This window comes from Saccopteryx leptura, chromosome 2, assembly GCF_036850995.1.
Source record: "Saccopteryx leptura isolate mSacLep1 chromosome 2, mSacLep1_pri_phased_curated, whole genome shotgun sequence".
In the NCBI taxonomy this organism is placed as follows: domain Eukaryota; kingdom Metazoa; phylum Chordata; class Mammalia; order Chiroptera; family Emballonuridae; genus Saccopteryx; species Saccopteryx leptura.
The window spans coordinates 290938452-291224900 of record NC_089504.1 but is presented as its reverse complement, the minus strand read 5'-3'; the positions used below and the strand labels follow the sequence as shown (position 1 = coordinate 291224900).

General features: G+C 44.0%; 5 protein-coding genes across 12 annotated transcripts; 4 read left to right on the top strand and 1 right to left on the bottom strand.

Moving 5' to 3' along the window:
- Positions 1 to 3837: 3837 nt before the first annotated feature.
- CGN (cingulin) lies at positions 3838 to 35166 on the top strand. The gene is made up of 21 exons (XM_066362508.1): positions 3838 to 3966; positions 9649 to 10529; positions 11245 to 11345; positions 11470 to 11539; positions 11640 to 11735; positions 14550 to 14677; positions 15247 to 15379; positions 15666 to 15878; positions 16251 to 16399; positions 16647 to 16779; positions 21871 to 22071; positions 22412 to 22618; positions 22987 to 23244; positions 27935 to 28105; positions 30395 to 30556; positions 31553 to 31642; positions 32116 to 32199; positions 32311 to 32429; positions 32735 to 32843; positions 33227 to 33390; positions 33707 to 35166. The coding sequence occupies exons 2-21, from the start codon at positions 9663 to 9665 to the stop codon at positions 33846 to 33848; spliced, it is 3597 nt and encodes a 1198-aa protein (XP_066218605.1). The 5' UTR covers positions 3838 to 3966; positions 9649 to 9662; the 3' UTR covers positions 33849 to 35166.
- A 1196-nt stretch (positions 35167 to 36362) lies between these two features.
- Positions 36363 to 75643, top strand: TUFT1 (tuftelin 1). Of its 3 annotated transcripts, none has more exons than XM_066362512.1 (13): positions 36363 to 36487; positions 56212 to 56286; positions 56684 to 56785; positions 57722 to 57808; positions 58145 to 58234; positions 62248 to 62313; positions 64795 to 64908; positions 68393 to 68521; positions 69099 to 69193; positions 71320 to 71425; positions 72127 to 72210; positions 73135 to 73235; positions 74103 to 75643. In XM_066362512.1, the coding sequence occupies exons 1-13, from the start codon at positions 36428 to 36430 to the stop codon at positions 74164 to 74166; spliced, it is 1173 nt and encodes a 390-aa protein (XP_066218609.1). In that variant the 5' UTR covers positions 36363 to 36427; the 3' UTR covers positions 74167 to 75643. The 3 variants fall into 3 exon arrangements, with proteins under 3 accessions (XP_066218609.1, XP_066218610.1, XP_066218611.1); XM_066362514.1 differs by having other exon boundaries at positions 36425 to 36522; XM_066362513.1 differs by lacking the exon at positions 56212 to 56286 and having other exon boundaries at positions 36377 to 36487.
- Positions 75644 to 110824: 35181 nt separating this feature from the next.
- SNX27 (sorting nexin 27) lies at positions 110825 to 227745 on the top strand. The gene is made up of 12 exons (XM_066362500.1): positions 110825 to 111270; positions 150641 to 150872; positions 169912 to 170104; positions 172726 to 172790; positions 174989 to 175093; positions 177739 to 177817; positions 180837 to 181000; positions 197002 to 197091; positions 221965 to 222114; positions 222427 to 222555; positions 222958 to 223017; positions 223946 to 227745. The coding sequence occupies exons 1-12, from the start codon at positions 110957 to 110959 to the stop codon at positions 223991 to 223993; spliced, it is 1629 nt and encodes a 542-aa protein (XP_066218597.1). The 5' UTR covers positions 110825 to 110956; the 3' UTR covers positions 223994 to 227745.
- Positions 227746 to 240126: 12381 nt separating this feature from the next.
- On the bottom strand, positions 240127 to 254577 carry CELF3 (CUGBP Elav-like family member 3). 6 transcript variants are annotated; one of them, XR_010748813.1, is made up of 14 exons: positions 253637 to 254421; positions 252341 to 252423; positions 247192 to 247240; positions 246631 to 246759; positions 246424 to 246503; positions 245144 to 245287; positions 244845 to 244986; positions 244424 to 244573; positions 244022 to 244087; positions 243690 to 243818; positions 243287 to 243430; positions 242464 to 242601; positions 241593 to 241654; positions 240127 to 240949 (listed from the first exon to the last, which is right to left on the bottom strand). XR_010748813.1 is itself a non-coding variant. In XM_066362499.1 (14 exons), exons 4-13 carry the CDS (start codon positions 247238 to 247240, stop codon positions 242474 to 242476), a joined length of 1161 nt encoding a protein of 386 aa, XP_066218596.1. In that variant the 5' UTR covers positions 252341 to 252423; positions 253637 to 253742; positions 254525 to 254577; the 3' UTR covers positions 240129 to 240949; positions 242464 to 242473. The 6 variants fall into 6 exon arrangements, 5 of the variants coding, with proteins under 5 accessions (XP_066218593.1, XP_066218594.1, XP_066218595.1 ...); XM_066362499.1 differs by lacking the exon at positions 241593 to 241654 and adding an exon at positions 254525 to 254577 and having other exon boundaries at positions 240129 to 240949; positions 253637 to 253742; XM_066362496.1 differs by lacking the exon at positions 241593 to 241654 and having other exon boundaries at positions 240128 to 240949; positions 243690 to 243815.
- A 6097-nt stretch (positions 254578 to 260674) lies between these two features.
- On the top strand, positions 260675 to 270154 carry RIIAD1 (regulatory subunit of type II PKA R-subunit domain containing 1). Its single transcript, XM_066366133.1, has 4 exons — positions 260675 to 260797; positions 261266 to 261342; positions 268775 to 268821; positions 269936 to 270154. Exons 1-4 carry the CDS (start codon positions 260714 to 260716, stop codon positions 270004 to 270006), a joined length of 279 nt encoding a protein of 92 aa, XP_066222230.1. The 5' UTR covers positions 260675 to 260713; the 3' UTR covers positions 270007 to 270154.
- The last annotated feature ends 16295 nt before the right edge of the window (positions 270155 to 286449 follow it).

Genomic DNA, 286449 nt, shown 5'->3' with positions numbered 1-286449 from the left:
TTGAGAGATTCTGGATAAGGTACCCCAGGGGTGTTTTTGAGTGAGATTTATTTATTTATTTATTTATTTATTTATTTATTTATTAACAAGTTTTTTTTATTTTATTTTTTCTTTACAAAGACAGAGAAAGACTCAGAGAGAGAAATAGACAGGGACAGACAGACAGGAACAGAGAGATGAGAAGCATCAATCATTAGTTTTTCGTTGCACATTAAGACACCTTAGTTGTTCATTGATTGCTTTCTCATATGTGCCTTGACTGCAGGCCTTCAGCAGGCCAAGTAACCTCTTGCTCGAGCCAGTGACCTTGGGTCCAAGCTGGTGAGCTTTTGCTCAAACCAGATGAGCCCACGTTCAAGCTGGTGACCTCAGGGTCTTGAACCTGGGTCCTCGGCATCCCAGTCCGACACTCTATCCACTGCACCACTGCCTGGTCAGGCTTGAGTCAGGTTTAGATTCTTTTTTTTTTTTTTTGTATTTTTCCGAAGCTGGAAACAGGGAGGCAGTCAGACAGACTCCTGCATGCGCCCAACTGGGATCCACCTGGCATGCCCACCAGGGGGCGATGCTCTGCCCATCTGGGGCGTTGCTCCATTGCAACCAGAGCCATTCTAGCACCTGAGGCAGAGGCCACAGAGCCCTCCTCAGCCTCCAGGCCAACTTTGTTCCAATGGAGCCTTGGCTGCAGGAGGGGAAGAGAGAGACAGAAAGGAAGGAGAGGGGGAGGGGTTGAGAAGCAGATGGGCACCTCTCCTGTGTGCCCTGGCCGGGAATCGAACCCGGGACTCCTGCACGCCGGGCCGACACTCTACCGCTGAGCCAACCGGCCAGGGCAGGTTTAGATTCTTGTGCCCCCATGGATGCCCTCAGTCTCGAGGTGATCAGAGAAGAGAATTGGCGTCCTGCAACTCAATCTCAGGCCACCAGACAGGTAGGGTGGGAGTGTCCAGGACGTCTCCATGGGCACACACACACTCAGAACGGGTAGGAGGTCCCTGACGCAGCTGTGATTATGGACAGGGAGTCTCAGAGTCAGAAAGAACTGAGGGGAGGCTGGAGGCAGGGGACTTACCCTATGTGCCAAAGTTGGTGGGAGGTTGGAGGTTCCCTGGTCTTCCTGGGAAGAGAAGGGGAGAGGAGCGGCCCTTGCGGACTCAAGCTCCTCCTGGGTTTCGGCACCAAATATAAGGTATTTTCCGCCGAGGAAGAAAGAAGGACATAGCCACCAAGTGTGGACAAGCAAAAGCTTTATTTAGAGGACATTCCAGGCGAGGTTCACTGGTTCACAAGGCAGGGGCCAGGGAAGTCTCTCAGCTTCCCTCGCGCGGGGGGGGGGGGGGGGGTACTTTATAGCGTCGATAGGGTGGTGACAGGTTGATATGTTGTGGTGAAATTTCATTGGCTGACAGATTTTTTCAAAATGCTCCTGGGCCATTTTTTTGGTGCTTATGGGTGGTTTCGGCCAAAGTCCCCGAACCTGGTTCCTCATGTCACCTTCCCCCATTGCCAACCAACCTCACACTATGCAATGCGAATTTCAGGGACCAAGAGAGAGCAAGCCCTCAGTCTGCCCTTTTATAGTGTAGAAATCCAAACCTTTAAGCCAATATACAAATAAGGAAATCTCTGGTACAAAGCCACTTATCTGAGGCATAAACGGGATTCCTATAAGATTGCACCACCCCACATCATGCAACATTCAAGGGTATGGGGAAAAGCTTAGTGTTTAAAAGATCTTAGTATTAAAAGGGTGGAAAAGGCTTAGTCTTAAAACTAAGCCTTAAGCTATAAGGATCCTGCTTGCTTACAGCCTGTTCCCCACACCCAATACAAACTATAAGCGAGCAAACATATACATCATATTTGCAAACTTATTTGACCCACAACTGTAGAAGCAGAAATTTGGCTCCAAGTTTACTGCTTTGATGAAACCTCCAATTTATCTAGAATGTTGTTGTTTACATTATTTCACAAAAGTAAAATTAGCATCTTGAATATCAATGTTATAATTTTCTTTCTTCTGGATATTGTATTTGCTCTAATTTTATACCTTTACCATATTTATTAATTGGCTTTTCTCTCTTTTTTTTTTTTTTTTGCCAAATTGTAACATTTCTTAAGAAGAGGGACCACAAACTCTGGAAAAAAACCTTGGCGTCACCTTTACCACCTATACCCGATGGTGTCCTTCTGAGACTGAGTGCTTCCTTGAGGAATGGATGACATAATGGTGACTCAGAAGTCTCCCAGGTTTTTCCTTGAAGTCTATGTTCAGAGTGCTGGGGTGGGGTGTCTCTTTACCACCCTTACTTTGTATTTACTACAAATACGCTAGGTATCCTAATTATTAAGGTGTTACCCAAGAGAGTTTAGGCGTTTCCCAGGAGAGTTTAGGCGTTTCCACTTTTCCAATATCTGGGTCAATTCAATAATCTCATATTTCAAAAAAAAAAAAAATCTTTTAACAATCCTATCCAGTATAACACCCTACCCCATCACCCTTGTCAGGAGATAAATGAGGTCCAGGAGGGACACTTTATCTTCGGATCCCCAACCCCACACCGTTTTTTTGCTGTTCCTTCCCAGGGCCTGGGCCGGTTTGATGACTCTAACCTTATATAAAGCTTCCTTTGGAATGCATAGACTTTGCATCCTAGCGAAGGAACTGGTAGGTGGACTTTACCCTCCAGGACGCACACCTAGCTCCCCAAAGATAGGGGGAGGGGAAGGAAATAGCTCTTGTGAACAAACCTTAATGTCAGCTGCCTCTTTAACCCTAAATACATACACAATAAATATTTGAATAAAAAAGCGAGGATAACACCCAGAGCCCAGCGAGGACATAAACTAAATTAATCTCTTTTTTACATATCTCAATGGTTACAATCTAGGAAGTCAACTTGAACAGCCATGCTGCTTAACCACAGCTAGTGTATTAGCATGCCTGTAGTTTGCTGATCCTCCCTAACTATACTCTATGAGGACTGGGAATCAGTTTCCCCACTTTTTAAAAGGTGAATTTACAATCTGGGGTTGAGTTCTCTTGCGTTTAAAATGAACCTTATTCCTATCCAATGTAAATTTACAAACCCCTTCAATATACACTCCATGCCCCGTTCCCATTCATTCAACAGATATTTATCAAGCGTCTAATATGTGCCAGTCCCTTGTTCTGGTTGGAAGTTACTATAGAACAAAAGGCAGATGACTATGATTTCTAAGATTAAATTATATAATCTGGAAGGCGATAAATACTACAGTAAAAAAAGGACAGGGCTCGAAAATAATTAGTGGAGGCTAGGGTTTGGGAAAGACAATCCTAGATTGGCGTTCTGGCTCAAGTTGCGGAAAAGGGAGACAACTGAGGTGGAGGAGGCTCTGACAATGGGGGGGGGGGGGGGGCGAGGATATATTTTCTGCAGACGTGATGGAAGAGTAATCTGGTTTATGCGAAGATAGGTGAAGGGCAGAAAGGGGTTTGGACAGAGATTCCGTTTGAGAACACCGGAGGCCGGGAGCTATTTTCCAGCTGAGCCCAGATGATGTTCTGGCGGGGCCTCCCGGGGATGGGGCGGGGGGGGGGGGGGGGGGGGACGGGGGACGGGACGACAGTCTCTAAAATGGCCACCTGCGGCCCCTCGCGGCCCCGCCCGTCGGCTCACGTCACCCGGCTCGCACTTCTCTCCAACCAGGCTGTCGACCACCCTGGTCCGTGTCCTCGCGGCGGCGGCCCCGCCCCTCTTGGTAGACGGACCAACTGGAGGAAGCGTAGGGCGGAGCTGGTGTTGACGACCAATGGGGGTGGAGCTCCGAGGGGAGTAACAGGTTGGTGGGAGGGGGAGAAAGAAGGAGGGAGAGCCCAGGGACTGAGGGACAGGGGGGCTGGGAGCCGCGTGTGGAGCTCTGCCAGAGCCCGAGCTCGAGGTCGAGCTCAAGCCCGAGCCCGGAGCGCCGAGCCTGGCGGGGGTGAGTGAACCGGGCGAGGGCAAGGGCACTTGAGAGGCAAGCGGGCCCCTCAGGTGTATGCCTGATGGGCGGGGGTCGTGCTATATGTGATATGTACTTCCAGGACACAGGTGCTGAGTTGAAGACGGGAGGAGAGGAGGTCAAGGTAGTCTGGAAATACTAAGAGCTGGTTTCCACTCTATGGTGTCAGAGACAGGAGCCTGGGAAGGTGCCAGGTGAGGGGCACCTGAGGCTAAGGTTATTCCCAGGGCATGAAAGCGTGTAAGGGCCAGGATCTCTGTGGAGGACAGATGCCTGTCCCAGGGACAGAATTCCTCTGGGAGACTGGCAGTGGTGGGGGGAAGAAGTTAATCTCAGATGGGCGAAGGGAATTGCTGCCAAGTTCTGAGACGGAAGAGTGAGGGCATGGAGAGGTGCTGTTTCCCTGAGGTTCTTCTTCCTGACTGCCTGCCTAGCTGGTGCTGACACCTCTCCCTGGCTTTGAGATGGCTCTGAGGTTTGGATCTTTGTCTAACCATCACCTACAGGGGCAGACAGTGGCAAATAAGAGACATTGAGGGAAGAACAAGAGGGCAACTGAGCTGTGTCTCTTTGCTGGTTGTGAAACTAGTTAAGGCTTTCAGTTTCTGTCCTCTTTGCTTTCATGCTAGGGAGAGTTTTTCCTTCTTCCTCTTGAAAGAGTGCACACCTAGAGAAGGATATGAGGAAGCAAGAACCCCTAGGCCTACAAAATATCTAGAACTATTTCTTTTTGGGGCCTCTTTTCCCCCAAGCACAGGGACTTTCTTCTGTATTTTTACATGGGGCTGTTGGGTGATGTTTGAGAGCCTAACCAATTTTCTTGATGCCTCTCAGAAGATCCCCATTACTCCCTGAAACCCCACCAGGCATCCCTGACACCTGGACCATGGTGGCTGTCAGATTGGCAGTAGGCTCCAGTGATGCAGGGAATAGGCAGGGCACTTCAGGTGACCACAGACTAAGGGAGTTAGCACCTCCAAGTCTCCAGCTGGATGAGAGGTGCACACTGGGGCCCCAACAAGACTTCTGAGTCAGATTTCCTTCCCTTAGGCAGGTAAGGGAACCAGCGCCAGCCTTAGCTTGACCCCTTTGATGCCCTGCCTGAGAAAAGTTGTTGTAATTGGGAAATAATTAGCAACCGCTATGTTGTTAACAGGCTGCCTACACATGCCTCTGCACCTCTTCTTTCATCCTGAGTATTTGGGAGTGGGGGGCTAGTGCTAGGGGACTGATAATCCAGGGATTTGCCTGACCCTAAGAGGATTCTGGCTTCCTAGAACTCTTCCTCTCTTCCCCAGGCTGACCTGCATGCCTTCACCTCTGTGGGAGGTGACAAGGGGTAAGGCTGCTTTTCTTCATATGGGGGAGGGGAGAAGGTTGGGAAGGTGACCAAATTAAGAGTGAGATCAGAAATGTATCTTTGGGAATTTGAGAAGGATGAGTAGAGAGAGGCAAAGTCTTCCTGCCACACGCTGGGCTGTCTCTTACCAGGTTGTGCATTTGCTCCCCCTGCCTGCTCCCTCTCTACCTTCTGCCTCCTCCTTCAGAGCCTTGGCCTTGCTTTTGCCCCTCAGCCTCTGTGGTGTGGAATATCTCGAGTCTGCTTTACTAGCTGCCAGTGGAGTCTCCCTGGCCCTCCCATTTCCTTTGCCTCTCAAACTAGTCCAGCCAGTTTGCAGGGGCCCAGTTCCTCATTGTGTTTTCCCCCACTGGCCAAGCAACTGTAGCCTGGCTCTCAGGTTTCGGTTTTTTCAGTGGACCGAGCCAGGAGTCCACTTGGGGGGTTCTTTTTGGATTCCCAGGGAACCTTCTTATCTCTGTAGCTATGAGAAAATAGGAGCTGAATGATCAAGGTCACTGAGCTGTCCTTTCTGTTTTGACCATTTGCTTTCCTTGTTACCTCTGAGGGAGGGGTCTAAGCTCTATTCCAGTTCTCCCATTATCTAAATCTGCTAGTTATGTAGCATCTAGCATATTCCCTTTCCCTGGTATATCAGTTCTGCACACCCAAAACCACCCCACCCCCACTTATTGCCAGGAGTTCAGAGACCCTGTCACTTTTAGTTGGGAGCCAGACGTTGTGGCTGGGCCAGAGGGATGGAATTGGGGCAGGACAGGCTAATGAGTAACTCAGGGAGAAGTGGCTGATTGGTACAGGTGCAGTGCCCTCCTGCTCCTTGCAAGCAGGAATGGCAGAGGCAGACAGATGAAGCTAAATTAACTTGTGGTCTGATCTCTTCCCAGAGCTGATGAGGAGCTCCTTGGGCACATGCCAGGAGAGGGAAAAGCAGGGTCTGGCATCTGGTGAGAGTAAAGGCTGTGGACTCCATGTTACCTGGTGCTAGATCACTGTTTACCTGCCTCTGGGGCTTACGCAAGTCCTTGGAGCTGCCTTGCTCCCCAGCCACGCCCCACTGTCCTCTGTAACTGAAGGCGGATAGGTTTCGGGTTTTCCATGTTGAATCATTTAGAGCCCTGCTTTCTGACCCACCCCAGATTCCTTCAGTCCTCCTGGCCCCTGACCCACATGTCCTGGGACTGAAGGTAGTTGAGAGTAGGGAGTCACTGGGATCTGGTGGTGTGTTTGAGGCAGCCTCTGAACAGCTTGGTGCTCTTGGGTGAGCAAGGGGCTATGCAGTCTGCTGAGCCAAGCCCTGGGAACTTCTTGAGTTGGATCTTGAAGATCAGTAGATGTACTGACAGGGTAGAGCTTGAATAAATAATGAGACTTCTGAGAGCTGGTTGTCTAGGCACATCTGGTTCCAAAAGTATAACTGAGTAGGGCAAGGAGTCCAGGCCAGGAAGAGGTTTTACTAGGGCAAATGAGATATGGCTATGAGTAATCTTTGGGCATATATCTCCACTGCTAGTGAGGTTGCCTTGGTTCAAGATACAAACTATTAACAAGTATTTATCCACATCTATCACGTGCCAGGTCCTGGGGACACAGTAGTCAGCGGAAAGCCATGGTGTTTTGCCCTCTGGGGAGTTTATAATCTAGTGGGGTGACAGACAAGAAACAATTCATTACTGATAAATATATAAAAATAAGCTGAGGCAGACTCACTGAAAGACAATTATAGAGTTCTAGCGTGGTTCTGACCTACCGTATTTCCCCATGTATAAGACACACCCTTTTTTGAATAATTTGGGGTCTAAAAACTGGTTGCATCTTATACAGTGGTGGTAGATTTTTTTACCTGCATTTCCCACTTGAGGAGTTGTGAGACTTTTATGATGAATAAAACTTGAGTTCATTAACTTTATGTAATACAATTTTTATTCAAATTTCGGGCCCCAAAATTAAGGTGCATTTTATACATGGGTGCATCTTATACATGGGGAAATATGGTAGTTCATGAAGAGTGGTTGGTGAAGGCTTCTCTGAAGAAGTGACACGCTTCTATGAACCAGGTGAAGCTAGGAAAGTCCTGTTGGAAGGAGCAGTGTGTGTGCAGGGTTAATGTCAGCTTTGTGACAGGCATCTGCTGTTAGGTGCATTCATGTTTAATATCTTATGTTTATTAAAGTAGAACCTACGTAAATAAAATGCAAAAATATTAAGTGTGTAATGATAAGTTTATACAGTTGTATACTTGTATAATTCTAACAGTAATGGCTTCTCGACCTTTTGGCTAAGATCAAGTGTAATTCTCACAGTAATTAGCTCATAAGGTCTTATCATTATGCCTATTTTAAAGATGAGGAAATTAAGGCTCATAAAAGTTGTGATTTGCCCAAGGTTCTATATACATCAGGTGAAGAGAGGAGCTCAGATTCCAAGTCAGATTCTAAGTGATTTGGAAAACTTAACCCCTTTGCCTTGTTCGATTTCTTATTTGAATTCTAACATAGGGCCCTGCAACTAAATAGCCCACTCTTTAGGGTATCTGAGTCAGAGGTTGGTTAAGGTCTTCCCCAGTGCCTGAATGAAGAGTGGAAGACAGGGTTGTTGGGCTCATGAGTGGGCTCCATGTGAACCTCTTCAGAGTCTGTGGCAGGGGTCCCCAAACTTTTTCCACAGGGGGCCAGTTCACTGTCCATCAGACCGTTGGAGGACCGGACTATAAAAAAAACTATGAACAAATCCCTATGCATACTGCACATATCTTATTTTAAAGTAAAAAAAAAAACACAAAAAAACAGGAACAAATACAATATTTAAAATAAAGAACAAGTAAATTTAAATCAACAAACTGACCAGTATTTCAATGGGAACTATGGACCTGCATTTGGCTAATGAGATGGTCAATGTGCTCCTCTCACTGACCACCAATGAAAGAGGTGCCCCTTCTGGAAGTGCGGTGGGGGGCGGATAAATGGCCTCGGGGCCGCATGTGGCCCGCGGGCCGTAGTTTGGGGACCCCTGGTCTGTGGTAAAGTTTGGGTAGGCTGCCTCCTGGGCCTGGGGGGAGGGTACATTCTCCAGTGAAGTTTCAACACCAAAAAAGATGTTGAGATTTTTTTCTCCAATAAGAAACTTTTCCCTTCCAGTTCCTTGCTCTGGAGGGGAAAGGCCTGGAATGCTAGGAATGCTCTTCTTCCTGCAGAAGATTCTACCACCAGGCCCTCTCTCACCTGGAGCTTGGCTCTACCTTCCGTCCCCTCTCCCGTTTCCTGGGCTTCCTAGCACTTCTATAAACCTTGAAAGGGCCCTTGCCAAGTTTTCTTGGCCCAGAGCTCCACAGGGAGGTTAGCCTCTGTCTGGAACATTGGAGGCTCCTCCTCCAGCTTGGTGCTAGGCTCTGGTAGAGATTAGCAGAAGCTGGAGTTCTTATTTGCATGGAGGAGAACTCCTCCCTGAGTTCCTGGAGCCAGAACACACCTGCGCTACATTCCATTTGCTGACTCTGAGCTTGGACAATGTGGACCCAGGCTGCTGGCCTGTGGGTAGTCTTGGCTCTGGCTCTAAGGTAGAACATTCTGCCTATCCTGGAGTCCTTTGGACTGCCACTCTTACACGTTATTTACATCTTTTTCTTGAATAGGCAGCAATACATCTGCAGGGTTCCAAATTCAAAAGGGGCAAAAAGATACACGATAGAAAGTCACTTCCCATCCCTGTCCCTGGCCCTCAGTCCCCCCAGTCCAGAGGCATCACTGCTATCAGTTTGAGCATTCTCCCAGAAATGGGATGGAGTACCTCAGGGGTCTTCTGTATTTGAGATGAGCTGTGGGAGTGGAGGCCCCTTTGCTCCTTTGTATGGAGGTATCTGTTAGGCAGGGGCTGGAGTTCTGCCTTTACTGGGTGGAGGAGGCACATGGTGGTATATATGTATGTATGAAGATCAAGGAAAATCTTTACTCTTGACAAAGCCAAGTTTCCAGGACTGTATCAGAGGAAATAGGCTCTTCTGGGTCAGTGGGTCTCAAAGTGTGGTCCCTGGACCAGCAGCAACAGGACCACCTGAGAGCTCGTTAGAGATGGAAATCTTCAGGCCTCACTCTAGACCTACTGACTCAGAAGCTCTGGAGGTGGGTCCAGCAGTCTGTGTTTTCATAGGCCCTCCCGGTGCTTCTGCTGTTCAGATCAAATATGAGAACCACTGTTTTACACAGAAGGAACTGACAAGGTACTCACCCTCACAAAAGCTGGGTAAGGGACGTTTCTGGGTTTCTTCTTCCAGTATCTTAGCTGACACTTTTTTCTTCATCTTCTAGGACCCCTCCTGCCCATGGAGCAGGCATTCACCATGGCCGAGCCCCGGGGCCCTGTAGACCATGGAGTCCAGATTCGCTTCATTACAGAACCAGTGGGTACTACAGACACGGGCACTCTGCATCATGGGGGGCGACGCCCAGCTAAGGATGCAAGAGCCAATACCTATGGGGTCGCCGTACGTGTGCAGGGCATCGCCGGACAGCCCTTTGTGGTGCTCAACAGTGGGGAGAAAGGTGGTGACTCCTTTGGGGTCCAAATCAAGGGGTCCAACAGTCGAGGGGCCCCGGGAGCTCTGAGCTCCGACTTGGAACTCCCTGAGAGCTCCTACTCTCGGGCCAAGGAGTTTTCTGGCCCCTTGCGGGACAGCATGTCTGATGAGGAGCCTGGGGCCCGCTGGAATGGACGGCTCCTCCGCTCGCAGTCCCAGGCCTCGCTGACAGGCCCTGCCCCTGTGGGTCCAGGCAACAGAAGCACCAGCTTGCTAGAGCTGGCCCCCCAAGGAGTTTCCCCAGGGAGCACCATTGACACTGCTCCCCTGTCTTCAGTGGACTCACTCATCGACAAGTTTGACAGTCACCATGGGGCCCAGGCCCGGGGCCGGACTGGCCGCCGCATGCGTTCACTGCCTCCTGAACAGCGCAAGCGGAGCCAGAGCCTGGACAACCGGCTCCCACGGGATACCCTTGAGGAACGGGATCGCCGGTCCCCCAACCACTGGAGCCCTAGCACAAAGCATGACAGTCACATGGGCAGCTTGAAACAGCCAGCACACAGCCAGAGCCCTCCCAGTGGCTTTAGCCGTTCCCGTCAGACCCAGGACTGGGTCCTTCAGAGTTTTGAGGAGCCACGAGGGAGAGCACAGGACCCTGCCATGCTGCAGGTCAGACCCACCCCTCTGCAGCTTCCAAGCCCTGGCCCCTTCTCGTCAGCCCTGACCCACCAGCCCTGGGACCCCTTACTGGTTCAGATAATCTAGGGCAGAAAATCTCTACTTTTTGTCTTTCATTTTTTTCATGCACATGGGCAAGATTTCCATGGGTGAAATTATAAAGGAAATGGAACTAACTGTAAAATCACCATTCATAAGCATGGGCAATTACTTGTCATTGCCCAACTATTAACTGTATCTCAGTCACTATCACTTGCTAGGTCTGTAGCATGCACAACGTAGGCTTGGAGAATCTGAGCAGCTCCCTGGTGCTCTTGCCAAAACTCCCACCTTTGTTTTCCACTCAGGAATGCAGATAAGTGGAGAAGCAATTTTACCCTGAGACAAAGTTAAGCCCATTCTAATAGTAAATCATTTACAAACTCTCATACATTAACTGTCATTAGTGCAAAATTAGTTGCGACACTGAGCTGGATGAATCTGCTTGTTGAGGAAACTGGTTTGCGACAGTAGTGAGAGGAATAGCCCGCTGAGCCCTGTCCCTGGCCTGTGGCTGAGGCCTTGGCGGCGTTGCCTCTTCGCCCCATCTCAGGCTTGTTCATTATGCTTAAAGGGCCTTGTCTCCCAGTTGCCACTTCTGGTCCATCTGAACCCCGCATAGCTTCTGGCTTAATTTTCCTATTTCTTTGGGTATAATTTTTTGCAGTTCAAATCAACTCCAGACCTCCTTCGAGACCAGCAGGAGGCAGCCCCACCAGGCAGTGTGGACCATGTAAAGGCCACCATCTATGGCATCCTGAGGGAGGGGTGAGTGGGGGCCTCTTTTCTTTCTAGCTTCTTTTTTCATCCTCCATGCTCTTTACCCTAACTTCCCTCATCTCTGCTACCTCTTTCCTCCCCTAACCTTTGCTCCTGTCTCTTAATCCTCTAGAAGCCCTGAAAGTGAGACCTCTGTGAAGAGGAAGGTCAGTTTGGTGCTGGAGCAGATGCAGCCCCTGGTGGTGAGTGGCCTTCTCATGGTGGGAACAGGGTTAGGAGTAGGGTCTTTTGGGCCTCAGGACCTGGATGTAGACTCACTTCCTTCCCCTGTGTCTCTGGCAGATGGCTTCTTCTGGTTCTGCTAAGGCCCTGGCAGGGCAGGGTGAGCTCACCCGAAAAGTGGAGGAGCTACAGCAAAAGTTGGATGAAGAGGTGAAGGTGAGGAGAGAATGAGGCACAGCAGGGATGTGAAACCACAGGGGAAAACACTTTGGCCTGGACTGGCTCCTCCAAGCAATGGAAGCAGCATCCCTGCATCCTGTGAGACCAGAGTGTGTGCTAAGTCCCAGCAAGGACTTCTGGGCCATTCTGAGCCTAGACAGAAGGAGCACATTCATCCAATTTCTTTTGGCAGTTCCCGTCCTGGCTCTGCCACTTATTGGCTGTATAAATCTTGAGCAAATTACTTACCTCAGTTCTTTTCATCATCATAATAGTGATGGTGATAATAGTAGCTGTCATTTATTAAGTATAATTTTTGTAGTAGGTGCTGTCCTGGATGCAATGTAATAATTATAGTGACCCTGTAAAGTATCCTGGACTTTAAAAGAAAATTGAAGATCAGAGAGGTTAAGTGAGTTGCTCAAGGTAGCAAGTTGCAGAGGAGAAATTTAAAAATTTAGGTCAGTCTTGTTCTAAAGCCTTTGTATTCTTGTGCCCCCTCCTTTAAAATACTGCTTCCAACTCTTACAGTGTTGCCTGTATGTTGGTGCTCAGTAAATGTTGGATTGTAAGTCCCTTTGTTTCCTGGAAAGCAGTGTAGTATAATAGTTAAAAGGTGAGCTGTGAGTCAAACTGTTTAAATCCTGGTATCCTTACTTGTTGGCTTTGTAACACTATGGGCAAGTTCTTTGACTGTTCTAAGTCTCTGTTTCCTTCATTATAAAGTGGGAATAGCCTGACCAGGTGGTGGCGCAGTGGATAGAGTGTCGGACTGGGATGAGGGAGACCCAGGTTCGAGACCCCGAGGTCACCAGCTTGAGCGAGGGCTCATCTGGTTTGAGCAAAAGCTCACCAGCTTGAGCCCAAGGTCGCTGGCTCCAGCAAGAGGTTACTCAGTCTGCTGAAGGCCCGCGGTCAAGGCACATATGAGAAAGCAATCAATGAACAATTAAGGTGTTGCAACGCGCAAAGAAAAACTAATGATTGATTCTTCTCATCTCTCTGTTCCTGTCTGTATGTCCCTGTCTATCCCTCTCTGACTCTCTCTGTCTCTGTTTAAAAAAAAAAAATTAAAAAAAAATTAAAGTGGTGATAATAATTGAATTGTATTAGTTATCCATTGCCGTGTAACAAATTACCTCAAAACTGAACAGTTTAATGCAAACGTCTCTCAGTGTCTGAGGGCCCAGAATTGGGAGTTTCGCTGGGAAGTTCTGGCTCAGGGTCTTTCATGAGGTTCTAGTCAAGATATTGGCTGGGGCTATAGTCACTGGAAGACTTGACTAGAATTGGAGGATTTACTTCTGAAATGGCTTATTCAATGGCTGTTGGTTGGCAGTCCCAGTTCCTTGCTGTGTGGACCTCTTCATAGGACTGTGTCAGTCTCCCTTATAATATAGGAGCAGCTACCTTCCCTCAGAGTGAGTGATACAAGAGAGAAGGTAAGGAGGAAGCTGCAGTGCCGTGTGTGTGTGTGTGTGTGGTTGAGAGAAGGAGAGAAAGAGAGAGGAAAGGAGAGAGATGAGAAGCATCAACTGGTAGTTGCGTCCCTTTAGTTGTTTATTGATTGCTTCTTATACATGCCTTGACTGGCAGGGAGTGGAGCTCAAGCTGAGTCAGTGACCCCTTGTTCAAGCCAGCAACCTTGGGATCATGTTTTTTATCATTTGTTTCTTTGTTTGTTTAAAGTGAGAGGAGGAGATACAGTGAGACAAACTTGCACGTACCTTGACTAGGATCCACCCAGTAACCCCCATCTTGGACCAACGCTTGAATCAATCGAGCCATTGGCTGCAAGAGGAAAAGAGAGAGAGAAGGGGTAGCGGGAAAGGAAGAGAAGCAGATGGTGGCTTCTCCTGTGTGTCCTGATCAGGAAATCAAACCCAGGATGTCCATATGCCGGGCCAACGCTCTATCCACTGAGCCAACCAGCCAGGGCCGTATCATGTTGATGATTCCTCACTCAAGCCAGCGACCCTGTGCTCAAGCTGATAGAGTGTGCACTCAACCCAGCAACCTAGGGATTTTGAACCTGGGACCTCAGCGTCTTACACTGATGCTCCATCCACTGCGCCACCACTGATGAGGCTGCAATGCCTTTTTATGACCTAGTCTTAGAAGCTACAGGTCATTTCCCCCTTTTTCTATTTGTTAGACGAGAGTTCCTAAGTCCAGCTCGCACTCAAGAGGAGAGGCTTCTTCTTTTGAAAGGAATATCAAAGAACTAGTGGATGTATTTTATTTTTTTTAATTTTTAATTTTTTTTTGTATTTTTCTGAAGCTGGAAACAGGGAGGCAGTCAGACAGACTCCCACATGCGCCCGACCGGGATCCACCTGGCATGCCCACCAGGGGGCGATGCTCTGCCCATCTAGGGCGTTGCTCCGTTGCAACCAGAGCCATTCTAGCACCTGAGGCAGAGGCCACAGAGCCATCCTCAGCCTCCAGGCCAACTTTGTTCCAATGGAGCCTTGGCTGCGGGAGGGGAAGAGAGAGACAGAGAGGAAGGAGAGGGGGAGGGGTGGAGAAGCAGATGGGTGCCTCTCCTGTGTGCCCTGGCTGGGAATCGAACCCGGGACTTTTGCACACCAGGCCGACGCTCTACCACTGAGCCAACCAGCCAGGGCCTAGTGGATATATTTTAAACCACCACAAATACCAAGGCTTATTATGAGGATTAAATATGTATAATCTGCATAAATTACAGTGCCTGTTACATAGTGAGTGTCAATAAATGTTAGAATCCCCATTATTCCTGGTCCTTCTCAGAGACTTTCCCTACCCTTCACCTGCTTTTCTTTTCTTTTCCAGAAACGGCAAAAGTTGGAGCCGACGCGGGTTGGGCTGGAGCACCAGCTGGAGGAGAAGGCGGAAGAGTGCAGCCGACTGCGGGAGCTGCTGGAGAGGAGGATGGGGGAGGCCCAGCAGAGCACCAAGGAGTGAGTGCAGCTGACGGTGTGCGTGGGGCTGCATGGAGCCGAGGTCAGAGTTGGAGGCTGCCCACAGGCCAGGGGAGATGGAATTCTCCAGAAGCTGAAAGGGGCAGACAGATGGTTTAAAGATAGGACTTCTCTTTACCTTCTCTATCAGTAATGGTGGTGGTGCATGAGTTAGGCTACCTGGTTTGCTACTGTGCCTCCAGTTTTTCATCTGTAAAATGGGGTTAATGATAGTACCTACCTCACAGGATTGTTGTGAGGATTCAAGTTTTTGCAATGAATGCTGTGTGTGAGGCACAGATCTAGTGTCCTGGGCATATCGGGGAACCTTACCTATGAAGAGCCCTGCTCTTCAGAAACATAGTTTCTAGTGAGGAGCAAAGACTGTAAACAATAAACATTTTCTTAAATGGATTTTTCATGTGTGAGAAGGTGATAGGTAGAGTAAGTTACAGCACATCAGGAGGGCTGGTTTGTGTATTAAATAAGGTAGTCAGAGGAGGTCTTACTAAGATTTGAACAGACTGTCTGACAAGCAGTGCTCAATAACGTTGTCTGTGAGTTATTAGGTTCCAGAACATGAAGCTCCTCCTGGACCAGAGTGAAAGGGTCCGGCGTGGGCTGGAGACTCAGGTGATGGAGCTGCAGGACAAGCTGAAACAGGTCCAGGGGCCTGACCCTGCTAAGGAAGTGCTAATGAAGGTAGGAGCTAGGTTGGGTACCCCAGCCTCTGCTTCCCTTCAGCTAGAGCATCCTCAAAGTATAGGGATACCCCTTAGTGTGCTTTCAGACAGACCAAACAGAGCTCAGAAAGGTGGGTTTCCCTTATCCTAACAAGGCATCTTGGAGGGCAGAGAGCACCTGGTACCATGCCTAACAGATTACAGTGTGCTCAATAGATATTTTTTGATTGACTGACTGAATGAATAACTAGACAGATGGACCCTCATAGGTGGTCACCTCTGGACTTGTCCTTCACTTTCTCCAGGACCTCATAGACACCCGGGAACTTCTTGAAGAGATCTTGGAGGGGAAACAACGGATAGAGGAGCAGCTGAGGCTGAGGGAGCGGGAGTTGACAGCCCTGAAGGGGGCCCTGAAAGAGGAGGTGGCCTCCCGTGACCAGGAGGTGGAGAGTGTCCGGCAGCAATACCAGAGAGATGCAGAGCAGCTTCGCCGGAGCATGCAAGACGCAACCCAGGCATGATAAGAACAGGGGCTGGACAGGGGACTGCCCTGAGGTCTCAGTGTTTTTGGACTTTTCATGGTTGTAATAGAAGCTCTCCCTAAAAGGCGCATCTGAGATGTAATGAAAACCTTGGTGAGGAAACCCACAGAGGCAGAGGCGGGTGTGCAGGCCAAAAGTACCAGAGGGAGTGTAGTCAAAATGGAGGGGTGGACTGTGACTTGGCAGGAGATCCTTCTGCTAACATCATACCAGGCTCTACGGGGTGTCAGGCTGTGCAGATGGTGTCCTCTGGGCTTGAGCCTTCCCTCCTACATATTCACACCTTGGATTGAAGAGAGCTTTCCCCGCTGAGCCTCCTGGTCCTCTGACTATCCCCTCCCCTAGGACCATGCAGCATTAGAGGCTGAGAAGCAGAGGATGTCGGCCCTGGTGCGGGGGCTGCAGAGGGAGCTGGAGGAGACCTCAGAGGAGACAGGGCATTGGCAGAGCATGTACCAGAAGAACAAGGAGGAGCTTAGAGCCACCAAGCAAGAGTAAGGACCTTGCAGGAATGCTTATCCAAGATTCCTGTACATATCCCACTTTCTTTCCACCCATGCTCTGCTCTGTATTTTTATATTTCTTAAACTGCTCTTTTTTATATCAGCTTTCCTCCCTCCTGAGACTGGGTACCCAGTAGGTTGGCCTCCAAGGAGGTGGCTTGCACTGTCCTGCTAACCTCTCCCAGGCAGGTGGCCTGACCCTGTCTTTTCCCCTTTTAATTCACTTCTCTGGGCTCAGACTCCTGCAGCTGCGGATGGAGAAGGAAGAGATGGAAGAGGAGCTTGGGGAGAAGATAGAAGTCTTGCAAAGGGAATTAGGGCAGGCCCAAGCCGGTGCTGCAGTTTCTCACCAGGTGGAGGAGCTCAAGAAGGTATTTGGGAGTTGGGGGCAGAGGGGCAGGTTGGGGCGGTGGGCGCCTGCCGCACCTATCCCTGAGGGTCCTCACACGAATGTGGCTCACGCTTGGTTCGCAGGCCTGATCCTGACTGCTCAGCCTTACCTCTTCACAGCACACAGTCCAGCAGGGCTAAGGGCAGGTCTCGTTGAATACAGAAGCTTCTAGTGGAAAAGGCTCTCAGTGGCCAGGTTGAGTAACATTTCCAGAGGCTGCTGGCTGCTTCCCAAGAGATCTCATGAGTAGTGGCATTTAGGTGGATTTGTGAAACTTCAGGATCATTTTTTATAATCTTGGAAACCTAACTTGGTCACATACCAAGGGTTGCTCTGTCTCTCAGAGGGTACTCATTGGCTACATTTATGAAACAAACATTTACATTAAAATGCCAGTTTATTTACTTATAATGAGAATTATTGTCACATGGAATGAATATTTCCATTGGCATGGCTAGCTGACCTACATGGGAAGCCAGATGGTAATTTGAAAGCTGCTTAGAGAGTACAGAATCTAGACACAGAATTAAATGTTTTATCATACATGAATATTTTATAAATGTTAAGGGCATATAATTGAAGTGAACACAAATAATTTTGTCAAATTCCTAGTAGTGCCTGACCTGTGGTGGCGCAGTGAGATAAAGCGTCGACCTGGAACACTGAGGTCGCCGGTTCGAAACCTTGGGCTTGCCTGGTCAAGGCACATATGGGAGTTGATGCTTCCTGCTCCTCCCCCTTCTCTCTCTCTCTGTCTCTCTCTCTCACTCCTCTCTCTCTAAAAAATCAATAAATAAAATATTAAAAAAAAAAAATCCTAGTAGTAGTTTATAAAGGACAAGAAAGCAACTAGTTGCTTTGGGTGATTTAGAAACTTAGGGCACTGACCAGTTGGCTCAGAGGTAGAGTGTTGGCCTGGTGTGTGGAAGTCCCAGGTTCAATTCCTAATCAGGGCACCAAGGAGAAGTGACCATCTGCTTCTCCACCCCTCCGCCTTCTCTTTTTCCCTCTCTCCCTCTCTCCCTGCCTCCCCTGCAGCCATGGCTCCAATGGTTTGAGCAAAGTTGGCTTCAGGTGCTGAGGATGGCTCCATGGCTTCAGGCGCTAAAACAGCTCGGTTACCAAGCAACAGTGCAGCGGCCCAGTAGGGGGCTTTCCGGGTGGATCCAGGTTGGGGTGCATGTGGGAGTGTGTCTCTCTGCCTCCCCACCTCTCACTTAATAAAAAAAGAAAAACATTTCCTTAAGTTTAGGGAATTGGCATTATGGTCTCCTGAGTATTGTTCTAGGTCTACATTTCTGTGATTCACAATGCTGGTTTCAAATCCATAATAGGTGCTCAGTTAACAAGTATTAATTAATCAGTGTTTATTTATCATATCTTTACAACTGCCTAATTGTAATCAAGGTAATCATAGTTTTAAATAAGAGAAGAAATTTAGCTTGATATGATAATTTTCCAGATACATAGAAGCCTGAACTTACAACAAGATATTTGGTGGTATTAACCAAGTATACTTTGGTGGGTATATTTAATTTAATATATTCTTATGAAGTGAACAAATATCAGTGATAGTCTGAAATCTGTTCACTATATTAGTTGACATAGTGAGCCTGGACATTCCTTGAACAATCTCAGTTGATATATTATGCTGGATAAAGCTATAAAGCTAGAAAGTAATAACTAATATATCATTTATTTCATACATCAAGTGTATTTTTAAAATATTTTTGTTATTATTTTTTTTTTCTTTTAGGTGAAAGGAGGGGAGGTAATGAGATAGACTCCCACATGTACCCTGATTGGGGTCCACCCAACCAACCCATCTGGGACCGATGCTAGAGTACCAAGCTATTTTTAGTGCCTCAGGCTAATGTGCTCCAACAGAGCTATCCTCAGCGCCTGGGGCTACAATTGAACCAACTGAGCCACCAGCTATGGGAGGGGAAGAGGGAGAGAAGGGCAAGAGGGAGGGGGAAAGAAGCAGATGGTCGCTTCTCCTGGGTGCCCTGACCAGGAATCGAACCTGGGACATCCATATGCCAGGCTGATGCTTTATCCACTGAGCCACTAGCCATGGCCACATTAAGTGTATTTTATCAAGTATTTGGTCAATTAGGAAAATAGACTAACCCAGTTCAATAGAGACCATATATCATGCTATTTTTATTTTTCTTTATAATTAGTTTTATTAGTGTCTTGCACTGAAGATTTAATATATGTTATATAGGCCTGACCTGTGGTGGCCCAGGGGATAAAGCATCAACCTGGAATGCTCAGGTTGCTGGTTTGAAAACCTGATCTTGCCTGGTCAGGGCACTTCTGGGAGTTGATGTTTCCTGCTTCTTTCCACTTCTCTCTCTCTCTTTCTCTCTCCCTCCCTCCCCTTTCTTTTTTTTTTTTTTTTACAGAGACAGAGAGAGAGTCAGAGAGAGGGATAGGGACAGACAGAAAGGAATGGAGAGATGAGAAGCATCAATCATTAGTTTTTCGTTGCGTGTTGCAACACCTTAATTGTTCATTGATTGCTTTCTCATACGTGCCTTGACCGTGGGCCTTCAGCAGACCGAGTAACCCCTTGCTCGAGCCAGCGACCTTGGGTCCAAGCTGGTGAGCTTTTTGCTCAAACCAGATGAGCCCTCACTCAAGCTGGTGACCTCGGGGTCTCGAACCTTGGTCTTCCGCATCCCAGTCCAACGCTCTATCCACTGTGCCACTGCCCGGTCAGGCTCTCCCTCCCCTTTCTAAAATGAATAAATTTAAATGTGTGTATGTTATAATTTTTCAGCCTAATTATGGTACTTTCAGAATTTCAGAAGTAGCTAATAGCTAAAGAAATAGAACCAGAACACATATTTTATTTTATTTTTTATTTTTTATTTATTTATTTTTTACAGAGACAGAGAGTGAGTCAGAGAGATGGATAGACAGACAGGAATGGAGAGAGATGAGAAGCATCAATCACTAGTTTTTCATTGCGCGTTGCAACACCTTAGTTGTTCATTGATTGCTTTCTCATATGTGCCTTGACCGCGGGCCTTCAGCAGACTGAGTAACCCCTTGCTGGAGCCAGCGATCTTTGGTTCAAGCTGGTGGGCTTTTTGCTCAAACCAGATGAGCCTGTGCTCAAGCTGGCGACCTTGGGTCTCAAACCCGGGTCCTCTGCAACCCAGTCCGATGCTCTATCCACTGCGCCACCGCCTAGTCAGGCTAGAACACATATTTTAATTTTTATGAAAAGAAATCAGAACAGCACTAGTATTTATTGTATCACATATTTTGGTTTTCGTGTGTGTGTGTGTGTGTGTGTGTGTGTGTGTGTGTGTGTGTGTGTGTGATAGAGAGAGAGGGACAGTTAGGGACAGATAGACAGGAAGGGAGAGAGATGAGAAGCATCAATTCTTTGTTGCAGCACCTTAGTTGTTAATTGATTGCTTTCTCATATGTGCTTTGACGGGGGGCTACAGCAGACTGAGTGAACCCTTGCTCAAGCCAGTGGCCTCAGGGTTTCAAACCTGGATCCTCTGTGTCCCAGTCCGACGCTCTATCCACTGCGCCACTGCCTGGTCAGGCTTTGTTTTTTTTTCTTTCTTTAAAGATTTTACTTATTGATTTTAGAGAGAGTAGAGAGAGATTGAGAGAGAGAGAGAAAGGTGGGGGGAGAAGCAGGAAACATCAGCTCATTTGCTTCTCATTTGTGCTTTGACTGGGCAAGCCTGAGGTTTCAAACCAGCGACTTCAGTATCCAGGCCTTTTCCACTGTGCCAACACAGGTCAGGCGTATTTTGGTTTTCAAAATATTTTTTTTAACAACCAATCCTTTTTTATCTATACTCTCATCTGCTCTCACTACACATAATTTTATATTAAATTTTTTTTTAATTTATTTATTCATTTTAGAGAGAGAAGAAGGGAAAGAGATAGAGACAGAAACATTGATCTATTTCTGTATGTGCCCTGACTGAGAATCAAACTGGCATCCTTTCCATATTGGGATGATGCTCTAATCAACTGAGCTTATCTGGCTAGGGCTCCACATAATCTTTTTAATGGACATTTATTTTATATGCCATGCCATAAAATTCACCCTTATAAAGTATATAGTGTAGTGATTTTAAGTATATTCATAAAGTTGTATAACCATCACCACTATCAAATTACAGAATATCTTATCACCCCAGAAAGATCCCCATATCCATTAGCAATCATTCTCCCCACTTCCAGTAACCACTAGTCTACTTTCTATCTATAGAATTGCTTATTCTGGATCACATTTGTTATTATTTTATTTTATTAGTGAGAGAAAGAGAGCAAGAGAGAGGAATAGACAGGGACAAACAGGAAGGGAGAGAGATGAGAAGCGTCAGCTTGTAGTTGTGGCACTTTGGTTCATTGTTTGCTTTCTCATATGTGCTTTGACCCAGGACTCCAGCTGAGCCAGTGACCCCTTGCTCAAGCGAGTGAGTTTGGGCTTAAGCCAGTGACCATGGAGTCACATCTATTATCCCACATTCAAGCTGGGGAGCCCGTGCTTAAGTCAGCCACCCTGGGTTTTGGAACCTGTGTCCTCAGCATCCTAGGTCGATGCTTATCCACTGTGCCACTGCCTGTCAGGCTGAACAGTACATTTAAATGGACTCAGAACATGTGGCTTTTTATGTCCAGTTTCTTTCACCTAGCATAATGTTTTTCAAGGTTTACTAGTGTTTAGCAATTATCAGTACTTTACTTTTTATGGTTGAATAATATTCCACTGTATGGATATACCACATATTGTTTATCTATTCACCAGCTGATGAACATTGAATTATTTCTCCATTTTAGCTATAATGAAGAATGCTGCTGTGAACATTCATGTACAAGTTTTTAATAAACATGTTTTCGGTTCTCTTGGACATATACCTAGGAGTAGAATTTCTGGGTCATATGGTAACTCCATGGTTTGAGAAACTGCAAACCACTTTCCCAGGCAGCCACACCGTTTTACATTTCCTCCAGAAATGTGAAAGAACGGTTTCTCCACATTCTGGTATCCCAGGCTGGCCCTGTTGCCATTCCCCTTCCCTCCTAGGAGCTGCGCCGGACACAGCAGGAACTTAAGAAGCTGCGAACAGAGCAGCAGAGCCAGGAAGTGGCTGGACGGCACCGGGAGCAGGAGCTGGAGAAGCAGCTGAGGGTGGAGGCTGATCGAGGCCGGGGGCTGGAACAGCAGAACATCCAGCAGCAAAAGACCATCCAGCAACTGAGACAGGACTGTGAAGAGGCTTCCAAGGCAAGGGGAGTGGGCACAGGGCTTAGGAGGTGGAGACTGAGGGGTCTGGAGGGCTGAGGAACCAGAGGGCGTGGAAAATTACCTGTCATGGGTATGTACAGACCAGATCCCTGGTCCTAGGTGTGTGGTGAAAGCAGCCAGGACTTGGCAGGGGGTGGCTGGGCTGCCCCTGGTGATACCCACTGCATCTCTGTAAGGGTGGGTTCTCAGAGAAACCTCTGGCTGGCAGCACTATTCTACTTTAAGTCCAGTTCTTGTGGCCTCCTTTTGGGGTGGTTTTCCCGGGAGTGGTCAGGATCCTGAGCCCTAGGGTCTGAGCCGCCACTCTGAATGGCCGCAGGCTCAGATGGCAGCAGAGGCAGAGGCGGCAGTGCTGGGGCAACGTCGGGCAGCAGTGGAAACTACGCTTCGGGAAACCCAGGAGGAAAACGATGAATTCCGACGGCGCATCCTGGGTCTGGAGCAGCAGCTGAAGGAGGCCCGAGGCCTGGCGGAGGGTGGGGAGGTGGCGGAGGCTCGGCTTCGGGACAAGGTGCAGCGGCTAGAGGTCAGTGTTTCTAGTGACCTCGTTGGCTTCCTCCAGGCCCTTTCTCCTCTACTCCAGTTCCTGGTTAAATACTCAGCTATCGCTTTTGTTTTGCATTTAGTGTGGTTCTGTTTGCCTCCAAACCTTCTTTCTGTTCACCTTGCGTTTCTATACTGAGTGTGTTTTTGTGTGAGTGCCCCAGGCTTCCCTCTGGCATTTTTGTCTCTTGTCGCCCAGCCTTTGCATGTTTTGTGTCTTGATTCCTTTGCTACTTCCTCTGAGCCCGTTTTCATTGCTTGCCCTTTTCTTCCTCCTCTCTCTCATCTACTTACCTCCAAATGGCTAGAGCCCAAGCTTTTCCTTCTTTCGGTCCAACCCCTCTGTCCCAGGCCGAGAAGCACCGCCTAGAGGAGGCCCTGAATGCAGCTCAGGAAGAGGAAGGGAGCCTGGCAGCAGCTAAGCGGGCACTGGAGGTTCGGCTGGAAGAGGCCCAGCGTGGGCTGGCCCGCATGGGGCAGGAGCAGCAGGCACTCAACCGGGCCCTTGAGGAGGAGGCGAAGCAGCGGGAGGCGCTCCGGCGGGGCAAGGCTGAGCTGGAAGAGCAGAAGCGCTTGCTGGACAGGACTGTGGACCGACTGAACAAGGAGGTGGGCCTGGGCGGCCTGGGCTCGGGAAGAGGTCCAGCTCATTCAGAAGCTGGCCTGGGGGGCAGGGTGGATGTGGGTCCGAATGTGTGCTGTTTGCTTTCCTCAAGTTCATTGTTGGGGAGGCCACAGTTAAATCTTCAGAGAATGGCATCCTTCCTACTGCCTCTCCGTGATTTTGCCTTTTCCTCCACATCCCATTCCTTTATGGTCTTAATCCTAAGAAATATATCCTAGAATTGTCCTTTAGAAGTCTACAAGACCTAAACATAAGAATCTTCATTGGGAGAATTTTATATTTGGGGTAGTGGATAGAGAGAGGAAGAAAAAGATATAAATAGCTTGTTTTCAGCTAAAGTTGTCCTTCTGATCTTTTACTTTATAATACTAGAACAGCCCTGGCCAGTTGGCTCAGCGGTAGAGCGTTGGCCTGGTGTGTGGAAGTCCCAGGTTCAATTCCTGGCCAGGGCACACAGGAGGAGGACCCATCTGCTTCTCCATCTTTCCCCCTCTCCTTCCTCTCTGTCTCTCTCTTCCCCTCCTGCAGCCAAGGCCCCATTGGAGCAAAGTTGGCCCGGGCACTGAGGATGGCTCCATGGCCTCCACCTCAGGTGCTAGAATGGCTTCAGTTGCCCCAGATGGGCAGAGCATTGCCCCCTAGTGGGCTTGCCGGGTGGATCCCAGTCAGGCGCATGTGGGAGTTTGTCTGTCAGCCTCCTCGCTTCTCACTTCAGAAAAATAAAAAACAACAACAAAAAAAAAACTAGAGCAAACACCTAGTTTAGTTCATCAAGCCTGAAATGTACATTTTATCTCTGAATTGAGTTCTGGTTTATGAGTGATGGTATTTAATAGTTTAATTGGCAAATTTTTCTTTTCTTTTTTTTTTTTGTATTTTTCCGAAGATGGAAACGGGGATGCATTCAGACAGACTCCCGCATGCGCCCGACCGGGATCCACCCGGCATGCCCACCAGGGGGCGATGGCTCTGCCCATCTGGGGCGTTGCTCTGTTGTGACCAGAGCCATTCTAGTGCCTGAGGCAGAGGCCACAGAGCCATTCTCAGCGCCCGGGCAAACCTTGCTCCAGTGGAGCCTTGGCTGCGGGAGGGGAAGAGAGAGACAGAGAGGCAGGAGAGGGGGAGGGGTGGAGAAGCAGATGGGCGCTTCTCCTGTGTGCCCTGGCCGGGAATCGAACCCGGGACTCCCACATGCCAGGCCAATGCTCTACCACTGAGCCAACCTGCCAGGGCCCTTTTCTTTTTTTTTTTTTTGTGACAGAGACAAAGAGTGAGGCAGAGAGAGGGACAGAAGGGACAGACAGGAAGGGAGAGAGATGAGAAGCATCAATTCTTTGTTGCAGTTCCTTAGTCTCCTTAGTTGTTCATTTATTACTTTCTCATCTGTGCCTTGACTGGGGGGGCTACAGCAGAGCGAGTGACCCCTTGCTCAAGCCAGCGACCTTGGGCTCAAGCCAGCAACCCCACGCTCAAGCTGGTGAACGCCTGCTCAAGCCAGTTGAGCCCTCGGGCAAATTTTTCTTAATGGTATACTTGTAATCACTGGCATTTAGGTTTGCTGAAATAAGGTCTTTATGGTTTACTTTGTATCAGGTACTGTTTTAAGTACTTTACATAATTAACTAATGTAATTCTCCCAACAACTTTGTGAAGTAGGTACTATTATCTCATTTTACGATGGGGAACTGAGACCCAGAGCAGATAATAACTTGCCTATGATCACATAGCTCAGTGGTTCTCAAACTTTTTGTAGTCGGGGCGCATTTAAAATCCTACAAATAATTGTAGGCGCCCTATATAAAAATTTCTGAGAAATATGTTATAATAATTAAGTCAGATATTAAAGAAAAAAATATAAAGTCCAAGTGTGCTTTTATGGTAATTAAACAAAATAAATACGACAAAATTAAATTTATTCTGACATTAAAAAACATTTTTATGGCCCTGGCCAGTTGGCTCAGTGGTAGAGCATTGGCCTGGTGTGCAGAGGTCCCGGGTTCGATTCCCGGCCAGGGCACATAGGAGAAGCACCCATCTGCTTCTCCACCCCTCCCCCTCTCCTTCCTCTCTGTCTCTCTCTTCCCCTCCCGCAGCGAGGCTCCATTGGAGCAAAGATGGCCCGGGCGCTGGGGATGGCTCCTTGGCCTCTGCCCCAGGCCCTAGAGTGGCTCTGGTCACAACAGAGCGACGCCCCAGAGGGGCAGAGCATCGCCCCCTGGTGGGCAGAGCGTCGCCCCTGGTGGGCGTGCCGGGTGGATCCCGGTCGAGCGCATGTGGGAGTCTGTCTGACTGTCTCTCCCCGTTTCCAGCTTCAGAAAAATACAAAAAAAACCCAAACAAACAAAAAAAACCCAAAAAACAAAAAAAACATTTTTATGTTAAATTTTTTGAGTTATGCTTTTTAGAATTCGTAAAAAAGAGGGGTTAAAAAATTTAAAAACGACAAAAAAGTTATCTTTTTATATATATAGATACATCCTTAGTAAGATTTAGTAAATTTGCCAGGTCCCGGCACGAATGTGTTAAGTTTTTTCATTCTTGTGTTTATGAGAAACGTGAGCCTGATGTGTCCTAGCGATTTCTTCACTGTTTGGGCATATATTTGAAAAGCAAACTCTCATTTCCTCATCAATATGTTAAAGAAGTCCTCTCTTTTTACTCTTAATTGTGTTAAGGGTAGAAAATCCTAATTCACATAAATAGGATGTTGAAAATTGTAGTAAAATGTTTAAAGCTTTTTTAGATATTGCTGCATGTTCTTCTTTTATAGAAATCAAAAAGGCTTCAAGAGATAATTCCTTATGTTTAATCATCAATCCACGATCAGTGGATATAGCTGCCAGTTCTTCTTCTTCTGTTAATGTTAAACCAAAATCACTTGAAGCTTCCATGAATGGGTTTCTAATCCAGTCATATTGTTCAATGTTAAGTGATGGAAAATGCTACAAATTAAATTCTGCCCATCAGCCTTCAAGTCCTATTTTATTTATTTATTTATTTTTTAGAGAGAGAAGGATAGATAGGGACAGACAGGAATGGAGAGAGATGAGAGTATCAATCATCAGTTTTCCGTTGCGACACCTTAGTTGTTCATTGATTGCTTTCTCATATGTGCCTTGACCACGGGCCTTCAGCAGAGCAAGCAACCCCTTGCTCGAGCCAGCGACCTTGGGTCCAAGCTGGTGAGCTTTTTAACTCAAGCCAGATGAGCCTGCACTCAAGCTGGTGACCTCAGGGTCTCGAACCTGGGTCCGCCGCATCCCAGTCCAATGCTCTATCCACTGCGCCACTGCCTGGTCAGGCCTATTTATTTTTTTTATTTATTTATTTATTTATTTTTTTACAGAGATAGAGAGAATCGGAGAGAGGGATAGATAGGGACAGAGAGACAGGAATGGAGAGAGATGAGAAGCATCAATCATTAGTTTTTTGTTGATACACCTTAGCTGTTCATTGATTGCTTTCTCATATGTGCCTTGACCATGGGGCTACAGCAGACCGAGTAACCCCTTGCTCCAGCCAGCGACCTTGGGTCCAAGCTGGTGAGCTTTGCTCCAACCAGATGAACCCACGCTCAAGCTAGTGACCTCGGGGTCTCGAACCTGGGTCCTCCGCATTCCAGTCTGATGCTTTATCCACTGCGCCACCGCCTGGTCAGGCTCAAGTCCTATTTTATTTACACTTAACTTTTGCTCACTTCCAGAATTGAATTCTTCAATATCATGTTTCTTTTTGAGAAATCTGTCCATTTTATTTGACTGTATTTATTTAAAAATAATATAATGATGTTTTAATAAGTATAATAATGATGTGTTAACAAAAAAGAGTGGTATTTCTATAATGAAATGGTACAATAGAGTATATTTTTATATCTGGGCACATGCCATGAACCAGCGCAGCTAGTAATTCCAGGTCCTGAGTGGGAACGGTGCAGAATTAAGAAAATACGTGGAATTAGGAAAATACAGGGTCAGGAAGGCCTTGTAATTGCTGCTGGCAAGAACAAAGTGCGCCCCAAAACCGCATCTTGCTTTATTTATAGGGCAAAGTGGGCCATGAGCAAATCAGTGAGATCTTTGATCATGTTTTCAAGGCAACCCAAGAATTTTACCAAGTGCAGAAAACCCCCACCACACATATTATCTTAATTTTACACCAAACAAAGGATAGAAGAAACTTGCCTCCAGTCTTTCCAGGGAACATGGGGGGTGGTGTAAACAATCCAGCACCACAGCTTAACAGCCTTTTGCAACCTAATCGGGCAAGTGAGGTGGGGGATTGGGCAGACTGTCAACTTACAGCCAATTCCTCACACCTCTGTCCCCCCAAAATCTAAACTCCAAAAACCCTGTTGGTTTTTTGGTCCCCAACAGGCACATATTTCTCTCGAATACCATAGGGCACACCTGGAAATCTTCTAGGGTGCACCAGTGCACCCTGGTGCACACTTTGAGAACCACTGAGATAGCTAGTAAGTAGTAGGCTAGGATTTAAACCCAGGCTATCTGTACATTACTGGTAGCTATACCAGGGTCCTGGCCCAGGAGAGATCAAGAGAGGGTTGCTTTTGCGGAAAGGAGACTCTGGGAGTCTTGGGATCTTGGACCCAGAGGAAGAACAGAGGCATCTGTGAAAGAGGTGAGTGCTGAAAACGCTCTTTTCTGTGTGTCTCAGCTGGAGCAGATGGGGGACGACTCAAAGCAAGCCCTGCAGCAGCTCCAGGCCCAGCTGGAGGATTATAAGGAAAAGGCAAGGCGGGAGGTGTCAGATGCCCAGCGCCAGGCCAAGGAATGGGCCAGTGAAGCTGAGAAGACCTCTGGGGGGCTGAGTCGGCTTCAGGATGAGGTAGGAGCTTAAGGAGAGTGGGAACCCTCCCAGTGTTCTTGGTTTCAAGGTATTTGCCTCTTTTTTTTTTAAATCACTTTATTTATGTATTTATTTTTTGAGAGAGAAAGAGGAAGGCAGAGGGAGAAGAGAGAGATGAGAAGCATCAACTTCATTTTAGTTGTTTATGGATTGCTTCTCATATGTGCCTTGATGGGAGGAGGGGGGCTCAAGTTGAGCCAGCGACCCCTTGCTCAAGCCAGTAACTTGGCTCAAGCCAGTGGCCTCAGGATCCTGTCGATGATTCAATGCTCAAGCTGGCAAGCTCACACTCTAGCCAGGAACTTCGTAGTTTTGGACTAGGGCCCTCAGTGTCCTGGGCTGATGCTCAATCCACTGAGATACCATGGGTCAGGCTAAAGCAGGGGTTGGGAACCTATGGCTCGCAAGCCAGATGTGGCTCTTTTGATGGCTGCATCTGGCTCGCAGACAAATCTTTAATAAAAAAAATAATAATGTTAAAAATATAAAACATTCTCATGTATTACAATCCATTCATTTTCTACCACGCATGTTCATGGTTATGGGTGGCTGGAGCCAATCACAGCTGTCCTCCGGGACAACACCAAATTTTTATTGGATAATGCATAACATACACGGGTCATTGTATGGCTCTCACGGAATTACATTTTAAAATATGTGGTGTTCATGGCTCTCTCAGCCAAAAAGGTTCCCAACTCCTGGGCTAAAGTATTTGCCTGTTGGGTTTTTTGTTTTTTTTTTTTGTATTTTTCTGAAGATGGAAACGGGGAGATAGTCAGACAGATTCCCGCATGCGCCCGACCTGGATCCACCCGGCACACCCACCAGGGGCGACGCTCTGCCCACCAGGGGGCGATGCTCTGTCCCTCCGGGGCGTCGCTCTGCCGCGACCAGAGCCACTCTAGCGCCTGGGGCAGAGGCCAAGGAGCCATCCCCAGCGCCCGGGCCATCTTTGCTCCAATGGAGCCTTGGCTGCGGGAGGGGAAGAGAGAGACAGAGAGGAAGGAGGGGGGGGGGGTGGAGAAGCAAATGGGCACTTCTCCTATGTGCCCTGGCCGGGAATCGAACCCGGGTCCCCCGCACGCCAGGCCGACGCTCTACACCTGAGCCAACCGGCCAGGGCCTGTTGGGTTTTTTTGTTGTTATTGTTGTTTTTTAGGAAGAGAGAGGGACAGACAGACAGGAAGGGAAAGAAATGAGAAGCATCATTCTTCGTTGTGACACCTTAGTTGTTCATTGATTGTTTTCTCATATGTGCCTTGACCGTGGGCCTTCAGCAGACCGAGTAACCCCTTGCTTGAGCCAGTGACCTTGGGTCCAAGCTGGTGAGCTTTTTGCTCAAGCCAGATGAACCCGCACTCAAGCTGGCAACCTCGGGGTCTCGAACCGGGGTCCTTCCGCATCCCAGTCCGACGCTCTATCCACTGCACCACCACCTGGTCAGGCGGTATTTGCCTCTTAACTAAACCTGTGGCCCAGGGGTCCTGGGAGACCTGGGTTCAGGTCTAACCACTTACAGTGACATTCTAAGGTGAGCAAGGGTGAGGGAAATGGTCTACCCTAGGCACAGACAATAAGGGATGCATTGTCTGTAGAGCAGGGATTTTCAAACTCAGCTGCACATTAGAGTCACCTGGGAAGATTTTTTTTAAATTCCAGTGCCCAAGCTGCATTCTGTATCATTTAAATAATATAATAATCCTTGGGGATTAGTAGTGTAAAAGTTCTCAGGTGATTCAAATTTGTATAGAAAAGTGTGAGTGTATGTGTGTGTGTGTTCTTAGGGTTTTAGACCTTTTAAAAAATTTATTTATTGAGAGAGAGTGAGACAGGAAGAGAGATGAGACACATCAACTCCTACTTGTAGCACTTTAGTTGTTCATTGATTGCTTTTTATATGTGCCTTGACATGTAGGGCTCAAGCCAAACCAGTGACCCCTTTGCTCCAGCCAGTGATCTTGATCCCACACTCGAGCTGGCAACCTCATGCTCGAGCTGGCAACCCTGCACTCAAGCTGGTGACCTTGGGGTTCTGAACTGGGGACCTCAATGTTCTGGGTCAATGCTCTATCCTCTGTACCGCCACCAAGTAAAGCTGTACAGAGAATTTTTAAGCAATAAAGGAAATGGACTAAAAGTCAGTCTGCTTTTTATTATCACCATGCACTGGCAATTCTAAAGAATTCTATTCCTGTAGGGGCGGATTGTTCCCACTCCTCAATTCCCACCTCACTTCTCCAAACTGTTGCATTTTTCCCTTCTACCCAGACCCAGAGGCTAAGGCAGGCCCTGCAGGATTCCCAGGTTGATCGGGACACAGCCCGTCTGGACAAGGAACTTCTGGCCCAGCAGCTACAGGAGCTGAAGCAAGAGGCGGAGAACAAAAAACGCTCTCAGGATGACAGGACCCGGCAACTCAAGGGCCTTGAGGTGGGGACATTGTGTGCTGGCATACAGTGGTGGGTGAGTGAGGGGGCCTGGGGCCTGGCACAGGTGGGACTTCTGTGGACAAAGGAGCCAGGATACTCCAACCTTCTTTCTCCTCAAAGGCTCAAACAGTGGCAGCTCACAGCTGCTGGATTGTGTTTAACTGCAGTGTTTTAAAGGACTTTGAATTAAATGCCTCTGTTTAGGAACTTATAAATGTCAGATAAAAATTTGGATCTGGCTTCTTTCATACATTTGGAAAATATGGTCACACTGACCTTCGAGTCCTGAGTTTTCTGCATGGCAGCAGTTGGCAGGAGCAGCTGAGCATAGCATTTTCCTTTTAGAGTGAACAGTGTCCTTCAGTTTGCTGTCTTTGGCAATAATAATAATAATGATGATAATAATAATAATAATAATAGCAACAGCAGCAACCACTTCTGTATTGTGCTTTGTACCAAGCACTTAAGACTCATTTAATCCTCAGAATACCCCTGAGGAGTAGGAAGTCTTTTTTTCTCCATTTTCTAGATGAGGGAAACTGAGACACAGAGTAAACACCTCTACTGCCCCTCTGCTAGGAAGGCGATACATCTGATTTTCACATCTAGGCCGGCTGCTGCCTGGCTTGTGTATGTTACCCCAGTTCATGCCCTGGTGCTTCAGGGTCTCTCTCGATCTCAGTCTTGGCTAGCACTTTGGTTTCTGTTTTCTGATTAGGGAAATAGGGCGTCCCCAGTGAGGAGTAGATTCTGGGGTTTGTCATTCTCCCAACGGCCCATGACCAGAGCAGCTCCCACTCTTTCCCCTTGATGCCACACCTGGTCAGCAGAGGGCACCCGCTCTGTGGTGGCTCAGGCCAGAGGCAAGAACCAACAGGTTATAGGGTTGTGTGAGAGAAGAGGTTGGAGGCTGGGCTTTAAGAGGGTCCTGATTGGAGTTTAGCATTCTGGTGTCCAGCATTTGGGGCGGAATCAACCTGTTGTCCGTCTGCTACAGGAAAAAGTCTCACGGCTGGAGGCAGAGTTAGATGAGGAGAGGAACACTGTGGAGCTGCTGACGGACCGGGTGAATCGCGGCCGAGACCAGGTGAGCCCTTCCTTCCCTGCATCTGTGTTTACCCCTGCTGACAGAGCCTCTGGGGCCTCTCCAAAACAACTCCACCTCCATCTTTCATGATCTGGGGAGTTCTGGCTGCAGATGTGTGTGGCTGGCTCTGCTTCAGGGTCTCCCCCTGCTTCAGGAAGGCTTGGCAGGTTTCCTTAGGTGGAAAGAAGCCAGGAATTTGAGTGGAAGAAGCAATCCTGGTGGCCTGGGCTACTCTGACCTGAGTCTGGGCTGTTCTTATCCAGAACGGATGTTACTTCCTGGTGGGACTGAGGAGGCCCTGTTTAAATTCTGTGGCTCCTCCCCTTTGAATAGGCTGTGATTTCCTAGGTACCTGGGAACTTTTGGGATTCAGGGTTCAGAGAGCATCCTGTAGGTACTCTTCCTCACTTGGTTTAGCTTGATGGTTCATCATCAGCCCTCCCTGAGTCTGGTTCCTTTCACCCATCCCCTAGGTAGACCAGCTAAGGACAGAACTCATGCAGGAGAGGTCCTCTCGGCAGGACCTGGAGTGTGACAAAATCTCCCTGGAGAGACAGGTGAGGGGAAAGGGTGGGAGTCTTGGGGATACATCACAAGTGGTGGGTAGGATGACCATGGAAGGGATCAGAACAAGAGTGCTAACTATGGAAGCTTTCTGTCTCTCCAAGAACAAGGACTTGAAGAGCCGGTTGGCCAGCTCAGAAGGCTTTCAGAAGCCCAACGCCAGCCTCTCTCAACTTGAATCCCAGATTCGGGAGTTGCAGGAGCGGCTACAGGCTGAAGAGAGGTGATAAGCCCATATTTCCTCTCTCCCTTTGGGCTTTTCTCCTCTGGGCACTCCACCTTCTACCTCCGACATGGCCAACCTGGCCTGATCTTCTGGGAGAACTTCTCATTATAGAGAGCAGAGTTGCAGAATTTCTAAAATGTGAATGATATCTATCTCCCCAGTTCTTTGGATCTGCCCTAGATTCTCCCTGGTCCAATAGTGGGGCTCATGACAGAGGAATCCTCAGAGGCACTAGGGGGCCAAGTAGTGGTTTCTTTAGAAATGGTGACAGCCATAGATATGCCCCTACCCCATTGTCTTAGGGAGAAGACAGTTCTGCAGTCCACCAACCGAAAACTGGAGCGGAGGGTTAAAGAGCTGTCCATCCAGATTGATGATGAGCGGCAGCATGTCAATGACCAGAAAGACCAGGTAAGGACCACAGCCAGGGACAAGCAATCATGCGGCCAGTACATCCTGCATTTGCTTAAAGGCCGAGGTTGGGCCCATCCCATAGGTCTTCCAAACTTAATACTTTCCTCGTATAAGGATAGAGATTTGACTGAAAGGACTGGACTAGAGGAAACAAATGAAGCACATGTTTGGAGTGCCTATGATGTTCTAGCTTCTCTAAGTGTTACATATGTATTAACTCATGTAATCCCCAAGTTAAATCTGTAAGGTTAGGGAACTTGTCCATGGTCCCAACATTTTTCTAGGGGCAGCGGTCCCTTGTCAAGATTGCTACAAGGAGGGTCCCAGGCCATGGTGTCAGCAAATGCGTTTCTAATGCGGGGGCTTGGTATCTTGCCCAGCTAAGCCTGAGGGTGAAGGCTTTGAAGCGGCAGGTGGATGAAGCAGAAGAGGAAATTGAGCGACTGGATGGCCTAAGGAAGAAGGCCCAGCGTGAGCTGGAAGAGCAGCATGAGGTCAATGAACAGCTCCAGGCCCAGATCAAAGCGCTGGAGAAGAACTCCTGGTAAGGGCTGCTTTTCTGCCCTTGCCCCACCGGGATAGTGGAGCAAGAATGGGATGGGCTCTCCTGGCTGATCTTTAGGGAGAGGAGGATCTCTCAGATGGGACTTTGAAATCACTTATTCCTTGCTGGAAGCCAGTATGATTACCTTTTAGTATCAGTCCCCATTCTATACCCCACCTCCTCAAATCTCTGATTAGTGGGGGATCTTGGGAGTAACTTTAGGTTTTAAAATAATTGGGAGTCTCTAGCATGAAAAGGGTGGCTGTCTAAATCTTCCTACTTCCCTCCATTACCAGTATTGCTCTCTCTGATTCAGGCGCAAAGCTTCCCGTTCAGCTGCTGAGTCAACCCTCCAACACGAAGGGCTGAGCTCAGATGAGGAATTCGACAGTGTGTATGATCCTTCCTCTATCGCATCGCTGCTTACGGAGAGCAACCTGCAAACCAGCTCCTGTTAGCTTGCAGTCCACAAGGGCCCAGAAACCATGGCTTGAGGCCTATCCTGGCCAGCCCTGCTTTGCCCTGCCTCAGATTCCTCATTCCTGCAGGAGACCCAAACATTCAGACCTGAGACAGGGAGGGTGTGAGTGATAGTGATAAAAGGGTATCAGCACTAAGGTGGTAGACAGACTCCTTTCCCTCTGGAGGAGTGGGTATTTTAGGCCATCTGAGCCCTTAAGTGCCGAGTCCTCCTCTTCTCCCTCACAGCGGCATGGTCAGCATATAGGCTGAGGGGGGATTGTGCAGGACAGGGAGAGAAATTGTGATGTATGTAAAGCTTTATTTCTTTAGCCCATAACCCTCAGGCTCAGGGAAATACCCGAGGTAATTCTGTCCCCTTGACTCCTGCAACCTGCTTGGAGCACAGTGAGGGGAACGTGGGTACTGGACATGCTGGCGTGGCGCTACCTGCTCCTTGATGCTTCTCTTTGCACAGTTATGGGGCCTATGTGGTAGTCCTCACCCCCCCTCCAATCAATCCTACTTTTTTCTTCCCCAGGCCAGTGGATCCAGGAAACCCTTCCTCCTCCCCTTTTCATCTTCACCATTCTTAAATTCCTTCTTTCCTCTCAGTGCCTTACCCATGGTGAGGAGATAAGGATGCTCTTCTTGCCTTTTATGCCTGCACATTCATACCTCTCCAAGGACTGGCCTTTTCCCAGCCAGAGCCCTCTGCCTCTCCTGCGGCTCCAGTGGCTGGTGGATAGAGCTACTGGCTTCTCTGCCAATGAGCCCCTGGGAGAGGGACTTGGGTAGCACCATGATCAGGTGGTGGGGCCTTGTTCTGCTCAGGGTTTCCATCCTTCCTCTCCTTTTATGACTATGGATGTGTTTATAAGGTAGTAATTGTCTACACAAGTTGAAAAGCAAAGGTTTTAGGCCTTCCCTGTGGCTTTCTCTGACCAGATGTGCCCATACTCAGTGGAGAACCGAAAAGACCCTTATCTCAGGAGCGTAGACCTACTACTACAGGACGTCCCAACTGAGGCTAAGGGTAGACTATTGGTAGAAATGGGGAAGGCATGGAGGATGTATTCCTCCTTTGGGTTTTCGGGAGAGCTAAGCCTGGTGGGGAAGAGATAAAGGAGATGATTGACCTCATTTCCTAAGCAGGCTCTGTGAGGAGCCTGGGGTAAAAAGAAGGCTGTTCTCACTAATGACTTGTAATGTCATGATTTAAAAAATTCTCTGCAAATCAAATATTTTCTCCCAAATCAGTTCAGCATTTCTTTTTTATTTTAAATTAAATATTAAAATTGTATATCTATACTGAAATCTTTGGCTTGTCTCATTTTTTTTCCTGGCTTATTTGGAGGGCCATTTATTATGAGAAACCATCTTAACTGCACAACTTGGAGGCTGAAGTTGGGGTTTTCTTTGCCTCAATTTTAGAGGCCCCTTACAACAGATCAGATGGGACCTAGGGAACTAGTAAGTGTTTTAGCACCTTCATTTTCTCCTAAGCAAGCTTCTGGAAATAACAAAGTCAGTAAATGCCTTCTTTGAAGATTAGAGGAGACACCAGAACTGGGTTTTATTCCTTTGGTGCATAGAAATATCTCCAACATTCTCCTCCCAGGTACAAAGACACACTTCAAGGTCCTACCTGGGATGTAGGGAAGTTTCTGTCCTCCCTGCCCTTGTGTTGTCTTGAAGAGGGAGGGAGTTGTTCACCAGAGGCTATTGCCAGATTTAGGGGTACTATCCAATCAAAAATGGGTCTACCTCTTCCTGCCTGCCCACCATGTGGACCATAGCCCAGTGGAGCAGCCACCTGCAGAGAGCAGCTGGGCTGGGAAGAAGCTCCAAGGTCTTTCTTGGCCATCCTCAGACCCTTAAGATGCTAACCTGGGCTTGGGGAGCAAATGCCACCGAAGAAATTCAGGTTCATTGTTTCTCAAGAAGACAAATTCCTTTTAAGGACATATGTCCCGCCTCCCCCAACCATATAAGGGCAGCTTTGGTAGAATAGCTTCTGCAAAACAAGCTCCACCCAGAGCCAAGCTGGCTTTGACTGGTCTGAGCCTCCTGCCTGGAAAGGGCACCTGCCAGACTGGCTTAGGCCAGTTTGTGTGAGCTGGCACTTGGTACCTGTGTTTACATGGTGGAGGAAATTTGCTTAGCTACACAAAGCCTATAGACTGGCCTGTAAGTTGAGAGAGAAGAATGTCTGGGAGCTTTTTTTTTGCAATTCCTTCTGTAGGGGCAGGCAGGGTGATTCTCTTACCGAAACCGATCTTGGAATTGAAAAGAGGAAACTGTAAAACTTGAGTTAAGTACCCCTGGTAGCGCCCAAGCCCCACCTTTATGTAAATTAAGCTAGCGCAGACGGGCGAGTCCCGAAGCCCTGGAGCCTCTAGGCCACGCCCATGCCGTTCTTTCGCTCACTCGTTGGCAGACGGCGCCTTAGAGGCGTGCCCTATCGCCAATCCCCGTCCCTGACGTGTCTATACAAAGGGGCGGTTCCGCGCGCGCCAGACTTGGAGGCACCGGAGTGCCCTGGTGTGAGGTCAGTGCTGAGACCCGCAGGAAGAAGATGAACGGGACGCGGGGCTGGTGTACCCTGGTGAATGTGCATCCGGAGGGGCAGACCACGGTAAGAAAAAGCGGCCTCACCGACACCCTATCTAGGTATATTTCGTTTCCAATTCCGCGGCGAGTTCGCTGACATCACCTGTGCGGCGCTTGGTGCGGTCCCTCGAGGCGTTTCTCTTTCTTTTTTCTCCCGCCGCGCGGCAGATAGTGAAATTCTTCTGAGTCTCGAGGAACTTCTGGCGGTCCTGCCCCTTGGGCGGCACTGCGGCTCCTGCCGGTGATTCGGCGCCGGTCTCTGGTGCGCGCTATTCTGGCGTCCTGTGGGCGGCAGATTGGGTTGTAGGAGAATGAGCTCCAGGGATGAGATCCCAGCGCTCTTTTGGACTTGAAGTTCCAGCGTGGGGGATTAGGCTTTTCTATGGTTCCTGGTGACCTAGGCAGCCCTTCTTCATGCTTTGAGTGATCAGTAACAAGAAAAAGGGTAGAGAGTGGACTGGAAGGTTGGGGCAGGTGAGACTGCAAGCACGCCCAGACTGGCCAGGAACGCTCTCGCCAGGAGGGCCTAGGGCTGTTTGCGTAAGGGTCATCTCTCTGCTCTATTTCCCACCGACCCCCCCCCCCCCCTTGCATTTATGCTTCCTTCCCCCTATCAGCCAACTGATAACTTCCTGAGACGGTTTGTTGGTTTTCCTCCGGTCTCCAGCATCCAGGCCCAGGACAAGGAGATGACAGAACCTGGGCTGAGAAGGGAAGGGAAGTGACCTACGCGAGGGTTTCTGGACGGAATGAGGTTGGAGAAGAGAGGAGAGTTCTCTTGTGCTAACCGATCTGCCTTGTTCCCCTCACTCCCTGTCTCCCTGTCCTTGCCCTCCTCCCCACTCTAGATGATCATAGGTTTTTCCTCTCAGGCAAAGGAAGGTAACTTGTGGTTATTTCTAGGCTTTATTGGGGAACTTAACCCAGAATGAGTGTGTACTATTTCATCGATTTCCAAGTTTTTGTAGCTGAGAGTGAAATGGGAGCCAGTGTAATGGGGAGTTTGTATTTCTCCCTTTCCATTCCTCCACTGTATCTGATTCCTTTCAGCTCTTCCTGTCTCAGCAAGCCCCTGAAGTAGCTAACTTGGCCGCACCTGAATTGGCTCTTCTTCAAAGAATATTTATAGAGTAGTTGCTCATTTCAAGTTAGGGTAGAGATAATCACTGCTCACAGCCCTCTCTCCATTTCTGCCCAGGCTGTGAGCATTTCTACTACCTTACAATACAGGTGTTGCTACTGCCCAACCTCAGTCCCCCAATCCCTTGTCTCTGTGACCTGCCACTCCCCAGCTACGGGGTGCTGTAGATATGGGAAAAGTCCATTCCCTATTGTGTTGGCTCCAAGTCTTATACCATGCCCTTGCTCACTGTTTTGGTATGGTTGAGGCAGCACACTGGTTATGAGGAAAATAAAAGAGAGGGGTGTTTGTGCTTGCTGTACAGAAGAGACCCAGAAAGGTCTTGAAACCAAGACATTGGCAGTGTTGAGAATGAATTGGCATCCTCTTCTATCCCTTGATGTTTTACTGCTTGCCCAGTGGGGCAGAAAGTTGGTAGGAAAATCGTGACCAAGGAATTCTAACCATAGTTTGAAGCTAATCAGAGACCTCTAGAACGAGGGAGACAGAAAATCACTTTACTCCTTCTTTCTAGGCTGGACTTGAGAGTTATTTTATTTCAAAGCTGGGAATGAAATAATCATTGCCTAGATCCGATCTTGGAGACATTCCTGAGCTCTTAAGCAGGAAGAGACGATGGTAAACATTCACTCTATCACAACACAGGCTTTGTCCCGGATTCCTCTCCTGTGAGCCAGCCCACAGGTAGAATTTATGACCCTGGAACTGTCATATTCACACCATTGAGTGAGTGCTCAGTGCATGAGCAAAGGCCTGAGTAAATGAACAAATGTTTCTCCTGATGTCAGCAGTGTAGACAGTTTAACTGATCGGTATGTCCCAGTGGGGGAGTCAGGACCCTGGAACTCTTTGGTATTTCTCCACCCGCCAGGCCATGTGCCTTAGTGTACCACACATGGATGTGGAAATACAGGTCATACAGTCTCTGGGTTGTTTTTAATTGTTGGAGGCAGTTGCAGCAGGTATAAGGATTGTGTTTCAAACTTTGGATTGTAACCACTAGCGGGTCTAACTTAGTGAGTTAGAACTGGCATTAGAAAAGAAATAGATTGCAACTATATGACATTATGGCAAGGACAAAACTATGGAAACAATAAAAAGATCATTAGTTACCAGGAAATTTTAGGGTGAGAGAATGATTAATGGATAGAACATAGAGGACTTTTTAGGGCAGTGGAAATACTCTGTATGTTCTAATGATGGACATATGTCTTTATACTTTTGTCCAAATCCATAGAATGTATAATACCATTCACTTCATTAGCATGAACCCTAAGGTGAAATACCAACTTTGAGTGATTATGATGTGTCAATCAATGTAGGTTCATCCTTGGTAAAAAAAAAAAAAAAAAATACCATTCTGGTGAATGATGTGGATAATAGGGGAGTCTATGCACATGTAAGGCAGAAGGTATGTGGGAAATCTCTGTACCTTCCCACTGATTTTGTTTTAAACCCTAAAACTGCTCTTTAAAAAAGTCTTAAAAAAAAGAAATAGACTGAACACTCTCAGAGTGTTAGGGTAGACATATTTGGCAAAACTTTTGTTTCATTTATGTCAGGGGTCCCCAAACTTTTTATGCAGGGGGCCAGTTCACTGTCCCTCAGACCATTGAAGGGCCGGACTATAAAAAAAACTATGAACAAATCCCTATGAACACTGCACATATGTTATTTTAAAGTAAAAAAAAAAACAAAATGGGAACAAATACGATATTTAAAATAAAGAACAAATAAATTTAAATCATCAAACTGACCAGTATTTCAATGGGAACTATGCTCTTTTCACTGACCACCAAGGAAAGAGGTGCCCCTTCAGGAAGTGCAGCCGGGGCCGGATAAATGGCCTCAGGGGGCCGCATGTGGCCCACGGGCCGTAGTTTGGGGACCCCTGATTTATGTCTATGTGTACATATTATGTGTGTATATTGATTGGATTGTGATGTAAAATAAATTAGGTCCAAAATTTGTGAACGGTAGTAAGTTACACTGACAAAAGCACAAGTCAGCTTCAAACAATAAATATTCCCATTAAGCTTCTTTGGTTATAAGCAACAGGGTAACTCCAGCTAACTTAATCAGGAGAGGAATTTGTTAGAAGAAAATGGGCAGCTCAAAAAATTTAAGGGAAAGCTTAAAAGTTCTAACCAAGGGAGTCGTGGGGCCTGTGTAGGTGCCTTTGTAGATGGAAGGAACTAATGGAGGTTTTCTACTTCGAGGTGAATTGGTTCCAACTATTTTAGGTCTTTTTTCCATTCTGCTCAAGTCTCTAGGAAGAGGATGCCATTGACAATAGGAACACCTGGGCCAGGTCAGGGGGGTTCCTTGATTGACAGACCCATCAAATAAACCAGTGAAACTGGGAGAGTCTCCAAAGCAAAACCCAAGTGCTGTTACCAGAAGAGGACAGAAGCTGTATGGCAAAAGATGTTCACTATATTAGACTTCGGTGTATCTCTGATTTTCTTTATTTTTCTTTTAAAATCATTTTTCAAAGGAAGAAATATGCATGATTTTTAAAAGATCTAATAATAGCAGAAGGCTTTTAAAAGAAAATAGCAAGCTATTCCCTGCTTCAAGGTCTCTCCATGAAAGTAATCACTTTCAGCTCGTGTGTGTGTGTGTGTGTGTGTGTGTGTGTGTGTGTGTGTGTGTGACAAAGACAGAGAGAGAGGGACAGACAGACAGGAAGGGAGAGATGAGAAGCATCAATTCTTCATTGCGGCTTCTTAGTTGTTTATTGATTGCTTTTTCATATGTGCCTTGACCAGGGGACTGCAGCAGAGCGAGTGACCCCTTGCTCAAGCCAGTGACCTTGGGCTTCAAGCCAGCAACATGTGGGCTCAAGCCAGTGACCATGGGGTCATGGCTGTGATCCCACGCTCAAGCCAGTGACCCCGTGCTCAGACTGGCGACCTCAGGGTTTCAAACCTGGGTTCTCTGCATCCCAATCCAGTGCTCTATCCACAGCACCACCACTTGGTCAGACACTTTCAACTCTTAATTCTTTTGGTGCTTACGGCATGTTTCTAAATAATATACTTATAGTTTTAGATATCTGTTGATTTCTTGCTATAGGAATTATAGGAAAGTTTATACTCCTACCCCTTATACCCTCTTTTTCTTTCCCATCCTCTTAACGTAATTATGTCAGCATTTTTGGTTAAACTTTGATTTCTGTGGTTTCTATTAATAGCATGTGATTAAGAACCTGGTTTTGGGAATCTAACCCAATGTGGGCTCTGAGGACTTCGATATTTAATATGCCCAAGATCACTTAGGTAAATAACTTAATGTCTTCAGTCTCATTTTCCTCATCTGTAAAACAGGGAGAACAATTGCATCCTTCTCATAAGGTTGTGAGAATTAAATAAGGTAATTCATAGGAAACATTAAGCACAGTGCCTGGCACATAGTGAGTGCTCAGATATTAGCTATTATTTTCTCTTTGCTACTTTCTGGCTTAGACTAGACCAGGGGTAGTCAACCTTTTTATACCTACCACCCACTTTTGTCTCTCTGTTAGTAGTAAAATTTTCTAACCGCCCACCGGTTCCACAGTAATGGTGATTTATAAAGTAGGGAAGTAACTTTACTTTATAAAATTTATAAAGCAGAGTTACAGCAAGTTAAAGCATATAATAATAATTACTTACCAAGTACTTTATGTCGGATTTTTGCTAAGTTTGGCAGAATAAATCTTTATAAAACAACTTACTATACAGTGTGTATGTAAAGTCACGGTGCACTTTTGACCGGTCACAGGAAAGCAACAAAAGACAATAGAGGCCCTGGCCAGTTGGCTCAGTGGTAGAGCGTCATCCTGGCGTGCAGGAGTCCCGGGTTCAATTCCCGGCCAGGACACACAGGAGAAGCGCCCATCTGCTTCTCCACCCCTCCCCCTCTCCTTCCTCTCTCTCTCTTCCCCTCCTGCAGCCGGGGCTCCATTGGAGCAGCGTTGGCCCGGGCGCTGAGGATGGCTCTGTGGCCTCTGCCTCAGGCACTAGAATGGCTCTGGTTGCAACAGAGCGATGCCCCAGATGGGCAGAGCATCGCCCCCTGGTGGGCGTGCCGGGTGGATCCTGGTCAGGCGCATGCAGGAGTCTGTCTGACTGCCTCCCTGTTTCCAACTTCAGAAAAAAAAAAAAGTGCACCATGACTTTACAGACACACTGTAGTTAAATCTATCTTTTTATTTATACTTTGGTTGCTCCGCTATCGCCCACCATGAAAGCTGGAACGCCCACTAGTGGGCGGTAGTGACCAGGTTAACTACCACTGGTCTAGACCGTTGTAGCCTAAAACCCTTGGGCAAGTGATAGAGCAAGAATATGGGAACTCTCTGGTCTGGTTAAGGTTTGTTCCTTCTCATTACATTGCATTTGTTTGTTCTTCTCTGTTCCTTTCCCCTTTCCTCTGCCAGTGGAGGAAGGAGACACCTGAAGATAAGAAGGGTGAAGATCTGGGAGACCTTTACTAGTCCTAGCTCAGACAGGACTGGCTTAGACAGAGTGATGGTCAAGGTTCATATTTTGCCATCCCCTCTGGGCCCCTTTCCTCCTCCTCCTTTTTCTGATGTGGGCAAGGAGCTTGGGTTCCATGATGGGCTCTTTGATAAGGTGATTGATTCCCTTTAAATAATCTGGCAGTGTTATCCTTCCTTAGATATTTGCACTGTTTTTATTCTCTCGTTTTATATCTTGATTAGTTTTGGTCAGAGTTCTTTCAATGCCTTCATGGATTTGGAGGGTTTTTTTCATCTGCTGCAGTCTGAAGCTTTATCTTTACCCCGGAAGAGCTGTTGTTTCTTTAGGACCTCAGAAAGCTGAATTATATAGTTTAATACTAAGTCTTTCCTGAGTCGCACTATTTTTACTTTTTTTTTTTTTTTCTCTCTGAAACTGGAAACGGGGCGAGACAGTCAGACAGACTCCCACATGCACCCGACCGGGATCCATCCAGCACGCCCACCAGGGGGCGAGGCTCTGCCCCTCCGGGGCGTCGCTCTGTCGCGACCAGAGCCATTCTAGCGCCTGGGGCAGAGGCCAAGGAGCCATCCCCAGCGCCCGGGCCATCTTTGCTCCAGTGGAGCCTCGCTGCAGGAGGGGAAGAGAGAGACAGAGAGGAAGGAGAGGGGGAGGGGTGGAGAAGCAGATGGGCACTTCTCCTATGTGCCCTGGCCGGGAATCGAACCCGGGACCCCTTGCATGCCAGGCCGACGCTCTACCACTGAGCCAACCGGCCAGGGCCCTATTTTTACTTTTAATATATAACTAAAGCTGTGATTTATTAAAGGCTTACCATGAGCCTCATTTTATTGAGATATAATTTACATACTGTACAAATCACCCTTTTAAAGTGTACAATTCAATGGTTTTCAATATATTCACAACATTGTACAGACATCAGCACAATCAATTTTAGAACATTTTTCTCACCCCATCCAGACTCATTAGCAGTCACTCATGCCCACCTCGCACCCCAAGCAGTTGACAACCACCAGTCTACTTTCTTTATGGATTTGCCTATTCTAGATATTTTATATAAATTTAATCATATATGTGATTCCTTGTGACTGACTTCTTTCAATCAGCATAATGTTTTTAAAGTTGATCTATGTTCTAATGTGAATCAGTGCTTCGTTCCTCTTTATGGCTGAATAATACTCCATTGTATGGATATATTATCACATGTATTCATTATGGATAGATGTTGGTGAACATTTGGGTTGTTTCTGCTTTTTGTCTATGAATAATGCTGCCGTGAACATTTATTGACACAGTTTTGTGGTTACCTTTGTTTTCATTTCTCTTGAAGAGAAGTAGCTAGGAATGGAATTGCTGGGTCAGCATAGTTATATTTTAAAATAAGATTTATCTAGAGTCATTGATGCTTACTCCAAATGAAGGGATGGATTATAAAGTGGTGGAAGCCCTGGCTCTTTGACACTTGGGTGGGGAAGAAACTCTTGGGCAGAGGAACCTTTCAAGTTTGGTGACTGTCTCTTCCTTCCTCTCATAATCTCTGCTGCAAACTCAAGCCCTAAATTCCTCCTCACACCATTTCATCTCCTTCATTCATTGCCAGATTCTCACTTTCAGGAGCACCACAGCTGTTGTCTCCAAGCTTACCAGGAATTTGGGGAATCGTGGGCTCAGCTGGAGGTTCTGAGAGAGGAGGCTTCATCAGTCACCATGCATTTGGCACCAACATTGGCCCATATTTCTCCAGGGGGGGGGGGGAGTGTGCTCCCAGATGGTTTCGGTTCCAGACACGTGTGCTCAGAGCAGGTGAGACAAGCTTCCTTGCCTGCTGGTAATTCTGGTATATGCCTCTTTGGGTGATGGAGAGTCTTGTGAAATACTTTTGTTTATTAAGGTTGGGAAGGTTTAGTTGGGGGCATGGGTATGTGCCAGGGAGACTGGTGGTCCAGATTTAAGCCTAGCCAGCAGGTACAGGAAGAGGAGAAGAAAACATAGGGTAGGATGGAATGGGTAGATAAAGGAAGAAAAAGGGAATGGGGGACACAAAAGCAAAAATCCACAAAAAAATGGTAGTTAGAGACTAGAGAGGGCAGAGTGTCTGGTGCCAGCCCTTTGAGGGGAGAGTACACTGAGGAAGTGTCCCTTCATCCATGTTGGCTGGGTATTAGGCAGGTTTTCTGGAGAGAGACTGGTTCAGAAAAAGATGTCTGTCTCCTTCAGAGCTGAGAGTTTGGGAGCCTGCCTTCCTCTATTCATACACTCCCCTGCCAGGCCTCCCAGTCACCCTGTCAGCCCTCTGCACAGAGGGTGTCCAGCCCATGCAGTTGGGCAGGTAGCCAGGCAAAAAGCAAACATTTGTTTTGTATGATCTTTGTGTCATATTCAGTAAAGGACTGATTCCGGCCAGAGAGCTTTGCAGAAGGCAGTGCCATGGGCACATGACACCTGCAAGCTGAGTGGGTTGGAAGTCTCAGCAGAGAGGGTGTAAGCCCCCACACCCCATCTGGCCCTCCTCTTTTACTTTATTGGTGCTTTCCTTACCCTGGCCTCTTGGGAGCCACTGTTTCAAGGGGCTAGCTATTCCCATTTCTCAGAGGGAGACAACCTAGGTGGCTGTTACTAAAGTAGCTTGAGAGACCACATACGTACATTCGATGGGAGAGGGGATGATTGAGGGACAAAGTGATGGAGGAGCGGGTTACAGAGTGAAAATGAATTAAGGATGCTGAGTTCTGGCTCAGGGGCACTCTCCACTTCCCTTATTTCTCTTAGAACGACCCTTGCCCCTCACCTACCTCCCAGTCCTCATGGCCGTCATAGAAACCTGGGGAGTGGGATTTGGGGAAACCTGACTTTTCCCGTAGATCTTTCCCTGTTTTCCTGAACCTGAGATGTGATGGGGCCTCCCTGTTTATCTCCCAGCATCTAGATCTCCCCTCAGCTATGTGTTTACCCACTCCCTCCCTGCTCTGGGAAGTGAGTCACAGCTCAAGATTTGTTTGAACAGAGTGAAAGACCGCCTGTAATTTGGAGGTGGCTGGGCTTCTTCCCAAGATTGTTTATGGGGTTAGAGTCTGCTTACCTTGTGATTAGCTCTGCTTCTTTTTTTTTTCCTGGAGAAGAATGCTCCACTTTGTATCTTGCCTTTCAGAGGGTTCCATTGGGGACCACCCCGCTAGACATTTTGAGGGTATTCTTAAAATTCCCTGGAGCCCATGAACAGCCCTGTTATCATTCCAGCTTCAGAAAACAACCAGTGGCACCAAGCAGAGAGGGGCCTGGGTTTCCCCCCTGGGCTCTCGGTTGGGGTTGTGGGGTGAAGACCATGACCATGTTGACAAGGTTCCCTGATATTGGAGGGTGATTTATTCACAGGCGCATTTAGACAGTTTATCTCATCCATCCACCTCCCTCACAGTCTTTCCATAGCTCCTTGGGAAATTAATGTAGTCTCACCTTTGTGAAGTGATTTATGGTTTGCAAAGCACTTTCACACTGTTCCTACACATGTTCCTACCTGCCTAAAGGCAGGGTAGGTATTATTCCCATTTTGCAGGTTGAAAATGGAGGCCCAGAGAGAGAAAGTGAATTGCTAAAGAATGAATAGCTGTCAGTTAGACCTCACCTCTGACTCCATGTTTAGCATGAAGTTACCTCTTTATATTTTTTTTCTTTTTTTTAGAAAGAGGGACAGATAGGGACAGACAGACAGGAATGGAGAAAGATGAGAAACATCAATTCCTTGTTGCGGTTCCCTAGTTGTTCATTGACTGATTTCTCATACGTGCCTCAAGCGGGGGCTACAGCAGACCGAGTGACCCTTTGCTTGAGCCAGCGACCCTGGGCCCAAGCTGGTGAGCCTTGCTCAAACCAGATGAGCCTGCGCACAAGCCAGCGACCGTGGGTCTCGAACCTGGGTCCTCCACATCCCAGTCTGATGCTCCATCCACTGCACCACCGCCTGGTCAGGCACCTCTTCATATTTTATTATAGGAGTGTTGCCCAAATTTAAAACACTATAGAAATATATGGAATGAAAGTCCCTTTACTCTTCTGCCCTTCTCTAGTGTAGAGTATGGGAATTCAACGCTTTTTCTATGTGTGCTTATTTTCAAGAAATGCCATGTGACATGATAGTTAGGAGCACAGACTCTGGAACCACAGGGCCTGGTTTTGAATATTGACTCTGTTCTTTCCTTGTTATATGACCTTGGGCAGGTACCTAACTTCTGTGCCTCAGTTTTTTCATCTGTAAAATGTTGTTAATGATACCTACCACATAGTATTGTTATGAAGATTAAATGAGTTAATAGGTGTAAAGTATTTAGAACCGAGCTCAGTAGGGCTCAACACTTAGAACTTGCAATAGACATGGAAATTGACAGTTTCTACTATGAATAATCTGTGTGTGTGTGTATACTTAAATGAGAAGTCATATTTTATGAATTAATTTGTGATTTCTTTTTTCACTTAATATATCCTGGTGATCTCCTGTTGGTTTGTAGAGGTTTATTTATCAGCAGTGTAGTATTCTATAGTATAAATGTTGCCATACTATGTTATTCACTCATTCACTTAGTAGAAAATATTTATGTTCTTTCCAGTTTTGTTTTGTTTTACAGAGACAGAGAGAGTCAGAGAGAGGGATAGATAGGGACAGACAGACAAGAACGGAGAGAGATGAGAAGCATCAATCATTAGTCTTTCATTGCGACACCTTAGTTGTTCATTGATTGATTTCTCATATGTGCCTTGACCGTGGGCCTTCAGCAGACCGAGTAACCCCTTACTCAAGCCAGCGACCTTGGGTCCAAGCTGGTGAACTTTGCTTAAACCAGATGGGTCTGCACTCAAACTGGCGACCTCGGGGTCTCGAACCTGGGTCCTATGCATCCCAGTCCAACACTCTATCCACTGCGCCACCGCCTGGTTAGGCTTTTTCCAGGTTTTAACTATTATAAACAGTATTGCAGTCAACAGTTTTACATATATGTCTTTGGGCAGATGTGCATGGATTTTCATAGGGCCTGTTTCCTAAAAGCAAAATTACTGGGTCAAACGGTTTACGAAATATGCAAACTTCTTTTTATTAATATTGCCAAATTAACTTCTAAAAATACCTTTACGAACTTTCACTTTCTCTAATGTGTGAAATTAGTCTTTTTCCCTTCATCCACACGGATCCTAGGTATTAATATCTTTAATATTTGCCATTCGGTTGGCCTAAAAATATTGCTGCAGGATTTTTATGAAGAAAAGCCAATTGCTTTACTGAAAAGCAAGAAAGAAGACTTACATATATGGGAAATTTTAAAATATAGCAATAAAATGGATACCTGTATACTGAATGCCCAGTTCACCAACACTTTTGAAGTCCCCCAAGTCCCTCCTAGATCCTAACCCTCTGCTTCCCCCCCAGAAGTCATCACTGTCTTGAATTTTGTGTTTATTTCCTTTTTATTATATTTACTATATGCCCAAATAATATATTACTTAGTTTGACATATACTGCACTTTATATACATGGTCTCATCTATATTCTATAGCTTACTTAACATTTTTCACTTAACATTAATTTGGAATTCATTCATGTCACTGCATGCAGCTGTAGCTCATTTATTTTCACAGCTGAATTTCACTGTACTAATACCCCAGAGTTTATTCATGCATTTGCTGGTCAGTGGACCTTGGATTGTTTCCAGTGTTTTGCCATTGCAAGTAACGCTGCTATGAGCATACTTCTACATGTCTGATTTTTATACTTTTAAAATCTAGCCCTGGCCGGTCGGCTCAGCAGTAGAGCGTCGGCCTAGCGTGCGGAGGACCCGGGTTCGATTTCCGGCCAGGGCACACAGGAGAAGCGCCCATTTGCTTCTCCACCCCTCCGCCGCGCTTTCCTCTCTGTCTCTCTCTTCCCCTCCCGCAGCCAAGGCTCCATTGGAGCAAAGATGGCCCGGGCGCTGGGGATGGCTCTGTGGCCGCTGCCTCAGGCGCTAGAGTGGCTCTGGTCGCAACATGGCGACGCCCAGGATGGGCAGAGCATCGCCCCCTGGTGGGCAGAGCGTCGCCCCATTGCGGGCGTGCCGGGTGGATCCTGGTTGGGCGCATGCGGGAGTCTGTCTGACTGTCTCTCCCTGTTTCCAGCTTCAGAAAAATGAAAAAAAAAATAAAATAAAATCTAGAAGTTTAGGCCCTGGCCGGTTGGCTCAGTGGTAGAGCATCGGCCTGGCGTTCAGGAGTCCCAGGTTTGATTCCTGGCCAGGGCACACAGGAGAAGCACCCATCTGTTTCTCCACCCCTCCCCCTCTCCTGCCTCTGTCTCTCTCTTCCCCTCCCACAGCCAAGGCTCCATTGGAGCAAAGTTGGCCTGGGTGCTGAGGATGGCTCTGTGGCCTCTGCCTCAGGTGCTAGAATGGCTCTGGTTGCAAAAGAGCAACACCCCTGATGGGCAGAGCATCGCCCCCTGGTGGGCATGCCGGGTGGATCCCGGTCAGGCGCATGCGTTCTGCCTCCCCATTTCCAACTTCAGAAAAATACAAAAAAAAAATATCTAGAAGTTTAGTTTAGTGAACCCCCCCACACCCCAATATAGCTCATTATTGTTTTTTTTGTTGTTTTTGTTTTTTGGTGTTTTTTTTTTACAGAGAGAGAGAGAGACAGAGAGAGGGATAGATAGGGACAGACAGGAACGGAGAGAGATGAGAAGCATCAGTCATTAGTTTTTCGTTGTGACACTTTAGTTGTTCATTGATTGCTTTCTCATATGTGCCTTAACCGTGGGCCTTCAGCAGGCCGAGTGACCCCTTGCTCAAGCCAACAACCTTGGGTCCAAGCTGGTAAGCTTTGCTCAAACAAATGAGCCATGCGCTCAAGCTGGTGACCTCGGGGTCTCGAACCTGGGTCCTCCACATCCCAGTCCGACGCTCTCTCCACTGCGCCACCGCCTGGTCAGGCTTATTATTGTTTTAGGTTGCATTTTCCTGATTACTGGTGAGGTGGAGTAATATATATATATATATATATATATATATTACTGTGTGTGTGTGTGTATATATATATCTATCTATCTATCTATATATAGATAGATAGATATATATAGATATATATGGTCTACTGGAAAGTTCTGTCCGTTTCTATCACAAGTTTCGACATGTAAGCACATGTTTATTTGGCGCCTCTATGCCTCTCTATTTTTATCACTTAATGTATACATACTGACGTAGCAAATTAACTAAAACAAAGTTGATTCACGTTAGTCTTATGTGTGAAGCCATAGTGTACCCATGGCTACACATTTACGCCACTGTAATTTTTACGAATTTCAACAAGGAAGAAATGCTACAGAAGCATGTCTGTCGCATCCACCATATTCCCCGGACTTAGCACCCTCCAACTATCACTTGTTTTCGTCCTTACAAAATTTTTTGAAGGGCAAAAAATTCAAAAATGAAGAAGGTATCAAACAAGCACTGGTTCAATTTTTCACATCAAAAGAGAAAACATTTTTCAAAAATGGGATATACAAATTGCCCTCATGCTGGCAAGAAATCTTTAATAATAATGGCAATTATATTATTTAATAAAGTTTATTGATGGTAAGAAAAATTTGTATTTTGTTTTATTCCAAAAACGAACAGAACTTTCCGGTAGACCATATATATATGAGGTGGAGTAATATATATATATATTCATTAGTAGTCATGGGATTCAAATAATTTAACAACTGATTCTCTGCCCTGATGACCATTTTAAGTATAACAAAACTATATACCAAAAGGTAGTTTATTATTTCATGGATTTAATACTTAAATACGAACAATAAAAGAGGTACACAAAAGTAGATTATAAGAGTTTTAAAATATTAATGAAAATCATTAAATAATACCTGACAAAAAACAATAAAACTGTTATTTAAGAAACTTCCATATTGCTTCTTGATTGGCGTCCTCACTTGCAGGTTTTTTCACCTGTGGACGGAATGAACATTACTACGGGTGCTTATAATATGCTGTTGCGCAGACAAATGTTAAAAAAGAGTTAAGGAAAGTAAATTTGTGATTTCCACATTGGGTGGATGCCCAAGCGCCCACCTTAGAGAGAACCCGATTATGAGTGCCATTTTAACAACCAGTTCACCGAACTCAGCAAAAGATTAGGTATCGGTTCTGCTGATCCAGGGCAAACCGGTTGAATTCCACCACTGGGTAGGACCCTCAGAGAAAGGATGCTCGAGCTAAGCCTTGAAGGCTGAGTGGGAACTTTCCAAGGAGGCAAAGGAAGGTAGGCTGATGCAGGAGGAGAAAACAATGCGTGTGACCATAGAGAGATGGAACATAACACTGCATGAGAAGACTGATCAACAGAAGGAGAGCTTTGGATTGGACACCTTTCTACAATTGGGTTAGAAAAGTTCGGGAAAGTTAGAGTCCAGGTACGGGTGGGATTCGGGAGCCAAGATGTTATGTGGTATAGACAGTGATGGACCTGATTATGAGGGGACTTTAATGACACGATAAGGAGTTTTTATTTTTTTATAAAAGCATTCTATATAACATTAACACACATATATAAAAGTGCATATATCATAAATACACAGTCAGGCAATTTTCATAAACTGGACACACTGCTCTGACTAGCACCCAGGTAAGAAACAAATCACTACCAGCACCACAGAGACCCCCTCTTGTCTCCTTAAAGGCATTGCCTACCCTCCATCCTAAAGGGTAACTACTACCCTGACTTCTAAAGCATATATTAGTCTTGCTTGTTTTTATACTTTTTATATTAGGAGAATCGTGTAGTATACTTTTTTTTTTCTTGTATGAGAGAGATGGGCAGGAAGGGAGATGAGAAGCACCAACTCATAGTTGGGTCACTTCAGTTGTTCACTGATTGCTTCTCATATGTGCCTTGACTGGGGGGGGGGGGGGGCTCCAGCTGAGCCAGTGAGCCTGCACTCAAGCCAGTGACCTTGGAGTATTGACTTGGGTCCTCAGCGTCCCAGGTCGATGCTCTATCCACTGCACCACTACTGGTCAGGCCATATAGTAAGTATACTTTTGAGTCTGAATTTTTTTGCTTAATATTTCTGTGAGGTTTATCCAGTAGTTCATTGTGTTTCTTGTACAATGTTTCATGGTATGGCTATGTCAGAATCATCTGTTCTGCTCTTTTTTTCCTTTTTTAAAAATTTTATTAATTTTAATGGGGTATCTGTTCTACTCTTGATGACCATTTGGGTAATTTCTCATTTTTGACTATTAAAATGTTATTATGAAGGTATTAGTTAGTATACATCCTTTTTATGAGGAACATATGCAAGCCTTCCTGTTGGGTAGATAACTGGGAATGGAATTGCTATGTTACAGGGCTTGCGTATGTTCCTCTTTGGTAGATTTTCCAAGGTGATTGTGATAAGGAGCAATCCCACTGCCAGAGTTTGAGAGTTTCGATTACTCTAGATCCTCTACACTTGGGTTTTTTTGTTTGTTTACATTCTGATGCGTATTTTGTGCTATTATCTTGTGGTTCTAGTTCTTTGATGATGATGGCTCATGAGGTTGAATCCTTTTTTCATTTTTATTGACTGACCATTTGGATATCCCCTTATTTGATGTGTTTATTAAAGATTTTTGCCCATTTTTCTGTTGGGTTCTCTCTCCCTCTTTCTCTTCTTCCCTCCCCCACCCCTTTCTCTCTCTTTTTTGAAATAATTTTTTTAATGTTTATTTATTTTAGAAAAGGGAAGAGAGAGAGCAGGAAAGAGACAGGAACAATTGTTCCTGTATGTGCCCCTACCAGGGACCGAACCAGCAACCTCTGTGCTCCGTGACAGTGCTCCAACCAACTGAGCCATCTGGCCAGGGCTTAAAATACATTTTCAGAATTTTGGAATCATTTTTAGATTTACAGGAAAATTGCAAATATAGTACAGGGAATTCTTGTATGTTCTTCACCCAGTTTTGCCCAATGTTAACATCTTGTATAACCATGATGTTTGTCATAACTAAGAAATTGATGTTGATAAAATATTACCTAAATTATAGACTTATTTGGGTTTTACCAGTTTTCTACTAATGTCCTTTATCTGATCCAGGATCCAGTCCAGAATACCACATTGTATTTGGTTGTTTTTTGTTTGTTTTTTTGTCTTGTAGGCATTCTTTATATCCTTTGTTAGATATTGGTAGAATAAATATCTTCTGTTTAAGAAGATTTTTGCTTTGCCAAGGTCATAAAGATGTGCTTTGTTTTCCTATAAAATCTTTAATTTTTTTTTTTTTACATTTAACTCAGCAATCCACTTGGGATTGATGTTTGTATGTGGTATAAGGTGGGAGTTAATATACCGTATTTTTTGCTCCATTAGATGCACCTGACCATAAGACACACCTAGGGTTTTAAGGAGGAAAATAAGAAAAAAGATATTCTGAACCAAATGGTATGTTAAAACATTTAATAAAATACCGTATTTTTTGCTCCACAAGATGCATGGGCATTTTCCCCTCCACTTTTGGGCAGGAAAAGTGCGTCTTACAGAGCGAAAAATATGGTACATCTTTTTCTTAAGGCATTTCTACTTGAACCTGTAAGCATATGGGATATGCTATGGAAAATGTTTTGAAGAGGAGCATTATTTCAAATTTTGAAGAACTGGCATTTTTGCATACCAGTGACTTTTGTGTTACTCACTGGGTTCTCACTTAAGCATCATGCTTTATTCTACCAACTAATAAGCGAAGGCTAAGGGAGGATAAGGTCACTACACACAGTGAAGGAAAGCCAGAGCCAGTGTTTGAACCAAGGTCTGTTTCAAATGCTATTCTTTTTTCTGCAAAGAAGAAAGTCACATTAGGCTTGACAGGTAAATGGATCAGGCAGTAAATCTGGTGGTGATCTAGGTACTATTGTGTATCATCTCATTCTATCAAAGTAAAATATATTTCTAAAATAAAATAATAAAATATAAGAAATAGGAAAAAAAGAAATTGATAATCACCTTCATGACAAGGTAGGTTGAATAAATTATTTTATTCAGTGGAGTCCTAGTGGCCATTAAAAGCCAACTTTAAATACTTTTTTTTTTATATAGGAACAGAGAGTCAGAGAGAGGGGGATAGACAGGGACTGACAGACAGGAACGGAGAGATGAGAAGCATCAATCATCAGTTTTTCGTTTTGACACCATTGTTGTTCATTGATGCTTTCTCATATGTGCCTTGACCGTGGGCCTTCAGCAGACTGAGTAACCCCTTGCTCAAGCCAGCGACCTTGGGTCCAAGCTGGTGAGCTGTTTTTGCTCAGGCCAGATGAGCCCATGCTCAAGCTGGCAACCTTGGGGTCTCGAACCTGGGTCCTCCGCATCCCAGTCCGATGCTCTATCCACTGTGCCACTGCCTGGTCAGGCTAAATAATTTTTAATGTGATGGAAATTGATGATGAAATAATAAAGAGGGAAAAAAAACAAGTATAGAACTATGTATAGTGATATGCCTTTTAAAAATCCACATAGAAAAATTATAAGGGATATACTAACATTTTAATAGTGGCTATTTTGGGGTAGTAAGATTATAAGTACTTATTTTCTTCATCATATTTTTAAATTTTTGTACCTGAAAGTATTAATTCTTTTTTTCTCCCCCAGATAATTGTAGATTTATATACAGTTTTAAGAAATATGGTAACAGAAATTCTCTGTGCCTTTCACTTAATTTTCCTTGGTGGCAACATCTTGCAAAACCATAATACACTGTCACAACCAGGATAGTGACTTCAGTATAGTCAAGATACAGAATATTTCCTTCACCACAAAGGTACTTCAGGTTGCGCCTTTAGAGCCACACCTACTTCCTACCCACCCCGTCTTCTCCCTAACTCCTGACAACCACTCATCTGTTCTCCATTTCTGTAATTTTGTCATTCCAAGGATCTTACTGACATGGAATTACACAGTATATCACCTTTTGTAATTGGTTTCTTTCAGTTAGCACAGTTCTCTGGAAATTGTTGTTGCATGCATCAGTGATTTGTTCCTTTTACTGCTGAGTAGTAGGTATTCCATGATATGGATATACCACAGTTTGTATAACCATTCACCCACTGAAGGGTATCTGGGTTGCTTCTAGTTTTGGAACATTAAAATAAAGCTGCTGTAAACGTTAATATACAAGCTGGGGTGCCCAGCTTTTCCCACTGCCTCCAGGTATTGAGAGATGGTGTTTTAATCAAAGTGCATGCCTGTGTCCTGGAGGAAAGTTGGCAGCCACTCTGGCTCTTTTGAAAGAATTTTCTCTTCTTTCTTTTGTAATGTTCTCTTGATCTAGATGTCATGGAGCAGTCACTGTGAATTCATAAAATACTTACCTGGGTTAAGGGCTGTGGCACACAGCCACCCACAGGAGTTAACAGTCAGAATGGGCAGGTCCTCATGGAACACAAAGAGCTAAGAGGTGGGGCAGGTACAACAGGAGGCCCAGTGATGCTGAGCAAGCTTAGGGAGGGGAGGACGCATCGTGAAAGATGTGGTGTTTGAATGTGAACTCTTGAGGGACTTGCAGATACCCCAGCTGAATCTTGGAAGAAAGGGCATATAAAACAAAGGAAATGATGAGAGCAAAGTCGCTGAAGTGAGAAAGCATGTATTGGAAGAGGGCAATGAGGAGTAGGAGAGGTGAACTGATCCAGCCTGTGACGAGCCTTAAATGCCACACTAAGGACCTGGCTTTTATTTGTAGTAATTGAGTGTTTTTGTAAAACCAGCAACATTGCTAGGATTGGGGAGGCTTAAGGGTCATTTGGAAGTGTGTCTGCCATCCTTCCTAAATTTGGGTTCATTCAAAGAAGTGGGAGGAAGCTAATATTCCAGTACCTTCATCTTCTGGGGCGGAGAACAACTCCTACACATTTTCAGTTAATCTTCAACAACAACAAAAAAACACCCTCCAATTGGATGGTAGTCTTCCCATTTTACAGTAAGAACACTGAAAGTTAAGTATCTGACCACAGAGACCAATTTCTTCTTGTAGTTGAACTTTCTTGTATACAAAGGACTATTGCCTGTCCAGAAAAACTCTTCCCAACTCCTCGAATAAAGCCCATCCTTTCTTTCTTCTTGCCTTTCAACAGACGTTTGGAAGTTTAGGAGGGAGGCTTTAAATCTGTCAAGGCTAAGATGGCATTTATACTTCTGGACCTCAAGGCAGGGGATGACCAGATAACCTCAAGGTCACTTTTATCCTTGAGTAGCTCAGCACCATCTTCCCTTCATTGCCTGGGCGAGGCAAATCCTCCTCTTTCATGCTGTCACAGTATTGAAGCTGGTGGGATCCTTAGAGATACTGAGTGCACCCTCTGATTTTTCAAGTTACAGCCAGGGGCTCAGAGGGCTAAGCCTCTCATCCACTTCTACACATAGACCGGTTTGGGGCAGGGTTTGGTCCATTCTGTCTTGCTTGTCTCTCAGTGTTATATCCCTGAATCTCCAGTTCCCTACTTTCTGTCTTACCACATGTTTTTCCCCTCAGGTTTTTTATTTTCCCCACAGTGTGTTTTTTAAACCTTCCTTGAGTTATAAAAGAAAACCGTCCTTTGAAATTGGGCTGATCTCTAGATAAATACCTATTGTCCTGCCTGCTTTCATTTAGATAATTTCTATGTGGCTCATAGAAATAGGGGTTTGAATTTAGGTACCTTCCTATAGTTTTGTTTATGAAAGACTTCTAGTCTTGTAAAGTGCATCAGTAACTTCTTGTTGACTGTCAGGTGCAGAAATTCTGGATTGGGAATGGCCAATCCAGGGATGCCCTCTTTAGGGTGGGGGAAGGGGAGTCCATGCACTTTGCTTCCTGTCACCTGAGGACCAGGGTAGCCCCTCTGGAGCTGCATGGTGTAGTGTGCTGTGTAGTCTCTGGTGCAGTGGAAAAGGCACTGTCAGAAGCCCCAGTGACATTCTACTTCCCAGGAGTGGCCTGATCTTGGACAAGCTAACGACCCCTCTCCAAACCTCAGCTTTTCTTATTTATGAAATGGTGATGATAAGGCCACTCCACTGGGCTTGCAAAAGTGCACCTGTAAGTGTAGTAGATGAAAGGTAAAGGTTATCATTGCTTTCGTTTTCATTATTAGGACAGCGTGGACATTCTCAGATTGACTCTCCAAAGTGAACTGACAGGGGCTGAACTTGAACATATAGCCCAGAAGGTATGGAGGTTTCTGGTGGGCGAGGCCTCCTCCCCTCAGCCAGTTCTTGCCGCTGGCCCCTCATCCCAGTGCTGCCTGGAGCCATCTCTGCTGCTGCCTGGGAGCATTTCCTTTCCAGCACGCCCAGCCGACCACAGCATGGGGCGCTGCTTTGGAGGATGGGGACACCTCTCACTAAAATTAAAACTAACTGCTGTTTCTACTAATTTCCCCTGTCTGGTGTTCTTGTTGCTGTGTGGTTTCTGGTAGAGGTTCTGAAATGAATTTTTGGAGGGGAAAGTCAGACTCACCCTTTTCTAGTCTTCGGAGGAGCGGGTTTTCTGCACTGGTCAAGGTGCACAGGTTCTGGGCTTCTCGTATGCTGTCTGAGCCCCTTTTCCCTCTCTCGCTCTCTTAGGCCGGCGGGAAATCCTATGCAATGGTGTCGGGCCACTCAGCCAGTCATTCTCTGGCCTCAGAACTGGTGGAGCCCAACGATGTACATGAGGAGATCATTAAGGTAAGCTTATTCACCTCCACCTTTTCTCCCTCCAGTCTCTTCCTACACCTGAGAGGAAACAGCTACTTTGCCAAAGGGAGCTTATGGTTTGACTAGGAAGAATGAGACCTGTGATGTTGGTTCCTGACCATCTCCTAGAAAAATCTTAATTTAACACTAGGAAACCACAGTCTGTAGTGACTTTGGTGCAACCTGGCCCCAGGAATGGGGATGGATGGCATGACCTTTCTAGGTGTCTGCCCGTTGTCCGTGTTTAGGTGTGGAGATTATGGAGACAAGTGGAAGGTGTGGCTATGGAGCTTAGTTTTGTTTTTTGTTTTGTTTTGTTTTTTAATTTTTCCATTGATGGGAGGGAGGGAGGGAGGGAGGGAGGGAGGGAGGGAGGGAGGGAGGGAGGAAGGAAGGAAGGAAGGAAGGAAGGAAGGAAGGAAGGAAGGAAGGAAGGAAGGAAGGAAGGAAGGAAGGAAGGAAGGAGAATCATCAACTCAATTGTTCTACTTCGTTGTTTCATTTAGATGTGCACTTATTGGTTGCTTCTCATAGGTGCCCTGACTGGGAATCAAACCCATGATCTCGGCACACCTGGATGCTGCTCTATCCACTGAGCAACCCAGCCAGGGATATTTAACTTAGTTTTAAAAAGTAAAACAATTTTTGTGATTTCTTTTTAAAAAACAGTTGTTTGAGCTATAATTCACCTACCATATAATCAGGTTAGTTAAAGTGTACAGTTCAGTGGTTTTTAAGAGTATGCACAGAGTTGAGCAACAAACACCACTGTTAATATCATGACATTTTTGGTCACTCCTTCCAGCTCGGAATCACCAATCTACTTTCTGTCTCCATGGATTTGTCTCTTGTAGACATTTCATGTAAATGGAATCATACATCTGGAGGTTTCCTAATAACTAAATGGTGGTGTTGCCCTTATTTCAGGTATACTTGAAGGGGAGGTCTGGAGACAAGATGACCCATGAAAAGAATATTAACCAGCTGAAGAGTGAGGTCCAGTACATCCAGGAGGTGGGCACCCCTTCTCTCTGGAAATAACCATCATCATTTCTCTAAATCTCACATTTTTGTGGCTCCCTTCTTTTGTGGGTTCTGATTTTCTCCCTTCTGTTCCCTTTATATCTACAGCATGCCACCATGCCTGTCATGTGTTAAATATCATTTCTGACCCTTCCATTAATCAACAAATACTAGTTAAATACTTTGTGCCTCGCACTATGCCCCAGCCATTCTACCTAAAACTGCCAGCTTCACTTCCCCAGCTTGTCCTAACCCTCACCCTGTCTGGGTGAATTGGTGTGCTCCCTCTCTATCCCAAAGCTGAAGCTTCTTGTCCTCCCGTCCCAGGCCAGGAACTGCCTGCAGAAGCTCCGGGAGGATATAAGTAACAAGCTTGACAGAGATCCAGGGGAGTCTCACCATGGCCAGGAGATACAGGTAAGAGGAAATGGTCCGTGGTTGGGTACCCACTAAGGTGAGGTTGTGCCAGGCAGTCCCATTTGCCAATCATACCATGGGTGCAGAATCAAACACCACTGTCAGGTAAGGAGAGAATATAGGTGATGTTGGCTTCTCCAAGCACTCACACCTTGTCAAAGCACTTCAGCAGACGGGCAATGGCATTTACACATTATCAGCCCGTGTATAAGTGTTACTGGATGGGGACTGGGCCCAGAGCAGGTCTGCCTCAGACCACCTGGTATCATATGGGTTCTTTTTTTTGTTTTTTTAATAAGTGAGAGGAGGAAAGATTGTGGACAGACTCCTGCAACTGCCTTGACTGGGATCCACCCAGCAACCCCCATCCAGGGCTGGTGCTTGAATCAGGCAAGCTATTCTCAGTGCTCGGGGCCAGGGTTTGGATCAATCGAGCTACGGGCTACAGGAAAGGGTAAAGGAAGAGAAAGGCGAGAGGAAGGGGGAGAGAAGCAGATGGTTGATTTTCTTTTTTCTTTTTTTCTTTTTTTTTTGTTTTTTTTTTTGTATTTTTTGTATTTTTCTGAAGCTGGAAACGGGGAGAGACAGACTCCCGCATGCGCCCGACCGGGATCCACCCGGCACGCCCACCAGGGGGCGACGCTCTGCCCATCTGGGGCGTCGCTCTACTGCGACCAGAGCCACTCTAGCGCCTGGGGCAGAGGCCAAGGAGCCATCCCCAGCGCCCAGGCCATCTTTGCTCCAATGGAGCCTCGGCTGCGGGAGGGGAAGAGAGAGACAGAGAGGAAGGAGAGGGGGAGGGGTGGAGAAGCAGATGGGCGCTTCTGTGTGCCCTGGCCGGGGAATCGAACCCGGGACTTCCGCACGTCAGGCTGACGCTCTACCACCGAGCCAACCGGCCAGGGCAGATGGTTGATTTTCTTATGTGCCCTGACTGAGAGTGGAACCAAGGATGGCCATATGCCGGGCCAATGCTCTATCCACTGAGCCAATTGGCCAGGGCCAAGTGTGGGTTCTTGACTTCATGCAGGAAAGATTTCACGAAACACAAGTCCAGGGTATTCTTTTTTTTATTATTATTATTATTACTTTTTTGTGTGTGTATTTTTCTGAAGTTGGAAATGGGGAGGCAGTCAGACAGACTCCCTCATGCGCCCAACCGGGATCCACCCGGCATGCCCACCAGGAGGCGATGCTCTGCCGCAATCAGAGCCATTCTAGCGCCTGAGGCAGAGGCCACAGAGCCATCCTCAGCGCCCGGGCAAACTTTGCTCCAGTGGAGCCTTGGCTGCGGGGAGGGGAAGAAAGACAGAGAGGAAGGAGAAGAGGAGGGGTGGAGAAGCAGATGGGTGCTTCTCCTGTGTGCCCTGGCTAGGAATCGAACCCGGGACTTCTGCACGCCAGGCCGATGCTCTACCACTGAGCCAACCGGCCAGGGCCAAGTCCAGGGTATTCTGAGAGTATGTTTATTACAGCTGGGGACAGAGTGTTTATTACAGCTGGGGACAATACAGTGAAGGAAGGGTTTAGGATAGAAGTAACGGGAGAGAGCGAAGGTGGGGCTGCTTTGGCTCTCTGGAAAGTCAGAGAAAAAGGAGGCCTTGAAGACAGGTTCAAGGGGTTAGCCCAGGACAAGCTACCATTGCGCATTGCTCCCCTGGTTGCAAGTCTTGTGGAGACCTTTAGAATAAGAGAGAAAGCTATGGGTATGTTCTGGAGCAAGTATGTTTCCAGAGTCTTTGTCTTGCGGCTTTTTATCTTTAATGGGAAATCTAGAGGAGATCTCAGGGTAGGGTCTTAACAGAATATTCATTAGTTTTCCAAGTACTATATATCCTTCAATACGCTGACTAATCAAAATATGCCTATAGAGGGGTCAGGGTTATTTTCTGGTTAGTTTCACTTTTTTTGAGAGAGAGAGAGAGAGAAAGAATGAGATGGGAAAAAAAAGAATGAGAAGCATCAACTCATTCTTGCAGCACTTTAGTTGTTCATTGATTGCTTCTCATACATGCCTTGACCGGGGGGGCTCAAGCCAAAGCCAGTGACCCCTTGCTCAAGCCAGTGACCATGGTCTCAAGCTGGCAAGCCTACACTCAAGCTGGTGACCTCAGGGCTTCAATCCTGGGACCTCAGTGTTCCAAGTCGATGTCAATCCACTGTGCCACCACCAGTCAGGCTGGTTAGTTTCACTTTTAATGAATGTATCAAAGAGAAACCAAGACTGAGTCTGGTCTGCTCTGGGAAGGTCAGAAATGTACCATTTGTTCCTAAGTGTCCTTGGTTAGGGAAGATAAAACTTTGTGATTTATTACCTGACTAAATTGCTCAAATTATTTGGCTTTATGTAATTATTTTGTCTCAGTTTCCCTATTTCACTTGTCAAGAAATTTCCTTAGCTTCTTATTCTCCTGTCTCATAAGTATACCTGTTCCTAAAACACTGTCAAAAAATTTGATTTGGCCTGACCAGGAGGTGGCACAGTGGATAGAGCGTCGGACTGGGATGCAGAGGACCCAGGTTCAAGACCCCGAGGTCGTCAGCTTGAGCACGGGCTCATCTAGTTTAAGCAAAAGCTCACCAGCTTGGACCCTAGGTCGCTGGCTCAAGCAAGGGGTTACTCGGTCTGCTGAAGGCCCACGGTCAGGGCACATATGAGAAGGCAATCAATGAACAACTAAGGTGTCACAACGAGAAACTGATGATTGATGCTTCTCATCTCTCCGTTCCTGTCTGTCTGTCCCTATCTATCCCTCTCTCTGACTCTCTCTCTCTCTCTGTCCCTGTAAAAAAAAAAAAAATTGATTTGTATAAATATAATTATTGTTGTTATTGGCAAAACCTCTTATCTATAAGGATTCTGTGTTGCATCTTCTTGTAACACAAAGTCTTACAAAGAAGGCAGTCACCTATAAGTCCAAACTGATGATTTGCGTGACTCATTCCTTGTCTGTCATTTATCTGTGTATATCGTTACCTCCACCCTGGGAGGAGAAGCTCCTTGAGGTTAGGGTTCACCCCTATCTCTGCACCCCCACACCCAGCACAGGCTAGGATGCAGAAAGTCATCAGTAAATGTTTGTTCAACTGAACTGATTGGAGAAGCTTTCTCGAGAAAGGGAGTCCTGGGATCCTGCTTTTCAGCTTTCTAAAATTTGAGGATAGAAATGTCCTCAGGAGAGCAGAACCGTCCGTTCCATGATGTCACCCTCATGCTCAGATTCTGCATTGTCTCTCCTTCACTTGCATTTGATTTGGGTGGGGTGACCTTTCTCTAGCAGCTCTTGCCCTCGTTCTCCTGAAAGGAATCATGACCTAGAAGCTAGTACAGGCCAAGTTCCTCTTTGGCTTGGGTGTGTTCTGGCTGTGTGGCCAGTTGACCCTAATGCACTGCTTTGGTTGAGGGTAGGACTTTCACTGCCTGACTTCCTATCTGGTTGGTGGGAGGTACTTCATCAGCTGAGTGAACTTATGTGTTCAGGAACTGGCTCAAAAGTCTAGGCGCCTTGTCTGCACAGCCAGCAGTCATATGATGAATAATCAGGTTTTGTGTTGGAAAGAATTACAGCAACTGCTGCTTCCCCTTTTGATTTATGCATTGTCAAACCTTGTCAGGATCCCTACAGGGTAAGGGAGATTCTCTGTGGCAGGCAGCCACTTATTTTCCATGGGCTGCAAAGAGTGGCCCTGCCTCAGTATTCTTCAGTCTGTTAAAAGTTTTTGGCCCAAGGGTTCCTCCATTCTCCCTACTGGGCTAGAGGAATCCCTCGCAAGGTGCTACGCATTTCTCCACTCCTCTCCTTTCCTCTCCCGGACAACACTAGAAGTCTTTTTACCTTTCTTTCTCTTTCCCTTTCCTTTCTCTTTTCCTCCTTCCTCTTCTTCTTCCTTCTCCTCAATCTCCTTCTTTCTCCCTCTTGCTAAGATTTGAGCTCTTAGGAGAATAATGTTTTGAGGTTGTTCCTTGGGACTGTTTTAACTACCAATTTTATTTATTTATTTTTTTTGAACAGGTGGTACTCGAGAAGCCAAATGATTTTAGGGAAAGTCCCACAACCGGGTACAGCAGCGGTCCTGAGGTAGGTGACAGCGACAATGATGGCAGCTACTTCTTAGCCAGGGCAGGCTAGCCTCCTTCCTGTCCCCTTTATTTACTGCTTTTTCTCTCTCACTGCATATAAGAGTAGAACTTACTTGCTGTAAAAATTCAAGCAATGGAGGCCCTGGCTAGTTGGCTCAGTGGTAGAGCACCAGCCTGGTGTGTGGATTTCCCGGGTTCAATTGCCAGTCAGGGCACACAGGAGAGGCGCCCATCTGCTTCTCCACTCCTGCCCCTGCTCACTTCTCTCTCTCTCTTTCTCTCTTTCTTTTTCTCTTCCCCTCCTGCAGCCATGGCTCGATTAAAGCGAGTTGGCCTTGGGCACTGAAGATGGCTTCATGGCCTCTGCCTCAGGTGCTAAAAAATGGCTCCAGTTGCAATGGAGCAAGAGCCCCAGATGGGCAGAACATCACCCTGTAGGGGGCTTGTCGGGTGGATTCTGGAGGGGCGCATGTGGGAGTCTGTCTCTGCCTTCCCTCTTCTCACTAAATTAAAAAAATAATAAACAAGAAAATTCAAACAGTGGAGAAACATATAAACCAAAATTTCTCCTTTCCCAATCTCACTCCTTGGAAGTATTCACTGTTAATAGATGGAAATGGGTGGATCCTTCTAGAACAGTGCTTCTCAGCCTTCACTGCTCATTGGAATTACCTTAGGGGCATTAAAGGACATGGTGCCTGCATGCCATTCCTAGACATTGTCATTTAATTGGCCTGAGATGTGGCTTGGACATCAGGACTTTTAAAAGCTCTTCACATTATTGTAATGTTTAGCTGAAGGTGAGTACCGGTGTTCTAGAGTATTTACAAAACATAGACAATCATATTTAAATATTGTATGTATCACATTTAAATATCATATACCATATATACAGGTATAATTGTGTGTATATGATATATACAGACTTTTCACAAATACAGGGTCATGATAAATATTTATAGTTATTCCTTGCTGGCTTTTTAATTTTTTTAAACTGAAGAGTATAGTGTAGGCTCTTGCCATGCTTGTACATGTAGATCTACCTCATACTTTTGAATAACAACAAAGTATTTCCTTCCATGACTGTACTCACTAAAATATATTCAGTACTTGATTTAAATATGCTAAGTAAATGTGTTTTCAGTTTTCATAATGGACTTGTGCTATATTTCTGTGTTTTCCTTTTTATTCAACACCATGTTTTTTTTTTGGTTTTTTTTTTAACACCATGTTTTTAGATCTACCTACATCACCTTGTTAAAATCTACTTAGTTGTTTCCATACCTACATGTAAAGTTTTCTAACTCCCGTTTTTGTCTTCGTGAAAATGTTCTGTATCATTAAATAGTCTTCTGAGAACACCATTTGAACTAAAAACTAATAATTCTGCTCCAGGAGCCATTTAAATTGTTCTCACCTGCCTAGCAGCTTGAGTCCAGACATGGGACTCACCAGATAACTTACTAAAAGCTGGATTTGAGACATTGGGATTCTAGCACTCACCTCAGAGGTGCAGCTTGGTTTTTCCTCTGCCCCTGAATCACCCTAGTTGGTAAATATGCTATTGGCAACAAGGTATAATGATACCTTCTATTATCTTTTCAGCCTTTTTATTCTCACAAGCTCTAAGCCTACCACATATTATCTTGTTTTTGAGGCAGCCCGTAAGGCAGGGTGTGGTTAAGAAGTCTTCTGACTGATTCACAGGTAGAGTAAAGGAAGGCCCACAGGACTAAGTAATAAAGCAGCCACTGGGACCCTGTTACCCTCCGCACTGATGTGCTTTGGTTTGAAGGTTTGCTGCTTCCCACTGTGCAAGACAAGGAAGAGGTTTTCCTGTCAGACTCACAGGGAGCTAATAACTAAGGTGTCTGCTACTTGTGCCACAGAGATGTGGACGAGACCCTGCATGCTAGCTCAGACCTAACCACCAATCCATGATTGGGTGTGTCTGCAGCAGAGACTCGCAGGAAAATCTTTGGGACACAAACCTTTTCCTGCATGGATTCACATTCCTGGGCTTATTGGGTGCTTTTGCTCATCAGTCAGTAACCCTTTATGCTCTGATCTCTGTGCTAGGTGCAGAGAACAATGAAGATGTGCCTTTGGGACTTGCCCCTTGTGATGGGTGTGGCACAGTTCGTGCCTTGGGCATCTGTAGTCCAGAGGGGAACAAGGTCACTACTCTCCGAGAGCTTGTCTGATAGAAATGGGACACACACATGAGGATGGCATAAACATACCTGTCAGTCAGTTGACACATGTATAAAAATAAACAGATAGGAGACTGGTTGAGTTCTTTAGGGTATGAAGAGAGAGTGACTCAGAACTCCTGGGTCCCTTAGAGTAACTCATCCCTTGTGTGATGTGAATGCTTTTGTGAGGGTAGTCTGGACCAGAGGGTGCAAACAAGTGTGTGTTGGGAGGAAACTTTCTCTTGCTAAGTCAGTATAGTGGCTTTATCCTGCCGTGGCTATAGGTGGACGCCTGTATAAATGAAGATGTCGAGGGCTTAAGGAAGACCGTGCGGGATTTGCTTGCCAAGCTTCAGGAGGCTGAGCGGCAGCACCAGTCAGATCGTGTGGCTTTTGAGGTAAGATTTGGGATTTGGGGAGAAGGTGCCCCAAGGGTTGGGCTGTTGGGTACAGGTGCCAGCAACTTTCTCAGTGTGGACTTGCATGTCTTTCTGGCTGGGTGCCATTAACTGAAAAGGCTAGGCTTTGAGGCCCGGGGCACTTCTGTCTGCTTTTCCCTTTCCTGGATGTTTACAGTTTTTGTTGCCCAAGGCTAGCCCATAGTTGGAAGTTCAGCTCTCAATTCTCTGCTGAAGTTGAGCGGTGGTGCTGGTCTGGGATAGTAGGTAATTCAGAAGTTGTTTCACGAGGTACCACGCTGAGAGTTACTGGGCTCCTGACACCATGGTAGGCAAGGGCAGTTGCTGTCAGTTCACCACTGCATCCCTAGGACCTGGCACAATACCTTGCCTAAGATGAGCACCTCGTTGAATAAATCTTTATGGTCATAGAAAGAACTGTGCCCATGGAGTCAGCGGACTTTAGATATAGTCTTGGCTTTACTATGCAGAGCTTTGTGATCTTGAACAAATACCTCAGTTATTGTTTTAAAAGTAATACTAGGTTATTATAGGAGATTTTAAAAATACAAGTCTATAATTAGACAGTGAAAGCCCTGCACTATTAAAAGTATGTGAAGTCTCCCATACTTTGCAAAAAGTTCTTTGACTATAACCTGGGAAGCATTTGGCAAATACTGGGCAGTTTTTCTAACTACTCTGTGTGAGATTAATCATCTGTTATCTACTGTTGTTCATCTACATGTAAGGCATTTGTGTCATAAATATGTAATGATAGGATTACACCTTGCCCAGGCATGCTGGGAGCTGGTGGAAGGAGGAAGGCCACCCAGACTCGACTCTTTCATGAGACTAAGAGTTTTGAGAGTGAGGAAGGAGGGCACTGAGTATGACTGACTGCTGCTAGAGTAGCTGCAATGTTACTGGAGCAAGGAATTAACCTCCCTAAGCGGGTTTCAACTTTTGTAAAAAAGTGGTCATGATTGCCTGACCTGCAGTGGCGCAGTGGGTAAAAGAATTGACCTGGAACACTGAGGTCGCCGGTTCGAAACCCTGGGCTTCCCTGGTCAAGGTACATATGGGAGTTGATGCTTTCTGTTCCTCCCTCCCTTCTCTCTCTGTCTTCTCTCTCTAAAATGAATAAATAAAATCTTTAAAAAATAAATAATTTTTAAAAAGTGGTCATGAACTTATGTTTAGTGTGTGGATTGAGTTTGGTAATATTTATAAATATATTTATTACTCTAATGGGTTTTAGAAATGTAAGTAAGCTATCCTATATTTTTCTTAGTGATCAGTTTAACAAGCAGGTTTTCCTCTCCTAACTAGTTGGTTGTAGGGCAATGCTGAGACTAGTTTGGTCTCAGAACAAAGGAGCTGTGCAGTAAAGGAGTTTGCCACATGTATTCAGATTCCACAGTTTAGATAATATGGTTGGTAATATATCAGTTTGGTGATCAGCTGTTCTCTATTTTCTTGGAGCAGAACAGGAGGAGGGGGAGGTTGAGGCTGTAGTACTGACTACAGTTTGGAGAGAAATTTCTGCATTGAGAGAAATTGTGAAGAACTTGTTAGTTTTGGCCACCCATAGAGAGTCCTGTTAGCCCTGGGTTTCAAAGCTTGTGCAAAAGTGTCCTGAGTAAAAAAAGCCCAAGGCTAGAAGGCCCCTGATGGCTGTAGCCACATGCCCACTGTGTCTTAGGAGGGGTGCCCTTTAACCCCATGGTGCATAGCACCCACCTGCAAATAAGAGGTACTCCTTGGGTTGGTCCCCATGTTGGGATAGGTTGACACACTCTCTTACGATGAAGAGATTCCTTTAGGGCATGGCTGGCTGGAGTTACAAGGACAGATGTAGCGAGAGAGTGTGGTTTTGGTTTTCCTTTGTGATCCTACAGTGAGATGGGAGGATCAGTCTCTGGCCTATGATGCTATTCTCCAAGCATACATCAGCCTGGGTACAGTATTTATGTACAGAAATGAGAGGCTCTGTTTTAGTTCCTGCCACAAGGCTGGCCTATTCCGGGCTCCTGTGGAATATTTTTAGTCTCTCCTAATGAATTGGATTCTGTGGTCTACTTTTCTGAACCTGGGGGTAGGAAGGGCAAGGTTGTCAATTACTGTGAAAACAGCCTGCTATTATGCCTAGTTTCTCGTTCTACTGGCTGCTGGCTGTCAGAAAAGATTTGCAGTCAGTTTGCACAGGACAGGGCTGGTGTGCCGCATGGACACGTCCCATCACACATCATCCCGTGCTTTGTCTTCTCCTCCCTGATTCTGGCTTTGGGAGGAGCTGGATAAACTGGCTGTTGGTGTCCTGTTTTCTCAGGGCTGGCTAGGTGTTCCAGAGGTCAGCTAGGTTCCCTTAGTAACTGATTGGGTAGTGAGTCTGGAGTAACTGGGAAGCATCGAGATGGATGGTGAAGTAACTGAGTTCTAGCTGTGCAATCTTGAATAGGTCATTTGCCTTTTAGATGGGAAAGGAAAGGGTTGGGCTAGTTGAGTATCAATTCCATTTATGAATTTATCAAGCTGTGACTATGTGATGGGTACTGTGCTGAGTTCTGAAAATGCAGTGGTGCTCAAGATCTCTGTCGTCCTGAATCTGATGGTCTACTGGGGATGCACTTGAGTGACTGTGCAAAATCTGCTCAGTGCTCTAAGAGAGAGGGGCTGTGTGTCCTTGTGGGTGTCTGTCTCACCCAGGCTTGGAGGCTCCCTGGAAGCAGGGATGTCTACACTGAGATCTGAAAGATAATTAGGAGTTGGCAAAATGCATGTAGGAAGAAAGGAAGCAAGTTCCTACTTTACTTTTCTTTCTAAAATTCTGCTTCTACCCCTGGCTGAATAGTTCAGTTGGTTGGAGTATTGTCCCAATATGCAAAGTTGCCAGTTCTATCCCTGGTCAGAGCACATACAGAAACATATTGATATTTCTGTCTCTCCCCACCACCCCTCCCTCTTGCTCTAAAGTCAATAAATAAATTAAAAAATAAAACTCAGCTTCTATCCTTTCCAAATTAGTTTATCATCTTAAATAATAAAAAAACAAAAACACAAATTCTTCCTGGTGCTTAGTAGCCTTTGGCCTTAGTATAAAGCGAAGATGAGGTAGATTTGGAGATCAGAAGAAAGGACGTAGGGATATCCTCCCCGGGTTCTCTGCGTTTGCACTAGTAGGAAAGTCACAGTGTTGGGTGATTTTGGATAGCATTGGGATGTTGAAGAAGTCAGTCATTGGAAAGTGGTGCTTACTTTCCAGGTGTCACTTTTGACCAACTATATGCCAGTGAACCCTCAAAATGGAGTTAATCTGCTAGTTTCCCAAGTGTTCCTAGAACAGCGAATGGGAGCTGGCTGTGTGCTCATCAGAGTTGCCCTCCGCTCCCATCATTACACCCAGGTTCCTAGGTTCTTTTCTAAGGCTTTTATCCACATGTGGTCTTTTCCCCCTTTCTTTATATATCCCCATCCTGTGTCTTAGGTCACACTCACCCGGTACCAGAGAGAAGCTGAGCAGAGTCACGTGGCCCTCCAGAGAGCGGAGGACAGAGCGGAGCAGAAAGAGGCGGAAGTTGGAGAGCTGCAGCGGCGCTTGCTCGGGATGGAGACGGTAACTGTGGGAGCCTCACTTCTCAGGGCTCAGACTCCTGGGCCGGGACATGCTCGGGAGTGACTGAGTTGTACCTTTTCTGAGCAGTTCAAGAAAAACACACTTCACAGCTTTCTTTGGGCAAATACCTTCAAGTATCTTTTAGCCTTTAAGGAAGGAAAGACCTTTCTCTTCTCTAACTTAAGCCCTTGCTACCTAGAGTTGAGCCCATTTCCATTTTAGCTTGATTCCTGTACAGCTGCCCTCCATGGGCTTTTGAAGAACATTCTTAAGGAGCCACTCAGCCTGGTTTCTGAAGGATTGGCAGCTGTAGCTAGCAGGTGGGCCTGGCTTGTGCAGGGCCAGGCTCTCTCTCCCGGCGGCTGGGTGAGGCTGGGAAGTTTCTGTGTTCTGAGGGTGGGAAGGGTTCTCCCTGACAGCGGAGGGCGCCCCATCAAACCAGCTTGGCCTGCTGCTCTTTGGCAGCTGTCCCAGGCCCAGTAGAGGCTAAGCCCCAGCCTGAGTGGCCATCTCAGCCCAAATGCAGAACCTGTTTCCATCTCCTCCTCCTAGATGTTCTTTCCTTTGGCCCCTACAGGAGCATCAGGCCTTACTGGAGAAGGTCAGGGAAGGGGAGATGGCCCTGGAGGAACTTCAAAGCAAGAATGCTTACTGCCAAGCAGAACAAGAAAAGTAAGGGCCCTGTTCGCCATGATGCTGGCTGGGGTACAGGGAGGGTAGGGCGTGCCGGGCAGCCTGCAGCTCCCAGGGTGGCCAGAGCTGGGGAAGAGACCGGTGCTGACGTCAGACCTTCCAGCTCTGACTCACAGTGTGCCTGCTCGGCGTGGGGCCCCGCCCAGGAAGATAATGTTTGGGAAGCTGCCATCTCTGGGGAGTTCATTTTCCATAGAATAATAACCTCAAAAAGAAGGTTTTATTTTGAGGGCCAAGGTCAAGAGCTGGAAAAGTATCTGCTGTTACAACACATCATCCCACAGGTTGTTTCCTGGGTGTGGATGGGGAATTATTACACCATAGTTTTCCTCCCCCCAAAACAACTGACTGTAATCAATTTGAGGGTAAAATCGAGTAACTTCTTCACAAGTTGTGCTGATGAAAAATACAATGAACAGTTTCGTGAAGAGATACTGAACTTACCTTCACTTGAAGCGACTCAGAAACTGAGAACCTCCTGTCAGCGCATAGGGGGTTCTGAGGTCCTTTGCACTTTAAGGTTAGAGGGTTTTGCATAGCACCTCTGATCAGAGGGGATTAGAGGCCTCGGACCAGTGAAACCGACAGAGCAAATATTGGGTCATTCTGGACATTAAAGAATTTGGAAATTCTCTATGTTGTTAGCTATTGATAAATAAAATCTCAAGTGGTAAATCAAATTTAACAATAGCATATTGGGTCTGATCTTTATGGTGTGAGTTGGACTTTTTTTTTTTTTTTAATTTTAGCAAGAATGGAAGGAAGAAAGAGAGAGAAAAAGGAACATCGATCTGTTCCTGTGTGTGCCCTGATCAGGGGTCGAATCCGCAACCTCTGTGATTCTGGACAATGCTCTAACCAACTGAGCTATCTGGCCAGAGCATGAGTTGAGCCTTTTTTAGTTCAAAAGACATGGCCTGAAGGCCTTCTAAGGCATTCCAAGATTAACAGACATGATCCTTGCCTTTCTGGACCCCTCAGTCTGCTGAGGACATTTTCTCTCCTTTGGGATAACCACGACTTAGGCCTATCTGGTATGGAAAATGCAGACATACAGCCTGCTTTTTGACTCAACTTCACAGCAAGAATTGCTTTAAATTACTCACATACCCTCTTCCTCACAGTGGGTGCTCATGGGCAAGTGACAGAAGGATGAACAGTAGAAACAAAAAAGGCCAGATAATTTAAACCTGAGGCTTGAGGATGGCAGGTGATAGCTATGTATCATGAATGTTGATTTTCTAAATGAAAGGAGACTGAGAGGGTATTGCAGGGCTGAGGGTGGAAACTTAGAATGTTTGAAGATTAGGAAGGATGTCAGGGGACTCAGATTGCATTGTACCCCACCTTCACCCCCATAACCGCTCACCTCCTAACCACAGGCATGTGTCTGCTTTCTCCGACAAAACTGGAAAGTAATGAGTACCGGGATTCTTCAGAGGTCTATACTCCAGGATTTTTCAGCCATCTGACCTTTGGGGGATCCTGGCCCAGTTTGCTTAGAAGATGCAAAAGAAACAGCAGTGTGTGGGAATCAGGAGACTTAGAAACAGATTTGTGTGAAAAGACTTTAAGGATCCTCAAATCTGGTCTCCCTCTTGACAAAAATCACTGCCACCAGCTTGATTGTATTGGGTGTCATAATACCAGCTCCTGCTTGGTTCTTTTCAGGAATGAAGAGCTCACTACACACAAGGCAGTCCGCTTCTGACAGATTTACTACTGAGAGTCTTCTGCATTTACATAAGAACTACTTCCTGGAACACCTATCTGTTGGTTCTAGTTTTACCCACTAGAGCTATCCAGAACGACTTACCACTTTTCACCTCTCCAGAATGACTTACCACTTTTCACCTCTCCAGAATGACTTACCACTTTTCACCTCTCCAGAATGACTTACCACTTTTCACCGTTCTTTGCCTCAGTTCCTCATTTGAACCACATGATCTCTAGTGATGTTTCCCCATCTACTCCTTAGGGCAGACCACTAGGGAACTGAGCACAGGGAATAACACCAGATAGGAACCCTGAGCCTCAGGCTCTTCCTGGGACTACGTGGACAAAGCATCTTTTCCCCTGGCCTCAGCCTTCTCTCTCTATCCCAGGGCTGCTAATCTGGAAAAGGAAGTGGCAGGGTTGCGGGAGAAGATCCACCACTTGGATGACATGCTTAAGAGCCAGCAGCGGAAAGTCCGGCAAATGATAGAGCAGGTAAGCAGAACACCCTCCCCTACCGTGGGTTACCTGTTCTCTGGAGGTCACCGCATTGAGTCCAGCCCTATTTCTCTGTCAGGTCTACACTTTTTCTTATTTATTCTCCTGGAGAGCTTGGCTTATATTCATAAGTGTTCCATAAAATATGTTTATGCTATCAAGTCATGGTAAACTAACTTACCTATGTGAAGATTTTTCTGCTTCCCCCCACCTGAGCTTGAGGGTAGCATACTCAGGATATGCCGATTTGCAGAACTGTTTTGATAACTTAAGACCCCTAAGTGACAGGGCGTAATTGCTGCATGTCAGCTCCAGGAGGGCCAGGATTTTCCTGTTTTGTTCACTCCTGTTTCCCATTGTCTAGAACAGGGTCTGTCATATAGTAAGCACTCAATAAGTATTTCTTAAATGAATAAAAAAGATTTATTTTCCAAAGTCAAATGGAATGGTTTTAAAATCATCCATTAGTTTGGATTATCAGGGTGGTATTCCCCTTACACCCCTTCCCCCACCCCTGAGATAATCCAGAATTTAATACTGACTGAAATGAGGCTTCTATGGAAAAGCTCAGCAAGTCATGTGAATGGTGCAGACTCTGCCTTTAGTCTCTGCCGGCTCTCTGAGCACTGGGGTAAAGTTTGATGAGTATGTAATGAGTCATTTCAAAATGAGCTCCAGGGTCTCCCACATCTTTGCAGCTCCAGAATTCAAAAGCTGTGATCCAGTCAAAGGACAGCAGCATCCAGGAGCTCAAGGAGAAAATTGCTTACCTGGAAGCAGAGGTGCGTGCAGTGGGCAGCCCCAGGAAGGGAGAAGACTGGACATAAAGGAGTCCGAGGTTCTGGGGCTGGCGGTCTTGTCCTGTCTAGCTACTGCTTGGAAATGAGTATGAGGTGGCTGGTTGATCTTTAGTTCAGCTAAGTAAACATTTTCTGAGAACCTTCAAGGAGTTGCTAATGATGGTAAGACCTGTGACCACTTTGAAGAGCTATGTCATTATGGCACAAGCCCCATGCCCTGGCCTAGCTCATGGAGGCAAGCCCTTCATTCTGCCTGTGGGCTTAGCAGGGAAGCTGACAACAGAGCTGGGCTTCGAGAAGGAGGCGTTCTGTAGCTGGAGTCTCTCCATGGCCAAGCCAATGGGCTCAACTAGCTAATGAGCTCTACCTGGTCTGATTTCTGCCTTACTTCAGAGCCCTTCCTGTCCATTGATTATCTGAAGACTGCTTTGCAGCCACTGTGTGAAATTCCCTTGTGTTGGGGGAGATTAAAATAAATGAAAGACAGGGCTGTGGATCCTCAGGGAATGAGCAGTCTAGAGTTAGAAATAAAATACAGGTTTAAAAACAGACCTAAGAATAATTTATGGAATAGGAGATCAACAAGGTATTTCAATGGACAAGGTATCTCAACGGACTCCAGTAAATTATATGCAGGAAATGTATAGAGAGGAGATATAGGAAATGATCGGTGTTGCCCGGGGCTGCTGTGGGAACATTCCTCGGGGAAGGGGGCTGGAGCTGGTACTGGAGGAAGAGAGTCATCTGGGTTTGGGGAAGACAAGGGGAGTGGGCAGCCTGGTGGTGGCACACACGGCAAGGGTGGGGTGACGGCAGCACAGACAGAGGTGGAGAGACCAGAATGAGCTGGAATGACAAATGAAAGCCAGAAGAAGGCCAATTCTAACCTCATAACATGTGGTACAGAATTTAGAGATGCACGACCGGATGGAGCACCTGATAGAGAAACAAATCAGTCATGCCAACTTCAGCACCCAGACCTGGGCCAAGACCGAGAACCTGGGCGGGTGAGTTGGGTGTGTATGGAGTGGGGCCCAGAGTGGAAGTGAAGGAACAAGGGACGGGGCTGTGGCAAACCCAAGGACAGGCTTTTTTAAATCCAAGATTATTTCCTCCATCTCTAATCTGACTATTCTCCACTCAAACCATTTTCTAACCAGGTTAGAACAGAGCATCTTGCCATAACCCCTAGGAAGCCCAGGAACAGCTGGTGGAGGTGTATGAACCCTCTGAAATTGTATGCAACATTGTGGATGTGTAATAAGCACATATTTCTAGGAAGAGGGACTTTTTTTCCCTCAAGCGATTCACAAAAAAGTTAGACTTTGAAAAAAGCTTGACCAGGTGGTGACGCAGTTGATAGAGTGTCGGACTGGGATGCAAAGGAACCAGGTTCGAGTCCCTGAGGTCGCCAGCTTGAGCCCAATGTCGCTGGCTCAAGCAAGGGGTTACTCGGTCTGCTGTTTCCCTCCAGTCAAGGCACATATGAGAAATCAATCAATGAACAACAAAGGAACCAGTGAAGAATTAATGTTTCTCATCTTTCCCTTCCTGCCTGTCTGTCCCTATCTGTCCCTCTCTCACTCTCTCTGCCACAAAAAAAAAAAAAAAAAAAGTGAAAAAATCAAGAATCACAGCTATACCCACTTCTCAATTGTTTGGCTGCCACTCTTTTCACCACCCTGTCACCAGACAAAAGTCTTACCCCCAAGTCTTCCCTTAGATGTCACTAACAAGGACTGTGTCAAAGCATTTGAAACCTAAGAGCTCAGCCAGCACTGGAGTGTAGTAGAATTCCAGAGACAGATATGGAGGGGTGGCTGTGCAAGGGTGGACAACCACACAGGACTCAGCGTTTCCAATTTTCTTTTCAGCATTAGGATAGCCAAGCCCCCCAGCCCGAAGCCCATGCCTCTCATCAGAGTGGTGGAAACATGAGCTGAGGAACCTGCTGCTGCTGTTGCCGCTGTCTCTCGCCTGAGGAGAAGCTCGCCACCCCTGTAGGCCCTTAGCACCGACTCTGACTTCTGACTGTTCCCTGGCTGCCCTCAGGGCTTGAGGTTCCCAAGCTCCTGTTCTCAGTGTGCTGGTTGGATGGAGGATGAGCGCCTCCTCTGGACACTGCAGCTGTTGGAGGACAGTGTCCCGCTGGCAGGAGCCAAGGCGCCGTCCTTATCTCTGTAGTTACTGTTTTCCTCCTCGCAGGGCCTCCCTTCTGTTGTAGCCCAGAGTTCAGCTGCCCAGCCCCTCATCCAGTCGGGAGAAGAGAAGACATGACAGGATTTGCCTCAGCCCTAGAAGATGGCGACAGAGATGTCCATAGTGATTGGAGAGTGTCCTGGGGGAACAAAATTTCATCCAAAAACACAGCTCAGTTCTTAGCAACAAACTGTTTTTCTGCTGGCTCCATCTACCCTCAGCTTGATGACCCTGGTCTTTTTCAGATAGACAACGGGCTCCCTCAGCTTTGACTGGCCCGCCCATGTTTCTGAGGAGAAAGGACTGTACCCTCAGGGAGTAGCTTTGAGCAGAAAGATTGTGTAGGGCCACAGACCCTTATGTGGGACTTCTCTACTGTGAAGAACCCCAGAATCTCTTAGGGATTCCCCTAAGATGAAGTACAAGGTACTCCTCAGTCATCATAACTGACTCAGAACCTGAAAACTATTTTCACTGGATTACATCAATCTCAGAGAAACTCTCATTGTATTTATTTTGCTAAGTTATTGGTGTTTTTGCTTGTCTCGCAGCTGATTCAGTACCAGAGTTCTCTAGCCTTCTCTTACGGCATTTGGATTTGCTTGGCACTGGAAAAAGAGTGTTCCCATCAGACTTCATTTAAGAACGACATTGTTATAAATCTTTCTATTTCCTCTACCTGCTTCTTTCCCCTGCCTCCTCCACATCCAATCTGTACCTTAGGAAGGCAAGTATATTTTCCCTGAGACATCGGGTCTGGGTGTATCTTTGGGGGAGGGGGGTGATCCAGGACTCTTGGGGAGGAATTAAATTCTTCCCCTAACCCTGCTGCATCCCTCTGCTTCATTGTGGGTCTGTTGTCCTGGCTCTGAATGACGCTGCCACTCAGTGTTTTCTTTAGGGCTCTTTCTATAGCCTCAAAAGAAAAATGGCATCAGGATGTGGTACTATTGGACACAGAAAAATTAAAAATAAACATAGATTAAATCTTTTAAGTTCTATTTGGTTTGAGACCAAAAGCCTTAAGTTCAGGTGTTTCAGTGTCATGTTCTGACTGTCTGTAATGGTGTTCTGGTTTCTTCATGAATTTTTCTCATTTGTAAAACCAGGGATTCAGACCGGTTGATCTCTGTGGGCCTTTCCAGTTGTGATCTTTTTCCTGTGCTATAATCTTTGTATGGTCAATCTAATAAATTATGTTAATGTGTCTCTTTGAGCTCCAGCCTGGTTTTTGTTTTGTTTTGTTTTTGGGGGGTTTTTTTGGGGGGGGAGGGGAGTTGTCTTTCATTTTGCAGGGAAGATGAAGGAACATAATTTTAGTGCCTCTGAAGATGGGCACCTTATTGCCTACTTCTGAGAGGTGTGCTCCAGACATCCCAAACACTGTGATACGAGGACTTTGTGGCATTCAGAGGAGTTAGAGCAGGGGTCGAGAACTTTTTTGGCTGAGAGAGCCATGAACGCCACATATTTTAAAATGTAATTCCGGCCTGACCAGGCGGTGGCACAGTGGATAGAGCGTTGGACTGGGATGCCGAGGACCCAGGTTCGAGACCCCGAGGTTGCCAATTTGAGCGTGGGCTCATCTGGCTTGAGCAAAATAAAAAATGCTCACCAGCTTAGACCCAAGATTGCTGGCTCAAGCAAGGGGTTGCTCAGTCTGCTGAAGGCCCGTGGTCAAGGCACATATGAGAAAGCAATCAATGAATAACTAAGGTGTCGCAACGAAAAACTGATGATTGATGCTTCTCATCTCTCTTTGTTCCTGTCTGTCTGTCCCTAACTATCCCTCTCTCTAACTCTCTCTCTCTGTCCCTGTAAAGAAAAAAATAAAATAAAATAAAAAATAAATAAACTTACTTAGAAAAAAAAAATGTAATTCCGTGAGAGCCATACAACGACCCGTGTACATTACGCATTATCCAATAAAAATTTGGTGTTGTCCCAGAGGACAGCTGTGATTGGCTCCAGCCACCCACAACCATGAACATGAGCGTTAGGAAATGAATGGATTGGTATGAGAATGTTTTATATTTTTAACATTTTTTTATTATTAAAGATTTGTCTACGAGCCAGATGCAGCCATCAAAAGAGCCACATCTGGCTCGCGAGCCATAAGTTCCCGACCCCTGAGTTACAGTGTCTCTGTTAAGTAGCTCAGCTTTGTGGCCTGAGTCCTCATTGTAGAAGGTGGCCCCTAGCCACCCTGTCTGGGGTGGTAGGATTCCTAAGCTTGGCCTGTGTGTGTCCTCAGTTGGGAAAGAACTAGTTAGAGGCAGAGATCTGTGATTAGAGACTTACCAAGCAGCACTGGAGGTAGCTGAGTAGCCCCACATCTTCTGCAGAAATGAAAAGCACCCTAGAAATGCTAACTACGGCTATCTAAGGATTTAGTTTTTAGCTGTCTCTGGCTATTATTCAATTAGTCCCATGATCCTTTTCTTTCTGTTAAGAATATAATTGACTACAGGGCCCAATGCAGACATAGCTGAATGTACATGAATCTTCTCTATACCAAAGAAACTAGAAGTGCAACTCCCTTCATCCCTGGCCATTCTAGGCCCCTTTCTACTTCCCAGGCCACTCACATCCTGGGTTTTAGAATGCATTAGAATCCTGATCCAGACCTGGGTTTGTCTTGTGATAGCCCCAGGTTCTCTCTCTCTGGCAGTCTTGCTTGGAGTCTATCTAGACAGTGCTTGTTTTCAGAATAGGAAGAGGGTGGAAGCAGGGCGGGGTTGCCGACAGTGCCAAGAGGACTTGCCAGCCTGGAGGAAGACAGGAGTGAGTGTGCTGCCGTACTGGAAAGGGTGGCTCTTGACCTGGGCCTCAAGGGTTTGGTGGGCTGAGCAGAGATCCCAGTTGGAGTTAATAGTGTTCTGGAGACACTCCAGAAATTAGAACCTGGGCATTGAGAGATTCCTTCAAAGGCCTCTGGTGCACATTTCCCAGAGTTTAGTTGTATCACCACCAAGAGGAGCAGGGGCTTACCTACCACAGAGGCTACCAGGGGTCTCTGGGAGGAGACAGTAGTTGAGGTAAAGGTAGTTCACTTCTTGGCAACCTTTTCCACTAGAGATGGAGGATGGGCAGCAGAGGAGAGTGAGATAAGGCCCAGGGCCTGAGAAAGGGTGTGGTGAGTAGGCTACTCCTGACTTCAATGGCCTGTTTATTGCCTGTGTTAGGTCATGTATAAGCCAACTTTTCCTTGCCTCTTGAATAGTCTGTGGAGGAGAGATGAAGTCTGACTTCCTGGGACCTTTGCCACGAGGGCCGGTTCCTGTGAGCTGGGTGCTGAGAGCTGCCCAGACACGCAGCTGTCAGCACTCCTGTAAGCCGGGAGCACTGGCCCGGTGTCAGCGAAGCAGCTTGCAGGGACATTGCTTGACTCCCGAACAACTGCCCCTGTCCTCCACCTCTTCTTTTGTCCCCTCTCCTGAGCAGAAAAATCCTGAGTGGGACATCATACTTCAACCAAATGGTACATTGGGACATTTTAAAACTAAGTTTCTAAAGCCAAAAGTTTTGATTTGCTTATTTTTATCTCTACTTGAAAGGAACTTTCACTATGATGCCGTGACATGATAATTTGAACAAGGAGGGTAATGACTGCTGGGATAGAAAAGCAGCCTTCCTTCTTGAATCAGCTGTTTAATTGTGATGGTCTTTTTTCTGTGGGGCCTCTAATAATCCCCTGGGCTACCTCACTCCTCAGAGCCAAGCCTTGTGGAGCTGGGGCTGAGCCTGTTCAGGCTCTGACCCAACAGCAGATGTTAGCCTAGGGCCCTTGGCCTCTTTTCCATGCTTTAATTTAGGACGCTAGCTTTGCAAAGAGAAATTGTTTCCTATCTTTCCTGTCCCAATTCTAAGCACCATGGCCTTGAAACTCAAAGTTGGAGACCTAAATATATATTTTGTAGCCCCCCACCCCTTTCTCCATGGAAAAGCCTTATCCTGGCTGAGGATAAAGATGTTTTTAAAAGGTAAGCAGGTTCTACCTCTGTGGGTTGGCAGGGAGACCTACTTTAAACTCAAAATATATGTGGCCTTTCTGCTGGAATCTTCCTCTGGAGCCCTCTGGCATATGGGATTGAGGGTAGATGGTGTCGGGTGATTAATTTCCTGACAGGGTGTTGGTTGCCAAATCTTAAACCACAGGATCTCAGACAGCTGAGAGGAAGGAAGTCATTTGTCCTCATGACTTGATCAATTCAGTGCCAAATACACACGTGGGCCTTTCCTCCCTCTCACTAGTATGCCAGGCCTAAGCTTATGTCTGCAGGAGTTTGAAGGCCATTATATCTGATTTATATCTCTGTGTGTTTGAACTGGCCGGCTGTGTAAAATATATTATGGTGAGGGAAAGAATTTGAAAAACACTGGTGTTTAGGAAACTCAGTTTTCCACCCATGTGTCTCCTGTAATCACTACTCACACAGAACACTTCACTTCTAACATATCTGGTCACCAAATGTGTGAGAGTTTTTCCTCACACACAGAGCAATCCTCTGGGACACCAGCTGGGTGTCCTACAACTTAACTCAGTTTGGCATTGTCTGTTGGGGGATAGTGTCCGCAGGTTAAGGGTTTGGTCCCCCAAGTGCCCACTTCAGACATCAATCACAACTGCTGTCTGGCTTAGCTACAAATCAGAGGTTTGCATAACTCCCCTTTCCCCCAACCTTGATTAATTTGCTAGAGTGGCTCACAGAACTCAGGGAAACACCTTCACCCATTTATTAAAGAACATGATAAAGGATACAGGTGAACATCCAGATGAAAAGATAAATAAGGTGAGGTCTGGGAGGTCCTGAATACTGGAGCTTTTGTCCTCGTGGGGTTAGTGTCACCTTCCCGACATGAATATGTTCACCAACTTAGAAGCTCTCTAAACCTTATACTGGTGGGACTGTAGGGAGGCTTACTCATAGAGGCACGATAAATTAGTAACTCAATTTCCAGCCCCCTCCTCTCACTGGAGGGTGGAGGACAGGGCTAAAAATTCTAAGTTTCTAACCATGGCTGGGTCTTTTTGGTGACCAGCCTCATCTAGGTGCCCACCCAGAGTCTCCTCACGAGAACAAAAGATCCTTCCAGTGCTCTTATCACTTAGGAAATTACAAGGATTTAAGGAGCCCTGTGTCAGGAACCAGGGCCAGAGACTAATATATATTTTTTCGATTATCTCACAACTGGTGTATAGCACAGACCTCTCTCTTTGGATATATTGTCATCTCAGGGTCAGGGGGACCTAAATTGGTCTAATAGGAGCTAATTCTCCTATTTAATCTGTCACTTTTTCTTGATAGACAGAAATCACCCTCTTCAGTAATTCAGGCTAGAAATTTTAAAGTCATCTTTGACTCTTCTTTACATTCCTTTATCCCTTATATCCCATTTGTCAACATACCCTAATATTTCTTCTTTTGAAATTTCTCCCGGACCTTTCCATGTACACAGCCTCAGCTTAGCCAGTCTTGAAGCCTGGATTACTACAGAAGACAGTCTTCACTGCTCCCCCACCTTCTAGTCTAACCTGCCCCAAATCTACCTGCTTCACCATGGTCATTTGAATCTTTCCCCAAAACCATTTTCATCCTATCAGTTGAGGTTGTTTAGCCAGGATAAAAGAAAGCTGATAGGAAACATGAGATCTCCGAAGAAATAAAAATGTCTCCTGTGGGAGGAGGAGCAGTTTAACTTGTCTAGCTCCCGAAGACATAACTCAGGTCTGTGGGTGGTACTTGTAGGAGACAGCTCAGAAAACAAAAGAATGCCTTGAAAGTTCATGTCAATTGGACTGTGGTCAAGTCAGTAAGTTTCCCTACATACATCAGTAATATCCCTGTTAGAAAACAACCTACCTTGGCCAGTTAGCTCAATTGGTTAGAATATTGTCCCCATATACCAAGGTTGTGGGTTCAATCCCTAGTCAGGGCACATACAAGAGTCAACCAATGAATGCATAAATAGGTGGAACAACAAATCGATGTTTCTTTCTCTCCCTTCCCCTCTCTCTAAAATTAATAATACATTTAAGCCCAACTGGTGGTGGTGCAGTGGATAGAGCATTGATCTGGGATGCTGAGGACCCAAGTTCAAAAACCCGAGGTTGCCGGTTTGAGTGCCAGCAACCACCATTTTGAGCGTGGGGTCACTGGCTTGAGTGTGAGATCATCGTCATGATCCCCTGGTCACTGACTTGAGCCCAAAGGTTGCTGGCTTGAGCAAGGGGTCACTGGCTGGTCAAGTCACATATGAGAAGCACTCAATGAACAACTAAAAAAAAAAAGGTGCTACAAATACAAGTTGAGGCTTCTTTTCTCTCTCCCTGTCTGTCTGTCTGTCTCTCTAAATAAATAAATAAATAAATTTATTAATTTAAAAAAACTATTAAAAAAAAGAAAACAGCCTGACTGATGGTAGCACAGTGGATACAGCATCAACTTGAAGTGCTGGGGTTGCTGCTTGAGCCTGAGGTCACTGGCTTAATCTTGAGGTCACCAGTTCAATACCTGGTCAAGGCACATACAAGAAACAATCAATGTATACACAACTACATGGAACAAGTGGATACTTCTCTTTCCCTCGCTTTTCTCTTCCCTCTTCCTCTATATTAAAACAACAACAACAAAAGATCCTAAAATATAAAGTACCTAAAAATAACTTTTATTTAAATGTGAATGACCTATGTGAAGAAAATGGCCACATTTTGTTGAGAAATATGGGAAAACTTAATGAAAAAAAAACTTCCCTGAATGGTAAAGTTAAAATTGTAAAGATATCTATTCCTCATTAATTTATTTTTAGGCCTTGTGTAGTTACAGGAAAAATCCCAATAGAATCCTTTTAGAATTGGATATAATTATTTTTAAATTCATCTGGAAGAATAAACAGGGGAGATGGCAAAGAAAATTTTGAAGACAGCTTAATTGGAAGGAGTATTAGCCTTGGCAGAAGTAAAACATTATATAGCTAGCTATCCATCAGTTTAACAGACTGACTATGCATAAATAGACCCAATTTCATATAAGCATTTTAAAAAGATAAAAGAGGCATTGCAACCAGGGGAGGGACAACATATTTGAACAGCTGGTTAAAAATGTTAAAAACAAAAAAACCTCTGACCTCAAACCATACGTCTAAATAAATTCTAGGTAAATTAAATATTACAACTTAACTCTAGAGAAACTAGAATACAATTGAATATCAACTCTGAGAGGAGATCCATTCAGAATTTTTTTTTGATTAATTTTAATGGGGTGACATTGATAAATCAGGGTACATATGTTCAGAAAAAACAGCTCTAGGTTATTTTTTTTTTATTTTTATTTTTTTGTATTTTTCTGAAGCTGGAAACAGGGAGAGACAGTCAGACAGACTCCCGCATGCGCTCGACCGGGATCCACCCGGCACGCCCACCAGGGGGCGACGCTCTGCCCACCAGGGGGTGATGCTCTGCCCCTCCGGGGCGTCGCTCTGTTGTGACCAGAGCCACTCTAGCGCCTGGGGCAGAGGCCAAGGAGCCATCCCCAGCGCCCGGGCCATCTTTTTGCTCCAATGGAGCCTCGGCTGCGGGAGGGGAAGAGAGAGACAGAGAGGAAGGAGAGGGGGAGGGGTGGAGAAGCAGATGGGCGCTTCTCCTGTGTGCCCTGGCTGTGAATCGAACCCGGGACTTCTGCATGCCAGGCTGATGCTCTACCGCTGAGCCAACCGGCCAGGGCCAGCTCTAGGTTATTTTGCCATTTGATTATGCTGCATTCCCATCACCCAAAGTCCAATTGTCTTTCGTCACCTTCTAACTGGTTTTCTTTGTGCCCCTCCCCTCCCCCATTCCCCTCCCTCTCCTCCCCCCCCCACCCCATAACCCCCACACTCTTGTCCATGTCTCTGAGTCCATTTTTATGTCCCACCTATGTATGGAATCATATAGTTCTTAGTTTTTTCTGATTTACTTATTTCGCTCAGTATAATGTTATCAAGGTTCATCCATGTTGTTGTAAATGATCCAATGTCATCATTTCTTATGGCTGAGTAGTATTCCATAGTATATACGTACCAAAGCTTTTTAATCCACTCCATTCAGAATTTTAGTATTAAAGGTCACAAAGGAGCCCTGGCCAGAATGCTCAGTTGGTTAGAGCTTCATCCCAAAGCAGAAGTTGCTGGTCAAGGAACATACAGGAACAGGTTGATGTTTTTGTCTCTCTTTCTCCTTGCCTCTCTCTCTAAAATAAAATAAAAAATAAGTGGTTAAAAAAAGTCTTTAAAAAAAAACAGTCATGCCTGATCAGGTGGTGTCACAGTAGATAGAGTGTCACCTGGGTTGCAGAGGACCCAGGTTCCAAACCCCAAGGTCTCTGGCTTGAGCGTGGCTTACCAGCTTGAGTGCAGCGGTCGCTGGCTTGAGCAAGGAGTCACTGGCTTGGCTGGAGCCCCCCAGCTCAAGGCACATATGAGAAAGCAATCAATGGCCCTGGCTAAATGGCTCAGTTGGTTGAAGCATTGTCCTGCAATGCAGAGGTGGCTGGTTCAGACCTTGGCCGGGGCACATACAGAAACAAATTGATGCTCTGTCTCCCTCTCCCTCCTTTCCTCTCTCTGGATTCAATAAAAAAAAATAAAAAAGAATAAAAAAGAAATAAATAAAAATTAAAAAATAAAGAAAGCAATCAATGAACAACTAAAGTGCTGCAATGAAGAATTGATGCTTCTCATCTCTCTCCCTTCCTGTCTGTCTGTCCCTATCTGTTCCTCTCTCTCTCTCTCTCTCGCTTAAAAGAAAAAAAGATCATGAAGGTATATGTCAATTATATCTCAATAAAAAAATAAAGGTCATGAAGGAAAATATTTTAGTTCTTAAAAATGTAAAATTTCTGGATTAAACAACTAGGGAAGGCCAAAAAAAGAAGGAATTATTAGTGGCAAATATAAACAAGAGGCAACATTTTTATTGGTAAGCTCAAACAAATCTATAACAATAGTAAATGCCATCCAGATCACTGTTAGAATAAGAGTTCATATTCTTTTTCTGCATGTCTTAAGCATCTAGTCTGTGCAGCCCCCATGCCTGGGACGGAGGGTTGAGGCAGTGCTATGGCAGTGAGCAAGACAAGTGTGGTCCCCCTACATAGCCCTTCTGTTAGGTGGGATAATGTGGGTTGCAACTCCAATTGACTTAAGCAAAAAAGAATCAATTTTACTGGTTCAGATGATAAGAAAAGTCCAGAGATGCTCTAGGCTCAAGTGAGTCTTTATAGACCACTTTGAGATATCACCAAAGACACAGATTTGTTCCATTTCTTCTCTCTGCATAAGAAGTTTCTTGCAGTGCTTCTTATAATGGTGTAAAATGGAAAAAAACATGTGTCCAAAAATAGAGCAATGGGTAAGTGCATTTCAGATGCAGCCACTTCGGAATATTACTCATTCACTACAAATGGCCTTTATGAAGACTATGTCACATCAGGGAACTGTGCCTAGAATGTTAAGTGAAAAAAAGTAGGACACAAAATTTTATGGACACTTACTACAAAGTTGCAGAAGAAAAACTGTTTCTAACAAGGCTAGAAATAAGTACACCTCTCACACATGTCAGAATGGTTATTATCAAAAAGGCAACAAGTGACAAGTGTCAGTGAGGATGTGGAGGAAAATGAACCCTCATGCACTGTTGGTGGGAATGTAAAATGGTACAGCCACTATGGGAAATAGTATGAAATCTCCTCAAAAATTAAAACTAACCTGACCAGGAGGTGGTGCAATGGATAGAGCATCAGACTGGGAGGCAGAGGACCCAGGTTCGAAACCCCCAGCCGGCTTGAGCATGGGCTTACCAGCTTGAGCACGAGGTTACTGACTTGAGCATGGGGTCATAGACATGACCCCATGGTCACTGGCTTGAGCCCAAAGGTCGTTGGCTTGAAGCCCAAGGTCGCTGGCTTGGGCCCAAGGTCACTGGCTTGAACAAGGGATCATTTGCTCTGCTAGAGCCTCCCTGCCCCCTGTAAAGGCACATATGAGAAAGCAATCAATGAACAACTAAGGTGCTGCAATGAAGAATTGGTGCTTCTCATCTCTCTCCCTTCCTGTCTGTCTATCCCTATCTGTCCCTCTCTCTGACTGTCTCTCTGTCTCTGTCAAAAAAAGGAAGTTAAAAATAGAACTATCATATGATTCAGTAATTCTACTTCTGGGTATTCATCCAAAGAAAACAAAAACACTAATTTAAAAAGATATATGCAACCCCATGGTCATTGCAGAATTATTTACAATAGCCAAGATATGGAACCTAGGCATCCATCAACAGATGTCTGGATTGAGATGTGGTACATAAATACAATGGAATATTATTCAGTGATAAAATAGTGAAATCTTGCCAATTGTCACCACATGGATGGACCTAGAGGGTATTATGCTAAATAAAATAAGCCAGATAGAGAAAGACATATACCATGTGATTTTACTTATATGTGGAATCTAAAAAACAATAAAAATTTAAAAAACCAAACAAACAAAACAGAAACAGAATCCTAGATACACAGAACAAACTGATATTTGCCACTAGGGAAGGGGTTGGGGATGGGTGAAAAAGGTGAAGGGGATTAAGAGGTATGCTCCCAGTTATAAAAGTCACAGGGATTTAATTTACAGCACAGGGAATACAGTCAATAATGTAATAACTTTGGATGGTGACAGATGGTTACTAACCTTATCATGGGAATCACATCATAAGATACATAAATAAAGAATCACTATGTTGTACATCTGAAACTAATATATATTATATGTCGACTATATGTTAATAAAAAAATATATTCAATTTCAAATATAATACAAACTGCTGGAATAAAAAGCCAGACTCTATTTGAGTCAATAATACTCACCATATTTCATTTAAAGAAAATACACCTAACTGCTAACCATGTTAGTGAGGCGGGGTTTGTTTTTCTGTTTTTTGTGTGTGTGTGTGTTACCTCTAGTCTTTTATTTTTTTAAGATTTTATTTATTGATTTTAGAGAAAGAATAGAGAGAGAAAGGCAGGAGGGAGGAGCAGGAAGTATCAACTCATAGTAGTTTCTTCTCGTCTGTGCCCTGACCAGGCAAGCCCAGGGTTTTGAACCTCAGCATCCCAGGTCGACGCTCCATCCACTGCACCGCCACAGGTCAGGCTCACCTTTAGTCTTCATTTTCCAAATTTTCTCCAGTGTTCACTCCTCTCTCTCCAGCAGCGCTGTGTTCCCACAGTATCTGCTGCTTATGGCAGGATCATTCCTGCCTTTGTACGTTTGCTGGTATTATTTCCTTCACCAGAATGCCTTCCTCTTTTGACCTATTCATCCATTAAATATTTATTGATAATTGATATGAGGGTATTGTGCAGCTTATAGAAGATGATGTATATGAGAACACTTTGTAAAGTGCTTCACAGATGTTAGTTGTTATTGTTAGGAGGAAACAAAGAAGAGGAGGAGGAAGTGGAAAAAAACTATTATTTGCACAATATTGTGCCAGGAGCAAGGGGAGGTCAGGATGGGAAGATGTAGAATCGGCTGTAGCCCTTCAGCAGCTTGCAGATTTGTCAGGTGGGTGGGAGAAGAAACACCACCAGGTGGAAGAGGTGAAAAATAATTTAATGTGAAATGCTAATATGAGAGAGGCAAATAGTGCTGGCAGAGGAGGTCCGAGGAAGGTGGGGAAGATGTGGAGTTAGAACTAGGCCCTGAAGGATTGGGCAGGGAGGTCCAAGGAGTTGGAGACACATGCAGTATATGTGGAGGACAGTGAGCCCAGCTGAAGAATCCTGCTGGAAAGTGGGAGGTTGGGGAAGGGAGAGACAAATAGGGTGGATCTTTCCAGGGGAGCCTGGACTCTAATCTGGAAAACAACAGGTCTCCATCAGACTTTTATATTAAGATTTTTATTTTTATTGATTTTACAGAGAGAGGAGGGAAAGGGAGCAAGAAATATCAAGTCATAGTCGCTTCACTTTAGTTGTTCATTGCTTGCTGTTTGTGCCTGATCGGGCAAGCTCAGGGTTTCAAATCAACAACTTCAGTGTTCCAGGTCAACACTCTATTCACTGTGCCACCACAGGCCAGGTTCCACTGGAGTTTTTAAAACTAGTATGTAAGTTCCAGGGAGGAAGGGATCTTCTTTGATTGTCTTGTTCAACACCAAATCCCTAGTACACAGAAGAAGATGTATGCCCTGTAAATAGAAGAGTGATGCCTGGGACACTGCCGATGCTCAACAAATATTAGTTGAAGGGAAGTTGGAATGAATGGATCTTAGAAATGACATGATAAACTAAGAAGGCTAATCCAAAATAGGAGGATAGCGTGGATTGAAAAGGTCAAGGCTGGGTCACAGAGACAAGTTAATAGACTATTATTACCTCTAGGTAATAAGTAATGAAGGACTGAACTGTGATGATGGCCACTGTACTGCAAAGTGAGAGACTGATGTGAGAGTCATTTGGAAAGAACCGATAGGCCTTTGTGACTGACCAGCTGGATGTAGGGGGTGGAGAGAAAAGAATCAAAGATAACGTTAAGAAAGTTACTCAGGCTTCAAGACTTAGCCTGAATTCTCTTCTAGGAAGCTCTCCCAGAAAGCTCAAGCCTTCTGTTTCACCCTGCTTCAGGATGTAATAATAATAACATAATTCAGGCTTTTCATGTTTGTTTTCCTAATTAGGTTGCAAGTTTTTAAAAGTTAAGGCTATCTCTAATTCCCAGAGTGCCCGGCCCTAATACTGCCACAAAGCAAATGCTCAGTAAGTCCTCATTGATTTAGAAGAAATCTGTATTTTTCTCTGCTAAAGAGGGTGCTTACCTCTATTTCACTTGTTTTCTTTTTTTTTTTTTCTCATCTAATTATTTCTATGGCACCTGTAATCTAAGTTATTAAGCAAACTAACAAAGATATTAGAATTTCAACATAATAAATTAAGGAAATAGGTTTTCCCTTGTTCGTACTTGACTGGAGCCATATTGGGGGTACATTAGGGTTTATATCATAATAGCTATAATGTTCCCTAAGCTTAGAGGAAATCCGTATAAAATTTTATAGGCTAAATTTTTATGTTTATTTTACCTTTACTTTGGGTGAATCTTTTCTTGCCAATACAGATGACATTTGGCCAATCAGGTTCTCTCAACTACTTAATGCCCATAATGTTCAAAGTCTGTTTCTTTTTTTTTTAATTATTTTCATCTACATAATTTGTTCCAGAAAGTGAGAAGAGGCAGATCTTGAATACTAACATCCTCTCCATGTATGAAGTCAAATACCAACTATTAGCATCGCCAACAGCAAAAAGAATGTTGTTCATTCATTCATTTGCTCTTGTAGTTAGTCAGTCATTCAACAAATAGAGAATAGTGTAGCATAGAGCTTAAAGAGTTGGCATGAGCTTTGGATCTTGTTTACAGTCTTAGATCTGTCACTTACTGGCCATGCTGGTTTGGAAAAGTTTTTTCATCTCTCTCCTCTTTAATTTGCACATCCAAAAAAATAAACAATGTCTATCTAATCAGAACATATACTGTGTGCTTACAATGTGTCAGGCACTGTCACTTAATTCCCATTCTACAGATGAGGAAATTGATACATGGAGAGAGTAAGGATGCACAGGTAGGAAGTGGAGAAGCAGGACCTGGTCATAGGCAATGCAGGCCCAGAGCCCTATTCTCGACGCTGTGATTTATAACTTTATGAAGTGTGGTGATGGTCAACACAGAGCCATGGTAAGGATCATATGTAGTATTTCTGGCCCACAGCAGACACTGAAAATATGAATTTTTGTTAGTAAATATTTTTGAGCATCTAGTTAAAGGTATAAGGTTAGGCTTTGGGGATGTGAAGAAGAAAAGCTATAAAATTCCCTCAAGTTGCTCCCAGTCTAATAGTGCCACCAAATATTTGTATTTCCAGGAGCAAACAGTCATATACTATCACTGCTAAGAGAAATCTTAGAAAGCATCCATTCCAATTCCTCATCTTACAGATGAAAAATTTGAGGCCCAAAGGTAGGGATGAAGGGATGAGCTACTCAAAGTTGAAGCGTGGACAAGAACCTAGATCTCCTACACTGCAGTGTGCTGAGTTGTTGGCATAAGAAAGTATTCAAAACAAGCAGGGAGATGATCCTTTTCCAGAGCTTGTGTGCATGTACAAAGGAGCTTTCCTTGGGATAGAAGGGTTGCTGATTGATGGAGAGGAGCCCACCATTCAGCCAAAAACTTGTGGCTGACCTGGCTTCCCAAGTGTCCACTCTTTAGCATCACTGTGTCTTTTTAGATTTGAAATAGCAACTTTCTCTTCCTTTCCTTTCTCTGTTTCCTAAGGAAGGTAAGGGTGTCCATTCCAGGCTACTTCTCTAACTAGAGCGTGTCCTTAGCTAAAATACTTAATCTCTCTGATCCTTCGGTTCCTTCTCTTAGGGGGAAAAAAAGCCAAAAAATGGGGATTTGACTAAGGTCCATCTCTAAAATTACTTGGGTCTGGAGGGAGAGTGTGGGGGAGCCTAACCCGATACCTTTAACAAATTGGATGCTCAAAAATATTTATTAACACGAATCTGCATTTTCAGTGTCTGCTCTGTGCCCAACCTGCTACATATGATCCTTCCTCACGGCTTTGTGTTGACCATCGCCACACTCACTGAGGTTATAAATCACAGTGTTGAGAATAAGGGCTCTGGGACTGGACTGCCTATGACCAGAGCACATTTAGTCACTCAGTGAACCTGAAAACAAGAGGATTTTTTTAAAAAATGCTGTGGAGGAACTACTGCACCCCAAATTACAGCCACAAGAGGGCAGCAGATCCTCACGCACCTGGGCAGGTGGCCACGTCGCCCCAAAAGAAGACAACAAGCAGGCCTCTTCTCAGATCTCCCGGGGTTCCTGGAATTTTCCTGTTGTCAATCACAAACTGGCTTCTTTAGCAAGGGACAGTCAGCCAGGCTGGGGTGAGACCAGGGAGCAGTTTTGCAAATTAAGTCCAGTACCAGAAAGAAAAAGAAAAAAAAAAACAACAGGACTAAAAAGAATGGATTCTAGGAAAGTAAATATTTTATGAAACATTGAAAATATATCCCTATCTTTGTTTAAGTTGCCTACAGCCTGACTAAAAGGTGATTTTAAAAATTCAATTGTAAGGCTCCGTGTTAGAACAGCATTTCCTAAAGTTCCTTGAAAAGTTTCCGTTCATTTTGCTCGTATTTAATTTGCCCTTACTCAGGAAAGAATTGGTTATGAAAGTTTCCAGAAAGCTAAATCAAGCCATACATTAAGTTTATTTTTGTTTGCTTGTTTGTTTTTTTCTGGAAAGGATGAAATAACCAGAATTATCTATGTCTACTGAATGAAGAACACCAGCGTGGGCACCAGGGTATGGGAGGCAGGAGAGGAAGCTCAGTGAGGATGAAGAGGGCTGGCCTGGCTTATCCTGCATGATGACTTTGGGGGGGTTCTTTCCCTCTCGGAGCACCATTTCCTCTTCTATCAAATATCATGCTCATCAGAGTTCTTATCAGCAATAATCACATTTCAGATCACACAATGCCCCAAAGATTTCAGATGACCTGTCAAAGGGCCTTTTCAGATATTAAAAACAACAACAACCAAAAAAAAAAAACACCCTTGATTTCTTGAGAAGACAATTTCCATTAGTAGATTATAATCTTGCAAAAGACCTGGAACACTCATAGAACAAAGATTTAAGGATATAATCTTTATACAGAAAGATGACATTAGTTACTCACCAGTAAGAGAGCTAGAGCTTCTGTTTGTTTTTGGCCCTCTTCCCCAGAACCATGGAGAGATGATAATGGGAATTAACTGCTCACTGCTTTACTCTTTCCAGCCTCATTCCTGGACCTCTGCCATATTGCCAGTTGTTTCCAAGACATACCATATCCTTTACCGCTCTGCCTGTGCGTATGCTGTTCCCTCTGCCTGACATTCTTTCCTCTGCCTTATCCTCTAGCAAACTTCTACTCATCCTACAAAACCCAATTCAAATTACTCTGTTTGAAGTCTTCCCTGATTCCCCAGAAAGTTAATCATCCCTCATCAGTGCTCTCATAGCAGCTGGCACAAAACTTATTATATTGTAATTGTTTTTATGTCTGCCTCTCCCCCCAGACTGGAGAATTCCTACAGGGCAGGGGCTGGTGATTGATCTCTGTGTCCCCAGCCCTGGCCCCGAGCCAGTGGTGGGTACTTAGTCAATGCTAGCTGAACAGAAATGGATTTCCTTTTCAGTAACCAGCAGGATATTTTCCAAGGTGACTTATTAGAATCACTGAATCAAAGAAAATCATTTCTGGAGGGAGCCCTGGGGCTCTTCCCTGGTATCAGGAGCTAACTGCCGGTATCTATTTGCTAATATTCAGTGTTTGTGCAATGGAGGCCACACATCATTCTTGTTGGACACCATTTACCTAGAATCTATTTTAATTACAGAAGACCTCATGTAAAGAGCAACTTTCTGATAGTGTGATTAAGCTCTGGGATATGAATTTAAGGGAGTGGTGGGTGATCCATGTTAAAGATTTTCATAATCTACTATTATTTTTGGAAAAGACTGGAGTGAGTAGATTAAATATAAATAGAAACCTGTGATTTCAAGTTTATGTAATAGAATTCAGCTCTGGGCACCAGACATGGGATGGGGGTGGGGGCTTTGGTAGCTTCAGGTGGAATTGCCTGGACCTGCCATGCAGGGGTGCTGGGGTTGGGTACATGGCTCCCACTTCTCTGCACAGCTCCTCACAGCTTTGCCTCATTTGCAAACATCTGCGGGATCAGTAAATATTAGTACATACATGTTGTCAGTAAATAGACTTTGTAAGAGCTGCCAACACCCCGCTGGTGCTTGTGCTTCTCTCTGCCTCTGAGTCTCCTCTCTGCCTCCTTATCTCCAGAGTTCTTGGCGTGATGTGGGTAGAGCCAGCCAGGTGAAAGAGGACCAGGAGACAAAGAAATAAGCTGCAGGTAACCTTCACGGGAAAGTCAGTAGGAGTTTCAGTAGACTCTATTCTCTGCAGGGGGTTCCCTTGCAGGACATTTGTGGGGATGGACTGTCTTGTTCTGCACTTTAGTCAAAACAATCACAGGTTGAAGGAGAGGGGGGAGATGGTATGTGACTGGGAATGAAGTGACAGCTGAGGCTGGGAAAGGGTTACCACCTACAAATTAAAATAGACAGTTCAACATTATAATTATTAGAGAAAACCATGAATTTATATTGTACGTTTTTCAAGTTTAGCACACTTCCCTTTCTCTATATTGTATAATATATAGTTTAACTGTTGTATTTTAAAAATTTTGTGGTGATAAATTATACATAACATAAAATCATTTTAATCAATTTTAAGAGTACAATTCTGTGGTATTCCTATTGTTGTGTGACCGTTACCACCAACCATGTCCAGATCTTTTACATCTTCGCCAAATGAAACTCTGTCCCCCTTAAACAATAATTACCCATGTCCTCCTGCCCCAGCCTCCAGCAGCCGCAGTCTACTTTCTGTATGAATTTGACTCTCTAGGGACCTCATATAAGAGGAATTGTACAATATTTGTTCTTCTGTAATGGGCTTATTTCACTTAACATAATGTCTTTTCAAGATTCACCCATGCTGCAGTATGTGCCTCACTGTTTTTGTTGTTTTTAAAGACTTTATTTATTGATTTTACAGAGAGAGGAGAGAGAGGGATGGGGAGTCACAAGTATCAACTCTGCCCATTTTGGGGCGTCGCTCTGCCGCAATCAGAGCCATTCCAGTGCCTGAGGCAGAGGCCACAGAGCCATCCTCAGCGCCTGGGCAATCACTGCTCCAATAGAGCCTTGGCTGCGGGAGGGGAAGAGAGAGACAGGGAGGAAGGAGAGAGGGAGGGGTGGAGAAGCAGATGGGCGCTTCTCCTGAGTGCCCTGGCCGAAAATCGAACCCGGGACTCCTGCACACCAGGCTGATGCTCTACCACTGAGCCAACCGGCCAGAGACCAGAAAAGCTATTTTTAAAATATTTTATTTTAATTTATTGTGTTTACATAGATTCTAGTGTCCCCCCCCCGAATACATCCTCCCCTCTCCCCGTGTTCCCCACTACATCTCTCATACTCCCTCCCTGTAACGCCCTCCCCACTTCCCTCCAAGATTTGCTTTTCTGCTCTCATCCCATCCAGTCATTTCCTTTCCCTCTGTCTGCTTTCCCTCTGGATCCTTTGATCCCGCCTCTGTCTCTATTCTGTTCCTCAAGTTCATATTGTTCGTCGAATTCCTCAAATAAGCGAGGTCATATGATATTTTTCTTTCTCTGCCTGGCTTATTTCACTTAACGTAATAGTTTCCAGGTCCATCCATGTTGTCGCAAAAAGTAATATTTCCTTCTTTTCCATGGCCGCATAGTATTCCATTGTGTATACGTACCACTGCTTTTTTAATCCACTCGTCCACTGACGGACACTTCGGCTGTTTCCAGATCTTGGCTATTGTAAACAATGCTGCAATAAACATGGGGGTGCATTTCTCCTTTCGAATCATTGATGTGGTGTTCTTGAGATATATTCCTAAAAGTGGGATGGCTGGGTCAAAAGGCAGATCTATTTTTAATTTTTTGAGGAATCTCCATGGTGTTTTCTACAGTAGCTGCACCAGTCTGCATTACCACTAGCAGTGCAGGAGGGTTCCCTTTTCTCCACATCCTCGCCAGCTTAATGAGCACCATTCTGACTAGTGTGAGGTAGTATCTCATTGTGGTTTTAATTAGTAATTCTCTAATGATTAGTGATGTTGAGCATTTTTTTCATCTGCCTATTGGCCATCTGTATGTCCTCTTTGGAGAAGTGTCTACTCATTTCTTTTGTCCATTTTTTGAATGGATTATCTTCCTGGTTTTGAGTTTGACAAGTTCTTTATAAATTTTGGTTATTAACCCCTTATCAGATGTATTGGTGAATATGTTCTCCCATTGTGTGGTTTGCCCTTTTATTTTTTTTAAAATTTTTTAAAAAGATTTTATTTATTTATTTTAGAGAGAAGGGGGGGAGAGAGAGAGAGAGAGGCAAGGAGGAGCAGGAAGCATCAACTCCCATATGGGAAGACAGGGTTTTGAACTGGTGACCTCAGCATTCCAGGTCTATGCTTTATCCACTGCACCACCACAGGCCAGGCCTGGTTTGCCTTTTTAATTTGTTCATATTGTCTTTAGCTGTGCAAAAGCTTTTTAGTTTGATATAGTCCCATTTGTTTATCCTGTCCTTTATTTCCCTTGCCTGTGGAGATAAATCAGCAAATATATTGCTGTGAGAGATTTCGGAGAGCTTATTGCCCAAGTTTTACTCTAGGATGCTTATGGTTTCACGACTTACATTTAAGGTTTTTTTTTTATCCATTTTGAGTTTATTTTTGTGAATAGTGTAAGTTGGTGGTCTCGTTTCATTTTTTGCAGGTAGCTGTCCTATTTTCCCAACACCATTGTTTAAGAGACTGTCTTTACTCCATTGTGTGCTATTACCACCCTTGTCAAATACCAATTGTCCATAAAGGTGCGGGTTTATTTCTGGGTTCTCTGTTCTGATCCATTGATCTGTATGCCTATTCTTATGCCAGTACCAAGCTGTTTTGAGTACAATGGCTTTGTAGTATAACTTAATATCGAGAAGTGTGATACTTCCGGCTTTATTCTTCTTTTTCAAGATTGCTGAGGCTATTCATGTTCTTTTTTGGTTCCATATGAATTTTTGGACTATGTGTTCTATATCTTTGAAGTATGTCATTGGTATTTTAATTGGTATTGCATTGAATTTATAAATTGCTTTGGGTAATATAGACATTTTAATGATTTTATTCTTCCTAACCATGAGCACGGTATATGCTTCCACTTGTTTGTATCTTCCTTGATTTCTTTTATCAATGTTTTATAATTTTCTGAGTACAAGTCTTTAACCTCCTTGGTTAAATTTACTCCTAGGTACTTTATTTTTTTGGTTGCAATAGTGAAGGGGATTGTTTTCTTAATTTCTCTTTCAGACAGATCATTGTTGGCGTATAAAAATGCCTCTGATTTCTGAATATTAATTTTATATCCTGCCACATTGCTGAGTTCATTTATCAGGTTCAGTAGGTTTTTGACTGTGACTTTAGGGTTTTCTATGTATAGTATCATGTCATCAGCAAATAATGGTAGTTTTGCCTCTTTTTTTGGATGCCAATTTGGATGCCTTTTATTTCTTTTTTCTTTTTTCTTTTTCTTTTTTTTTTTTTTGTCTGATTGCTATGGCTAGGACTTCCAGAACTATGTTGAATAAGAGTGGTGAAAGGGGGCACCCCTGCCTTGTTCCTGATCTTAAGGGGATTGCTTTTAAATTTGCCCATTGAGTATGATGTTGGCTGTGGGGTTGTCATAGATGGCCTTTATCATGTTGAGGTATGTTCCCTGTATTCCCACTTTGCTGAGAGTTTTGATCATAAATGGGTGCTGAATTTTATCAAATGTTTTTTCTGCATCTATTGATATTATCATGTGGTTTTTCTCAACCCTTTTGTTTATGAGATGAGTCATACTGATTGATTGATTTGCAAATATTGTACCAACCTTTCCTCCCTAGAATAAATCCCACTTGATCATGATATATGATTTTTTTCATGTATTGCTGGATCTGGTTTGTTAATATTTTGTTGAGAATTGTAGCATCTAAATTCATCAGGGATATTGGCCTATAGTTTTCTTTCTTTGTGTTGTCTTTGCCTGGTTTTGGAATCAGAATTATGCTCGCCTCATAAAAGGAGCTTACAAGTCTTCCCTCCTCTTGACTTTTTTGAAATAGCTTGAGAAAGATAGGAATTAGTTCTTCCTTGAATGTTTGGTAGAATTTGCCTTTGAAGCCATCTGGCCTAGGGCTTTTGTTTGTTGGGAGTTTTTTGATAACTGTTTCAATCTCATTTATTGTAATTGGTCTCTTTAGGTTTTCTGATTTTTGAGAGGTTATATTTTTCAAGGAATTTGTCCATTTCACCTAGGTTGTCTAATTTTTGGCATACAGTTCTTCATAGTATTTTCTTACAATCCTTTGTATTTCTGCTGTGTCAGTTGTTACTTCTCCACTCTCATTTCTAATTTTATTTATTTGAATCCTCTCTTTTTTTTTCTCTTGGTGAGTCTGGTTAAGAGTTCATCGATCTTGTTTACCTTTTCAAAGAACCAGCTCTTGGTTTCATTGATCCTCTGTATTGTTTTTTTTAGCCTTTATGTCATTTATTGCCGCTCTGATCTTTATTATTTCCTTCCTTCTACTTCCTCTAGGCCAGCGGTTCTCAACTTGTGGGTCGCAACCCCGGCGGGGGTCCAACGACCAAAACACAGGGGTCGCCTAAAGCCATCGGAAAATACATATTTATTATACAATACATATTTAAATAAAATATGTTGATCCCTCCACAGAGCACAAGCCTAAAGTGGTTCTGGGTGACCCACCTCCAAAAAACTCTCTCAGTGCAAAAGACACAGCTGAAAGCAGGAAGTAGAATGGAGGGTCAGTAACTCAGGTCTCCAGGAAGATCTGAGATACACCTCCCCCTACTGAAACCGAGAATGTGCTCCACCCCCGGAGAGCAATTGGCAGAACCAGCCTTCAGATTCTCAGAGTTCACACTCACCGCGTTCCTGGATACAGTTTAAAATAAGCCCCCTGTGGATATCAGTAAACAAGCCCAATGCCGAGTTAAGTAAACTAAAAACCTAAAAACAGACAAACAAGACTTTAAAGCAGCTCTACTAGGTAAGGTAACCACAACGGGAACAAGCCTGCAAGCCACACACAGAAACAATGGGAAGACAGAAAAACTTAAGTCATATGGTTCAACAAGAAAAATCCCCAGAAAAAGATTTGGATGAAACGGAAGTAATCAAATTATCATATGCAGAATATAAATAATGATTGTTAGGCTGCTTAAAGATCTCAAAGCTACAATGAAAGGACTTAATGAACACTTAAATAAAGAAACTGTAAGCATCAAAAAGGACACAGGGCCTGACCAGGCGGTGGCGCAGTGGATGGAGCATCGGACTGGGATGTGGAGGACCCAGGTCCAAGACCCCGAGGTTGCCAGGTTGAGCACGGGCTCATCTGGTTTGAGCAAAAAAGCCCACCAACTTGAACCCAAGGTCGCTGGCTCCAGCAAGGGGTTGCTTGGTCTGCTGAAAGCCCGTGGTCAAGGCACATATGAGAAAGCAATCAATGAACAACTAAGGTGTTGCAACGTGCAGTGAAAAGCTAATGATTGATGCTTCTCATCTCTCTCCGTTCCTGTCTGTCTGTCCCTGTCTATCCCTCTCTCTGACTCACTCTCTGTCTGTGTAAAAAATAAAAAATAGCCCTGGCCGGTTGGCTCAGCGGTAGAGCGTCGGCCTAGCGTGCGGAGGACCCGGGTTCGATTCCCGGCCAGGGCACACAGGAGAAGCGCCCATTTGCTTCTCCACCCCTCCGCCGCACTTTCCTCTCTGTCTCTCTCTTCCCCTCCCGCAGCCAAGGCTCCATTGGAGCAAAGATGGCCCGGGCGCTGGGGATGGCTCTGTGGCCTCTGCCCCAGGCGCTAGAGTGGCTCTGGTCGCAATATGGCGACGCCCAGGATGGGCAGAGCATCGCCCCCTGGTGGGCAGAGCGTCGCCCCATGGTGGGCGTGCCGGGTGGATCCCGGTCGGGCGCATGCGGGAGTCTGTCTGACTGTCTCTCCCCGTTTCCAGCTTCAGAAAAATGAAAAAAATAAAAAAAAATAAAAAAAATAAAAAATAAAAAATAAAAAATAAAAATAAAAAAAAAAGGACATGGAAATCAAAAGGAAGAGCCAGACAGAAATGACAAACACAGTATCAGAAATGAAGACTATACTAGCAGGAATTAAAAGCAGGCTGGATAAAGCAGAGGATGAAATCAGTGACTTAGAGGGCAAGATAAGTGAAAACATGGAAGGAGAACATCAAAAAGAAAAAAGGATCAAAAAATCTGAGGAAACTCTAAGAGAGCTCTGTGACAACATGAAGAGAAACAATATCCGCCTAATAGGTTCCTGAAGGAGAAGAGAAAGAACAAGGGATAAAGAACTTGAGTGAAGAAATTATAGCTGAAAATTTCCCTAAATTGATGCAGAAAAAAGTCAAACAGGTTCAAGAAGCAGAGAAAACCCTATTAAAAAGAACCCAAAGAAACCCACGCCCAGACACATCATAATGAAAATACCAAAGCTAAGAGATAAAGAAAGAATACTAAGAGCTGCAAGAGAAAAACAGTCAATCACCTACAAAGGAGCCCCCATAAGTATGACATTTGACTTCTCAACAGAAACACTTGAAGCCAGAAGGGAATGACAAGAAATATTCAAAGTAATGCAGAACAAGAGCCTACAACCAAGACTTCTTTACCCAGCAAGGCTATCACTTAAAATTGAAGGAGAAATAAAAAGCTTCCCAGACAAAAAAAACTCAAGGAATTCATCACAACCAAACCAATGCTGCAAGAAATGTTAAGGGGCCTGTTGTAAACAGAACAAAAGGGGAAAATATATAGTAAAAAAGGAATGTAGCTTTAAAGAATAAAATGGCAATAAATAACACATATCAATAATAACCTTAAATGTAAATGGTTAAATGCTCCAATCAAAAGACATAAAGTAGCTCAATGGATAAGAAAACAGGATCCATATGTATGCTGTCTACAAGAGACCCATCTCAAAACAAAAGAAACACATAGACTGAAAGTAAAGGGATGGAAAAAATTTTCATGCAAATGGAAATGAAAAAAAAAAAAAAAGCTGAGGTAGCAATACTTATATCTGACAAAATAGACTTTAAAACAAAGGCTATAAGTAAGGGATAAAGAAGGTCACTACATAATGAAGGCCACCTCCACAGTGGATGAGTCAGCTTCTCAGGTCATCCCAGGCATTCATCTGCCCATCACCATCGGTCTCACTATCTCCACTTTCCTCGTGGAAGACAAGCCAGTCCTCTCAGCCCTCCTTGCCCCCGGGGCCCAGGCAAGTGGTTGTGAGTGATATTTTCTGCTCTGTCCCTTAAAGGCACCCCCCGCTGCTTCCCACACACAGAACTTTGCTCTTCTCCCTTCTCAATGCTTTCTGTCTGTCTCCTCCAGTTTCTGGATTTCTAGACTGGGTCTCCGGTTCTGAGTCTGAGAGCCCTGGTCTCCAGGGTCTCTCTCCTTGTAATGAGAGCCCTTCTGGACCCTTAGCCTCAGCCTCCCCTCACTCCTGGCAGCAGGGGAGCCCCCACTGTGCCCCCACACTCCCTACCAGGACTGGTGTGGAGTCTTCTTTGCTCCTTGGTTTTTGAGACCTGTTCTTTTAGTCCAAAGTTGGTTTTCACGATAATTGTTCCTAAATTAATTTGTAATTAAATTTGGTGGTGTGAGCTGGGAGTCTGTGTGTCTGCCTACTCTGCAGCCATCTTGGAATCTAAATCTTATTTCCTGAAGGATCTCCACCGATAGATGAAGTAGGTGTTACCATCTCTAGCTGATAGTTGGAGAAACAAGTTGAAGAGAAGTTAAGTGCATCAGATACAATTGGCTGCTTAATCCAAGTTTATCCTCCCCGTACTCCCTCTCTCCCACTCTTCTCTCTTTTGGCAGAGCCCCAGTTCTGTTCCTGACTTACTGGCAAGCTATGCACACAGAGAAGTGACTACTCTTAGCCCCAGGAGTAAATCTTGGTTAGTTCGAATCAACCATAGTCATTTCAGTTCCTTTGCCAATGACTGGTTTAGGGGATCATCAGGCAATACATTTTTGGCCCATGAGATATGAGAAAAGGCTTATTATGCAAGGCTTCTGAAAAGGGTGTCTTTGTTTTTACAAAAGACACAAGAAGAAACTTGTTTTCTGCTTTTCAATGTGGTGGCCACATGTGTAAGTGGTGCCTGGAGCTCAGCAGCCACCTTGCCACCATGAATTAGCCAAACATCCAAACAATACACTGAAGGTGGCAGAGAGAGATGGAAGAAATCTAGATCCTTTGTGAATGAGCTGATGCATTAGCTAATTTTGGAATATGTACTACTTATGTGAGATCATAAATTTCCTTATTGTTTAAAAACACTTTTGAATTTTCTGTCTTCCGCAGCCAAAAGCATACTAAAAGACAAGTTAAGAACTGCTTGACTAGGTGGTGGTGCAGTGGATAGAGTGTCGGACTGGGAAGCAGAAGACACAGGTTCGAAACCCTGAGGACACTGGCTTGAGCATGGGCTGATCAGATTGAGCGCAGGGTTGCCAGCTTGAGCGTGGGTTCATAGACATGATTCCATGGTCACTGGCTTGAGCCCAAGGTCACTGGTTTGAGTAAGGGGTCACTCACTCGGCTGTGGTCCCCTGGTCAAGGCACATATGAGAAAACAATCAATGAAAACTAAGGTGCTACAATGAAGAATTGATGCCTCTCATCTCTCTCCCTTCCTGTCTGTCTGTCCCTATCTGTCCCTCTCTCAGTTACTCTGTTCCTCTCTCTGTCTCTGTCTCTGTCTCTCTCGCAAAAAAAAAAAGAAAGAAAAAAAAAAAGCTAAACAGGAACCAATGTGGAGGACCCAAGTCTTATACCTTTTTCCAATGTATGATGCCAACAACACAGAAATCCTGTTACTCATTTTGTTATGAGATCTCCCAACCTACTGCATTATTTCTGAATTGTTGGCTCTGGGAGTTAATTTCCATGAAAAAGGACGCCTGGAAAACTGAGTTTGATTCTGAGGAAAAATGGAGGCCTGGAGAAAATGGAGAAAGCTCACAGAGGGACAACTGCCTAGGGAGTCACAAGTAGAAGGATGGTGAAAAATGTCAGTTGGGAATGGCCCTTTGAAACATGACAGTCAGGTGTGATGAAAAGGAACAACAGAAAAAAAGCCAGCCAGTGTAGCTGGAAGAGCCAGTGAGAAACACAGCCAATCTCAGAGAGGTGGTGTGTGGTCAAGCACAAGACGAGGGCAATATATGAAGGTGACCAGATAAAGGGCTTTCAAATTCTACAACTTCAGAATGCTGATAAAGAACTAACATAATTATAATTGTACACTTAAGCAGATATAAATGCTAACTTAGCCCCAGCTGGTTAGAACATTGTCTCTACATGACAAGGTTGTGGGTTTTGATACCTGGTCAGGGCATATACAACAGTCAACCAATGAATGCATAAATAAGTGAAACAACAAATCAATGTTTCACTTTCTCTTTTTCTTGCTCTCTGCCTTTCTCTATATATAAAATAATTAATTTTAAAAATGCTCACTTAGGTTTAAATCTGTGGTAAATTATACCAGCTATTTTTTATAGTCTACAAGCAAGCTTTCTTTTAGGCCTGTGACCTGGGCATGAGGTCCATAGTTCTCCGTTCTCTAGGCAACTTCAGTTGGTCCAGGTGTTGGGCCCTTGACTCAAGGGAGGGCTGAAGTCCTTCCCTGGGAAATTATATACAGATGCTGAGAAAAAATATGGTGTGTTTTTGCTTATAGACAAAGAGAAACAGAGATGAGCAAAAATGAAAAGCAAATGAAAAAAAGTGAGGTGGCCCTGAGTCCTCTGTGTCAGACCCTAAGGCCTTGGTTCCTGTAGCACTTGCTTAAAATCTATGCACTGTCCCAATGCGGCACATTATACTTTCCAGAGATGGCCTCCACCAGCGATGGCCCATCTCACACACTCTAATTACAATGCAACACTGACACTGCTCCCATCGAGGGGCGGTGTCTATGTCCTCCTCTTGCACCTGGGCAGATGTTTGTGACCACTTGGACAAAATAATATGGTGGAGGTGATACCCGGTGATTTTTGAGGCTGAGTCATAAACATACTGTGTACTACTGCTTTATTCTCCAGGACTTTTGCTTTGGGAATGCAAGCACCACTCTTGAAGAGGCCAATCAGCCATATGGAGAGGCCAGGGTCAGGTCACCAGCTCCAGCTGAGGTCCTAACAGTCAGCCAACCTCAGAGAAATGAGACAATTCTAGATGACCACAGTCATCAAGTCACCCTTAACAACTGAGTCTTCCCAGCTGAGGTCCCATATGAGGTCTCATAGAGCAGAGACAAACCATCCCTATTTTCCTATCTGAATTCCTGATCCACAGAGCTCATAAGGATAATAAAATGATGGTTTATGCCACAAAGTTTTGGGGTGGTTTGTTATGTAGCTACAGTTAACTAACTGCAATACCCTGTGTCAGTCTTAGCAATGTGAACCAATGAATTCTCTTTTTTGCTTAATCTAGTTTGCATTGAGTTTCTGTCACTTGCAACTAAAGATATCTTGACTAATAAATCCTCTGGTTTCTATGGACTATCCATTCTTGTAAATCAGTTACTCAATTTTTAAAAGAGTAATTTTCATGCGGTCTTCATGGAAGAAATACAGAAAAGTATTGAAGAGAAAAGAGGAGTGAGCATTAGGGCAAGAGCCTAAGAAAGGACCCTTTTTTGGTTTTCTTCAACCCTGAATCCACAGGTAATGGCATGCCTTATTGCTTCACTTAAGCCATCTGGTAACTGATCTGCTTAGAGACTTTTGACAAGTCTTTGTATCTTGCTGGATTCTGTTTCTTTTCTTGCAAGGTGGTGTGCAGGGAGCTATTTATCAATACAATGAGTGAATATGGCTAGATGTGATATTTATTTAATAAATATTATTAATAAAAGCTATGATGTCACCCCATTAAAATTAAAAAAAAAAAAAAAAGCTATGTGCTAAGCACTTGTTTTTCTTAGAGTGAGAGAGAGACAGACAGACAGACAGACAGGAAAGGAAAGAAATGAGAAGCATCAGTTCTTTGTTGTGGCACCTTAGTTGTTCATTGATTGATTTCTCATACATGCCTTGATCCAGGGGCTCCAGCCAAGCCATTGACTCCTTGCTCAAGCCAGTGACCTTGGCCTCAAGCCAGCAACCATGGAGTCATGTTTATGATCCCACACTCAAGCTGATGACCCCATGCTCATGCTGGATGAGCCCACGTTCAAGCTGGTGACCTGGGGATTTGGAACCTGGGTCCTCAGTATCCTAGGCCAATACTCTATCCATTGCACCTGGTCAGGCAAAGCATTTTGTTAGGTGTTTTCCATATATTACTCATTTGATCCCCACCATGTCCCTGTGCAGCAGGTGTTAGTAACCACTTTATGGTTCTTTCTGGACTAACATTTTATTGACACTTGCTGAGCTCCTTCTCTTGTGCCTCTTATACACTCAGAAGAAGGCACAAGTCACATGTGGCAAGTTTCTTGTGTTCAAGAAGCTTATATTCAGATTGGAAAAGTAAAACTATTCCATTGTTACAGTCTAAACTACTGAATAGTACTTACCATGAATGTAAAAGAAGTTACATTTGTTATCTATTGCCATGTAACAAACTAACACATATTGATTAGCTCAGTGTCTGTGGGTCAGGAGTCTGGGCGCAGTTTAGCTGAGCCATCTGCAAGGTCTCACAATCTTGTAGTCAAGGTATTGGCTAGGCTGTGTTCCTTAGTGGAGTACAGTATCCTCTTCCAAGTTCATGTGGTTTCTGGCAGAATTTCTTGCAGGTATAGGACTAAGGATCCTACTTTCTTGCTGTCAGATGGGGGGCAATTCCCAGTCCCCTGCCGTGGGCCTTCTCCACAGGAGGTTCACAACATGGCAGCTTTCTTCCTTGAGGACAGGAAACCCTAGCTCCAGTCTGCTAAGAAGGAATGTAATGTACTATAACTGTAATCATGTGAGTGACACATCATCACCTTTGCCATATTCTGTTGCCTAGAAGCAAGTCAGAGGTCTTGCTCAAACTCAAGGGGAGGAGATTATATATACATGACTCACCTGGGGGCAGTAGGAGGTGTCACTGGAAGATGTATGTGTTGAAAGAATTTTGAAAAGAGAAATGCCAGAATGAACTGGAATCCTCAGGGAAGGCTTTATGGAGAGACTTTAAACTAGAGTTTGAAGAATGAGTAGACTTTAGACCAGCCTTTAGAACGATGAGAGGAAAGACATCTAGGACCAAAGGACATATGAGCAAAGGTGCAGAGGTGGGACTTTCACCTAAATAATTCCTACACAAAACCTAATTGAAACCTGCTGACTTCAAACACCACAAAGCATAGGAGAAACTTTTTTTTCTTTCACTGAAAGGAAGCTGTGTCGTGGTGAGAGTCCTGGCCTTGGTGTTCAAGGAGATTTGGGTTCAAGGTTCAGTTCTGCTATTAACTAGCAGGATGACTGGGGCCTGCTGGTTTTCGGAGCCTAGCTTCTTGTGACTATTTTTTTTTAGAGAGAGAGAAAGATAGGCAGAAAGAGAGAGAGATGAAAAGCATCAACTCATAGTTGCGGCACTTAGTTGTTCATTGATTGCTTTCTCATATGTGCCTTGATTGGGGGGGGGCAGGCGGGTTCCAGCTGAGCCAATGACCCCTTGCTCAAGTCAGTGACCTTGGGCCTCAATCCAGCAACCTTGGGCTTCAAGCCAGTAACCATGGGGTCATGTCTACAATCCCATGCTCAAGCTGGCAATCCTGCGCTAAAGCTGGTGAGCCCATGTTCAAACCAGTGACCTTGGGGTTTTGAACCTGAGTCCTCAGCATCCCAGGCTGATGCTCTATCCACTGCACCACTGCCTGGTCAGGCTCTTGTAATGACTTCTCTTTGCATGTTATTGTGAGGCCTAAACAAGCTCTTGGATGGCAAGTGATCTGCAAATTCTCCAGGTCCTACTTCCAAAAGCAACTTCATCACCTTTCGAGACCCCACTCTCTCTGGGTCTCCTACCTCCCTGACTCCTGTCTTTCACCTGATCCCCTTCCTCTTAAAGTCTCCTTAATGGGGCCGGGGGGCATTCTCAGAGTTCTTGCCTTGGAGCTCCTCTTATTTCACTGCACGCTCTGCCTTGGGACTCTCGGTAATCCAGAGCCCATGGATCTCAAATCTATGCTCTGACTGAGACCTCTGTCCCTCCTGCGTCTAACCAATTGCTGATCAATTTCTCTTGGATCTTCTGCAGGCCCCTCAAATACAATATATTCAAAACTGAACTCATTATCTTCCTGGTGAACCTCTTTCTCTTTCTTTTTATGCCTGGTCTTGGGGAAATCACATCACCAAGTCAGGAATCTTATGACATTCTTGCCTCCCCATTTTCATGTCTGAGATGTAAGTGGTGGGTAAGTCCTTTCTTTCAACGGAATCCCTTCCCACCACTGCCCTAGTTGAAAACTTGTCAATTCTCACCTGAATTACTGTAATTGTTTCTTAACAGGTCTGCTCATTTTGTTCTCCAAACTTACTGAAGAATAACCTTTCTGAAGCACATTTTTTTTTTTTTTGTATTTTTCTGAAGCTGGAAATGGGGACAGTCAGACAGACTCCCGCATGCGCCGGACTGGGATCCACCCGGCACGCCCACCAGGGGGCGACGCTCTGCCCCTCCGGGGCATCACTGTGTCGCGACCAGAGCCACTCTAGCGCCTGGGGCAGAGGCCAAGGAGCCATCCCCAGCGCCCGGGCCATCTTTGCTCCAATGGAGCCTCGGCTGCGGGAGGGGAAAAGAGAGACAGAGAGGGAGAGGGGGAGGGGCGGAGAAGCAGATGGGCGCTTCTCCTGTGTGCCCTGGCCGGGAATCGAACCCGGGACTTCTGCACGCCAGGCCGACGCTCTACCACTGAGCCAACCGGCCAGGGCCTCTGAAGCACAAATTTAATAATACTTCTGCTCTGCTTAAAAGCATTCAGAAGTGCCTAAGTACTTAAGAATGAAATTTAAACTCCTAGGCATTATATTCTATACCTGAAGCTCTCCCAGATCTGATTCTTGCGCACTTCCCGTCTGCTCCCCTGACCACTTCCTCCTGTCCCTGCCGCTCCAGTCTTACTGACCTGCCTGCTGTTTCCACACTACACCACATTCTTCCAAATCTCCGTGTGAATATAGTGTTCCCTTGTCAGAAATGCTCTTCCACCACTATCCTTCTCTGCCTTGCTAACTCTTCTCATCTATGATTATTAAGCTTAGCTGTTTCCTTTGAAGGCCCCTCCTATGTGCACTCTTAGCTGCTTACACAGGCCTCTATTAAGCCCTCATTGCTCAGAAGTGCCAGAGTCTGAATTATTACTTTTTTTCTCCTGCTCTCTTGCTAGATTGTGAGTTCTCAAGACCAGTCATAATGTCTTATTTTATTTTGTGATGTTGATGCTCTGATCATCTTTTCTTTTAATCTGATTATACACACACACACACACACACACACACACACACACACACACATATATAATAGGCAACACATTCACCTGTCTAAAAGTTCAGAAATTATAAACAGGTATACAGTTAAGTCTCCCTCCTACTCCTGTTCTCTTCTCTACTGTCCAGTTCTCCTCCCCAGAGGCAAAATGATCAATTTCTTGTGAATACTTCCAGAGCTAAACATATTGGTGGTCCCCCTTTCATACAAAGATGTATCATGTTCTATAGATTGTGTTTTACCTCTTTTTCACTTAATTATGTACAATATCCTTGTGGCCATTCCATTTCAGTACATAAACAGCTTCCTTATTCTTTATTTAGTTACTCAGTTTTTGATTGTGGATGTATCAAAATTGAACCAATGAGCATGAGGTTATTGCTAATCTTTTGTGAATACAAACAATACTGCAATTACTAACTTCACAAAAATTTCATTCCACACATGAGCAAGTGTGACACTAGAATGAGCTCCAAAAGTGGAACCCCTAGATTAAGGAGTATATGCATTCACTTAAGTGTGACTGTGTCATATTGCTTTTCTTCTTTAATTTTGTGACAGAGACAGAAAGAGAGACAGAGAGAGGGACAGACAGACAGGAAGGGAAAGAGATGAGAAGTATCAAGTCTTCCCTACGGCACCTTAGTTGTTCACTGATTGCTTTCTCATATGTGCCTTGATGGGGGGTGGGGAGCAGGGGTGGCTACAGCAGAGGGAGTAACCCCTTGCTCAAGCCAGTGACCTTTGGGCTCAAGCCAGCGACCATGGGATCATGTCTATGATCTCATGCTTAAACCAGCGACTTCACGCTCAAGCCAGTGAGCCCATGCTCAAGCCAGATGAGCCCGCACTCAAGCTGGTGACCTGGGGGTTTTGAACCTGGGTCCTCTGCGTCCCAGTCCAATGCTCTGTCCACTGAGCTGCCGCCTGATCAGGCCATATTGCTTTCCTTGGAGTTCATAGATATCATCTTAATTGATTTTTGTATCCCTAGTCACTATTACAGAACCTAGAACTGTGTAGGCATTTAGTACATTTTTTGTCAAATAAACAAATGAAAAAAATAATTTTTTTAGTGGAAGCTGCTTTTTTCCTTTTTCTGATCTTGTGCTTTAGTGGATAAGTTTCTTCCCATCCAGCATTCAGTTCAAACCAAATGATTCATGTTCACCCCAAATGCCATTATTCTTTTGGAGCAAAATTCTTATTGCAACTTTTATTAATTTCTGTGTTTGTGTAACTAACTGAGACCCTTCTTCATTAGCTTGGTTATAAAATAAGACCACATTAATTTTTATGTTCTAATGTAATATAGTAACTCATCCCACTTTTGTGAGGTATCTTAATTATTCCACTGTTTTGTTTTTGTTTTTTTAATTCCCTTGAGCAATTCCTGGAAACCCTTATTTAGTCTACAGATTCTTTTAGGAGGTTGCATGTTGCTTTTAGAAGTCATCAGATCTCTGCAGAAACTTTTACTGTCTTTTAACTATGTATCCCAGTTCCTTCTCCTGGATTCATCACTTAATAGCTGTTGACCCCTCTATACCTGTTTATCCAACTATAAAGTAGGGACATTATTCGGTTGTGAGGTTTAAATGAGATTACAGATGTAAAATGTTTAACATAGTGTTTGGCATACACTAATGTTGAGAGATGGTCCTTCGTGTGTTTTTCACGCTTCTATCCATCTTCCTGGGAATGCCAAGAATGCAAGGCTCCTCTTTACTATGGTTATTTCTCAGGGTTATAGTGAGTAACTGGAGGATGAAGTCATATCTTCCTCCAGGACAAAGAACAGCTTTGCTTACTGTTTCCTATAAAACGGTGGGCTTCCCAAGCTCAGTGTTCCTTAGCCATGACATAAATGCAACCAAGAGCAAAGCATTCGTCTGAGCCATTTGTGTCATCCCCATGAGACATCGGGCACAAGAGGGATTGACACAAACATGCTGAAGCTCATGTTGCTTCTCATGTTATAAGAGTTCTTTGTCTCTGACCCAAGAACCTTGTGTCTTTTATCAACATCCATGAAAGAGTAACAGATTAATTTACTGGCCTGCCATAGGGTAAAATCAAGGTACTAAGCTTGAGTATTAAATGCTTAAAATATTTACATTATTTTTTCTCTTGCTCCTCTTACTTGCTTTTTCCCAGGCATTCTGCACAATATCTGTAAGTTGTGTTTGGGTAGGTAGCTAAAATGCATCTGTGGCAGGCAGTTAAACAAACATGAGCAGAGCAAGGATGATAGGCCAGGTAAAGGTTGGAAAGCCCCAGGTGCCTAGCAATGGGCAAAACTGGAAAAACAAGGACCTTACCCCTAGGGTAACCTTACTACCCCTTGCATATCTGTGATCATATGGTTTAAACTCCTGACCTTTCATATCGATGGTCACACAGTTAGGATCTTCCCCCTGACCTTTCCTCCCCTGGCATGTCACTAGTCATGCAGTAGAATCCCTTGGAGGAGGAACAAAGAACTGAAGAGTGCTTCATACAACCTGCATGTGCATCTCATGTGGGCCCTTGCGTGACCACTCCCTTAAGCATTATCACCTAAGGATAACATCTAGGCCTCAGCTCTGTTTCAGCTACAGACCCAGAAAAGCAACAAAACCAGATGAGTGATGCCATGGCTGACATCAGGACCAGCTGCACTGATTAATGACTCCCACCTGGCGCCAACCAATCAGTGGAGATCACAACCCTGAAAGGACACGCCTGGAAAATTGATGAATATTCTATTGAGATCTGCCCCTGGGACCTCCCCTAAGAGCCCCACCCTTAAAAGCCCTTAGGACCAAGGACTCAGCAAGGCTCCTTTACCTGACCATGTCCTTGCCTTTCCCCTTCCCCTCTTCTTCCCCCCAGACTACCTTCTCCTACACTCCAAAGTTCCCTTCCTTTGCCTCTGTAGCTTATTTCCTGAGCCCATTTCTTCTACAGCTCACTTCTTCTACCTCTGTGACTTTCTAAATAAACTTTCTCTTACAGTTTGACTCTTGACTCTGAATTCTTTCTTAGCCAGAACGCAAGTACTGAGACTGCTGAACCCAGGTCCCACCTAACTCCACAAGTGTAACCCCAGGTGCTGTCTTTGCAGCCAACACATCAATGCTGCCATCTGTAAATACTTCTGCTGTGGTGGTGGGGGAAACAAAATGAATTAGAAATAAAGGTAACTTCAAAATCGTTGCTCAATTGAAATTACCTGGCCACTCTAATATCCAGTTTTAAATCACTAAAGCCATAGTTTCCTCTATATGTACTTTTTATATAGTTGGGGTATAGTTTTTACGGAGTTGCAATACATGAAAAGAAAGTTGCACAAATGTAACTGGGCCTTGGTTCCTGTTACTTAAGAGCTAGATGACTTTGGGGATTCTGAGTTTCTGTTTCCTTGTTTTGTTTTTTTTTTTGTTTTTTTTTTTTTTTTGTATTTTTCTGAAGTTGGAAACGGGGAGGCAGTCAGACACTCCTGCATGCGCCCGACTGGGATCCACCCAGCATGTCCACCAGGGGGTGATGCTCTGCCCATCTGGGGCGACGCTCTGTTGCAACCAGAGCCATTCTAATGCCTGAGGCAGAGGCCATAGAGCCATCCTCAGCGCCCAGGCCAACTTTTGCTCCAATGGAGCCTTGGCTGCGGGAGGGGAAGAGAGAGACAGAGAGGAAGGAGAGGGGGAGGGGTGGAGAAGCAGATGGGCGCTTCTCCTGTGTGCCCTGGCCGGGAATCGAACCCGGGACTCCTACACGCCAGGCTGATGCTCTACCACTGAGCCAAGCAGCCAGGGCCGAGTTACTGTTTCCTAATACGTGAAATAGAGAAGCTAATTCATGATCCAGGAGCCTTAGGAGGTAGTTCAGACCATGCAATAAAATAACATATATGAACACATTAGGTACTGAACAAATGAGTTATTATAATTTAAGACTATATTGAATCACAAATGTTAATTTGTCCTAATACTCTTTTTTTAGAGGCTATGAAATAAGAGAAAAAAGAAAGTGACCCACATCAACAGTTGAATCAGTCAGCCACACTCACTATCCAACTGATTAAACCAGTGGTTCTCAAAGTGTGCACCAAGGCGCACTGGTGCACCCTAGAAGATTTTCAGGTGCGCCTTATGGTATTCCAGAAAAATATGTGCCTGTTGGGGACCAAAAAACCAACAGGATTTTTGGAGTTTAGGTTTTTGGGGGACAGAGGTGTAGGGAATTGGCTGTAAGCTGACAGTCTGCCCAACCCCCCACCTCACTTGCCTGATTAGTTTGCAAAAAGCTGCTAAGCTGTAGTGCTGGATTGTTTACACTACTCCCCATGTTCCCCAGAAAGACCGGAGGCAAGTTTCTCCTATCCTTTGTTTGGTGTAAAGTTAAGATGATATGTATGATGGGGATTTTCTGCACTCAACACAATTAAGAGTAAAAAGAGAGAAATTCTTTAATGTATTGATGAGAAAATGAGAGTTTGCCTATCAACCATATGCCCAATCACTGAAGAAATCACTAGGACACATCATGTTTCTCATAAACACAAGAATGAAAAAACTTAACACATTTGCACTGGGACCTGCCGAATTTACTAAATCTTACTAAGGATGTATCTATATATATAAAAAGATAACTTTTTTGTTGTTTTTTAATTTTTTAACCCCTCTATTTTACAAATTCTAAAAAGCATAATTCAAAAAATGTAACAAAAATGTTTTTTAATGTCAGAATAAATTTAATTTTGTCATATTTATCTCATTTAATTACTATAAAAGCACTCTTGGACTTTATATTTTTTCTTTAATATTTGTTAATTATAACATTTCTCAGAAATTTGTATATAGTGCGCCTACAATTATTTGTAGGATTTTAAATGCGCCTCCACTTCAAAAAGTTTGAGAACCACTGGATTAAACTCCAGAGCATAAAAGACAAACTACAACTCCCAGCAGGCGCTGCTCTCGAACTGCCGTTCTTTAACCTCAGCTCCCGCTGGGCCCAGCACCTTCTCGGCCCCCACGGCCCACAAACTACAACTCCCAGAAGGCTCCACAGTGCACAACCGCCTGCTTTCTCCCGCCTCCTGCTTTCCCTTGACCCCCGCCCGCAGCTCCTTGGCCCATTCGGTCCCGTGGTCTGCGGAGCGCGCGCCCGCCGGGGGTCGCGGGGCTGCTGAGAAGGAGGAGCGCGCAAGGGGAGGGAGTGGAGGCGTAGGGGGGCGGAGATACGGCTCGCTTGCTCGCAAGATGGCGGACGAGGACGGGGAAGGGATTCACCCCGCAGCCCCTCACAGAAACGGAGGTGGCGGCGGCGGCGGTGGGGGCTCCGGGCTCCACTGCGCCGGGAACGGTGGCGGCGGAGGCGGCGGCCCGCGGGTCGTGCGCATCGTCAAGTCCGAGTCTGGCTACGGCTTCAACGTGCGGGGCCAAGTGAGCGAGGGCGGGCAGCTGCGGAGCATCAACGGGGAGCTGTACGCGCCGCTGCAGCATGTGAGCGCCGTGCTGCCCGGGGGGGCGGCCGATCGCGCCGGGGTGCGCAAAGGGGACCGCATTCTGGAGGTGTGAGTATCTGGCTGCCCCGGGCCCCACCCGTCTCCTTCCCCCTGCTGTCGGTGCATCTCCTCTGTACCCCTGTCACCCTCAGGCCGCACCTTCCCCCAACCCCGAACCGGCCCCGGGGACCCCCGTGCCCCTCAGGCCTCGCACCTCCTGGGGGTTGACCCTTTTGCCACCAACGCCGGCGTTCTGCAACTCTCACCTCGCTCCCTTCAGTCTCCAGTTTACGTCCCTGCGTCCTTAGCGCCGTTACTCTCGCCACCATTCCTTTGGCTGCTTTTCTACTTCTTTGCCTTCCCCTTGGGCACGTTACTGGCTGCTCCTTGCCGCCCCTTCGCTTTGCGCTTAATGAACCTCTCTGCTGCTCATGACAGATTCTCCTTCTCTGACCCCGCCACTGTGTGTCTTCCTCAAGTTCTCACCCTTGGCATTAGTGTCTTGTTCTCTCCATCACTCCCTTCAGCCCCCGTGGACCGTCCCTTCTGCTCTCTGGCCCAAGTAAGCAGGACCTCTGGTCTTACACCTTTTCCCCCCCGGAAACCTCATCCCTCCACACTGCACTTCTTTTTCTTTCCTTAGTTACCCTCTCTTTACGGTTAAGCACCCTCTGTATTTTTCTGTCCTTTCGTGTGTCGCTTTCGTCCCTTCCTTTTTGTATTTATTCTCTTAGTATGTCTTTTTTTCTGACCCTTGCATGCGTCTTTTTGGGTGATGTAGTTTCCCTTTGCAGCGGTCTTCGTATTACACCATGATGTTCAATCTAGTGTCTCTATCACCACATGCCTCTGAGAGCATCCCTGTTCTGTCCCCATGTGTTCACTCCTGCGCCATACTCATACTTATAGTGTACAATTATAAACTCCTTTGACCTCCCCACTTTTTCAGGGCATGTTGTTTCCATTCGATCTCCTTCTTTATTCTCTTGTGATCCCACATTGACTTTTCCCTGTTCTTTCTCCCCTCTAGATTGCTTTCCCTTCCTGTTGTTTTTAGGCCCCTTTTGCTACTGCAACCCCTCCTCTTCCCTGCTGCAGTCCCTCCCTTTTTAATACTCTATCCTTACTTGCCCAGTGCATACATTCATTAATGCCTGGGCAGGGTGCTGCCTTGTCTCTGATTTTTGTGCAGACCTCCTCCACTACTCTAATCCAGGAGCTACATTTGTGTTTTTGTACATATTAAAACTTATAAGGTAATTGCTGGTTGACTGGTAGTTGGTGTATGCTCTCATTATCTCCATTCTCCTCAGCAGTCTTCAGTGCTGTGTCTCCTTGTTGAATCTATCTTGTATATTTTATTCACCCTTCTGCCCTCTCCCTCAGTGTTTGGGTTTGCTCTTATGCAGTCATCCTCATTTTTTGTAAATGTTATAATTTCTACAGCCTTCAGGCTTTCCTGTAGTAAAACAGTAGGTTTTTTTGTTTTGCTTTTTTCAGAGACAGGGAGTCCGAGAGAGGGATAGATAAGGACAGACAGGAATGGAGAGAGATGAGAAGTATCAATCATCAGTTTTTTGTTGCAACACCTTAGTTGTTCATTGATTGCTTTTTCATATGTGCCTTGACCGTGGGCCTTCAGCAGACCAAGTAACCCCTTGCTCGAGCCAGCGACCTTGGGCTCAAGCTGGTGAGCTTTGCTCAAACCAGATGAGCCCACGCTCAAGCTGGCGACCTCGAGGTCTCGAACCTGGGTCATCGGCATCCCAGTCTGATGCTCTATCTACTGCGCCACCACCTGGTCAGGCAAAACAGTAGGTTTGTTCAAGGTTTCAAAGAGGGTACGATCTTGAAGGTATGGAATAAAGAGGAGCCCATCCTTTCTTATTCAACCTTATGCCCTTATCCTTGACATCCTTACTTCGTGGTATCCACTCATTATATTTCCTCTTACCTTCCTTTTCTAGAAAGAGAAGCTCACCAAAGCAAGTGTTTGTGACTATTACTATAACTTTTCTCTGTTCTTCCTATAAATAGATGCTTTCTTTTCCTGTTAATGCCCTACATTCTCTTTTCTGGTATTCTTGGGCAATATATTCTTAATCTTTTGGAAGTAAGGGCATTCATACATAGACTATGAGGCACCTAATTCTTTTTAATCTAAATAACTCAAAATCTGTGGCTAATGTTTCCGTCTGATAGAAGCTTTTGGAATTGTCATTTTCCTTTACTTTTGGAAGTTAAACTTTGGATCCAGCCATTTGTTTATTTTTAAATTTAAAACTAAAATATTTATTTAAAATAGTAAAATCATAAAGTATAAATCATTTACTCTTTACTGGAGCTAAAGGAACTAAACTGAAATAATTTTGTAGAAGACTACAGCTAACATGATTAACCATTTCATTCATACACATGTGTACACACACACACACACACACACACACAAACACACACGCCAGACTAACATAGTTGCTGGCTTGTTGCTTTATTATGGTTTTTGTAGCCGAGTCCACATATAAACTAGGTATTATAAAGGAAACCTTAGATCATTCCCTTGAACAAGGCTTGCCTCAGGCCCAGGTTCAGTTTAGATCTATTCTTTTTTCTAAGGAAAAAACATTGTGTTTTGGTACATCCTTGGTGGTTAGTAGAGAACTTTGTCTCTTTTAATGGGCAGAGAAAATAGCACTCTTTGCTTAGAGAACCTTTCTCTGGAAGGTTGTGAGGCTCCGACACCTTTCTGACATCAGTTTCCTTACCTTCCAACTATTTTGACTTCCAAATTTTTTGAAGCATTTCTGCTACTGTAGTAGAAACAGTAATAGTTGCAACACAGAACTGAGCTAATTGATAAATTCTCTGAGACCTCAACTACTGTTGACTCTGAACATCATGGATTTGAACTGCATGGGTCCATTTATATGCAATAAATTCCTATAGTTTTCATTCCGTGGTTGGGATCCACAGATGTGGATGCATGCATTGATCTGCACCATTTTATTTTATGATTTTATTTATTAATTTCAGAGAGAGAGAGAAAAGCGAGGAGAGAGGAATGGAAAGCATAAACTCATAGTTACTTCTTCTATGTGCCTCAACTGGGCAAGCCCAGGGCTTCGAACTGGCGACCTCGGCATTGCAGGTTGATACCTTATCCACTGTGCCACCACAGGTCAGTCCCCATTTTATATAGGGGACTTGAGCATCCTCAGATTTTAATATCTGTGGGTGTGTCCTGGAACCAATTCCCCCAAGGATACTGAGAGAAAAATTAAGTTTTGGGGAGTCAAAAGTTACATGTGGATTTTCTACTGTGCAAGAGGTTGGTTCCCCAAACCGCCACCTTCAGGGGTCAGCTGTATACAGCTTCTTTCTTTCCTTCCTTCCCTTCTTCCAAAGTCTGCATCTTTTTTTTAGGTTTTCAAGTGAGAGGAGGAAATCAGCAAGCAAACAGACATGATTCTTGAGGACTATCTGTGTCTGCTATTTGTTTTGAACTTGGTTAGGTTGATGCTAATTTTCCTAAAGCATTCTTTAGGCAACATTCCTTAGAGCTTTTTTCTCTCTCTCTCATCTAGGTTCCTTAAATAACTTCTCTTGTCCTAGGAAAGCTTTCTAAGTTAAGTGTCAAGCTGGGTCAGAGTTAGGCATAGGTAGATAGAACTTGTATTGAAGTTATAGGTGGATGTGTGGACCTTGAAAATTGTTTTTTAACCCAAGATTTCCCTCTATTTTAGATGCTTTCCTCCTGTGCACAAATAATTTTATTCCGATTTTTATATATTGCAGTTGTTTAGACAACTGTTAGAGGTATGAAAGAACAGAGTAACTTTGAGATATAACACAATACAAGCTGGGACAAAAGAACAAGCATCAACTTTTTTGTATTTTTAAGTCTTTACTAAGGCTCTGTCCTCATTGAATCTTGGAACAGTTGTTAAACCAAATTCACTGTGGTTCAGTTTGTCCTTTCTCCCTTTAAAACGACTAGCTTCTGACTAGTTTGGGAAAGAGTCATGTTGCAGGGCTTGGTACTGGAGTAAGAACAAGCCCTTGGGCTCTAAATTTTACTGTAGATGGAATGTTTTCTTGACTAGCAATGTTAGTTTCCACCTTGTAATTTTCCTCAGTGTAAGGTATATTGAATGTCTTCTCTTTGATGTGTGTATACCTGGAGGCTAATGAGTGAAGGGTGCTTTCAACAAATAGAACCAAAATAAATATATCTTTGCACTAATTATATGGTATGTGAAGTAACATTTAACTTCACATTAATTTTCTTAAGGTTATCGTAGTTTCAACGGCTCTTGATTGATTTCTTGAGAGATGTCCTTAGGAGGGTCTAAGTCTGTAGTGGATATGGATATGGTACTGCCTGTGTTTTTGAGGGATTAGGTTTGTCTGTTGGCTAGTTTGTTTTGTCTCTTTTGTATTTGGGTAGTATGGTCTTTAATAGGCATGGACTCCTAAGGTTGGCTAGCAACCATTCAAACATGATACTATATTTATGCTAGTCAGATAGTATATGCCTTCCTCTGTGACAACTGTAGGATAATATACCCTTCAACTTTCCCTTGTTAAAGTGTAAAGCAGCGTGACCAAGCGTTGGTGCAGTGGATAGAACTTTGGACTGGGATATGGAGGATCCAGGTTCGAAAACCTGAGTGTGGGCTCATCAGCTTGAGTGTAGGGTTGCTGTCTTGAGCGTGGGATCATAGACAGGACCCCAAGGTCGCTGGCTTGAGCCCAAGGTTGCTGGCTTGAGCAAGGAGTCACTCGCTCTGCTGTAGCTCCCCTATCAAGGCACATATGAGACAGCAATCAATGAACAACTAAGGTGCCGCAATGAAGAACTGAGGCTTCTCACCTCTCTCACTTCCTGTCTGTTTGTCCCTATCTTTCCCTCTCTCTGTCTCTTTCTCTGTCATGAAAAAAAAGAATCTCAATAAGCAAATTTATTTACATATATGCATGGCTAATTTTTTATATGGTTTACACTATTTTTTTGTGACAGACAGAGAGAAGACATATAGGGACAGACAGATAGGAAGTGAGAGAGGTGAGAAGCCTCAGTTCTTCATTGCGGCACCTTAGTTGTTCATTGATTGCTTTCTCATATGTGCCTTGGGCGAGGGGCTGAAGCAGAGTGAGTGACCCCTTGCTCAAGCCAGCAACCTTGGGCTCAAGCCAGCGACCATGAGGTCATGTCTATGATCCCACACTCAAGACAGTGACTCTGCGCTCAAGCTGGTGAGCCCGTGCTCATGCTGGTGACCTCAGGGTTTTGAACCTGGGTCCTCCATGTCCCAATCTGATGCTCTATCCTCTGCACCAACGCCTGGTCAGGCTATTCACTTTTTTTTAATAGTTAAATTTATTGGGGGTGATTCTGGTTAATAACATATAAGTTTCATGTGTACAGTTCTGTAATACATTATCTGTATATTGCATTGTATGCTCACTACCCACCCAATCTAGTCTCTTTCTGTCATCACGTATTTGACTATTGACTATTTAGAGTTCAGTATAATAACATACAAATACCTCAGTATCTCATGGACATTCTTTGTTTTTTTTTTTTTTTTAAATGTGCGAAAGTTTGAAAATGGTGGAATAAAAAGAGGTTGGTGCCACAAGAAGTATTTTTACGAATTATGTGTGAGTCATGTAACATTGAATTGCTAAGTACATTTTTTTTGTGTGTGTGTGTGGCAGAGACCGAGTCAGAGATAGGGACAGATAGGGACAGACAGACAGGAAGGGAGAGAGATGAGAAACATCAGTTCTTCGTTGCGGTTCCTTAGTTGTTCATTGATTGATTTCTCATATGTGCCTTGACCAAGGGGCTACAGCAGACCAAGTGACTCCTTGCTCGAGCCAGTGACCTTGGGCTCAAGCTGGTGAGCCTTGCTCAAACCAGATGAGCCCGTGCTCAAGCTGGCGACCTTGGGGTCTCGAACCTGGGTCCTCGGCATCCTAGTCTGACGCTCTATCCACTGCGCTACCGCCTGGTCAGGCAGCTAAGTACCTTTTCAAGAGAGCTACTTTCTCAGTTGTAACTGAATTTTACTCGGCTCAGATTTTTCATGTAGTTTTTGGAAATGGTTTGAAATCATGTTATTTTTTATATTAGTTATTTTATTGATTTATTTGAATGTGAGAGAAGCATTCACTTGTTGTTCCACTTATTTATGCATTCATTGGTTGCTTCCCATATGTTCCTTGATTGGGGGGATTGAACCCTCAACCTTGGCAGTTCCCAATGATGCTCTAACCCAGTGGTTTTCAACTGCAAAAGAGTTAACCAGCCTGATGTCTTATGAAGGTTATAGACCATTAGGATGGTTAACTCTTTCATGGACTGGCACGAAATTTCTGGTGGACCAGCACCAGTCCACGGACCCGAGTTGAAAATCACTGCAGTCTAACTGACTGAGCTAATTGGCCAAGGCCCTGAAATTACGTGTTTTTTGTTTTGTTTTGTTTTAATTCATTTTAGAGAGGCGAGAGAGAGAGAAGGGAGGGGAGAAGCAGGAAGCATCAACTCCGATATGTGCTTTGACCAGGCAAGGCCAGAGTCTTGAACCAGTGACCTCAGCATTCCCAGTTGACTCTTCATCCACTGTGCCACCACAGGTCAGGCTAAAATCATGGTTTTTCAGCAGGGAATTTTTATGGCAGTGATTCTCAAGCTTTAGTGAGCCTAAGAATGACTGGGTGTGCTTGTCAAGAATATAGAGTCTTGCCTAGCCTGTGATACGGTGGATGGAATTTCAACCTGGAACATAAGGTCGCTGGGTTGAAACCCTGGGCTTGCCTGGTCAAGGCACATACGACAAACAACAGGCAAGCAATGAACAACTAAAGTGAAGCAACTATAGTTAATACTTGTTGCTCTAACCCCCCAATCCCATAAAATCAATAAATAAAATCTTAAAAAAAAAAAAAAGAGAACAGAATGTCAGGCTCACCCTTTAAGGGTTGTGATTCAGTAGGTATTGTGGGGCCTGGAAATCTTTATTTATTACTTACTCCCTTGCCAGGTGTGGGTAATGCAACCCACACCCAATCTTACCTGGAGTAACACTGCAGGTTACAGGCTTTAAATTCTCAGTTCATTTTATCTTTATGGTTATATTGAGAGTCATGAGCTAAGACTGTATAACAAATAGTGATTTGTTAGACTTCTAAATTCTAGGTCTTACAAATTCAGTAAGATAATGGACTATTATATCTGATTGTCTATACTTTACTTATTGAAGTCTTGCTAAGTCATTATAATAAAGATGGTAGTTAATAATTATTATACCACTTTACTATTTGAAGTGTGTGTTACGATTTGTAGTATTTTTACATTTGATCTTCACAAGAGCCTTGTGAGATAGGGACTATATAAGATCTTTGAGGGCAGGGACGACCTCTGTGTTTTTTTCTCCAGCATCTAGTGACGCACACAAGGTATCATTCAATAAATACTTGTTGAATGAATGTAACAGTATTATCCCAATTTCATAAGAGAGGAAACTGGGTGTTGCACTACTGAGTGTTAACCAGAATTAAACCCAGGTCTTTGGAATCTAAATCCAGTGTATTTTCTATTTCTTAGTTTTCTCAGCTATTCTTGACTATTAATAGTCAATTATTCTTGACTGAACAGTCACTTGAAATTCTTAATATTAGTCACATCCCTCTAAATTTGGATAGCGGTTGAGGTTGGTTCTAGTATTGTGAAATGTAGCTGTCTTATATCTTTAACCTGTTTCTTTCATTGTTAAATTGAGTAAGAGAGGAACTAAGGCAATGATTCTATGGCCTGTACTTATTGCTATCTTTAATCTATTGGTTATTGGTAAAGAGAGGCTGACAATCATAATTGCAACCCAAAGAAATACTTTTAATTTCATAGGTAGTTGAACAACCAAACAAATAGAACTATATTTGAATATAGCATATTTTCCCCTTGGAAATCACTTCTACAACATGGCTGTGACCAGGAAAAGATCTTTGTTAGTAACATGAAGATCTGTCTGGGTCATATAAGTTATTGTGAAGAACAGTTCTCTTGACATCCACCACTGACTAGTTTCAGGTGAGGGTTGTTTACCACACTCTCAAGGATAATTATTTTTTTAAGATAAGTCCCTTTGGTAATAATTTTTATGATCCAGTAGATAAACAGAGACTCAGTTGACAAGCAAACACAATTTGTGATCAGTGTGCCTACTTTGGGAACATGATCTGTAGTGAGTTCATTCGTTAGATGATGGTAGTGGCACAGAGGCTATTGTGGTGGTTTAGGTTAGAGCCAAACAGTTAGGGTCAATCTGTTCTTCAACAGCTATATAAATGGTTTCTGTGTATGGATGGTACACTTTTGGAAAAAAATATTCAGGCAATTAAAAATACATATATATGTATGTAACAAACATATATATGCATTATATTATTAGTTTTGGGGGGAGGGAGAGAAAGAGACAAGAAAGGAGGAGAGAGAGGGTGAGAAGCACCAACTCATAGTTGCCTTCATGTCAGTTGTGCATTGATTGCTTCTCATACGTGCCTTGACCGGGGTGAGCCAGTGTCCCCTTACTCAAGCCAGTGGCCTTGAGCTTTTCATGCCAGCATCTTTCTGGGCTCAAGCTGGGGAGCATATGGATGATCCTCTGCTCAAGCCGACAAGCTTGTCTCAGAGCCAGCGACCTCCACTATGCCACTACTTGTCCGGCTTAAATATATTTTTTTTAAATGTTTTTTTTTTTAATATTTTTTATTTATTGATTTTTTAGAGAGAGAGGAGTGAGAGAGACAGAGAGAGAGAGAGAAGGGGGAGGAGCAGGAAGCATCAACTCCCATATGTGCCTTGACCAGGCAAGCCCAAGGTTTCGAACCGGCGACCTCAGTGTTCCAGGTCGACGCTTTATCCCACTGTGCCACCACAGGTCAGGCTTAAAAAAAAAAAAAATATATATATATATTTTTTTTCCCCCTGAAGCTGGAAACAGGGAGAGACAGTCAGACAGACTCCCGCATGCGCCCAACCGGGATCCACCCGGCACGCCCACCATGGGGCGACGCTCTGCCCACCAGGGGGCGATGCTCTGCCCATCTTGGGCGTCGCCATGTTGCGACCAGAGCCACTCTAGCGCCTGAGGCAGCGGCCACAGAGCCATCCCCAGGCCCGGGCCATCTTTGCTCCAATGGAGCCTTGGCTGCGGGAGGGGAAGAGAGAGACAGAGAGGAAAGCGCGGCGGAGGGGTGGAGAAGCAAATGGGCGCTTCTCCTGTGTGCCCTGGCCGGGAATCGAACCCGGGTCCTCCGCACGCTAGGCCGATGCTCTACCGCTGAGCCAACCGGCCAGGGCCAAAATATATTTTTTAATTGCAACTTACAGTAGGAGATATATTTTAATAGTCTTTTTTTTTTTGGTTGCAGAGACAGAGAAGGTCAGAGAGATAGAGACAGATAGAGACAGACAGGAAGGGAGAGAGATGAGAAACATCAATTCTTCATTGCGGCTCCTTATTGTTTTTTGATTGATTTCTCTTATGTGCCTTGACCAGGGGGCTACAGCAGACCGAGTGACCCCTTGCTTGAGCCAGCGCCCTTGGGCTGAAGCTGGTGAGCTTTGCTCAAACCAGCTGAGCCCGCACTCAAGCTGGCGACCTCGGGGTCTCGAACCTGGGTCTTCCACATCCCAGTACGACGATCTATCCACTGCACCACCGCCTGGTCAGGCTAGAGAGATATATTTTATATTACAACCCAATATGAATACAAAAAAGTGCCTGAAATGAGTTTCACAAAACTATATTTACTGATATCATGCCCTCTGGTATTGTTTAGTCTGTTCAGTATTTTAGATTTTGTTTTGTTTTTTTGAGTGCTGATGGTAGCCTATAACATAAATTTCCTGACTCATTAGGATGTGGTCCACTGTTTGAAAAACAATGATTTAGGGCATCTCTTTTTTGATGTTGGCCCACTAACAATTACCTCATATTCAGTCTGGTTTCACAATTAAGCACAAACTGTATAAGGTACTATTGGGTTATACAGGCCACAGATTCCCTGGATCCCTTCCCTTGAGAAGCTTACACTGCAGTGGGGAAGGTACATGTAAGCAATTTGCTGTGTGTAAAGCAAGATGAAATAATGGAGATAAAAACAGTAGGAGTTTAGAGGAAAGAGTGAATATACTTGGGAAGATTGGTGGGTAGATAGGTCATAAAGGCCTTTTAAACTGTGATTGAAGGACAAGTATAATTTCAGTAGAGAGAGGAGGGGGAAGGATTTTGTAGGCTGAGAAAACTGAATAAAGGGAGGAAGATGTGAAAAGTTCATAGGATGACTATAAGGAATCTAAAATTGCTGTTTGTAGACAATTGTGCTTGAGGTTCAATCACAAGGGCTTTGAGTACAATGTTAAAAAGTTTGGATTTTATTCTGTTTTAGGTGTCAGAATATAGTTGTATATTCTGTAATATCCAGGACTGCATGTGAAAATTTAGTTTTTTAATTATTTACTCAAAGATGTTGAATGACTTTTCCAAGGTCAAAGAGGAAAATTACTGTTAGAATTAGAAGAGTTTCAGAGCATCTGGTCTCTTGGGCTGTCTTGTACTGTATAAAGGGAGCGAAGGACAGCGAAGCGCAGACACCCAGAGCTGGGAACAGCTGGTAAGGAGCTGGTTGCCTTTAATTTGTATATGTGTTTTACCTCACAATCCAGTCCAGCTTCTCCAATATCCAGTTCTCTATCTGTTATGTTTTAAATAGCTGAACTTACTGCTTTGTTTACAGTTAATGAATTTGATCCTTATGTGCTACTGGCCCCCTGTGCTCTGCCCTATCTGTGATGGTGTGTGTGTGTGTGTGTGTGTGTGTGTGAGTGTGATGCTCTTTTAACTGTATGTTCCTCCTTCCTCCAAGTTGGCTCCTATGATTCGATGATGCTGTCCTTTTTTGTGTGTGTGCTTGAAATTGATTTTAATTGAACTTTTCATTTTCCTCAGCATTCCATACAGCTGTTCCATAGGAAAATACTTTTAATAAAAATATTTTATAAATATATTTGAAGAAACAGGCTATTTGATTATTTTTTATAAATAAATTTTTATTTTAATGGGGTGACATCAATAAATCAGGGTACATATATTCAAAGAAAACATGTCCAGGTTATCTTGTCATTCAATTCTGTTGCATACCCATCACCCAAAGAGAGATTGTCCTCCGTCACCTTCTATCTAGTTTTCTTTGTGCCCTTCCCCCTGTCCCCCCCCCCCCCCAACCACCACGCTCTTGTCCATGTCTCTTAGTCTCGTTTTTATGTCCCACCAATGTATGGAATCCTGCAGTTCTTGTTTTTTTCTGATTTACTTATTTCCCTCTGTATAATGTTATCAAGATCCCACCGTTTTGTTGTAAGTGATCCGATGTCGTCATTTCTTATGGCTGAATAGTATACCATGGTGTATATGTGCCACATATTCTTTATGCTGTCTTTAATTTCAGTCTTCTTTTGGCATACAGCATGATGTTGGGAGTTAAGAGGACTGAATACAGACAGGGAATTTAATAAATATAAAACCTTAGACCTGCTATCTACCTTCAAAACCAAAATTCATGCAGAGATTCTTCAAATAATGTTTAAGAATTGGTGGTGACTACAAAGTGAATTTATGCTTTCTTTCAGTAATATAAAGGGTACTATAAAAAAATTTTGTGGTATTGTTTTAGTCAAATGCTAGGTAGTATGTGCATAGTCTCTTTGGTTTATTAGTTATTGCTTCCTGTTAACTAAATAAGGTTCTTATAATATTGGAGGAAACACATTTATCTGCAAGATACTAAAGTTGCAGACTAAGGAGCTATGTTTGAGTACCTTTATGTGTATTTCCTTCAAAGGACTTCCTTGAGAGAACTTCCATTGTTATAAAAACATCTTTTTAAAAATGATTTGTCTTTGCTTAATCTATCTGAAACTGCAGATTCTTATGTCAGACTTCAGTGAAGACTAGAATGACAGATCTATGTATTCTGTGGACTTGAAATGCAAGTAATTCTCTGGAAAAGTACAGAGCAGTCTGCAGAGTCAGCTGCTTGTGTGGATAATTCTCCCAGCTGTGTTCAGGAGGCTGATTATTTTTACAGAACTATTCAGTGATATTAACCAGGAAGTTGTCTCTTCTACCCCCCAGTACTATAGTGCTTTTATATTTGTGTGTCTGCCTAGTTCTAGTTATGTTTAGTAGTGGCTTTTTTTTATTAATTGGGAAAATTGATTAACAATATTTGGAGATCTTGGAAAATGTGATGACCTCTGTGAAAGTTTTGGAAACTTCTTCCACTTTTCTCAACAAGTTTAATCATATCTAAAGATTGTAATGAGTGTAGTTTATCTACTAAATATACCATGAAGGTTGCTTAATTCTTTTTACCTGATATGGTCATTTTAATTCTGGTAGGGTTAAAAACTGTTTGGGCCTGTTTTCTTGAGATGTAACCTGCATCTGTCTTTACTTGGAAACGTCGATGAGCTTCTCTATCTGGTGTTGTTTTGAACCCAAGGAAATATGACACTTAAATTTTTCTTTATCAGTTAGGTGCTGATAGATTGTTCTAGGTTTCCCTGGCCTACACAGTTGTCCTTTATTTTATTTTATTTATTTATTTATTTATTTGTATTTTTTCTGAAGCCGGAAACGGGTAGGCAGTCCGGCAGACTCCCGCATGCGCCTGACCGGGATCCACCCGGCACGCCCACCAGGGGGCGATGCTCTGCCGCGACCAGAGCCACTCTAGCGCCTGGGGCAGAGGCCAAGGAGCCATCCCCAGCGCCCGGGCCATCTTTTGCTCCAATGGAGCCTTGGCTGCGGGAGGGGAAGAGAGAGACAGAGAGGAAGGAGAGGGGGAATGGTGGAGAAGCAGATGGGCGCTTCTCCTGTGTGCCCTGGCCGGGAATCGAACCCGGGACTCCTGCATGCCAGGCCGACGCTCTACCACTGAGCCAATTGGCCAGGGCCCAGTTGTCCTTTATATTAGGGATTCAGAAAAGGTCTTAATGTATCTTTCTTCTTGTTCAATATGTTGAAATAAAATACAATTTACAGAAACTAGTCTGTGTTCCTCACCTTACAAAAGAAATTGCCCACATTTGAATTAAAGGATGATATTTGATTGACAAAGGACCATATCCCTTCAAAAATGTGTCTCTTGTTATTCATTTTTAAAGACTTTCATAGAAGAAGGTATTTTGAACTGTTTTTTCTTTTTTGAGCAGTAGTGATAGATATACAGTTCTTTCCACACTAATTTGATATTTATTTATTTATTTTAGAGAGACATACAGACAGGAAGGGAGAGAGATGAGAATCATCAATCATTAGTTTTTCGTTCCGCATTGAGACACCTTAGTTGTTCATTGATTGCCCTCTCATATGTGCCTTGACTGCAGGCCTTCAGTAGACCGAGTAACCCCTTGCTTGAGCCAGTGATCCTGGGTCCAAGCTGGTGAGCTTTTTGCTCAAACCAGATGAGCCTGCGCTCAAGCTGGTGACCTCGGGGTCTCGAACGTGGGTCCTTGGCATCCCAGTCCAATGCTCCATTCACTGTGCCACTGCCTGGTCACGCAGTAATTTTATATTTATTTTTAAAACATCTTAAAGCCTTGGCCCTGATAGAGTGTGGCATATGGTAATTCCCAGTCAGGCCACACAGGAGAAGCCACCATCTGCTTTCCCCTTCCTTCTCTCCCTCTTCCCCTCCCACAGAACCAGTGAGTGGTTCTGTTGGTTCAAATGTGGCCCCAGGTGGGTGCTGAGGATAGCTTCCTTGGAGCACATCAGCTTAAGGCACTAAAAATAGCTTGGTACTTGAGCATTGGCCCAAAGTGGGTTGCCAGGTGGATCCCGGTCTGGGCTCATGTGGGAGTCTGCCTCACTATTTCCTCTCTTCTCACCTAAAAAAACCTATCTATCTACATAGACATAGACCTTAAAGCCTTAAGCCTCATTATATTTTCCCCCTGAATGATAAATATGATTCATTTATTTAGAAATAAATTTTCCTGTGTAGATTATATTTGTAAACTGATCGCCTTGGAATTAGAAGGTTTGAGGAGTCTAGTACTCCATCTTTTCAAGTAATAAATTCTTGTTACTTCTGGCCAGAGGTATTAAGGATGAAGGACAGATGAGCCTTATTTGTACTTTCCCTTCCTCAGGCAGCATTGTTGTCAGTAGAACACCCAGCCAAGGGTAAAAAGTTTGGTGGTAAGGAGCTTATTTGACAAGTTATTCTTTAAGACCAGATGCTGATTGACACAGGTCTCAGTTTCTCAACCCTCCAGGGCCATACTTTATTGTCATTAATACTCTCTTTTGCTCAGTGTTAAATTTAAAATAGTAGGTGCTTTAAAATATTGCTATAAATATTGATTTTACTTTTGATACTTTAAAAAGTCACCAAAGGATTTGTGAACTAGGGTTGGAAATAATTTAATTTGGTTTACATGTAGTTGACATTTGTTGTTTCCCCTCATTTTCTATAGATGAGGCTTAGAATAATATGAGTTGTTCTTTTTTGTTTGCTTTTGGTGTTGTCTTTTTTTTGGCTAGAGTTTGAGTCAAACACTTTACTGTTTTATATTCTCTTTTTCTAGTAAAGAATAGTGTGTCAGAATTATTGTGTTATATGACAGTGGTCTTAAAAAATCAAGAAGAGAAAGCAAACTGATTGTAATTTTGAGACCCAGTAATTTTGATGTAGTAGTTTTCTGCTCAATTGTATTTAGCAGTTGTTCAGACTGGAAAATGGTTACATTAAATCATAACTGAAGATATTTTTTGTTCTTTTAATTGGTGGGCAGAGAAAGAAACAAGGATAAGTGGCAATTAGTGAAATTATTTTGGGGCTTCCTGAGTGAAAATAAAATACTACTTAACTGTTTAAAGCTATTGCATTTTCCTGATTTGAAGATTTCAGATCTTAATTTTCTTTCTTTCTCTCTCTTTTTTAAAAAAGATTTTATTCATCTTAGGGAAGGAAGAAAAAGAGAGAGGAAAGGGAGGGAGGAGCAGGAAGCATCAATTCCCATATGTGCCTTAACCAGGCAAGCCCCGGGTTTAGAACCAGCGACCTCAGCATTCCAGGTCAATGCTTTATCCACTGTGCCACCACAGATCAGGCTTGGTTTGATTTTCATGACAGACAATGAAATAGCTTACTCCATCTTCTTTTGAATTATTTATTGTGGAATCATAAATAGATCCACATTGATATATAATATTTTTGAGAGTTCATTCTTAATTTTTAAAATACATTTAAAAATCTAATAGGCCTTCTTTTTTAGAGTAGTTTTATGTTGACAGCAAAATTGAGTAAAAGGTACAGAGATATCCCATGTACCTCCTGCCCACTTCCCCACATACATTGCCTTCCCTGTTATAAACATCCCCTACCAGAGGGGTACATTTATTACCATTGATGAACCTATATTGACACATCATTGTCACCCAGAGTTTATAGTTTATTTTAGGGTTCGCTCATGGTGTTATACATTCTGTGGGTTTGGACTAATTTATAAAGACATGTATCTACCATTGCAGTACACAGTTTCACTGTCTAAAGTTTCTCAGTCCTCTGCTTATCCATTCCTCTTTCCCCCTAGCTGTAGCAACCACTGATCTTTTTACTGTCTCCCTAGTTTTGCATCTTCCAGATTGTCTTGCAGTTAAAGTCATAAAGTATGTAGCTGTTTCAGACTGTTTTCTATAACTTGGTAATGTACATTTAAGTTTCCTTTATGTGTTTTTATGGTTTGATAACTCATTTCTTTCTAATAACTGAATAATATTCCATTGTCTGGATGTACCACAGTTCATTTATCTGTTTACCTACTAAAGAACATCTTGTTTACTTCCAAGTTTTGGCAATTTGAATAAAGATGCTATAAACACCTGTGTGCAGGTTTTTGTGTGGATATGTTTTCAACTCTTTTGGGTAAATACTAAGGAGCATAATTGCTGTATCATGTGGAGAGAGTATGTTAATTTTGTAAGAAATTGCCAAACTGTCTTCCAGAGTGGCTGTGCCATTTTACATTCCCATCAGCAATGAATGAGAGTTATTGTTAATCGACATCTTTGTCAGCATTTGGTATTGTCAGTGGTCTGGATTTTAGCCATTCTAATAGGTATGTAGTGATATAAAATTCCCTTTTTTTTTCTGAAGTAAGAAGCAGGGAGGCAGAGAGAAAGACTCCCACATGCACCCAGCCAGGATCCACCTGTCATGCCCACTAGGGGGCGATGCTCTGCCCATCTGGACCGTTGCTCCATTGTAACCAGAGTCACCAGAGCCATTCTAGCATCTGAGGCAGAGGCCATGGAGCCAATCTCAGTGCCCAGGCAAACTTTGCTTCAGTGGAGCCTTGGCTGCGGGAGGGGAAGAGAGAGCTAGGGAGAAAGGAGAGGGGGAAGGGTAGAGAAGCAGATGGGTGCTTCTCCTGTGTGACCTGGCTGGGTGTTGAACCCAGGACTTCCACACGCTGGGTGGACGCTCTACTGCTGAGCCAATCGGCCAGGGCTAAAATTCATCTTTTAATTATAGGAAATATAAATATGTTAAAGAAAATTTGGAGACCAAGGAAAAGAAAAAGAATCACCTGTCATCTTATCACCCTAACACAGCTTGGTATTTTGGCTCTCTTTTTTATATCTATATATCTATGTATCTATATATGTAGATATATAGATACATAGATATAGATATGTATGTATTTGAGATTGATAGCTAGAGAGAGAGAGAAAAGAAGGGAGAGAGAAGCATCAACTCATTGTTCCACTTAGTTATGCCATTGATTGCTTCTCGTATGTGCCCTGACTTAGGCTCGAACTGGCGACCTTAGTGTTCCACAGCAGAGCTCTGTCCACTGTGTCACTGCCCAGGGCTATTTATGAATTTTTTATTAAGTTGAAATAATACTTTTATATATGATTTGTGATCTAATTTTTTAAATTAATAGACTTTATATTTTTAAGATTTTATTTATTGATTTTAGAGAGGAGAGAGAGAGAGAGAGAGAGAGGCTGGAGTTGGAGGAAGAAGCGGGAAGCATCAACTTGTGGTAGTTATTTTCCATACGTGCCTTGACCAGGGCAAGCCTGGGACTTCGAACTGGCGACCTCAGTATTCCAGGTTGACGCTTTATCCACTGCGCCACCACAGGTTAGGCTATTTTCTAGAACAGTTTTAGGTTTATAGAAAAATAGAATAGATAGTGGAGAGAGTTTCCATGCATCCTTTTCCCACCCCTGCCATACAATGTCTCCTATTATGAACTGCTTACATTAGTATGGTAGATTTGTTAAAATTAATGAAGCAACGTTGGTACATTATTAACTAAAGCCCTAGTTTATTAGGGTTTCCTTAGTTTTTACATAATGTCTTCCTGTTCCAAGATTAGACTGGGATTTCGGTGTTTTGAGGAGGAAGATCACAGAGGTGAAGTACCAGTTTTATCAATTCATATCAAGGGCACACACTGTTATCATGATTTATGACTTACCGACCTTGATCATCTGGCTGAAGTAGTGTCTGTCAGTTTTCTCCACTGTAAAGCCAGTCTTATCTCCTACTCCTTCTCATACAGTACCCCTCAGATAGAAGTTACTGTGTGTAGCCTGCACTTAAGTAATGGGGAATTATCCCCTACTTTAGATAGTAGTAGTATCTATATACTTTAGAGTGTAGTATCTATATACTTTTTTGGGGGGAATTCTTTTGCATAGGAGAAGAATGTCTCTTCTGCATGTGTATTCATTTATTCGGTCATTTATATTAATATGGGCTCATGGATATTTATTTTACACTTTAGAATACATAGTCTGATTCTGCTACTTTATTTTGTTGCTCCATTTGTCCTAGCTTTCGCCGTTGGTAGCTCCTTCAGTTGGCTCCTGTGCCCTTTTGCCATATGCTCATCAATGAGTGTTTTGGTTTTGTTTTGTTTTTGAGTACTTTTCTTAATTTTCTGCCACTACAAAATGATCCAGCCTCATCTGTGTATTTCCTCCTCCACTCCTGTAATCAGCCATTTCTCCAAAGGGCACTGTTTCTTTTTATTGAAGAATGGTATTAGAAACCAAGACCTGGGCGCTAGTTGTGGTTGTGAAACTACTGGGGTATAGTTTCTTTCTGGCCCTGTCAGCTAACATGCAAAGAAATATACGTGTGTTAATTAACCTTTGTTTGTATGGAAAATAATATAATAAGTTATAATACAAGAATAAACTTTTCACATACAACTGTAAACCTACTTTTGTCCAACCCTATACAAATATCTATAGGTATTTCTATTATAACCATCTATATTTCTATTAAGCATGGTTCTTTCTAATGTCTATGCCTTTACTCCATTACCGTATGACCGTTCTGACACCCTCCCCTTGCTGATCTGTCCATTTCCACTCTTACCAGTGAGAAATTTGACTTCCTACATATATCACTCATTTACTTAATTGTTCAATTGTGGTATACATGTATAGCAACATCAGAATTGTTAGCCTTGTACCCCTGTGGGAAATAACTTTATTGATGAATACAGTACTTATGTGCAGTCCCTTTTGCCTTTAGCCTTACAGAATTCATTGATTTCTAGTTACTTAGGTCTGTGCCTTCTGCCCACTCCCCCTTTCAGTTAGATACTCTTAGCATACATAGTCTGGGATTCCCTCAAACTATTAATTGATTTTTTTTTCTTTTTTAAAAAAAATTTTAAATTTTTATTTATTCATTTTAGAGAGGCGAGGGAGAGAGAGAGAGAGAGAGAGAGAGAGAGAGAGAGAGAGAGAGAGGGAGAGGAGAGACAGAGAAGGGGGGGAGGAGCTGGAAGCATCAACTCCCATATGTGCCTTGACCAGGCAAGCCCAGGGTTTCAAATCGGCGACCTCAGCATTTCCAGGTCGACGCTTTATCTACTGCGCCACCACAGGTCAGGCTAATTGATTTTTTAAAATTTGCATACATTAAGGTTTGTCCTTTGTGTTTTAAAGTTCTGTGGGTTTTGACAAATGTATTATGTACCATCTAGTATCATACAGAATAGTCTCTCTGCCCCACAAATCCCTTGTGCTTCACTTATTCATCCTTCCCTCCCTCCAAGCCCCTGGCAGCTCACTGATCTTTGTGTTTTCTGCTATGTTATATAATTGGAGTCATACAGTATGTAGCCTTATGTAGCCTTTTCAGATTGGCCTCTTTCCCTTAGCAATATATTGATATTTAGGGATCCCCCTTATCTTTTTGTGGCTTGATAGCTCATTTATTTTTATATTTATAGCTAAATAATATTCCATTGTCTAGATGTACCACAGTATGTTTTATCTATTCACATATAGGAACATCTTGGTTGCTTTCAGTTTTGGGCAGTTATGAATAAAGCTGGTATAAACATTTATACGTAGGTTTTTGTGTGAATATATGTTTCTAACACTATAATGTAAATATCTATGAGTGTGATTGCTGGGTCTTATGGTAGGACTATGTTCAGCTTTTTAAGAAATTGTCACACTGCCTTTCAAAGTGCCTATACTGTTTTGCATTCCTACTAACACTGAAAGAGTTGCTATTGTTCCACATCCTCACAGCATATTTGATGTTAACAGTTTTTTAAAAAAAGCTTAACCATTCAGGTAGATATGTAGTGATATCTTGTTTTGACCTGCAGTTCTTTGATGATAAATGATGTTTAGTAACTTTTCATGTGCTTATTTGCCATCGTATATCTTCTTTGGTGAGGTGTTTGTTTTAGATCTTCCCTCCAGTTTTTTAATTGGGTTGTTTACTTATTGTTGAGGTTTAAGACTTCTTTGTATATTTTGGGTACAAGTCCTTTATCAGGTATGTGTTTTCCAAGACTTTTCTTCCTGTCTGTGGCTTGCTTTTGCATTCTCTTAACAGTCTTTCACAGAGAAAAGTTTAAATTTTTTTGTTTGTTTTGTTTTTATGTGAGAGGAGGCGAGATAGTGAGTTAGACTCCCACATGTCCCCCTACCAGGATCCACCTGGCAACCCCTGTCTAGGGCCATTGCTAGAATCAATTGAGCTATTTTTAGCACTGGAGTCTGGTGCACTGGACCAACAGAGCAATCCTCAGCTCCTGGGCGGACACTCAACCAATAGAGCTACTGACTGTGGGAAGGGAAGGGAGAAGGGGAGAGAAGCGGACGGTCGTTTCTCTTGTGAGCTCTGACCAGGAATCAAACCTGAGATGTCATCTGCTGAGCCAACAAGCCAGGGCCAAGAGTTTTAAATTTTAATATAATTCAGCTTTCAGCAATTCTTCTTTCATGAATTGTGTTTTTTGTTATTGTATCTGCAGTCTCATTGACTTACCCAACACCACCTAGGTTATCTTATGTTATCTTTTAGATGTTGCATTTTTATAATCTACTTTTTAACATATCATTGGCTGAAATGTATTTCTAGATTTTGTTATTCATATTTATAATTTTAAATGATTGTTTTATAATTAATCAGATTGTTCTGTAATTTTCTTGACCATTTATCCTCCAGTGTTGGCTTTATTAAAAAAAAAAAAGAATTTGAAAAAGTCTTATCTGACTGGTGATGGTGCAGAAGATAATGTCAACCTGGGACAGTGAGGTCCCAGGCTCGAAACCCTGAGGTTGCTGACTTGAGCATGGGCTCACGGGCTTGAGTTCAGGGTTGTGGGTTTGAGCATGGGAACGTTGACTTGAACCCAAAGGTCACTGGCTCGTCTTGAGCCCTCTGATTAAGTCAAATATGAGAAGAAATCAGTGAACAACTAAAGTGATGCAACTATGAATTGATGCTTCTCATTCTCTCCCTTCTTGTCTATCTCCCACTTCATCCCCTCCTCAAAAAAATAAAAGAAGAATACAAATTCAGGCACAACCTAAATAATGATGAATATATCATACCTACTTTTTCTGAGTTCAGAATTATTTCATTTGTTCTTTAAAGTACTTGAGAGTGGTCTACATACCACTGTAGAGTTCTTGCCCTTATGGAGCTCAAATTCTGATGATTTTCTTAGGATAAATTTGCAATACTCCCATTTGAGTTGAAAGAATATGAACATTTTTATGACTTTAGATGCATATTACCAGTGAAATTGCTTTCCAAAAGGAAGGATTTTTCTTATTTATATAATAATCTTCTCACTTTCCATATGCTGTCAGATAACACTAAAAGTAATTTAGAGGCCTGACCTGTGGTGGCGCAGTGGATAAAGCGTCAACCTGGAAATGCTGAGGTCACCGGTTCAAAACCCTGGGCTTGCCTGGTCAAGGCACATATGGGAGTTGAAGCTTCCAGCTCCTCCTCCCTTCACTCTCTCTGTCTTTCTCTCCTCTCTCTCCCTCTCTGTCTCTCTCTCCTCTCTAAAAATGAATAAATAAATAAAAAAATTTTTTTAAAATTAAAAAAAAAAAGTAATTTAGAGCTTGACCAGGCAATAGTGCAGTCGATAGAGCAAGGGTCGGGAACCTTTTTGGCTGAGAGAGCCATGAATGCCACATATTTTAAAATGTAATTCCAAGAAAGCCATACAATATGTTTAACACTAAATACAAGTAAATGTGTGCATTTTATGTAAGACCAACACTTTTAAAGTACAATAAGTCTCTGAATTATTTTTAATAATGTTGTTGTACTGTTGCTAACCATTGATGAATAATAAAGTACTTCTTACCATTAATGCGACTTCTGGTGCTGCATGGTTTTGCTAATGGCTTTGTAGTCTGGTTGATACGTGGTGAGGTTAAGCTTCATGCAGGCGTTGAGACTTCTATCCGTTAAACGTAGGATCGTAGGTTGGTCTTAACATTCTTTAGATGTGAGAAGGACTGCTCACATGCATATGTAGAGCCAAACATTGTCAGTACAGCAATACTAACACGCTGCAGTGTGTGATATGTGACGGGAAGTGTGTTCCAAGTTTTGACAATCAGCTGGTCCGCAGGTTGAAGTTTTTTCATTTCTCCCCACTTGTGGTTGCTCGCCAACTCTTCTTGCTGTCATGCAAGTCTTTCCAAATCTTTATTCAGGGACTTGAACTTATTCGCCCGCATGTCTGAGGCCTTCAGGTCAGCAGCTTGTAGCTCAAAATCTCTGATGGAGACACCAGGGATGTACCTCTGGTCGGCGCTGTCCACTGCACACTCATGTGGATGGGTGATGAACTTAAAAAGACGAGTGCGCTCATGAAATTCTCCAAAGCGTGCTTTGAATAATTGCAGGAGATTAGATGTGAAGCCCGCTAGCTCCTGGAGATCAAGAGGTTGAGCAGGGTCACTTGCTGTGCATGCATTTTTAAACTCTCCTAGTTTTTCAAAGTGTAGTAAATGACCTGTTTCAATGTCGGAGATGAAGAGTTCCAGCTTGTTTTCAAATGCAAACTCTGCTTGTTGAAGGGATAAGACTATTTCCAATGCCTTGCATTTTCACACTGAGCTGGTTCAGATGTTCAATCATGTCCACGAGATAGTAGAACTTCAGGAACCACTCAGTGTAAGCTAACTCAGGATGCTCGACGTTTTCATTTCAAGAAAAGCGAGAGAAAAGAATGGTGCTACATTTATGTCCTTCAGTTGTGTTGCCTCAATTTGATTTGCCATCATGATGGTACGATCGTAAACAATTCTTGCCGACAGAAGCATGTCTTTTATTCGTTTGATTGTCTTGTCTTTATCTGAAAAGTCGTCAAAAAGTTTATTGGCAACATCAAGCATGATGTTTTGGTGTACTCCCCATCTGTGAATGGCTTTCCGTTTCTCACAATTGCTAAAGCACCAGCCAAATTCCAGTCACCATGTTGGGTCTAAACATGGAGTTGCTGCTGACTAGCTTGCACTCTGCACTCAGTAGCTCTTGACATGCTTTCTTCCTGCTGTCCCCTGCTGGATATTTCGATGCAAATGTAGTATGGCGTGTATTGAAGTGCCGCTTTATATTTGACGGTTTCATCAATCCAATTTTATCATTGCATATTAGACACACTGCAGAACCTGCTCTCCCCACAAAGGCGAATTCCTCTGTCCATTCCTGCTGAAAAGTACGATACTCCTCATCTTTTTTCTTTTAGCCATCTTCTTCGTCAAAAGGGTTTCTACAATTAGCTAGCTGACTACTTGATTAAAAGGAGGGAAGTTTACTTCCTGACCTCACAATGACCCATGTACATTACACATTATCCAATAAAAATTCAGTGTTGTCCCAGAGGACAGCTGTGATTGGCTCCACCTACCCGCAACCATGAACATGAACGGTAGGAAATGAATGGATTGTAATACATGAGAATGTTTTATATTTCTAACGTCATTTTTTTAATTAAAGATTTGTCTGCGAGCCACATGTAGCCATCAAGAGCCACATCTGGGTTGCGAGCCATAGGTTTCCGACCCCTGTGATAGAGCATTAGCCTGGGACACAGAAGACCCAGGTTCCACACCCAAGGTTGCCAGCTTGAGCATGGGCTTACCAGCTGGAGTGTGGGGTCCCTGGTTTGTGTGTGGAATCATAGACATGACCCTATGGTCGTTGGCCTGAGCCCAAAGGTCACTGGCTTGAAGGTCAAGGTTTCTGGCTTCAGCAAGGTCTCACTGGGTTGGCTGGAACCTCCCTCAGTAAAGGCACATATGAGAAAGGAATCAATGAACACCTAAGATGCTATTATAATGAAGAACATCTCTCTCTCCCTCTAGGTCTGTCCCTGCCTGCCTGCTTGTCTTTCTCCCTCTCATGTGCATTAAAGAAAATTTTTAAAAATGTAATTTAGATAATAATTTTGTGCTTTTTAAATTGTTGACCAGATTTGCTGTTTATTAGAAAAAACTCTAAACATTTTAAGAATCTTTGACCAATTACTTTCTCGAGTTGTATTTTACTATTGTCCTATCAATGAATTAGGTGTTCTAAAATTTAAGATGTGCCTGACCTGTGGTGACACAGTTAATAAAGCCTTGACCTGGAATGCTGAGGTTGCTGATTCGTAACTCTGAGCTTGCCTGGTCAAGGCACATATGGGAGTTGATGCTTCCTGCTCCCTCCATTCTCCCCTCCCCTTTCTAAAATGAATAAATAAAATCTTTTAAAACATGAAAAAATAAAATAGAAGATATAAAATGTTATTTTTTTTTTGGTGACAGAGAGAGGAACAGATAGGGACAGACAGACAGGAAGGGAGAAGGATGAAAAGCATCAATTCTTTCTTGTGGCTCCTTGGTTGTTCATTGATTGCTTTTTCATATGTGCCTTGACCAGGGGGCTACAGCAGACAGAATGACCCTTTGCTCAAGCTAACGACCTTGGGTTCAAGCTGGTGAGCCTTGCTTAAACCAGATGAGCCCACGCTCAAGCTGGCGACCTTGGGGTTTCGAGCCTGGGTCCTCTGAGTCCCAGTCCGATGCTCTTCCCAGTGGTAGTCAACCTGGTCCCTACCGCCCACTAGTGGGTGTTCCAGCTTTCATGGTGGGTGGTAGCGGAGCAACCAAAGTATAAATAAAAAGATAGATCTAACTATAGTAAGTTGTTTCATAAAGATTTATTCTGCCAAACTTAGCGAAAATTCGACATAAAGTACTTGGTAAGTAATATTATTATATGCTTTAACTTGCTGTAACTCTGCTTTGTAAATTTTATAAAGTAAAGTTACTTCCTTACTTTATAAATCACCATTACTGTGGAACCAGTGGGCAGTTAGAAAATTTATTACTAACAGAAATACAAAAGTGGGCAGTAGGTATAAAAAGGTTGACTATCCCTGCTCTATCCACTGCGCCACTGCCTGGTCAGGCCAAAATGTTATTTCTGAAACAAATTCCAAAAAGTTTTTTTTTAGTTTAAATTTTATATTTTAATTATGGCTTATATTCAATATTATTTTGTATTTCAGATGTACAGCATAGTGGTTAGATGATCATATACTTTATGAAGTGTTCTCCCCCCCATATTTCCAGTACCCACCTAGTACCATACTAGTTATTACAATATTAATGACTTATTTTCTATGGTGTACTTTACATTTCATGACCATATTGTAACTACCAATTTGTATTTTTTAACCCCCTTACCTTTTTCGCTGAGTTCCCCATCCTCCCTCCTCTATGGCAACCATTAGTCTGTTCTCTGCATCTGATTTAATTTTAGTTTTGTTTGTTCATTTATTTTGTTCTTTAGATTCTACATATAAGTGAAACATGGTATTTGTCTTTCTCTAACTTATTTTACTTAACATAATACTCTCTAGGTCTATCCATGCTGTCACAAATGGTAAGATTTCATTCTTTTTTTTTTTTTTTTCTTCATTTTTTCCGAAGCTGGAAACGGGGAGGCAGTCAGACAGACTCCCGCATGCGCCCGACCGGGATCCACCCGGCATGCCCACCAGGGGGCGATGCTCTGCCCCTCTGGGGTGTCACTCTGTTGCATCCAGAGCCATTCTAGCACCTGAGGCAGAGGCCACAGAGCCATCCTCAGTGCCCGGGCCAACTTTGCTCCAATGGAGCCTTGGCTGCGGGAGGGGAAGAGAGAGAGAGGAAGGAGAGGGGGAGGGGTGGAGAAGCAGATTGGCGCTTCTCCTGTGTGCCCTGGCTGGGAATCAAACCCGGGACTCCAGATTTCATTCTTTTTTATAGGTGAGTAATAGTCTGCTGTATGTATGTATGTATATGTGTATGTATATGTATATATATGTAGGTATGTCTGTGTGTGTGTGTATGCCACCACTTTTTTTTTTTTTTTTACAGAGACAGAGAGTCAGAGAGAGCGATAGATAGGGACAGACAGGAACGGAGAGAGATAGGAAGCACCAATCATCAGTTTTTTGTTGTGGCACTTTTAGTTGTTCATTGATTGCTTTCTCATATGTGCCTTGACCGTGGGGCTACAGCAGACCGAGTAACCCCTTGCTCAAGCCAGCGACCTTGGGTCCAAGCTGGTGAGCTTTTTGCTCAAACCAGATGAGCCCGCGCTCAAGCCGGTGACCTTGGGGTCTCGAACCTGGGTCCTCTGCATCCCAGTTCGATTCTCTATCCACTGTGCCACCGCCTGGTCAGGCTAACATTTAAGATTTTAATTCATTTTTAGTTTATTCTTGTGTTCTGTGTGAGAAGGTGGTCTAGTTTCATTTTTTGATATGTTTCTTTTCAGTTTTCCCAACACCATGTATTGAATATACTTGCTTTACCTCATTGTATGTTTTTGCCTCCTTTTTCAAAAATTTTTTTTTTTTTTTAGGCTCTGGCTGGTTGGCTCATTGGTAGAGCATTGGCCCACCATGTAGAAGTCTCAGGTTCGATTTATGGTCATGACACAGAGAAGAGACCATCCGTTTCTCCACCTCCCCCATCTCTCTGTCTCTTCTGCTTCTATAGCCATGGCTTGAGTGGTTTGAGCAAAAGTTGGCCCTGGGTGCTAAGGATGTCTCCATGGCCTTGGTCAGCCTCAGGTTCTGAGAGAGCTTGGTTGCTGAGCAATGGAGCTGTGGCCTAGCTGGGCAGAGTGTCACCTGGTAGGGACTTGCTGGATGGATCCTGGTCGTGGTGCACATGGGAGTCTGTCTCAGCCTCCTCATCGCTCCCGTGTTCGATTCCCAGTCAGGGCACACAAAAGAAGTGACCATCTGCTTCTCTCTGCCCGTGCTCCCCCTTCTTTCCTTCTTCCACTTTCATAGCCAGTGGCTCGATTGGTTCGAGTGTGAGCCCCAGGCACTGCGGATGTATCGCTTGGTGCAAGCACATCAGCCTTAGTCACTAAAAATTTAGCTCGGTTGATTCGAGCTTCAGCCCCAGACGAGTTGCTGGGTGGATCCCAGTCAGGGTGCATGTGAGTCTATCACCCTTCCGCTCACTTTAGAAAAAAAAAACACACTAAATTCAAGTGAAGCAACTACAAGTGGATGCTTCTTATCTCTCTCTTCCCTCTATCTCTCTCAAAAAATAAAAAGAGTGATAAATGCAGACATCTCTGTTTTGTTCCCAGTCTTAAGGGAAATCCTTGTCGTTTTTGTCCATTGAGTATGATGTTAGCTTTGTCATTATATGTTGAGGTATGTTCCCTCTATTCCCACTTTGCTGAGAGTTTTTATCATAAATGGTGCTAGGTTTTATGGGATGCTTTTTCTGTATTTATTGATATGATTGTGTGATTTTAATCTTTTATTTTGTTTGTGTAGTAAATCACGTTTATTGATTTGTGAATAGTGTACTGACCTTGTATTCCTGAAATAAATCCCACTTGACCATGGTGTATGAACTTTTTAATGTATTCCTAGATCCAGTTTGCTAATATTTTGTTGAGAATTTTAGAATCTATGTTCATTAGGGATATTGACCTATAATTTTGTATCTTTGTAGTGTCTTTTTCTGGTTATGGAATTAGGATAATGCTGCTCTTGTGAAATGAGCTTGGGAGTGTTGCCTCCCTTTAAATTTTTTGGAACAGCTTTCCAAGGATAGATGTTTTAGTTCTTTGAATTGTTTGGTAAAATTCACCTGTGAAGCCATCCAGTCCAGGGCTTTTGTTTTTTGGGAGTTTTTAGATTACTGTTTTAATTTCACTAATTGTAATTTGTCTATCCAGATTCTCTGATTCTTTCTGATTCAGTTTCGGAAGACTGTTTCTAGGTATTTATCCATTTCATCCAGATTGTCCAATTTGTTGGCATATAGTTGTTAGTAATATTTTCTTAAAATTCTCTGTATTTCTGTGGTGTCAGTTGTTACTTCTTTTTTATTTCTGATTTTATATATTTGGGTCCTCTCTTTTTTTCTTTATGAGTCTGGTCAATCTTGTTTATCTTTTCAAAGAACTAGCTCCTGGTTTCATTGATCTTTCGTGTTGTTTTTAGAATCTATTTCCTTTATTTCTGCTCTGATCTTTATTATTTCTTTTCGTCTCACCTTGGGCTTTGTTGTTCTTTGTCTAGTAGTTCCTTTAGATATGAGGTTAGATTGTTTATTTGAGATTTTTCTTGTTTCTTGAGGTAGACCTATAATGCTATACATTTCCTCTCAGGAATGCTTTTGCTGTGTTAATTGTGGTTTGTTTTGTTCTTTTTGTTTTAAGGTATCTTGAGTTCTTCCTTGGTCTCATTGTTAATCCACTCATTGATTAGTCTCCATGTCTTTGTGTGTTTTTTATATATTTTTTTGTGAATGATTTATTACATTTTTTTAATTGATTGATTTTAGAGAGAGAGAGGGAAACATGGATTGTTGTTCCACTTATTTATGCACTCATTGGTTGGTTCCTTTATGTGCCCTGACAGGGAATCAAACCTGCGACCTTGGTATACGGGGACAGTTTTCTAACCATCTGAGCTACCCAGCCAGGGTGTGATTGATTTCTAGTTTCATACCATTATGGTCAGAGAAGATACTTGATAATGATTTTAATCTTTTTAAATTTATTGAGATTTGTTTTGTGTTCTATCATGTGATCTATCCTAGAAAAATGTTTCATGTGCACTTGAAAAGAAGGTATATCCTACTGCTTTTGGGTAAAATGCTCTGGAGATAACAGTTAAATCCATCTGATTTAGTGTGTTCTTTAAGATCTGCATATCCTTGCTGATTTTCTGTCTGGAAGATCTATCTATTGATGTCAATTGTGACTGTATTACTGTCAATCTCTCTCATTAATGTCCATCAAAATTTGCTTTACATATTTAGGGGCTCCTATGTCAAGTACATATATTTTATCCTTTTGTTGGATTGCTCCTTTTATCATTATGTAATGTTCTTTGTCTCTTACTTAGTATATAGCCTTTGTTTGAAGTCTGTTTTCTCAGATATAATTATTGCTACCCCAGGTTTTTTGTGGGGTTTTTTTTCCATTTGCATGAAATATCTTTCTGTCCATTTACTTTTAGTTTATGTGTATCTTTTGTTCTGAGGTGGGTCTCTTTTTAAAATTTATTTATTTATTTATTTATTTTTATTGTGTTTACATAGATTCTATGAGGTGGGTCTCTTGTAGACAGCATTTACAGTGTGTCCATAAAGTCATGGTGCACTTTTGACCGGTCACAGGAAAGCAACAAAAGACAATAGAAATGTGAAATCTGCACCAAATAAAAGGAAAACTCTCTCAGTTTCATACCTATTCAGTGCAGTTCGATGTGGGCTCATGCACAGATTTTTTAGGGCTCCTTAGGTAGCTATCCCATATAGCCTCTACAGACTCATCACTGACTGATGGCCTACCAGAACGGGGTTTCTCTACCAAACTGCCAGTTTCCTTCAACTGCTTATCCCACCGAGTAATGTTATTCCTATGTGGTGGCACTTCGTTATAAATGCGCCGATATTTACGTTGCACTTTGGACACGGATTCGAATTTAGCGAGCCACAGAACACATTGAACTTTCCTCTGTACTGTCCACATCTCGACTGGGATGGCCATGGGCTGCTCCGCTGTATACATAGTGTTACGTCATCATCTGCGCATGCGCACATGCTGCCACATCATTCTACAGAAACTGGGAGGGTTTTCCTTTTATTTGGTGCAGATTTCACATTTCTGTCGTCTTTTGTTGCTTTCCAGTGACTGGTCAAAAGTGCACCATGACTTTACGGACAGACTGTATATGGGTTTTGTTTTCTTATTCAGCTACCCTATGTTGTTGTTTTGTTTTGTTTTTTAGCAAAAGAGACAGATGGGGACAGAGAGACAGAGGAACAGGACAGGTAGGGACAGACAGGAAGGGAGAGAGATGAGAAGCATCAATTCTTTGTTGTGGTACCTTAGTTGTTCATTGGTGCTTTCTCATGTGTGCCTTGACCGGGGGCCGCCAGCAGAGCGAGTGACCCCTTGCTCAAGACAAGAACCTTTGGGCTTAAGCCAACAGCCATGGGGTTATGTCTGTGATCCCGTGCTCAAGCCAGTGACTCTGTGCTCAAGCTGGTGAGCCCATGCTCAAGCTGGAGACCTTGAGGATTCGAACCTGGGTCCTCTGTGTCCCAGTCTAATACTCTGTCCACTGTGCCACTGCCTGGTCAGGCTACCCTGTGTCTTTTGATTAGAGCATTTAAGCCATTTACATTTAAAGTAATTATAGGTATGTATTGCCATTTTATTATTCATACCTATGTTTCCTGTTTTTCCCCTTTCTTTCTAGAAATGTCTAACATTTCTTGTCTGGTGGTGATGAAATTCTTTACTTTTTCTTATCTGAAAAGTTCTTTATCTTTCCTTGTACTTTAAATGCTAGTCTTGCTATATAAAGTAGTTTTGATTGTAGGTCCTTGCTTTTCATTCCTCTGAATGTTTTATGCCAGTCCCTTCTGGCCTGAAATTTTTCTGTTGAGAAATCAGCTGATAGTCTTATGGAATTTCCCTTGTAGGTGACTAATTATCTTTCTTTGCTTTTAAGATTCTCTTTGTCTTTAACCATTGCCATTTGAATTATGATGTGTATGGGTGTGGGCCTCTATAGGTTCGTCTTATTTGGCACTCTCTGTACTCTCTGGATTTGTGTGTCTTTTTTTTCTACTACATTAGGGTAGTTTTGGATTATTATTTCTTCAAGTAGGTTATTGATCCCTTGCTCTCTTCTCTTTCTAGTACCCCTATGATGCAGATGTTGTGCTTCATGTAATCCCAAAAGTCCCTTAAACTATCCTTCTTTTTAATTATTTTTTCTTTCTGCTGCTCTGATTAGATGGGGTTTTTTTTTTACCTTGTCTTCCAAATTGCTGACTAAGTCCTCTGCTTCATATAAACTACTGTTTATTCCTTTCAGTGGGTTCTTCATTTCTAACTGGTTCTTTTTTGTGGTTTCTTTATTCTTTTTCATGCTGTTGTAGTTCTCATTAAGTGCTTTGTAGGTCTAAGTTTCTTGAGCATCCTTATGACCATTCTTCTGATCTCATATTTGATAAGTTGTTTGTCTCCATTTCATTTAGCTCTTTTTCTGGAAATTTCTCCTGTTCTTTCATTTGGGACATGTTTCTTTGTCTCCCCATTTTGGCTGCTTCTTCAGAAAGTTCTTGATATTTAGTTGTTTAGAGTAATACTTTTGTGAAGACACATTCAAGCTTCACTTCCTTTGACTGTGTTCATTGCATATACATGTCTGAATCTCTTACGACTTTAAGGGCAAATCACAGCATGTTAGCTAAGACAAGTAGTCAATAAAAGTATTCTCTGATTTTATTGTTTGCCTACGTAAAATAGCAAGGCAGAATTAGGTGCAAAGGAGCCAACCTAAGCCAGTCAGATGATTTCATTGCAAAATTAGAAAGGGCATATCTTCACATTTCAGTAGTGTAGTTACTTGGGGGTTTTTGTTTGTTTTTAAGAGAGACAGAGACAGACGGGAAGGAAGAGAAATGAGAAGCATCAATTTTTAGTTGTGGCACTTTAGTTGTTCATTGATTGCTTCTCATTCATGCCTTGACTGGAGGGCTTCAGCTGAGCCAGTGACCCCTTACTCAAGCCAGTGACCTTGGGCTTCAAGCCAGTGACCTTTGGACGCAAGCCAGAAATCATGGGGTAATGTCTGTGATCCCACGCTCAAACCGGTGACCCTGTACTCAAGCTGGTGAGCTTGCAATCAAGCCTGCGATCTTGGGGTTTTGAACTTTGGCCTTCAGCGTTGTAGGTCAACTCTATATCCACTGCACCACCACCTGGTCAGACAGTAGTTCCTTGCTTTTATAACCTAGTGTAGTATAGCTATACCCAACAACTGGGCAGTGAACTAGTGATATGTCAATGGAAGTATCTCTCTTCTGATGTGCCAGGTGTCTGTCTCTTTTTTGCTAGCTTGTGTAGGCTTCATCAAATCTCCAATAAATATATTGTGGAGAAGGTAGGGAGTTTATTTTAAAAGCTTTCTGTAATTGAAAAAATATAACAACTATGTTAAATTTTAAAATTTATCCATAGTTTTAATCAATCCATATCAACTAGTTTTATATTTAATGTATTTTGCCTTTTTTATGGATGTAATCATAATCACTGAACAATAGTTTTATATTTTAAATGTAAAAAATCTCAAAACAGTTTCTAATCTATGTTTGGTTTTTGCATTTAACATAATCTGAGGACTTTTTCATGTTTGCAAATAGTGTTCATAAATATATAGTTTAAAATAATTGTGTAGTTCATTTGCTTGATATGCTTCAGTGTCTTGAGCAAGGGCTCAAGCTGGTGAGCCTTGCTCAAACCAGATGAGCCCACACTCAAGCTGGTGACCTTGGGGTTTCAAACCTGGGTCCTCCGCGTCCCAGTGCAATACTCTATCCACTGCGCCTCCGCCTGGTCAGGTTATGTATCAAGTTCTGACAAAAGTAGAGACCCATTTAACCACCACCCCAATTAAGATATAGAATACTTCCATTACTTCAGAAAGCTTTCCTGTGTTCCTTTGCATTCCATACTCATTTCATCCATCTCTACCTCCTCATCCTCATTCTTCCCCATCCCCTAAAAACAACCACTTACCTGATTTCTAACACTATAGTTTTGCCTATTCTGAAACTTAAAAAAATAGAATCAAAACAGACTCTTTTCTGTCTCACATCTTTTTGCTCAGTGTTTTTTGTTTGTTTGTTTGATTGTGATTCATCTACATTGTTGTTGCTGTTGGTAGTTAGGTCCTTTTTATTGTTGAGTAATAATACTTCATTGCATGAATTGCCACAGTTTGTGTTCACATCTTGATAGACATTTGGCTGTTTTTAGTTTTAGACTATCATGACTAAAGCTTCATTGAACATTCAATTGTTTGTGTGGATCTTTTCATTTCTCTGGGGTAAAGATCTAGTAGTGGAATTGTGGGTCATACAGTGAATGTATGTTTAAAATTATAAGAAACTGCCAGGTTGTTTTTGCTTTATGCTTCCATCAGCAATATATGAGAATGCCAGTTCTTCCACACCCTTAGCAAAACTTGGCTTCTCTGTCACTCTTTTTTATTTGAATTGGGTTTTTTGTTTTTGGGTTTTTTGGGTTTTTGGTTTTTTTTTGAAAGAAAGATAAAGAAAGGGGAGAGAGAGATGAAACATCAACTCATTGGCTTCTCATATGTGCTCTGACTGAGGCTCAAACTAGTACCCCAGAGAGTCAAGCCACCAACCTCAGCATTCCAGGACAATGCTTTATCCATTGTGCCACTGGCCAGGGCTATTTGAACTGTTCTTGTGGACATGTAGCCATTGTGTATATGTGTGTGTGTTTTTATTTTTTTAATTAATTTAATTTTTGTGTGACAGAGAGAGAAAGGGACAGATGGGAGGGAGACAGGACAGGAAGGGAGATGAGAAGCATCAGCTTTTCGTTGCGGCACCTTAGTTCATTGATTGCTTTCTCATATGGATCTTGACTGGGGGGTTACAGCAGAGGGAGTGACCCCTTGCTCAAGCCAGTGATCTTGGGACCATGTCAGATATAACGTGCTCAAGCCAGCGACCTTGGGACTATGTCTGTCTACCTGGTACTCAAGCTGACAAGCCCACACTCAAACCAAGGACTGCAGCCTCCTGGGCTGACACTCGATCCACTGCATCACCACCAGTCAGGTTGTAGCCACTGTGTTTTAATCTACAGAATTGAAAAGTGTTTTATTGTTTGCAGTTCTAGGACTTCATTGTCTATTTTTGTACAGACTGCCTCTAAGTTACTTTCTTGAATGTCGCAGGGGGTCAAAATAATATTCTGCTTACCACTTAGCATGGTTCCTTTTTGTGGTACATAGGATGATTGGCTCTGTCATAGTCCATCAATATCTAGTTTCATTACACATAACTTCCTTCACTAGCTCCACACAAAAACAAATCCTGACTATTTAGAGCCTTTTCCTGCTTCTGGGAGTGTTTATATTAGCTTTGAATTTTCCTCAGCTGGCTAACTTTAGTTGAATAAAAGTCTTATTTAAAGCTACTCCCTCCTGACCAGGCAGTGGCGCAGTGGATAGAGCATTGGACTGGGACGCAGAGGACCCATGTTCAAAACCCTGAGGTCGCCAGCTGGACATGGACTCATCTGATTTGAGCAAGGGGTCACTCGGTCTGCTGTAGCCCCCCAGTCAAGGCGTCGCAATGAAGAATTGATGCTTCTCACCTCTCTCCCTTTCTGTCTGTCCCTCTCTGTCCCTCTCTCTGTCTCTGTCACAAAAAAATTAAAAATAAATAAATAAATAAATAAATAAAGCTACTCCTATTAACTAGCTAAAGGCTTTTCCAGTAGGGCCAAATTTTGGTCTTATGTAAAAAATGAGGCGAATTTTACTAAAATTGTCATGTATATCCTTTTTTTTAATTAAAAAATTTGTATTGATTGATTTTTAGAGAGACAGAGTGATGAAGGGAAAGAGAGAGAGAGAGAGAGAGAGAGAGAGAGAAGCATTCATTTGTTGTTCCATTTAGTTGTGCATTCATTGGTCAGTTCCTGTATGTATTCTGACCAGGGATCAAATTTGCAACCTAGGCGTTTGGGGACGACACTCTAATTGAGCTAACCGGCCAGGGCTATTATGTGTATCTTTACAGTGCTGAAGAGACAGTATTTGAGTATCACCTAGTTGCAGAAGGAAGTAAAATTTTGTTGGATTATTGGAGTTTTTTGGTAGCCTTCTTTTCCCTTTCCCCATTTTATTATGAAAGATTTTAACCATATGGGAAATGAAGGAATTGCAGTGAATATTTGCATGCCTGACATCTATTCTATAGGTAATGTTTTGCTGTATTAGTTTAATCACATATCTGTTGAAAATTTTTTGATAGTGTGTTTAAGCTGTTGCCTTTCTTTGTGGAAGAAACATAGGTGGGTAGAATCTACTGGGCAGTAGATACTTTGTGTGGAGTGGACTTAGTGGTTCTCTGATGCAGTGCTCATAGGAAGGTGACTGTCTTGTGATTCCCATCATCATTGGTTGAGAGCTCAGTGATTTATTTTCAAATGAAATCCAACTTGTTATGTTGCAAAGTCAAAAGAAAGGCAAAGGAAATTCATGGTTTGTGTTATTAGGAGGCCAAAATACTACCAATTTGCTTGCACAACTAATACAAATACTATCACATGAATAGCTACTATTTATTAAGTGGTTACCATGCTCTCGAGCTTTACCTTTTAGTTCTCACAACTCTGATAGCTATCTCGAGCTTTACCTTTTAGTTCTCACAACTCTGATAGCTATAAGAATTATTAGCCCTATTTTATGGATTAGAAAATGAAGCTAAGTGAGACTGAAAAATGTCTTATTTGTTAAATGGCACACTAGATATTCAAACCCAAGTCTGTCTGACTCCAAAACTCATGCTTTGAACCAGAAGTTTGTGCTGCTGAAAATTCCCTTCACTGCAGAATTTCTAATTTGTATTCATTTATGTCTTCAGAATTGTCCAAAGTGGGCCATACCTCATTTGAGCCTGTTAGAGTAGCATTCTTGTTGAAAAAGAATATATCATACAAACATTTTTATGACAGTGAAGTCCTCTTAATTCTTGAGGAGGCAGGGCCCTTTTTGAAATTGTACATCCTGGAGTTTTTACTGACTTTTATTCTTTGAAAAATAAAGGAATTTCTAGCTTTATATTTTAAATCGTGAATGCACAGCATTTCTTCTATAGTTGAACCAAATAAATACAAGCAATTGTGTCTAGAATGTGACAGTGGTAGTTCTGTCATGTCCACCCCTTTTAAAAGAGGTTTTTGGGATGATAGCCAATTTGAAGCTTGGTCTTACTAATAAAGAAGTGAAATGTAGCCTGACCAATGGTGACACAGTGGATATGATCAACCTGGGATGCTGAGGTCCCAGATTCGAAATCCTGAGGTCACTGGCTTGAGTGCAGGCCCCTCAGGCTTGAGCTCAGGCTCTGCAGGTTGAGTGTGGGTCGCCAGCTTGAGCGTGGAATCATCGACATGATTTCATGGTTGCTGGCTTGGGCAAGGGGTCACTGGCAAGGCTTGAGCCCTCTAGGCAAGGCATGTATGAGAAGCAATCATGAACAACTGAAGTGACACAACCAGGAGTTGATGCTTTTCATTTTCTCCCTTCCTGTCTCTCTCCCTTTCAAAAAAAAAAAAAAAAAAAGTGAAACCTAAGCAAGCTTCCTTACTCCCTGGCTGCTCTTGGAGTAAACGTCACTTAAATTTCTCTGATAATTTCCAGGGCTGTTTTTATGAGTGACCCAAGAAGCAATGTATTCCAACTTGAAAACTGAGTGGGTGGAAGTGCATTGGAAGCAATAGTTCTAAACCATTCTGGAGGTTACATACTCCTGTTTGAAGCTGATGAAAGCTGTGGACCTTCTCCCCAAGGGGAAAATACATATACGCACACAAATAAAATTTTACATACAAATTTTGTGTGTGTTCACAGACCCCAAACCTATCAACTTAGTACCCCAAGTTAAAAATCCTTTAACAGAAAAAAATTAGCTGACAAAATTTGAGCATCAGGTCTTAAACATTTTTTCACAATTATGCATCTCACAAAATTGTATGAACACCCACTCTTGCTCTCTCATTTCCTGTCTCTTCCTTCCTCTCACACACACTCGCTCTTTAAAAAAATTAACATAGCCTGACCTGTGGTGGCGCAGTGGATAAAGCGTCGACCTGGAAATGCTGAGGTCGCCGGTTCGAAACCTGGGCTTGCCTGGCCAAGGCACATATGGGAGTTGATGCTTCCAGCTCCTCCCCCCCCTTCTCTCTCTCTGTTTCTCTCTCTCCCTCTCTCTCTCTCCTCTCTAAAAATGAATAAATAAAATTAAAAAAAATTAACATAAAAATCTTGTTTTAATATCCAGAGTGTTTTGTTCCTTCCCTTTTTAATTTTTAATTTTAGAGAGAGTAGAGAAAGAGAGAAGGTGGGGAGGAGCAGGAAACATCAACTCATAGCAGTTGCTTCTCATATGTACCTTGACCAGGCAAGCCTGGGGTTTCAAACTGGTGACCTCAGTATTCTAGGTCACCACTCTATCCCCTGTGTCACCACAGGTCCAAAATATTTTATTCTGCTAGGGATAGATGAAGTTCTCTATGTTGATTTTCAACTTCTGCTTTTTCAATTTTATTTCTTCTACCAGCAAAACATTTTCTCAGAACTTCTACCAAGGCAAAAGATTTAAATGAAATGTTTTGACATTCCCCAGCTTTAGGTTTCTATTTCTCCTTTAACCAAAATCTGTTTATAACCAATAGGTACATAGTATTTCTTTCCTTTTTATACCTTCCGATGTATGCGTTCAGGCTAGTTAGATTTTATTATGTTAGTCCATCCTCCTTCCCTCCCTCCTCCTCCCTCCCCCTCCCTCCCTCCCTCCCTCCCTCCCTCCCTCCCTTCCTTCCTTCCTTCCTTCCTTCCTTCCTTCCTTCCTTCCTTCCTTCCTTCCTTCCTTCTTTCTTCTTCATATTTTTTTTAGAGAAAGAGAGGCAGGGAGAGAAAGACAGGAACATCAAGCTGTTTCTGTATTTACCCTGACCGGGAATTAAACTAGCAACCTCTTTGCCTCCAGATGACAGTCCAGCCAACTGAGCTATCTGGCAAGGGCTTAATTTTTTTAATTTATCAAATGATTTTTAGAGCGACAAAGAGAGGGAGAGAGGGGAGGGGGAAGGGAAGCATTCATTTGTTGTTACACTCAGTTGCACATTCATTGGTTGCTTCCCATGTATGCCCTGACTAGGGATCAAACCTACAACCTTGTCATTTCAGACAACATTCTAACCATCTGAGCTAACTGGCAGGACTACATTAATCTTGCTAACAAGTGTGTTAGGGACTTATTGTCCCCATTTTACAAAGGCAGAAAGCAACACTAAAAAAGGTTAAATAACTTGATTGAGAGCAAGTCTGATACTAAAAGGCAGAGTTAGGATTTGAACTCATGTAGATCTAGCTTCAAAAGTCCATTTTCTTTTTATCATCCTGCTCTATGGTCAGAGTTGACCAATCTTTCCTGGTTACTAGTGTGATGTGATCCAAATTTTAAATGCCCAAATTTTCATTACCAGAGGGGACTCTTTATTTTCTTCTAGAGCTAATCATTTATAAAATTACTGATTGTGTGTGTGTGTGTGTGTGTGTGTGTGTGTGTATGTGTATGTTATTTACGATAGGTTGTGAAATGTCAAGAGAGCTGAATTTACTGGCTAAATTGTTAAACCCAAAATAAGGAAGGAGGCTAGCTGGGTGATCTCCTGCCTGTTCTGTTTATATAAATGGATGTTTCAAATACCAGACTCTGACAGAGACAGTGATTGAAAAGTTTGTAGAAGGCTTATCACTAAATTTAGCATCATTTTCAGGAAGGAAAAACCCTAATGGTTTGGAACAGGACTGAAAAAGGAGTTTAACTCTAAAGGGTAGATAAGATTTTATCAAGTTGACTATAAAGGCCAGGTATATATTTCTGAACTCTTGGGATAACCATGGAGGAAACCTCTGGGTCACCTAGCTGCCTAATGGTTTTCGCTGAGACAGCAGGCTGGGTCAGCATTCTGGGAAGGTAGTTTGGTGTGCTGAGTTTTGTGAGACTCAGCATCTTTCTAACAAAATTATTGTTCTTCCAAACCTTGTACTTTTCCTAGTTTCAGCCTTTTTATACATAGTGAAACAGGAAGGAGAATGAGTAGATTGATTTACTGTATAGCCTTCGATGTATATTTTTTAGTGTGAACTAAAAATAGAGGACTTTAAAAGAGATAGCACAGAGCAGAAAAATAGAATTCTAAGAGGTTAACAGAAGTTCTTGGGAGAACAAAAGTTGGGTCAGATAATGAAATTTTAAAGAAATTATCTCATTGCTTTTAAAAAAAACTGAGTGATAGAAGAAACTAGTATGTATGAAGATAAATGCTCTTTAGTCCCAAGGTAATGAAACATTTTAAAGGAAAATCAAGCTAATTTGAAGATATGGGGAGAAATCAAATATAAACGTAAAAGAATTATCTTGTCGTGCATTTTAAGTCTTTACAAATTAAGGGAATGCATTTTGGGGAAAATTCCTTTTAACAGAATTTCCAGGAGATTTTAAAAGGGTAAAATGTAGTTCAAATGTCAGGATTATTAAAGTCATTTTTTGACTATCGTATACATGATTAGTTAGGATGAGGAAATTGGACTATTCAACTGTAAAAGTTTTGTTTCTGCCTCAGCCTCACCCTCCATTCCATGTGTTTTCCTGAAGCTGTGTGTGAGATTCTAGCATAGAGGAAGGATAGGTCTCTCACCTGTTCCCATTTTTTCCCCCTGCCATAAGTTTACAAACACTTTTTTTACATTATAAAATGTAAAGACATCAACAGCTTTTCTGGAGCCAAATCTTTTGATTTTATGGTTCATTCTGTGTGACACTGGAGTGGGGACAGGAGGGTGGAGATACAAGGTGTTTGGACCCGTGTGGTTTATGGGATTGTCTTTTTCCCTTTTTCCCCTTAGGAACGGCGTGAATGTTGAGGGGGCGACACACAAGCAGGTGGTGGACCTGATCCGAGCAGGCGAGAAGGAATTGATCTTGACAGTGTTATCTGTACCTCCTCATGAGGCAGATAACCTAGACCCCAGTGACGACTCTTTGGGACAATCATTTTATGATTACACAGAAAAGCAAGCAGTGCCCATATCGGTCCCCACATACAAACATGTGGAGCAGAATGGTGAGAAGTTTGTGGTGAGTGTCAGCCCAATTTGACCCTCAAACATCTAGCTTTTGTTTTCCCCTAATCTTTTTTTTAATAAAAATTTTTTAATTTATTGATTGATTTGGGGGGGGGGGAGAAAGAGAGGGAAAGAGAGAAAGAAAGGGGGGAAAGAGTGGGAAGCATTAACTTTTGTGCTTCTTGTATTTATCTTGACTGTGCAAGTCCAAGGTTTTGAACCGGTGACCTCAAAATTCCAGGTCAACGCTTTATCCACTGCTCCACCACAGGTCTGTTTCCCCTAATCTCATCATTTATGATATACTAGAAAGCCTGGTGGTCATATGAAATGACTGCTGTTCTAGATATTATAAATTGTAATTAAAATGATTTGTGCAAAGGTGTCTGCTAATTCAAACTGAATTACCCAGGGCAGGCGGCGAGGACACCCCTTTGCTTACTGCCCCACGGGGTTTCCCCCTTCTACTTGCTTAATTGCTTAAAGTAGAGTGCAAGAAGGAAACCACTGGCGGTACATTTCTTAAGAGCCACCGCTAGCTCAATAAATAAAGGTGATTTAAATTTACTCTGTCGTTTTTTTGCATTTCTCTCCTGCCTTTGTTCAAGGTACTCATTTTGTCGAGACAGGCATTTTTGTCTTGCATCTGAGGCAAGCCTTGTTTCTCTATGCTCATCAGTCTCATTTTGCCGAGAAAGACGCATTTGCTCTGCGACTGAAGCAAGCCTTGTCTTTCTCTGCTCAGTGGTTTCTTTTTGTTGAGAAAGCCGTTTTTGTGCAGCTTTAGCTCCTTTTCTCTCCTCTTCAGTGCTGTATTTTCTAGGAGGCATTCTTAAAAGAAATTACGTTGAGATGTAGTTTTTATGTAAAACAGATGATTGCCAATGCAAACAAATGTTCACCTTCCCCTTGACCTGCTCAGTTTGCGTTCAGCTGTGGCAACTTCACCCCATTGGCTAGTACAGTTACGCAAGCAACCAATAAGCTATCGGCAACAAACAGACACTTAAGCCGCATATAATAAAGATATTACATACAGCACTAGAATAAATGTCTGCAACATAGGTCACTTTGCCTACCAGGAAGATGGGTTTACACATCGATAAAAGATACACCCTGGCCCTGGCCAGTTGGCTCAGCGGTAGAGCGTCGGCCTGGCGTGCGGGGGACCCGGGTTCGATTCCCGGCCAGGGTACATAGGAGAAGCGCCCATTTGCTTCTCCACCCCCCCCCCTTCCTCTCTGTCTCTCTCTTCCCCTCCCGCAGCCAAGGCTCCATTGGAGCAAAGATGGCCCGGGCGCTGGGGATGGCTCCTTGGCCTTTGCCCCAGATGCTAGAGTGGCTCTGGTCGCGGCAGAGCGACGCCCCGGAGGGGCAGAGCATCGCCCCCTGGTGGGAAGAGCGTTGCCCCTGGTGGGCGTGCCGGGTGGATCCCGGTCGGGCGCATGCGGGAGTCTGTCTGACTGTCTCTCCCCGTTTCCAGCTTCAGAAAAAAAAAAAAAAAAAAGACACAACCTGATTTATTGCAGAGGGTGAGCTACAGTAATAAAGAGTCCTTTTTCTGCTTAAGAATAATTACATTTTATTTCAGATAGCTTTAAGTTTTGTTCTTTATTGGTTGCTATATTTGTTTGCAAATAGCAGTCTCTCATTGTTGACTCTGTAGAACTATAGAATAAGATTAATTTTTAAACAAATGGGTAATATAGTTTGTCTGCTTCAGAACCTACAAATGCCCTATACTCCTCTCCACGTTTTGTTCTTTTTCATTTTCTTTGTAGATGGCTGTGTTAATGAATAACTCTGGTTTTTTCCAAGGTCCTAATTATATTCTGAATGCAGTTCACATGAACTATTTTATACATTTCCATTCTGTTGTTGTAGATAAGCAGGAAAGCTTATTTGAATTCTGAGTGATATGTGCCAGCCCCTTTACTGAATGCCTTTGTTCTTCAAAACTACTTGATAGCACAATCTACCTAACGTTTTTCCTGGTTGCAATATGCTTTGTTTGCCTTTGTAAAAAATGCAGTGATTTCTGTTAGATATTAGCAAACAGACTACTTGTGTTTAAAGATGATCTGCTGACCCAAAGTTACAATCTCTGAAACTGAGATCCGTCCCCTGTATAGGAATGAGTTACTAGATTTTTATGGTAAATTATTTTTAATGGGGAAATGAGAAAAGCAAGCAGGGAAGCCAGAAAAGTTCCAGAAGAATCAAATAATGTTTGACTGCATCTATAATTTAGCTGGAGAGGATAGCACATAGGTCTTATGTCAGCCTGGTTTATGCGTTCTGAGAAGCATGCACATAAGATTTAGTTTTGTGTTTCAGAGGCGCTGTACCTTGAATCATACATAACGCATGTATTTATGAGGTAGAAATCAAGGTCAGGTCCTAAGAGCAGATTGGATATTGAGGCCCTTTTGGGAATTACCTAAGACCTTGGGAACTTCTGTAGACTTCAGAAAAAGAATGAAATTACTAATTTTTTAAAATCACCTTTATTGAGCATAATTTACCTACATTGACTTTTAGCCATGTTAAATGTCCATTTTCATGAATTTTGATAAATGTACATAGTCTTATAATCACCACCACCACCACAATCAGGATACAGGATATTTTCATCACCCCAAAAGGTCCCCTAATGTCCCTTTGAAGTAGGTCCTCTCCATCTACTACCACTCCTGTCAACCACGATCAACTTCTTGTCACTATATTTTGCCTTTTCTAGAATGTCAAATAAATGACCATATGTAGTCTTTTGTGTCTGGCTTTGTTTACTTTAGTCCTTTTAAGATGGATAAATATTGTTATATATATTAATAGTTTCTTTCTTTTTAAGGTATTCCAGTGGATGGATCTACTACAATTTGTTTATCCATTCACTTGATGCACATTTGGGTTGCTTCCAGTTTTGGGTTGCTGTGACTAAAGGTTCCATGAAGTAATGTGCAGGTCTTTATGTAGACATATGTTTTTCTTTCTCTTGAGAACATGCATAGCTAGAAATAGAATTGCAGGGTAATATGGTAAGTGTTGGTTTAACCTTATAAAAAATTGTCAAACTGTTTCCAAAGAGGCTGCACCATTTTTTGCATTGTCATCTGCAGTGGAGAGTTCTATAACCTCTCAAACACTTGGTGTTTTCCGTTTTTTATTTTAACCATTAGTGAATACCTTATTCCGGTTTTAATTTTCATTTGCCTAGTGACTCACAATGATTTTATTTTTATGTCCTTAATGGCCATTTTTATATCTTTTGTGATAAAGTATCTGTTCAGCTTTTTTGCCCATTTGAAAAATTGGATTGTCTTATTATTTTGTTGTAATAGTTCTTTATGTATTTTGGAGATAAGTCTTTTATCAGGTAGATGTTTTGTAAAATACTTCTCCAAGTCTGTGGCTTTCCTTTTATTTTATTTTAAATAGTGTCTTTCAAAGAACATAGGTTTTATATTTTTATAGTTTGTCCAGTTTGTTTTTTTCATTTATGGTTAATGCTTTTGTGTTCTAAAGAAATCTGCCTAAGCCCTGGCCAGTTGGCTCAGTGGTAGAGCGTCGGCCTGGCGTGCAGAAGTCCGGGTTCGATTCCCGGCCAGGGCACACAGGAGAAGTGCCCATCTGCTTCTCCACCCCTCCCCCTCTCCTTCCTCTCTGTCTCTCTCTTCCCCTCCCGCAGTGAGGCTCCATTGGAGCAAAGATGACCCGGGCGCTGGGGATGGCTCCTTGGCTTCTGCCCCAGGCGCTAGAGTGGCTCTGGTCGCAACAGAGCGATGCCCCGAATGGGCAGAGCATCGCCCCCTGGTGGGCAGAGCGTTGCCCCTGGTGGGCGTGCCGGGTGGATCCCAGTCGGGTGCATGCGGGAGTCTGTCTGACTGTCTCTCCCTGTTTCCAGCTTCAGAAAAAAAAAAGAAAAAGAAAAAAAGAAAGAAATCTGCCTAATCCAAGGACACAAATCTTTTGTCTTCTTGTAAAAGTTTTATAATTTTAGCTGTTTTTGTAATAACTTTATTGAGATGTGATTCATATACCATAAATTCACCCATTTTTATTGTACAGCTCATTGGTTCTCGGTATGTTCACAGAGTGTTATGCAACCATCACCACAGTCAATTTTAGAACATTTTTATCACCTCAAAAAGAAACTCCTTATTATTTAGCCATCATTCTCTGTACCTCCCATTTTTACCAACCCCAAGTAACTGCTAATCTATTTTCTGTCTCTATAGATTTGCCTGTTCTGGACATTTCCTAGATACCAAATCATATGTGTTTTCAAGGTTTATTGTATAGCTTTTATCAGCCAAATAACCTTCCATGTGTGGCTATACCAGATTTGATCGGTTCTTCACTTGTTGAACATTTGGGTTGTCTACTTTTTGGCTGTATTATGAATAATGCCACTATGAGCTTGTGTGTACATGTTTTTTGTGTGGATAAATGTTTTTCTTTCTCTTAGGTATATATTTAGGAGTAGAATTGCTGGGTCATATGGTAAATCTTATGTTGAACCTTTCAAGCAAATGCCAGACTATTTTCCAAAGTGGCTGAGTTGTAGATTTCACTCTTATGTTTAGGTCTGTGATTCATTTTGAGTTGACTGTATATGATATAAAGGTCAAGGTTCTTTTTTTTCCCCATGTGGATATTCAGTTGTTTCAGCAAGCTGTGTTGAAAGGATTATCTTTTCCCCTTTTAAATACTCTGTCATTATTGCTGAAAATCAGTTGCATGGTTTTATTTCTGTACTCCATTCTGTTCCGTTGATTATATGTGTGAGCATTTCAATATTTACATCTTTTTGAGGTTGGCCTTTGTTTAATGTCTTTTCCCTTGAAAATGGGTCATAGCCTCCTGGTTCTTTGTATGAGTAATTTTGAATTGTATCCTGGGTCCTATGAATGTTAAATTGTGTAGATTCTGGGTTCTGTGATATACCTATGAGGACTCTTGATGTTTTTTTACCTAGCAATTAACTAAGCTGTACCACCTTCTGTGGACTGTACTTCAAGTCTCAGTTCACTTCTTTCTGCCTTTGTGTGCTACTTTGAGTCTGTTATGCGTGTGTATCATTCAGGGAGGGGTCAGCCTGAGATACATTTCATTCACAGAATTGAGACGTTCTCTCCTTTGGTTCCCTCTCCTTTGGAATTCTCCACTCATTCTGGTGGCAGCTATGATTGCTCAGAATCCTTCCTCTTTTCCTCCAGCCAGAAAGATGTCAGAGTTTCTATCAGAGATTTTGTTGCTTAAGTTATGTTACTTAGTGACTGCTGCCCACTATCAAGGCAAAACCCTTTAAAAGCAGGAAACTCCCTAACCCTGGGGGGTGCTCCATGTTTTGAATCCTCTTTCCATCTGTTTGCTTTTTGTTTACTGTTCAAATTCTCAAGTAATTTTTTTTTTACAGGGACAGAGAGAGAGTCAGAGAGAGGGACAGACAGACAGGAACAGAGAGAAATGAGAAGCATCAATCATCAGTTTTTCATTATGACACCTCAGTTGTTCATTGATTGCTCTCTCATATGTGCCTTGACCGTGGACCTTCAGCAAACCGAGTAACCCCTTGCTCGAGCCAGCGACCTTGGGTCCAAGCTGGTGAGCTTTTTGCTCAAGCCAGATGAGCCCATGCTCAAGCCGGCGACCTTGGGGTCTCGAACCTGGGTCCTCCACATCCTAGTCCGATGCTCCATCCACTGCACCACTGCCTGGTCAGGGTTTTTGTTTGTTTGTTTTTTTGCCCAGAGTATATATGTAGTTGTTATCACTGGAAGGTCTATAAGAAGTTTATACAATAAAACCTGAATATAATCTGCAGTTCTGTCAGTTTTTTTCTTTATGTATAATAAAGCTATTATGTCTTTTTAATGAATTTCCCCCTTTAACATTTTGAAGTATCTCTTTTTATTCCTTGTAATAAATAGTCTTTGTTCTGAAGTCTTTTTTTTTATGTTAACATATAGCCACTAATAGCCACTTCAGCCTTTTCTGATTATTTTCATTGGATATCTTTTTTATCCTTTTACTTTAACCTGTCTATACAGTTACACATAAAGTGTGGTTCTTAGTGGGTTCTTAGTGCCTGACCAGTCCTGGCACAGTGGACAGAGCATTGACCTGGGACGCTGAGGTCCCAGATTCAAATCCCCTAAGTCGCCAACAAGCATGGGATCATCAGTATGATCCCATGGTCGCTGGCTTGAGTTCAAAGGTTGTTGACTTGAAGCCCAACCTTGCTGGCTTGAGCCTACACTCGCCAGCTTGAGTTAAGCGGTCAGTGAATTGGCTGTAGCCCCCTGGTCGAGGCACGTATGAGAAACAATCAGTGAACAATTAAAGTGCCCCAACTATGAGTTGATGCTTCTCATCTCTCTCTCTTCCTGTCTCCCCCTCTCCCACCTCACTAAAAATAAATTAATTAATTAATTAAATAAAGTGGGTGTTTTAGAGACAGCATATAGTTATGTCTTGGCTTTATCCAGTCTGGCGATCTTGATCTTTTATTTGTTAATTTTTTTATTTTTATTTTTTGTATTTTTCCGAAGCTGGAAACGGGGAGAGACAGTCAGAGAGACTCCCGCATGTGCCCAACTGGGATCCACCCGGCACGCCCACCAGGGGGCGACGCTCTGCCCACCAGGGGGCGATACTCTGCCCCTCTGGGGCGTCGCTCTGCTGCGACCAGAGCCACTCTAGCGCCTGGGGCCGAGGCCAAGGAGCCATCCCCTGCGCCTGGGCCATCTTTGCTCCAATGGAGCCTCAGCTGCGGGAGGGGAAGAGAGAGACAGAGAGGAAGGAGAGGGGGAGGGGTGGAGAAGCAGCTGGGCGCTTCTCCTGTGTGCCCTGGCCGGGAATCAAACCCGGGACTTCTGCACGCCAGGCTGACGCTCTACCACTGAGCCAACTGGCCAGGGCCATTATTTGTTAATTTTTGATTATTTGTTAATTATTGATATAGTTGGTTTAATCTATCATCTTATTTTCTGTTATCTATGTTGTTACCTGATTTTCTTTTTTCTCCTTTCCTGCCTCCTTTTTGGTTAATTGGGGATTTTTTAATGATCTCAGTTTATCTCCACTATTGTATTATTAGATATAATTTCTTTTTTTTTTTTTTTGCATTTTTTTGAAGCTGGAAACAGGGAGAGACAGTCAGACAGACTTCCGCATGCGCCCGACCGGGATCCACCCGGCACGCCCACCATGGGGCAACGCTCTGCCCACCAGGGGGCGATGCTCTGCCCATCCTGGGCGTCGCCATGTTGCGACCAGAGCCACTCTAGCGCCTGAGGCAGAGGCCACAGAGCCATCCCCAGCGCCTGGGCCATCCTTGCTCCAATGGAGCCTTGGCTGCGGGAGGGGAAGAGAGAGACAGAGAGGAAGGCGCGGTGGAGGGGTGGAGAAGCAAATGGGCGCTTCTCCTGTGTGCCCTGGCTGGGAATCGAACCCGGGTCCTCCGCACGCTAGGCCGACGCTCTACCACTGAGCCAACCAACCAGGGCTCTTTTTTTTTTTTTTTTAGTGATTGTTCCAGGTTTACAGTATATATCTTTATAAGATTTTTTTAAAGTATATTTTTAAATGATTTTATTTTTTAATTTTATTGATTTGAGAAAGAGAAAGAGACAGGAAGGGAGGAAGAGAGGGAGGAGAGTGATGAGAAACATCACTCATAGTTGTAGCACTTTAAGTTCGGTCGTCCCCCAACCCCTGGGCCATGGGCCGCGGACCGGTACTCGTCTGTGGACCATTTGGTACTGGTCCGCAGAGAAAGAATAAATAACTTACATTATTTCCATTTTATTTATATTTAAGTCTGAACGATGTTTTATTTTTAAAAAATGACCAGACTCCCTCTGTTATATTCTGTCTAAGACTCACTCTTGATGCTTGTTTTGGTCACGTGATACATTTATCCGTCCCACCCTAAAGGCCGGTCCGTGAAAATATTTTCTGACATTAAACCAGTCTGTGGCCCAAAAAAGGTTGGGGACCACTGCTTTAGTTGTTCATTGATTGCTTCTCATATGTCCCTTGACTGGGGAGCTCCGGCCAAGCCAGTGACCCCTTGCTCAAGCCAGCAACTGTGTGCTTCAAGCCAGTGACTTTTGGGCTCAAGCCAGTGACCCTGGGTTCATGTTGATTACCCCATGCTCAAGCTGGCGAGCCCACACTTAAGCCGACGAGCCTGTGGTCAGGCTGGTGACCTCAGAGTTTCAAACCAGGGACCTCAGTGTTCTGAGTCAACTTTCTAGCCACTGAGCACCCCCACCAGTCAGGCAATATACACCTTTAATTTATAAGTATTACCTTTATAGTATAAAAATTTTACAACAGTGTATGTTTATCCTTTGTGCTGTTGTTGTCATACATTTTACTTCTATATGTGTAATAAATTCCATGATACTTTGTTATTTTTGCTTTGAACAATTAAAGACATTAAAAATGAGGAAGGAATTCTTTTATATTTAACCACATATTTGCCATATCTGGTATCCTTCGTTCCTTTGTATAAATCCACTTTCCATATGGTATCACATTTCTTCTGCCTGAGGAACTTCTATTAATATTTTCTTAGCTTTGGTTGGCCTGAAAAGACTAATTCACTCTTATATTTGAAAGATACTTTAATAGGGTATAAAACTCAGGGTTGGGGGGAGGGCCTTAAAAATTCTGGGTTGATAATTTTTTCTTTAATTGTTTATTGATTTTAGAGAGAGAGGAAGGGAGATAGAAACATCGATTTTTTTTTGTTGTTGTTCCACTCATATATGTATTTATTGATTGATTTTTATATGTGCCCTGACCAGTGACTGAACCTCAGTGTGGCATATTGGGACAACACTCCCCCCAGCTAAGCTACCTAGCCAGGGGATAGTTTTCTTTTTTTTTTTTTTACTCTTTTTTTTTTTGTGACAGAGAGAGAGATAGGGACAGACAGACAGGAAGAGAGAGAGAAACATCAATTCTTTGTTGCAGCTCCTTTGTCTTCTTAGTTCATTGATTGCTTTCTCATATGTGCCTTGACAAGGGGCTACAGCAGAGCAAGTGACCCCTTGCTCAAGCCAGCGATCATGGGGTCATATCTGTGATCCACACTCAAGCCAGCGACCTTGTGCTCATTGTCGTTTTAATTTGTGTTTCTCTGATGATAAGTGATGTTGAGCATTTTTACATATGTCTATAGCCATCTGTATGTATGTTCTTTGGAGAAGTGTCTATTCTGGTTCTCTGCCCATTTTTTAATTGGATTGTTTGTTGGTTTTGGTGTTGAGTTATATGAGTTATTTATAAATTTTAGATATTAACCCCTTGTTGGATATATCATTGACAAATAGCTATCTTTCTCTGTTCAGTGGGTTGTCTTTTCATTTTGTTGATGGTTTCCTTTGCTGTGCAAAATCTTTTTTGTTTGATGTAGTTCCATTTGTTTATTTTTTGTTTCCCTATCCCAGGGATATATATCAGAAAAAACATTGTTTATGAGAAATGTGAGTTTATTGCCTATGTTTTTTTCTAGGAGTTTTATGGTTTCAGGTCTTATATTTAATCCATTTTGAGTTTATTCTTATATATGATATAAGAAGGCGGTCTAGTTTCCTTTCTTTCTTTATTATTTTATTTTATTTTTTTTTGGCATGTATCTGTTCATTTTCCCAACACCATTTATTGAATACACTCTCATTACCCCATTTTATGTTCTTGTGTTCTTTGCATTATATAATATTAATTGACCATGTAGGTGTAGTTTTATGTTTGGGCTCTCTGTTGTATTTCATGGATCTGTGTGTCTGTCTTTATGCTAGTACCATGCTGTTTTGATTACTATAGCCTTGTAGTATATATATAGTCTGATATCAGGGAGGATGATTCTTCCAACTTTGCTCTTCTTTCTCAAGATGGCTGTGGCTATTTGGGGTCTTTGATTTAGTATAAATTTTGGATTATTCTAGTTCTGTGAAAAACACCATTGTTATTTTGATAGTGATTACATTGAGCCTATAGATTGCTTTGGGAAGTATGGACATTTTAATGGCGTTAATTCTTTGTATTTATGAACATGGTTTATGCTTCCATTTATTTGTATTTTCTTTAGTTTATTTCCTCAGTGTCTTATAATTTTTTAAGTACAGGTGTTTTTTGTTTTTTTTTTACCTTTTTGGTTAATTTATTCCTAGGTATTTTTTGATGCATTTGTATATATTATAGGATTGTTTTCTTAATTTCTCTTCCTGATAGTTATTGATGTTTAAAAATGCAACTGATTTCTGAGTATTAATTTTGTATCCTGCTACTTTACTGAATTCATTTATCAGTTCTAGTAGTTTTTTGGTAGAATCTTCAGGGTTTTCTATATATACTGTATTGTATCATCTGCAAATAATGACGGTTTTACTTCTTCCTTTCCAATTTGGATGCCTATTATTTATTTATATTTTGTCTGATTACTGTGGTAGGACTTCCAAAACTATGTTGAATAAGAGTAATGAAAGTGGGCATCCCTGTCTTGTTCTTGATCTTAAGGAAGATACTTTTCGTTTTTCCTTGTTGTACACGATTTTAACTGTGGATTTGTCATATATGGCTTTTATTATGTTTTCTCTGTTCTCACTTTGCTGAGAGTTCTTATCATAAATGGTTGTTGGATATTGTCAAATACTTTTTCTGCATCTATTGATCTAATTATATGATTTTTATCCTTTGTTTTGTTTATATGTTATATTACATTATTTGATTTGCGGTCTCTTTATTTAGAAGGGGAGATAGTGAGGCAGACTCCTGCATGCACCTGACCAGGATCTACCTGGCAACCCTGCCTGGGTCCAATTCTTGAGTACCGAGCTATTTTTAGTGCCTAAGGCTGATGTGTTCAGACCAGCTGAGCTATCCTCAGTGCCTGGGGCCAACGCTGAAACCAATTGAGCCACTGGCTATAGGAGGGGAAGAAGGAAAGAGGGGGGAGGAGGAGGAGAGAGAGAGAAGCAGATGGTATTGAATAGTTTCTCCTGTATGCCCTGACCAGGAATCAAACCAGGATGTTCCTATGCCAGACCAGTGCTCTATCCACTGAGCCACCGGTCAGGGCCTGATTTGCAGATATTGAACCAACATTGGATTCTAGGGACAAATAGCATTTGATCATGGTGTATGATCTTTTTTTTTTTTCTGTATTTTTCTGAAGCTGGAAACGGGGAGAGACAGTCAGACAGACTCCCGCATGCGCCCGACCGGGATCCACCCGGCACGCCCACCAGGGGCAACGCTCTGCCCACCAGGGGGCGATTCTCTGCCCCTCCGGGGCGTCGCTCTGCCGCGACCAGAGCCACTCTAGCGCCTGGGGCAGAGGCCAAGGTGCCATCCCCAGCGCCCAGGCCATCTTTGCTCCAGTGGAGCCTCGGCTGCGGGAGGGGAAGAGAGAGACAGAGAGGAAGGAGAGGGGGAAGGGTGGAGAAGCAGATGGGCGCTTCTCCTGTGTGCCCTGGCTGGGAATCGAACCCGGGACTTCTGCACGCCAGGCCGATGCTCTACCACTGAGCCAACCAGCCAGGGCGAGATCTTTTCTACTTCTTGAGGTAGGCCTGGATTGCTGTGAATATCCCTCTGAGGGCTGCTTTCTCTGTGTCCCATAAGTTTTGGTTGTTGTGTTTTCATTTGTTTCAAGGTATCTTTTGATTTCTTCCTTGCTCTCATTGTTAACCCCTTCATTGTTTAGTGGCATGTTATTTAGCCTCCATGTATTTGTGTTTTCTTCAGGGTTTTTTCTTGTGATTTATTTCTAGTTTCATACCATTGGGGTTGTAAAAGATGCTTGATATGATTTCAGTCTTCTTAAATTTACTGAAATACGTTTTGTGGTCTGATGCAATATATCCTGGAAAATGTTCCATATGCATTTGAAAAGAATATATTCTACTGCTTTGCAGTGGAATTCTCTAAAAACAACAATTAAATCTATCTAGTCTAATTCCTTTTTGATTTTCTGTTGTTTTTACTCTTTGTTCTGAAGCATTGGATCTTTGTCTTTGCCCTCTGAATGAGAGGGTTTGCTGCCCATCTCCAAGGATTAGGCTTTTGCTTAGTAGAAGAGAAGGATCTAGACGAAGTGAGTGATGGCTGTATTTTGTCTGTCCTCTAACAATTGCCAGTCACCTCCCTAATGCCTAGACTATCAAGGGAGACTATCTCTAGTCTTACGTCTGGGTTGGGATTTCTGTTCTTGCAGCTTCTTAAATGCTAAACAAAAGCAGAAGCAGCCTATGAAAACTGCTTAATGTCCCTGTTTGTGTCAGTCATTTCTTTTTATTTTTTTTTGACAGAGACAGAGTCAGAGAGAGGGACAGACAGACAGACAGGAAGGGAGAGAGATGAGAGGCATCAGTTCTTTGTTTCAGCACCTTTAGTTGTTCATTGACTGCTTTCTCATGTGCCATGACGGGGGTGTGGGCTACAGCAGAGCAAGTGACCCCTTGCTCAAGCCAGCGACCTTTGGGCTCAAGCCAGCAACTATGGAGTCATGTCTATGATCCCACACTCAAGCTGGTGAGCCCGTGCTCAAGCCAGCGACCTCAGGGCTTTGAACCTGGGTCCTCTGCGTCCGAGTTCATTGCTCTATCCGCTGCACAACCGCCTGATCAGGCTGTGTTGGTCTTTTCTGAGTCTATTTCTAGTGACTGGTTTTTCTCCTGGTTGCAGATCAGGAGAAAGTTTTCATGCTTTTCTTGGTGGGGTGGGGGGCTGGTAATTTTTGATTGGATATTGTAGACTTAATTTACTTTTATTGAGTGTTAGATTTTGTTATATTCCTTTGAAGTGTTGGATTTATTTACTTAATTTTGGCGGGCTGGTGTGCAACCAAGTTACTTACAGATTACTCCAATCCTTTTGAGATTTGTTTTTAAGTTTAAATTTTAAGGGTGATTTTAAAGTAGCTTTTGCTCTAGAACTAATTTAGCCCTACTCCTAAAGCATGGTCCTTTTGAATTCTCTTCTGAATGCCATGTGGATTCAAGGGAAGTCTCTCTATTCTGGCTGGAGAGAAGTCAAATGATTCTAGATCCTTTTCAAACTCTAGGATTTATTTTACAGTTTATCCTGGTAATAATTCTATCTCATAATGGTTGTTATTCAGCCAAAGTTCAAGGGGATTCTATGAAGATTTCTGGGCCTTCTTTCTAGGTACTTGCTCTGCATATTCTATCCTGCAAATTCTAGCTGCTTTGGCCTACCTGAACTTGTATCTGTCTCCTTAACCCAGTGAGGTTGCTGAACTCTGTTTTAGGGCCTCTATCTGAGTCATAGTTCAGGCGTTACCTCTAGGCAAAAAGCCTAGCTTAGGATAGGCCTCTTTTTTTTTTTTTTGGCTGGGGCACTGACCCCAGCTAATTTTTTATTTATTTATTTATTTATTTACAGAGGCAGAGATAGACAGGAACAGACAGACAGGAATGAAGAGAGATGAGAAGCATCAATCATCAGTTTCTCGTTGCGCGTTGCGACTTCTTAGTTGTTCATTGATTGCTTTCTCACATGTGCCTTGACCGTGGGCCTTCAGCAGACCGAGTAACCCCCTGCTGGAGCCAGCGACCTTGGGTCCAAGCTGGTGAGCTCTTTGCTCAAGCCAGATGAGCCCGCGCTCAAGCTGGCGACCTCGGGGTCTCGAACCTGGGTCCTTCCGCATCCCAGTCCGACGCTCTATCCACTGCGCCACCACCTGGTCAGGCGGATAGGCCTCTTGTTGTTTCTCTTTTCTCGTGGATCACAGTTCTTAGCTGCCTGTTTTCTGAAAATAGTTACTTTCTGTATTATATCCAGTTTTCTAGTTGTTTACAGTGGGAGGTTAATTACAGAGCACCGAGAAGTTCCCATATTGCCCTATAAAGCAAAATATTTGTATTTTGGAATAATTTAAGTTGGCTTTAAAAGAAATACCAGTGCTCGACTTACGACCACGATTGGTTCCGACAGACTGGTCGTAACACAATTTGGTTGTAAGTTGAGTAGGCTGTACGTACAGTACTGTGAAATGATGTTATAAAAATCTTTGAGTCATATTTTATCATAATTTTTTTTCATTGTTATATATCATAATTTTCTTTGTTCATTTTATGCCATTTGTATCATCTCTACACCATTTTGTTTCTTATTTTTACATTCGTCAGGTTTAAGTAAAACACTGCATTACCAGTACAACTGGTTTAATATTTGCAAAGACAATTTCCTCTTAGTAGACATCTTGGGAGGGGTTTGATGAAAAATATCCAAGACACAAATTGCTGTACCGAGTCTGGGATAACAGTTGAAATGGTGCACGCGGAGATAGTACTGTCATACGCCCAGCTGGGTAACGCTTGCGCTGCCAGACGCAGAGCAGTCATGGCTAGTGATTGTGGTCCTAAAGTCGAATGGTCGTAAGTTGCATAGGTCATAAGTCGATCAATATTTGTATATAGAAAAATCAATTTCAGGTAGATTAAGGACTTAAATGACAAAAATTTTAAAGCTCTTATTAAAAAGTATAGATAATTTGCTCTTAGATTCTGGGGACAGCAAAGGATTCTAATCACTTTTGCACTGTATAAAGAGAATCCCTTCTATAAGTTCAGAAGCACAATTCCTGTGAGTTAGGTACTAGAGGTTTGAGAAAATAAGAATGTTTTAATATTCAGAGTTTACATAAAATGAGAGATTACCATTTAAAAGCATTAAGAAATGTGTAGGTGGGGGTTAAGGAACCAGTAACAAAACAAAGATCTCTGACATCTGGGATTTCATTTTTTGCTAAGCCCAGGTGTTACTAGAATTGTTTTCCTTGCAGTGATTTGTGCTCATTGTAAGAATGTATCACTTACCATCTTCTGGTGTTCATTCCATAGAACTAAGTCATGAAGATAGAGAAATGGCAGGGCATGGATTTTCAACATTTACATACTGAAAAATTTAGAAGTTATTTCAAAGATGAATTTTCCAACTTTGATGTGCAGAATACAGAGAGACAAAATTATACCACTAGTCAGATAAGATTAACACTTTCCCCACCCATAATTAATCCTATTTCTCTTATTGGAGTCTAATTTAGCAAAGAGTATATATATCAAGAGGGCTGAAACTTGTTACCCTCAGGCAGCTGGCTTTGCAGTCTGAACATTTCAACTTAAAGTTTTGTAGGATATGGTCATTTGGAGAAGAGAATGATCAGTGTTGTTAAATTCACTGTACTTTTCACAGGCTAAACTTAATTCATCTAATTCCATGTATGAGCAAACCAGTCTGAGGATTTAAATTAAGATGGAAAGATCCCAGAAACTCTGCCTGACTGGGTATATCTTTAGTTTCAATTTGATTATGTTCCCTTTCAAGTCAGAGAATAAATATATTTTTGATGGACATTCTTTTTTGTAATGAGACTGTCATTTCTCATGGACCATGTATTTATATATTCTTGATTTTTAGGCAGAGGATCTCAGCACGGCAAGGACTCAGTAAATCAGTTATTTTTTCCCTCCAAATGAGCATGTCCAAACCAAGGAAATGAATGCTAATGAATTTTGGTTAATTTTAAGGACAGGTGAAGAACAAAGTAGTCTCTGTTGTGATCTCTTTTTGTATGTTTCTGGTTTGCTAAGTACAGTTAATTTAAAAGTGGTTTGGGTTTTGTGGAAGCCATTTTTAAAGCATTCTGAACTGTTAGGCATCCTTTTATATGTATATATATATTTCTGTACTGTTTGACTTCATATTTAAATGGGGTGGGGAGAGACTCAGAGGCTCTTTGAAGTACTCTTCTCACCTTATGAAAACTAGAAAGCCCGGCAGTCATACGAAATGACCGCTGTTCTAGATATTATAAATTGTAATTAAAATGATTTGTGCAAAGGTGTCTGCTAATTCAAACTGAATTACCCAGGGCAGGGGGCGAGGACGCCCCTTTGCTTACTGCCCCATGGGATTTCCCCCTTCTACTTGCTTAATTGCTTAAAGTAGAGTGCAATGAAGGAAACCACTGGCGGTACATTTCTTAAGAGCCACCGCTAGCTCAATAAATAAAGGTGATTTAAATATGTTTTAATCCTTTTTGTGTTTCGGTCAGCATTACTCTGTCGTTTTTTTTGCATTTCTCTCCTGCCTTTGTTCAAGGGACTCATTTTGTCGAGACAGGCTTTTTTGTCTTGCATCTGAGGCAAGCCTTGTTTCTCTATGCTCATCAGTCTCATTTTGCCGAGAAAGACGCATTTGCTCTGCGACTGAAGCAAGCTTTGTCTTTCTCTGCTCAGTGGTTTCTTTTTGTCGAGAAAGCCGTTTTTGTGCAGCTTTAGCTCCTTTTCTCTCCTCTTCAGTGCTGTATTTTCTAGGAGGCATTCTTAAAAGAAATTACGTTGAGACGTAGTTTTTATGTAAAACAGATGATTGCCAATGCAAACAAATGTTCACCTTCCCCCTGACCCGCTCAATTTGCGTTCAGCTGTGGCAACTTCACCCCATTGGCTAGTACAGTTATGCAAGCAACCAATAAGCTGTCGGCGACAAACAGACACTTAAGCCGCATATAATAAAGAAGCCAAAAGTTGAATCAGTTTCTCAGATTTCTTGTTGAAATTGTCACAAAGGCCTCTGAAGTTGTAGGGTTCTTTACATCCTATAAAATGTTTTACTGGACTTAGGATCACTTAAGTGATCACCATTGAGGAAATGTAACCACAGTCCTCTGCATTATCAAAGACCTACTGTACTCTCTACCTTGGGGAAAAAAAGATGCTTGGGAGTATCTTTGAACCAGCAATTCCACTAGCTAGTTTTACCTACCGTCCTTCCTTGTGTGAGTAACTCAGGCTGATTTATAACACCAATGAGGTTGTGGACATGCTTTGTAAGCAAAGGAATAATGATGTTATTGAGAAATTTGGGAAGTTTAGTTTGAAAAATAAGTGTACAAACCACATTGACTGAATAAGACTTCTTGAGACTGCTTGCCCTTAAGAGAATGTATGGTCTTGTCTGAGGGGAAGACCATTTTCTTTTTTATCCTTTGTACTTGAGAGAGCAGTGATGAGAATACTTGGTAATATGTGTAATTCATTACAATCTGTTACAAAATTGAGTGATAAGTATAGGAAGAAAACTCATTGATCAGGATCATATCCATCCCTGGAGGCTGTTTGATAGTGATTAGAGGCTTTACTTTTAATTGGGGGAGGGCTCATAAAAAGAGTTGTGAGAGAGGAGTTTTGAATGAATAATTTTTTTTATTTTTGCATATTCATGCTTCTTAAATCACAGAAGCATGTAAAAGGTTCATCTTGAACTTGAAGGAAAGACTTTGGCCTATATATTCTCAGTGACTAACTTTTGATTATATGAATAGATGACCTGTTTTGTATACATTTAAAATTCTGAATGATTTTTGCTAAGCCAGTAATGTGATTTGGAACTAAAATTTCCCTCTCTGCATTATTCGATGTGTTCTGGGAATAATACAGAGAGAATAATACAAATAATACAAAGTAACTTGGATTATCTGATGTCTTGATTACATATTCCACCACTTTCCTTTATAAAGGCTCCTATTCAAGAATTGCACCTGCATGCACTCATTTCTTCATCAAATATTTGCTGAGTACTCACTATGTGCTAGGTCCTGTTCTAGAAGCTTGGCATGTCTCTGTGAATAGTAGACAGACATTTCTACCAGTTTCTTCATGAGGATTATGACTTTATTATTATGAGGGGGTCCTTATAGTACTTTTTTTTTCTTTCTTTTTTTTTTTTTTACAGAGACAGAAAGAGTCAGAGAGAGGGATAGACAGGGACAGACAAACAGGAACGGAGAGAGATGAGAAGCATCAATCATTAGTTTTTGATTGCGACACCTTAGTTGTTCATTGATTGCTTTCTCATATGTGCCTTGACCGTGGGGCTACAGCAGACCGAGTAACCACTTGCTCAAGCCAGCGACCTTGGGTCCAAGCTGGTGAGCTTTGCTCAAACCAGATGAGCCTGCGCTCAAGCTGGCGACTTCGGGGTCTCGAACCTGGGTCCTCCACATCCCAGTTCGACGCTCTATCCACTGTGCCACCACCTGGTCAGGCTAATAGTACGTTTATTCTTTAATTTCTTGTTAACCCTGTTTTAATGATGGAAGGGAGAGGAACTCCTTTCCTGTTTGATAACAAAAAAGCTACTATTGCTTTCATCTTTAGACATTTTCTTTGGAAGATTGGGACACACACAAATATCAGTGACATGCTTTGAAATTAACCTAGCCTTTCACATGTCCCTCCAAATTTGGATGCTTGTTCATTTATTATATTTTCCACATTGGCTTCAAGTGGCTCTTAACTTTCTGAAAATAAAATTACCCTTAAAAGCTGATAATTGCCTGACCTCTGGTGGCGCAGTGGATAAAGCGTCAACCTGGGAACACTGAGGTTGCCGGTTGAAAACCCTGCACTTGTCTGGTCAAGGCATATATGGGAGTTGATGCTTTCTGCTCCTCCCCCTTTCTCTCTCTCTCTCTCTCTCTCTCTCTCTCTCTCTCTTTCCCTCCCTCCCTCCCTCCCTTCCTCCTCTCTAAAATGAATAAATAAAAATAAATTTTAAAAAAGCTGATAATTGCCTTAGAAGATATTTTAAATATTGTGTTGGAGGTAATTTTAATAGCAAAAGTAAGATTATGACCCCTTTGATGGGAGTACCCCTCTTTTGTATAGATAATGTTTGGCATGGCCAGATGGTTTGGTTGTTTGGAGCATCTTCCTGATATACAAAGGTTGTGGGTTTGATTTCCAGTCAGGGCATATGCAGGAACAGATCGATGTTTCTCTCTCTCCTTCTCTCTCTCTCTTCCTCTTTCTCTAAAAGCAATAAATACATTTTAAAATATTTTCTGGCATGCTTGTTAAAAGTCTTAATTTTACAATAACCTTGAACGTACTCTGTTAGGTGTGTAGCAGAATATACCTCACCAATATCAACCTGAGCTTGACTTTTGATGATTATGTAATTTAAATTGTAGTAAGTAGGCTTTCTTCATTCTTCCCCCTCACCAGGTATACAATGTTTACATGGCAGGGAGGCAGCTGTGTTCTAAGCGGTACCGGGAGTTTGCCATCCTACACCAGAACCTGAAGAGAGAGTTTGCCAATTTTACATTTCCCCGACTTCCAGGGAAGTGGCCTTTCTCTTTATCAGAACAGCAATTAGATGCCCGACGACGAGGATTGGAAGAATATCTAGAGAAAGGTAAGCTATCTCAACTATCTTGAGTAGACATAGAGTCAAGGTATATGTTGGAATTCCTAATCTGTATAGCTAAGTTTCCTGAGGTGTTGTAATGAAAGTAAGTCAAGTTTCTGACTGTGGATGTTAATTGATGTGAGCTTTGAGCCAAGACTAAAATGTCCAGTACAGCGATTCATAGTCTATTTTATTGACTCATTGAGCATGTAACAACAGAAAAATACATAATTCATTTTTGATGCATTAAGGACCTTTATTTATAGGGTTATATGATTTGTTAGCAAACACATATAGACTGACTTATCAGCATGCTGAATTGATTTGTGAACTAACTGGGGAATATTTAGGACATTTTAAAAATAATTCTTGATTCCCTGACATTTTCTACTTGAAAACTTCCTATTCCTCTTCCAGTTGTCCATATATAGGTTTGCTGAGTTGTAGATAATCTAAGGCAGGGGTCCCCAAACTACAGCCCGTGGGCCGCATGTGGCCCCCTGAGGCCATTTATCTGGCCCCCACCGCACTTCCAGAAGGGGCACCTCTTTCATTGGTGGTCAGTGAGAGTACTGTATGTGGCGGCACCACAAAGCGCGGCGTGGCTCACAGTACAGTACTACTTCTGGTGACGCACACATCACGGCTCCGGAAGCATGTCATATCACTTGTTACGGCTAGCAGTGACAAATATGGAACCGGACATTGACCATCTCATTAGCCAAAAGCAGGCCCATAGTTCCCATTGAAATACTGGTCAGTTTGTTGATTTAAGTTCACTTGTTCTTTATTTTAAATATTGTATTTGTTCCCGTTTTGTTTTTTTACTTTAAAATAAGATATGTGCATAGGGATTTGTTCATAGTTTTTTTTTATAGTCCGGCCCTCCAACGGTCTGAGGGACAGTGAACTGGCCCCCTGTGTAAAAAGTTTGGGGACCTCTGATCTAAGGTCTTCTTGTTCTAAGCACATGATAGGTGGAAGTATTGAAACTTACTTGTTGTATCAGGACTTCCAAACAATGCATTGAAGAGTCAGTGGATGTGGATGCTGAAGTACCTGTTCATCTAGAAAGTTGAAGGAAATGACAGATCTCCTGAATAAGATAGTTCATTTTGTAGCTCAGAGAAGAGGCCTTGCTTTGCTACATTGTAGAGTTAAGGTATTTTGCTAGCTGTGCAATAGGCTTTTCTTTCTTTTTTTTTTTTTGTTGTGGCAGAGAGAGAGAGAGACAGATAGGGACAAACAGGAAGGGAGGGAGATGAGAAATATCAGTTCTTCGTGTGGTTCCATAGTTGTTCATTGATTGATTTCTCATATGTGCCTTGACGGGGGGGGGGGGGGGCTACAGCAGACCGAGTGACCCCTTTCTCGGGCCAGCGACCTTAGGCTCAAGCTGGTGAGCTTTGCTCAAACCAGATGAGCCCACGTTCAAGCTGATGTCCTCTGGGTCTCGAACCTGGGTCCTCCACATCCCTGTTTGACGCTCTATCTACTGCGCTACCACCTGGTGAGGTGCAATAGGCTTTTCTTGAAAATATTTATACTAATTTAATATAATAATGAACTTATCTGGTATTTAGTAACTCTGTGTCCTTGTGTAAAAACCAGCTGACCTAGTTGAATTTTTTTTTAACTTTAGTAGAGAGCCTTATCCCTGAAGAAAAATTATTTTCCCCATAGAAGTAGTGAAATGTCCTCATTTATTACTGGCTTTTTTCTAACATGGAATGGCCTCGAAACACAGCCCTTGGGAAATGAGAAATGGTACAGTTTTTTAAATAAAATGAAGTAAAATCATCAGTGTAATTTACTATCCTCATGAGAGTCTCAGGAAATTAACTTTCTTAGATTGAGACAATTAGATACCTACCTGCCTGCTTTACCTCTTTCTTCCCTCCTTTCTTTTTGTTGTTTTGAAGTTCAAATTAGTGAGGTAAGATGTGCTCAGCTTAACACTTAATTACCTACTATTTCCCCAAAATAGATTTAAATGTTTATGGTTCTCTGGCCGGCCTGTTCTGAAGCCAAATAGATATTTTCCTTTTGTATTTCAATTTTGTGTTTGATTTTTTTTCTTTTAAAGATTTTTATTTATTGATTTTAGAGAGAGAGTAGAGAGGGAGAAAGGTGTGTGTGTGTGGGGGGGGGGGCAGGATGCAACAACTTGTGGTGGTTTCTCATATGTGCCTTGACCAGGCAAGTCTGGATTTCAAACCGGCAACTCAGCATTTCAAGTTGTCGCCTTATCCACTGCGCCAGCACAGGTCGGGGTGTTTGGTTTATTTCTAATTGACCTTACCCTTGCCCTGCTGTCCATTTTGTTAATAGTTCACACAAAACTGTAAAGTTAGATGTACTGAACTTTTATTTCTCTTTTTTGGGGCTGACTTCCTTGGCTAATGTTTAATATTTTTAGCAAGCTGCATTTTTGTGCATTCTATTATTCCTCTAAGTTCATATTTATATGAATGTTTGTTGTGTTTGTAGAATATCATATGTTAGAGATGACATACTGCGTCAACATTGCCTAGTACGAATGATTTTCACTTAAATCTTGATATGTACTTGACTTTATAGTCTTGATTTTAGAACCTCATGCCAGATTCTATCTTTGTTTTCTACAGTGTGCTCAATACGAGTCATTGGTGAGAGTGATATCATGCAGGAATTCCTTTCGGAATCAGATGAGGTAAGTGACTATTGTGACTATTCCTACAATGACTATTTACCTTTTGGTTCATTGTGGGGGAAAATAAATTAAAGATTTATTTCAATTATGGCGAATGTCTTTTGTTCGACTTCCTTCTTTTTATGTGTCCTGCTTAACCCTCAAAACCAATGCTAGATCCACCTTCTCTTTGAAGCCTTTCCTGTTACTCAAGTCATTGATTTTTCATTCCACCAAGAACTTTTACAGTCAGGACCACTTAATTATCACTTTGTTGTTACCTCCATTCTCAAATTTTTTATACATATAATCAGATTATTACTTTATATTTTGGTGTGAGTTACTTGTAGGTAAGAGCTAAATTTTTTTAAGTTTTATTGAGGCATAATTGACAAATAGGAATTATATGTATTTGAGGTGTTCAACTTGATATTTTGATGTGTGTGTACATTGTGATGATGACCACAATCAAGCTAATTTAACATATTTATCACCTAGTTACTCTTTCTTCCTTCTTTTCTTCCTTTTGTGGTGAGAACACTTAAGATCTACCCTCTTAGCAAACTGTAGTGTACAATACAATATTGTTAACTGTGGTCACCATGCTGCATGTGAGAACTCCAGAACGAGAGCTCAATCTTGATCATCTTTATTCTCCTAGTGCTTTAGCGCAGTATCAGGCATATTGTAGGTGCTTAATAAATATGAACTGACAGAAGAATGAATATGTAGTGCTACTCAGTGATGGGATTCAAATAATTTAGCACCTGGTTCTCTGCCCTAATGATGGTTTTAAGTATAAAAAACAATATACTGCTCACCTGTGGTGGCACAGTGGGTAAAGCGTTGACCTGGAATGCTGAGGTCAACAGTTCAAATCCCTGGGCTTTCCTGGTCAAGGCACATACAGGAAGCTACTTCTACAAGTTAATGCTTCCCACTTCTCCCCCCTGTTTGTCTCTCTCTTCCTCCTCTCTCTCTCAAAACCAATAAGTAGCATTAAAAAATGTTAAAAGAAATAAAACCAGTATACCAAAAAGTAGTTTATTATTTCATGTATTTAATACTTAAATAAGAACAATAAAAGAGGTACACAAAACTAGATTGTTATAAGTTTTAAAATATTAATGAAAAAAAATAATACCTGATAAAAAACAATAAAACTATTATTTAAGATATTTCCATATTGCTTCTTGATTGTTGTCCTCACTTGCAATTTTTTTCACCTATGGAAGGAAGGCACTTAGAATATACTGCTGCGCAGTTGAACTTTAAAAAAGAATGAAGAATGTAATTTATGATTTCCACATTGAGCGGCTGCCCAGGCACCCACCTTAGAGAGAACCCTGATTATGAGTGCCATTTTAACAACCAGTTTGCCAAACTCAACAAAAAATTAGGTATCAGTTCTGCCAAACCAGTATGAACTGGCTGAATCCCACCACTGGTGCTACTGTATTAAAAGTATGTTATTCACTGTTTATTTTATATGTATATATCTTATTTTCCCAGCTAGATTATAAGTTTATTACAGACAGGGGCTTATAAGAAAGTAATGCTTAGGATGGTTTTAGGCAATGAATAATACTTAAAGTGGTAATGAAGATGAACCTGTTCTTAAATAGTTGTTTCTAATAAAAGTTACAAGGTCAAACATCCATTAGAGGAATGTGTTAATTATTAAAAGCAGTAAGAGAGAAGGATTTCTTTTGAATTAAGGAGGATAAGAATTGTTTACTCTTTGCTGGAAGAAAATTGGACATCAGACTAATTCCTTAATTTAGATGTGATTATTTCAGGAATTTACTTGAGCCATTCTAACATGCCTAACCATATAAAACCAGAGAATATTGGTTGAAACTACTGCTTTTGGTTGTCTTCTTTTCTTATTTGTAAATTCTGAGTGCTTGAAAATAAGCCAAAAATCCCATCTATGATTGACCTAGACCGTTTCACACAAGTGTTATGTTTTTAAACGTGAACATGTTGGCCTCCACTTATTTCTCTTCTCCCTGTTCATCTTGCAAGTTAACTTCTGCTGCAACCTAAAGTCAGCTTAATGGCTTGTAAATGTATTGACTTAAATGGGTTTTTTTTCTCCCCTTTTCATTGAAATTCACTTTGTCTCTATAACATGTTTAGGTTGTTTTAGCTAACATGTTACAAGGAGAATGATGATATACTGGTCATAAATTCTTTCTCTGTGTCTTTCTCCCCAGAATTACAATGGTGTGTCCGATGTAGAGCTGAGAGTAGCATTACCAGATGGAACAACAGTTACAGTCAGGGTTAAAAAGAACAGTACCACAGACCAAGTGTATCAGGTAAAGTACATTTGAACAGGTAGACTTGCCATTGCATGGTTCAGAGCTAAGGAAGGAGTTAATACATATACAGTGCTTGAAGTATATGGCACATAAGTTTATTAAATGTTAGCTGCTGTTGTCAATGTTATTATTGTTAATATGAAATTACTTTTTCCTCTTTGAAAGAAAGGTACAATAAATAACCCAGATAGCAGTGGTTCTGATTAGCCCCTTACCCCTTTCAATTGTAAAACTTTACAATGTACATGAAAACAGAATAGTACAATGAACCACTATCTGTTCATCATTCATTTAACAGTCATCAATGTTTTTTCACAGTTGTATCATATATCCTTTTCCCCTTTTGTTTACATGTTTTAGAGCAAATTTCACATTATTGGTCCCATGTGTACTTCAGTGTACATCTCCAAAAAAATAAGGACATTCTTACTATATAACCACTAAGCCATGATCAAAACTAAAAATTAGCAGTACTTTCTTGGTAGTATTAACTAATAACAAACCAACAGTGAAATTTTCCCAATTATTGAAAAATTATTTTTTTATAGTTGGTTGGTTAAAATCTAGATCTCAATAAGGTCTTTATATCACATTTGGTTTTTATGTTTGTTTTAAAATAGAGCAGTCTCTCCTTCTCCAAATTTTGTTTCCATGTCATTGTTTTATTGCAGAAATTGGGTCTGTGTTCTTTGGAATATTCCGCATTCTGAATTTGTTTGCTTCTTTTATCTGTATGTATTATTTAGTATGTCTTTCTGTCTCCGTGTGTTTTCTATAAATGGAAGTTTGCTCTGGAGGCTTGATTAGATTCGGTTTCAGCTTTTTTTTAAGACTACTTCATAATTGGTGCTGTATACTTCATACTGCTTCTCACCAGGAAGTATACAATATCTGGTTTTCCACTTAATGAGTTCTCAGCAGGTGTAGGTGCTGATAAACTGATTTCTCCATTGATCTTCTATCAAATGAGGATATCACTGATGATTGTTTCTGTAATCAGTGATTTTAGTAAGGATTATAAAGTTGATTTTCTAAGTCTTGTTTCTTCACATTTATTAACTTAGAATTATTCTGAAAGAACTTTTTCTTATCAATTATGGCTATTTAGTTTATCCTGAAATACAGTATTTGGTAAGGGGGAGAGAAATATTTAATTCTTTCATTTCATTGCCAATTTTCAGAGTAAAAAATTGGTGCCCTAGTTGATTCCAGTTATACTCAATGTGATTATTTTATTTAGTATTTTGTGGGTTTTTACATATTCAACTTGATTTAATCAATAGCGTATATTGTCTTGTTGATACTCGAATTGTCCTATGGAAGCTCCTTCATGTCTACTCCTGTTTTCTTTTGATACAACCCATTTTTTTTATGATAACATTCTTGCTTTTTGGTACAAGAAGTTCTGGGCTCATCTTTGTATATATATTTCCTATACTAGATCTAGAATCAGCCATTTCCCCAAGGAGTCCTGTTTCCTTTCAGTGAGAAAAAGTATTTGAAGATCATGATCTGGGTGATGGGTATAATTGTTGCTTTTAGGGCCTTTCATTGGTCTTTAATTCTGATTTGATCAAAATTTTCAGGGAGAGTATCAGGCTTCTGGATGTTAATGCTTGTATCTATCCCCCATACATTTGCTCATATGCTGCGTACCAAGGCAAAAGATAGGTGTAGGATCTGAGGTATTTCTGAAGTTATAAAATGATGATATGATTATAAGGAAACATTAATTTTATCACTTGCTGATGTTTTTGTATTTTGAGTGGATATTTCTCTAGCAAGGCCTAATGTTTTCACATTTTTTCCCCAGATATGGGAATAAGGATATAATCATATTTAGTTTACTAAAACACTAATATTCAATAATCTTATCATTTAATTAAAACCTTATTTATATGGGGATAGATCTTGAAAAGAAATTTTGGTATTACTAGTTTGTGTTTTGTTATTTGTAATTATGTAATTTCACTTTTTATTTATTTGCACATGGAGTCTTTCAATTTCTTTTATTTATCATGTTAGGACCTTAGTTCCTAGAGAGAAGGACTGATACTTGTTGAACCTATCTCTGTTTTGTCCAACCGTTTGCTATTTTCATGCTATATTGATGATGGTGAGACATGGAGCATTTGAAAAATAAGCAAGAATAATTTGTGAAACATGAACAAAATTGATAAAAAGTATTTTAAGCCTCAAGAACCAGAAATGTAGATCTTGTATATTAACAGCCTATATTAAATGTAGGCTGACTTTACAAGATTGGACGTTTAAGAATTTTTTTCTTAAGATCTGTTCTTATCTAGCACATTTCTTATAAGTACTGTTAAAAACACCCTTGTGGGCTGGAGTCATTTTAGGAAGGAAAGCTGATATTTAAAGAGAGACTATTACCAGCTTGAGTTGGAGGAGAGAAACTCATTCTTAGAGATCATAGCTATTTAGATAAAATATGTTATCTTTTTCCTTTAATTTCAATGTGTATACATACATACAAAGAATAGCTATGGACCATGAATTAGTTTATGTGAAGCCAAGATAGCAAAACCCCTCTCTTCTCCCTTCACATTCATGCATCTGTTTTCCCACAGCATTATCTAATTTAGTTTTCCAGAAACTAACCTATTCCATTTACACTGTAGGCTATTGCAGCAAAGGTTGGCATGGACAGTACGACAGTGAATTACTTTGCCTTATTTGAAGTGATCAATCATTCCTTTGGTAAGTGCCAGTGACTAATATTAAGTTTTGTGACAGTGGGGTTATTTTATTCTAGTACTGTCAGACTTAAGCTCCCAGACGCTATCACTCTGATATTATTTGCCTAGAGAAGAGGAGCTTGTAGACCAGGGGAGATTCCACTTATTAGGATTGGCTCCAACAAGCCGGCCAGGTACATCCTTTAAGTCCAAGTCAAAGGGTATCTGGTCACTGTTGATCTTTTTCCTCTTGTGTAAGTATAAGTTATTTACACCCAGCACTGAAGCGAATACTTTAATGGGGTTTGTTTGTTTGTTTATATTTAATTTTCATTTTAAGTATTTTTTTTCGCATGCATGAGAGAGAGAGGACAGTGAGAGGAGAGAGAGACAGGAAGGAAGAGAGATGAAAAGCATCAATTAGCAGTTGCGCCACTTTAGATGTTCATTGATTGCTTCTCATACGTGCCTTGATTGGGGGAGGGGGGTTCAATGCCAGCCAATAACCCCTTGCTCAAGCCAGTGACCTTGGGTTTCAAACCAGTGACCCTGGTCTTCAAGCCAGCAACCCTTGGGCTCAAGCCAGCAACCATGGGATCATGTCAGTGATCTCCATTTGAGCCCATGCCCAAGCTGCATGAGCCTGAGCCCACGCTCAAGCCAGTGACCCCAGTCTTTAAACCTGGGACCTCAGTGTCCCAGGTTGGCTCCATCCACTGTGCCACTACTGGTCAGGCTCCTGAGGTTCAAAATTATATATTCCAGTGAAACGGTCTTATAAAGAGGGGATATTATTTAGCAACAGTTCACTTTAGTGTTCTTTATGCTTTTTGTAGTTTTTTAAGAATAGATTTTTGTTTTCAAGAATTAAGAGATAAATTTCTTAAAAGCTATAGCTTTAATGTATATCTTTAAGTTTCTTTGTAAGTAGATATCTTCTTCCTAGGAAATTTTATTGTATTATGACAGGAAGCTTGTCTCATGTATTATTCTATAAAAGTTAGTGATGTTGGTCACACTGGTTGCATTGAGACCACAGAGGGGAGGAAGGCTGAATGCTCTCCCAGTGACATAGATTATTTATAGTTTATTTTCTACAATTTATGGATCTTTTCCACACACACACCAGTATACCTACATACGTACACAGGGCTAAGGCCAGAAATGACATAATATTGATTGATCAAATTAATCTTCCTTGTCCCAGAAAAGGAGAGAGTTGGTAAGCTTGGGTTGCGTTGCTGTCCAAGGTCAATGTAGGACAATTCCCCCTGAAGCAGCCATGTCCTTATTATGCTTTATCTTCCCAACTCCCTACAGTCTAACTGGGGGCAGATAGAAATGTTTAAAAGATTACTAGGGAACCAGGACATTGGGTGTCTAACCATATCCTTCTTTTCTAAGCTTTAGTTAATAAATAATATATAAAATATTTTGTCTTTGGGATTGTTATAAAGTCAATTAACCATCAGGAGAAAAAACTGATCTATAGAAAAGAGAGAGAATAAAATTGAGTCATTCCAAAGAAAATCAATATAGGAATTAAAAGTGATAGTTTTTTGTTTGGTTTTTTCCTGAAAGTGGTGACACAGTGAATACAGCATCAACCTGGTATGCTTGAGGTCTCAAGTTCAAAACCCCAAGGTCACCAGCTTGAGCGTGGGCTCATCTGACTTGAATGTGGGATCATCAACATGATCCCAGGGTTGCTGGCTTGAGCTTCCCAGTCAAGGCATGTATGAGGAACAATCAGTGAACAACCAAGGTGACGCAACTATGAGTTGATGCTTCTCATTTCTCTCTCCACCCCCCCCCCTTTCCCTTCCTGTCTGTCTCTCTGCCTCTCTTTCTCTCTCTCTTAAAAAAAAAAAAAGGTAGTGTTTTATCCTGCTTGTGCAGTTAAGAAGAGGAAGTAACTTTACTCAGAAAGTTGTGGGGTGGGATAGGGAGAGCCTTGCAACTCTTAAATATTAAAGCAGTTCATTGAAAATTGCCACTTGAGCCTGACCTGTGGTTGCGCAATGGATGAGGCATCAGCCTGGAATGCTGAGGTTGCTGGTTTGAATCCCAGGCTTGCCTGGTCAAGGGTCATATGAGAAGCAACTGCTATGAGTTGATGCTTCCCACTACTTCCTCCTCCCTTCTTCTCTCTCTACAATCAATAAATAAAATATTCCTGACCTGTGCTGGCTCAGTGGATAAAACGACCTGGAATGCTGAGATTGCCAGTTCAAAACCCTGGGCTTGCCCTGTCAAGGCACATAGGAAAAGCAGCTGCTTCTCTTTTTTACCCCCCTTCTCCCTCCCCCTCTCTCCTCTCTAAAATCAATAAATAAAGTTGTAAAAATAATAAATATAAATACATAAAATATTTTAAAACGAAAATTGCCACATGAGAGACTGCATTGTCGCCTGACCAGGAGGAGGCGCAGTGGATAGAGCGTCAGACTGGGATGTGGAGGACCCAGGTTTGAGACCCGGAGGTTCCCAGCTTGAGCGCAGGCTCATCTGGTTTGAGCAAAGCTCACCAGCTTGGACCCAAGGTCGCTGGCTTGAGCAAGGGGTTACTCGGTCTGCTGAAGGCCCGTGGTCAAGGCACATATGGGAAAGCAATCAGTGAACAACTAAGATGTCTCAATGAGACTGCACTGTAGCTGGGTAAGAGGAGAATCTTGCTTTAAAGACTTTCAGTGGGCATAGGTATAACGTACCAGATAATGGATCAGTTATTTTAACTGACTTTGTAGAGGTGCTGTCTGCAGAGTCAGCATGTTAACTGAATGTTGTGTCATTCAGATGACAGAGTTTAGTCAGTTTGAGGCCCAACTGGCCAGTCATAGTTAGAAGGGGTAGATTTGGCTAGACAAATGTTCCTTTTGTTGTCCTAAGGCAGAACTCCTTGATGTATCTAGGGTGATGTTCTGGTTAATGATAATCTGCCATTCTTGATCTGCCTGTTTATACTTTATCTGCAGTTTATACTAGGAAAATTCCTTGTAAATCTTTTCACTTTAGCTTTCTTTATTTTGTCTTCTCTTTAGTACGTAAGCTGGCACCTAATGAATTTCCTCATAAACTCTACGTCCAGAATTATACATCAGCTGTGCCAGGCACCTGCCTGACCATTCGAAAGTGGCTTTTTACAACAGAAGAAGAAATCCTCTTAAATGACAACGACCTTGCTGTTACCTACTTCTTTCATCAGGTGGGTTGAATTTATCTTTCTGAAAAGGCCTGATTTGTTTTTTCTGTTTGTATTTAGTGGGTTGCCAGTTCAGTGTGAATCCTTGGTTAACCTGCTTTGCCTCCTGGATCTTAGTCAAATTTATAAAATGTGCTATATATACCATTTCACAAAAGATAAATAAGTTTTTTGCTTTTCTAAAAAAAAACTTTGGTCCTGGTCAGTTGGCTCAGTGGTAGAGTGTAGACCTGGCGTGTGTAAGTCCCGGGTTTGATTACTGGTTAAGACACACAGGAAAAGTGATTATCTCCTTCTCCTTCCCTCCTCCGCTTCCCCTTTTCCCTTTTCTCTCTCTCTCTCTCTCTCTCTCTCTCTTTCTCTTTCCCTCTCCCCCATTCTCTCCCTCTCTCATAGCCATGGCTCAGTTGATTTGAGCTAATTGGCCCCAGCTGCTGAGAATGGCTCTGTGGAGCCTCTGCCTCAGGCACTGAAAATAGCTTGGTTGTGAGCATCAGCCCCATATGGACAGAGCATTGGACCCAGATGGGGGTTACCAGGCAGATCCTGGTCGGGGTGCATGTAGCAATCTGTCTCTCTATCTCCCCTCCTCTCAAATTTAAAAAAAAATTTTTTTAATTGATCTTTAAGAAAGGAGAAAGAGAAGCATTCATTTGATGCCCCACTCAGTTGTGCACTTACTGGCTGCCTCCCATGTGTGCCCTGATGGGATCAAACCCACAACCTTGGTGTCTCAGGACAACGCTCTAACCAACTGAGCTAACTGGCCAGTACCAAAGATAAATAAGAAGTAGAGAAATCCTGGAGTTTAAAATAAATATATATATATTTTAACAACAGAAAATGAGCATTATGGCTTCTATGTACCTTTAAAAAATTTTTTTAACTTTTATTCATTGATTAATTTTAGAGAGAGAAACAATGATTTTATTGTTCCACTTATTGATGCATTTATTGGTTGACTATTGTATGTGCTGTGACCAAGGATCAAACCCGCAACCTTGGTGTATCAGGATGATGCTCTAACCTACCTGAGCAACCCAACTACAGTATTCAAAACACTTTTAATTAAGCTGGCCAGATGGTTTGGTTGGTTGGAGCATCGTTCTGATATGCAAGAGGTTGCTGGTTCCAGCCCAGGTCGAGGCACATGCAGAGGCAGATAAATGTTTCTGTCTCTCTCGCACTCTCCCCCTTAAAATCAATAAATAAATTTTAAAAATATTTGTAATTACACATACATAGAGTTTAAAATATCAAATAGTTCTACATAGGTTATTATGAAAAATATTAGTTGTCCCCACTTAACTTCACCTCACCATAAAGGCAACCACTTTTTACCTCTTTTAGCTTTGTTTCTTTGTTTCTTTATATGTATATTTACTGTCATGTCTCTGTTATAGCATGGTCATATTGCTCCTACTTAATTGTTCAGATTCAGGCAGTATCACTTCATTTCCCAGTAAACGATGAGTCTCATTTCATTTCTTTCTCCATTCTCACTAATACCAATATCTTTTCATCCCTCCTATCTTCCTAATGTAGGCAAATTATAATATTTGTTATCAGTATTCAGTGTTTATATTAGTATGACTGTAAATAATTAATTTAGCAGAGCCTTGTTTTGTTGGAATGAGAAAACCATTAGCTAGGAGTCAGAATATCTGGTTCAAGTACAAGCTCTACATAGAGTATATTCTTAGTATAACTTTGCTGAGATCTGCTTTCTGATCGTGTAAGTGGAATAATATAGTAATTGTGTTTTTGTGACTGGTTTGTCTCACTTAGCACAGTGTCCTCAAGGCTGATCCATGTTATAGGAATGAACAGGATTTCCTTTTTAAGGCAAGATAATATTTCATTGTATGTGTATGTCTCATTTTGTTTAGTCATCTGTGGATGGACATTGTTTTTTGTTTTTTTCTACCTTTTGGATATTATGAATAATGCTATTATGAACGTGATGTCTAAATATCTCTTTAAAATCCTGCTTTTAACATACCCAGAATTGGAATTGCTGAATCATATAGTAATTCTGTTTATAATATTTGAGGAACTGCCATACTGTTTTCCATTGCAGCTGTACTATTTTTTATTCCCAGCAGGGCAGAAATGTTCAAATGATTTTTTGATTCATTACTAGGCAAACAATTGTGCCATTTGGAAAATAATATTAAATTTGTTCCCCTTGATTTTAATTTTTTTATTGATTTTAATTTATTGTGTTTACATAGATTCAAGTGTCCCACCGAATATATCCCCCTCACCCTTGTGTTTCCCTCAACCTCCCCTTGCCCCCTTCCCCCGAACTCCCTCCCCTGTTCCCTCCAAGATTTGCTTTTCTACTCTCTATAGCGCTGTGTTATGTATATATACTTTCACCAATCTCATTCCCTTCTCTGATCCCATCCTCTCATCCCTTTTCCTTCTGACCGCTTTCCCTCTGGTCCCTTTGATCCCGCTTCTGCCTCTATTCTGTTCCTCAGTTCACATTGTTCATTGATTTCCTCAAACGAGTGAGGTCATATGATATTTTTCTTTCTCTGCCTGGCTTATTTCACTTAACATAATAGCTTCCAGGTCCATCCATGTTGTCGCAAAAGGTAAGATTCCTTTTTCGTGGCCACATAGTATTCCATTGTGTTTCTGTACCACAGCTTTTTAATCCACTCGTCCACTACGGACACTTGGGCTGTTTCCAGATCTTGGCTATTGTAAACAATGCTGCAATAAACATGGGGATGCATTTCTTCTTTTGAATCAGTGATTTGGTGTTCTTAGAATATATCCCTAAAAGTAGGATGGCTAGGTCAAAAAGCAGTTCCATTTTCAATTTTATTGAGGAACCTACTGTTTTCCACATGGCTGCCCTTGTCTGCATTCCTACGAGTAGAGCAGGAGGGTTCCCTTTTCTCCACATCCTCATCAACACTTATTCTGTGTTGTTTTGTTAATGAGCGCCATTCTGACTGGTGTGAGGTGGTATCTCCTTGTGGTTTTAATTTGCATTTCTCTAGTGATTAGTGATGTTGAGCATTTTTTCATTTGCCTATTGACCATCTGTATGTCCTCTTTGGAGAAGTGTCTATTCATTTCTTCTGCCCATTTTTTGATTGGATTGTTTATCTACCTGGTGTTGAGTTTTACAAGTTCTTTATAAATTCTGGTTATTAACCCCTTATCAGACGTATTGTCAAATATGTTCTCCCATTATGTGGTTTGTCTTTTTATTTTGTTCATATTGTCTTTAGCTGTGCAAAAGTTTTTTGGTTTGATATGGTCCCATTTGTTTATCCTGTCCTTTATTTCACTTGCCCATGGAGATAAATCAGCAAATATATTGTTGCGAGAGATGTTGGAGAGCTTACTGCCTATGTTTTCTTCTAAGATGCTTATAGTTTCACGACTTACATTTAATTCTTTTATCCATTTTGAGTTTGTTTTTGTGAACGGTGTAAGTTGGTGGTCTAGTTTCATTTTTTTGCAGGTAGCTGACCAGTTTTCCCAACACCATTTGTAAAAGAGACTGTCTTTACTCCATTGTGTGCTATTACCACCCTTGTCAAATACCAATTGTCCATAAAGGTGCGAGTTTATTTCTGGGTTCTCTGTTCTGTTCCATTGATCTGTATGCCTGCTCTTATGCCAGTACCAAGCTGTTCTGAGTACCATGGCCTTGTAGTATAACTTGATATCAGGAAGTATGATATCATCCACTTTATTCTTCTTTTTCAAGATTGCTGAGGCTATTCCTGTTCTTTTTTGGTTCCATATAAATTTTTGGAATATTTGTTCTATATCTTTGAAGTATGCCATTGCTATTTTAATAGGAATTGCATTGAATTTATAAATTGCTTTGGGTAATATAGGTATTTTAATGATGTTTTTTCTTCCTATCCATGAACACGGTATATGCTTCCACTTGTTTTATCTTTCTTGATTTCTTTTATCAATGTTTTATAATTTTCCAAGTACATGTCTTAAATCTCCTTGGTTAAATTTACTTCTAGGTACTTTATTTCTTTTATTGCAAAAGTGAAGGGGATTGTTTTCTTAATTTCTCTTTCAGACAGTTCATTATTGGTGTATAAAAATACTTCTGATTTCTGAATATTAATTTTATATCCTGCCACCTTGCTAAATTCATTTATCAGGTCCAGTAGTTTTTTGACTGAGACTTTAGGGTTTTCTATGTACAGTATCATCATATCACCAGCAAATAATGATAGTTTTACTTCTTCTTTTCCAATTTGGATACCTTTTATTTCTTCTTCTTGTCTGATTGCTGTGGCTAGGACTTTTAGAACTATGTTGAATAAGAGTGGTGAAAGGGGACACCTTTGCCTTGTTCCTGGTCTTAAGGGGGTTGCTATTAATTTTTGCCCATTGAGTATGATGTTGGCTGTGGGCCTGTCCTAGATGGCCTTTATCATGTTGAGGTATGTTCCCTGAATTCCCACTTTGCTGAGAGTTTTAATCATAAGTGGGTGCTAGATTTCATCAAATGCTTTTTCTGCATCTATTAATATTATCATGTGAGTTTTTTCCTTCCTTTTCTTTATATGATGAATCACATTGATTGATTTGCTAATATTGTATCAGCCTTCCCCAGAATAAATCCCACTTGATCATTATGTTTGATTTTTTTCATGTATTGCTGAGTCCAGTTTGCTAATATTTTGTTGAGAATTTTAGCATCTAAATTAATCAGGGATATTGGCCTATAGTTTCCTTTCTTTGTATTGTCTTTGCCTGGTTTTGGAATCAGAATTATGCCCGCCTCATAAAAGGAGCTTGGAAGTCTTCCCACTTCTTGAATTTATTGAAATAGCTTGAGAAGGATAGGAGTTAGTTCTTTGAATATTTGGTACAGTTCGCCAGTGAAGCCATCTAGCCCAGGGATTTTGTTTTGAGTTTTTTGATAACTGTTTCGATCTCATTTGTTGTAATCAGTCTGTTTAGGTTTTCTGATCTTCCAGATTGACATTTGAAAGATTATATGTTTCAAGGAATTTGCCCATTTCATCTAGGTTGTCGTAACTTTTTGGCATACTGTTCTTCATAGTATTTTCTTACAATCCCTTGTATTTTTGTTTTGTCAGTTGTTACTTCTCCACTCTCATTTCTAACTTTATTTATCTGAGTCCTCTCTCTTTATTTCTTGGTGAGTCTGGTTAAAGGTTCTTCAATCTTGTTTACTGTTTCAAAGAACCAGCTTTTGGTTTCATTGATCCTCTGTATTGTTTTTTTAGCCTCTATGTTATTTATTTTTGCTCTGATCTTTATTATTTCCTTCCTTCTACTTCCTCTGAGCTTTACTTCCTGCTGGGCTTTACTGCTTTTGCTGTGTCCCGTAAATTTTGAGTTGTTGTATGTTCATTTTCATTTGTTTCAAGGAAATTTTTGATTTCCTCCTTGATCTCATTGTTAACTTATTTGTTATAACATGCTATTTAGTTTCCAAATGTTTGAGTGTTTTTCTATTGTAAGTGATTTCTAGTTTCATGCCATTGTGATCAGAGAAGATGCTTGATATGATTTCAGTCTTCTTTAGTTTATTGAGACTTGTTTTGTGTCCTAACATATGGTCTATCCTAGATAATGTACCATGAGCACTTGAAAAGAATGTATATTCTGCTGCTTTAGGGTGAAAGGTTCTGCAGATATCTATTAAATCCAGTTGATCTAGTGTGTCCTTTAAGTCTGCTGTTTCTTTGTTAATTTTCTTTCTTGAGGATCTCTCCGGTGATGTTAGTGGGGTATTGAAATCCCATTATAGTACAGTGTGTCCATAAAGTCATAGTGCACTTTTGAATGGTCACAGGAAAGTAACAAAAGAGCAGTAGCAGCAGACAAGTAGCCCACAATGGATTACAAACAGCTGAAGCCAACCCAAGAAGATCTTGAAACAACACAACTGAAAGCTGGAGGCAGACAACACGAATCCTATACTCAGCTTGCTACATTTTGTTCAACAAAATGTGAAATCTGCACCAAATAAAAGGAAAACTCTCCCAGGTTCATACCTATTCAGTGCAGTTCGAGGTGGGCTCACGCATAGATTTTTTTTTTTTCTGAAGTTGGAAACGGGGAGGCAGTCAGACAGACTCCCACAAGCGCCCGACCAGGATCCACCCGGCATGCCCACCAGGGGGCAATGCTCTGCCCATCTGGGGCGTTGCTCTGTTGCAACCAGAGCCATTCTAGTGCCTGAGGCAGAGGCCATGGAGCCATCCTCAGCGCCCGGGCCAACTTTTTGCTCCAATGGAGCTTTGGCTGTGGGAGGGGAAGAGAGAGAGAGGAAGGAGAAGGGATAGGGTGGAGAAGCAGATGGGTGCTTCTCCTGTGTGCCCTGGCTGGGAATCAAACCTGGGACTCCTGCACGCCAGGCCAACGCTCTACCACTGAGCCAACCGGCCAGGGCCACGCATAGATTTTTTTAGGGCTCCTTAGGTAGCTATCTTGTATAGCCTCTACAGACTCGTCACTGACTGATGGCCTACCAGAACAGGGTTTCTCCACCAAACTGCTGGTTTCCTTCAACTGCTTATCCCACCAAGTAATGTTATTCCTGTGTGGTGGCGCTTCGTTATAAATGCACTGATATTCACATTGCACTTTGGTCACGGATTTGAATTTAGCGAGCCACAGAACACATTGAACTTTCCTCTGTACTGTCCACATCTCGACTGGCATGGCCGTGGGCTGCTCTGCTCTATACACAGTGTTATGTCATCATTTGTGCGTGCGCACATGCTGCCACATCATCCTACAGAAACTGGGAGGGTTTTCCTTTTATTTGGTGCAGATTTCACATTTCTGTTGTCTTTTGTTGCTTTCCTGTGACCGGTCAAAAGTGCACCATGACTTTACGGACACACTGTATTGCTGTTCATTTCACCCTTTATGTCCATCAAAATCTGCTTTTTATATTTAGGTGATTTTACAGTGGGCTCCTAGATACTAGATATTTATAATGGTTATGTCTTCCTGTTGGATAGCTCCCTTTATTATTATGTAGGGACCTTTATTTCTTACTATAGTCTTTGTTTTAAAGTCTATTTTGTCAGATATAAGTATTGCTACCCCAGCTGTTTTTTTCTTTTTTTTTTTTTTTTTTTTTTTTTTCTGAAGCTGGAAACAGGGAGAGACAGTCAGACAGACTCCCGCATGCGCCCGACCGGGATCCACCCGGCACGCCCACCAGGGGCGACGCTCTGCCCACCAGGGGGCGATGCTCTGCCCATCCTGGGCGTCGCCATGTTGCGACCAGAGCCACTCTAGCGCCTGAGGCAGAGGCCACAGAGCCAACCCCAGCGCCCGGGCCATCTTTGCTCCAATGGAGCCTTGGCTGCAGGAGGGGAAGAGAGAGACAGAGAGGAAAGCGCGGCGGAGGGGTGGAGAAGCAAATGGGCGCTTCTCCTGTGTGCCCTGGCCGGGAATCGAACCCGGGTCCTCCGCACGCTAGGCCGACGCTCTACCGCTGAGCCAACCGGCCAGGGCCAGCCCAGCTGTTTTTTTCATTTCCATTTACATGGTATGTTTTTTTCCATCTCTTTACTTTCAGTCTATGTGTTTCTTTTGTTTTGAGGTGGGTCTCTTGTAGACAGCATACGTACAGATCCTGTTTTCTTATCCATTCAGCTACCCTGTGTCTTTTGATTGGAGCATTTTAATCCATTTACATTTAAGGTTATTATTCATATGTAGTTGTTTATTGCCGTTTTATTTTTTAAATCTACATTCCTCTTTTACTAGATTTTTTTTTCTTTGTTCTGTTTCCTACAGACCCCTTTATGTTTCTTGCAGCATTGGTTTGGTCGTAATGAATTCCTCAAGGGTTTTTTTGATCTGGGAAGCTTTTTATTTCTCCTTCAATTTTAAACGATAGCCTTGCTGATAAAGAAGTCTTGGTTATAGGCTTTTGTTCTGAATTTGAATATTTCTTGCCATTCCCTCTTGCCTCAAGTGTTTCTGTGAAAAGTTGGATGTCATCCTTATGGGGGCTCTTTTGTAGCTGATTGACTGCTTTTCTCTTACAGCTTTTAGTATTCTTTCTCTATCTCTTAGCTTTGGTATTTTATTTATGATGTGTCTTGGTGTAAGTCTCTTTGGGTTCCTCTTTAATGGAATTCTCTGTGCTTCTTGAACTTGTGTGACTTTTTCCTGCATCAGTTTAGGGAAGTTTTCAGCTATGATTTCTTCAATCAGGTTCTCTATCCCTTGTTCTTTCTCTTATTTTTCAGGATCTCCTATTATGCAGATGTTATTTCTCTTCATGTTGTTACAGAGCTCTCTCAGAGTTTCTTCAGACTTTTTGATCCTCTTTTCTTTTTGCTGTTCTGCTTCTGTGCTTTCACTTATCTTGTCCTCTAAATCAGTGGTCCCCAACCCCCAGGCTGCAGCCCGGTACCAGTTCGTGGGCCATTTAGTACTGGTCCGCAGAGAAAGAATAAATAACTTACATTATTTCCCTTTTATTTATATTTAAGTCTGAATGATGTTTTATTTTTTAAAATGACCAGATTCCCTCTGTTACATTCGTCTAAGACTCACTCTTGATGTTTGTCTCGGTCATGTGATACATTTATTTGTCCCACTGTAAAGGCCGGTCTGTGAAAATATTTTCTGACATTAAACCGGTCCTTGGCCCAAAAAAGGTTGGGGACCACTGCTCTAAATCGCTGATTTTATCCTCTGCTTCACCCAGCCTGCTTTTAATTTCTTCTAGTGTAGTCTTCATTACTGATACTGTGTTTCTCATTTCTGTCTGATTCTTTTTTATGATTTCCATGATCTTTTTGATGCTTACTATCTCTTTGTTTAAGTGCTTGTTATGTCCATCTTCTAAGATTTTTGAGCATCCTAACAATCATTCTAAACACTGCATCCAGTATCTTGGCTATTTCCATCTCATTCAGTTCTTATTCTGGTGATTATTCTTGTTGATTTATTTGAATTGCGTCTCTCTGTCTTCCCATTTTGTCTCTGTATAGACTGCTCCTTTGGATGTGTTGTTTGTGTAGCTAGCTGAGTATAGAGTTGGTGTTGTCTGCCACAGCTTTCAGTTGTGTTGTTTCAGGATCTTCTTGGGTTGGCTTCAGCTGTTTGTAATCCTTTGTGGGCTACTTGTCTTGCTGCTACTGCTGTTTTTGCTGTTTGTGACTGGATTTTTTATGCTGTATCTGGGTCAGGTGTGAGGAGCCTTTCCTGAAGATATCACTCTAACTAGGGTTGTTAGGTCCTGAGCTGATGCTCTTTGTATCTGGCTGCTGGATGTACCTGCCTTGAACCTCCCTGGCCAGAACCTGGCTCAGAACAGTGGGGATCACTGCTTTTGACTGGCTCTTAACAATGTTCTTGGAGCTACAGGCAATCCAGAATTTTTGGCTGCCTCTGCTGGACCCTGATGCCATTGTAAATATCAGCTGCACTCCTATGCTGGCTTTTATTTACTCTTGGCCAGTGTGTGGTCCCTCTATTCATGAAGTGTGGTCTTTCCGCCGGCCCCCTGCTGCCTCTGCGGTCTCAGGCACTTGGGCACCGGCACTGGCTTGCGAGCCTCAGCTCAGTCTGCTCTGCGGCACAGGGGACTCCTCACCTCACTGTGCTCCAACCCCTGTGGGCACGTGGGCTGCCTCTTCAGTCTCCACCCTCTTTGGGAATTATGGACACGTCTCTGGGCTTCACCCCTTCTTATCATGGTGTGGGCTGCCTGGCTCAACCCCCCACGAGTGTGCAGGACCCCTCGCCCCACAGGGTTCCACGGGATTCCTCTCTGGGCTGCGTCCCCCACCACTGCCACTTGGGCTGCCTCGCTGGGCTTCACCTTGGTCCGTCACACAGGCCAAGTGCAGTGGCCGCTGCCGCAGCCGGACCCTCCCACCCTTCAGAGGGTACTCAACAGTTTGAGGGGACCGTGTAGCCCAGACCCCAGCACTCAAAACTGTGTCCCTATTGCGACCCCTGCTTCTAAGTGTCTCTGCACTGACTGGAGCAGGAGGGCCTCTGGTTGGCGGGGTAATTGCTGGCTTGTTTCTCTCAGAAAGAATGGCCTCTTTAGGTTTGGGGAGTGACTCAGTACAGGGGTCAGGGTGGCTGTCCCCCACAGTCTCCCTGTGCCCCTGAGACTACACTCTCCTCTTACAACTCCAGTCCTCTCAGCGCTCCCTGCTTTAGAATAGCCCCAGGAAAGTGGCTATGAATGAGGTTTTCTGCGTGGTCCCTTTAAGACAGAGCCTGGGTCTGAGAGTTCTGTCTCCCTCTCACAGACAGTAACTCAGCTCTTCTTTCATCTAAATATTGTCTGTACGTCTCCTCTAGTCTCTGGGGCTCCAGGTTGGGGTTCCAGTCCTGGGCTGAGGACCCACAACTCTCAGCAACCCACCCCACCATGAGAGACCCTCCAGGCTGCCTCTCGCTCCTGGGAGCAGGGCATCCCTTTCCGTGTCTCCACCTTTCCTACCAGCTCAGTGTGGTTCCTTCGGTGATACTTGGTTATAGATTCTTCTTAGTTTAGTCCAAAGTTGATTTTTCAAGATGATTGTTCCTAAGTTAAGTTGTAATCTACTTTGGTTCTGGGAGGTGGGAGTTGTAATGTCCGCCTACTCCATTTCCCTCTCCTAATTTGTTTTTTGTATTATGTTTTTAGTGGTGGGAATAATATCTAATGTATCTCATGAATTCTAAGATGCCCCTGATTGTAAGATGCCCTGTTATTTTATGTGCTACTAAGAAAAAGGACTACCAGTTAAACTGATATATCGATTATAAGATGCATCCCAATTTTAGAGATGACAAAATATGAAAAAATGTGCACCTTAGAACTGATGAAATATTAGATAATAATGATGATAATGAGCCTTTTCCTTAAAAAAATTAAATAGACCCTTAGTAGGGTCTATTTAAATTCTGGTTAAACCTAGCAGATTGAACGCACATTTAAGTTGCTTCTTCCTGAAGACTAATTAAGATAATAGTAACAATTTTAAAGGCATAAACCTGCAAGGATGAAGAACAGGAGGGAAGACAGTAGCAGATGAGAACTGTCAACAACTTTTACAAAGTGAATGTTTTCATTAATTGAGAAGAGTTTGGTGTTTGGTTATGGTGGAAGAATTGGTGCAAGTCATATGGAAAGTTACAAACAAAAACATGAGGCATTTAACATCAGAGAATAAATTATGCAAGAAAGAAAGTTGTAGTATGATTTGTGACTTTGTTGTGAACAGTGTTTACATGCTTACAATAATATATTGAGTACAGAAATTATATGGTTTAATTTTTGAGAGGTTGGAGCAAGTGGGAGTGTTTGGCTAAGAAAGCAATTCAATATTGTCTAAAATTGCTAAGTTAGAAATTATAAGTGTAAATTCAGAATTATGGAAGGAATATTGTAAGAAACTGCATAAAGTACAATTAAAAGTAGTTGCTACTGTGGATGAGGAGGCTGCTGTTTTTGTAAGGAGCTTTTTGGTAATACTTGTTATTTTTTAAAAACTATGCACATCTTTTACTTTAGTAAAAAAAATGTTTTTTTGAGATACAGGAAGGGAGAGAGATGAGAAGCATCAATTCATAGTTGTGGCACTTTAGTTATTCATTGATTGCTTCTCATATGTGCTGTGATGGAGGTCGAGGGGAGGAGGTGCTCAAGCTGAGCCATTAACCACTTGATCAAGCCAGCGACCTTGGGTTCAAGCCAGCAACCTTGGGATCATGTGAATGATCCCACACTCAAGCCAGAAACCCCATGCTCAAGCTGGATGAGCCCACACTGAAGCTTGCAACCTTAGGGTTTTGAACCTGGGACTTCAGTGTCCCAGGTTGATGCTCTGTCCATTACACCACCACCAGTTAGGCAATAAAAACAATTTTAATTAAGAAAGAAAGGACTCTAGTGTGTTGAGATGTATGTTTTCCACTCCTGCTAGTCAAGCAATATAATCTTGATTAGAAATGAGAGAGAAGAAAACATTTTTACTGCCTATATGAAAAAAGTTCATATAGAATTATGCCCTGGGGGAATGTTCAAATATTTAAGTACTATTCCAAGTCACACACAATTCTAGGTATTGTGGATACAAACCAAGCAAATACAGTATTTTTATTTGGTCATCAGAAGAGCCTTTTCCCATAGCTAAATAACACTTTGTTACATGGGAAATGAAATAAGATAGATCAGGCCTGATCAGGTGATGATGGCTCAGTGTATAGAGCATCGGACTGGGAGGCAAAAGACCCAGGTTTGAAACCCCGAGGTCACCTGCTGAGTACAGGCTCATCCAGCTTGAGCACGGGCTCACCAGCTGGAGCACAGGATCGCTGGCTTGAGCTTGGGATCATAGACATGACCTCATGGTCACTGGCTTGAGCCCAAGGTCCCTGGCTTGAACTCAAGGTCACGGGCTTGAGCAAGGGGTCACTCAATTTGCTGTAGCCCCTGATCAAGGCACATATGAGAAAGTAATTAATGAATAACTGAGGAGCTGCAATGAAGAACTGATGCTTCTCATCTCTCTCCTTTACTGCCTGTTGCTCTCTCTGTCACCAAAAAGGAAAAAAAAAAGAAATAGATCAGTATTTGTTTATTCCCCTTTTTTATTTCTCTCCCAACTTTCCAGTAATTAGTTTAATTTGGCCTAAAGTAGTCAAGTCTTTTGGTGATAAAAAAGTGTTCAATTCTTCAGGACATTGTGTGGCCATTCTTTTTTTTTTTTTTTTTCTGAAGCTGGAAATGGGGAGAGACAGTCAGACAGACTCCCGCATGCTCCCGACCGGGATTCACCCGGCACGCCCACCAGGGGGCGACGCTCTGCCCACCAGGGGGTGACGCTCTGCCCCTCCGGGGCGTTGCTCTGTTGCGACCAGAGCCACTCTAGCGCCTGGGGCAGAGGCCAAGGAGCCATCCCCAGCGCCTGGGCCATCTTTGCTCCAATGGAGCCTCGCTGCGGGAGGGGAAGAGAGAGAGAGGAAGGAGAGGGGGAAGGGTGGAGAAGCAGATGGGCGCTTCTCCTGTGTGCCCTGGCCGGGAATCGAACCTGGGACCCCTGGCACGCCAGGCCAATGCTCTACCACTGAGCCAACCGGCCAGGGCCTGTGTGGCCATTCTTACTGAGCATCTCCTCTGTGACTATGATCCTCTGTGCCGAAAGTGAGCCCTCGTTCAGATGGCTATGATAGAGGAGGAATGGGCATAATCTTTCCATTAGGTAGTCTCAGGCAGGATGTTAACATCCATGTGTGCTTCTTAGAATTTAACAGTTAATGCTCCCAATAGCAATGATAATATTGTTCATCTATACTTCACAAAACTCTTAACATCTCTTATTTCAATTTGTTGTCTATGTATGAGATGAGTATTATTCTGTGTTACATACTGAGAGGGTTTAAGTGATTTACTCAAGTGAATATTGGTAAGTGACAGACCTAGAAGTCAAAACTAGTCTCTTAACTTCAATCCTGAACTCATTGTTATATAGCTTTTTTTTTTTTTTTCATTAAAAGACTATGGGGAATGAGCTTGACCAGGCAGGGGCCTAATGGGTAGAGCATCGGACTGGGACACAGAGGACCCAGGTTCAAAACCCTAAGGATGCTGGCTTCAGTGCAGACCCATCCGGCTTGAGTGCGGGTTTACCAGCTTGACCGTGGGTTGCTGGCTTGAGCATGAGATCATAGACATTGATCCCATGGTCGCTGGCTTGAGCCCAAGGTCACTGGCTTGAGCAAAGGGTCACTTGCTCTGCTGAAGCCCCCTAATCAAGGCACATGTGATAAATCAATCAGTGAACAACTAAGGTGCCACAATGAAGAATTGATGCTTCTCATCTTTCTCCCTTCCCGCCTTTCTGTTCCTATCTGTCTCTCTTTCTGTCTCTATCACACACAAAAAAAAAGAAAAGAAAAAATAAAGACTATGGGGGATGATTTCTACCTTAAGGAAGTTGGCAGTCTTCTGATAAGAGTTCAGGGGGGCCCTGCGTGGTGCCAGCCTAGAGTTGTCCTTGCAGAAACTCACTGAGGTTAGATTCTGAATGCTCTGAAGAAATGATCCTGTTTGTACTTTTATTCTCTCAATGATCAGTTTTCCCTGCCATTAGATTAAAATGTTTTTCTTGGGGTGGAATGAGGTTGGGAAGGACATGCATATATCATTTAGCTGAACCAGGAGTTATTTAGAATAAGCCTATTATATCCAGGTACCATCATGCCTATTGCAAGTCCTATTGGGGACTTTTGTTCATGGTCTCAGATTTATCACTTTCTCTTCCAATTGCTGCCCTCTAGTTTAAGGTCTTGTTTCACTTTATGCTTAAACTATAGCAACATTGTTAGTCTCTTATTTTATTCTGTCCTTATCTTATATCCATCTTCAAATCAATCTGTCTTTTAAAAAAATGTTTTATTGCTTATTTTAGCTCCCTACTGTCTTTACGTCTAAATTCCTGTGCTTGCTTTATAGGATCCTACCTAACCTGTTACCCTATCCCTCTAGCACAGCGGTTCTCAACCTGTGGGTCGCGACCCTGGCGGGGGTCAAATGACCAAAACACAGAGGTGGCGACCCACAGGTTGAGAACTGCTGCTCTAGCATTATCTTTCATTGTCCCTTAACATGTAGCCTTTATTCAAATCAGGAAAATATGTCTGCTGAATGTATTAAAGCTCAAACCCGTTCTTGTTTCCTGACTTCAGCTGATAGTTTCTTCTATTCAACTTATTCTTTGGTGTCCAACCAAGGCTTCCTTGGTAACTACAGTTAGCAATAACTCTCATGTTCTGACTGCATGTGTCTTGCTATTTATACCACACATTTTTGCTACTTCATTCTTACCTTTAATACAGTATTATTATTTTTAAAGATTTTATTTATTGATTTTACGGAGAGAAGGCCTTGGGGAAGGAATGAGAAGTATCAACTAATACGCTTCACTTTAGTTGTTCATTGATTGCTTGTCGTATGTGCCTTGACCAGGTGAGCCTAGGGTTTTGAACTAGCAACCTTAACATTCCAGGTTGACGCTCTATCCACTGCACCACCACAGGCCAAGCTTAATACAGTATTATGTGCTTTTTTTTTTTTTTTAGTGTTCTCTAATTGCTTTGCATGCATAAATTTTCCAGAATTTAAATTTCTTAATATGAGAAACCAGGTTCTTCACATGCCTTGAACAATTCTTGAGTACATACCAGATACTCTTTATGTGCTCCTTGTTCTAGTAAATATATGCATGTGGCAGAGCATACTGGAGGTGATGATGATCCATATGGACAAGAATTATTCTGAAAATGAATCTGTCCCTTTTTTTATATGTGTGATGGAGAGAGAGAGACAGGGACAGATAGAGACAGGCAGGAAGGGAGAGAGATGAGAAGCATAAATTCTTTGTTGTGGCACCTTAGTTCATTGATTGTTTTCTCATATGTGCCTTGACTGGGGGGCTACAGCAGAGTGAGTGACTCCTTGCTCAAACCAGTGACTTTGGGCTCATGCCAGCAACCATGGGGTCATGTCCATAATCCCACGCTCAAGCCAGAGATCCCGCGCTCAAGCTGGTAAGCCCTCACTCAAGCTGAATGAGCCCGCACTCAAGCCAGCAACCGAGGATTTCAAACCTGGGTCCTCTGCATCCCAGTCTGATGCTCTATCCACTGTGCCACTGCCTGGTCAGGTTGTGTCTATTTTTTATCAAGAATGTACTTGATTCCCTGGCCAAGTGGCTCAGAGGATAGTGTCATCCTGATGCACCAAGGTCGCTGGTTTTATCCCTGGTCAGGGCACTTATGAGAATCAGTCAGTAAGTGCACAACTAAATGGAACAACTAAGTAGAACAATGAGTTGATGCTTCTCTTTCTCTCCATCCCATCCCCTCTTCCTCTTAATCTTCTTCCTTCTCTCTGTCTCAAATCAATGAAAAAATTTTTCAAAAGCAACAACAGCAAAAAAGAATGTACTTGATAATGATTTTTACATTTCTTTCTTCTCTTTGTTTTGGTGCAGGCTGTCGATGATGTGAAAAGAGGTTACATCAAAGCAGAGGAAAAGTCCTACCAATTACAGAAGCTATATGAACAAAGGAAAATGGTCATGGTACGTTTATGTCCCCATACTCTTTTTAGAAAATTAGCCTTTTGCTCTGTTAAACCTGTTGTTTCAGCCATTTTGAAAGATGTTGCAACCTGGTCAGTGGTTTAACTAACTTTTAAAAAAAGAGAATATAGACCTTGATGTAAAGTTCATTGTGTTTCTTCATTTAGCACACAAAGGGCTTATTTTGCTTTATATAAGTATATAACTTTATTATTAATAATAACCAACTGAAGTTTTTTTGATAGAAAAAGTTCTAAAACGAAGGATGTGAAAAACACTTAATATGATAAAGATAAGATTTTGTCAGAATTGATACTAGATTTTTTACATTAGGAATTATTTTAGCATGACCAGGCTGTGGTGCAGTGGATAGAGCATCTGCCTGGGATGCAGAGGACCCAGGTTCGAAACCCCAAGGTCACTGCCTTGAGTACTGGCTCATTTGGCTTGAGCAGGGTTCACCAGCTTGAGTGAGGGGTTGCCAGCTTGAAGCCCAAGGTTGCTGGCTTGAGCAAGGGGTCACTGGCTGGGCTGAAACACCCCAGTCAAGACAATACAAGAAAGCAATCAATGAACAACTAAGGTACTGCAATGAAGAATCGATGCTTCTCATCTCTCTCCTTTCCTGTCTGTCTGTCCCTCTCTCTTCTCTCTCTCTCTCTCTCAAAAAAGAAAAGAAATTATTTAGTAATGATTTAGCCCGTTGCAAAATTTGTTTATACAACTTTGATCTCTGCAGTTGCTTAAACATTTATGCTCAATAGTGTTTTTGATTACTATATCCTAGAGCTGTACTGTTCAATTCTGTGGCTGCTAGCCTCATGTGGCTATTTAATTTTGAATTTATTTAAATTAAATAAAGTTTAAAATTTAGTTCTTCAGATGCATTAGCCAAATTTCAAGTGTTTAGTAGTCACATGTGGCTAGCAGCTACCGTATTGGATAGCTCAGAAATAGAACATATTCATCATCACAAAAAGTTGCGTTGGAGAGGGCTACCTAGAATATTCCTTAAATGTTTTTGGGTTTGTTTGTTTTTTGACAGAGACAGGGAGAGAGTCAGAGAGAGGTACAGATAGGGACAGACAGATAGGAAGGGAGAGAGATGAGAAGCATCAATTCTTCATTGCATCTCCTTAGTGTTCACTGATTGCTTTCTCATATATGCCTTTACCAGGGGCCTACAGCAGAGTGAGTGACCCCTTGCTCAAACCAGTGACCTTTGGGCTCAAACTAGTGACAATGGGGTCACATCTATGATCCCACACTCAAGCTAGTGAGCCTATGCTCAACCTGATAACCTTGGGGCTTTGAACCTGGGTTCTCTGCGTCCCAATCCAACGCTCTATCCACTGCACCACTGCCTAGTCAGGCCTTAAATGTTTTAAAATTAGTTTCCAATTTGTATCTTCCATAAATACAAGCATGGAGATTGTCAAAAATAAAAATTGTAATGAACACCTGCAAAATTTCCACTTGTAGAATTTTAAAATTTCTTTCTTACAAATTCACATATAGTTGAAATTTTTTTCAATTATAACTTTTCTTTCTTTTTTAAAATTTTTTTATTTTTATTTATTGATTTTAGAGAGAGGAGAGAGAGAGAGAGAGAGAGAGAGAGAGGAGGAGCAGGAAGCATCAACTCATAGTAGTTGCTTCTCGTATGTACCTTGACCAGGCCAGGCTGAGGTTTCCAAAGAGCAACCTCAGCATTCCAGGTCACTGCTTTATCCACTATGCCACCAGCACAAATGATAATTTTTCATGATTTCATACAAGGTGATGATTGCATTGGTAATGATTCTTATAAATCACTTAAATTTCTTTGTACCTTTTGTATAATTGAGCGAGTGTTGGAAATTGATTGGGTTGAAATAAGAATACACAAATCAGCCATTGAACTTAGCCCTTAATCTTACGTCTAGCTGGGATATTTTATCACTTATATGAGGAAAAGTGAATTGCCAGCCTTGGCCAGTGGCTCAGTGGATAGAGTATAGCCTTGGTATATGGACGTCCTGGGTTCAATTCCTGGTCAGGGCACAGAGGAGGAGTAACCATCTGTTTCTCTACCCCTCCTTTTCTCCCTCTCTCCCTCTTCCCTCCTGCAGCCAGTAGCTCAGTTAGTTCAAGCATGGCCCCAGGCACTGAGGATAGCTGGGTTGGTCAGCATGTCAGCCTCAGGCACTAAAAATAACTTGGTACTCAAGCATTGGTCCTAGACAGGGTTGCCAGGTGGATTCTGGTCAGGGCGCATGCAGTAGTCTGTCCCACTATCTCCCCTCTCGCTTAAAATTTTTTTAAAAAGTAAGTTGCCAAAATCAGAGAACCATCTATGAATGTTCAACATACCAATAGGCTGAAAGAGGCAACAAAAATTATTTTAAATACTATTAAGTCTATTAATTTGCAGAATTTTGTTTAGGGGGCCTTTGCCGGGTAGCTCAGTTGGTTAGAATATCCCAATAAACCAAGGTTGAGGGTTTCATCCCCAGTCAGGGCTCATCAATGAATGCATTAATAAGTGGAACAACAAATTCTCTCTCTCTCTCTGTCTCTCTCCCTCTCTCCCCCTTCTTCTCTCTCTAAAATCAATAATAAAAAGAATTTTGTTTAAGGGAATTTTACTATACGGAAAACAGGATTTTAAAACTCAACAACCGCCTGACCAGGTAGGTGGTGGCGCAGTGGATAGAGTGTCGGGCTGTGATGTGGAGGACCCAGGTTTGAAACCCGGAGGTCGCCGACTTGAGCACGGGCTCATCCAGCTTGAGCGTGGGTTCGCTGGCTTGAGCAAGGGATCACTCATTCTGCTGTAGCCCCTAGTCAAGGAATTTATGAGAAAGCATTCAGTGGAGAACTAAGGAGCTGCAACAAAGAAATGATGCTTCTCATCTCTCTCCTTTCCTGTTCATCTTTGTGTCCCTATTTGTCCCTCTTTCTGATCTCTGTCAAAAAAAAAAAAAGAAAGAAAACCGAAAAACTCAACAACCTGTTCTTTAAGATAATGTAATTGTCTTTTATATATATATTAATGCATTATTCTGACTTAACATCTCTTTTGGTGAAAAGGGACTGAATACTGAAGGACCATCAACCTCTGCAATAGCTCTTTGCCTTTTCCAAAGCTAACAGAATCAGTATAATTTCATAAGAGCCTCTGATAAGACCAGTATGGAATGCATAATTGTTTCTTTTGCACATGTCATATTCCAAACCCACTATCTTCCATTTATGCATTTAATCAAAAATATTTTTTGAGCACTGAATGTGTGCCAAGTACAGTACTAGGTGTTGAATAAGTAAATAGGTGTGAGTTGTTCTGAGGCAAAATATAGACAATCTGAACTTAAGAAGCATGGTAATTTATTATGAGGTCATTTTCAAACTCAAGTTTATATCTTGTAATCATCCTATTAATAACTTGAGTATACTTGGTACATTGATGTGTTTTTCCTATGGGTCATTAGGGTTGAGTATAAAATATGCTTAAATATTTATGGAGTTTTATTGTCTTAAAAACCTACTGCCAGCATAGAAGTGTGTACTAGCCCCATAATACTGTACTCAGGTTTTTGTGGGTTTTTTTTTAATTCCACCAAAGTCTGAATTTTATTAAAGTATTCAAGTATTAATTAGTGTTAGAAGATATTCCTTAGTCAATGGTCATAATTAGTACATTGAAACTTCCAACTGAGATGGACCCTTCAGAGCCCATAGATCTTGATACCATTATTTGTAGCAACTTAGTATGCTCGATAGGTGTACAATTAGGTCATAGCACTACGAATAGTTTACATATCACTGTGAGGACTTCAACAGTTTAACAGACTTCTCAGTTCTAGTTTCTTTTCTATAAAATGGGATGTTCAGGTTGTCAGTTTGCAAGTAGAATTTTAAGAAAATACTCTAGTTCTTGATAGATAAACAAGTTTTGTATAAGTTTCCTTGTTCTCCAAATACAGAGGACAGCTCATATCTTTACCGTAGCTTGTAAGATCTAGTGTGATCAAATATATTTTTGTTTTATACTTACAAAGATTGAATCTCAAATTTCAATGGTTGAGAATTTAATGTACAAGACATATTTTGTCTTTTCTTTTTTCTTTTTTTTTTTACTCTCACACAAACAGCAGACATTTGGAACTTAAGTTTTTATTTTGGAGTGGTCTGATTTTGCCATTGCTGAACTGACAATTTCTGCTTGTGTTTCTCAACAAGATTTTTAGTGATTTTACAAAAGGCAGTAAATGTGAAAGTCAGTGTTTATCAAAGTGTGGTCCCCAGGTCCATCGCATGAGACTCATTTGTGCTACCTGCTAGCAAGGCAGGTGAGGTCTGGATCCCATCTCACATTGACTTACCAGAATTTCTGTGGGTAGGATCTAGGAATTTTTGTAAAGATTTTTACAGAAGTGCACCCAGGTGATTCTGAAACTTAAGTTGCTTCAGAATCGCTGCTCCAGGGGTTTGAGAGAGTTGGCTCCCAAGGTTCCTCTCAAGCCCTTATTTCAATTTTAGGTCTGGTTTGACCCTTGGCAGGTTGTTTGGGAGAACAGAGTTCTCCAGAATGGACCTCAGCCCACTCACCCAGGTGTTCTGCTCTGTTAAGTACTGAGTCTCTGTTTAATGTGTCCTATTTCTATATTTACTTATCTTGCTAAATATTGAACATTCACAAAATTTCCCATGCTAAACTTTTTCTTTCTCTGGTCTCCTGTGGACCATCACCTAAGCGGTATGTGAATCAAGGAAGGTAATTTAGGGTACATGTATAATATGGAAGGAGAATGGACAGGATAATTTTGTGTTTTAAATATGTAGCTATACCCTTATGTTATTTTGTTTGGAAACAAAAATTCACTTTCCTTTTGGAAATCTTGGGTGTATATAAAACTTTAAATGTTTCTTCTCCCTTTATGCTTTATGCAAATCCAAGAATGTAGAGATTGCTACTTAAAGCTAAGAAGTACTACCTGACCCGAGAATCTCTGCAAACCTTAAGTTTCTTCAATGAAACTTTACCTCTGTCTTCTCACCAGGGCCACAGGTGCCCTTATTTCTTTTTTTAATTTTATTTACAGTATTAACTTTAACAGGCTGACATTGATCAATAAGGGTACATAAGTTTCAGGTGAACATTTCTATAGTATTTGAACTGTTGATTATATTGTATAGCCCTCACCCAAAGTGAAATCATTTTCCATCACCTTATATTTGTCCCTCTTTACACCTTTTGCCTCACCCCAACCCCTCCCCATTCTCCCATGTTCCCTTCCCCCTCCCCCACATTCCCTTCCCTCTGGTAACCACTTCCCCTTTATCTATGTCCATAAGTCTGTTTTATATCCCACCTATGTGTGAAATCATACAGTTCTTAGCTTTTTCTGATTTACTTATTTCACTCAGTATAATGTTCTCAAGGTCCATCCATGTTTCGTAAATGTCACTAGGTCATCATTTCTTATGGCTGAGTAGTATTCCAGCGTATATATGTACCACATCTTCTTTATCCAATCCTTTATTGAGGGATACTTCGTTTGTTTCCTTGTCTTGGCCTCTGTGAATAATGCTGCAATGAACATGGTGGTGCATGTGTCTTTATGTACCAGTGCTTTTGAGTTTTGGGAGTAGAAACCCAGTAGACGGATTGCTGGGTTATATGGTCTTAGTTTTTTGAGGAACCACCACACTTTCTTCCATAATGGTTGTACTAATTTGCATTCCCACCAACAGTGAATGAGGGGTTCCTTTTTCTCCACAGCCTCTTCAACACTTATTACCTGTCTTGTTGATAACAGCTAATCTTAACAGTGAGGTGGTATCTCATTGTATTTTTTATTTGCATTTCTCTAATAGCTAGTGAAGATGAGCATCTTTTTATATATCTATTGGCCATGTGTATTTTTTCTTGGGAGAAGCGTCTGTTCATGTCCTCTTCCCGTTTTTTTATTGGATTGTTTCTTGTTGAGTTTTGTGAGTTCTTGGTATATTTTGGATATTAGGCCCTTATCTGAGCTGTTTGAAAATATCATCTCCCATTTAGTTGGCTGTCTGTTTTGTTGTCAGTTTCTTTTGCTGTGCAAAAGCTTCTTAGTCTGATGTAGTCCCATTCATTTATCTTTGCCTTCACTTCCATTGCCTTTGGAGTCAAATTCATAAAATGTTCTTTATGGCCAAGGTCCATGAGTTTAGTACCTATATTTTTTTCTATATAATTTATTGTTTCAGATCTTATATTTAGGTCTTTGATCCATTTTGAATTAATTTTTGTACAAGGAGACAAATTGTAGTCAAGTTTCATTCTTTTGCATGTGGCTTTCCAGTTTTCCCAGCACCATTTATTGAAGAGGCTTTCTTTTCTTCATTGTGTGTTTTTGGCTCCTTTATCAAAGATGATTTGACCATACATATGTGATTTTATTTCTGGGCTCTCTATTCTGTTCCATTGGTCTGAGTGTCTATTTTTCTACCAATACCATACTGTTTTGATTATCATGGCTCTGTAGTATAATTTGAAGCCAGGTATTGTAATGCCCCCAGCTTCGTTTTTTTTCCCTTAGGATTATTTTGGCTATTCAGGGTTTTTTTAATAGTTCCATATAAACCTGATGATTTTTTGTTCCATTTCTTTAAAAAATGGCATTGGAATTTTGATGGGAACTGCATTAAATTTGTATATTGCTTTGGATAATATGGTCATTTAAACTATATTTATTCTTCCTATCCAAGAACAAGGAATATTTTTCCATTTCATTGTGTCTTTTTCGATTTCCTTTAACAATGCTTTGTACTTTTCATTATATAGGTCCTTCACATTCTTTATGTTTATTCCTAGGTATTTTTTTTTTTGTTGCAACCATAAAAGGGATTATTCTTTTGAGTTCATTTTCTGAAGTTTCATTGTTGGCATATAAGAAAGCAATAGACTTCCGTATATTAATTTTGTATCCTGTGACCTTACTGTATTGGTTTATTGTTTCTAATAGTCTTTCTGTGGAGTCTTTGGGGTTTTCTGTGTACAGGATTATATCATCTGCATAAAGTAAAACCTTTACTTCTTCTTTCCCAATATGAATGCCTTTTATTTCTTTCTCTTGTCTGATTGCTCTGGCTAGAACTTCCAGCACTACGTTGAGTATGAGTGGAGAGATTGGGCAGACTTGTCTTGTTCCTGATTTTAGAGGAAAAGTTTTCAGATTTTTGCCATTTAATATGATGTTAGCTGATGGTTTGTCATACATGGCCTTTATTATGTTGAGGTATTTTCCTTCTATACCCATTTTGTTGAGTGTTTTGAACATAAAATGATGTTGTACTTTATGGAATGACTTTTCTGCATCTAGTGATAAGATCATGTGGTTTTGTTCTTTGTTTTGTTGATATGGTATATTACATTAATTGTTTTATATATGTTGAACCATCCTTGTGATTCAGGGATGAATCCCACTTGATTATGGTGAATTATTTTTTTAATGTGTTGTTGTATTCGATTTGCTAGTATTTTGTTTATTTTTGCATCTGTATTTATTAAAGATATTGGTCTATAGTTTTCTTTTTATGTGTTGTCCTTGCCAGGTTTTGGTATAAGGGTTATATTGGCCTCATAAAATGTGTTTGGAAGTATTGCTGCTTCTTCAATTTTTTGGAAGACGTTGAGTAGAATAGGAACCAAATCTTCTTTGATTGTTTGATAGTATTCACTACTATAGCCGTCTGGCCCTGGACTTCATTTTTTGGGAGGTTTTTGATAGTTGTTTCTATTTCCTCCCTGCTTATGGGTCTGTTCTACTTCTTCATGACTCAGTCTAGGAAGATTGTATTATTCTAGGAATTTATCCATTTCTTCTAGATTGTTAAATTTGGTGACATAAAGGTTTTCATAGTATTCTACGATAATTCTTTGTATATCTATGATATCTCTGGTAATTTCTTCTTTCATTTTGGATTTTGTTTATATGAGTCCTTTCTCTTTTTTCCCTAGGGAGTCTTGCAAAGGGTTTGTCAATTTTGTTGATCTTTTCAAAGAAACAGCTCTTTGTTTTGTTGATTTTTTTTCTATACTTTTTCTGTTCTCTATTTCATTTCTTCTCTGATTTTTATTATCTTTTATCTTCTGCTGGTTTTGGGTTGCCTTTGTTCTTTTTCTAGTTCCTTAAGATATGATGTTAAGTTGTTTGCTTGTTTGTTCGTATAAGCCTGTAATGATATGAGTTTCCCTCTTATTACTGCTTTTGCCTGCATCCCAGAGATTCTGATAGGTTGTGTTGTCATTTTTGTTTGTCTGTAAATATATTTTTTTCTGAATTTATTGTGTTTACATAGATTCTGTTGTCCCCCCAAATGTATCCCTGTTCTCCCATGTTCCCCTCATCATCCCCATTGCCAGCCTCCCCGCAGCACCATCCCCCCTTTCCTCCAGAATTGGCTTTTCTGCTCTAACACTGTGTTATATGTATATAATTTTACCAATCTCTTTCCCTTCTCTGATCTCATCCTATCATCTCTTTTCCCTCTGTCTGCTTTCCCTCTGAACCCTTTAATCCCACCTCTGTCTTCATTTTGCTCTGTCTCTATTTTGTTCTTCAGTTCATATTGTTTGTTCATTGGATTCCTCAGATGAGTGAAGTCATATGATATTTTTCTTCCTCTGTCTGGCTTATTTCACCCAACATAACAGATTCCGGGTCCATTCATGTTGTCATAAAAGGTGAGATTTCCTTCTTTTTCATGGCCCCATAGCATTCCATTGTGTATATGTACACTGCTTTTTTTTTTCTTTCTTTTGTATTTTTCTGAAGCTGGAAACAGGGAGGCAGTCAGACAGACTCCCGCATGCGCCCGACCGGGATCCACCCGGCACGCCCACCAGGGGGCGATGCTCTGCCCATCTGGGGCGTCGCTCTGTTGCAACCAGAGCCATTCTAGCGCCTGAGGCAGAGGCCATAGAGCCACCCCCAGCGCCCGGGCCAACTTTGCTCCAATGGAGCCCTGGCTGTGAGAGGGGAACAGAGAGACAGTGAGGAAGGAGAGGGGGAGGGGTGGAGAAGCAGATGAGCGCTTCTCCTGTGTGCCCTGGCTGGGAATTGAACCGGGACTCCTGCACGCCAGGCTGACACTCTACCACTGAGCCAACCAGCCAGGGCTACCACTGCTTTTTTTAATCCACTCATTCACTGACGGACACTTGGGCTGTTTCCAGATCTTGGCTATTGTAAACAGTGCTGCAGTAAACATAGCAGTGCATGTCTTCTTTTGAATCATTGATGTGGTGTTCTTGGGATATATTCCTAAAAGTGTAATGGCTGGGTCAAAAGGCAGTTCCATTTTTAATTTTTTGAGGAATCTCCATACTCTTTTCCACAATGGCTGCACCAGTCTGCATTCCCTCCATCAATGCAGGAAGGTTCCCATTTCTCCACATCATTGCCAGCACTTACTATGTGTTGTTTTGTTAAAGAGCACCATTCTGACAGGTGTGAGGTGGTATCTCATTCTGATTTTAATTTGCTTTTCTCTAATGATTAGTAATTTTGAGCATTTTTTCATCTGCCTATTGGCCATCTGTATGTCCTCTTTGGAGAAATGTCTATTTATTCCTTTTGCCCATTTTTTGATTGGATTGTTTATCTTCCTGGTGTTGAGTTTTACAAGTTCTTTATAAATTTTGGTTATTAACCCCTTATTCAGATGTATTGTCAAATATGTTCTCCCATTGTGTCGTTTGTCTTTTTATTGTGTTCATATTGTCTTTAGCTATGCAAAAGCTTTTTATTTTGATATGGTCCCATTTGTTTATCCTGTCCTTTATTTCACTTGCCTGTGGAGATAAATCAGTAAATATTGATATATTGCTGCGAGAGATGTTGGAGAGCTTACTGCCTATGTTTCTTCTAAGATGCTTATGGTTTTACGACTTACATTTAACTCTTTTATCCATTTTGAGTTTATTTTTCTGAACGGTGTAAGTTGGTGGTCTAGTTTCATTTTTTTGCAGGTAGCTGTCCAATTTTCCCAACACCATTTGTTAAAGAGAGGTCTTTACTCCATTGTATGCTCTTACCTTTTTTGTCAAATATCAATTGTCCATAAAGGTGTGCATTTATTTCTGGGTTCGCTATTCTGTTCCATTGATCTGTATGCCTGTTTTTATGTCAGTACCAAGCTGTTTTGAGTACAATGGCCTTGTAGTATAATTTGATATCAGGAACTCTGACACCACCCACTTTATTCTTCTTTTTCAAGATTGCTGAGGCTATTCGTGTTCTTTTTTGGTTCCATATGAATTTTTGGAATATTTGTTTTATATCTTTGAAGTATGTCATTGCTATTTTAATAGGAATTGCATTGAATTTATAAATTGCTTTGGGTAATATAGACATTTTAATGATGTTTACTCTTCCTACCCATGAACACGGTATATGCTTCCACTTGTTTTTATCTTTCTTGATTTCTTTTATCAATGTTTTATAATTTTCTGAGTACAAGTCTTTAACCTCCTTCATTAAATTTACTCCTAGGTACTTTACTTTTTTTGTTGCAGTAGTGAAGGGGATTTTTTTTTTGGGGGGGGGCAGTATCGCTTTATTTATTTAATTTTTTTATTTAAATAATTTTATTTTTTTAATGAGGCGACATCAATAAATCAGGATACATATATTCAAAGATAACAAGTCCAGGTTATCTTGTCGTTCAATTATGTTGCATACCCATCACCCAAAGTTAGATTGTCCTCTGTCACCTTCTATCTAGTTTTCTTTGTGCCCTTCCCCCTCCCCCTTTCCCTCTCTCTTTCCCCCCTCTCCCTGTAACCACCACACTCTTATCAATGTCTCTTAGTTTCACTTTTTTTTTTTTTGTATTTTTCTGAAGCTGGAAACGGGGAGAGACAGTCCAACAGACTCCCGCATGCGCCCGACCGGGATCCACCCGGCATGCCCATCAGGGGGCGACGCTCTGCCCACCAGAGGGCGATGCTCTGCCCCTCCGGGGCGTCGCTCTGTTGCAACCAGAGCCACTCTAGCGCCTGGGGCAGAGGCCAAGGAGTCATCCCCTGCGCCCGGGCCATCTTTGCTCCAATGGAGCCTCGGCTGCGGGAGGGGAAGAGAGAGACAGAGATGAAGGAGAGGGGGAGGGGTGGAGAAGCAGATGGGCGCTTTTCCTGTGTGCCCTGGCCGAGAATCGAACCCGGGACTTCTGCACGCCAGGCCAATGCTCTACCACTGAGCCAGGGCTCTTAGTTTCACTTTTATGGGGGATTGTTTTCTTAATTTCTCTTTCAGACAGTTCATTGTTGGTGTATAAAAATTCCACTGATTTCTGAGTATTGATTTTATATCCTCCACCTTGCTGAATTCATTTATCAGGTCCAGTAGTTTTTTTACTGCAACTTTAGGGTTTTCTATGTACAGTATCATATCACCAGCAAATAATGATCATTTTACTTCTTCTTTTCCAATTTGGATGCCTTTTATTTCTTCTTCTTGTCTGATTGCTGTGGCTAGGACTTCCAGAACTATGTTGAATAAGAATGGTGAAAGGGGCCACCCCTGCCTTGTTCCTGATCTTAAGGGATTGCTTTTAATTTTTGCTCATTGATTATGATGTTGGCTATGGGTTTGTCATAGATGGCCTTTATCATGTTGAGTTACGTTCCCAGAATTCCCACTTTGCTGAGAGTTTTGATCATAAATGGGTGCTGGAGCCTGACCACGCAGTGGCACAGTGGATAGAGCATCAGCCTGGGATGCGGAAGACCCAGGTTCGAGACCCCAAGGTCACCAGCTTGAGTGTGGGCTCATCTGATTTGAGCAAAAGCTCACCAGCTTGGACCCAAGGTTGCTGGCTCGAGCAAGGGGTTACTCGGTCTGCTGAAGGCCCACGGTCAAGGCACGTATGAGAAAGCAATCAATGAACAACTAAGGTGTCGCAACAAAAAACTGATAATTGATGCTTCTTTTTTATCTTCGTTCCTGTCTGTCTGTCCTTATCTATCCCTCTCTCTGACTCTCTGTCTCTGTAAAATAATAATAATAATAATAATAATAATAATAAATGGATGCTGGATTTTATCAAATGCTTTTTCTGCACTTGATATTATCATGTGGTTTTTCTTCTTTCTTTTGTTTATGTGATGAATCACATTGATTTGCTAATATTGTACCAGCCTTGCCTTCCTGTTTGCTAATATTTTGTTGAGAGAATTTTAGCATCTAAATTCATCAGGGATATTGGCCTATGCTTTTCTTTCTTTGTGTTGTCTTTGCCTGCTTTTGGAATCAGAATTATGCTTGCCTCATAAAAGAAGCTTGGAAGTCTTCCCTTTTCTTGAATTTTTTGAAATAGCTTGAGAAGGATAGGAATTAGTTGTTCTTTGAATATTTGGTACAATTTGCTTGTGAAGTCATCTGCCCCAGGTTTTTTGTTTGTTGGGAATTCTTTGATAACTGTTTCGATCTCATTTGTTGTAATCAATCTGTTTAGGATTTCTGATTCTTCCATATTGATTTTTGAGAGATTATATTTTTCAAGGAATTTGTCCATTTCACCTAGGTTGTCTAATTTTGGGGGCATACAGTTCTTCATAGTATTTTCTTATAATCCTTTGTATTTCTGCTGTGTTCATTGTTACTTCTCCACGCTCATTTGTAATTTTATTTGAGTCTTCTCTTTTTTTTTTTTTTTTTTTTGGTGAATCTGGTTAAAGGTTCATGGATCTTGTTTACCTTTTCAAAGAAACAGCTCTTGGTTTCATTGATCCTCTGTATTGTTTTTTTAGCCTCTATGTAATTTATTTCCGCTCCTTCCTTCTAGTTCCTCTGGGTTTTATTTGCTGTTCTGTTTTTAGTTCTTTTAATTGCAGGGTTAAGTTGTTTATTTGAGCTTTTTATAGCTTCCCAAGGTATGCCTGTAATGCTGTGAACTTCCCTCTTAGGACTGCTTTTGCTGTGTCCCATAAATTTTGAGTTGTTGTATGCTCATTTTCATTTGTTTCAAGAAATTTTTTTATTTCTTCCTTGATCTTATTGTTGACCTATTCATTATTTAACAACATGCTGTTTAGTTTCCAAGTGTATGAGTGTTTTTCAGTTTTTCTATTGTAGTTGATTTCTAGTTTCAAGAGAAAGATACTTGATATGATTTTAATCTTCTTAAATTTGTTGAGACTTGTTTCATGACCTAATATGTGGTCTGTCCTAGAGAATGTACCATGAGCACTTGAAAAAAATGTATATTCTGTTGCTTTAGGGTGAAAGGTTCTGAAGATATCTATTAAATCCAGTTGATCTAGTGTGTCCTTTAAGGCTGTTGTTTCTTTGTTAATTTTGTTTCTTGAGGGTCTCTCCAGTGATGTTAGTGGGGTATTGAAATCCCCTACTATTATAGTATTGCTGTTGATCTCACCCTTTATGTCCATCAAAGTCTGTGTTATATATATAGGTGGTTTTACAGTAGGTGCATTGATATTTTTAATGGTTATCTCTTCCTGTTGTATTGCTCCCTTTATTATTATGTAGGGACCTTCTTTATTCCTTGACTATAGTCTTTTTTTTTTAAGTCTATTTTGTCAGATATAAGTATTGCTACCCCAGCTTTTTTTCATTCCCATTTGCATTAAGTATTTTTTCCATCCTTTTTCTTTCAGCCTATGTATCTCTTTTGTTTTGAGGTGTGTCTCTTGTAGACAGCATATATATGGGTCCTGTTTTCTTATCCATGCAGCTACGCTATGTCTTTTGATTGGAGTATCCAATTCATTTACATTTAAGATTATTCTTGATATGTAGTTGTTTATTGCCATTTTATTCTTTAAATCTACATTCCTTTTTTACTAGATATTATTTCCCCCCGCTTTGTTCTGTCTACAGCAGGCCCCTTAACATTTCTTGCAGCATTGGTTTGGTTGTGATGAATTCCTTGAGTTTTGTTTGTTTGTTTGTTTTTTGTCTGGGAAGCTTTTCATTTCTCCTTCAATTTTAAACAATAGCCTTGCTGGATAAAGAAGTCTTGGTTTTAGGTTCTTCTTCTTCATTACTTTGAATATTTCTTGCTATTCCCTCTGGCCTCAAGTGTTTCTGTTGAAAGGTCAATGTCATCCTTATGGGGGCTCCTTTTTAGGTGATTGACTGTTTTTCTCTTGCAGCTTTTAGTATTCTTTATTTATCTCTTGATGGCATTTACATTATGATGTGTCTTGGTGTAGGTCTCTTTGGGTTCTTTTTTAATGGGGTTCTCTCTGCTTCTTGAATCTGTGTGACTCTTTACTGTATCAATTTAGGGAAATTTTCAGCTATAATTTTTTCAGTCAGGTTCTCTATCCCTTGTTCTTTCTCTTCTTCAGAACCCCTATTATGCAGATATTGTTTCTCTTCATGTTGTCACAGAGCTCTCTTAGAGTTTCCTCAGACTTTTTATTTCTTTTTTTGCTGTTCTGCTTCCGTGCTTTTACTTATCTTGTCCTCTTAAGTCACTGATTCGATCCTCTGCTTTATCCATCCTGCTTTTAATTCCCTTTAGTGGAGTCTTCATTTCTGATATTGTGTTTGTCCTTTTTATCTGGGTTTTTTTTATGATTTCTGTGTCCTCTTTGATGCTTACAGTTTCTTTATTTAGGTGCTCAGTAAGTCTATCCATTGTAGCTTTGAGATATTTAAGCATCCTAACAATCATTATTTTATTTTATTTTTTTCATTTTTCTGAAGCTGGAAACAGGGAGAGACAGTCAGACATACTCCCGCATGCGCCCGACCGGGATCCACCCGGCACGCCCACCATGGGGCGACGCTCTGCCCACCAGGGGGCGATGCTCTGCCCATCCTGGGCGTTGCCATGTTGCGACCAGAGCCACTCTAGCGCCTGAGGCAGAGGCCACAGAGCCATCCCCAGCATCCGGGCCATCCCTGCTCCAATGGAGCCTCGGCCGCAGGAGGGGAAGAGAGAGACAGAGAGCAAAGCGCGGCGGAGGGGTGGAGAAGCAAATGGGCGCTTCTCCTGTGTGCCCTGGCCGGGAATTGAACCCGGGTCCTCCGCACGCTAGGCCGACGCTCTACCGCTGAGCCAACCGGCCAGGGCCACAATCATTATTTTAAATTCTGCACCCGGTAATTTATTTATTTCCATTTAATCCAGGTCTTTTTCTGGGGATTTTTTTTTGTTGATTCATATGTCTTAAGTTTCTTTGTCTTCCCACTGTTTCTGTGTGTGGTTTGCAGTCTTGTTGGAGTTGTGGTCTCCTTATCTAGTAGAGCCACTTTAAAGTCTTAATTTGCCTGCTTTCAGTTTGCTTTTAGTTTGCTTGTCTCAGCAGGGAGTTTGTTTTCTGATCTCAGCAGGGGGCTTAGTAGAAACTGTATCCAGGATCGCTGTGGGTGTGACCTCTGAGAAACTGAAGGCGTGTTCTGCCAATTTCTCTCTGGGTGTCCGACAGGGTCTTGGGTATCAAAAGGGGGAGGTGTAGCTCAGGTCTCCCTGGAAACCTGGGTTACTCTCCCTACCCCTTACTTGCTCCTTTCCTCTGTGAGCTTTGCACTGAGTGGAGCTGGAGAGCTTTTTGGAAGTGGGACACCCAGAACCACTTTAGGCTTGTGCTCTGTGGAGGGGTCTACTCCTCCCGGAGCTATAGTGACCTCCGCACTGGAAAGTGAGTCAGCTTAACTCAGGTCAGCCCAGGCACTGCTCTTCTTATCTCCATTTGTCTCATTCTCCCTTCTTTCCTTGTGCAAGTTGAGTCCGTCCTCACAGCCCTCCTCACCTCCGGAGTCCCAGGCAAGTGGCTGTGAGTGATATTTTCTCCTCTGTCCCTTTAAGGCACGCCAGCTGCTTCCCACATACAGAACTTTCACTCTTCTCCCCACTCAATGCTGTCTCCTCCAGTCCCTGGGTTTCTCAGCTGGGTCTCTAGTTCTGAGACTGAGGGCCCCCATCTCTCAGGGTCTCTCTCCTTGTAATGAGAGCCCCTCTGGACCCTCAGCCTCATCCTCCTTTTGCTCCTGGGAGCAGGGGAGCCCTCACTGCATCCTCACACTCCCTACCTGGATTGGTGTGGATTCTCCTGTGCTCGTTTTTTGAGACCTATTCTTTTAGTCCAAAGTTGGTTTTTCACGATGAAATTAATTTGTAATCCAGTTTGGTGGTGGGAGCTGGCTGTCTGCGTCTGCCTACCCTGCTGCCATATTGGTGGCCTGTATATCTTTTGATATCTGCTTTTATTTCTTCTTCGACCCAGTTTTTTTTTTAAGAGAGAGAGGAGACAGAGAGAGAGAGAGAAGGGAGGGAAGGAGGAGCAGAAAGCATCAACTTCTTTATGTGCCTTGACCAGAGAAGCCCAGGGTTTTGAACCAGCGACCTCAGTGTTCCAGGTCGACACTTTTACCCACTGCGCCACCGCAAGTCAGGCACCCAGTCAGTTTTTAGAAGTATGTTGTTTAATTTCCACATTTTTGTGGTTTGTTTACTTATTTTGATGCAGTTGAATTCTAGTTTCAAAGCTTTATGGTCAGAGAATATGCTTGGTATAATTTCAGTTTTTTGAATTTGTTGATGTTAGTTTTGTGGCCCAACATATGGTCAATTATTGAGAATATTCCATGTACTCTGGAGAAAAATGTGTACTCTGACATTTTGGGATGAAATGTCCTATAGATTTCTATCATATCCAGTTGTTCTAGTGTTTCATTTAAGGCCAATATTTCTTTATTGATTTTCTGCTTTGAAGAACGATCTAGAGCCATCAGCGGTGTATTGAGGTCTCCAAGTGTGATTGTATTTTTGTTGGTTTTTTTTTTTTTTTTTAGTAGATATCTTAAATACTTTTGTGCTCCTTAGTTTGGTGCATATATATTAGGAAGTGTTGTGTCTTCTTTTTTTTTTTTTTTTTTTTTTTTAATTTTTCTGAAGCTGGAAACAGGGAGAGACAGTCAGACAGACTCCCGCATGCGCCCGACCGGGATCCACCCGGCACGCCCACCAGGGGCGACGCTCTGCCCCTCTGGGGCATCGCTCTGCCGCGACCAGAGCCACTCTAGCGCCTGGGGCAGAGGCCACAGAGCCATCCCCAGCGCCCGGGCCATCTTTGCTCCAATGGAGCCTTGGCTGCAGGAGGGGAAGAGAGAGACAGAGAGGAAAGTGCGGCGGAGGGGTGGAGAAGCAAATGGGCGCTTCTCCTATATGCCCTGGCCGAGAATCGAACCCGGGTCCTCCGCACGTGTTGTGTCTTCTTGATTCAATGTCCCCTTTATTGTTATGAAATGACCATTTTTGTCTCTGATTACCTTTGCTGTCTTGTAGTCAACATTATTACATATGTGTATGGCTACATCTGATTTTCTTTGGATGTTATTTGCTTGGAGAATAGTTTTCCAACCTAACACTTTGAATCTGTTTTTAATCCTCATAGCTTAGATATGTTTCTTGAAGGCAGCATTCAGTTCAATTTTCATTTTTTATCCACTCTGTTACTTTGTGTCTTTTTATTGGTGAGTTCAATTCATTTACATTTAATAAAATTATAGACACTTGAGGGTTTCCTATTGCCATTTTATATATTGATTTCTGATAGCTCTGTTTCTTGTTTAGTTCTTCTCTTTTGTTTTTCTGTCATTTGTTTTTGTTTGGTTGTATTCCATACTTCTTTCCTTCATTTCTTTCTTTTTAAGCCATGTGTTTCAGGAGTGGTTTTTCAGGTGTGGTTACCATTAGGTAATTAAAATAATATATATCATAATTCATTGTAGTACATTATCTCATTACTGCTTCTACACTCCATCCTTCTTTGCTATCACTAATCTTTGTCCTCTCCCCTTTTTTGTTTTTGTTGTCACAGATTATTCTTTTTATTGTGATCTTGTTGGAGCTTTTACTTGTGATTTTGTTTTGTTTTGTTCTTTGTCTCTGGTCAGATAACTCCCTTTAGTATTTCCTGAAATGGCGGTTTTCTGGTGATAAAATCCCTCATCTTCTCTATATCTGTAAATGTTTTTATTTCCCCTTCATATTTGAAGGATAGCTTTGATGGATATAGTATTCTTGTCTGGAAGTTCCTTTCTTTCAGTACTTTAAATATTGGGGTCCACTGTCTTCTGGCTGGTAGAGCTTCTTCTGAGAAATCTGATGATAGCCTAATGGGCCTTCCTTTATATGTTGTATTCTTTTTTTCCCTGGCTGCCTTGAGGATTTTTTCTTTGTCATTAGTTTGTGATAATTTCATTATGATGTGCCTGTAGTAGTTCTTTTTGGGTTAAGGTAACTCGGTGTTCTTTTTGCTTCTTGGATTCGAGGCTCTAGTTCTTTCCACAGGCTTGGGAAGTTCTCATCAATTATTTGTTTGAATGTGTTTCCATTCCTTTTACTCTCCCTTCTCCTTCTGATATACCCATTATTCTTATGTTGCTCTTTCTGATGGAGTCAGACAATTTCTGTAGGGCTTTCTCATTTTTTTTAAAATTTGTGAGTCTCTCTCCTCTTCTCTCTGTAGTATCTCTAGTTGCCTTTCTTCTATGTCACTAATTCTCTCCTCTCTCTGGCCTGTTCTATTAGCTAAGCTTGTTACTTCGTTTTTCAGTTCATGGATTGAATTTTTTATCTCTGTTTGGTTCCTTTTTATGGTTTCAATTTCCCTGGTGAAGTATTACTTTTGTTCATTAAATTGGTTTTTGAGCTGTCTAAATTGCCTTTCCGAGCTTTCTTGTATTTCACTGAGTATTTTTAGGACTTCAATTTTGTATTTTCTGTCATTAAACTCCAAGGTTTCCAAGTAATTGAAATTTCTGTCTAGAGATTTTTCATTATCTATCTGAGCTTCATCTCTGTCTTTTGTATCCATGATATTTGATTTCTTTTTCTTAATGGCACTTGAGAGTGGTGTTTTTAATAACACTAATAAGAGATAATTTAAAAATAAAAAGTGAAAAAATGAAAACTCTATCATGATTAATAGAACAAAAACTACAGAGAACAAGGATCAGGAACTGAGGAAAAATGACAAAAGAGAGAAAAAATGAAGTGAAAAACAAGCAAAATGCCACAAAGAAAAATATAAGTCCAAAATATAATAATTTGATGATAAATGATGATTGAATGAGAGAAAAAGGAAAAAAAATAGAGAAAGGAGAGGAAATGGGAAGAGAGAAAATAAAAGGAAAAACAACAAAAAGAAGTAAATGTTTCTGAAATGAAACCATTACAAATAGCAAGAATGAAAAATGTAATAACTATGGATAATGAAGTTCAAAATGAAAAGTATAAAAAGAAAAAGGAAAGAAGATAAAATGACCAAAATGGAAAAACATTATAAAAATTAATTTTTTCCTGTTTTTGAGAGGTAACTTCTTCCTTTTTTTTCTCTATTTTTTCTATCAGGTGGCAGTATACTACAAGTTTTGCCCCTGTGGCGCTTTTGGGCAGAGGTCTGCTGGTGTGTCTCTGTGGCAATGATGTAGGCTGGTCCTCAGTCCCTTTGGTAGGCGGGGCTTGTTAGGGATTTAAGGCTCTGACAATGGGAGTCTTAGCTTTCCAGGCACCTCTCCCCTTGTCCCTGCAACCTGAGCTAGCAGCCTGGGGACTTAGCTGTGAGGTTCGCCCCAGCCACTGCTTGCAGAATAAGAGACTCTAAGAGCAGCCAGGTCCTTCCTCCAGTACCACTCAAAGCTCAGTTCTGGGTAAGGCAGTGGCAACCAGAGCTGCCAGCAAGAGCAGGCAGGGCTGGGAGCCGATTGCAGATCTAGCACCTTTCTATGGGCCCACGGGCGGGTCCAGCACACCTTAGTGTGCCTGGGGTCTAATCTCCACAGGCTTTTCCTCATGCGCTGTTTGGTAGGCCACAGTAAGCCACATGTGTGGCCAGCCCCCACGACTCCAGCAATGCACACAAAGGCCTGCACCCGCCCCCTCAGGCACCCAGCGCCTGTGATCTCAGTCAGAGCTGAGAATGAACTCAGAAGCCTGCATCAGCCCACGGAATCACCCCAGGCCCGACAGTCTCAGGCCAAGGGGTTTGGCCCATGCACACACACCACGCTGGTGATCGTGGAGCCGGGAATGCACAAAGGTGCTGGCAACAGCCCACGGAGGTCCCTTTCACTGATAATCTCGGGCTAAGCTCTCCGTGCCCACGCCAATGATGCTAGGTGTAGCCACTCGCACACTGCCGGTGATCGTGGGGCCGGGAATGCACAAAGATGCTGACGATGGCTCACACGGGCACCCTGCACCGGCAATTCTAGGTAGGGCCCACCGCCAGTGCATGCACCCTGCATCTGCGATCTCTGACAGAGCTGCATGTTCTTTCTTCTGCTTGAACACCTACCCAAACTCAGCTCCTTTCCCTCTGCCTCAGACCCTCTGCTTCGCTCGGCTCCAGACGAAAGCACCTTTTCCTCAGATAAGTGAGGAAAACGAAATACCCCATTCTCCATCTTATTTCCTTCCGAGTGGATTATATATTCAGCCACCTTTTTGCCCAATCATACCTTTGTCTGGTGTGTGTATATTTCAGGTGTTCCTGAGCTTTTCTCTCTGTGTTTAGTTGTTCAATTTGTTGAAATTTCAAGGGGAGAGATTGGGAGTGTCCCTCATGGTGCCATTTCTCTGATGTCACTCTCGCCCTTAGTTTTCACTCAGGTTATTTTTAGAACTATACAATTAGAAAATCTTCTGAAGGTCCTTTGTTTTCAAGGACTACATTCTGAATGTGGAGGGATAAATCAGCTTTTTTATTCCAAGGGGATAGAGAGAGGGCACATACTGCGTGTCTGGTACTGTTCTGGACCCTGTGTACATTCTCATTTCCTCCTGACAACCATGCAGTTATCCCGCTTTGCAGAGGAGGGCTGGAGTCTGAGAAAGGAAGGTTTACCCAAAATCATAAGCTTTGCCAGAAGTAGAACTAGGATTTGAACCTATTTGTGTCAGCCTCCAAAGCAATATGTTTTATCCTACAGCAGTGAAGCGAGGGTGGCAGCAGTGGCCTTTATTTCCGAATGGCAGAAGGGAAGGCCCAGGTCCAAGAACTTATGCAAGGTCACAGGAGAGAGTTCAAGATATGCAGAGCTCCACATCTCTTCTGATGTCTTTTCCTAATTTCACTCTTTGCATGTTTCTCTCTTTAAAAATATACATATACATGTGTAAATATAATGTGTTTTAATATATATGTATAAATATATTTATATATAAAGTGATTATATATATAAATATATTTTTAAAATTTTTTTAAACTCTCAATTTGGAATATTGTGGGAATATTTTTTTAAAACAGTAGTGGCCTAACCTATCGTGGCATAGTAGGTAAATTGTCAATCTGGAATACTGAGGTCACTGGTTTGAAACCCCAGGCTTACCTGGTCAAGGCACATATGGAAGTTGATGTTTCCTGCTTTTCATCCCCCTTATCTCTCTCTCCCCCCACTCCCCTCTCTAAAATGAATAAATAAAATCTTTTAAAAAATTGTAGTGGCCTCTCAAAGAAGAGTACTCTCAGCAAATGTGTTATGCAGAAGGCACTTTTTGTTGAAGTACATAAGCAGGGCGAGTCTCAAGGCTGTGTAACACAGCGTTTGAAATTCTTTTGCATCTTTGAGCAGAATTTACTGCTTATTGAGCACGGAGAAAGTTTCTGATGACTGCGTAAGGAGGATGACTTGAATTGAGTGCTGCAGGCCTGGTTTTCTTTTTTCTTCTAACATTTTATTATAGAAATTTTCAAATATGTAAAGACATTGAGAGAATAGTACATCGAGCACCCATGTACCCATTACTCAGCCCCAGCAGACTTCAGCTGTCTGCCATTTGTGTTTCATCTGTCTCACTTACACGCTCTTTTCCCTGGAGTTTTTAAAAGCAGCTTCCAGGCTCTGGCCGGTTGGCTCAGCAGTAGAGCGTCGGCCTGGCGTGCAGAAGTCTCGGGTTCGATTCCCGGCCAGGGCACACAGGAGAGGCGCCCATTTGCTTCTCCACACCCCCCCCCCCTTCCTCTCTGTCTCTTTCTTCCCCTTCCGCAGCCAAGGCTCCATTGGAGCAAAGATAGCCCGGGCGCTGGGGATGGCTCCTTGGCCTCTGCCCCAGGCGCTAGAGTGGGTCTGGTCCGGCAGAGCGACGCCCCGGAGGGGCAGAGCATCGCCCCCTGGTGGGCAGAGCGTAGCCCCTGGTGGGTGTGCCGGGTGGATCCTGGTTGGGCGCATGCAGGAGTCTCTCTGACTGTCTCTCCCCATTTCCAGCTTTTTTTCCAGAAAGAAAAAAAAATAATAATAAATAAATAAAAGCAGCTTCCACTTATATCATTTAATAGGGCATTCTCTCTCTCTCTCTCTCTTTTTTAAGATGCAAATCATAGGAAGATTTTTATTGGATTCTGTACAGAAGAGAAAAGCTTAGTTGTCAAATACTACAAACAGATCCCTAGCTTTGGGCTGGGTGGTGGTGTGAAGACAGAACTCCCTCTCCACTAAGCCCCAGGGTCAGGCTGCTTATCAATGCAGCGAATAGGCCTGGAACCTGCACAAAGTATGAGAGGGAGCCCCGGGCCCAAGGGTCTTTTGCTTGGGGTCACAGGTCATTCTTGAGAGAAGATAGTTGAGCCTACTGGCTAAGAATACAGCCTTTAAAATTATTTTTTAGGCTATCCTTTATTGAATACCTAATTATGCACTAAATACTGTGCTACATGCTGTAATGCTTGCAAATAACTGTGATGTAGGTTTATTATTTCCCCTTTTACAGAAGATGAAACCAGGGCTCCTGGGATTTAGTAATTTGCTTGAGTTCAGGTAATTTGCCTGGCAGTTAGGAAGTGATGGAACCAGGATTCAAGCCCAGGCTTTTGGTCACCCCTCTGTGTACTGCTTCCTGTCCCAGTCTTTGCTGCTGCTTATAACCCCAGAAGAGTTCTCTTCTATGGCACTGCCTGTCATGTTTACCGAAGTATAGTGGCCAGGGATTTCTTTCTGTACATAGTGCCAATAGCAAGGCCAAGCAGTGTCCACATTTATCACTGATATAGGAAGGATGTGTGAAGGGGAAGGGGATGGAATAGGGTGATGGAAGGGGAGATGAGAGACGAACAATGATGCAAATGAAGTATTGTGGCACTTTTGAATTGACCCTGGCCTTGTGTTCTTGCTATTCTTAAATTTCTTCCTTTCTAAGTTGCTATTATTTTTACTCAAGCAGAAATAAATAGAAAGTAGGGGAGAGAGCATGTGGTACGATTTTCCCCTGGGCACTTGGTGTCAAGAGCAACAATTATCAGGTGCCATTTATTGGTGCCAGAGCCATAGGTTGCCTAGGGTCTTTGGGGGCCTCTGTCCCTTCTTTTCTCTCTTGGTAAGGCAGAAGGCTAGTCTCCATTCTAATCTCCCTGCCCATCTCATTGAAACTACTGGAGTACTATGCCTTTGTCTTCTTGGCACTGGGCACACATCGCCAGTGTGCCTAGGCTTCCCGTTGATGTGTAAGGCTATTTGCCTGTTTCCCAGGCAGTCCCTGAGAGGAAACCAGGTCAGAGTCCATGAGTCTTTTTTTTAATCATCTTTTACTCTTCTTCTCACTTGTCTTTTTTTAACTCTCTCCCCTCTTATCTCAAAATAGTGAGTTGAGTGAAAGAGAGGCCAGCCTTATTTGTAGAGGAGAAAGGACAAGGAACTGAGGTAGACTCAGTGGTTGAGACCTCTCTGTATTAAGCTTGCAGCATTCACCTGTGAGGGTTATATATATCATTTTATTGTGGCCCATGTGCTTTTTAAGAAGACCGAGTAGCCTGACCAGACTGTGTGGTGCAGTGGATAGTGTGCCAGACTGGGATGCAGAGGACTCAGGTTGAAACTCCAAGGTTGCTGGCTTGAGCGTGGGCTCATCTGGCTTGAGTGCAGGTTTACCAGCTTGAACGCAAGGTAGCTGGATTGAGCATAGGATCATAGACATGACCCCATGGTCACTGGCTTGAGCTCAAAGGTCGCTGGCTTGAAGCCCAAGGTCGCTGGCTTGAGCAAGGGGTCACTCACTCTGCTGTAGCCACCCAGTCAAGGCACATATGAGGAAGCAATCAATGAACAACTACAGAGCCACGACAAAGAATTGATGCTTCTCATCTCTTTCCCTTCTTGCCTGTCTGTCCCTATCTGTTTCTCTCTCTGTCACAAAAGTAAAAAAAGACCGAGGGGATGGTGGGGCTTATTTGGGTACTTAGTTGGTGATAGAGAAAGGATCAGTGACCAAGATATTAAACTTGGCTTACCACTTACTGTTACTGGTGGCCTTAAACAGATCTCATATTATTCTGGGTTTCTGTAAAATGACTAGTTTTTAAAGTCTCAGGTAACTTCATCATCATCATCACCAAGATCATTGTAACCTGGTTGGAGAAGGGAAGGGGAGAAACATTCGCCTCTTTCCTTAATTATAAGAGTAGATTTGATTTCTACCCCTTAGGTATAGTGAAAGTAGAGGGTTAAAGTGGCATTGTGAGTTCCCTTCTAGTCCTAGCAGTTTTGGAGACAGTTTCTCTTCTAGCTTCATTTGTGTATCTTTCTTTAAGTAGAAAGAGGGGGTGAGGTTGGCAGTTGGGATAAAGGATCATCTCAGAGTCCTGGTTGGTGGTGGGGATAAAGGATCATCTCGGAGTCCTTGTTGGCGGCTGGAATAAAAGATCATCTTGGAGTTCTGGTTGGTGGTTGGGATAAAGGATCATCTCGGAGTCCTGGTTGGCAGTTGGGATAAAAGATAATCTCAGAGTCCTGTCCCAACCTCGGAATGGGCGTGAGACCAAAGGCAAGGTGTTCAGGGTACTGGGAAAGGATTCTGTGTTCTTGTGCCCTTTCAGCAGCTCTTCATAGTGGTTTAGTGCCATGGTAACACTGTTTTCCCTTCCTTTTTGTTTTCTAGTACCTCAATATGCTAAGAACTTGTGAGGGCTACAATGAAATAATCTTCCCCCACTGTGCCTGTGACTCGAGGAGGAAGGGGCATGTTATCACAGCCATCAGCATCATGCACTTTAAACTTCATGCTTGCACTGAAGAAGGACAGCTGGAGGTAAGAGTTCAGCATGAGGCTGGGGCTAGGAACACGGGATACTTGGATACTCACTTGCTATGTTTTAGTTCCTTGTGGGTGGTGATGGTGCTGGCATGAAGTCAAAACAGTTTTGACTGGATTAGATAAATACGTTCTGGACGCACACTGATCTCACCTTTACACAATACACTGACTTATTTTTCTGTCACAGTCTTGTCCCTGAAACGATCAGACATCTGCACTTACTTCTGTTCTGCTGCCTGGTTCAGAATTATCTTACATAAGCTTCCCAGGATTCTCAAACTTATACTCTTGTTCTCGGTTGTTTAGAACCAGGTAATAGCATTTGAGTGGGATGAGATGCAGCGATGGGATACAGATGAAGAAGGAATGGCCTTCTGTTTTGAATATGCACGAGGAGAGAAGAAGCCTCGATGGGTTAAAATCTTCACACCGTATGTAAGTGGTAGCCAGGGAAGCATGCTTGGGGGAAGTAGAGTGGGCTTCAAGTTTTCCTCAAACTAAATGCCCAAGTGGAGGGAGCTCTAGAAATCGCAGTGGTCTTGAATCAGAACCTGTTAGAATTCTAGAGCCCCAGGTTCTTCCTGTCTTTCCTTGCCCAATTATGATTGGCAACTTCACATCCTGCTTGACTCACAGTTAACACTAGAAGGAGCCAGAGAATAGTAGAAGGGCAAGGCCTGGGTTCTGTGGAGCTGTCTGGGTATTGCTGTGGGCTGAGCAAGTTTGGAAGGTGGGGACACTGGGGGCAGAAGTTCAAAGGCATGGCCTTGTGGTACCTGGTCCACAGAAGTCAGTGAGTGTTGCTATGTTTTTTTTTTTTGTTTTTTTTTTTTTCAGTTCAATTACATGCATGAATGCTTTGAGAGGGTGTTCTGTGAGCTCAAGTGGAGAAAAGAGGTAATTCTAAACAATCTTGAATGGATTTTTTTTCATCTTTGTTTAAAATGTTTAGGCCTATGGCCAGATATCCGGGGACCCCCCCACCCACCTCCATCTTCATCTTTCTGGGACTGATTATCCCATGTGAGCCACAATACACTTCCAGAGATGGCTAGTTAGCCTTGCTTCTTCCCTTGTCTAGAGGATGGCTCCTGGGTGCAGGCTGTGCTGTCTCTCATGACTTCATGGGCTCTCCTCTGCCTGTTTTTATAAGATCACCCTCTACGCTGTTCCTGACCCAGGGCAGCTGTCCTCAGTTTTAACTGCCACTGCCCTGACTGGATGAGTCTGTCTAAGCTAACCAGGAATATGGATTTGTAGGCAGAGTTTTGCTCCTGCTTTACTGCTGTCTGTGTATGCCTGTGCTGGAGCAGAATTTGGAATATTCTGAATAATTAGCCACTTAGTTCAAGGAAAATGTTTCCAAGATCCAGCAGATAGAGTCAAGACATGAACGTGTATATTCTCTCTCTCTCTTTTTTTTTTAATTGGGGTGACGTTGGTTAATGTAATTACACTGGTTACAGGTGAACAAGGATATTCTTGGACAGTAGAAAGAACATTGGGCTTTGGGAACCAGATCTTGATTCTCTCACAGCTTTTTTTCTCTCTGATTTTAGGCAAATCAGTCTCCCTTTTAAAGCCCAGTTTTCTCATTCTTTCTGATGTGTAGAATAGGAAGGCTGAGCCAGATAATTAATATCCAAGGTCTCTTCCGGCTCCAGAACACTGGGATTCTAGATGGGAAGTAGTATTGGGGGAAGAGGCCAATCAGATCAAGCCATCCAGTCGGATATTTTCTGATTCTGTTTGAGCGGTTGCCTCCAGACGGAGGAAACGTGGACATCCAAGGCTTCCCAGTAACTTTTTTTTTTTTTCCTTTCAGAACATTTTCCAGATGGCGAGGTCACAGCAGAGGGATGTGGCCACCTAGCCTTTCCTTCTCCCCTTCCCTTCTCTTCACCTTCATCCTCTTATCCCTTTTGTCTCCTATGTCAGACAGAGTAACCATTAACACAAAAGAAAAGGAAAAGAGTCATTATATTCAAAACCCCTAAACTAAATATTATTAATAATCCTGAGTTTCATGTCTCTGGAATTGAGCCGGTAGAAAACAACAGATTGGTCAGCACCAGGAGTCAACTGATTAAGTAAGATAGGAAAAGAAGTAAGCCCAATCAACTCGCCAAAGGTATCTTTGTCCTTCACCTGGGCCTCACACCAACAGACTCTCCTTGTACTATATTTTTAAAACTGGAACTATGAACTCCATCCATTTGCACTATTCAGACATATATATGTATGTATGTAAAAATTATATATACACAAATTAGCTGCACGTATATACATATATATATTTGTTTTTAAATTTCATATTGATGGCAGTACCTTTTTTAGCTTGTGTTTTTACACACCTTTCACTAGAATTCATGACTTCTTTCTTGCTTTCTTTATTTTGAAACAAACTTTAAAAAGGAAAAAAAATTTTACAGGGAAAATACCTCTCCTCATGAAGGACTCGAAAAGTTTACAACCTGCTTGGGTTTTTCCCCTTTTTTGTACTGAGTGCAGAGTCTGGCTCGTGGACTGGGAAGCAGGGAGCATAGTTTCTTTATCTCTCAAGAGGCTGTGGGGGGAGAGAGGTGTGTTCCTAAAGAGCAGCAAAGCTGCAGGTCTGCAGGAGAGTCTGCAGACGAGGTGTGGTTTCTTAATTCCAGAACATTTTTCCTGGCCCATCTCTGTCTCCCACTCATGGCTTTCCAGCCACATTCCACGTCTTCCCGCTTCCCTGGGCCCCTGTGTGCTTTCCTCAGCTGACCTAGAATGGGGAGGCAGGGAGTGGGTTTAGGTGGTTGATGCTGCAGGAACCTGAAACATTTCATGGTGGTAATTTCTCATTTCCCTGCCTCTTCTGAAGCAGGGGTAGTACTAGGGACCAGAGTTAAAGCTGACACCTTTAGGCACAAAGGTTGGACTTAGGTAGGGGAAAGGAAGGAACAAATAAATACCCTATGTTCATAAGCTTTTCCCTACCCAATTTGTGACCAATAACCACCTGTAACTATTACATTATCTGTGACTTCCTTAAACAGTTGTGTGGGGATGGACCTTACAGTAACCCCAGGCCTTGGGGAAACTTTGATGAATCAGTGGTCTGTCAAAACCATAACCCATTTAAGCCGGCTGAGGAATCAGGAAGGAGCAGTAGGAATATGATTGACTTGGGTTGGATCTCAGCTTTGAACTGAAAGGAGACTGAAGGAAAATGTTTTTGTCACTTAAAGAGCTCCTAATCTGACCTTGCACTTAGCCCATTGGAGATCAGGAGCCGGGCTGACTGGAATAGGAAGACAGTCTCAGCCCCAGGCTCTGTCTTTAGATAATTGCACTGGGAGCTATAAGTCAGGCTCTTGTTCAACTGAAACACATCTAGCTTTGAGTCTTCTTTTCTTTTTCCCTTCTTCACCTTCTAAACAGAAACCTCCATAGGTGGCATCTTTTGCTTTGTCTAACTGGGAGACATCCTTAGGTGGTTGTAGTCAACTGCACTGAGCAGTGTTGGGGTGGTTTGAAGTTTCTTTTTTTGTAACTTGTTTTTGCAGATCATTGTGAGGCCACTTTTTCCCTCACTTTTAACCTGGCAGCCATTTGCCCCAGGGGAGTGTAGGATCATATAGCATACCTTGTCTTCTCTCCCCTTCTCCAAACCCAGGTGGAATCACAGAGTGCAAAATGTATGAATGCTGACTGTTAAAATGTGCAGAGAATGATCCTTGATTTGAGGGCTTCGACATAAGATTAACTTCTTTTGGCTTAAATGAATTTAATAATGAGCCAAAGGACCCTGGAAAGAAGACATACTGATTTCCTACTCCAAAATGCTAAAGAGGATTTGTTCAAACTATAAAAAATTAGCAATTTTCCCCTGTTCCCTCAGAGTAGGCCAAGAATAAACAAATCCAGGAGGCCACATGACAGCCCAGGTGCTGACATCCGATGTGAGACATGGAGATTCCCTTAGGATGGAGGTCCCTTAGTGGATGCTGCTTTGTCCCCTTTCTGACTAGAATTCACTTGGTGCTTTGGCCACTGGGTGAAGGCCCCATAGGTAAGTGGTCTGTTGGCAGAATCTGTGCAGGAATGACCGTTACTGAGGCTGTACCAGTGACACAGCATCCAGCTGCAGCAAGGTGGGGGAGGCTCCCGAGGCAGCGCCTTCTCCTCTTCCACGTACAGCGGCCTCCTGCAACGGAGGCAGAGGCTTCTGTGGCACTCCAGAAGATCCAGCTCTTCTTTGCATGAAGCAGTGTTAATGTGACATTCCTTTCCCCCTTTGCTCCTCAGTTCCTCTCTAATCCTTGCTCCCTCTCTTAGTCTTGGGTTCTGCCCAAGGAGGCTTCTTTTTCAGTTTCTGTCTCTGGGAAACGAAAGTGAGCCCCCCTCCCCCGCCCGCCCCTGCCTTGCCCACAGCAGAGCCATCAGGATTTTCCTGGTCTCCTGTTGTCCTCGCTCAGTTTCTATACTCTTTGGTAAAAGCTCCAAGTTTTTTATGGATCAGGAGAAGATGCAGGCCCTATAAAATCCTGTCCCTGAAGAAAGGTTCCCTGGGACCATGCTTTGGGCTCTGCTCTTTATATTTTTATTCTGCTCTCCATTTTTCTGCCCTTCCCTTGCCCTAGGCCTAAGCTCAGCACAGGTAAGTGCTCAAGGCAACTCCTAGGCCTGGATAGAGCTATGCTTGACATGGGGAGGAATTAGAGAAATGTTTGCCATCCCCATGTCTGGCCCATGTGGTTTCTTCTACTTACCAGGCCAGTAGCTTTGGGTTATCCCCTCTGGTAGCTCCTAACCCAATGCTTGGAGCAGCAAGATAAGAGCACTGACAGGAAGTGAGACCTTTGCCTCATCTCAGAATTTGCAGACTTATGGATCTGGCTCCTAGGAAGCAGTTTTCTTAAAAGGGACTGCATCCCCGTTAATCTGAAGTCCCCAGACCTGGAGGGATTACCTTGCTCTCCATCGTGCTCTGGCTGGGTTGATGCAGCAGTAGAAACCATTTGGTCTTTTGGACTCCCAACGTCCTGCTTGGTCCCTTCACCAGATTGATTGTGTCATGTTAGCCTCCTTTTCAAAGGAGGTTGATGTGCTTGAATACTGAGAGAGAGACTAGAGGTGATGGGTATGCTTTAGCGTCTCATCTTCCTGTCCCACCTCCTGTGTTCCTCTTCTATACTTGAGCATGTCATGCCAGGCCTTACACCAGGACATCAGCTCTCTCCTCAGCAATAATCTCAGGTGTGTGGGAAGCTTAGGGCTCTGGGGGAGATCAGAATTGAAGAGGGAAGTAATATGGGGTGAAGGTTCTTGGCCAACTGCTCAAGTTGGACACCGATTTTATATCATGCCCCCTTTTTAAGCCCATGAGCCGGGCTTCAGTTTTCCCCAGGCCATGCACACTTTTAATTTATTTGAGAGAAACTAATTGTATTTTCACTGCAGTATCTTGTATTTTTTATTTGTGATTTAAGAAATGTGAAGAGAAAATACACAGACACATAATGGCTAACAGTGTTTCTTTCATTCCTTGTTCTAGAGCTAACCACTCTAAAATTGTTTGGTAATGTCACTTAGTGTAATTAATTGTAACATATTCTTTTAAATAAATTGATTTATTGATGAAACTATTCTTTGGTTTCCTAGACTACAAATCCTTTGGGTTGTGTGGCAAGAAGTGAAAGGGGGCCTTCAAGACTTGAGTTAGAATGGTCAGTCTGAAACTGGGAAGGAACATTTAACTAGTTCTCCCAAGTAAGCAGGGAGGCAGCCTTCAAGGGCATATGATGAGGAAGGTGAGAGGGGGAGAAGCTGGGAGCCCTTGGCCTGACGCTGTGTTCAGTGGCTCCTTTGAGGATTCTGTCCTCTCCCCCAGACCTCAGTTGATTGTGCCAGCCTGCACAAAGCCCATGTTATGTTAGCTCACAGGACTCCTTGCCCTCAACCTTATACAGATAGAGCCTGGCAAAGTCCTTGGGACAGATCTTAGTTAGGTTAAATCTGAGGGTGTCTGGTTCACTGGGGAAGGGGAAAGCCTCCTTCCAGCTTCTCTTGGCAACTGGCAGGTTGGTATAAACCCCCAACTGTGTCTGACCTGGAGAGAACTTCAGCGGACTGACTTATCCATATGAAATAGCTGACAGGCTATAAACCCCTTCCTGGGTCTTTTCGTGGGCACTGGGGAGAGCCAAACCAAAAACACAAGGCTGATTTGTTTCAAAAGGGTTGTTTATTTAAAATGCTTGGGTGCAAGTGTGCCAAGATGGACGCAAATGCTGGGAAGGGTTGGAGTAGGGTATTTATAGTTTAGTCAGGGGTCTTGGAAAAAGCGGCTGACGGTCACAGCCTCTATAGGTACAAAGTAATACTTTTTTGTATGTGGATTGGAGAGGTGCCACAGTTTCTCCAAATTTTTTTATCTCCTGGCTCAACTGTGTAACGGAGGCCTGTGCTAGTTCAGAAGGTCCTGGGTGGGGCAGGCCAGCTGAGGCTTCAAGCCAACCAGTCCCCCCTCCCATTGGTTTGCACTGCCTTTGGAATGGGGAAGGGGGGACAGGGACTGATCTCCCAGAAGACTGCTATCAGAGGATAGCACCCTAGGCCTGTAGCCTAGCTTTTATTGTGATTTCAACTCCTCTACTTGTCGGTTCCCTTCCCAATGTAAGTTTTCCCTGACTTTTGCAAAGATAAACTTTTAGCTGTATTTCAAAGTGAGGGCCAGGAGGCCACTAAGGGAGAGAATAGCAAGCCAATTAACTACAGCCTCCCAGTGGGGGTGGAAAATGTGCTGCTTTGAGCCTAGGTAAGAAATTGGGTGAGGGGAATTTTAGTTTTAAAGGGGGCTCTGGTTTTAAAAGCCGCCCTGAACCCAAACCTTACATTCCAGCCTTTTGTTGTTTATGGAAAAGGGACAAAGGTCGCTGTCTTCTGTAGCTGCTTCTAGCTGATTAGGGTCAGTGAAGTATGTATGGGGAGGAGGATGGACGGGAATTGGCCGAAGCCTGGAACAGCGGTGGCTTGAAATAACAGTCTTTCCTACTTGAAATAACAGTCTTGCCTACAGACTGGTTTGTAAATGTCCTTAGGCAGTCATCTGCTGGGGCACCGGTTGGTGCTGGTGTTGGTGCGCAGCCTGGAGGAGGAAAATACGACTGGTGGTTCTTGTAACTGCTGTCTTGGTTAGACTCTGTATAAGAACTCTGGTGCATGGGGATGAAGCAGCAGCCTGCATGAATTAACACTTTTAAAAACAAAATAGACAAAAAAAAAAAAAAGAAAGAAAAAGAACACTTGAGTGACAATTATAAGAGTTTTTAAGAGAGGGATGAGCTGCCCTGCCCTCCTGTGCTGGAGTTGCTGGGTCCCTGGGTCACTGGACTGGGTAGAGACTGGTTGTTAGACGTTGTATCAACATTGGGAGAGAGCTATGTTAAAGTACAGGTTCCTGTCCAGTTAAGTAGGAAGGCAAAGGTAGGCATCCTCACCACAGAGGAAGAGTATTTTCTGTTGTGTCAGGCAGGGAGAGACGAATTGAGAAAAGGTGAGAGAGAATAGGGAAGTGTGCTTTTTCTTTTGCAGTTCTGCTGTCCAGGTTGATAATGTAGACCCTATTGCAGCACTGATAAGGGGAGAGAGATGGGTAGGTAAGTTACTTGCAGGGTACAGTGAAAATGAGAGGGAACCACAGTGGGAGGTGATCTGGAAAAGGGAGAGGGAGGGATAAGAACAATTCAAAGAAGAGGCTTGTAATGTGGAAGAGGAAAATCAGACTGGTTGGAGAAAGCAGGCGTTTGTCTAAGGAGGGACCTGATAGTCTTATTTGTTGAGACTATTGTGTGATTGGAAACTGCAGAGTGACAGTGATGTTGTATACTGTTTTTTGGTAACGGGCAGCTGAAATATTTTCTAATATTTTAGTGAAGCGTAAGGGGGGCTTGAGTTAGTAGGAGAGTATATAGAGTAGCAGGGTCTTTTATAGGGAGAGTTAGGGATGTATGTATTTAAACTGTCACGTATGTTAATTTCACATCCCTGGGCTAGAGTGAGTGTTCTGGTGAGAGCTACTAGTATATCTTGTTGGAATGTGACTTCTAAAGAGGGATTTGGCTTTGAATCATTTGGTAGAGGGAAGGCTTGAATTCGGAAGGGAGGAGAGTTTATGTAGTTTTGTAAGATAGACTAAGATTGTGGTGAGAAATAGGGAATTATTTCCCTATGGATGAAGAAGAAACACAGGAGACCAGGAATTTATGGAGGTTATAGAGAGGATAAGACAGACAAAATAAGAAACGCAGCGTGGTGGATCTGGTATAGAAATAAGGGAAGAACAGATTGCAACTATGATATGTTTTCAGCTGCAGTCTATAAAACTGCCTTGTAAATACTTGTTCCTCTGATCAAACCTTCTGCAACTTTTACAACCTTCTGCAACTGACACAACCCTCCTTTTCTATTCAGAAATAACCATCTTTCAGAACAACTTACTTCCTTTTTAAAAGTACTTTCTTTTCATACCTTCATAACTTTTAGCATTAAAACCATATAATTTCTTTCAAATTGAGCAGAATTCTTTCACAAACCTTAACTTTTAGTGATAACTGAGTCAGTAATTAGCAATTTTAGGTGGATACTTTTATGAGCTGTGGATGAAAAATAAAAGACGGAGTCACGAACTAACCCTGACAAACTCAGGTGTGCCCTCCACAATGGCCTTGTGGATTTAGAGATGGAAACACTCAGGACGGGTTAATCAAGCCTTTCCAGCTAAAAGTAGTTTATGATGGGTAGTCATATTTTAGGGAAGTGTTTTCTTTATTCATCCTTGGCAGCCTTTTGGGATGACTGAAAAAGGAGAGGGGGAATGGCTGTTCAGCAGGCATTTGAATTTTAAAAGTGTCCCTTTTTTCCCCCTTTTCTCTGAGGTTCTGGCCTGACCCCTCCTACTTTTACAGTTTGCAGGGAGTCTGAAGAAATGCTAATTTTTTGTATTCTCAGAACTACAGCTTTCAGACCTCTAGGTAGAGGTTTTAAGATATTTAAATGACCTAGCTTTCTCCCTTTTCTCTGAGTTTTTACTGTCTGGAAAAGGGGGACAAGATTTTTGACGTGGGTTGGGAAATTTGGCCATCAGTTCCCACAAAAGAGACCTCAGACTATCGGAGGGGCCCTTTGTACTTCAGTAAGAAGAATAAATTGTCCCGGTATTTATAAGGAAATAATTAGCCTACCTGCCACGACCAAATTTCCTCCCAAGGCTCAGAAAGTGGGCATCCATCCTCAGGCGTTTTAATTCTTCAGCGGCCAGGCTCCAGAAAGGAGGTGGCCGGCCTGTCAGCTCCGGAAAGGAGGGGCCAGCCAGTCGGGGAAGAGATGGGGTCTTACCTAGAGAAGTCCGATCACAGTCCAACTTCCAACGGGGCTCACCGCAGAGGGGGCAAGGCTTTGGGGGCTGGCCTGGATTAGAGCGCTTACTGGCCCAGTGACCTTCGTTGCCGCACTTGAAGCAGGCACCAGGCAGGGCATTACTGCTATCTCAGCCCTTGGCCTGAGGTCCCTTGACAGTGGCTTTTGGCCCTGGTGGCCCTAATAGCTCTGCGGGCCCTTGATGGCAGCAGCAAGCAGCTGGTATTTAGATCCCTTCTGTTTTTTTGCCTCCTCATCTGGGTTATTAAAGACGGTAAAGGCCAGTGTTAAGAGATCCCGCTGAGGGGTTTGAGGGCCCTCCGTTAACTTTTGTAATTTACGCCTAATGTTGGGGGCAGACTGGGAAATGAAATTCATGTGAAGGACTAGTTGCCCTTCTGCGCTAGAGGGGTCTAGGGTGGTACATCTCTCTGCGATAGGTCGGTTAAGGAAAAAAGGACATGGACTCGTACAATGCCCTGGACCCCAGCTACCTTGTGTAAAGGGCACTCTAAGACGGGCTGAGGTAGGGGAGGGAGCAGGGCTGAAGACCGGCCCAGAGCAGGTTTGAGCTGGTGGAGAAAGGGTCCGTCGTGGCTGCAGCTCTGAGAAGGTGGGGAGTCAGGACGTTGAGGAGCAGAGGGAGCAAGAGGAGCAGGCAGGGGTGAGAGGTCCATGGTCGGCAGGATGGAAGGAGAAAGGAATATTTGAGAGGGAGAGCAAGAATCACAGAGAGTGAGTTGTGACCTGAGTACAAGGAAGACCTGGACACGGGATCTCAGACCACTTTCGGTTTTGCCAGCAGAAATTATTAAGATCAGTTAGGATGTTAAGATCAAAAGTGCCGTTTTCAGGCCACCTGGACAAATTGTCCAGTTCATACTGAGGCCAAGCAGTGTTGCAGTAAAAAATAAGGCACTTTGGCCAGAGATCCTAGGCTAAATCTAGGGTCCGGAGGAGGCAGCCTAGAGGCGTTGTCTTGGGGATGGCTGACTGACAGTTCCCCATGATGTAGTGGGTGAGTGTCCAGCCGTCTACAAGGAGTTAACGGACTGTCCAGGATGGTGGGATGGGCGTTCAGACAAGGCAGGTGTCCCCTTATGGCAGTCCAGCCAGAAGCAAATCCCTGGCAAATGCCAGAACCACTCCTGACCAACCTTGGATTTTCAGAACCCTCTGGATGACAGGATTAGAGATGCAAGAGGAGTCAGGAAATTCCTGCTTATAGAGCTGCTAAATTCACTCACTGGTGTGATTGTTGCCTGGTGTGGATGTGGGAGGTGAAACGAGAGGGCAGATCCCTGTGTCCGGTTTTCATTCGTCTCCATGCAGGGGAAGAAGGGAGTTTTCCTCCTGGTGGGTTCAGGAGGTGGGGCCAGAGGGTCAGGGGGAGCTAGTCCCTCAGCTCCAGGGGGGAAGGGGAGGCAGGATCCTGAAGTTAGCCTGAGAGGGGCTGCCACCGGTCACTTGCTCCCAGGGTGGCAAAACCTCACCCGTCTGGGGGTTGGGGCTAGACCAGGGCTCAAGAACCAATGGCTCGTGAGCCAGATGTGGCTCTTTTGATGGCTGCATCTGCCTCACAGGCAAATCTTTAATAAAAAAAATAACGTTAAAAATATAAAACAGCCTGACTTGTGGTGTCACAGTGGATAAAGCGTCGACCTGGAATGCTGAGGTTGCTGGTTCGAAACCCTGGGCTTGCCTAGTCAAGGCACATATGAGAGTTGATGCTTCCTGCTCCCCCTCCTCTCTCCCCCCCCTTCTCTAAAATGAATAAATAATAAAATCTTAAAATATATATATATATAAAACATTCTCATGTATTACAATCCATTCATTTCCTACTGCTCATGTTCATGGTTGTGGGTAGCTGGAGCCAATCACAGCTGTCCTCTGGGACAACACCAAATTTTTATTGGATAATGCATAATGTACACGGGCCATTGTATGGCTCTCACAGAATTACATTTTAAAATATGTGGCGTTGATGGCTCTCTCAGCCAAAAAGGTTCCCGACCCCTGGGTTAGACCCTCGACTTGTCTTTGGTACAAACACCTCCTGTGTTTCAGCACCAGAATGTTAGGTTAAATCTGAGGGTGTCTAGTTCACTGGGGAAGGGGAAAGCCTCCTTCCAGCTTCTCTTGGAAACTGGCAGGTGGGCATAAACCCCCAACTGTGTCTGACCTGGAGAGAACTTCAGCGGACTGACTTACCCCATATGAGATAGCTGACAGACTATAAACCCCTTCCTGGGTCTATGGTTGGGCACTGGGGAGAGCCAACTGAAAACACAAAGCTGGTTTGTTCCAAAAGAATTATTTAAAATGCTTGGGTGCACATGTGGTGAGAGGGACCCAAATGCCATGTGGTCACCCAGGAGGGTTGGAGTAGTCAGGGGTCTTGGAAAAGCGGCTGACTTCACTGCCTCTATAGGTACAAAGTAATACTTTTTTGTATGTGGATTGGAGAGCTGCCACAGTTTCTCCAAATTGTTTATCTCCTGGCTCAACTGTGTAATGGAGGCCTGTGCTAGTTCAGAAGGTCCTGGGTGGGGCAGGCCAGCTGAGGCTTCAAGCCAGCCAGTCCCCCCTCCCATTGGTTTGCACTGCCTTTGGAATGGGGAAGGGGGGACAGGGACTGATCTCCCAGAAGACTGCTATCAGAGGATAGTGCCCTAGGCCTGTAGCCTGGCTTTTATTGTGATTTCAACTCCTCTAATTGTCGGGTCCCTTCCCAATGTAAGTTTTCCCTGACTTTTGCAAAGATAAACTTTTAGCTCCATTTCAAAGTGAAGGCCAGGAGGCCACTAAGGGAGAGAATAGCAAGCCAATTAACTACAGCCTCCCAGTGGGGGTGGAAATGTGCTGCTTTGAGCCTGGGTAAGAAATTGGGTGAGGGGAATTTTAGCTCTGGTTTTAAAAGCCGCCCTGAACCCAAACCTTACACTTAGTCCCCCAGCCCCTAGTAATAGGTATATACTTTGTCATTTTTTAAGTGACTTCGGAGACTTCTCCAGAATCTGAACTGGAGGGTCTACATTCCCCCTGGTTTGTGCCAGCACAGTCCCAGGCACACTGGCCACGCCCCTGAGTCAGGTGGTGTCACCTGTTCTTCGCTTTTACAGAGTAATCTCTGGTGCAGGCCTGAGTACCTGCCCTTAAGGGTATGACTCCTTTCTGTGGTTATTAGTTCATGGGCCTAATCTCCTCTGAAAAACTCAGCCATTTGTGTTAGGTCAGATATTTTTATTATTTTTAGAAACCTTCCTGTTTTATTATTTTTATAATCCCTCACCATATGCTTTTGCTCCTTGATTGAAGGCCATGGAGCAAGGATGAATTTGACACTTTGGCAGTTTAGGGAGAGACATTGTTCTGGGTCTTTTTTACTCAGCCGTCAACGTGGAGTAACTGGAATCTTATAAATATCAGCATCCTAACGGGGGCAATTTTTTTTTTCTTGAAAGAAAGAACTCACAGAGTAGAGAGTGAAATTTCAGAGTTAGAATTATGGAGGTTAAAGTTAATAAGCATTTTATGGATACTTGCTGTGTGCAGGCCGTGCTGTTAGATACTGCCACAGAGGCAAAGCTGAGCAAGAAATAATATGGCGGCTCTCCACCTCTGGAGGAACGAGGTCTTTACAGATGACGTAGATACAGGGCAGTGGAGGATTAAGTGCTTTAATGACTAGACAAAGAGGGAGCAAGAACTCTGGATGAAGGCGGTTAAGGAAATCATGGTGAAGAAAGTGATGCTTAAGGTATATGGTTAAAGGTGAGCAGATTTTCAACAGGAAGGCATTCCACAAAATATATTGAGCCACATGTGCCCCAGGCTAGTCGCTGGGAATGAAGAGGAGGATCCAACACTGACTAGTCCTTGATTTGAATTTAGGGTGTGTAGGGGTAAAATGAAAGCTAAGACTTTAGAGAGCCTTGACTGCCAGGGTGAAGTGCTCCACAAAGAAAAAGAAAACCAGGGTTTTGTTGTTTTTAATCAGCTATAGTTTATTAATATTAATGTTTCAGGACATATACAGATGATCAGTTAAGAGACTGCTGTGGTTAGTAGGCCTGACCTGTGGTGGGACAGTGGATTGAGTGTTGACCTGGAATGCTGAGGTCGCCAGTTCAAAACCCAGAGCTTGTCGGGTCAAGGCACATGGGAAGTAACTGCTGCAAGTTGATACTTCCTGCTTCTCTGCTCTCTTTCTCCTCTCTCTCTAAAACTCAATAAATAAAATTTTACAAAAGAAACTGCTATTATTAGTAGGTGGAGGCAGTGATCATTGAAAGGAGGGAAATGGATGTGAGAAAAATTGTGGAAGCTAAATCTCTCATGGTATTTATTTTATTTATTTATTTCACTTTTCTGAAGTGAGAAGCAGGAAGGCAGAGAGACAGGCTCCCGCATGCGCCCGACCAGGATCCATTCAGGAAGCCCACCAAGGGGGCGATGCTCTGCCCATCTGTGGCATTGCTCCGTTGCAACCGGAGCCCTCTAGTGCCTGAGGCAGAGGCCATGGAGCCATCCTCAGTGCCTGGACCAACTTTGCTCCAATGGAGCCTTGGCTGCGGGAGGGGAAGAGAGAGACAGAGAAGGAGAGGGGGAAGGGTGGAGAAGCAGATGAGCACTTCTTCTGTGTTCCCTGGCTGAGAATTGATCCTGGGACTTTCACATGCTGGGCCAACGCTCTACCATTGAGCCAACTGAACAGGTTTTTTGTGATTAATAACAATTTATGTGAGAGGACTAAAGGATTCTGAAAGTTTCATGTTTATGTGACAAGAAAATAGAAATATTTTAAGAGTTGAAACTTTGGGGGAGAAATATTTTAGCTTTTGACCTAATAGTTCCATAATATAATTTAGGCCCAGGTAAGAACTAGATGTCCAGTAGTTATTTGTTAGATATTTTATTTATTAATTTTACAGAGAGAAGAGGTAGAGGTGGAGCGAGAAGTATCAACTCATAGTTGCTTCACTTTAGCTGTTCATTGATTGCTTGTTGTATGTGCCTTGACTGGGCAAGCCCAGGGTCTTGAACCAGTGATCTCAGCATTCCAGGTCGATGCTTTGTCCACTGCACCACCATAGGCCAGGCCAGTAGTTATTTTTTAATTACTTGCTGGGCACCTCTAATGTTCTGGACCCTGTTCGTGGTGATGGGGATTGTGGTGAACAATGCAGAGTAGGTACTCAATAAATATCTGTGAATAAATTTGTAGAGATGACTGATTTCTATGGAGAACAAATTGTAGGAGAGCAGAGACAGATGAAGACACTGCAGTCCTCTAGTGGGAAAGGGTGACCTGGACAGTGACGTTGGCAGTGGAGATGGAGCAGAGTTTTCAAGGGAGAAGCAGTAGGACTTTGCAGTGGATTGGATGGATAAGGAGACATGAGGGGAAAGGTGTAATCAAAGTGGCTTGAATGGGTTCATAGTGGTACTCCTTACTAGTGATGGAAGTGTGAGGGAGGGAGGAACTCAAAACTGAGTTCAGGAGAAAAATTAGGCTAGAACAGCGGTTCTCAACCTGTGGGTCGTGACCCCGGCGGGGGTCGAATGACCAAAACACAGGGGTCGCCTAAAGCCATCGGAAAATACATATTTATTATACATTACAATACATTTTTAAATAAAATATGTATTTCCCCGATGGCTTTAGGCAACCCCTGTGTTTTGGTCGTTTGACCCCCGCCGGGGTCGCGACCCACAGGTTGAGAACCGCTGGGCTAGAAACACGTAGTTGGGAGTCATTTCTATTAAGGAGATTAGAGGATGCAATATATTGGAGGGGAACCCTATTTATGGGGAGTAAGAGGGAGCAAGCTGACAAAAAAAGGCACCTGAGAATGAGAGTCTTCTAAAGAACCAGGAGCTTAGATAGGCTACTCTAGTTCTCAGATATGGAGAAGAGAATGAGGCTTGGCCATGGGTGGGGATTCCTTCAGTCACCAACATAAGAAGCCAAGGCTGTGAAAGGCTTTGAAACTTGAGCAGGAAAATTAAAATACAAGAAACCCTGAAAGTCAGAGAGATTGAGGCTTTCGAGCTACTGCAGGGGTGGCCCTGATGGAAATGAGACACCTTGCATGATGTTTATACATTTCAAAGCTCTAAAACTATAGGTGGGGGATTGGAATGCATGGAAGGAATCACCCAGGGCTCTCCCCCCAACATTCTCATCACCTAGTCCCTGTCACTAAGGATATTTTTCTAGGTGTCTTCATTTCTATAACTGGAAGCTTCTCCCAGTCCCTGCTATTAACCTGTCAGCTCCACTCTTCTGCCTCAAGAAGTTAGTTTCCTTCCTTCTCTTTATACTGCTATTAACATTTGAGCAGTCACTTGATTATTTCAGGAGAAACTAGTGCCGAGTTTCTTTCTGCTTGGTCTGAAGTGAGGTGATCCAATTGTCATTCCCTATTTCTGCTGTCCCATTTTATTACTGAAGCCTCTTCTGCTGAGATGTTAGTGAACTTCTGCAACTAACCGAACTATCCCTCCTGTATACCCTTCCTACTATATTTGAAGCCAGTATGCCTGAAAAATGTGTTGATACAAAAAACAATTAGTAGCCTCCTTTTCTGTCTCAGATGGCCTGTTTCTCTATCAAAGGACCTAGAGAATCCCTACCCAGAAATTGTTTTGTTTCCTCCAAAAGATTCCTCTGTGTGTCTTTCTTCCCCATCGTTCAACCTTAATTATCTACGGCTTCTCTGGAGAAAATTGGGCTGCAGTCTGGCTAGGAGAGGGGCAGCTATGAGCAGTGACAGGCAATAAGTGTAGTTAGTCTTCAGTGTCCGTGTGAGGGGCTGCCTGAGATCTGGCAGAACACCCGGAGGGAGGAACCATCCCAGTCTTGTTACACCCCAGCCCCCACCTCGCAGAGGAGTGCCCCAGCCGGTAAATCACTGGGAGATACTGTTTGGACTAAAAGCCACCTCTGTTTTTCTGTCCTGACCCAGAAACTTGTGAAGCCACAGTGCGACAGCCCAAGGGAAAATTCATAATGTTGATACCAACTCCTGCTGTCCTCCTCACATACTTCTTCCCCTCTCTGACAGCACACGCAGCATGCACACGCACACACACGAACCCTGTATCTCTATTTAAGATTGCAGATGCTGTGTGCTTGGCTAAGAATCCTGACTGGCTTCTCTTCTGAGTAAGGTCTCATTTCTGATCTCTACCAATCCACGAGACTTTCCTTCCTATAGAGACTCTAGATATGTCTCTATAGTACTTCACATTTTGCCTCTCTTTTTAACTATTCTTGGTTCAGGGCATTAAGAGAAGGCCAAGCCTGACCTGTGGTGGCACAGTAGGTAAAGCATCAACCTGGGACACTGAGGTCGCCAGTTCTAAACCCTAGGCTTGCCTGGTCAAGGCACATACGGGAGTTGATGCGTCCTCCTCCTCCCTCCTTATCTCTCTCTCTCTCTCTTTCTCTCCAAATGAATAAAGAAAATCTAAAGTAAACAAATAAAAAGGCCAAAATACAGGGCTGAGGGGGGTAGTAAGTTGTGGGGTTTTAGTTCTCTTTTCATGGAACAGCTCTGGCCTGAGGCCAGGTGGCAGTAGGAAGGTGAGCAAGTTTATAAGCAGGGACATAATTGGGGGGGGGGGGGTAGCAGGCAGCTGCCTAGAAGCAAATGGCACATGTGCCATAAAGGCTGAATCAGACTCCACCTGGGTGCTTCAGGCCTAAAGCAGTCACAGAGATGGCACATGTGCCATAAAGGCTGAATCAGACTCCACCTGGGTGCTTCAGGCCTAAAGCAGTCACAGAGAAGAGTCTAGGAGCTAGAGGAACCTTAGTGCTCAGTCCGCCTTCTGCTTGATGCTTCCTGGGTTCTTTGCCTCAGGTTAAAGAACCTGTGAGACTTGAGCATCATGGGCTTGTGTCTGACAAACTGGATTCAACTCCTGCAGCTTTGTGACTCTTGCTAAGTTGATTACCCTCCAAAGCCTGTTTCCCTGTGTATATCATTATTTCCTGCCTCACGGGGTTGGGGGGAGGTTAAGTGAAGAAATACTCATTAAGAGCATGTGCTTAGTAATGGTGGTGGTACAGCTGGCTCCCGGTACCCGCACTGGCCAGTGCAGGAGCAGCTCACCACGGAACAAGGGGAAGTGGAGGTCAGGATGTGAAGCTGTAGTCCTTAGCCTTCAGAGGGACAGGGCTGTTACAGGAGAAGCCTGCTGACCTGCCCCCCCCACCCTCCCGCCGTGAGGGCTCTGCCGTGTTGCAGAGTAAAGCCCCAGAGAAGGGTGAGAGAATGGGATCACGAAGCCATAATGGGGCCAGGACACTGCTCAGAGGCAGGGGCTGGCCCTTCCTGATAGCTCTCCCTCCCCAGCCGCGCTCCCCTCACTGCCCTCCTGCCCAGCGTGCACAAACCCCTTCCCTCAAACTTCTGAGGCAGATTTGATGCTTTTAAACTTTTTTCTTTATTTAGACAGAAAAGATGAACTCTTTAAAAGTAAAATGCAATAAATAAATAAGTTAAGCATAGAGAAGTGTCCGAAATGGACTCCCAGTCTCCCCTTTACCACTCCCACCCCCACCCCGTTTCTTTTCCCTAAAACCTCTTCCTAAAGAAAGTGATCAAGTAATAAACCCCTTTACCCCTCCCCACACCCTTCCTCCCAAATACCTAATTACCCCCTAAAGTAAAGGGAGAAATCAAGAGAGAAAAAATGCAAGGGAAACATTGTCTAAACTCCCAGAAAGAGAGATGGCAGCGTCCGGGCCAGGCTGGCTGGATAACGCAGGCTGGTGGTGGTATTTACACGGAGGGGACCAGCAGAGACTGTAAACATTTTTAGGGGTTCAGGAAGGTCTTTTCTTGTGAAAAGAAGAGGGTCTCTGTGGCTGACTGGTGGAGAGAGGCAGCCCTCAGGGCTCCCCCCACCCTCCTTAGAGGGGGGGCCCTTGGGGGAGGCAGTGAGTTTTAGGGCTGGGAGCCCAGGGTTCAGGGATATCCTACCTCTAGCTAAGGGCAACAGGGAGCGTGAGAACCAGCTTCTGAGAACCCCCTAACATGGCGAGGAGGCTGGGACAGGGTGAGGGGAGGAGCGCATGGGAGACCCACTGCCCTCCCAGGCTGCACAGAGCAGGCCCACTGGTGGGGAAGCAAGTGTGGGAGCTGGGCACAAAGGCCTATCACAGAAGCCTCAGCAGAAGGCAGATACCCCAGAGCCTTTAGCCTGTTCCCCACTCCCTTACAAAGGCCAAAAGGACACCTGGGAGGAAACAGGCCCTTGAGGAGAGGTGGGGTGGTGGGAGGGGGCTGGTGTCCTGTGCCCCAGAGCCTGGAAGCAGCTTTTGCCCCAGAGCCCAACTGCACATGGCAGCTGTGCAGAGAGGGCCGGGCCAGGTGGGGAGAGGGGTGAGAAGCCCCTTCCTCTGGTGTCTCCAGACCTGTGAAGGAAGGAGACACGGTGAAGCCTCAGGGAAGCCAGTGCAGGTCTCAGGCTCTGGGGGGGAGGGGACTGGAGTGGCTGAGGAAGGCCAGTCATCAGAAAGGCCTCAGTCCACACTGAACCCTCTGGCCCCTCAGCCATTGGACAAGGGACAGGGATGGAGGAGATGGGAGAGAGGGCAGAAGAACCCAACAATATTAGAAAGGAAATTTTCGAACAGCTCATGAGGAAAAGACCAGAAGATACAGAGGCAGGGGGAGAGGCAAAGAAATGAGAGAGCAAACAGGCAGGCAGAGATGACGGAGAGGGGAGCAGGTGCCTTTCTGACAGACACCTGAGGAAAGAGCAAGGAGAGCCCGCAAAGGGCAGGGCAGGCCCAGGGTTGGGCTTGGGGCTGGTCTCGTGGGTGAGACCCCTGGGCCCCTAGGGAGTGCTCTCATTCCTTTTCGGAAAGGAACAAAGAAAGCCGGAGAGAAATGCACGGAACACAGACCACAGTCACCAACCACTGTTAACCAAGCACATCCCGCGAGCTGCCTCCGGCCCTGACTCTGGGCTGGGGGGCGCTTCCCTCCGCGGTCCCCTCCCCAGATAACAAACAATTGGCTCCAAAGACAACACGCTCATTCCATGCAACTTACAGGGGCCCGGAGCAGGGGTCCGGGGATGGGGGCTTCGGCCGACAATGGACACGGACCCTGGGCTGGGGGCCCCCAGGGTGGGGGGAAGTTAAGCAGCCAGGATTGGGGGGAAAGGGGGAAAAACAGAAAATGTGGGTATTGTTCTTGGGTTGTATTTTTTTGGAGGTTTGGTCCAAGGGAGATTAAACAGTATAAAAGTAACCAAAGCTCAAAACTCTAGGCTGTGAGGTTGAGGTGGTGGCTGGCAATGGGGTAGAGGGGACCTGGTCAGTGAAAGTCACAGGCAGTCCACATTTCAGCCTCCTCTACCTGAACCAAAGCTGCTCCTGAGAGGACTGAGGCTGGGACTCCCCCCAGTCTGTTCTGTCCACTGTCCCATGGGTCTACTGCCACATAAGAAAATCACCTGGAGTCCAGGGCACTGGGCACCTGATGACCCTACTTCTCAGAATAGATATTGCAGGAGCCAGTGATTCTACAACCCTCCAGTACCCTCAACCAGCCCTCTTCATCCTCAAGTCTCACTCCCATAATTCCACTCCAGCCCAAAGGAAAACCAGAGAGACAGACACATGGACACTGACCAGACAAATGAGACCAGATACTGGGGAAGATCTGGGGAGTGAACACAAATATATAAAGACTGGCTCTCTCTGGGGTCAGTGTGTGTGTGTGAGAGAGAGAGAAAGAGAGAGAGGGAGAGGGTGAGGGAGAGGGAGAGGGAGAGAGAGGGAGAAAAGATTTGGATGATTAGATAACAACCAGAATTGGCATCCCTAAGGCTGGAGGAAGAGAGGGTGGAGTTTGAGTGAGGGTCCTGGCTGTGGGGAAGGGGGGGCTGCAGAGGTCACAGGACAGGAGCAGGACCCACCTGGGAGCCCTCAGTAGGGCCGGTTGGCATCCTTAGGCCGCTTTAGCTGGACTTTGAGGCGCTTCATGCCAATCTGGAAACCGTTCATGGCCTGGATGGCAGCCTGGGCGCTGGCTGGATTGTCAAAACTCACAAAGCCTGAGGAGTGAGAGGCACAGGGCCGGCCCCGCCCCACCTCACTCTCCTGTGCACTGAGGTTCCCCAGCACCTCCCGACTGCCTCTGGGGCCCCCAAATGCCTAGAAAACTGCCTAGCCCACAGCAGGCATTCGGTCAGTGTTGCTGATGGACGGGTTGAGTGAACGAACACAGCCCAGCCAGTCTCCCACAATGGGACAGTATTCTCAGTGTTCTGAGGGAAAGCCCCTTCCTCAGCCTGGGTGGTTCTGATCCCGCACATTGAAAACACTGCTTCCAGACCCTAAATGACTTCTGACGCAAGGAGGACAAGAACATGGCCTTTCTCCCCTGAAGCAGCCTTGTAGACAAAGACCTGAAGACTAAATCCCGCTCCCTAAGCCTTCTTTTCTGAAACCAAACATCCCGTTCCGGAGCCTCTTCCAGACCTTGTGGAGCACGGGTTTGACTGGTTCTTAGGGAGAAAAGATGGGCCTGCGGTTTTCTGGAGAAGAGAGGGACCTGGGCGGCAGCTGGTATGGGATGTTGGGTGCATAAAAAAATGTTTTTTAACTCTTGGATGATCTGGATTCCAAACATTGGGCCCATTGCAACCATAAGTGCCTTGAAATGTATCAGACCTTGTCCTCATTTGGAGTTCGGCAAAAATGTGCCATATTTTGTCTTTTAGGTCATCATATTCTTACCAAAACACTTGCTCTGATTGGTGGCTCGGTCAACAAAGACTTTGGCAGAGATGACATGGCCAAAGGGGACGAACATCTGGAGGATCTCTGAGTCAGTAAACTCCTGGGGCAAGTGGTAGATGAAAATGTTGCAACCATCAGGGCCTGGGTGGCAGCAGAGACAGAAGGAAGAGTTTGGTGACTGGGGGACAGTCTCAAGGAACAAGGGCCCTGGGAGAGCAGGTCCTGGGAAGACCCTCCAATCCTGACCTGCACCCTGCGGGCCAGGGTGCCCACCACGTCAACCCTACTCCCTCTCTCCCCTACCCATGGGGCCAGAGCTGGCCGGGCTGTGAGGGAGTCCCAAACCCACCACAGGGGCACCCGTTCCCAAAGGCTGTCAGTTGGGCCGCCCAGGCCACACCTTCCCGTTGCTGCTGCTGTTGCTGCTGCTGCTGCTGCTGCTGGGGCGGAGGCGGGGGCTGCTGGGCGACCAGGGCAGGAGGCTGCGGGAATGCAGGTGCAACCAGGCTGTAGGCTGCCGGGTAGGCTGCTGGAGCGGGGAGACAGAGAGCTAAGGGGGCTCCCAAGAGGCTCTTGGCCCCTGGCCTCCCTGCTGGCTCTGTCTCCCCGGCTCTGGCCCAGGCATGCACTGGCGTTGGCAGGGCTGATAGGTGTCAGAGAAGGAACTGCTCCAGACCCAGCTTCTGTCTTGCCATCCCTCCCACCTGGGCCAGGCTTGGCAGGGCTCCTCACCCGTATAGTGCTGCATCCCTGCGTAGGCCTGCTGTAGGGGGTCCACCGGGGCCGCGGGGCTCTGGGCTGGGGAGAGCAGCACCGTGTGAGAGCAGAGCAGAGGCAGCAGGTGGGGAGAGCCTCATGTGGGCTCAGGCATGAAATGAGAGGGTAGACATGCACAAGCCCGGCCTTAGCAAGACTTGAGTCTGACTGTCTGCGTAACCCTGATAAGTCCCTTTGCCTCTCTGCACCTCAGCTTCCCTGGCTGAGAACAAGAAGGACCGTCCCTGCCCAGAATGACAGAGCAGGAGAAGGCTGTATAACCCTAAGCCTGGAGATAGGAGTTGTGTCAGAGCTGCTGGTGAGGGGAGTGGTGGCCAGAGGGTTCCTGGGAGAGGGGTAGGCAGCAGAGACCCCCACCTGGGTAGGGGTGAACCCCGTTGGGATACAGAGCATCAGGGGCAGGCTGCCCGGCGGGCTGGGTGGGCACCGGGCTGTAGCCGTTGACGCCCAGGGCAGCAGGGATTGCCGAGACAGGCGTGGCAGCGATGGCAGGAGGGGTGCTGGTTCCTGGGGAGGAGAAGGCAACAGAGACAGAGCAGAGAGCCAACACACACACACACACACACACACACACACACACACACACACACACACACAAATGCAGAGAACCAGTCAGCACGTCTGTGGCAGAGAGGACACAGGCTACTTTCTGACCCCTGACCCCCTCCTGGACCCTACAACTTCCCTGAGCCATGCACTGTGCCCAGTCCCTACCTTACCATGTTGTAGCTCTCCTGACCTGCCCCATTGCCACCAGCCCAGCCTCTTGGGACCTTACCTGAGGATGGGGTGATGGGGGTGGCGATGAGGCCATTGGCATTAATGGCGGCCATGTGTTGCATCTGCACAGCAGCCATGGTGGCCATGGGGCTGAGGTAGGCACTGTGAGCCGCCACCAGGGCCGCCTGCTGTTGCATCAGCTGGGGGCAGGGAAAGAGGAAAATAGGGTCAGGCCCGCAATGCCCTGGCCTGGCTCTCCGTCCAGCCCTGGGCCTTGGCATTGGGAGGGCAGGTGCAGGACATAGGAGGCCAGGAGGAGGGGTATGGATTGGGCCAGCCCCAGGGGTCAGTGCTTACGGCCTGGGTGTAGGCGCTGTAGGCTCCGAACTGGAGGGCGATAGGGCTGAACATGCCCAGCTGGGTGGCCACCTGCTGCATTCGGCGGAGACCTCGCTCCTTCTCTGTGTCAGCAAACTTCACCACCAGGCTGGATGAGGCACCCTGGGAATGGGCCCCACATGTGGTCAGAGGGACAGAGGCGGTCTCTCCTCCCCAGAACCCTTGGGACCTTGCTCATGTCCACCACTCCTGGCTTGGCCTCCTGAGAGGGCAGCCATCAGTGAGCCTCTCTCAAATGGGCAGATTTTAATCCCACCCTCCCCTGCCAGGATGTGCAGGAGACTAGAAGAAGCTGACAGGAAGTGAACGTATGTGTTTGAAAGGAGAAGGGCCTACCGGTACACAGAGGGCATCCCTGGCTTGAGAGGATTCGGAGCCAGAAATCCTCCCCAGGGCGCATCGGCCACAGAGAGTTTAATCTCAGGCTGGTTGTACCTTGCTGTTGCCCCACCCCCTTGCTGCTATCCCTCATCCCCACCCCAGTCCTCAGATCCAGAGATGCACCTCAAATTTTAATACCAGCTTGTGCCAAATAAAACCAAACGGATACACTTGCAAACATTGTTGTAGAGCCATGAGTCTGGAATGCACTTCTCCACTCAGTGCTGCAAGTCCCTGCTGAGTGCCTGTGGAACCTCTGCTGGAGCAGCTCAAGTCAGCCGCACTCACCTAGGAACCAGCTAGCTGTGGGCTAGATGTTTGCTCTGCACCACACCAAGGCAGCCAGTTGACCAACTGCTCATGGGCGGAGCATGAATAAATATGCAGACAGCACTGCACGCAAGCAGGCCTCTAAACAAGTGTCCTGCCACCCTCTAAGCCAGTGAGGGTGGGGGCACAGTGCCAGGCGCAGGTGGGGTCCCAGGTGACTTGGCCAGGGATAGGTACTGCTCTCCTTAGGGGAAGAATGGGACTGCCCACAGGACCTGGGTCCTGAGATAGAGCCCAACCAATGGGCTATTCCACAGGAGCTGCCTCAGATGGGAAGCTGGGGAAGAGGTGGGAGATGAGGGCTGAGGGCATTTACACTGAGGACGAGGGACAAGGATAAGGGGCAAGAGGTAGCGAAGTGTTATTTGAAATGTGAATGTGCCCTTAAGAGGGTCGATTTTTTTGCTAGAAAAGTCTTTACAAATACATTCAGAGACTCTGTCTGTAATGGACTGCACCCTCTGAGCCAGGGCTGGTCATGGGTCAGGCAGAGCAGGAGAGGTCCAAGGGTGGAGTGCGGGGCTCACCGGCAGGGTCCGGCTGCTATGAAGGGTGTTGATGGCCGCCTGGGCCTCTGCATGGGTTTGGAACTTCACGAAGGCGCAGCCTAGAAAATTCGAGAAAGAGGAGGGAAGAGTGAGTGCTCACCTTTGAGGCCCCCAAAATCCCAAGAAACCAGTGGGTCAGGCAGAAGGGCTCAAGGGTCTGGGTGTGAGGAGGTATGGCGTGGTTACCTTTGCTGGTGCCGTCTGGCCCCCGCAGCACAGTGCACTCATCTATGGTCCCAAAAGGCTCAAACATTTTCCGGACGTCTTCATCTGTCTGCTGCTTCCCTAGCATCCCCACAAAGAGCTTCCGGTCTTCTGGGGGATAGGGCACAGGGGAAGGGGCATGTTCAGGGCCTCCCAGCTGCTTTTCAGCTCTGTCCCAGCTTGAGACAGGCAGGAACCCCACCCTTTACCTTCAGCTCTTCCCTGGGGCTCCACACTCTCCTCACCCTGGGGGCCAATGGCTTTTGAGTGTAAAAGGGGTGAAGGTTGGGGGATGGATACAGTTACAAGGAGGGCTCATCCCAGCTTTAAAGGACTTGCATTCCACTCTGGGCTTCAGTTTTGCCATCTCTATGATGGGCTGAATTACATGTCTTCTGGCCGCATTCACTCCTATGCCAACCTCGACTGGGAGCCCTTCAGAATTCTGACTTTCTTCCTAAATAAAGGGTGCCCCACGGGTACCCCAAGTCCTGGGCTTCTAGGTTGAGGGAAAGGTACTGAGTCCAAAGATACAGAACCTACCTCCTCGGCTCTCGCTGTCGGCTGGCTTGACCTGGATGGGCCTGTTCATCTAGAAGAAAAAAGAGAAGGCAACTGCTGGGGACCTCCTCTGAACACTCCAAGAGCCCTCCTCAGGCAGGACCTGCAGAAAGGCAAGAGGGAGCAAACCCCAGGCCCAGGAGGTTTCCCCAGCCCTCTAAATTGCTGGTGGGAAGGAAAAGATGGGCCCTAGTCTTGTTCAGGATTAGAACCAGAGGAGATTAGAGGCCGTGAAAGGAGAGGATGTAGAGGAAGATCCTCATGGGGCACAGTGCCAGGTGCAGGTGGGGTCTCAGGTGACTTGGCCAGGGATAGGTACTGCTCTCCTTAGGGGAAGAATGGGACTGCCCACAGGACCTGGGTCCTGAGATAGAGCCCAACCAATGGGCTATTCCACAGGAGCTGCCTCAATTCTACACAGTAGCCACAACAGAGGCCACTCATCAAGAAGCCCCAAGGAAGACTCTAGACTGAGGGAGACCCTACAGATGCCCCAACTTCCTGCTGACCCTAAAGGTGTGTCTGCCTCTCTTTCTGCCCCCCTACACCCCTTAACCCCAGGGGGATTGCACTCGGGCAGCACAAAGGGAGCAGATGCCCAGTCTCCGTGGTAACGGGAGAATGCGCGCCATGGCAACCGCCCACTCAGCCTGATTTATCCTTCCTCGTCGCCCTGGCGACCATGGTGACGTCATCACTTCTGCTGCTCCACACACCCGCAGAAGGAGTGGGGAGGTGGGTGGGAACAGGGTATGGTGGGGGTGGAGGATTTGGTGGGCACAGGGAGGTGGGGGAGGGGCCCAGAAGGGCTTCCTGGAGGGAGGCATGCTGAGTTGGCCCTGCAGGGGCCATACTGTGCCTTCTGCCTTCCTCCTCCAGATCAAATCCTTGGTGTCTCACAGCTGAGACAGCTCTGAAGGAGGACTACTGTCCTGTGCTCTGTCAAGGATCTCCCTGTACCCAAAAGTCCTCCAGAGCTCTCCCCTTCCACTACTCCTGCAGCATCCCCCTTTTGTTCAGCCTCCAGTGGAAATGCAGACATCCCCACTTCCACTCTCCATGTTCTTGTCTGGCAAGAGGACTTGGGAATGACTCCTGCAGGTGATTTCCTTATCCAGGGTGGGAAGCATCTTAGGAACTGGAGTGGGAGGGGAAGGATTCAGTCTTCGTACCTGAAAATATTTTGCTGTTAAGGACTTTGACCAATGGGTCACACCTGGTCACCCCACTCACCTGATGGCAGGGCAGTCCTAGTTCCAGTGACCAAAAATAAATTAACAAAAGAAACTATTCATCTACATTCTGAGGGTGGGGCTAAAGTTACCCTCAGGCCAGGATCCCCTCAGCTGTAATATCTGAGCATGGAGAGCTGTGTGTCATCACTTAACACAGAGAGAGGCATACATGATGGTTTCCCCACCCAACAGTGGACCTTCTTCCCCAGGTGTCACACGTGCCAGTCAGTCTGGCTGGACTCTACTGGCAAGGGATTCCCAGCCCTGGGTCAAAACTAAGCCCCACCTCAACAGATAGTCCTCCCCTGCATACCCCCATCCCTGGATCTGACAGCAGCTGGTGGGGGAGGGGTCATGCAAACCTTCCAGCCAATCCCTTCCAGTTTTATCCTCCACCAATCTGGGATTATCCCATCTGAGGTTCAATCTCCTTAGGAGCGTGTGTGCACACGCAAGCACGTGGCGTGTGTGTGTGTGTGTGTGTGTGTGTGTGTGTGTGTGTAGCTAGGGGTGGGGGTCAGACACTCAAGCTCCTGGTATTTCACCCTCCTTCTGTCCAGTACTGTCACCCAAGCAATCAGGAAGTCCTGTCACAGGCACCTCAGAAGGCAGAGAGACAGAGAGAGACACACACAGAGACATATACAGTCAGAACCAGGGTCTCATGCCTGCCTAACCCCTTCCCAACAGGCCCCTGGGGATTTGCTGCTCTAGTTGGGGATGGGGAACCTGGGGCCATAGAGAAAGGATGCCATCCCTCCCAGCACCAGCTCCCAGGCATAAAAATAGCACACCAATTCATATCCACAGCTGATACAGGTTCTCACAAAAGCACACACGAGTGTACAGACCACACCAACAGAAGATTCCCCCCACTTCCTCCCAAACAGCTTCCCTTGGTGGCCCCATGCCCCATTGCCAGCCTCTCCTTTTGCACTGGCTCTTCCAGTGGGAAAGCTACTCTTTGTTAGCTCAGCTCAGGCACACCTGTCCCCTCCCCTGAGTCCAGCTGGGCCCTGTTTATCTAGCAACCCAGCACTGGGTGCCTCTCTCCCCTAGCTACCATCTCCAGGTGATAAGCCCTCCCTGAGGGCCTCCCAAAGAAGAAGGGGTTATTTATACTCCAACCAAGAATCATTGAGATCCCCCTCACCAACGTGGTCACCTGTACGGCTCTTGCTCCTCTCACCAATCGCAAAGACTCCACTTCCAAGAAGAGCTCATCTGTCTCCTGAGAACACAGGCCCAGCGCCCTGCCACTCTGGGTCCAGACTCACAGCCAGTGTCCAGACCGCACATAGGTCTCTCCCACAGGACCAGAGTCCACCGCCCAACAGAAGCTGACGGGATCCCATGTCCCTAGAGTGGGATTTTGGCCCAAGCAGACAGGGAAAGGCAGGCCAGAGGGAGTCCCTCAGACCACCACCTCCAGGAGGCCACACCCTGCTCTCAGGAAGAATCCAGGCACTTGTGGCAGAGCTGCTCCAGGGACAGAAAAGGAAATGGGCTCAACAGACATGGGTCCAGCTCCCTTTCTCCCCGCAGCCCAAAGCATCACCCTAGTAGAGCAGTGCTTTCCAGATTCTGGAGTGTCAGGGATGGGGAGAAAGGAGAGAGGGCTAAATGACCCCATTCAAAAAAAGCCTGCACAAAGAAACCAGATAGGAGGTGACGGAAGACAATTGGACTTTGGGTGATCGGTATGCAACATAATCAAATGTCAAAATAACCTGGAGATGTTTTCTTTGAACCTATGCACCCTGATTGATCTATGTCAGCCCATTAAAACTAATAATAAAGGGGGGAAAATAAAGAGCCTGTGGTAGGAGGGCATGCAGATTAGACAACAGGAAGAACTTCCCAATACAATTGTGCAAGAGCTAGTGCACACACACACATGCTTGCACACACACACACACACACACACACACACACACAACCACTGTCTGAGTAGAAACAATGCTGCCAGGATGGCAGGTGGCAGAGAAAAGACCTGGGGACACAAAGAGTCACAGACATCTGCTCCCTAGACTGCCCTGGGATGGTGCTCCATGGGGTCCCCCTTGAGGATAAACCCCTCATTTCCTACTAGAAGCTCTGTCTGATCCCTCTGCATCTGTCCTCTGGGCCAAGACCCAAAGTGGAGAAGTCGGTATCACCTTGGGGCTCAGGCAGAGGACTAGACAATCATTAACCAGGGTGCCCTTCTTCCTCACTCCCACCCTGGGCCTTATTTCCTCCAGGAGGGGAGGCAGTGCCTTTCCATGCCCTGGACAGAGGCCTGCCTGAACGCAGCAGGTGGCTGGAGGGGGACAGCCCCAGCCACACAGAGGGCTCTGGGGCTCATGCCCACTCCAGCCCCAATCTCTGGCCCTCTTTCTCCCTTCTCCCTCACCCCTCTGGTTTCTGCAGGGGCTCTGGGAGACAGGGAGACGACAGGAAAAGACAGAGAAACGGTGGCGTGAAAACTGTTGATTTGTGAGGGGCCTCCAGAGAGAAAGTGAGAAAAAGGGAAGTTGTTACGTGACGCGATAGCAACGAGGCTTCCCAGGGATGCGTGGGCCCACACCCACACACCTGGTCTGTCGGCTGACCACACACGCGTGGGTATGTGCGCACACGTGCTCCTGGGATTGCAAGCCTGCTTACACACATGCACGAACCTTAACTCTGTGAGCAACGGCTGTTCTGGGCTGCCTCACTGCCTACAGGGATCAGATAGTGGGTGACAGCAGGGAACAGGCTGTTGATCTGCTGTCCTAGCAGCACTCAGGGTTGAATGCTACAGAGGGGGTGGGTCACAGACCTGTGGAGGGTTGGAAGTGGAGGTGGCTGAAGCAGTTCTAATTTTCTTCGATTCCCCAACCCTTTTTCCCCATCTGCTTTATCTATTTCCTTCCCAGGAAGAGATGGACAATCATCCTGTCTCCCTTTCTTACATAGGGGAAGAGTAGAGGCTGGGACAGGTGCATCCACAGCTCCCAGATGGTGCTGAGCAATGTTTGCTAAAAGGACAGAGGGAGTTAGTTCTCAGGAAGAACTTCCTGGGGCTTGCTGTGCTGTGACAACAGAAGCAGATAGAGAGCAAAAGTGAACAGCACAACTTCCTTCCCAGGTGTATAATGGGGGGAAGTGGTGGTCTGAGATTCTCCACTTCTAGCCAGGCCAGCCCAAGTCTGGGGCAGTCTGCAAGGCTGGCTGAGAGAGAGAGACAAAGAGTTCCGACCTTGCGCAAGGAGGCCACACTTGGCAGGGTAGGGCCTGATTCTCCATAATGAAGGCTTCCCCCCACCCTACCTGTACTTGTCCCTCCCCGCCCCCCTCCAGCTTCCTCCCAGTCCAGCCCACTTAGGCCCTGCTCCTCCCTGCTGCCCTGTAGCCTTGTTCCCTTGCTCTTCTTGAGAGACACGAGATGAGCCTGCCCAAGCTCAGAAGCCAGCACAGACATGCCAGGCCAACAGGCCCAGCTGCCCATCTCAGGCAGCAGGCACCCCTCCCCCAGCTCACAGCCACACTTCCTCCCCAGAGCCACAAAAGAGAGCCTGGGTGCCTCCTACTCACTCTGCCCCACCCCTGGTGTCCAAGGTCTTCTCTCCACGCTTCCCAATCAGCTAGTCCTCCCTCTAAGTAAGTGTCACCCCGTGGGCAGGTTGGGAGGTGGAGAAGGGGCTGCATCTGTGCCTTGCATAGTTCATGTTTACTCTGCTAATCACTTCTCTCCAGGTAAGAAAAAATGCATGACTCTACAGCAAGAAAGAGGGCTGCTAGAGGAAGAGAGGGACTTACTGGTGATGAGAGGATGAGCAAATGCACTCAGTGTCTTGGGAAGGTGGTGAGCCCCCTGCCCCTGCTAAGGCTCTTCTCAGCCCCCTGGCCCTGGAAAGGCTGGGACTCACCCCTGGAAGCGTCTTCTGTTCGTGCAGGGCGCTCTGGGCCTTCAGGGCTGAATCGCGGGCACAGTATGTCAGGAAGGCACATCCTGAGGAGGTGCAGGGTCAGAGAGACCAGTGGGGGGGTGAGTCCCAGGTCTCCCCTCCCTAAAAAGGCTCCTCCCCCCCCCAGGATACTGAGGTCTGGGAAGCTTGTTCTTTCTTGCCACCTTTGGCCTGCTGAGGTGGGGAAGTGTCTAAGAGGGACGTTCTGCCCAGGGACCTCTGACTGATGAGCCCGGAGCTGAGACCCAGAGGCCAGGATGTTGAAATGGTGGTGGTGGTGGGAGAAGGAGAGCACTGGGGCTGCCGGGCCGTGGGCTTTATGTGGCTGGAGGAGCAGGGGCATGTGATCGCCAGTGCGTGCAGTGTGGTTTTCTCTCCTCCTTCGCTGAGCTCCTTTCCTCTTTCTCCTTCGTCTCCACCTCCCTCCATCTTGGTCATCATCACCCCTCTCCTCCCATTTCCCCTGTTTCCTCATCTCTCTCCAACTCTCTGGGAGGTGGTGGAAGGCCGAGAGTGGAAGAAGAGAAGGGAAGGGAAGCGCATCAGCGGAAGTCCCTGTGGAGGGAAAGGTAGTGTGGCCCTTCTGACCCCAGTGCCTGGAGCTCTCCAGGTGCTGCCCCTGGGCCTGAGCCTGCTTAGCCGCACAGCACTTGGACAGGCCTGAGGCACAAGCTCTCTTTGCCTCCAGCTCCTAACTTTCAAGTCCCTCACACTTCCCAGATCTTCACCAATCTCTGTCCTACATACCCTGCTTCCTGGTCTTTCTCCTTAGACTGGAGCTGCCCTGCCCAGTTTATATCTACTCTTTCCAGGTTGACCACCTGACCCTGTGTCCTGACCAACATCCCATTAGTATCTGAGGTTACTAAGACTTGAGTCTTACACGCACACGCACACACACACACACACACACACACGCACACACACACACCTGCCCAGCTCCTTATCTCCCAAACCAGCTCTCTTGTTCCTCCATCTTTCCTTGTGTTCATCCATGATACCAACCCCTCATCTCTGCAGCCCCCTTGACAACTCTTCTCCCAAAGAGGCCTTCCTTAGTCTTCTATCTAAGCCCTCAGGCCACGCTAGCTGAGTCTTCTTCTAACTCCTCCATCACACTCCCCAGCCCAGAAACTCTTTTCCTTCCAGGTCGGCCCTTTCCAGCCACTCCATCCCTCCAGCTACTTCCACTCTCCTCTCAGCCTCCCAGCCTTCCAGCCCACTCCTTGAAGCCTCTCCAGCTGCCTGACCCCTCACCCTTGTGCAGCCCGGTGTTCTTGTCCTTGATGACAGTCAGCTCGAAGATCCGACCAAACTGTTCGAAGATGGGCTTCAGGTCCTTTTCCTCCAGATGCCTCGGGATCTGCCCCACAAACAGCTTGATGGCATCCGGCTCCTTCATTGGGGCGGCCCAGGAGGAGGGGCCGGGGGGAGCAAGAAGAGGCCCAAAGGCCAAGGGGGAGCTGCCCAGCAAGGAGGCAAGTGGCAGTGGGGGGGGGGGGGCAGGGGCCCAGCCGGGCTGGCTTTCCCTTGGGCCCCCAACCACAGTGCTGAGCAGAGAGGCAGCTCTTCACACAAAGGAGGCCGGGAGTTGAGGGCTAGGGGTCAAGGGTCTAGGCAGACACTGCCATGCTGCCAGGGGGCATAGCCCAAACAAATGATCTCCTCTCAGAGATTTGGCAAATATCCAGGATGGGAGTCAGTGTGGCCAAGACCTGGAGGGTAGGGTGGTATCAAAGGTGCTGGGAACTGGGGACTGGGATGAGTGCTGGAGGCGGGGGAAAGGGCCTGAGGAGGGCAGTGGGGATGGAGTCTGAGGGGTTCAGGGGTCTGATATGGTTGCCAGCACAGGGATGGGGGTGGGAGGTTGGGGGGGACTCCTGATGTGGGGCAAGTGGAGTTCTCGTTGGTTTCCCTGAGAGGACACCTCCCCTGTGGCTGATCCTTCTGCTGGGTCCGAAGATCCCTGATGCCTGATGTTTGATCTCTGATGGCGGCAGGGCTCCGGGGGTACCTTTTGCCCTGCCGCCCCCCCTTCAGGTCCTCCCCTCAGCCCCCCCTCCCACCCCCACCCCCACCCCGGTCCCCGGGCCTGGGCTGCTGCTGGCTGATCCCGCTGCTGGGGCTGCCTGCTTTCCCGGTCACCTGGGTCCCGGAGCTCTGCTCTCCGGCCGCGCTCTCCTCAACAAAAACCTCCCCCCTCCACACCCCCCTTCCCACTCCCACCTCCTTTCCCCTGACATCAGTGATGTCAGTCTCAGGGGTGGAATACAAATTCCCTACCCTGGAGAGGGACGCACAATCCAGACAAGAGCCACGCCCTCTTTCTATCTCCTTCCTCTCTGACTCCCTTCCCGCCCCCAGAAGAGCAGCTGGTCCTGTTGATAACCACCCTTCCCCCATCTTACTTTCCAGTCACAAGTTGGGCAAGGCAATAAGATGGAGAATTTATAGAGGAGCCCTAAGGTGGGGTCCATTGTTCCGGGGGCTGGAGCTGTCCCTGGTGCTGGAAGAGAAGACCCAGGAGAGGGGAGCAAGGGGGAGAGGGAGAGGGAAGCCGGCATCTGGGAAGACCGAGAGTAGGGAGTCAAGGAAAGAAACCAGGGGAAAGAAAATGGCATAGGAACGATTGGGCAGGCTGCGGGTGGGGGTGGAGGGAGGTGTAACTAGAGAGGGATGCAGGTCACAGAGCCCGGGGAGGAAAGGGCAGAGGGGACCCAGAGAGGAAAGATGGAAAGGATGCAGACAAGGGGAGAGCCCGATTAGGTGAATGCAGAAAAGGAACCAAGAAAAACTATATCTTGCTAGCATTTGCCGACGCCTCCTTCTCTCTCTCTGAGGGGTTTGTGTGTATAAGTGCGTGGGCTGGAAGGCAGCGGTGGTGACGGTGGTGGCTTAATGGTGTTGGCAGCCGGAGCTCTCACTTGTAAGCTCCTTGAAGACTTTTGAAGACCAGGACACCGTTTAATTCAGCATTTTACTGTCCACAGTGTTTAGCACAGTGTCTTGATCATGCATAGTAGGTGCTTAACAGATATCTCTTGAATAAGTGGTTGATGCCAAGAACCTCCACAAGAGTAGATTCTGGATTCCTTCACTGGGAAGAACCACAGCTGTCAAACTCCTTTAGGGCAGAGGAAATCCAATTTCTCCTCCCTTTTCTCCCTATCGTCCCCTCTCCCCCTTAGGCTCCTTGAGTGAGACTCTAATTGAATCGGGTAGCAAAGAGGTGTGGGGGAAGCATATTTGGGGGCCATTACTTCCTTAAACAACTATATTGTGGATGATCAATTTGCTTCATAATCTTGAGGGAGGTTGGCCCCTCCATTCACTGGGCCCACTCACAGCTCCACCTTGACACAGGGAGAATCTACTGACATCAAACTCCTTGAATGGGGCAGCCTTGTTTGCCTGGCATCTGGTGCATTCAAGATTGGGGTCAACATCTCCACAGTGGTGCTGAAGTGTCTGAAAAATGTCCCAACTGAATCCCAGCAGCCCCCTCCTCAGCTGTCACAGTAGGCAGGCTTCTCTTCTGAAAGGGAAGTAATAGTAATAGCACTTAGATCAGGGGTCCCCAAACTACGGCCCGCGGGCCACATGCAGCCCCCTGAGGCCATTTATCCGGCCCCCCGCTGCACTTCCGGAAGGGGCACCTCTTTCATTGATGGTCAATGAAAGAAGCACATTGACCATCTCATTAGCCAAAAGCAGGCCCATAGTTCCCATTGAAATACTGGTCAGTTTCTTGATTTAAATTTACTTGTTTTTTATTTTAAATATTGTATTTGTTCCCGTTTTGTTTTTTTACTTTAAAATAAGATATGTGCAGTGTGCATAAGGATTTGTTCATAGTTTATTTTTATAGTCCGGTCCTCCAACGGTCTGAGGGACAGTGAACTGGCCCCCTGTGTAAAAAGTTTGGGGACCCCTGACTTAGATGGTATTTACTATGTCTTAGGCATTGTTTCAAGTACTATGTATTCACTAGCTTATTTAAATCTCAGCACCACCCTACTATGTAGGTTCAATTATTATCTCTAAATAAAGATGGGGAAACCAAGGCATAGAGAGTAAATGACTTGCCTACGGACAAGCAGCTAGAAAGAGATCTAGCTGAGAGTGGAGCCAGGCAGTCCAACTCTTGAGTCCATGCCTTTAACTCCTACATCAGAAATTCCCAGTGAAAATGAGGGGAGTGGTTAAGCCTTTCTTCTTCCTGTGTCTTCATTTGAGCCCTGAGTGAGAGATGTCCTTCTTTCTGATGTCCTTTCTACTGTTAGATTCACTGTGACCACTTTCTATTCTTCTTTGATATGGATGTCTGTGGTCTGAAGTCACATTCTGGCAGGTGTGTGTGTTTGAGTGTGTGTAGACATGATTACACTTAATCGTATGGACACCCAGTTCTTCCCAAGAGAGTGCCCTAAGGTGGGGGCTGGCAGGAGATGGTAGAGGACCCAGTGCTGGGTGCTTGGAGCATGCAGGGAACCAAGAATGCAGATGCATCTGGAAAGGAACTTTCCACTCACCTCCCTCACACCCATGTATCTTTTCTTGCTTCTAATCTGATCTTGGTATTCATGGAGATGAAAAACAGATCATGCCCTTTGAGGATGGAGCCTAGAAAGACCCCCCTGCCCTGTTGATCTCATTACTCTGTGTCTTGTCAGCAGATCTGCCGCCCTGCTGCTCATTTAGGCTTGGGGCTAATCATATTAATTGAAATATTAAACATTCACAAAAATGAATTATTATGAACTCCCCTCATTCCTCCTCCCAGTCAGCAGCTGGGTAGTCAGCTGCCAGCAGCATAATGCCTCCAATCTTTCTCTTAGTTTGTGGTCCGGAGATGGAAGGTTTCAGTCAGAGAAGAGAGGCAGGTTAGGGGGGAAGAGACAGGAGCTCTCATCAGGCCCTCTTTGCAGGGTCAGTGTGGGCACATCTCCGTTTTCCTTCAGGCAATGTGGGAGGGGAGCCCGTGAGGTCAAGAGTGGGGGAAAACCCCAATCACTGATCAGAGGACCATTCTGGGGAGTTGCTCTCCAGGAGAAAATAAGGTTTCAAAGCCCTAGTTCCTCAAAGTAGTTTCTCTGCCCACTGTCCCCAAGCTCACCCTTTCATGTTCCTCTGCACTCAATGCTAAGCTGCCCTACATAAAAAGATTATTGTTGGTCCTGGCCGGCTGTCTCAGTGGTAGAGCATCATCCCAGCATGTGGAAGTCCCAGGTTCGATTCCCAGTCAGGGCACACAGGAGAAGCAACCATCTGCTTCTCCACCCTTCCCCCTCTCCCTTCTCTTCATCTCTCCCACAGCCATGGCTCCATTGCAGTGAGTTGGCCCTGTGCACTGAGGATGGCACCATGGCCTCACCTCAGGAGCTAAAATGACTCCAGTTGCAATAGAGCAACAGCCCAGATGGTCAGCGCATCACCCCCTAGTGGGCTTGCCGGGTGGATCCCACTTGGGCACATGCGGAAGTCTGTCTCTCTGCCTCCCCGCTTCTCACTTAAGAAAAATATATATTTTTATCTTTTTATTTATTTATTTTTTAAATTTATTTTTCTGAAGCTGGAAACGGGGAGAGACAGTCAGACAGACTCCGACATGCGCCCGACCAGGATCCACCCAGCACGCCCACCAGGGGGCGACGCTCTGCCCACCAGGGGGCGATGCTCTGCCCCTCCGGGGTGTTGCTCTGTTGCGACCAGAGCCACTCTAGCACCTGGGGCAGAGGCCAAGGAGCCATCCCCAGCGCCCGGGCCATCTTTGCTCCAATGGAGCCTCGGCTGTGGGAGGGGAAGAGAGAGACAGAGAGGAAGGAGAGGGGGAGGGGTGGAGAAGCAGATGGGCGCTTCTCCTGTTTGCCCTGGCCGGGAATCGAACCCAGGACTTCTGCATGCCAGGCCGATGCTCTACCATTGAGCCAACCAGCCAGGGCGAAAAAAAGGTTTTTAATGAGATACATTACATTATTTTTTGTACTATGTCTCCAAATCTAGTGTGCATTTTATACTTGCCCCACATCATTTTTTTGGGGTGGGGGCAGAGACAGAGAGAGGGACAGATAGGGACAGATAGGGACAGATAGGCAAGAAGGGAAAGAGAGCCTGACCAGGCAGTGGTGCAGTTGATAGAGCATTGAACTGGGATGTGGAGGACCCAGGTTTGAGACCCCAAGGTCGCCAGCTTGAGCGCGGGCTCATCTGGTTTGAGCAAGACTCACCAGCTTGAGCCCAAGATTGCTGGCTTGAGCAAGGGGTCACTCGGTGTGCTGTAGCCCCCCCCATCAAGGCACATATGAGAAATCAATCAATGAACAACTAAGGTGTCGCAACAAAAAACTGATGATTGATGCTCCTCTTCTATCTCCGTTCCTGTTTGTCCCTCTCTCTGACTCTCTCTGTCTCTGCCACACACACACACATACACACACACATACAAAAGACAAAATAAAAAGAAGGCAGAGAGATGAAAAGCATCAGTTCTTCCTTGCGGCATTCCACGCTCAAGCCAGCAACTCCTTGCTCAAGCTGGTGAGCTCAGGCCGAAGCCGGGGAGCTCTGGGTTTTGAGCCTGGGTCCTCCACGTTCCAGTCCGATGCTCTATTCACTGTGCCACCACCTGGTCAGGCTGCAGCACATATCTTATAGAAATGGTTCAAGTGCTCAGTAGGCACAGGTGCCTCATGATGACCATACTGGATGGTGCAACTCTAGAGGTTCTACCATTAACTTCTCTGGGGGTAGAGGGGGGAAAGAGGCAGGTCTTGGCCAACAGCAACTATCACCTCTGATTAATTTCTGCTCCTGCCTGAAAAAAAATTACTTCTGACAGATGGCAGCTTATCTATCTACCTCTCATTCTATTAACTCTTCTAAAAAAACACAAACAACCAAAAACTAACCTGGATGGTGTTCTTGTGAAGAGGCCGGTAGCCCTTACTTAATCTGCCTCTTTGAGTTTTTCCTTTCTTGGGAACTGCCAACATTTTCACTTCTTTTCCTCAATCTTTGCTGAGAAGAATGGAGGCACACCACCAAGAGGCCCCTCCAAGGCCCAGGCCTAATTCAGGGCTTATTCCTCAGGCTCTTTCCTTGCTCCTTGGGCAGTTGTGCCCAAGTCCGGAAAGGCAGCCTCCCCTTTGGGCTCTCTTTGCTGGCTCACAGAAGACCTTGCTGGGCATAATCCCTGGGGTGGAAAAGCTCAGTAGGTGCACTGAGAGACCGGCTCCTGCCCTTTCAGGCTGCTCTTTTCAGCTTTCTGGCTTAACATTTCACTTTCCTTCCTTCCTTTTTTTTTTTTTTTTGTATTTTTCTGAAGTTGGAAACGGGAGGCAGTCAGACTCCTGCATGCACCCGACCAGGATCCACTTGCATGCCCACCAGGGGGCGATGCTCTGCCCATCTGGGGCATCACTCTGCTGCAATCAGAGCCATTCTAGCGCCTGAGGCAGAGGCCACAGAGCCATCCTCAGCGCCGGAGCCAACTTTGCTCCAATGGAGCCTTGGCTGCGGGAGGGGAAGAGAGAGACAGAGAGGAAGGAGAGGGGGAGGGGTGGAGAAGCAGATGGGCGCTTCTCCTGTGTGCCCTGGCCGGGAATCGAACCCGGGACTCCTGCACGCCCGGCCGACACTCTACCACTGAGCCAACCAGCCAGGGCCTCACTTTCCTTCTTAACTAGATACTAGAAGAATGCGTCTTGAAGACCGACTGCCTTCCTCTGTTCCTACTCAATTAGGAATGGGAGAAATGATTTAGAATTTATGAGGATCAAGGTAATCTATACAAGAAAGTCAGTCCAAAGGGGAAACTTCTGGCAGGATGTTCCCCCAGTTCCTTGCCAGCATCTTTAGTCTGAGAACTTTTCTTCCTTAGCAGAAAGTGGGGTGCTTTCACGTTGTTTTAAGAATCCAACAGTTAAATGTCAAAGGTCTACAGGACAGAGGGTTTGGCTTCCTGGCCGTAGGAAAGGGAAGAAGCCTGAATTCTCTTTCCCTGCTATATAGGCTTCACGCAGCTTTCGCCCAATAGAGGGTCGGGAACCAGTCTCTGGGAGACTCTGCCCTAGGAATCCCTGTCCAGTTTTAATCTAGAGCTAAGAAAAAAACAATTTGAGGTTGGATGAGGTCAAGAAGGGCTCACTGCATATGCAATCCAGCCGGGTGGTCAGTCCCCAAATCTGTGGAAGGCGATCCTTTAGAAACCTCATATTGCTTCTTCCCTCAGCCTCCTCGGGGCGCTGGAGAGGAGCCGGGCTTGAGGGCGGGACCGGACCGGGCTGGGGGCGGGGCCTCACCCGCGCGACCCGTCGCCTTGACGACCGCGACAAGATGGCGACGCTGCAGGTTGGGCACCTGGGGTCCGACCCCGGGGCGCTGAGCCCCCAACAGCTAGAGAAGCTGCGCGACTTCAAGGTGGGTGCACCCCCGCCTTCGCCGCTACCCAAGTGCCGCTCCCTCAGGCAAAGGGCCCAGACAGGGAGGAGGACCCCCAGAAAGGGAAGCCCGTTCCAGATAAGGGGCGAAAAGTTGGGGGGAAGAGCCCTTCGGATCCCTGAGCAGAGCCCAGGCAGGCGCCTCAAAGTGCGGGAAGAACTAAAACAGGAACCTCGACAATAAAATGGACCCAAATTACTGCAGGATACGTTAACTTAGATGCAAACCAGGACTTCCGACGATGGAGATAATACCTAAGTCAAGGCTCCTAAGCCTGAGTTGGAAGCAGTTTGGAGATGTTGGCCTATAAGAAGGCAGGGCTTAATGTTCATCCTGCGAAAAGACCTGGGTAAATGTACATGTTACTTCCCAGCCCTTAACATCTCCAGGGCTTGAACCCTGAAATCTGCCTCCTCATGAAGCATGACATTTTGCTCTTGTTCCCAGATCCAGACTCGGATTGGTAACGAAAAGTACCTAAGGACCCACAAAGAAGTGGAGTTGCTCATAAGTGGTTATTTCAGGTAGGTGGTATTCCAGACTGGCCTTGAGCAAAGAGTGGAATATTTTACCAAAGGGGGGGGGGATAGATGAGTGTGAATCCTTTTGCTTCCTGTTGGGTCTGAAAGTTACAAAATATCCTGTGGTTTAATTTTTTCCAACTCTGGGCTTTGTGGCAACTAGGTTTTTTTTTGAGTTATTTCTAGTGGTTTCCTTCAGTAGTAAAGGAAAAATACTAATATTCACTCACTGTGGTTGTAAGGGTAACTATATACCTTATGACACTTAGAAGAAGGAGTTGGGAATTGAGAAACTCAACAGGCAGTCATTGGGAATAGAACATTATTCTCTATCAGAGAAATTTAACAAGATCACTAGAACTTTTTAAAAATTCAGATGTCTGGCCCTTCCCTATCTGAGAACATAGTTATAGAAAGAACTAAGGGTGGAAGAGGTGGGAATCATGAAACAGCAATGGCTGAAAATAATAGAACTATCTCAAATACTGTTTGGCCATGTAGACATAGGCAAGGTTTAAATAATAATAATGGCTTTCATTTGCAGGCACTGTGTTGATTTCTTCCATTAGCAGTCATCACACTGCATTGTGATTGCGTTGTCAGTCTTCTGTTTTTCCTAGTCCAAAGCTCTAAGCTGGTGGAGCCACGTTAGTGTCCCCAGTGCCCACCCAGTGATGGCATCTTCGTATACTCTTGCTGATCCTCCCAGTGACTCTGAAAAAGATGGCTTATTATCACTTCCATTTTACAGACTTCAGATTCAGCTCTGAGAGATGAAGTATTCTGTCCCAGTTGCTGTGAAATGTAGAAACACCATATCCCTGACCATAGAACGAGTTTTGCAAGATTTGCCGATGAGTAAATGAAAAGAGTTGTGTAAAGCCATAATATTAGTTCTGTAAAGGCCATAAATGTTCCCTGATGTCTAAATTCTGGAAAAGCCCTCAGGATGCTGCTGCCTTAACAACCTCTGTAAAAGGCCAAGATAACTGAGCACATTCTTTTGCTTTTTGTAAAATGCTTTGCTGAGCACTCTCTCCCTAGATTGTTCCAACGATAACCCAAAGCCTGTTTCGCTTCTGTAAAACTGCTTTGGCTAGGTGCTCACCTCCTTTGCCTTTAAAAGCAAACCCCTGAATTTGTCTGGGGCCGCATGATTTGGTAACTATAGTTCCTGTGCGGTCACCAGCATTTTAAAATAAAGACTCCATAATAAACGTTTGTTTCCTAGCTGTCTAGATATAATAGCTGAACCAGGCACCAACCCCCTGGTTTTCCCACCATGTTGCCTTGTAGGCACACGGAGCTGGGAAGCCAGAAGTGGGGCTCCTTTCTGTCCTCAAAAGCAGACCTGGAGAGGTGTCCTTTTCCCAGGCCCCTTTGTTTTCCCTGGATTTCACTATTCTTTTTATTTTAGCCATTTCTCCAAGTGGCAGAAGATTATCAGAGGGCAGGAGGGGAAAGAGAAAGGGAAAACTGAAACCTGTGTGTGAGGGCTGGCTTTATTTGGGCTGGGGTATGGCCTCGACAAAAGATAGTTCTGTTCCTCTCTCAGTGTCAGCCCTGGGGGTCAGGCCATCACTTTTCACACCTTTTCTTCTAAAGGAAAATAAGGGTGACATCCTGCCTTTCCTGGGGAGCTTGCAACCTGAGTTAGGAATGACTGCAGCTGGGAGCTTGGAGATAGATGTTAAAAGTTTGAATTAAAACACTGTTTCTGTTCACAAACAAAAGGATTAGAATCCTTGGGGGTGGTGAATGAAGAGGGCGTTTTTAAGTCACATGTCAGGGGCGGCTCTGCTTCTCTTCCAGGAGCTGGGCTTCTGTGCCTGGCTGCTTCCCGGACAGCCCCAGGCATCTTCCCTTTCCTTCCTCTCGTCCCCCCTCCCCAGGCCAGGTGGGCCACCAGGCTTTTCCTTTTACTGTCCCTGAAACTCTCCTACATGAAATCCTCCTGGCTCCTTTTGGACCTTTCTCTTTCTTTTTTTTTTTTTTTTTTTTTTTTTTTTGTATTTTTCTGAAGTTGGAAATGGGGAGGCAGTTAGACAGACTCCCGCATGCGCCCGACTGGGATCCACCCGCATGCCCACCAGGGGGCGATGCTCTGCCCATCGGGGCATCGCTCTGTTGCAACCAGGGCCATTCTAGCGCCTGAGGCAGAGGCCATGGAGCCATCCTCAGCGCCCAGGCCATCTTTTACTCCAATGGAGCCTTGGCTGCGGGAGGGGAAGAGAGAGACAGAGAGGAAGGAGAGGGGGAGGGGTGGAGAAGCAGATGGGCGCTTCTCCTGTGTGCCCTGGCCGGGAATCGAACCCAGGACTCCTGCATACCAGGCCGACGCTCTACCACTGAGCCAACTGGCCAACTGGCCAGGGCTGGACCTTTCTCTTTCTGTGGTGGAGGTGGAAGAGGAAGAGGAATTGTTTGCTTTGGTTTGCTCGTTCACTTGGTGTTACTGCTATTTCCTTTGGGTGGTGCTGGGATGAACCACAATCAGCCCCTCACTAGAAGCTTCAGATGGTCCCTTTAGTGAAAAAGAGAAGGGAGAAGAGGGGACAGAATCCTGGGTAGCACACCTGTTCTCACCTGCTGGGTAGGTCTCTTCTCTAGGCTCACTCCAAGCCACCGGAAGTTCTGAACTGTTTTTGTTGGGAAGCAAGCTCCCCACCCAGGTTTCCCATGACTAAGGCCGTTCAGTCACAGCTCTGAGAACTCTTAATTCCTTGAGTTTTGAATCTGAAAAATGGAAAGAGTATGGATCTAACTTATTTTAGGTACCCAGAGATTTCAGATTTTAGGCTGGAGATGTTATAGCAAAGAGTGAAATTATAGAAAGGCTTTATTCAATGTTTCTGTAAATACTCAGGCAGATGAATCTTCTCCAGTACAACACTGATCACATCGTTCTTTGGCTGCAAAAATGTTCAGTGGATTGACTATTCCCCTCCCCTTTTTAAAGAGTTTACTTATTGATTTTTAGAGAGAGGAGAGAGAGAAAAAGAAAGGCAATGGGGGAGGGGCAGGAAGCATCAACTCGCAGTACGTAGTTGCTTATGGCATGTGCTTTGACTGAGCAAGCCCAGGGCTCCAAACCAACAACCTCAGCATTCCAGGTCAACACTCCATCCACCGTGCCACCACAGGTCAGCCCCACCCCTCTTTAAAACATTCTATTGCAATACAAAGTACAGAAAAGTGACACATCCTAAACTGGATAAACATTCACACATGACACTAGCATCCAGATCAAGGACTAGAACCTGACCCACAACTCAGGTCCTTTGTGGCCCCTTCTCATCACTTCCCCCAAAAAGGTAACCAGCATTCTAGCTTCTCCCATCCAAGTACTAACCAGTCCCGACCCTGCTTAGCTTCCGAGATCAGACGAGATCCGGCGCGTTCAGGGTGGTATGGCCATAGACTGCATTCTAGCTTCTAGCACCACAGATCTGTCTTGCCTTTATAGAAATGGATTTCTACAATCTGTATTCTATTGTGCCTGGCTTCTTTGGCCCAGCAGAGTCTTATAAATACCCATTCTCTTTTCTGTATTGTATTCCACCATGCGACTATGCCAGGCTTTATTTATGCATTGCTATTGTCTTTTGAATTGAGTATAAATGTCTCTCCCCGGCCTTCAGGAACCCCATGATAGACACTTCTTTGCTTCCTGCTACTCCCTGCTCCAGCCAGCTGAACCTCGCTGATCCTTCCATGGACCTCGTGGAGGGTCACTGACACTCCTTATGTGCTCTTCTGGACCCTGGGGATACAAAACTGAATGTGACCCAGTACCTACCCTCGGGAGTTCCCCATCTATAAACACGGGCTGTTTCGTTTCATTTCCAGTCTTTGCTCCTGGGGCTTCCCTGGGTCTCGAATGCTCTTGTCCTTCAGCCTTTGTCCTGCACTGAAATCCCATGTGCACCTCAGGGGTCCTCTCAAATGCCAGCTGCTCTGTGGAGATTTTCAGGGTCCTGCTCTCAGTAACCTCTCTCTCTCTCTGACCTCCCAGTGCACTAATAGCCATCTTGTAGCACTTCCTGAAGGTGGCCTTTTGGACATTTGGGAACTTACCCATTCCCTTTTACTTGACTATAATTTCTTTGAGGTGGGGCTACATTTTATCTTTAAAAATATATCAATCTCTCTTATCTAGTACAGTTATTTTCACAGTTTGTGCTCACTAATTCTCAAATTGAATTGAAGGAGAAGGGAAGCAAAATTCTTAATGCTGCCTGGCCTGTGGTGGCACAGTGGATAGAGCATCGGACTGGGATGCAGAGGACCCAGGTTTGAAACCCTGAGGTTGCCAGCTTGAGCACAAGCTCACCAGCTTGAGCTGGGGTTGCTGGCTTGAGCGTGGGATCATAGACATGACCCTATGGTCACTGGCTTGAGCCCAAAGGTTGCTGGCCTGAAGCCCAAAGTTGCTGACTTGAGCAAGGGGTCACTCACTCTGCTGTAGCCTCCCCCCATCAAGGCACATATGAGAAAGCAATCAATGAACAACTAAGGTGTCACAATAAAGAATTGATGCTTCTCGTGTCTCTCCCTTCCTGCCTATCTGTAATGCTGGTGGCTAGGTTCACGTTGGATTTAGGCAGATGGCAAAGAGACTGTGGAGCCAGGAAGAGTTAGGGCCATTTTGTTTAATAAAGTCTCAATGGCGGACAAGCACACAGGCAGGGGAAACTGCCTCTCAGGCAAACAAATGGCAAAATGGCCCCTCACAGTGGCAGGCAGGCAGTCCTCCACCCACAATCCCCATCACTAATCTTTCTAGAGCGCAAGCCCCCATAGCCTTATATAGGCTATGCACATGCCTATGCCACGTGCTCACGCACTAATCAAGCAAAGTGCTTGCAGCTGGTACACCAGTGAGCAAGCCTCACACAGCTGCCCCACACTGTCCCTATCTGTCCCTCTCTGTCAAAAAAAAAAGAATTGACCTGGAATTCTGAGGTTGCTGGTTTGAAACTCTGGGCTTGCCCGGTCAAGGCACATACGAGAAGCAACTACTACAAGTTGATACAAAGTCATCCCTCACCATATTATGGTTCACTTTTCATGGTCTCACTGTATCACGGATTTTTAAATTGTATATATCTAATTTTTTATTGTGGATTTTTCACTATATCGGATTTTGCGGTATATAGGTATTTTTACATATTTATTATTTTAATTATTTTTGTGGTAAAATAAGCTGTAATGCTCTTCTTGGCTGTGCAGTACATTCATCTCATCATCATCACCTTCACCGTCATCAGTACTGCACAGCCAATTCATCACCATCTTCATCATTCAAGTTGTAGTATATTCACTGGTTGAGTACCCATATAGAATTTTATATTGGTATGTTGTTAAAATTACATGGATTTAAGAGTGTAGAGTGTTTAAGAGCATAGGAAGTGTTTATAAGAGTGTGGGAAAGTTTAATAATAGTGTGGGAAAGGTTTATAAGAGTGTGGGGAGGGTTTATAAAGCCTTAAAATACATAAATAATAAATATAAGGTCGCTACTTTGTGGATTTTTGCCTATTGCGGGGGGTTCTGGAACCTAACCCCTGAGATAGACGGACCACTGCACTTCCCACTCCTCCCCAGATGCTTTCTCTCTCTAAAAATCAACAAAAATAAATCTTTATTTATTTATTTTTTTCTTTTTCTTTCTGAAGCTGGGAACAGGGAGAGACAGTCAGACAGACTCCCGCATGCGCCCGACCGGGATCCACCCGGCACGCCCACCAGGGGCAATGCTCTGCCCACCAGGGGGCGATGCTCTGCCCCTCTGGGGCATCGCTCTGCGGCAACCAGAGCCACTCTAGCGCCTGGGGCAGAGGCCAAGGAGCCATCCCCAGCGCCCGGGCCATCTTTGCTCCAATGGAGCCTCGCTGCGGGAGGGGAAGAGAGAGACAGAGAGGAAGGAGGGGGGGCGGGGGTGGAGAAGCAAATGGGCGCCTCTCCTATGTGCCCTGGCCGGGAATCGAACCCGGGTCCCCCGCACGCCAGGCCGACGCTCCACCGCTGAGCCAACCGGCCAGGGCCAAAAATAAATCTTTTTAAAAAAATTCTTGCCTGACCAGGCGATGGCGCAGTGGATAGAGCGTTGGACTGGGATGCAGAAGACCCAGGTTCGAGACCCTGAGGTCGCCAGCTTGAGTGAGGGCTCATCTGGTTTGAGCAAAAGCTCACCAGCTTGAGCCCAAGATTGCTGGCTCAAGCAAGGGGTTACTCGGTCTGCTGAAGGCCCGCGGTCAAGCACGTATGAGAAGGCAATCAATGAACAATTAAGGTGTTGCAATGCGCAATGAAAAACTAATGATTGATGCTTCTCATCTCTCTGTTCCTGTCTGTCTGTCCCTGTCTATCCCTCTCTCTGACTCTGTCTCTGAAAAAAAAAAAAAAATTAAAAAAAATTCTTAATGCTTAAGGGTCAGGGGCTTCCTGGGCTGGTGAGGCCGGGCAGCTGTGGCCATGAGGAGGCATGGAGAAAGCACTGGCCTTGGAATCACAAAACTGGGTCCCCTCTCCTTTATTTACTCCCATTATGAACGTGGGCAAATGATTAACCTTTTAAAAGCTTAATTTGTTTATGTGTAAAATTCACCCGGTTGTTGTAAAGTGAAATGATATTTGTGAACATATTTTATGAACCATAAAACTATGCGAGGTAATTTTTTTTGTTTTTTTTGTTTGTATTTTTCTGAAGCTGGAACTCGGGAGGCAGACAGACTCCTGCATGCACCCGACCGGGATCCACCCGGCATGCCCACCAGGGGGCGATGCTCTGCTCATTCGGGGCCTCGCTCTGTTGCAACCAGAGACACACTAGCGCCTGAGGCAGAGGCCACAGAGCCATCCCCAGCGCCTGGGCCATATTTGCTCCAATGGAGCCTTGGCTGCGGAAGGGGAAGAGAGAGACAGAGAGGAAGGAGAGGGGGAGAGGTGGAGAAGCAGATGGGCGCTTCTCCTGTGTGCCCTGGTCGGGAATCGAACCGGGACTCCTGCACGCCAGGCCGACGCTCTACCACTGAGCCAACCGGCCAGGGCCAAGGTAATGTGTTTTGAGTTCCCAGAGGCACCAGGACTGCAGCGCCCGCAGAGTCTGTCTGCTGAGCCGGTGGGCCACTGAGCATCTTAAGTTCTCAGCTTTGTAATACTGTTTTTCTACTCCCACGCCACCTTGGGAATTCATGGTTAAATTTGCTCCGAGGGTTGTGAGGTTGCCTCTCTGTCCTGCCACGCTGAGGAAAAGGCGGTGTGCCCGCTGCCCGCCAGGTTCTGTCTCTGGTTCTGCGAAAATGTTTGTCAAACACCCGACAAGCATCCTCCGGCTGCAGTGCGGCTGCCCTGAAAGTGCCGCCCCCGCGGCCACGCGCCCCTGCCTTAAAGCCTGCGTTTCCTCCTATCCTTGTCCCTTAATGTTTTTCAGAAAAATGTTTCTGGAAAGGCCAGACAACATCCGAGAATTTGCTGCAGGTGAGTAAGGCAGTGTCTGTTTTGGGTGTTTGATAAACCAACGCAAGGAGTATTATTGAGATTTAGACTTGGACTAGCCCAGGATTTCCCCCGAGTCAGGGATACATCTTCACCTGATGACCCTGAAGGGAGCTTTCGTCAGAAGGCTCTTTCGTCCATTGCCACATCCTCAAAATGTGGATAGGTAAGAAATGAGGCAGCACTTCAGCACTTCCTCGTGGAGGGTTAAGAATTTTGAGATTCCCAAAGGAGCACAGTGGCCGTTCTTTCCCTGGGAATCTGAAAGCAGGGTTCTCTACCCCAGTGCACATGAGAACCACCTGGGGAGCTTTTAAAATACCAAGGCCAGGTCCACCCCTCCCCAGGTTTTTATTTAATTAGTCTGGGGTGAGGCTCAGCCTCCACAGTTTTAAAAGCTCCCCTGATGACTCTAATGGGCTCCACTGCCCAGAGATGGCTTAAGGCCCATGGTATTTAGATAGGAAGGGCAGGGCTGGATGATTTCTTGGGTCCTGTTAGCTGTGGGAGTTGGTTACATCCTCAAACCGTTTCTAACCGAATCTAAGTAGGGCTTTGCTGCCACAGCAGATGCTGCCTCTGATTCACATTATGCTGGGTGTATAAAAACCCTCTCTGTCGTCATTTTCCGAGAGCCTGGATCTCCTCTGAGATGAGATCCTCAGAGAGGGCGTGCTATCTCAGAGACAGGAGTTGGCAAGCTGAGTTGAGACAAGAATAACACTTGGCTTTTAGTTGGGCTCCAAGATGGGCCGGAAGAGAAAACCCAGAGGCTCCTTCAGCCCTCTGATGGTCCCCTGTGCGTGAGCAAGCACAGAACAGCGGTGTGGAGGGGCCAGGAGGCATCCTGTGAAACCTTGTGTCCTAGGACTGCTGGAGCTGGCAGGCTCCGAACTGCTGGGGGAGGGGTGGCGGGGGGTGGGGTGGGCAGTGATCACACAATTGGCTGTGACATCTATTACGTTGTAAAGCATGGCTACCACTAACAGTCCTGCCAAGATTGAGCCATCCTAACTTTTCAGCAGAGCAAGCTATATTCTTCCTAGTTTTAGTCCCTTGGGTTTAGATGATTTTTTCTTTTTGATTCCTATCTCAGACTATTTCACGGATCCAAGACTTCCCAACAAGATTCACATGCAGCTAATTAAGGAGAAGAAAGCAGCTTAATTAGCAAAATCATGATGCTCAGTTGTTGAGAGACCAGCAAGCATCCAGCCTGGGGGCGGGTGCTAACCTTACTTGCAGAAGGAGCTCCTTTACTCTTGTGAAAACAAGTACCGGCTTCTGGGCCCAGAGTGTGAAGGAAATAAATGGAGAAGCTGAAGTTTCATGCAAGTGTTTCGTTTTCTTGACACTGTTTCTGGATTAGGGACTGTGAGGAGAGGCCCAGGGTGTGTCTAGCATGTCTGCCAGAGGAGACATTTGTCTTCTTGCTGTGATGAAATGGATGAAGAGAATGGAAGGGGGAGAAGTTAGGGGTAAAGAGAGTGACAGGGAAATGGGGCTGGGACCTGATAGTATCAAGACTTTGCTCTCAGACTGCAAAATTCCAGAGTGCTCCTGCAGATGCCATTTCCTCTGTCCCTGGTGGTGGGGGCAGAGGGGCTTCTGGAAAGGGTGGGGACACGCCCTTGTTGCATCTTGGATTGGACGCTTTTCTGCTGTGGGGAAAACAGCCGTGTTAAGCTTGCTTGAGGGTTTACTGGCTGCAAGCGCTTTGCCTGATTGGTGCGTGAGCGCATGGCAGCGCCACGTGTGTGAGTGTGTGTGTGTGTGTGTGTGTGTGTGTGTGTGTGTGTGTGTGTAAGTAAGGGTGCTTTCCCTTGGTGGCGATTCTCTCAGATCGCTCTAACACCACCACGAGATGTGGTTTTCTCTGCTTCCTTGACCTTCAGTTTGCTTGCCTGTCTTTGCAAGCTTCCAATAAACAAGAATGGCCCAACACTTTGCAGTTTCTCTACTATCTGCCCAAATTCAGTGGGAACCTGCCTGGCCTCAACCACCAGCATTACCCCCCCACACACACACACACACACAAGCCAGGTGAGGCCATTAGGGCCATCACACATTTTACAGGCAGGATGATTTCTGAAATGATTTTGAAGGTGGTGGTGGTTGCTTTTTTTAATGTGAGGTGGGAAAAAGCCACACTCCTGATTTAGCAGAACCATTTCTGTTTTGCAGGGTCATCTGAAAGTGAGAGTTCTTTTGTCATCTGTGTGGGCTCTGTCTGCTTTGCAAAGGCTTTTAAAGATACTCATTAAAAACAGACCTTCCTGCTCTGTTTTATTTCACTCAGAAGGAGGAAGACATCCTTTGTGGGAGGACTGCTCTGCCCCTGCTTTGACCTGGGGGGCAGTAGGCCTGTTTCTCTTTGGGTGGCAGCTCATGGGCCTCTCAGGTCAGCTGCTGTTTCCATGTGTGCTTCCGTATGTGCACGCCCAGCCCTGCAGACCACCCACTCCTGGAGCCGAGACTGATGAAAGAATGAGTGGGGCCCTGCGGACCACAGCTGGCTGAGGTGCTGCTGAGACAGCCTACCCTTCAGCAGTGGCATTTGTGTTTTCTTTATCTTACCTCCTAGGTTACTGTGCAGAGTGTACGGGTGATGATTAACTTTTATCTCCATAGAAACAATAAGAGGAATTGGGGTGGAAGGACAGCGAGAGAGAATGAGATTAGACATGGAACACCCACTCAGGGTCAGCGAGCACTGGGAAGTATGAGCCTAACAGGTGACTCAGAGGTAGTAGACTTGGTTCTTATGAATTTTTAGAAACAAGCCACCCACCCATTTGGTTTTCAGCTAAGAGGCAGGGGAGTGGACCAATTGGCTTTAGGAAGTCCTTTCTAGGCCAGGAGGCATGGATGTTGCCTGTGGATGTCTTGCCACCATCCACTGGCTCCACTGTATGAAGGACCAGTCACCTGTGTATCACCTGTCACCATCACCATGGCAACAGAAGCACAGCCCAAAGCAGAGATTGCATTTCCTTTGTTTCTGCCTGTCTTTTTCTCAGCTGCAGTAGTAGAATGGGTAACTGTAATGCCCGTGTCTGAGGCCAGGCAGGTCCACATTGGATTTGGGCAGATGGTAGAGAAACTGCATAGCCGCAAAGTGTTGGGCCGTTACCATTTAATAGATTCTTGCAATGGTGAACGAGCAAACCAGCAGGGAAAACCACTCCTTAGTCAAACAAACAGCAAAAATGGCCCCTTACAGTGGCAGCAGCCACCTTCTGCAATCTCCCATCTGCCATCCACCACTGAGCACGAGTGTAGCCTTACGTAGGCCATGCACACGTGGCGCTGTCACATGCTCATGCACCAGTCAGGCAGAGCGCTTGAAGCTGGCAAACCAGCGAGCAAACCTAACACAGCTGTTTTCCCAACAGCAACAAAATAGGGCATTTAGATAACTATTAAAAACTAGACATAATAAGTTATGCAGTAGGAACCTGAAGCATTATTTTAAGTGCTTTCAGAATCACACATCAGTAGCTATGGCTCTGTTTAGAAAATCTTAATGAAGTCTTCAGCAAAAAACACATCTACGGAGGGCCTCTGATGTGAAGGGTTCTACTAGACACTCTTTTATTTATTCATTTATTTATTTTGGTGACAGAGACAGAGAGAGGGACAGACAGGGACCGACAGACAGGAAGGGAGAAACGAGAAGCATCAATTCTTCATTGCGACACCTTAGTTGTTCATTGATTGCTTTCTCATATGTGCCTTGACTGGGGGAGGCAGGGGCTACAGTAGAGCAAATGACCCCTTGCTCAAGCCAGCGACCTCTGGGCTCAAGCCAGCAACCATGGGGTCATGTCTATGATCCCATGATCAAGCCAGCAACCCAACACTCAAGCTGGTGAGTCCATACTCAAGCCGGATGAGCCTGTGCTCAAGCTGGTGACTTCTGGGTTTCAAACCTGGGTCCTTTGCACCCCAGTCCGATGTTCTATCCACTGTGCCATTGCCTGGTCAGGCCTATTAGACACTCTTGGAATCTTTCTGGGCAGAAACGACCTGCAACAGTGTGGGGAGAGAGCAAAATGTTTTTCAAGATGCTTGAGTGCATGATTTATTACTGTGAGAGGACCATGGCTCATGCTGTGGGGGGCGGAGTTCCTGGTAGACATAAGAAATGCATTTCATTTAAAATATATCCCAAAGCCTTCCTGAGGAAAGAATACATTGAACACATGGTCATAGTGTGTCAGCTTTGCATAAGATAGTGTGCTAGGTCCCGGGAGTGAGGTAGAGAGAGCCATATAGTGGTTTATGGTCTGGAAGATGGGCTGCTTTTCTCCCTAAACTTTTGAGACTGAAAGCTCCATCAGGGCAGGGACCAAATTAAAAAATCAAACTTGTTCACAATTTCTGACTCCTAGCAGAGTGTCTGTAATATAGTGTAAGGCCAGTGGCCGTGGCCATGCAGGTTCCCATTGAATTCGGGCAGACGGTAAAGGAACTGTGGAGCCAGAAAATGGTGGGCCATTCCGTTTATTAAAGTCTCCTAATGGTGGACAAGCAAGCAGACAGGGAAAACTGCTTCTCTCTCTCTCTCTCTCTCTCTCTCTCTTTCAGGACTCACAAGCAAAACAGGCTGGGGGGTGGGAGAAACCCCTTCCCCGGCACAAAATACAAACAATAGCAAACAATCGCTGCTCCCCAGCAGGCAGGCAGCCCGCTATTTGCAGTCTGCCGCCCTGAGGGCAGGCACCACAGCCTTACATAGACTATACACACATGGCGCTGCCCTGTGTTCATGCACCAATCAGGCAAAGTTCAAGCAAGCAAGCCTAACACACTTGTAACACACTGCTTTGCCCAACAAATAGCAAATAGCAAGCATTTGTGGAGAGAATGAAGGCTTGGGTAACTGAAGGAGCACTCACATTTTATTAGTTGATATGAAGACAGTTATATACCTGTGACAGAAGCAGGTACGTAATATAGGAAAAGGTAAAAGAATGAACACCAGGTCTGCTTGCAGGAGTAAGGGAAGGCTTATGGAAACTGGCATGTGATGGGCAAGAAAGGATTAGCCAGGCACATGTGGGAGGGACGTGAGGCAGTCAGGGCACCACAGGCGCTTCCATTCTGAGCAGGATGCTGGTGGAAAACCCTGTTTGCTGCCTGCTATTCTCATTACCCATTTCTTCCTTACTAACAGAACACCAGGGTTTTTTTGAGGACAGCAGTGGTGGATTGTATTTATCTAAGCAAATCACCACAATCAGATTCCCTGATTTCACAGCCTCCCTTACAGCTAGCTATTGGTAAGTGCTCTGGAGGTTTCTAGGAAAGCTTTTGCTTTCATAAAAAAATATAGGCCTGATCAGGCAGTGGATAGAGCATTGGACTGGGATGCGGAGGACCCAGGTTCGAGACCCCAAGGTTGCCAACTTGAGCACGGGCTAATCTGGTTTGAGCAGAGCTCGCCAGCTTAGACCCAGGGTCGCTGGCTCAAGCAAGGGGTTACTTGGTCTGCTGAAGGCTCGCGGTCAAGGCACATATGAGAAAACAATCAACTAACAACTAAGGTCTTGCAACAAAAAACTGATGATTGATGCTTCTCATCTCTCTCCGTTCCTGTCTGTCCCTATCTATCCCTCTCTCTGACTCTCTCTGTCTCTGTAAAAAAAAAAAAAAAAAAAAAAAAAAAAATATATATATATATATATATATATATATATATACACACACACACATATATATATATATATATATGTATATATATATGGGGGTGTTGTGACAGATTAAGCTGATATGGCCCTCCCTTTCCTCCCTCTTTTCTCTGATTTGAACCCGAATGTGATGTTGAACTGAGTGGCCATCTTTTTTTTTTTTTTAATTTTATTTATTGATTTTAGAGAGAAAGGGGAGATGGCAGGAAACATCAACTTGCAGCAGTTGCCTCTCATATGTGCCTTGATTGAGCAAGCCTGGGGGTTCGAACCAGCAACCTCAGCATTCCAGGTCGATACCTTATCCACTGTGCCACCACAGGTCAGGCCTGAATGGCCATTTTTTTTAAAAGAGAGGCATGGAGAGACAGACTAGCATCGAGCTATTCCTGTATGTGCCCTAAGGATCGATCTGGCAACCTCTGTGCTCCGGACTGAGTGGCCATCTTAAGGCCATGAAACAACAAGCAGGAGGGTGAGAGCCAATCCTCTGAAATGGCAGAGATGAAAGATCAAAGCCTTTGAGGCCCTGACAGCATCTTTGAGCACCTGAACTGCCTAGCCATCACCTGCCTCCAGACTTCTTGGCAAGCCAAGAAAATAAATCTCTATTTTGTTTTGAAATCAGATCAGAGTTTAAATCCAGACACAGCACTTACTAGATGTGTGGTCTTGGCCAAGTGACTTAACTTCCTTGAGCATTAAGTTTCTCATCTATAAACTTAAATGTATAAATACCTACCTCTCAGGGCTGTTGGATTAGGGGTGAAGAGTGGATGGTTCCTGGCATGTGGGAGATGTTCACTGGGGCTGTGTCTTTTGGAGGTACGTAAAATGCAAGGGTAGGAGTAGTGAGAGACAAGAAGGTGGGGACAGATCACAAAGGGCACTGTGTATTAGGTAAAGGAGGTTCATTTTTTTTTAAACACGTAGGCAATGGAGAACCAGCAAAGAATGTTAAGCCAAGAGGAACTGATGAAGAGATTTGTATTTAGAAAGAGTCATACTGTAGAGAAGACAAATTAGATGAAACTAAAACTAGAATGGAAAGACCTGTAGGGAGACCATTGCGGCCTGACCTGTGGTGGTGCAGTGCATAAAGCATTGACCTGGAACGCTGAGGTCACTGGTTCAAAATCCTGGGCTTGCCCCGTCAAGGCACATATGAAAAGCAACTACTACGAATTGATGTTTTCTGCTCCTCCTCCTTTCTCCCTCTCTCCTCTCTAAAATGAATAGGTAAAATCTTAAGGCATGGGGCAGGGTGGGGGGCCAGTTGGTTCAGTGGATAGAGTGTTGGCCCAGCATGTGGATGTCCTGGGTTGGAGCCCCAGTCACGGCACACATGAGAAGTGACCATCTGCTTCTTTTCCCCTCCCTCTGCCCTTCTTTCTTCCCCTCTCATACCCAGTAGCTCAGGCGGTCCAAGCATTAGCAGCGTCAGAGGCTGAGGATAGCTTGGTTGGTTCAAGCGTGGGTCCCCAGACCAGGTTGTTGTGTGGATCCAGGTCAGGGCACATGCGGGAGTCTTTCTCTCTCTCCCCCCTCCTCTCACTTAAAAAAAAAAAAAAAAAAAAGAGGCAGGAAGACTACTGTATTGCCATGGTCTGAGCCACCATCTCCCCTCGCCTGCATAGCTTCACTCACATCTTAGCTGGTCTCTTTGCTGACTCTCAGTCCACTATGTAAGTTGAGAATGTATTTAGCTGCATATAACAGAAAACCCAATTTATAGTGTTTTATGCAAATAGGGGTTATTTTTCTCACCTAATAATCAGTCTGGCAGTTAGGATGATTTAAATAAAGATTTAATGATGTGGACAGGTCCGAGACCAGGCTTCCATCTTTGACTGCCAGCCTTGCCTGGGGCCTCAGTTCCGAGAGGCCGCATTTCTGTACTCCAAGTGGGGAGGAGGAGGGACAGCCACGCAGGCCGAGTCCAACCCTTTTTATTGGGAAAGAAAAGGTTTCTGAAAATCCTCTGCACCTGTTGTCTCACAGGGTCCTGTGGTTCACTCCAAGTGCAACAGAGACCAAGAAAGTGAAATTTTAACTCCTTTAGCATCTAAGACAAAAGGTGGCAAGAGAAAAGAAGAGTGGGAATGGCTAAGTCGGCCCCAAAGCAGTGTCTGCCCACCTGCATCCCCGACTCATTCTCCATGTCAGAGCTAGACTGATTCTTAAGGAACCTCCGTCAGACCCTTCAGGAGTCTTCCGTGCACTTAGAATAAACCCAGATGACTTTCAAGGTGCTACAAAGCTTTGTAAAACCTCCTCCATCTCTCTCAAAACGTGCTAGGTTGTTCTCACTTTAGAATCTCTGAACTCTGCCTGGATTTCTCTTCCCCAGATCTTCACAGGGCTGGTGGTGCAAGTTGGGCGACTCCACATGGAAGGGAAGAGAAAAGTGTTAAGTGAATAGGCCTTGCTTTTCTTACAGCAAGTCTGGAGGTGGGGGCTGCTGGTGTTGGTTCAGTGCCTGTCTCTTTGCAGTTTCTTCTTTCCCTTGTGGTCAAGGAGGAGCAGGAGGACCAGGAAGGGACTCTGCCAGTGATGCTTGTCCTTCTTTTTAAGGAAAAGGAAAAGCTTCCCTCTCCCCATTCTGCCAACATTCACTAACTTCTTGTTTGCCAGAACTGTGTACATGGCCCCCTCTTAAAGGGGGGCTGGGAAATTGAGTATTTAGCCAGCTACCAGTATCCTAGGTAGCTTCTTGTCACTTTCTCAGAGCCTCCCCTCAGTTCCAGCTGAAGTAGCCTCTCCCAGACATTTAAGCAATATTTAATGTAAGTCCCCATTATTATCTGTGATATTACTCTGTTTTGTTTTATACAAAACCTATCACTGTCTGATATCGTCTTGCTTGCTCATTTTCTCATCATCTGTGGCTCCTAGAATGTGAGCTCCAGTGAGAGCAGGCCTTGTCAGTCTTGTGCATCACTCCAAGGCCAGCGTGCAGTAAGGATTGCCGCGTTGTGAGTTCGATTCTTGGTGGGGCACATGCAGGAGCAGACTGATGTTTTTGTCTGTCTCTCCTGCCCTCTCTCTCTAAAATCAATATATTAAAAAAATAAGAGTTTCTGAAAACGTTTAGAAAAAAAAAAGAACTTAAGGAAAAAAAAGGATTGCTTCTGTCTCTTTCGCTGTTCAGGGTGGAAAGGAAGAGCAGCATCTAGAAAGCAGGGTTCTTCCTTCTAGCTGGGCAGGCCTCTACTGCCCTCTCCTGGCCGTGGCCCAGAACTGACACACCACTTGGGGAATGCCTGTTCCAGCCTCTGTGGAAAGTAAGCAGGAGATTCCTGTAATAGTTTCTTCTCAAGTTATCAAATCCAGGGCCTTGTCTCTGATCGTGCTGCTTCATGAGTTCCTTAACTGCCTCTTTTTTCTTTTTATTTATTTTTTTCAGGGACAGAGAGAGAGAGAGAGAGAGAGAAGAATAGATAGGGACAGACAGACAGGAATGGAGAGAGATGAGAAGCATCAATCATCAGTTTTTCGTTGCGATACCTTAGTTGTTCATTGATTGCCCTCTCATATGTGCCTTGACCATGGGCCTTCAGCAGACCGAGTAACCCCTTGCTCGAGCCAGCGACCTAGGGTCCAAGCTGGTGAGCTTTTTGCTCAAGTCAGATGAGCCCGTGCTCAAGCTGGTGACCTCAGGGTCTCGAACCTGGGTCCTCCACATTCCTGTCCGACGCTCTATCCACTGTGCCACCACCTGGTCAGGCTAGCTGTCTCCTTCTTAAATGTGTTGAAAAAAAAAAGAAATCTTGCAAGGTTGGTTATTCATTTATTTATTCATTCACCTATTGATTCATTTATTCAACAAATATTAAAGCATATTATGTACTCAGGATGCAGAGTTTTGGGAAGAAAACATACTCTTTCCTTAGGGAGTAAAGATAAATGCATATATAATTATAGTACAGTTTTGTTTTGTTTTGTTTTGTTTTTACTTTTAGGTGAGAGGAGGGCAGATAGTGAGGCAGTCTCCCGCATGAGCCCTAACCAGGGATCCACCAAGCAATCCTGTCTGGGGCCAGTGCTCGAGTACCAAGCTATTTCTAGTGCCCAGACCCATACTCAAACCAATCAAGCCATTGGCTGCAAGACGGGAACAGAGAGAGAAGGGGGAGAGAGAGAAGCAGATGGTCACTTCCCCTGTGTGCCCTTACCGGGAATTGAACCTGGGACATCCATATGCCAGGCCAACATTCTATTCACTAAACCAACCAGCTGAGGCCTATAATACAGTTTCAAATGTGAAATAAGAGAAACATCCAAGCACACACAGGAGGCACACTTGACTGGCATTGTGGTGGTGGGTCACAATAAGGTGACCATAAAATGTGTCCCCACATGGGAACTGGATGTTAACAGTTGAATCAGAATTGTAGGCACCAATTTACCATCTAATATAACTCCCATTATTAAATCTTAAGAGCAATTCTTATTTCCTCCAAGGAAATTCTTCCTGAAGTCTTCCCTCACTTTGACCTCTGTGTTTAAGCTCTATCTGTAAAAAGAGGAGGTGCTACTAGATGTTACCTTTACACATTCTTGACATGACTGAACTCTAAGAATGCTAACATTCGATTTGTAAAAGCATCTCCCTTGGAGCAGGTGGGCATTTGCATAGGGATGTGAGAACCCTGAAGTTTTTTAGCATACATGGGAAAATTCAACTTGAATCCAAGAACGAACTCTCAGCATTCTTAAACCACTCCTGCTGTTCCTTTGGGTTGCTGAATTTATTTATCTGTAACGGGCATGTCCCTTGGGACTTGTGAGGATTGTCACTACGCACCTAGGCTCAGTAGCCATGTCCAGCCCATAGTAGGCCTTCATAGATAGCAGCTTTTATTTCAGTGAAGAAGCAGGACCAGTTGACCTGAGACAGGAAATGTTCACTGAAGAGAGAGTCACAGGTGTGCGTATGCTGGTGAGAAAAGGCGTAAACTAAAAGTTCTCATGTTGGAGGTTAGGACTATTTAGTGTGAGACTGAAGAGTTACTGCTTTCTCATGAAAGCTTCTTCAAGGCCCAACACAATGGTATAGAAGTTATACTTCGGATCCCATCTCTCAGAGGCCCCAGGTGAAGCAGGTCCTTCATTTCTCTGATGGCTAATTATGTTCAACATCTTTTCATGTGCTTATTTTCCCTTTCTATATCTTCTTCTTTTTTTTTAAATTTATTTATTCTTTTTTTTTTTTTTTAGAGAGGAGAGGGAGAGACAGAGAGAGAGGAGAGACAGAGAGAGAGAGAAGGGGGGGGAGGATCTGGAAGCATCAATTCCTATATGTGCCTTGACCAGGCAAGCCCAGGGTTTCGAACTGGCAACCTCAGCATTTCCAGGTCGACGCTTTATCCACTGCGCCACCACAGGTCAGGCTCTATATCTTCTTTGATGAAATTTATGCTCATATCTTTTGCCCATATTTGTTTTTGGGTTTTTTGTTTTTTTTTGTATTTTTCTGAAGCTGGAAACGGAGAGGCAGTCAGACAGACTCCCGCATGCGCCCGACCGGGATCCACCCGGCATGCCCACCAGGGGGCGATGCTCTGCCCATCTGGGGCATCGCTCTGCTGCAACCAGAGCCATTCTAGCGCCTGAGGCAGAGGCCACAGAGCCATCCTCAGCGCCCGGGCGAACTTTGCTCCAATGGAGCCTTGGCTGTGGGAGGGGAAGAGAGAGACAGAGAGGAAGGAGAGGGGGAGGGGTGGAGAAGCAGATGGGCGCTTCTCCTGTGTGCCCTGGCCGGGAATCGAACCCGGGACTCCTGCACGCCAGGCCGACACTCTACCACTGAGCCAACTGGCCAGGGCTTTGCCCATATTTGGATCAGATTTTTTGTAATTTTGTGTGTGTGTGTGTGTGTGTGTTTGTGTGTGACAGACACAGAGAGACAGAAAGAGGGACAGATAGGGACAGACAGGAAGGGAGAGAGATGAGAAGCATCAGTTCTTTGTTGCAGCTCCTTAATTGTTCATTGACTGCTTTCTCATATGTGCCTTGACCAAGGGGGCTACAGCAGAGTGAGTGACCCCTTGCTCAAGCCAGCAACCATGGATATGTCTATGATCCCATGCTCAAGCTAGCTACTCTGCGCTCAAGCTGGTGAGCCTGCACTCAAGTCGATGAACCCACACTCAAGTCGGTGACCTCTGGGTTTTGAACCTGGGTCCTCTGCATTTCAGTTCAATGCTCTATTCACTGCAACACCTCCTGATCAGACAATGTTTGTAATTTTTTACTTTGAGCTTTTTTGTTTGTTTGTTTGTTTGTTTTTTCCTGTATTTTTCTGAAGCCGGAAACGGGGAGAGACAGTCAGACAGACTCCCGCATGCGCCCGACCGGGATCCCCCCCCCCCCCGGCACGCCCACCAGGGGGTGACGCTCTTGCCCACCAGGGAGCGATGCTCTGCCCCTCCGGGGCGTCGCTCTGTTGCGACCAGAGCCACTCTAGCGCCTGGGGCAGAGGCCGAGGAGCCATCCCCAGCGCCTAGGGCCATCTTTGCTCCAGTGGAGCCTCGGCTGTGGGAGGGGAAGAGAGAGAGAGGAAGGAGAGGGGGAGGGGTGGAGAAACAGATGGACGCTTCTCCTGTGTGCCCTGGCCAGGAATCGAACCCGGGACTTCTGCATGCCAGGCCAACGCTCTACCACTGAGCCAACCGGCCAGGGCCTGTTTTTGTTTTTAAGTGAGAGGCAGGGTGGCAGACAGGCTCCTGCATGTGTCTGACTGGGGTCCACCAGCAAGGCTCCTACCAGATGATGCTCTCTGCCCATCTGGGCTGCTGCTTTGTTGCTTACCAACCCAGCTTTTTTAGCGCCTGAGGCAGAGGCCATGGAGCCATCCTCAGACCCTGGGGCCAACTTGCTCAAACCTGAGCCATGGCTGCAGGAGGAGAAGAGAAAGTGAGAGAGAGTGGTGGAGGGGTGAAGAAGCAGATGGTCACTTCTTCTATGTGCTCTGGGAGCAAACCTAGATTTCCACATGCCAGGCTGACACTCTACTACTGAGCCGACCTGCCAGAGCCTACTTTGAGTTTAAGAGTTCATTTTACACTGAAGATACTGGTCCTTTGTTAGATAATGGTTTGCAAATACTGTTTTCCAATAGCTTGTCTTTTATGCTTTTCACATGGGTTTATCAAAGAGCAAAAGTTGGCCTGACCTGTGGTGGTGCAGTGGATAAAGTGTCGACCTGGAAATGCTGAGGTTGCCGGTTCGAAACCCTGGGCTTGCCTGGTCAAGGCACATATGGGAGTTGATGCTTCCAGCTCCTCCCCCTTTCTCTCTCTCTTTCTCTCTCTCTGTGTCTCCCTCTCCTCTCTAAAAATGAATAAATTAAAAAATAAAATAAAATTATAAAAAAAAAAAAAAAAAAGAATTAAAAAAAAAAGAGCAAAAATTTTAAATTTTGATAAAGTCAAATTCTTCATTATTCTTTTTATGGATTATGCTTTGAGTGTCAGCTTTAACTTTGTCTATCATAGATCTTAAAGAATTTCCCTTTTAAAAAAAGTTTTAATTTTATAGTTTACATTTAAGTCTGTGGCCATTTTGAGTTAATTTTGTTAATGTTTGGCTTGAATCTCATTTTTTTGCCTATGGCTGTCCGATTACTCAGTATCAGTTGTTGAAAGGCTGTCTTAAACCATCGTGGGATCCCTTGATTGGAGCACTGCCCAGAGTGCGAGGTTCTCGGTTTGATTCCCCAGTTAGGGCACACACAGGAGCAGCTCGATGTCCCTGACTCTCTCTATATATCTAAGAAGAGAAAAGAAAAGAGAAGAGAAAAGAAAAAAGGAAAGGAAAGAGAAGAGAAAAAAGAAAAAACAAGGCTATCTTTCCTCCATTGAATCGCTTTAGTACCTTTGTCAAAAAATAGTTGGGCATGCCTGACCTATGGTGGTGTAATGGATGGAGCATCTGTCTGGAATGCTGAGGTTGCTTGTTTGAAACCCTAGGCTTGACTGATTGCATATGACAAGCAATCAGTGGATAACTAAAGTGAAGCAATTATGAGTTGATACTTTTTGTTCCCATTGCCCCCCCTCTGTAAAATCAATAAATAAAATATTTTTAAAATACTTGGGCATATTTGCATGGGTCTGTTTCTGGGATCTCTATTCTGTTACACTGAACTGTGTCTATTCCTCCATCTATAGCCCAGAGCATTGATTATTTATTGAAGCTAGATAGTAAGTCTTAAAATCAAGTAGACTGATTCCTCACACAATATTCTTCTTTCTCAAGGTTATTTTAGCTAGTCTAGTTCCTTTGCCTCCCATATAAAAATTTTAGGACAATCTTGCATCTGTCTACAAAAAAATTCTGGAATTTTGATGGTAATTACATTAAGCCTGCCTATCAGTTTGGAGAAGAAGCATCATCTTTACTATGTGGTTTTTGACCCGTGAACAGCATATGTCTCTCCATTTATTTAGATCTTTGATTTCTTTCATCAACATCACAGTTTTAAGCATATAAATCCTATATTTGTTTTGTTAGATTCATACCTAACCATTTTAAAAATAAGTTGTAAGCAGTATTGTATTTTTAGTTTTCGTGCCCACATGGTGTGTGTGTGTGTATTAATTGATCCCTAAGAGTTTTTTGTTTTTGTTTTTGTAGATTCCTTGAGCTTCTCTACATAGACAATTATGTCATCTCCAAATGGGGACAGATTTATTTCTTCTTTTCTGATCTATATACCTTTTACTTCCCTCTCTTGCTTTACTGCACTGTCGAGAACTGCTAGCATTATGTTGAATAAGAAAGACAGAGAGCAGATGTACTCGCCTTGTTCCTGATTTTAGGAGAAAAGTACTCAGATTTTCACCATTAAATATATTATTAACCACAGGCTTGTTGTAGTGTTCTTGTCAAGCTGAAGACATTTCACTATATTTATTTCTATTTTTTGAAATTTTAAAATTTCAAGTAATTCTTTGCATCAATTGATATGATTGCTTGATTTTCTTCTTTAGAGTGTTAATATGGTAGATTTTTTTTTTTTTTTTTTGCATTTTTCTGAAGCTGGAAACAGGGAGAGACAGTCAGACAGACTCCCGCACGCGCCCGACCGGGATCCACCCGGCACGCCCACCATGGGGCAATGCTCTGCCCACCAGGGGGCGATGCTCTGCCCATCCTGGGCGTCGCCATGTTGCGACCAGAGCCACTCTAGCGCCTGAGGCAGAGGCCACAGAGCCATCCCCAGCGCCCGGGCCATCTTTGCTCCAGTGGAGCCTTGGCTGCGGGAGGGGAAGAGAGAGACAGAGAGGAAGGTGTGGCGGAGGGGTGGAGAAGCAAATGGGCGCTTCTCCTGTGTGCCCTGGCCGGGAATCGAACCCGGGTCCTCCTCACGCTAGGCCGATGCTCTACCGCTGAGCCAACCGGCCAGGGCAATATGGTAGATTTTTGAATATTGAAACTAACTTGCATCCCTGGAATACCCCACTTGGGCTTGGTGTATAAATCCTTTTTTTCTTTTTTTTAATCAATTTTAATATATTGGTTTAACATGGATTCAAGTCCCCCACCCACGTGTCCCCCATTACTCCCCCCTTCCCACCCTCCCCATAAATCCCTCCCTCACTTCCCTCTGGATTTTGTATAAATCTTTTTATACATTGCTAAAACCTATTTATTGATGATACTCTGTTAAGGATTTTTGTGTTTATAGTCATGAGACATTGGTCTATACTTACTTTTTTTGTACTGTTGTTTTCAGGGTGATACTAGCTTCATAAGATAATTTGGGAGGTACTCTATCTCCTCTTCTATTTTGTGGGAGAAATTACATGGAATTGGTGTTGATTCTTCTTTAAATATTTGATAGAATTCTCCAGAGAAACCATCTGGGTCTGGAGAGTTTTGGAGGGAGAATTAAGGAGATTTAAATTATGAATTCAGTTTCGTTAGTTGTTCTAGGACTATTCAGATACCCTATTTCATTTCGGACTAGTTAGAATGGTTTTTCAAGGATTTGATCTGTTTTGTCTATGTTGTCAATTTTAGGTTTATAGAGTTCATAGTATTCCCTTATCATCTTTTTTATATAATGTTTCAAGTGCGATGCTATATTTCATTCCTGAGTCTTGTGTCTTTTTTATATTTTTTCTGGCCTTTTTTGCTAGTGGTTTTTTAATTTTATAAATATTTTTTTCAAAGAACCAGCTCTTTGTTTCATTGATTTTTTTTCCATTGTTTTCTTTTATAAATTTCATTGCTTTCTGTTCTTTTTTTTTTTTTTTTAAGATTTTTAATGGTCAGACACTTCATTTTTTAAAATTTATTTTAATTTATTGTGCTTACAAATATTAAAGTGTCCCACCAAGTACATCCACCCTACACCCGTGTTCCCCTCAACCTCCTCCTTTCCCCCTCCCACCCACGCCCTCCCCCCTTCCCTCCAGGATTTGCTTTTCTGCTCTCTATAACACTGTGTTATGTATATATAATTTCACCAATCTCATTCCCTTCTCTGATCCTATCCTCTCATCCCCTTTCCCTCTGGTCCCTTTGATCCTGCCTCTATCTGTATTCCGCTCCACAGTTCACATTGTTCATTGGATTCCTCAAATGAGTGAGGTCATAATATATTTTTCTTTCTCTGCCTGGCTTATTTCACTTAGCATAATAGTTTCCAGGTCCTTCCATGTTGTTGCAAAAGGTAAGATTTCCTTCTTTTTCACAGCCGCATAGTATTCCATTGTGTATATGTACCATTGCTTTTTAATCCACTGGTCCACTGATGATACTTGGGCTGTTTCCAGTCTTGGCTATTGTAAACAATGCTGCAGGAAACATGGGGGTGCATTTCTTCCTTTAAATCAGTGAGTTGGTATTCTTAGGATATATTCCTAAAAGTGGAATGACTAGGTCAAAAGGCAGTTCGATTTTTAATTTTTTGAGGAATCTCCATACTGTTTTCCACAGTGGCTGCACCAGTCTGCATTCCCCCCAGCAGTGCAGGAGGGTTCCCCTTTCTCCACATCCTGTCAGCACTTACTATTTTGTGTTGTTTTGTTAATGAGTGCCATTCTGACTGGTGTGAGGTGGTATCTCCTTGTGGTTTTAATTTGCATTTCTCTAATGATTAGTGATGTTGAGCATTTTTGCCATCTGTATGTCCTCCTTGGAGAAGTGTCTATTTCTTTAGCCCATTTTTAAAAAATTTTTTTTATTTGTTTATTCATTTTAGAGAAGAGAGAGAGAGAGAGAGAGAGAAAGGGGGGAGGAGCAGGAAGCATCAACTCTCATATGTGCCTTGACTGGGCAAGCCCAGGGTTTTGAACCGGCGACCTCAGCATTTCAGGTCGATGCTTGATCCACTGCGCCACCACAGGTCAGGCCCATTTTTGCCCATTTTTGATTGGATTGTTTATCTTCCTAGTGTTGAGTTTTACTAGTTCTTTATATATTGGTTATTAACCCCTTATCAGACGTATTGTTGAATATGTTCTCCCATGTGTAAAGGTTTCTCTTTTTATTTTGTTCATATTGTCTTTAGCTGTGCAAAAGCTTTTTATTTTGATATAGTTCTATTTGTTTATCCTGTCCTTTATTTCACTTGCCCGTGGAGATAAATCAGCAAATATATTGCTGCAAGAGATGTCGGAAAGCTTATTGACTATGTTTTCTTCTAGATGCTTATGGTTTAACGACTTACATTTAAGTCTTTTATCCATTTTGAGTTTATTTTTGTGAATGGTGTAAGTTGGTGGTCTAGTTTCATTTTTTAGCAGGTAGATGCTCAATTTTCCCAACACCATTTGTTAAAGAGACTTTCTTACTCCATTGTATGCTCTTACCTTTTTTGTCAAATATCAATTGTCCATAAAGGTGTAGGTTTATTTCTGGGTTCTCTGTTCTGTTCCATTGATCTATACGCCTGTTCTTATAC

Bases quoted from the DNA above. Each gene is read 5' to 3' on its own strand.
- TUFT1 (XM_066362512.1), top strand. From the start codon at position 36,428: ATGAACGGGACGCGGGGCTGGTGTACCCTGGTGAATGTGCATCCGGAG. The intron at 56,287-56,683 runs GTATGGAGGTTT...TCGCTCTCTTAG, and splicing joins TTGAACATATAGCCCAGAAG to GCCGGCGGGAAATCCTATGC. The intron at 56,786-57,721 runs GTAAGCTTATTC...CCCTTATTTCAG, and splicing joins TACATGAGGAGATCATTAAG to GTATACTTGAAGGGGAGGTC.
- CGN (XM_066362508.1), top strand. From the start codon at position 9,663: ATGGAGCAGGCATTCACCATGGCCGAGCCCCGGGGCCCTGTAGACCAT. The intron at 23,245-27,934 runs GTGGGCCTGGGC...TGTGTGTCTCAG, and splicing joins TGGACCGACTGAACAAGGAG to CTGGAGCAGATGGGGGACGA. The intron at 31,643-32,115 runs GTGAGCCCTTCC...CCCATCCCCTAG, and splicing joins TGAATCGCGGCCGAGACCAG to GTAGACCAGCTAAGGACAGA.
- SNX27 (XM_066362500.1), top strand. From the start codon at position 110,957: ATGGCGGACGAGGACGGGGAAGGGATTCACCCCGCAGCCCCTCACAGA. The intron at 222,115-222,426 runs GTAAGAGTTCAG...TCGGTTGTTTAG, and splicing joins CTGAAGAAGGACAGCTGGAG to AACCAGGTAATAGCATTTGA. The intron at 223,018-223,945 runs GTAATTCTAAAC...TTTTCCTTTCAG, and splicing joins AGCTCAAGTGGAGAAAAGAG to AACATTTTCCAGATGGCGAG.
- RIIAD1 (XM_066366133.1), top strand. From the start codon at position 260,714: ATGGCGACGCTGCAGGTTGGGCACCTGGGGTCCGACCCCGGGGCGCTG. The intron at 260,798-261,265 runs GTGGGTGCACCC...TCTTGTTCCCAG, and splicing joins AGAAGCTGCGCGACTTCAAG to ATCCAGACTCGGATTGGTAA. The intron at 261,343-268,774 runs GTAGGTGGTATT...AATGTTTTTCAG, and splicing joins CTCATAAGTGGTTATTTCAG to AAAAATGTTTCTGGAAAGGC.
- CELF3 (XM_066362495.1), bottom strand. From the start codon at position 253,781: ATGAAGGAGCCGGATGCCATCAAGCTGTTTGTGGGGCAGATCCCGAGG. The intron at 244,574-244,844 runs GTAAGGTCCCAA...TCTCCTCCCCAG, and splicing joins CCCCATCACCCCATCCTCAG to GAACCAGCACCCCTCCTGCC. The intron at 243,819-244,021 runs GTGAGGAGCCCT...TCCCCGCTCCAG, and splicing joins AGGGATGCAGCACTATACGG to CAGCCTACCCGGCAGCCTAC.